Here is a 203,855-nt window from a genome sequence, read left to right as displayed (position 1 = left end):
TGCTGACAAATAACAGCAATATGACAGAATAATCCCACAATCATGCTCGCAGAAGCAACATCGAGACCGGGCCAATGGACGAGTGCTTGAAAAGTGAACCAAAGACTACCCTTTGCCACCAACTCACTGGATAGCAATGAGAGTGCTGCTCCTGCATGGATAACAATGATATCCAGTTTTGAAAAAATAACTTTTTACCCACTTAAAACTTAATTTTAATATTGGTAAAAATAGATTCCGGATAGTATAGAACAGCGAAGAAATGTTTATTAAGGCACACCACATAAGTTTTTCGATGCCAAGGGCATTTCTTATAGCTAGGATGAAACTAGGATAAAATTCTGGGAAACTGGCATGCAGCTGGTGTTCTTTCGTGACTGGTAGATGGGGTCACGAGGAATTGGTACATCGATGGAGGTCGCATGTTCTTTGATGTGGGTCCAAGATAGTGTTTTAAATGAGAAAATTCAAATTAGTAAACATATTAAACATCTTGCGAGGTAGGTTATGAAAAGAATTTGGGTGTAAAAAGAAAACAGGCATTGAAATTTTGCCGTTACTTAATATACTATGGAGAGCCTTTCCAAAATTTACCATTTAAGAGTGTGATAAGTTTTTGATTGTAAATATCTTTTGTTGTATCTAACACATCGGCATCAACATTTTCAGTTGTATGACATAATTACAAATAATTCAAAATTAAAGTTTTTTGAAATGTAAACTGGTATCACTGAAGAAAACTCATGACGCCTTTCTCGTACCTGAATAGGTTATAAAAGGTTAACACTTGGTACATTTCGTCAATTCTATCCTGTACAGTTCATTAAGCAAAGAGTAAAGCAAGTGCATCTTTCCGGTTGGTTCAGGTCCAGATCTCAGCTCCAGTTCCAGTATCAAGAATTCAATTCAATATTGAATCAATTTCGGGACGTTTACAGAGCCAGTTTCGCTTCAAAGAAGATCGATTGCGCTATCCTGCTGTTGATCGTTTGTATTGGAGTAAATCACAACGAAAAGTGGACAACGATGGGAAACATTATGCAAATTCAGCCCATTTAATGACTCCAAATGAAGATGAAAAATGCTCAGAACATTGTTTAATATCATAGAAGAAGGCTCCGAACAGTGTTTCATATCGTAGAGAATTCCACAATTTAGTCCTTCTGAAAGCCAGAAATGCATCCCGTACAGCATTTTGATAGTTTCTTTCAATGATAGTTTTTTAATGTCGAAAAAATCGACATTAAAATTCTGTATGTTTTGTGCTGCTATTTTTTGTGGCCGTTGGGACCGCCCATCTGTGAAAAAGCTACAAACGAAATCACGTAAAAAGAAAACCATTTACAAAAATAGCTTTAGCATTGATTAAATTCGCACAGGAAGCAGTTCTGCTGCGGGATACTTGCAAAGCCAGTTTCGCTTCAAATAAGAGCAATTGAGTCATCCAGCTGCTGGTCGTTAGCATTGGAGAAAAGGCGGGTGGATTATTAATTAATTAATTAATTTATTTATTTATTCATTTATTTATTTATTTATTTATTATTATTCCTTCATCTGACCAGATATAGTCTACATGAAGCATTGAAGATCCAAACAGAAACTATCTTCAATTTGGCATAAAAACCGCTTCTTCTTTTCTAATTTCTATAGTTGGTTGATCTGACAATATAATCACATCACAAACAGTTTCATATTACATCAATTAAAATATTGGTTTTTAAATAAATTCTTATAACTAAATAAATATCTTAAGTCTATCTTTAAAATTATCACATGAAATGGAAAAGTCGAAAAAATCATAGACATTGATAAAAATACAACACATCCCCTTATGGTTCGTTCTGTCCATAATCAGTACGTTAATGGTCAAGTCTTAAAAAGTTCCTCGATCTTACAGTTCTAAGTGATACGTTAATATTAACTCGAGAAAGTATATACGGAGCGTCAATTTGACCGATTAATAATTTTCCAATAGAAGCGGCCCTAAAGATATTCCTCCTTTTGGCGAGCGTGTCCATACCAAGCAATCTGCAGCGATCTGTATAGGGTGGTAATTCTGTAGGGTTACGCCATGGCAGATATCTAAGAGCATAACGAATGAACCCAGATTGAACTGATTCAATCCGGTTAATCCAGACATCTATGTAAGGACTCCAAACTACAGATGAAGTTTCTAGGGGTGAAGTACAGTGATCGAAGACAATGTGGATCTTTGAACTCTTTTACTATTTTGAATATGAATCCAAGATTTCGGTTGGCTTGAGCAATAGTATGACAGTAGTGGTCTCTGAAGGACAGCTGTGTATCCAGTAGCACACCAAGATCTCTGACAACTGATACTCTCTCGAGACATTCTCCGGAAACAGTGTAGCTATAAAGAACAGGCTTTTACACTACAGAACATTTGGATACACTAAGCATCAATCGGTTACGCGTACACCAATCACAGAAAACATCGAGCTGTTTTGCAAAACATCTTCCATACTTCGAATGCAATGCGATGTAAACTGAGCTAGGTTTGTAGCTGTAGATCTACCTGGGAAAATCCATGTTGATCTGTCGATATGTATGTTTTAATTTCACTGAAAAGAATATTGCTCACGAGAATCTCGAATAATTTAGATCCGGCACAGAGTGATGTAATTCCACGATAGTTTTCTACATTTTGCTGATTTCCTTTTTTAAATACGGGAAACATATATGGTTTTTTCCAGCATTGCGGAAATATTCCTTGCGAGAGCGACTGATTGAATATAAGTTTTAAGGGAGAGCACAAAGCATTTGCACATCTTTTTAATATAATAGCAGGAATGCCATCTGGACCAGACGATGATGATGACTTCATCTTATTCAATGCAGTGAGTATATCAGCGTTGGTGAACTGGATGTTATTAAGGCTTAGTACATCACAAGGAACATCTCTTAGACAGGACTCCACCTGTGCTGAAGTAGACGAAACAGTTTCAAAAACACTTGAAAAGTGTTTAGCAAACAGCTTGCAGATTTCACCAGACAAACTTTAACTTTCATTCCCAAGAGTCATCATGGAAGGAAGACCGTTCTCCTTGCGTTCGTTATTCACAAAATACCAGAAACGTTTTGGGTTTTGTTTAAGGTTGGCTTGAATCTGTAGAACATGTCTCGAATAAAGGAAGCGATTATACGCCTTATAATTGTTGCTGGCATGAGTGAATTCCCGTTTGGTAGTAGGATTACGTCGAATTGTATAAAGCCGAAGTGCAGCTGGTCTTAAACGTTTTAGTTGACGAAGGTGTCGATTTGACCAAGGTGGTTTTGGTCGAGGACATGGGGCTGGTACATGTAGTCTATACAAATACATACTTGAGCACAGATGTAAATCTTTCCACCGCTACATTGACGTCTTTTGCATTGTCCAAGAGTAATTCCCAATCGATTGACTCCAATGAACTATTAAGTTTAAGAAAATCGGTTTAAAAAAAATCAAATATTCAGACAAATGTTACAGGCCTAATCGAACTGGCGTGAATACGAATACGTTTGCTGGAGTTAATATCGGGCACAGTTTGAGTTTCAGCGAGCCAATGCTAATCGTATTCACGTCAATCAGGTTATGTCTCAGACATAACCCACCCACTTTTTTTTTCTTTTTTGACGTGCACTGGATCAGTGACAGTTCTTATTCTTATTCGCATTCTTCTTCATCTGGTCTCACAAACCAGTTGTTGTATGTTCGAGCTCCGACCTGGAAGGATTCTTAGAGTTAGTAGGATCGTAGTACTAGCCATGCAAATGACCAGCAGCAAGATGACGCATTCGATCTTGTTTGAAGTCCCGCAGCAGAACTGCTCACAGTGCCGATTTTTCGATGCTGAACCAATTTTGGTTAAGAACTTTCTTTTTACGTGATTTCATTTGAAGTTTTTTCACAAATAGGCGGACCCAACGGCCACAAAAATAGCAACATGCGATCAAAAACTTATATTCAAGATCAAAAACTTATCACTCTCTCGGAGGGTAAATTTTGAAAAGGCACCACATTGTAGAGTAAGTCGTATTGACGACAACAATCTTGCTCTCGTCGCGAGCTAATCTTTGATGTGCTGAAAACATCGAACTTAGCACTGCACAATATTAGTCTTTGAAAATCGATGACAAAACGATGTTCCATTTAGGAGTTTTTGACCTCTATTTCGGATTTTTCTGGAACCGGGAACTAAGAACCGATTTAGCCGAAGTTGATTCGTTTGATCATTAACTAAAATTGTCTACAAATTGAAATAGTACTGTTCTAGGAGATTTTTCACGCTGTTTGCATCGTTTGGATGTCGAATCCGGATAAAATTCAATAGCAATCGATAGCAACACCTTTCGTCAAAACCTTGAATTGTAAAAATGAATATAGAATTTTTACTTTTGATCGCCTACTGTTCACATTCGCTGCAACATGTGTGACAAATAGGTGGCGTTGATTTTGTTAGGTTCCAAACAGAAATATTTCACACTGGCGCGGGAGAAACATTTCATCACGAGCTGCTTCCATACCGTCTTACAAACCTAATTCAGGTAAATGGGAAAATGATTGGCCGGTAAGTTGGCAAATTAAATTCGTGTTAAACAACAAAACTGAAACTTTCGGAACGTAGTTTTTTGTAATCTGTTTGACACTGGTGTATTGAACATGTTACCATCAACATCATTTCTGCAACTGTGGATACTTTTGTTACTATTTGTGGGACCATCTGCTGAAGTTTATTACTGGTTGTACACTTTTGGGATCAAGTTCCTATTACCGGAGGAAGCTGATTCTCGTGAGTTAAACTGCTACGGTCATAGTAGCGAACTAATAAAAAAAATTCATTCATCACTTGTAGCCAAACAAAGCTGTGCAGTGAACGAAACGTTTCGACGCATTGGGAGACTATGCGGAAAGTCATGTGGCACCTATGGCCAACTGTGTGCACTGAAAACGATTAATCGTTGCCAATGCCTCGTGGGTTACGCCAGAAATCGATCTGGAATCTGTATCTATCATAAGGACTGTGCCAGGAATTTGAAAGATGCTGAGTTTGTTGACATTTTGTAACTAGGATGGTCTGCAAAAAAAATTCAATGATCAAATAGTTTGTTTTGTTTATTTTTTTATTCCTGTCCAGTTATTTCTTTGTGATCCCAACACTTTCACATTATTTTCGGTATCAAAATTTCTTAAACTACACGATTAATTACACTCAATTCAAGGCTAAAAACACCGACTTTCATTTTGACTACGTGACCGATGGGAGTGCACACGATTGAATTTCGATTCCAAATGCGACTGCTCCGATACGGGCCATGTTTTTGCTTCAGTTTCTGTTAGCTACGGTTGAAGGCAAAAGAACAGAATCTATGTCGAAACCCATTCAGTATGGAAGCGATAGGGAGTTGAAAATAAAGTTGGTCGAGGGCAAGCACTGGTGTGAGTGTGATGCGTATACGTTTGCTATGCTTGGAATATTTTTTGCCGGAAATACAGTGTTTATTGCGTCGCAATTTGTACTCCCCAGTCACATAAACACACCTAATACTCCGATGTGGATGTTTTAGTGAAGTTTCGTTTTTGTTTTGGCTACACCGATTTGGAGGTGTGCAGGATCGCAAGAAAAAAACTTGTTGGGTGCAAGGGTGATCAATTCTTGCTTGAAATATAAACCAACTGAATATTTCTCAAATTCAGCGGATTTGCATTATCAACTTGAATTGAACCTACAGATCATAGAGATCATGAATGTTTTGAAAGATGATAACTTTCTGAACGCGCATTGCTCCAAAAATATTACACCAAAACAAAAACAAAAAAAACGATAAGGTCGCCGCCAGGCAAACAACGAGCGCAAAACAGAAAGGAAGAATATGATGATGTTAGTGTGCCATGTATGCAGAAGAGCAGTGGAGTTTTGGTAGTAGGCAAGTAGGCGCACCACATGCAGGCAAGCAGGGATCGTCGAAAGAAACCAACCTCGTTCAAATTTCAAATTCATCATTTCTGGTTCTGCCACGAGCGTCGTCACCACGCACTTCGAGAACGCGAGATAGTTTTTCAAATTGAACAACAGTTGAAAGTGTTGCTTTGTAGGTTGTTTAAATAGAGCTTGGTTTGAAGTATTATTAAATCGTTGTGCAGTGAGCGTCTATTGCAAACAGTGCCAATTAGTCGGCGCAATCGAAATTATCGAACTTTGTTTTTATAATTTTAAGTGAAATTTATCCAAGATGGCTTTTACTTTGTTGAGAAATTGTGCGCGGTCCTCATTTTCTCTATGGGAACGCCAATTACCTTCGCTTGCTGCATTTAATTCTGCAAATTCCATCGTATTATTAAAAGAAAAGGTAAGCTTGAAATTCACTCAAACGAAAAAGTGTGTACGGTACAAAACACAGTTCTTTATTCAGCTGGAGGTAAACCTGTTTTGAATTGGTAATCAAAGATTTTCGCTGATCATTTTGGTTTGCCTTGGTTCGCAGACTAGCTCACGGTAGATTATTGTAGAAGACTATCGAGAAGAAGTCGAGAAGAGAAATATTTACTTCAAACGCTGTAAAACCTAGAACCATGAACAATCTAATTTATGATTATAGGAGTTTCTCATTACAGTTAACGTGTAGTCAACAACCCGCAACGATTTTCTTATCAAGCTTTGCTATTTCTGTTTTGCAGACTGATTTTGTACCGATCGGATTGAAAGTCCCCTGCTTCGTGTCCACTAGTGTGCGAAAATATGCCAGTAAAATCAGCAAACCCGAGCGAGCTTATGACAGTGAATCCGAATCGGACTCCGACGATGAAAAAGACACACAGAGGAAGTTGAAAGATGGACGAAAGAGGGTAAGTGAATGATCATCGTTCAACTCCGGCGTTGCACACTTGAAGTTTTCATCACCAACGTACGTTGATCTATTGCTATTCTGAACCAGGAACCCATAATTTAATATAGTCCGATATTGTCTATCGAAATTTCAAAATGTTATAAATCCTATATGTTAAAAAATTCATTTGGATTGTGTTTTGGTAAAATTTCAAAACGCATTCATCGAAAACCAAATTGGTTCAAGTGATTTCAAAACTCATTTCACTTGCTTTTGTTTCTGTACTTTTTTACGGAAGTTAAGATATCTTTCTACGCATGCATTCCAGTTTAGAAGCATTTTTGTTGAAGGTGTTCAAAAAAACCATGTGATTTTACATTGTATTAGATGCACCTAAATGGAGCGTCGTAGTTCACGCAAATTTAAGTAGAAGAACATTTAATATTGAGTCTTAAACTCCATGGAATGAAATTTACTGAAATAAAAAAAATGAATCCTGATAGCGACCGCCGCGACTTGAACCGAGAACCATTGGATCACAAAATACGTCTGTTGATCGACTGAGCCACAGAAGCACACGTCTGTTAGGCTGGTAAAAGGTGCATTTAAAAACATACTGTCGCACTCGCTAGCAAAATGCAAATTACAGTCGAAACCAGAAAAATTCATGCTAATTTAACATTAAGTCATTACAAATTAGATTTTCCATCGACAAATTAGGTCTTTATGAATTAAATCGTATGATAGATTAGGTCACTTGAAAAAATTCAATTTTTTAGTGTGTTGATAAAACTGAAATTTACTAGAAGGCGGTTCTAGCAAATGTTTTCTTCAGTGGACAAAATTTCGATTTTATGCTCTTCGATCTTCGTGATACAAGTTGCTCTTTCTTTACCAGGAATTAGAAAAACTTTTCGATATATGTGATTTCGTTTTCCAATTCCAATGCGGAAATCGAAAGAAGATTTTTGAATTCAAGGATTATGATGTCTGATGGAAGATAAATGGAATGGAATAAATGGAATGCGATGGAATAAATGGAATGCGATTCTTCAATAATATGGTCACAAAATTTGCACGACAGGCTTACGAAGCGAAGTATGGCAAGAAAAGAAACAAAGAAGTACTGGGATTCCATTCGTGGTGATAGGAAATTGTTCTAATAGTTTGTTGGTTCCACTATCCAACATTTTCAATTGTTCTTTGCGTTTTGGAAATTTTCCTGATATACCTTATGATCAAAAAAGAACCGGAATTTTCTTTTTAAAATTCCCGCATTTGTCTAATCGGTAAACTTTTATTCTCTCAACGTTGGCAACACTTTTATACACATTCTGTCAAATTTTGACGCATATCGCACGATTAGTTTTTGTTTGGCGTCTATACAAAGAAGTAGAAAAATTTTCGTGTGGCGATTTTTATAAGGGATGAAAATTTAGAACAACGTGCGTGCATAAAATTTTGTGTTGCAATTGGATTTTAGTGTTCCGAAACGTTGAAAATGTTAGAAAAGGCCTTTGGTGAATCGTGTCTAGGAAAAACACAGGCATACGAGTGGTATAAACGCTTCAAAGGTGGTCGTACAAGCTTGGATCATGATGAGATCCCTGGCCGCCCAACAACATCTGTTACTGAAGAAAACATTGAATCGGCGAAGCAAATCGTGTTGCAAAATCGTTCTGTACCGATTAGAGAGATTGCTGTGTTGTTGGGCATCTCTTATGGATCAGCCGAACACATTTTAACTGATGTTTTGGGTTTGAAACGCATCGCTTCTCGGCTGGTGCCAAAAAAGCTGAATTTCATTCAAAAACAGCGTCGTGTTAATGTGGCCAAAGAGATGATTTCCAACGCAGATAGTGACCCCACATTCATCGAATGCATCATAACTGGTGATGAGGTGTGGATCTATGAATATGACATCGAAACCGCACAACAATCGACCGAATGGCGCTTCGAAGGCGAGCCGTTGTTCTAAATTTTCATCCATTATAAAAATCGCCACACGAAAAAATTTCAATTTCTTTGTATAGACGCCAAAGAAAAACTAATCGTACGATATGCGTCAAAATTTGACAGAATGTTTATAAAAGTGTTGCCAACGTTGAGAGAATAAAAGTTTACCGATTGGACAAGCGCGGGAATTTTAAAATAAAAATTCCGGTTCATTTTTGATCATAAGGTATGGAAGAAATCCTATGTGAACAAGGGTATAGTATCCAAATACCATGGAATTGCTACTTTGTGCGCTGTATCGAAGTTGTTTGAAATTATAGTTCTGGATTTTCTAACATTTACTTGCTCTGACTACATATCTGAGACTCCGCTTGGATTCATGCCAAAGTCTTCAACTTCCCCTGCTGCATTCGACGAAATCAATCATCACATAACGATCTCCAAGTTAAGTAGACTGGGATTAAACGGATCATTTTTCAATTGGCTATGAAATGATAGTGAAAATAGGAGCCTGTACAACCTCACCATGTGCTGTTACCTCTGGAATTCCTCAAGGAAGTCACCTTGGACCGTTCATAATTTTATTGTTTCTCAACTATCTGAATTTTTCGATCAAGTGTATGACATTATCTTTCGCCGATGACTTTCATATTTCAAAATGGTTTGAATGCCACTAAATGCTCCGTCATCTCTTTTTGTACCAAAAAGTCTGTATTCAAATTCGACTTGAATATTCCACAAACTGTTCTCGAACGCGCATCGTCTGTTAAAGACCTGGGTGTTCTGGAAACCAAGTTAAATTTTCAAGGGCACATAGAGCTTGCAATTGTTACAATTTGATATTCGACGTCGTGATTTTCCAATTTTTTTCTTCGGATTCCCTATGTTAGAATTAGTTATGGATATAACGAGCCCATTGCTAGCATGTGCCGCATATTTAACAAATGTTTCAGTTCTTTCGACTCTCATTTATCACGTAATGTTATCAAGAAATCGTTTCTTATGTTACTGTCTCATTAAATTTAGTTACTAGAGAAGCACTAGATTTAAGGAAATGTATCATTTGGATGATTTTGATGCAAAAGATGAGGAGGTTTTATGCCTGCTAGAGAACAAGTCTGACAGAAACAAATTCAAGGGGGCTTTCCCTGATCCAAATAAAAAAAATGAAAGATGAGGAGGAATAGGAAGACATTCAGAGTTAAATCTGACAACAGAAGAAGGCGCTATTATAATTGAAACCGAAATTAGAAAGAATAAATCAGATCATCCTGATGTGGTCTACCTTAGAATTCTTCCCACCAAGAACGAAATGTATGCCGAGCTAGAAGATGTTGAAGCAAAACAAAATGTTTAACTTCTTTCAAAATCACAATTGTAAGTATTTTTGATCAGCTAAGGACATCAAAAAAGATGGAGAATAAAAATGAAATCGTTTTCATTGGGTTTCTCGAAGTGACGTGTTGTATGCGGACTTATTTATTGTGTTTATATGACAAACTTATGCAGATTTTTAAATTATATTTAAGTGAATTTTGCAAGTTCTGCGGAAAGTATCACCTGCATAAAAATAGTTGTCTAACGCTTCGCTCGAATATCGCGCGTTTTAGGTTTCAACTTCGCGCGTTTTGATTTTGAAATTTTTCGTAACAACCCTGTGAATGTCAAAACTTCATGCGCCTTTATTTTTATCCTGAATGTATAGATAAAAATAAGAATACTAATTGCCTTGAAATAAGTGCGTTATTCGCGAAAGTCTCCATGATTTATGAAAATTTTTTTTTGTATTTCATCGTTATTTTTAGTATAAATTTGTGTCGTTGCGTCAAAACTTGTGCATTAATTTGCAGGAATGTCAAACAAGTCATTAGATTTTATATGCTTTGATTCAAATGAATGGTGGGCCCAATCAATTTTCAACAACTTCTTCTTAGACACCATTTTTGAATAATGAACCGTTTTCGAATAACAGCGATAGACTTTGTTTTGCAAACTGTTCGATACATTTAAGATGTGTGAATAAATTCATAGAAACCGGAGCAAGTCGATCCTAACTTGGCTTCTGTTAACTTCCGAAATTGCTCATAGAACCTCACAATAGATATCCGAATCGAGTCTATCTTTCCGATCCCTCGGATGATAAGAATCGGTTGGTAGGTATTGATATTTTGAGCCAATAGAATCTAGCCCTGAATCCGAGTGAATCATGTCGAAATAGCATGATTCAAAAATATATATGCATATCACTCTTCAGAAAGAAATTTTTTAAATTCAATTGGTAGTAGCAGATTGTTCGATAGCTCCCAAAGGTGTAACTGCAACATTAATAAACATTAGGACACACTGCCAAGCGAAAACGGGTACTGCAGTTGCAGGGAAGGAAATTGACTTGAATGATTTGGAAGTATTTAAGGATGATATACAAGCTTACATCCTGCGTTATTGCTACATTTCGGTACACTGGATTCGACTAATTAACACAGGCTAAATGATAAAACAAAAAGTTTAACCGAAAGCATTGAATTTCACACTATGCTTCAAGCCAGTATTGTGACCAAACTTTAATAACTGGTTTCCAATGTGTAGAACACATTTAAATGCTGAGATGAATATGGACACGGTTACTCTAATTAACATTTATTTAGACCAAACTTTCTTCATTTGTCAAGCATTTGTGGTAATCGGTTGAATCTCTCGCCACTTACTCGCAATTGTGTTATTTGATACCAAAATAATAGCATTCTGTCTATTCGGTTACAGTAGCACTTGCCGCTCACTTGAGCTGCAGATACGAGGGTCCGGTTTTGTATGCCGCTCGAGTTACAGCTCATCTTTTGCTGAAGCCAATATTGACAGAGTTAAGCACAGCGTGGACCCGCATTCGGTTACTCAAGGCGATATTTCTGTCAAACTCATTACATACTATTCTTCTTTGGTGCCATGCTTCGATCGTGCACAAACACTCAGAAGGCACTACATAACCCGGCTTGTGAGGTCGTCCCCGGCTTGTTTGAATCAAAATGAAGCGAAACAGGTTTTTTTGGGCTAGTTTGTTCTCGTAATATTTAACTTGTTTTACGTTTTTTTCTGTTTTGATTTTGTTTCGTGATTTGTTTGCTTCGGCAGCAGTGGATGATCAACAAAGGATGATCAACAGTGGAAGTGTGCCGTTCTCGCAGATTCCAACAAATTCTATGAAAACATATGGCGTGTTTGGACATTAAAAAAAACTTTGCATGAAACAAACTTACATAGTCTTCTTTTTGATATTCTCACTTCAAGAAATAATTGCTGAACTGTGAATGTGCTTATGACGAACATCTGTTTTATTCGAAAGTTGTTTTATTGCGCCCAATTTTTTTTAGATGTTTTTCAGGTAGTACCAAACAAAAAACAGATCTCGTTTTTCTTTTGCGAATTTCTAAAGATCCTTCCACTAATACTACTAAAACGCTGGCAGAGTTCTGCTGTCAATAAACATTGTATACACTTATCACACACCAACAAGCAATCCCGGGTGCCAAATATTACATAAAAACAACAACCGCTGGAAGAAAACAGGTTACTAGGATTACGGAAGCATATAAACACGCTGGCTACGAATGTTATCTCTTCGAATGGGTTTTGATACGTGCGCGTGAGCATAAAACTGTTCAACGTTGACCGTTCGTATTGTTGCCTACATTAACGACTCTCTCTCTCTCTCTCTTTCTTTGCTCTGCCCACGTGTTTCTTTTGTCTCAGTTGCTTCCACGTGTGTCAGTAGGTGCTGAGCACCATGCGTACCTTGATTACCGAATGAGTTCATTTGATAAGTGGGGAATTGTTTCATGGCATTGAATAGTAATGCATAATATTAAAATTGGGTCATGGAATAGTTTATAAAAGTTCACACTACGCGAACTAAGCCAAATTGCTGCAACTGCCTTCAATTAGACCGTTGAGTCTGCCTTTACTCCAATGTATACAAAATATGCATCTCCCATAACTATCACCCGCATATCAGTTTTTATGTGAAATGTTAAAATGTTACCAACCAAATCGCAAGTCAGGTTTATTAAGTTTTTAATATAACAGATGTTCGTCATAATTGTTACTATTTTCCGTTGCAGGGTAGCACGGAATTCTGGCGAAGGAAAATGCGCACACTGCACGGCCTGTTGGATGTCAACAATGACGGAGTCATTTCATATGATGATTTTATGCTATTGACGGAAAAGTTTAGCGCTCTCGGTCACTTGGATAAGCATGCTAAGGAAGAATTCCGTCAAATCATGGAGGTATGTGGTTGAAAAGAGTTTAATTTAACGTCTAAATAAAAATAATATGGTTTTCAGAGTACCTGGATTCAACAATGGGGTGCAATTTCTCCCTACAACCTCATCACGGTCGAGCAATATCTGACTGAAATGCAGCATGTGGTTAATGATAAAGATTTGAAGAAGAAGGTTCACCGATTTTTGCCATATCTGTACAAGGTATTGTCTTTTCTAAATCTCATATCTGATCACTTGATTATCTTAATCATTGCTTTACTAATCCGACAGGCAGTCGATAAGGACCGTTCCGGTTCGATCTCGTTGAATGAGTTCAAACTTTTCTTCCGCTGTTTGGACCTTACGGAAGAGGACGCAGCCGTTTCGTTTGCTGTTATCGATAAGAATGGCGACGGTCAGATTACGCTGGATGAATTCGTGAAGCTTGGTCGAGACTTTTTCCTGAGTGAGAACGAAGCGAACGTTTCACGACGTTTTTGGGGACCTCTGGTCAAGCATTAAGAATGCTTAACTCGAACGCGGATATCAGGGAAATGCGACAGTGAGGAAAGGCGGTTTTCACATAACTTCACATACTAGGATTAACGAGCAATTTTGATTACGAGCATTTACAATTTTTACGACTATACTTACTCTTGCATTTTTGTCTGATCTATTGTGATAATGAAATTTAATAAAGTGATGTATAACCTTATTGTAAAATTCGGTCCAACTAAGTTGAAGAATCAAAGCCATGTTACAGAAAGCTTTTTTTTTATTTGACTTTGACTACATCTACGATCGTTGCCATCTTATAGACCAGCGATTTTCAATCGCAGATCCACACATGAGCAATTCTACAAAAACACTTCATGCATGATTATAAAATATTTTAAAACCTGTATGAAGTTGAAATGTTTTAAGTTTGTTTCAAAAATTCTCAATTTTCTCTTTTTTACATCACAGAACTTATCTGATTTCTAAAGCAATGAATCGAAGCTATCAATAGTAACATGTTTATGACGCTATCATTTAATTATCCTTGAACAAAAATAAGCTTATTCGAAAACTAGGAATCGACAGGAATATATCTTTTGACACGTTTTCATCGAGTTGATTTGTTTCGGTGTTCAATTGATTTGATTTCATAATGTTAAAACCTTTCGATATGTCAACACTTTGAGTGAACTCGAATTGAGAACCATAAAAAAATGATATGTAATAATAATAGATCACCAACACATAAAAATTAAAATCTGTTTTAATCCACCTAGAGAAGATATTTTTATCATCTGGAATTTTTAAAATACTTTTCTAGCATAACTACATTGCTGTTCTACGTATAATTGTACCAAATATATAGGAATCGCTATAGAAGAGCGGCAGTACATATCAAAACACTTTCGAACCAAAATGTGAAGAATTTATAATAAATTTGAAACACATTTCATCTTGTAATTCAATAACGATCCATGTGATAAAAAATCGTTACAGACATCTCTGAGTGAAAATATTTCACATAAATACGCGCGCGCGGGAACATTTTTGGTTTCGTTAAAAAATCGTGGTATTTTCCTAGTTTTAAATGTTCGGATTTGTAGATTTCTGATAATTATACATAGGACTAGTTTGCGAACATGCACTGTATTGAGGAAATACATTAGTTAAACCTGAGGTATGAAAGCTTAGCTAGTAAGCTCAATCAAGTTCCCTTTTATAAATTAGCTTTAGCGGTGTAAGATGTTGCATGCAAACCTAGATAATAATGTTGTGTGCGATGTTGCTTTGTGAAATATTTCAATGGAATTGCGTCCAGTGTCATGTTGAAAGGTTTCACAGTAAAATGTCGGAATATAAGAAAAACCATTTAATAACTAATTGCATGAGCGAACCTCACTCAACATTATACTATGAATTCTCTATCTCTTTGATGACTTAGACCAACTGCTCCATATTAGATTAATTAAGTGAACAGTTTCTGGACTTATTAGGGTTTTAAAATTAATAATGCGAGTTACTCTTTAATTGAAAAAAAATCTTATTTTCGTTTTCATTTTTTAAAACTATAAGTTATCATTATTAATTGTTGTAATTTTCAAAGACAATGTGGCTGTCTCAGTCTTATGATAGAAAGGAACGTTGTTTACTATCCGACGATTCGGTATGAGGTGTAAACCTTTTTCCGAGGAAAATAAACACCCTCATTCTTGTTTACGGCCGTATGCGATACGTTCGAAACTATATCAACAAATTCGTATTCCCGTTTACATTCGAATCGATCGCACTTTTAAACATCGAACATGCATAGAAACAACGCCCATCAAACTTTGAAGTATCAGTTCTGGTACAGACTTGAGTTGTAATGAACAATGTTTGATATCAGGTGTTGTCACTATCATAATGCTTGTTTACGTCCGTATCGACTATACGACGAACACATACTTTCGAACAAATGCGAGCAAGCATTTTTCTTGTTTTCACTCGAACGTGTACGTACGCGATTCCTGTGCAATAGAAGGATTGGCAGCGCAGGTAGTTTTTTTTAGGAAGATTGCAAGCATCAAGGAAGTGACCAATGTTATTTAAAAAATAAATGTCGTACTCAGGACCAATTTTATTCATGTCGGCAAATGAAATTAAACTACGTGAAACCAAAAAAAAAGCATTTAAAATAGCAGTTTGATCAGTAGTATCTGCGAATAATATGTGGCATTTTTCTTGCAATTTATTCATGTTTTCGATAGTCTACATATTTATTACATTGGTATTTTAATATAAAATAAAGCATGTTTACCCATGGAGTATTTGCCATAAAGTACCTAATAGATGTAAAATTTGATGCGTAAAAACTTGTAACCGCGCATATATTCGAAGGATCTCCAGAAAAAAACAGCATTTTATTATGACTGCTATGCTTTCTAAATGCGTTATGCAAAACACAAATTTATGATTTGATTGTAAATTATCTTTAGATTCGAAAATAAATTTGTTGGAAATCGGATAAATTGTATTCAATGTGTTCGAACGGTTGATTCACAACATTAAACTGACGAATCGAAACCACGGCATTTCGTCTATTCGTCCGTAAACGAGAATTGGACTTTTCTTTCGTACGAATGATGTTCGAATACACGTATCGTTGGAAGCTAAACTGGCATACATTCTAGCGTTTCGCATAAAGTTAATCACAAGAATTGGACTGATTTCATCAAGGCTTAGCATTTATTTGAAGAAGTTTTCTGATATTTGATATTTTGTGGCAAACGAGTCGCGTTCGAATTCATTCGAGTGAAAATAAGAATAGCTTATTAATATTCGTTTGAAAGTACCCGTTCGTCGTATGGTCAATACGGGCGTAAACAAGAATGAGGGTGAAAGTCTGTCGTTCACCGTCACATTGTCGATGTTTGACACTACGACCAATTTCAACTATAAAAGTTTCTATATTCCTAAAAAGGCCCACACCAAAGGTAAAAAATAGCCAGAATACAATCATCTTGTTTCAACTCACTTTACTGACGGTTTTCGACATTCGGAACAATTGCATGGCTAGTGCTACAAATCTATTGACACTAACACCGTTCACTATCTCGCGAATTATCCAAATTTTTATCGAGTAGTTAAATTTATCTAAAACTTCAGCTTGATTAAAAGTTTAAAAGATGGAAAGATATTTGGATTTATTTTGCACTGAAAATAAAGTGATAACAAGTGTTATAAAAATTGCAACACAGAGGACGTAAAAAAAGTACGGGTGTGTAATGTCAGAGACTTAATTGGATGTCGTGAATACGAATAAAACTGACACGATTTCTTTACACTTTCGAATTCGAATTGATAGTTGATCGATTGTGTGAATTGCGAAAGTTTCCCCCTTTTCACTACTAAAATTTTAAACGATTTTTAACATCGATTATCTGATTTCGGATTTGCAAATTTCATTGAAAGAAACTATCAAGATGCTGTACAGGATTCATTTCTGCCTTCTAGAAGGACCAAATTGTGGAATTCTCTACGATATTTAGCACAGTTCGGAACATTTATCTCGAACGATTTTCGCACAGCGAAAAGAGCACGAAGCTAATCAAATTATTTTGGATTTTCACTAAACTGATGATTTCTACCTGCGATTTGCAAAGAAGTAATCTTAATAGTTCTTTAGATTACATTTAGAGCCATTAGAACGGCTGATTTCATATAATGTTGTCCACTTTTCGTTTCTTGTTTTCTTTCTCCCCAATGCAAAGCACCAGTAGCTGATGAAATCGTTCTTGCTTGAATTGAAACTAGCTTTGCGAACAAACCGACACATGGTTTAAGGTGAAATGTAGCGGAATGCGAAAATCGCGTTTATGATCAATTATTAAAAAACTAGACCGATTTTCGAAAAACTAAAAACACTTAAGTTTTCGAAATCAAATTTATCATAACTAAGTATTCTTAGAATTTTGAAATTTGGCTTTGTCGAGCCGTAATTGGTTTTTGAAATGTATAAACGGTCACTGTTCCGTCCCACGGGGATGATTTTAAAACTGAAAAGTAGTGTTTGTAGCAGAATTTCACAAAGAACCTGAAAATGCAGCTCGAAATTATAAAAGTTAAGCTAAAACAACCGAAAATTGAAAAAGTTTACATAAACTTTTCTGCATTTTTTTTTATTGCTTGCGCGCTGCTGTTTCGTATCGAGGTGGTGTGAGAAATGCACGGTGGGCACGGTGGCATTATATCGTGAGCAAAAATTACATATCAAATAATGACGCGAATTTATGCAGTATTGGGTTTTGTGTTGAAATAAAAACGAGTTGAATACAATAAAATGAGTATTATAAGAAATCGTTTATTTTCTAAGTAGCTGTCATTTATAATGCTAATAATGTTCAACTCTGTTGGGTTCAATGCATAGATGTTGCTGAATCAATAATGCTTGGCTGTGTAATATCGTAAAACAGGTATTATTTTAGATTGTAGCAATTTTTATAGCAAAACTAAAACTTCAAGATTGACAAGCTACTGAATGAAATGAATACAAGCCAAGTATTATCGTTCATTAACCTGATATACAAACAAAGTGATGAACATTGAAGGTCAGCTTCGAGCCAGTCAGCATGGAAAACTTATTGGAGTTCATTGGTTTTTCAATTATTATGAATACAATGAATCAACGCTTGATTTTGCTTTCAAAATCGATTGAATAATAGGGAACTACGAAATAACTTTAGATTCAATTTCGTGTCCCAAATATGTGCTTGAGAAAAGATTCACTAAATAATGTTAACTGCATGGTTTGTGAACTATTAGTTATAATTGGAATGTATTCCAATAATGTAATCTAAGAAATTATTAAACTATTGATGATTTCTGGCACCGGAGGCCAGAGGTTGTTTGGTCTTCGGTTCGTTATCGTTGAAACAGACATTTCTAGACTCATTATGCTATATAATTCCGAAAGTCGCTTCCGAAAAAAGTCAATGGTGAATACTTTTACGTAAATTTTATTTCATCGTCGGGAAGGGCCTGGTGAACGACTGGCAAAGATATCGAAAATACTTGAATGATCTGTTGTTTTCAATCGTTCTTCTGAAGGAGAATCCATGCTTGCTACTAAACTCAGGCATATACATGGTTAGCAAGTTAGTCAATACATGTACATATAACCTCATGTTAATCATTCATAATTACTCATGATTTATAGCTCTAGTGTAAGAGTAATCACTAACAATAATGATTGAATTAGCATATATTCAAAGTGTGAAGGATTCAAAAATCCATTACGTCCAGTCTTTTTTACAAGCCAATATAACGAGAGGTAAGCCCACTGCGCTCAATCATTGAAAAATCTTCTTGTTTCTATGTGTCCGTTTTTCTTGGTACGCTTTGTGCGACGGTTCGTTCAACTGAAGCGGATAAAATTTTGCGCGCATTTTATGACGCTACATTTCACCTTAATGCGTCTTCTCGCCTTGACGACCGGAAGGCAAATGAGAACTACGACCTGAGCGTTTGAGGTTTTTAACCACGCAGAAGGTGCGCTCTCCGATGCCGCTGTTTGAATGCGTCTTCTCGCCCCGACGTCTGCTTTCATTCAACGCACAAGAAGAAATAATCGATTTTCGACCACGGTTCCCCTTTTATAACGTTCAGTTGAAGATATGTGCCTGACTACCTCAAAATCGTCGTCCTTGCGCGAAAAACCCATGCAGAAGTACAGAATTTTCCGCGTTGTTTTAAAATTTTCAGGAAACTTAATTTTTGAGTTGCTTGTGATTATCTCACACTGTTAAAAATATTATCCTAAATTCCTGATCATATTTTTGATGAAATAGTGAAAGAATTATGTTGCTGCCATTAATACAAGTCAAGATATTCACGATTAAGTTCTGCCCATTCTTCCATATGGCTAATTTTGAAAAGGCGCCCCATAGTAAAGTAAGTCGTATTCACGACAAAAATTTCGAGAAAATCTAACTTCGTTTGATAATAAATTGAATCGTTTCATTGAGGGTTTTTTGACTGAAAGTATCAAAGGAAATTATACAGAATTTTTTTTTTATTAAAGATCTGAAATTAGAATTCGAGCAGGGACAGCAACAAAATAACTACTCGACTGTCAAATTTCAACTAAAAGTTAAAAGAATTCGCGAGACCATTCCAGCCTAAGAATCCTATTATGTTGAGGCTCGTACATAAGATTACTGGTTTACGAGACTAGCGTCTTATACTCTGAAATGCGAATCTAACGGTAAAAAGTTACCAAGCTAGATGAATTAAAATATATTGATTAAAATTGTAATGCCAACGGCAGTTTGTAGGATAGAATGATTGAGACTTGTTCATTGAGATTTGGGTATTTGTACATGAAACCCGAACCCGACAGGTATTGTCCGGGTTCGGATACAGAAAAAGATTGGTCCTCATTACCGGTGTCACTATGCCCGATACTGGTAAAAGGTAAAATCAAGTGAAGTGACATGTAAGTGAAGTGAATGTGAAAGTGGAAGTGAGAACCGTAATAAGGGCCATTATCTTATACAGTCTGTTACATAAGAGCGTGGCCACGATTACTCGCGATCGGTAAAGTGGAATGGTTGGAATGATATTTTTTTAACACAGAGGGCAGAAGTCTCCTGTATGAAATGCGAGAATAAATCTGCTGACTATTGTTTACAATTCGATTTCAGCATTTTCAGATTTTCAGTCGTTTCCAGAAGAATACGTGCAAAATATCGCTTAAAATATGCCTCGAAGGTGTCAAGCCGTTATAAACGCTGAAGGGGATTGTACTTGCTATTAATGTATTTGCATGCCAGTTTTTGATCAAATAAAACAATATTCAAAAGTATTTTCATGTTGAGTCTTTTCATTTTCTCATAACAGTGAGCACGCTCTTATGTAACAGACTGCACATGCACCGGTGAATCGGTGGCTTCATCGTTTGACAGAAAATGTCAAGTTCCACATCGCAATAAAGAACTCCGACTTGATTGTGTCACTCTGTTTTATATAAATGGTAAAAATTTTAAATACTCGCCTTGTTCACCAAAACATAGCTACATGTCATCTTTCTGTTTAGATGTGAAGATAGAATTTATTTCGGTTGTGAATAATTAGAAGCCTTTTTTCGATAGTTTTTGTCAGATATCGAAAATTCGACAGTGAAAGACCAGTGTCACATTTTTTTCATAGGTGGATTGAGATGTAATAAAAATCAAAGCATTATTCGTTAGCTAGTTTTCTTTGTTAAAGAGACTTTAGGCCAAAGTCAAAAGCTGCTTCGTTAAGTGATGGAATAAGTTCCAGTGTGGAAAGTAAATTAAACCGAAAATGTATTTCGCGCGAGTCAGTGTGCAATTAAGGGTACACAACTTCTTGATTGTCAGGAATGTAACAAAAAGTGCATCGCGGCTCCAGAAATCGCTGATTACCGAAGTTGTTGGAATGTTGGTCTCCGCCGATTATAAGATCATTGGAAGTCATCGTTTATAAAAAATCAATTTATATCGTGAGAAGTCGTTGCTTGTGTTATTGTGGCCATTTAATCGTTCTCAGAGTCACCATTTCTATGTATTATCTTGAAATATTTTACGTTGTTTTGTTTTTGAGTTACACAGTACCTATTCCTCTGCTTTTTTTCACTGTTTTGAAACAAATAATTACGGGTAAATTTCTAACAGTTAGGAATAATGCCAAAATCCTGTAAAAAGAGTCATTTTATTTGTTGAAATTCATAAAACATCGTATTGTAGATGCTAATGTGATTGTAACAGGGTAACACTAAAATTAGCGACATTCTTGAATGGTCGTTTGTTAAATAAGAATATAATGCCAAAGTTGCTGTTAAAAGTTTTTCTTTGAATGAATTGATTTTTATGCCCGTAGTATGGTATTCATTTTCTTGACATCTTTTGCCATATCTTCCAGTTGAGTATACCTAAAACAAAAGAGCAAAAGTTAAAACGATGGACATAATTGAAAATATATTTCTCTCCGTACATTTCACCGATTATTTGCTTAACAATTTTCTCCTGTTTACTGGGTAACGTAACCGTACGTTCGTTGATTGATTTTTGGTTCTGTTCTACCTGCACCTGCTGGGCGGTAACCTTCTGTTTGGCCTGGTCGACATTTTTCTGCAGTTGTTTCGTGGCACTGGCAATTTTTTCGATCATTTCCGCATACTTTTTCTCCGAGAATGATCCTTTCGGTAGGCGAAGTGTTGCCAGACGAACCACCTCCTGTGCTCTGAAAAAAAAACCGACGATAATAAGCTGTAATTCGGGCAAAAATAAGTTATAGCTTACCTTTTGAACAGAGCGTTTTGTTTGTCGCAAATGTCTTCATAGGTTTCCGCCAACCGTTCAGCGGTATCACGAATTTGTTGTTTCTCCTTCTGCAGTTGAGCGATATCATTAAGCTGTTGGTCTTTAAGTAGCCGCAGTACGTGAACCCGTTTCTCGATCTCCTGACGTACCTTATCGTGTTTAACGAAGTAGTAGTCCCGTAACATCCGAGTTGCCTGTGTTAACAGTTCGAACGATTCCTGTGGGGTTGGTTCCGATGACAGATCTAGTTTCAGCAATGGTTGAGTGGTTCCAGTTTTCAGTATCATTTGAATACGGTCTTGGAAGGAGTCTTTGAGTAATTTCTCAACCGAGGAACCCGTGGCTGAGTTGGCTTTACCTCCGGATTTCACCTTCCAGTCGCGAATCAAACAGGGATCGCTAATCAAATCCATCGTGACAACTTGTCCGGATGCTAGGAATAGTAGAATTCCTGCTGGAGATTGTAGCAGCGCAAAACCAAGCACCGCATTGGTGTTCATACTCTGGAGGGCTTTCGTACACACCAAATATTCTGCTCGACTCTGCGAGTTGAACAGTGGATATTTTTCACTTAGATCCTCGTCATTGTTCACAAACTGTCTTAGTTGTCGGGTGAAATCTAACGTAATGGCATGAAGCCCGGCGTTGTGGTATGCGAAATAGCGAGATTCGTTGAGCAAATCACGCTTCAAGTATATCGGACAAGTGTAAGTCTTCGCTTCATCCACTGCGGTTAGTCCCAATTCAAGCTCGACAGTTTCCAACACTTGCAAGTACCACTCAGACGGATAGATAATGAAACTGGAATCCAACTCCGTGAACGAACGTTCCGATGGACTTTCTTCCTCCAGTAGCAGAGCGTGATGTGTTTTGCCGGTACTCTCCGCAATTATGACCGTTGCTGGTTGGGACGGGATCACGACCAACGAACACGAATCCAGCCCGTAGTTGTCGTCCACTTGGGGAAAAATCGAAATCGGACCCTGCAGCTTGGGCCGGTCGGTGTCAATACCGGCACAAAGAATGTACACATTTCCGTCGCCACGCAAAATCACAATTGGCCATTCGACGCGGTCGTTGTCGGATCTTGGAGATTTTATGAAAGTGTCCTGTAATTTATAAATTACGAATAAAAAGTGCATCGGTGGAGTTTCCGAGAGCTCGATTTCAAACGGGACTGATATGCGACATTTTTTTCGGATTAGAATTAGCTTTGATAAAATATATAGAAAACAGTCTCAATACGAACTGGTTTCAATTTCAAACTATTTAAAATACTCTAAAACAACGCCGGTTGACCTAGAATTGCAACCAATTTCCTATCCTCACCCCATTCCGCTGGTGGTCGGAATTGAAAGCTGAAGCTAAAGTTCACCCTCACCTGATTACTGTTGGCCGGCGCTCCGACATCGTTCGAAGAAATGTTCAGATTGTATCGCATCATGCCGGTCATCGCGGACAGAGTGTCGTTGGTGTCGGCGCCCACCGAAACCACCCGCGGTGGAGCGATGTCAAAATCAACGGCCGTATCACCGAGACTGTTCAGATAGGCCAGTTTTGCCGATGAAGAGGAGGACGAGCAGGATCCAGCGCCGGTCGCGGATGCCGGGGTTGCTGGTAGTTTGCTAACGCCACCGTTGATCAGCGAAGGTGAAGGGCCAACACGCCACACATGGCGCAACGAGTTCACGTCGTAGACGCTGGAAGCGAAGTTGATTATTATTGCTTCTTGCCTGATACTGTAGGATTATAGAGCAAAAAGTGTGACGATATTTAGACCAGCACCGGGGAAGGAAGATTCAACAGCGAAACATTTGACGGTGCTGCACTGCCGTGGTCTAACACGTAGGCTCCGGTTTTGTCTATGGGATGAAGGGGTTTCATTGGAAAAGTAGCCAACAAAGCAAATGGCCACGGCGGCGACGACGACGACGACGACGACGACGTTGACAACGGTGAATACCACGACGGTGTTGACCGCGGTTGGTTGGGTTTTTGAGGTTAGGTCAAGCATGACAGACTGGCAATGAGTGCCGACAATAATGAGAAAAAAAAACGGAGATTGCCTACGTGCTGGACTGCCGGTGGGCTTTTTGAGCAAACAAGTACGAACAGTAGCTGTCTCTCTTCGATGCTGGTCGACGGGTCACTGGTTTAGGAAATGAATCTTATAAATTAACATGGCACATAAAATGTCCCAATGGTTTGAACTGTAGGTACGTACCGAATCGAGTTGTCCGACAGAAGCACCAAGATGTGGGAATCGGTGGGCGATGCCGGATGCCAGCGGATTTGCAGAATTTCTAGATTTGTGTTTTCGATGAATAGGTGTTCGTCCAGGTTGTATGAACTGAAATGGAACGAATAATGTTATTAGTTTTAGAAAACAGTGGTTATTGTACCAATAGTCATCTCATTAGTGGGGTCGCCATGTTGTTTAGCGGAATATTCGACTTTCAATCAACGAATTGTGATAAAATCAAATAAACTCAAATCCCTTTTTCTGCATCTTTGTAAGGCAAAACATTAAAGCAGGGTGGAAATAAGTAAATTGTTTGATTCACAGTAAATAAAAAAAGTCAGTATTATCCTTTAATATCACATATTTATTGTAGATATTATAATGAACTAGCTGAATTACCCGGCGTTGCGCGGAAATGTTTCGATCATGTTCAGATTGCGAATGAACAGTGTCCCATCTCAGATCTCACAACAATCACAATCACAACATTTTCACGGTATTGTCGTCGGGTCAGTTTTATATTTGAAACCTTTTGTTAGAAACATTTAAAACACCTTTCTCTCTATAAATACCTTCTTAGTAACCTCCGAGTTTGTATATGTGCTTGTAACGTACTTGAATTATTATGTATATGTGCTTGTAACGTACTTCCGTACTTCCTCGTCGCATTCGATCTACAATACCTTTGGCTCCCATGGCTATAAACACTTGCTACTTCCTCTCTCTTTATTAAAAATTTTATGACATTATTTCCACGTAATCACTCAAAATTTTACAACTGATAATGATTATTTTATAACGAAAGGCTGTTTATCATCACAACTACATTCGTACTATAGAATAACTTTTTTATACCATTTATTTACCCCGGCTTTAACCATTTTGGTCGTTCACCTAGGAGAAAAACGTATAGAATAACGATTCAGTTAATACAAATGTTGTTGTAAACTTATTTCCATCAACTTGGGTCGACAGTTTTCTCAGTTTTCATAAAAAATGCACATTGATTGTATGATTCCTTCTTCAATTCAGATCAATGTTGAGAATACAGTTCGCTTTCACATCTCATCCAAATCAGTCGATAAAACAAAACCGCTTACGTTCGGGACAGAATAAACCAAGTACAGTATTGTATAGTGAACAATAGAACGACCTCGAGATGAGTGAACCAAACGAACAAAAGCTACCGCCGACACGAAAGAATACAATTGTTGTTTACTTCAGGCAGTGCAAAACTCGGCCTTCGATACAAGAACTTGAAGGTTTGCTTCAGGAGCAAATGCATCTTGACATGTGTGCATGATCTTCCCTCAAGCGTCATCATTCGATCAGGATACAAGAATACCGTGCAAATCACTTGTTACCTATGACAATCAGATGGCCACATGTCAATATTGCCAAAAAGCTGTTCAGCTGTTCACGGTAAGCCATGTGATAAACCAGACAAGGAGACAACTATACCAAAGGACAACGGTGCTTCCTTCACACCAACCCCAAGCAATCCCAGTACACCTGTGACAGTCACCAACAACAGTGAAGCATTCCCTTCAACGAAACCATCCAACGTAACCCCTATAGAACAAAGTACACCAGCTGCAGTTAACAACTTACCATCCAACCAACCAGAAACTGCAAACAATGTACAACAAGACGCATCTACAGCAACTAGCAACAAAATCAACAACAATACCACCGATGCGGCAATGGATGACGAGACGAACCGCGAACAAACTGCCCCTCAATCCTCGCAGGAGAGAAATGGATGACAACGAGATCCAATACAAAAATTTTTTATCTAAAAACTCAGCTCAATCGGCCACGTGAAGCTTGTACGCAAATAGGCCTGAATAAAAATATCTTTTAAATAAAATGTTGAGAATACCTCCCTCTTGTGATTATTTTTGTGAACCTCACTAAGTTGCTAGAAATATGCTGTACTCGTAAAGAAGTACCAATTTTTCGTAAAACCCGATAAATTTTCCCTTATTTTTTCCATGTTCGGGGCACTTGCTACACTCCCTCACCCTCAAAATAACCTTATAATCTATTTTGATGTGAAAGAAGTCTCTGTATTAGTCAAGAAGCATTGTTTCTCATCGAATAAATTTTACATTGCACTTCCCTTTTTGTTAGTGAACTTACAACAGATCTCCTCCACGATTACCCTGAGTAGTGTATCTGTGCTTTTCAAAAATATCGATTCCCACCTTTGGTACATGTGTCAAACTTAATGGTGATTCGTTTAGTTGTTTCGTAGCTATGCTGAGACTTAAATACACTCGCGTTCATAAAGAATATTTTCCCTTAGTTCGATAAAGAATATTTTCCCTTAGTTCTTCGAATTCCTCGGCAAAATGGAACCAGATCTTTTGAAATACTATCTACCATGACCTTGAAATTCTTACCACTCTGGGAGATAAAAATTTATTTTCAAAAGCCTCTCCTTCTAGTCTAAATGTCGATTCTAATTATATAAATTTCGTCATTGATCTCCTCCCCCCATGTTAAGGACACTTGCTACTCACTATTCCCCCTGGAATTTTCCTAATGATCATCGCTAAAGAACAAGAAGTATATGTGCCAAGTTTTATAGCACCGAATATCCTCTAAGTTGTGCAAAAAGCATCTATGGTCTTCAAAAAGTACCGATGCTCATCAAATTAGATGTTGTTAATGACACTTGCTACGCTCCTCCAATAAAAATATTCTTATAACCTCATCTCTTGAGAGCAAGAAGTATATGTGTGAAGTTTGATAGCAATCCGTTAATTAGTTCTGAAGTATACGAAATGTTATATGAATTTTTTCATGACCCCTCCTTGTTAATGGCACTTGCTACGCTCCCTCTCCTATAAAAATACCACCTCTGAAGAGATAGAAGTTCATGTGCCAAGTTTGATAGCAATCCGTTCAGTAATTCCGGAGTTATGCCATTACAAATATTACACCCCCTTTTTAAAGGCACTTGCTACATCCACCCCACATATAATCATATCTAAAGACTGTCCCAGAAAGTATGGACGCAACCAAAAACCGCTGCCATTTTGCAATGGTTCAGAATCTGTCAATTTTTATGGCTGCGCCCTGTTGTTTACACTCCTCTCTAACCACTTGTGCAGTTGTTTATTCGTTTTCATTAGTTTGTTTCGAAATGCGTGGACTTTCAGCAGAACAACGTCGAAAAATTTTATACAAATGGTGCACAGAACGCGGACTGCCACTGAGAAAGATAGGAAAATTTGAAGGAGTAAGTGAAAAAGCCGTGCGAAATGCAATCAGGAAGTTCGGTGAGGATAACACCTTTGAGGATAAACCGAAAACGGGTCGAAAAAAATCTCCGGCTAACCCTCAGTTGGATAAACGTATACGTTCGAGCAAAAGAAGGAGGTTTCAGTTTGGGATGTGGCCAAAAAAGTGGGCATTTCGAAGTCAAATGTTCTTCGTGCTAAAGAACGTTTAAATTTTCGAACCTATAAGAAGCAGAAACAACCAAAACGTAGTCCAAAACAAGAAGCATCGATCAGGCCGAGTGTTCGAAAGCTGTACAATACGATTCTTGCTGGAAATTTGAACTGCATAATCATGGACGACGAAACCTACGTGAAACTCGATTACAAATCCTTGCCGGGACCACAATATTATATGGTGCGAGAAGGGCAAGTGTTAAACCAGTCCGAGACATCGATTGAAGTCGAAAAATTTGGTAAGAAAGCTATGGTCTGGCGAGCAATTTGTAGCTGCGGTAAGATTTCGAAACCCATCATCACCACTGCTTCAATAAACAGCGAAATATACATCTAGGAATGTTTACAAAAACGACTTCTACCCATGATTCGAAGCCACAAGGATCCTGTTGTCTTCTGGCCAAATCTTGCTTCTTGCCACTACTTGAAATCAACGGTAGAATGGTATTCTACCAAAAATGTCACTTTCGTCCCAAAAGACTTGAATCCACCAAATTGCCCACAACTTCGACCAATTGAAGAATTTTGGGCATTAACGAAGGCACATCTTAGGAAACATGTCTCGGCAGCCGAAACCATTCTACAGTTCGAAAAAGATTGGAAAAAAGTGTCAAAACTTGTCGTCAAGAAGTCTGTACGGAATTTAATGAGGAACATTCGAAAGAAGGTGCGCCAGCTAGTCTCCAATGGCTAAGTAGCAAATGTTGAGAATAATATTCTGTTGTTGTAGTCTAATATTATCAGTATATCGAATAAAATTTGAATATCTAACACTTGTGAATTATTTACAGCGAAATAAAAGTGCGTCCATAGTTTCTGGTACAGTCTTTACGGTTTTATTTTACGTAATTTAAATTAGCGTCGCTTTATGGCAAACAAAGACGTAGTCCTACGTCAAAAGTATCGTGCACGTAGAGAAAAAAAATTGGGCAAATTTATAAATTCCGACATTAGCAGTGGCATTCCGACATTAGAAGTGGCATTAGCAGTCCAACATAATCTGCTAATGCACTGATAAACTGAATGCGAAAAATAAAACAATCAAAACAGTCATGTGCAGTGCGGTAAAATTTCATTTTCAATCGAATAATATAAGATGAAAATGAAATTTATGGGCGCTGACAGTCAGCATATCCCTACTAATTCATTTGACTTTTGCTGCCATTTTCAAGTGAAGCTCCCGGAATTCATCGTCAGTTGATTAATCGTACCTAGACATTTGAAGTTTTGCTTGCTCAGTTTCGAGTGCCAAGTAGTCTACCTGCTTCAATGCCTTCGCTCTTGGTAGTAAACAAATTCGAACGAATAGAATTATAAATGGAGTAAAGTATTAAAAATGAAAACTAAAGGAGGAAACAATTAATTTATGTGTATTCTGTGATTGATATTTCAGCTATCTGGTTTGTCTTTCATCTATTATCTTGAACCAATTCGAATGTTTACATGAACCTCATTTGAAGGCCGCTCTCACACTATTGAAAGAGATATTTTGTCATTTCATGAGATCAACTGACGGTGGTTAAACTGAGCCTCGATTGAGAGAAACGAGTGATGAATTGAATGCTGCTCGTTCGGGTCGTCAGCAAACATTGTGTGTGTCAGAGAGTGAAGTTTACTGCATTAGAGAGATCGTCAATGTGTTCCACATTCAGTTTCAATTGATTTGAATGAAGTTTTACAGCACTGGTCATGTTCTCTTTAGCATAAACCGGTACTAATGACCGGACCTAAATGACTATAACGAATTGTTTTGTTGATATAGTCGCAGTAACAAATTGTGTTTGATTAAATCAACGTTTTTTATGAATAACCAACATTGGTTTAGAACAACCACATTAAAGTTTGAAGAAATCATATTTTGTTTGAAACTGCAATATCTCGGTTTGAAAGAACTATTTTAAAGGTTTGATGGGCAACAACCGGGATTTCGCTCCGTTTGCAATATTGGGGGTTTTTATATTAGTTTTATTGTATCAAAATTATCCGGTTCGTTGAACCATTTGAACACAAAAGACTCAATTTGCACCCTATTTTACTGCAATGCTTATCAATTACTCAAGAGTCAGATACCATACCAGCCGGGAATGACAATGGTAACAAACAACTGCTCGAATTTTACTGGTATCGTTATCCTAATGGGATTCGTATGCTGATTGCGTTCGTGTGCTCTCTCTCTCTCTCTCTCTCTCTCTCTCTCTCTCTCTCTTCCTAGGCAAGTTCGAACACTTATCGAACTTACTCAAACCTCTGAAGCAAAGATAAGCGAAGCACTTTTTCTTTAGCAAGTTTTCATAATCGGCGGCAGCCCGATTGCGACTTTTGCGCAGGGAACCGAAAGAATTACCACCACCATCCGGAAGGATGGTCTCTGTCTCTGTCAAAGAGCTCGTCCGACACTGTTTTCGAATGTAATTAAAGGGAAGGCCAGGCGGGCTATCAACTCTTTTGAATAAAAATAGCTCGATTAACGCCCCTCGCTCCACACGAATCAGTTGCCGTTTGCTACGAATTGGGTTATCCGGGGTGATTTTCAAACACCAGTCGAACTAAATCTTCCCGATAGTGACGAACTGACGAAATTATGCTAATCGGTGCGGTACGCGTTCTCTACTTCTCAAGTGGCATGAAGTCGGCGATGGTGGCAATTGGCTGCTTGCGAGTTGGCTTCGTTATTAGTCGAACTTCGCACAAAGCAGATAGCGGAATTTGTTGAGTGGCAAATGATCGTGCTGGGAGCAATTATAATTTCCTATCGCTGGTGTTTTATTAATGCAGAAGAGTTGGACGCAGTTTCGCCAAATTACAGGACACGGCTAGAGTGAAATTCCCTTTACCTTTTTTCTATGCACGTAAAAATATAGCAATATAAATATAAGGACGATTTACTCTGTTTCCAATAATATGATACATCATATATAAATTTTACCTTAAGGCGAAAACCTCAGCTTCGTACGCCACGGTAGCTTTTGGTAGCCTAATTTAGTTGTTGCTTAAAATGAAATTAACCGGTTTTGAGTTCAACTGTGTTGAGGGACCAAGCAAACCTCGTTATCAAAGGTAAGCGCCTACCAGGTCATACACGAACTTCGCGGCTTTCAAACGAACCCGTTCCCTCCGCTTGAACCATGCAACCGAGAAGCAGTGGAAAGCAAAAACAAATAAATCGAAAACTTTCTGAAATTTCCAACATGTATTTTGCATTTTCTTCAAATTAATTTATAAATTTAAATGTAAATAAAAATCTATAAACATTGCGCTATTTAATCCTTTCGCTCCGAAACATTCTGCCGGTCCCAGCTTCCTAAGGCACAGTCACATTTGTTGGTGGGTGCTTCTTCTCGCCGGCAGGAAACTAGGCTGGCATTCGAAGCCAAAGTTCATGAGTATCCTTTCCCCACACTTCAAACCGCTTCTTTTGCGTCCGCCTTCGCACGGTGGTGGTTGAACACAGGTTGTACATTTAGGCAATCGCTTTCAAACACACGCGGAACCGCATCACCCAAACCGTTAGTTAGCATCCTGCAGTAGGCTTGACGGAGGCTTACTATATGGCCACCCCCGCGCCACAAGGAGACTTTGCTTTCCGAAACGAGAACAAAACCGACAGGATCCGGCGGATCCGCGGGGTTTAGTCGTTTTGCTTTTGGGTTGTTGCTACTGCCGGGATAAATAAATACCCGTGTGCTGGCCCCTAGTGAACCGACGCCAGTGACACCGGTTGGCGGGAGGCGGATCGCTCTTCGCGACGAAAGGTTTAGGCTAATTTTGCCACTCGAACTGCGGTTTCATGTGAGACCCATCAAGCAAATATGTGCGGTTACGTTGTAAACTTTCACGCTTCATATTGCTTTGAAGTTATATGCCGCTTTCTCTAGAATTTTTCGTTGAATATTAGAGCAGTTTTCTAGCCTCAGTAAACAGTGAATGGTATCAAAGTGAAGCATACATTGAGCATACGAGAATATATAAAATTGATTTGAAGAATGTATTTGGTTAGTTGCAAAAGTTGACTATCAAGCTTCTTCCGAAAAAAAACGTTTCGTCTAGTTATGAAAACAATAAAACCTCAAGAAACCAAACTATGTGCGGATTCTGTCAAGTAGACTACATATATTATGTTAAACTAGCTGACCCATCGAACTTTGTTTCGCCCAAAAATGTTTTGTTCGAATTTATGTTTTCGGACAGCAGAATTGTCAAACGACTATGTGGTTAACGTTTCTCTCCAATATTTTTCTGATTATTTCTTGATATACTTGATATACCCTACAATCAACGTTTTGATTTTTCTTGATATACCCTACAATCAACGGAATGTGACACACATTCGCGTTGGCGTTTCTTCTCTAGAGTTGCTCATTCGGTAGAGTACGACATATTTACAATCTGTATTAACCTAAGTAATCAAAAGTTCGTAAAAATTAAAAATGATTTGGCTTAAATAGCAAACAAAACTGATGAATAGCATTCTAAACAGCCCTTTTTAAAGGAAATATTCATACTTGAATGTTCACCCGACGCAACAGAACAAACTTTGAAGCAGCTCCTTGTTCAGCAGCGAGCAAAGTTTACCCAGAACCTTTAATGTACGTTCAAGTTGCCAAAAAGTGCCATGAGTACTGTAAAGCAGTTTTTTTTAGATACTGTGGATTTTTCTGGTGGGTTGGAGAGACTTCGCTTCAATTTCAATTCGATATTAATTTTACCAATTTGAACATATTTCACAGAATTTAAAATATAAAATTCCAGTCTTAATCCATTATGGTAATCATCTTAAACATCGGTATTTAATTACCACTTATTATGTGCGCTCAGTGTAGTATAATTTTATTTGAAAAAAAAATGCTATTGTCGTTTTCGCTTGATGCCAAACCTAACCCAGTGTCCACCCTAACTGTTGTCGAACCATTTGTTTGAATCTAATTTCGAACTTAGTTTCACTTGGTTGAACTGAAAATCGAGTCAGCTTCGAACCTGATTTTTATATCAGGTTTGCTCAAATCACCTCCCCCCCCCCATGTCATGTAAATCCGTCCATCCGGTCTTACGTGATGCGATTACAAAGAATGATCTCTGCATTTTATATATATACTTGCTGACCCGTCGAACTTCGTCTCGTCCAAAAATTTTGTTCAAATTTATGTTTTCGGACATCAGAATTGTCAAACGACTAAGTGGTTAACGTTTCTTTCCATTACTTATTACTGATTACTTAACCTACAATTAACGAAATTCGACACACATTCGCCTTCACCCAAAAAAAATATCACGAAAACTTAATGTGAAAATGTGAAATGCTAAAATTGAGCAAATCCACGGAGTTTCTCTTCTAGGGTTATTCATTCGGTAGGATATATTTGTATTTAACCCAAGTAACCAAAAGTTCGTAAAAAAAGATTTGGCCTAAGCAGCATACAAAGTATTCTGAACAGTCTGTTTTTAAGGAATTACTCATACTCGAATGTTCACCCGACGTAACACAACAAACTTTGAAGCAGTTCCTTGTACAACTTTTAAGCAGCGAGGAAGTCTCCTAAAAACTTGCCAAAAAATGCCATGCGTACTTTAGAGCTTTAATGAAGTGGATAGTTTTCAGGTACTGTGGAACTTTTGGTTGCTTGGAGAGACGACGCTTAAATTTTATTTTGGTATTGATCTTACCAATTTGAACATTCTTCACAGAATATGAAATATATATTGGAAGTCTCAATCCATTATGGTAATCATCTTGAGCATTGATTTAATCAGCAAAATGCAAGGAAAGTTTGACCTTAGCGCTTCTACAGCACAATCTTTTCATTGATACATTCAATAATTTTCTGATTTGCCAAACTCAGTGAGTGTTTTGTCGCTAGGGGAAGCGAATTCTTTAAGATTTGTAAATAAATATCTCCAGTTTGTAAAACTGGTTGGCTGAAGATCCAATAAACTCAATTCTTTTGAATCAGTTCCCGATTTCCAGTTCCGAAAGTTCCAGGGATAATGGTCAAATGCTCTTGAACAGATCTTAGCTCGATTTCTCATGGATGGCTACACCGATTCTCAAAAACGTAGATTCAAATAAAAGGCCTTATATTTCCATAGATGCACGGGCAAAATTCCGATTCTAGAAATGAGCAAAACGAGTCATGATTTGGGGAAAATAATATATTTTCATGTAATGATAATACACCATGATTAAAATTTCTCGGATCATGATCCATCCGGACTGATTTCGATGAAATTTAAACGTAACGCACTCGAAGTTGTTGGATATAACTGCAGGCGTGTTTCTGCTACGATGGTAATTTTTGTAACATAAATTCAGGCGTGTGATTTTTGCAACGATGGTCATTTTTGCAATATAAATTCTGTGAGCACTACGAACTTCTTTTAAAATGAAAATATTCTGTTTTCTGTTTTTGAAAAACGACGACGCAAGAGATAACGTGTTTACGTGCGTTCATTACTTCAGTTTTGATTTTATGTTTCAGAATTTAAACACTTAAACGAACTGCATGAGAAAACACGAGTGAATCAAGCCTCTTAATAAGAAACTCTATGTCGAATTCTTGCAAAAAAATCGTCTTATTCATAATATTTAGGTGCATCAATACAGCTTGTGTTGTTATATATATGAAACAAATGAATCAAAGTGGTTGAACAAAATATTTTTCTGATTTTTGTTAGATAGTGTTCCAAATTCACAATCGAATTAGCCGTGCTTAGTCTCTTATGATGTCAATTTTCGGTTCATTATCTTTATTTTCATGTTATGTTTAATTCTCTATCAGCCGGTGGGTAAAACAACACGATTATTAAATGAACATACTCCATGATCAAGTAAACATTTTCAGTAGGTCTTGCTTTTCAATGTCTGCATTTTGCTTTACCATTAATCTATTAATCTATCACACCACTTGAGGCAGAGGGTTCAAAGTGATATCCGGGTAGAAAATTAGAGTTACGAGCTTTGAAAGAAATACATTCTTCAAGTAACGCATTTTCGAACCATGATTAATTGTCGTGGGAGAAGAGTTATTGCTCATGACTACAAGTTAAAATGATAAGTTAAAATGATTGGTTTCTTGATTCTCTAATCATAACTGCAATAACGGATTTCTTTCCGTGTGTATATTAAATTTCATCGGGATCCAGCTTTCGGTTCCGGAAATATAAGACAATTGGTGTTAAAAACTACGAACCGTTGTTAAAAATGACGAGTTAAAAAAGGTAAAAACTTTTCAAAACTGCGCATCAAACTGTTTCTATTTGAAAAACTTGTTTAGTGATAGTCAAACAAACCGACTCTGGCTAAACCAGTTCCCAGTTTCCGGAAGTACCGGAATCGTTTGTCAAAGCTCTGGTACGGCCACTTCGATTCCTTAAAGATAGTTTCACCGATGTTCATGAACATATTTTCAAATATATGGTTCCTATAGTTCCGTAAGCGACTGCCATATTCTATTCGTATCCGACTTCTGGTTCCGCTAGTATTATAATAACTAATGTTGAAAATTTCAAGTCGTCGTTTGGAGTTACGACGCAAAAAAAACTATGTTCTATAGAAGTGTATTGATACATACATAGTTCTTGTTAGTTACTGTTCATAGAAACTTATTTTGTCCAAATTTGTTTCAAGATCAAGTTCCGATAATACTGGAAGCTTAATCCGTAATTATTTACTCGCATAGAATTTGAAGGAAATCTGGTACCAGCAGGAGGCGACTTAGAACCTCATTCAGAGAAATGTTTTTTTGGGATTTTTTCGGTTTGCTTGTGTGATTCGATCCGTACAATAGTAGACTAATTTAGTTGGGCCGCGAATATCAAACTCGAAGGTAGTGTAGTAAACAGTAAAGCAATATCGACATAAGTTAATCTAGTGAACAAATGGTGTTGACATCGATGCCTCCGCATTCAAAAGTAGTTATTATGGATGATTCTCTAAAAACCTCTCTCTTTAAAATTACAAAAAATTTCCGATTACCAAGGAAAGTTCTTCCCAACCTAACTATTGAAGGCATTGTTACAGAAAGAGTGAAGGTTTTTAAATATTTGGGCATCAAAATAATATTCAATCTACCTTTTCTATTTCCTTCAGCTTCCTACAGATCTCTCTCATAAAATAGTGCCATTCTAAATCCATAACAACTTACATAATCCGGAGTCTGTTTACAATATAATAATAGTTAATAGTTAATCATCTATCGCGATGTCGTCCACTTTAAAATTTTGTTCAGAAAAAATTAACATTTATTGGTCCAGCAAAACATAACAAACTACCCAGAGATATACAGAACATTACAAATCGTTACTCATCCAAATCCAGCATCAAGAACTACTTAAGAACTCGTATACGTCAATTACTAATCGTTTCGTTTTTTGATGTTTAGTATACCTCTCTGTTTATAATATTGCTTTAGGAATTTTAATATTCTCAGCCATTTTAGATACAATATAATATATTTATATTTGTATTTAGAAATTTGTTGTGTAATTGTTGTTGCCTATGGCTGAGATACCTGCACATTACCGGGGGGCTCAAAAACGAGCTATTTGATGTGGAGGAGTGTGGAGGGTAAATTGTCATGTACAAACTTTTTTTTCGCTTCATTCGAGGCCGTTTTGCCGCTAATTCGACTTTCAATCGTTTCAATGATACGCAGTAGTCATTTCGCCAATATTTAATTCTCTGTATATTTTTTTCTTATTCTCTTCCGTAACATCACCATCATTGCCCACGGAAGGCCGCTCTAGTCTATCAACAGCATGCGGCCAAGATAGATACATACAAACGTCATCTGGAAGACTCTCATGATATATATTCAATCCACTGGCCGGTTCCGATCACCAGCTGAAGGCTGAATCTGCCAAAGTCGACCACTGCGACGATATTACCTAATGATATTACCGAGTCGACGACATTACCTATGTTTTAAGTTAGTCGTTATTTAAAATTAGAAAAAGCCCTTGGCATCTTAGAACTTAAGCAGTGTGCCTTAAAAAATTATATTGTTGAATAAAAAAAATGATACGCAGTACTGTTTGCTGTTGGTTTCTTCGGTTTTGAGGTTCCATGACCATGACCTTTCCGATCCATGCCTACGCAGTAACGGAACAGTTTCAATTTATTATTGAACATTAATTCAGTTCTCTTGCAAGTAATAGTGAATTTTGGAATCATCACAGTTATCAATCAGAAAAAGTTCCCCCAATTTCCCATCAACTCGGCCAAACACGCTTCCAAAGTGTGAACGCGATCGTATTTTTTGGCCGGAATCAGTATGCACGGTATTCAGAGGCAAGGTAATTCTTTTAATTACAGAATCTCAGTGCTCTCGGTACTAATCCTTGCGGCATCCGGTATCTTTTGAGATCGGTAGGCCAGTAACAGTTCACTGTGGTTTCGGCTACCAAAAAATTCTCCAAACCAAAGTTATTTTACGTTTCGTGTTTGACTCATCAATGCCGACCTGGCGGCTCAACATAAGCTGCTACGCACTAATGAGTCAAAAACGAAACGTAAAATAACTTTGAAAATGGGTATGTGCACCTTGTATAAACATGAGGGTTAAAAAATAAGCTTTTTCTTCCTTTCAAATTATCTCCAAGCCTATTTTTCACGGTGTAATCTGAAGGAATACTAATCCGATTATATTTATTTATCTACTGCATACTAAATACTAATTTCATACACGTCAATAAAAATCGACTGTCGAAATAAGACAAATGGCTGAAAATACTATGAAAATCCAGAATCGGAAGTCATATCCGAATGACATTTATTAGTTTAACAGTAATCATAATTTAAATTCATAATCAAAGCTTGTGAAAATACATCACTGAGAAATCGACGTTGCTTTCGTATATGGAAATCAGGAATCGGTATGGCCAAAAAAATTGTTTGACAATCAACTAACAATGGAATAGTTTCGAGATCAGTTTTCTATCGGTAGTCGGATTTGTATAGAAGAGAACAGTAATTAGGGCGACTACATTTGAGTATAAGTTTGTGAAAATCGACTACATTTGAGTATAAGTTTGTGAAAATCTAATTTGAGTATAAGTTTGTGAAAATCGACTTAGCTATCCTCGAGAAATCGATGTCAGGTTGGAGATTTTGGAGATGGAAAACTGCTAAATTGATTTTCGAAAAGATTTAGGTCTAACGCTATAGTTTTTTTTAATTACGAATTAAAACGTTTAGAATTCAGAACTGAGTATGTTTTACATCAACCATATCGAGGCAACAACTCGTTTAGAACTCGTCCGTTTTGAAGCCTTCGTAAAGGTACAAAACACAGAACGTTTATAATTATTAGACTTTTAGTGCCATGTAGCATGATATTTGTATCAAAATCACGAATACCGTTCACGAAGCTGTTCCCGCTCCAACTCGTTCGGTAGGCAATGAGTGCGCACTGTTTGTCGAACTATAAACACCGAACTAATTACGTTCTGTTTTAAATAATCCAATAATAATCATAAAAATTACATTTGCATATTTTAATAAAAATCCGAAATTTTGCTGACATCGGCGGTACCCGATGTGGCGATGCTGGTTGATGGTGCTGATGATGGCGCCCCGGGCCTGGTTAAACCGTGAATCCAGAAGCAGAAATCACAATTAAAAGGCGTCTCGCAGATGAGTAGCTGCTGCTTCGGTAGGCACCTTGCCTATCCGAACCAAGGTGGGGGAGGTGTGATGTCAATATCGTAAAAAGAGTTGCGAAACGTCTTATACAGGTAAGTGTAGCGGATTTTCCACCCCATCGCGGAGCCGCACTGGTCGATCCCGAAGGGGGTACCACGTACAGAGGGATATCATCGACAAGCAGCACACGCAAAGCACGCATCTTGATAGCGAAATGAATTTTAATACTTTTATAAAGTTTTTAAATTAACACTTTTGCTATGGTTTGGTTGGACGAGGGTTGATTAGTGGAATTAGTAAGCGCGTGCGGTTGCGGTTTCGTCGTTTGATGGTCGCGTCGGTCAAATCAATACTTGTTTCATATAGCCGCCGGTTGGTTGTACATCAGAGAGAGAGAGAGAATGAAAACTTGCACTAATCTGAAAGGTTTACTAAAAATCTGTAACAATATTTGGCATTACATTGCTTTTGTGAAATTTGAATTTTCAACAGACTTCGCCGCCGATTCTTAGCGTTCAGAATCATTTTTTGGCTAGTACTACGATCCTACTCACACTAAGAATCCTTATAGATCGAAATTACCAAAGGTATCGAAATCTCCTAAATGATTACTCTCTGTTGGCGACTAGAAAGCTGTCAATTAGTTCGGTACATTTGGTTTGAAAATTGTTTCCGAATATGTGACGTAAGCCCTTTAGCATACTTTTGTTACTTACGATTCGAATCAATCTGAATGAATTTGTATTAAAAATGAGCCTAAGTTCATGTTGGAAATTATCTTAATAAAACAACTGTTTTAATGAGACTGTGTGAATTACAAGAGAAAGATATTGTCACACCACTAGGTGCACTACGAAGGGAGTTTTTCTTATAAGAGTAGGGGTGTTAATGAGCTGTATTCGTCCGCGTCCCTAGTTGTCGAATTTTTATATCGTGATTCATCGGCAATGTTTCTATAAGACAATGTGTGTAGCTTTTGTGTTTTTTAGGTTTGCTAATTTAGTATTTACATTTAATTAAAAACAAATACGTCGTGTTGACGTTTATCTTGCGACAAACCAAGGATGCACTTATATAGTAACCTTTTAATAGTTTGAAAGTGGGCTCCAAAATAGTTTAGCTTTGGATGTTCATTTGATGTTAGCGCTTTGGATGTTCATTTGATGTTCTACTAAAGGTTCAATTTTCCAATGTACTCTAAATATTACTCTTATTTATCGTAAAAAACAGAACACGAGATATTCATATATCAACTAGTTAATTTCAGAATATTTTATCAGGACAGTTTCGTTTATCTTCTGCACCATAAGTAAGTCAACTTGGTCCTATTCTCTTTCTCCTGTGTTTTAATAACATTATCAATCTAAAAAATCGCGTCTTCCATTCGCCGACAATATAAACAATTTCAACCAGATACGGAATCAGAATGATTTCCAACTTTTTCAGAAGTAATCGGATAAGTTTTGTACGTAGTGTGATCAAAACAGGATGGATTTGTACACGGAACGACCGAAATTAGCTCTGCGCCTAATTCGTATTACTGTTTTTGAATTAGTTGATTTTAACAACAAAATTTCCAAAATAACTATAAAATTAGTTAAAATTTAGAATTGACTGTGCTGAAAAAAACTCTTATTTTTAGAGAATGTGTTTAGTTGGCGAATATTCTAGACACAAACCAGCAATATTTCGATCCAACACGAAATTCTCATTGACAACTAATTTCGTTATTAAAATCAGAAACTTTGATTCTATTTATCTATCACCGTCATTACTGAAGGACAGTAGTGTCAAAGCAAAACAATCCATTAAAAAGCTAAAAGGGACAGTCTTGTTGAAACTGCTCGCAAATTGTTTAGATGTTTTTCGCATGTGTTACGATATATCCCTATATAAATTTCTAAACCGATATGTAAAAATGACGTAAACTGTTAGTGGAAAGTGTATTTATTCAGAATTTGTGCGCAGTTGAAGCGATTGTGGGTAATAATGTTTTTACGGGAAACAGTGAAGTGAGTTTCGAATGTTGAACTCTAATTGTATACGTCAAATGATGTTTTTTTGTATCTTCTCATTCCGGGCTACGCCGTCCGGTGTACTACTTGTATTCGGTTTTTGTTTTCCGAGTGCTCAAAGTTTTCAGTGAGAGAGTCGATTTCGCGAAGTCGAATGAAGAAAACAGCGATTTAGAAGTAAAATTTTTCAAAAAGAAGTTTATGTTTCGCTTATGTCTTTTTCTCCAATACAACATCGTATTTATACCTGCAAATATAGAAAAGATAACCGCGACTGAAATTTTTTTCGGAAGTAGTGTGCCATCTAGTGGCTAGTAGTCATTACGGTGTTAACGAGCGCCATATAGCTGCTAATTGCAAAAACCAATTCAACCATTTATGTTGGTTGAAAACAACGTTTTATTTCTCTAATTCAACTGAAAAATTAGTTGAATGGATATGAAGCGTGCCTTAGCTAAGAAATGACAGCACGTTTAATTGGTGAATTCAACTAAAAAAATAGCCATTTCAACAAATATTTTATTATTATTAAGAGAATCAGAATTAAAAAATCTAAATTAGCAAAAGTAAGATTTTTTTAGTTGTCTCAAAAAATAACTAACTAAAATCAGAAAATCAACTAATTTTTTCGCCAAAATGCTAATTTCGGTCTTTCCGTGTACGATTCGTTTATTACAAGAAACTTTCATGTGAAAACCTTGGATTCTGGACTCGTTACCCATTTTCAGCACTTAAACTTCGTATATAGTGGATAAAGTATCACGGCAGCTTGGTTAGATTTTTCGGATAGCAAAATTTTACTAATTTATATTTTTGAAATCCTTATGTACCCTAATTTGGTCGACAATTGTATATTACTCCTCGATTTGGAATCCATACTATCAAGATGGGATTGACAGAATTGAGGATGTTCAATGCTGTTTCATACGATTTGCTTCTCCTAATGTCGATACACATTTCAATTACTGATTCTTTTGTCGGCAGATAAATCGCGATACTCTCAGTACTAGGAGGGATTGCTTACGTGCTGTACTCTGATAACTAGAGTTGACATCTAAGAGTTAACATCTGGACCTCCAAATCCGTACTCGAGCATTGAGGAACAACTTTTTCTTATGGGTACCTTTATGGTGATCCAACTACAGCCCCTACAGTGCTATTACAAGACTACGGTGTGTTTTCTCAATTGAGTCGCGGCTGCTCTTGATTTTAACTTTACAAAAATACGCTCGAACACAAGTTCGTGTCCTTTCCTCAATGTATTCAGTCTAAGGAACCAATATTGGGGCCAAAGGTTTTTACAAATTCTATCAAGAGTACAAATATGAAATCGCCCTCTAGGTTTAAATAGTTAAACAGCAAATGTATGGACTGCCTGCCTTTTTTTTGTAATAAAATTTTTATTCTGGCTTTTTTGCGTAAAAGCTTTACGTGGCCGATTGGCTTACATTTTTGTTACTTAGTTTCCATTTCCATCCAACGAGGATCGGGGGTCACTTCGTCCGCGGCTTATCTCATCATCCATTGCTTCATCGTCGGTGTTGTGTATGATTTCCGTTTTATTTTCGTTGTCCTTGTTGATCGTAGTCTTGGGCTCGTTGAGAGTTGCTGTAGATGCGCCTTGTTGTACATTAGTTGCAGTTGCTGGTTGGTTGGAGGGTAAGTTGTTAACTGCAGCTGGTGTACTTTGTTCTATAGGGGATACTGATGGTTTCGTTGAAGGGGATGCTTCATTGTTGTTGGTGGCTGTCATAGGTGTACTGGGGTTGCTTGGGGTTGGTGTGAAGGAGGCACCGTTGTCCTTTGGTGTGGTTGTCTCCTTGTCCAGTTTATCACATGACTTACCGCAGTGAACAGCTTTTTGGCAATATTGACATGTGGCCATCTGATTGTCATAGGTAACAAGTGATTTGCACGGAATTCTTGTATCTTGACCGAAAATCACATAAGAAGGTATAGGCCTCTTCAAGTGTATACGTAACAAACGTACGCCATTTAGAATACCCGGGAAAAAGTTCTTCCACTTTTTTTTTCGATAGAGAGAATCTCTCCGTATTGGGATATAGTTTTGCGAATATAAGAATCGTTGACGTTTGAGGGAAGATCATGCACACGCACTTATATAGCACTATCTTCCATATATACTGGAATGTTGTACTTAATGTTCTCGTGCTCCACATAATGCACATTGTTATTGTCTTTTGCGAATTGAATTGCATCCAACTCTTTATAAAACTGGATGTAAACAACATTATTCGTCTTATTGCATTGAAGTAAATGCACACGTTTAATGTCAAGATGCATCTGTTCCTTAAGCAAACCTTCAAGTTCACGTATCGAAGGTCGAATTTTGCACTGCCTGAAGTCAACAACAATTGTATTCTTTCGTGTCGGCGGTAGCTTTTGTTCGTTTGGTTCACTCATTTCGAGGTCGTTCTATTGTTCACTACACAATACTGTACTTGGATTCTTCCGTCCCGAACGTAAGCGGCTTGATAACTGTCACAATTGGTCATTCTGATGACTGAAAACAATATCTAGTTTACCTCAATCCAAGTTTTACACAACTACTGATTTTTTGCTGTATCTACTGAAAATGTCGGATGTTGTGCCTACAAACTATGTTCTACTGACACCATTGCTTTTCAGTTACCAGTTGAGTAAAATGGCTGCTGAATCACATCGAAAGCTTGTGAAAGCTTACGGTGAGCATGTTTTTGGTGAAATACAGTGTAGAGAGTGGTTTCGAAAATATAGACGTGGGAAATGATGCATATTATCGAAAAAAATTAAAGACGCAGAATTGTAAGCATTGTTGAACGAAGATGATGATTGAACGTAGAACAATCTAATGTAACACAGTAACATCCGACTTCCGGTTCCAGAGTTATGGAGTAAAATGTACAAAAAAATGAAAATATGTGTTTTAACTTTTCTCATACATGGCGCGACCGATTTTCACAAACTTAGGTTCAAATAAAAGGTTCTGTGGTCCCATACGTAATTCCTGAATTTAATCCGGATCCGAATATATAGGGTAAAGTGTGTTGAAAATTTTACACCATCACTGAAAAGGGCGAAAAACCGTAAAAAGTTTTCTAAATCGACATCAAATCTTCTCCAATTGATAGTTTTTGTCAGTAGACGGTCAAACAAACCGAATTCGGTTATACTTTTAAGAATCGAAGAATTTTTACCTTTTTTTTATAAATATAAAAAATAGGTAGAGAATTCGCTCAAATTTTAGAAAATTTTTTCGAGGCCCGGAGGCCCGAATGTGATATACCAATCAATTCAGCTCGACGAACTGAACAAATGTCCGTGTGTGTATGTGTGTTGTCAACTAAGAGGTCGAGATCTCAGAGATGGCTGGACCGATTTTGATCAAACAAGTCGCAAATGAAAGGTCTCCCCGTTACCCAGAACGCTATTGAATGGTTTTAAGATCGGATGTTTACTTGAGTTATACGAAGTTTTATGTCAAATTTTTTGACAGTATCTGTCACAATCGACCTTGAAAGCAGAATATATTTTCAGACTTAGATTCCACACGATAATACCTATCCAACAAGCCATAGATTGTTAAAATCCGTCCATTTTTAACGGAGATATCGAAATTTTTGTTTAAGCGACTTTTTCTCCTATTCCAGCAGTAGAAATTTCGAGCGCTGTCTGGCAAAGAAATGCTTGGGAGCAACATAAAACACGATTTTTTATACTGTTACATACTTTTGTTTCTAAGTACCCAAAAGACTGTGTACAGCATGATATTTTGCCTCCGACCGATTTTAGCACGGTTCGTTTTTGGCAACATAATCGTTCGAATATGCCATATGTAAACCAGATGATGGCAGAATTTTTGAGTTGAAAGCAATTCCATAATTCTATTGATTTATACTACTTACAGCAATAAATGCTGGAAGAACATAACAGCCATATACCATTCGAATCAGTTCGTCGAGATCAGCAAATGCGTGAGTGGCATATAATTTCACTCAATTTTTTTCGGAGATTACTCAACCGTTTTCTACAAATTCAGATTCATACGAAAATTCGTATGCTCCCAAACAAAGTTCCTGAATTATGTTTGGTTCCGACCTCTGGTTCCGGAACTACAGGATGATATGTGAAACGAAATTAAAACTGTGTAACTCATTTTTCTCGTAGATGGCTGAACCGATCTAAGATTAAAATTAAAAGTTTTAAGATTCTATAAAACATCTTGTTTTTCAGTCAGATCCAATTTCCGGTTTCGGAGATTCAGGGTGATTAGTATAAAAATGTCAATTTCACGTAAATTAATCAGGTTTATCGGGCTAGCAGATTTGAATAGTCGATAACCAAGTAAACTTATTTCACGTGTTTTAAATTATCGAATTTCAGAAACAAAAGTTCAAATAAAATAAATCCAATTTGATCCAGTTCTGACTTCCGATTCTATAATTGTACGATGATCAATTTTTAAAATTCAAAGCGATATAGAAGTTGACAATCCCGAAAAGCTTTAAAGTTGGACTAAAAAATATTGCAATTTATTCGTCATATGGCCATACGAATCGGTTTGGGTTATGCTGGTTCCTGAATACCGGCTCTGGAAGTACCTTAAATTACCCTAAACTCTAAAGTGGAAATTACTTCGACATATCATGGAATGTTTAATCGATTGTTACACTTTTAGATTCAAATTCGATCCGATTTGCAGTTTCGACATTACAAAGTAATGAGTGTTTAAAATCTCAAATTGTCACTAAAAACGACGGACATTAGAATAATGTCATGAAAACTGAAACACCGAAAAATATTCATGCAAAAAACACATGCGGTTTGATAAAAAAAGGTATCATCTCACTGCTAGGTGGATTAAGTACGTTTTTTTTTAAGGATTACACAGTATTATATATGATAGTATGATTGATATAAGAAATTACATCACTAGGTGGATTAAAACAGTTTTTTTAGCATCGAATTGTTGCTACCGATGAAAATAATGTCTATATCGTGAATCTCAAGCGAAAAAGATCTGCCCATTCATATAATTGTTTTGCAGTTGTGATTGGGTGTTCATGTAGTTTAGCCAAGCTTTCACGTCGTGCCATTCGCTTTAAATTACCCCCGAGTGCATCACATGGTCATTTACCATGAGAAGTTGCAAAAAAGTGCCACTCAGCATCAATGTTATACATTGATTTAAATTTACAGAGACTAGCATTTTTTCTGGTTTTGTACTGCGAGGCAGCTCCATCAGACATAAATAAAAATTTAAATATAATCAAGAATTATTCATGTACATGTAATAATTGTAGATATAGCAAGCAATTAACAATTGATGGAAATATAAAAAATGGTGTTATTATTAAATATCCAAGTATCTCAAGAACAGCTATTTTTAGAAGAAAGGATATCATGAACAAATTTATTTCCTTTAATCTGTAGAATAAAATTAGACTGTTTAAATGATTATCTTTCAACGAGAACTTGAAATTTCGAATATATCTGTAAATTGTTTTAGCTGTAACTTCTTCATTTTTCAAGACACGGATGGGATAGCCATCAATCTGTAGGTTTTAATAACAGCTTTGAAATAAAAATTATCAAAAAAAAAAAAATCGAAACCCTGATTTTTTTTTAAATTTAATTTTTTTGGTTAATTTTGAAATTATTGAGAAAAGAAATCAAATTTTTTTTCAGTGTATATTTTTTTAGAGTGCTCCATCGATTCCCTACAACTTCTTCCTGAACGCCATTTTTGTTAAATTAATGGTTTCCGAGTTACAACGATTTGAAAAAGGCAATATTTGTGAAATGCAAAAATCCATACGCATTTTTTAAAAATCAGTCGTGAGTCGGATTGGCCTCTCCATCGGTTCAAAACTTATGGTTTGCCATACTGAAGCCATGTGGAAAGTTTCATCCAAATTGGAGAAGGTCGAGTCTGATGATCTGCCAAGAATTTCTGGAATTGCTCAGTTGGCAAAGCTAAATCTACCGCAAAGTCAGATCGCTTCGAAAAGAAAACCATCCTCTGTATTTTCTAATATCAGTGTGGTGTCATCTAATATGATTTTATGATGATCTGATGAAATAACAACAATTGGCCGATTTAAAGCTAGGCACCATCCAGGCGATTTTCCTTGATGACAACGTACAAGCACACTGCACAAAAAACACCAAAGATTTGGTTGAGTTGTAGAATTGGGTAGCTATTGCTTACGCGGCTTACTCACCAGACCTGGCGTTATCTGATTACCACATGTTGGCATCGATGGGGCACGCACTTAATGTTAAACGATTCATTTCGTACGAAAACGTTAAAAAAATGTATCGATAAATTGATGTAGCGTGGAAAAATAATTATAGAGGAAATAAGATTCTAAAAGAACTAAATAGCCATAACGATTTAGTAATTTTTTAGTCTTGTTAAGACGTAGGAAAAATAGGATCTGAAAATGACATGCGAATGCAACTATGTAATGAAAACCGCGAAAATGTTATCACAAAGACGGGACTCGAACCTCGAACTCCTAACCGAGGAAATTGTTTTGTAAATTAAACTACCATGCCTATGAAAACACACGAAGGGAAAGTCCAATTGACTAGAAAAACCAAGCATGCTTCGCTGTATTTGTCCACTACAGCAAAATAGACAGAAAACAAAATCTCAAATCTGTGTCGGCGGCAAAGTAGAAAAAGAAAGGATAGACTTTGTAATGCAATGTTTGTTTGTTTTTTTTTGTTGAATTTGTTTCCATAAATATAGGACTGTAATTGAATGCTGTGATGGCGAATACAGCGAAGCATGCATGGTTTTTCTAGTCAATTCGACTTCTTCTTCATGTGTTTTCATATGCAGACTAGTTTAATTGGCAAAACAATTTCCCCGGCTAGAAGCTAGCTACGGGTTCGAGTACCGTCTCTGCGCCAACATATTCGCGATTTCCATTACATTCGCATGTCATTTTCCAATCGGTTTTCCCGGTTAGATTCTGATCAAATTTTAAATAGTCAAAGTTTACTGAACTCAATCCTTTTAGAAAAAAAAACTCATACGCAACGAATACCTCGGAATGACATTCCAAGAACTAAAACACCAGGAACAGTACAAATATGACTAGTTGTAAATTTTTATTGTACTAAGCTTCGTCACTGACTGCTTGGAGAAAGAGAAGCTTATCACTTCGACATCCACTCGAACGTTAGTCCCCCTCCGTCCGAACCGTCACCCAGAGCCTAAATTAATGGCAATAATCGTTCGCTGGGATGTTTGTCGTTGCGCTCCCGTCAACAAGTGGTAATTTGAACTAATGAAAACGAATGTCGCGATGGCTTGCGCGGAAAAGGCGGAGGTGTGTTTGTCGATGATTAATATTTTTATGGTCTCTCGCCAGCTGAAAATGCCATGGCAAATGGGTACAAAGTTTAATCAAAAGTACAATAATGGTTATGTGCTGTGATTTGTTGTACGTATAGTTGAAGTTACATGGCTAGAGCATTGTTTGAAGTAACGTTAATGACATCGAGGAAAAAAACTGGAAATTTGTTTGTAAGCCGTCGAAGATGCTAGTCAGTTTGATGATTCGCATCCTCGTCGCAGGTTATTTTGAAGTTAATTCAAGATCCTTACGTTTATCATCGAGAAACAGGCGTTATCCATTCCAGCAAATGTCGCCTTCATCACCAGAAGTACGCACGTGAGAATTGCTGAAGTTACATTCCGGTCCCTCATCTTGTGAAAGCCGTTTTCAAAATTACACGATAAAAGAAACGTGGAAGGTGTTAAGAAGCCAATAAATATTATTCTCACTCATCTAATTGCAACAGAACGGAAGGAGGATTTCCCCCTTCTTTCTTGACATACTCTCATATAATCGGAAGCCTTCCGGGCCCATTACCGTGTGAATATTAAGCTCGCTAATGGGTCGAATACTTTACACCGGAAATTTGCAGCACCTTTCGAATAATTAGATTAATTCTCAACACATATTTGTCATTAAAAGTGTGGCGGAGGAGCGTTTTCCCAAACCAACAACCATTTGACAGGAAGGATGGGGTAAAGTTTTGCGTGTGGGCTACGCCCGGTGATTAATAAATCAAAAAACCTGTACCGTTTTTCGGTCCTCCCATATTCACAGTGTATCGCGTTTTTGTTCTAAAGTTAGTCTCTGCGGTGCGGAGGGGGAACCTTTTAATTTTCAATTTCAATTGAAATTCAACCTTCCTTGCCCGGAGAATAACCTCTGCTGTCGCTGGTGACACCAAATCCATGCTTTGACCAAGAAAGTATCACTAGAGCAGAAAATTAATACAAATCATCTTTCCATGTTTCTGGCGAACATCCACGCTTACTCAACAAGATCATACGGGTTGACCTGGAAGTTCTTGTTATTTTGCTCCGTAGACAAATCTCGAGCCACCCCAACGTAGTCCATCCATCGCTCCTTCGGAAATCGGTTTCCGGCAAACCGTGAGTTATTTTGTTTTCATTTAGTTCACTGTCGGTCCCCTCGAGTACTTCGATTCCGCGACGAGGGATAATTCAATTTACTGTTAAAAACAAGAGAAAAATAAGACATTACAATCAAATCGTGTCCCTTCCATCACACTCTCTGTTTCAGGTTGGGCGATCATTACATCGACCATTCGGTGGAATTGGACCCAAAAGAAAAATCATTCCCGTACTGTCTGTCATTCCCGGATGAATCGCTTGGTGCTTTGAAAGCGAAAATTTGTGAATATATTAATTCAGAATTCAATTAAAATTGAATATAAATTCGGCTTTTTCACCAGTGATTTTTTTGCCTGATTTTGATTCCTTGAACGCGCTAAAACTTTCACTCTGGTCGGAGCTGGATCAGAACATTAAAACAATACCACTCCGGTCACGGTCATGGCAAGCATCGAGGGATAAACTGTCGAATGAAACCAAACAAAAGAAAAAAAAAGATTGGAAAGAGATTGACGAGGAAAAAAGTTCCCCGGAAGAAACCTCGGGCAGTGCAAGGGAATTGTTTTTACATAAATTAAAAATTAATTTACAAAATCAATCATTGGGCACTTTTGCAAAGCATAGGGAAGTAACGCTGAGGAAGTGAAGGAACTGTTGAAGTCTTATAACACGCTCATAAATGGGGCGGTAAAGTTTTCCTGAAATTTAACATTGGAGAAATTCCAGAAATGAATTGCAGAAAAAGTGTCAAAATCAGGACTGACGTTCTCAAATTTGAGTGAAACTTCGCATACGCTTTCAGAATGGCAAACCATTTGTTTTACTTGGACTGATTTTAGCAACCGTAGAATAGATGGATTTTTTAAAATAGTTTGGCGTGTAAAACGTACCCTAACAAAAGCCCTACTATCGGTTATCGGGAGTGGGATGATCAATTACATCTTGTAGTTTCCTCTTATTTATTCAACATACCACAAAAGCAGTTAGGCAGATATATCTACAATATTATTGGGAGTACAAATTAGTTCGGTCCGTTTTCAAAAGATCTCTGACTTTTATTAATATTGAATAGTAACAGCTGATGATAGTTTCAAGAGGTTAGACATCTGTCATTAATATTCAGTTTATATTGCTTCGAGTTTAGAAGAAACCTTGTTTTTTACTGTGTTAATATTATGAAAAATTTTGTGTTTACTAAGCAGCATTTGCGAAACGTTTTAGTTTTCCGTTTCAGTTGGAAATAAGTTCAGCTGAAGCGCATCAAATGCATGTGGATGGTTATGGTGATAATGGTTCAAATGATAAATCATGTAGGGAATGGTTTCGATGTTTCAAGAAAGGAGATTTCAGTCTTGCTCTGAACAACCAAAAATCGACGATAAATAGTTGGAGGCAGTACTCGATGAAGATCCGAGTCAAACGCAATAGCTTGCAGAGTCATTGGAAGTGACTCAACAAGTTGTTTCTGTACGATTAAAATCCATGGGAATGATTCAAAAGCAAGGCAGTTGGGTGCCTTATGAGCTGAAACCGAGAGACAGCAGCTGATTCAAAGGCAGGGGTTTTTAACATCGAATTGTTACTGGGGATAAAAAATGGATATGGTATGATAACCCAAGATGAAAAAATACTACGCTATACCCGGTCAATTGTTGCCATCGACCTCAATCTGGAGTGACCAACAGGGTGTTTGTGTCCTAAAAGCTACTACAACCAGGTGGTACTATGACGAGCGATCGGTATAGCCTGCAATTGGTGCGTTCGAGCCATGCATTACGAGAAATACAAGTCGGAATACAAGTAAAGACATGAAGTAGAAAAAGTAGTAGCTAGTGATGGACGATACTTTGAATAATCTTTAAATTCTTTTTATTTTGAAATAAATGTATTTATTTATCTTAAACGATATAATAATAACATTTATTTACCGAAATAAATTGTACTCCGAATAGATTTTCGCGAGAGACTATTTTATCATTCAAATCATTGTCTTGAAAGACGAGAAACAAAACGGAAAAAGAAAAAAATACCCATTTTTCGAATCTCAAAGAAATAGAAAAAGAATTCTATAGAAATATTGGGAATAAATATTTTCGAAAGAAACGTATGCTGAACGAAAATATAGAGTGATTTGGCAACACTGTTTTGACAAATCACGTGTTTTGTGTCATTGTCAAACTTGTTCAGTTTGGTCTATAATTAAATCATGAATCGACTTGAAACGTTTAACATTTGGTGCATAGGCGCGGGCAAAGTTGGACGAAGATACTTTTTTTTGAAAAATTGTGTTCAGCGACGAAGCTCATTTCTGGTTGAAGGGATACGTCAACAAGTAAAATAGTCGCATCTGGAATGAATCATCATCATCATCACTTCTTCAAGTGCGACGATGGGCGGAACATAACTGTGAAAGGCGACTACCGTTTATGCCCTAAATGGAAGAATCTGACATGCCTGACATGTGGTATCAACAAGACGGTGCCACATTCCACACGGCACGTGAAGCAATGACCAAATTGAGAGTCGCCTTCGGTGAACAGTTTATCTCACGTTTTGGGCCCGTCAATTGGTCATCTAGAAACTTTTGCAATTGTGGTTATTCAAGACGTGGAAGCAGGAGCATAGTGGATCTATTTTTGGCTAGGTTTTTTTTGTCGTGAATACGACTTACTTTACTATGGGAGTGCCTTTTCAAAATTAATCTTGTACAAGAATGGGTAGAATTTAATCGTGAATATCGTGAGTATTTAAGACAGCATCATAATTTCTTCTCCATACCATCGGAAATTTGTTCAGGAATTTATGATAAAATTTTCAGTGCTATGAGATATCCCAAAAATCACACAAACCGTATCGTGCTAAACTCTGGACAACTAGGGAAACGTGCCACTTGAGCCAATTATTTCTGATTCCTGCTGCTCACTCGGTTCATAAGCGAGAAATGTGAATGCTGATTGTAATACTTGTTGTTTTCAACTGATCACTCATGCATCTATGTAGTTCTTTAAAAACTGTTCAATACTCGAATACATGGTAGTTCCCATAGACATAACGAGTAGTATGAATTTTTCCATTCACTTGACGAAATAACTAATCTGATCAGATATTATGAATCTCATAAAATGCCTTTTATTATTTTTCTTATAAATGTAGAATCTCCAATTTTAATCAGCCAAAACCGAGCAGATTCTAAGAAATTTTGTTTTATTGTTTATGACTTATACATTGCTACACAATTTACCAAATATGCTTCGACGCTTTCCAAATGGTATCCTCGAAAATACAAAAATACGACGGTCGTCGCCATCATTTTACTAACATGGATTTTACACATGGATCAATAAGTCCCGAGACTAACAATGGAAACAACATTTTTTTTGCAAATTTTTTTTTTATTCATCAACATAATCACTTTTTAGGGTGATACAATGGTTCCAACGTTTTTCCAATTTTTCAATACCATGTTCATAAAAAATTTATCTTTCGCTTCAAAATAAGCTTCAGTTTCAGCGATGACCTCCTCATTTGAGCCAAATCTTTTTCCCTGGAGCATTTTTTTAAGATCAGCAAAGAGCCAGTAGTCACTGGGGGCTAAATCTGGCGAGTATGGGTTGTGGGGAAGCAGATCAAAGCCCGATTCGTTCAATTTCGCCATTGTTTTCATCGAGTTGTGGCAGGGTGCATTTTGTTCCATCGAAAGCAATCGCGGCACCCACTTGGAAAAAACCTTTTTCACGCTCAATTTTTCATGAAAGATAGTAAATACACTTCCATATGATATCTGTGTCATCTCAGCAATCTCACGGAGCTTCACTTTACGATCTTTCATTACAATTTTTGTCACTTCACTCACATTTTCCGGTGTAACGGCTTCCACAGGTCTACCCGAGCGTTCCGCGTCATTAGTGTCGGTACGACCACGTTTAAACTCGGCGAACCACCGACAAATCGTTGCTTTTGATGGACAAGAGTCCGGATAACATTTTTCAATCCATTGTTTCGCTTGCACGGTATTTTTACCCATTAAAAAACAATGTTTAATCAAAACACGAAACTCGGTTTTTTTCCATTTTTTAAACAAACTACAAAACGACTTTACTCCAACCTCGATAACTCAGCTGTTTCTGGTCGGATCGACTTAAAATTTTGACCCGTTTCAAGCAAAGGTTAGTACTCTAGAAAGACGTGGTTACTGTTTTACTACGAGCGCCATCTCTGCTTTAGTCTCGGGACTTATTGATCCATGTGTTAGTATCATTGAAAATGCAATTATTAGAAATTGTTTGTAGGATCCGACATAAATGAAATGTATTTCTATTATGATTGTTCGCCTTTTTTTGTAACAAATAGGTATAGAATGGGCTCAAACTGAAAAAAAAATTCTGAAATGTGGAGCAGCATGCTAGTTTTATTCGTAGTCACATCTTTCAGTTATGGCTCTGGCGTTACCCACCCATCATTTTTTCCGTTCCGGAAGTACCGGAAGTAGTGATTGAAAACTCCAAAATGTAACTTACTTCAATTTATCGGAGACAGTAAAAAGAAAAATTTATGATGCCACAGATTTCCACGAAATTTTATCGGAATTATTGAAAGAAGAGTGTTAAAAAATTTTAATTGTCAATTAAGTGAAGATTCAAAGAATGTAAAAACTACGCGAAACTTTGCTGTATGGAAATATATTTTTAATTATCACAAGAACTATAACATATGAATCCAAGCAAACAAATAGAAAAATCTTTTCCTCAACATTTATTTTCCTACTCGTTTACACTTCTACTTATTTTTTAAAATCACCCATACGCCCAAACTTTTGCATCTTTGACCTGAATTCTGCCTGGTTTGGACAAGCTTCTCTCCTCTGGGTTTTGTCCACTTCGCTTGAAGTTTTGAACCGATTTTGACTCTCCTTCCAATTCGACAATCAGCTTCCGTTATTGCCCAGAGCCTCTGACCTCTGGACAGTTTCGAGGATTAATGACACGAAGTATCACAATGATATTATTTTCGTTATAACATCACTTTCTCACTGTAATGATAAGATGTCAAATCGTTAATGCTGATTTAAAAGAAGTTATGGGCGTGAACTTCGAAGGTACTCTTTGATTTAGATTTCACAGTTAATATTCCGATTGATATGAATATTTGGCTGATTGATCGCACGTACAGACGTTAGGCTTACCAAACGAGACACTTTTTCGCTTTTTTTTTTTTTCATATTCTAGTGTTTAAACTTAGGCTTAGACATCCTTAGTCCTTCGTGGTGTAATATTTATCACCGGAGATTTGTGAAATATTAGCCTTCACGTATGTTTCATCGGCCGTTGATTAACAACTAATTATATAGTTTTTGAGCTCGACTTAATTTTGAAAGCCCTTCATCATCTTGACAAGATTTCTTCTGAATTGACCTTAGTTCACATTTTACTACAATTCCTGTTGACTTTTAGCAACCTCTCTGACCGACACGATCAGGTACACTGGTCGACTGCTTCCCTCTGGTATATCTTTTCGACTCATTGACGACAAGCATATTCTACCATATAATAAACTGTCGTCGACCAGCCGACCATCGGGAGCGATATGTGCCTGACTACATAAAAACTTCGTCGCGTAGAAATGCAAGTAAGCGTGATGAGTTTTCTTCATTGTTTCAAATAGTTTCAGAAAACTTGATTTTAAGTTATTTATGGTTATCTCAAACTGTTGACACTTTTGTTATAAATTGTTTTTTTTTTTTTTTTTTTTTTTTTTTTTTTTTAATAACTATTTATTGGAATATGTGTTAAAATTAAATTATTAAGATTTAAATTGGGTGTTCAGCCACAAGTGGTGACTTTTCAGCCCTGTTATATATATATGATTTGGTTATTACCATGAAGACATCATTTGCTTCCGCAATTCTGAGATTTTTGTGTAGGGAAAATTCTAAACCTACTTGTATTGTGTAATGGGGAAAAGGAACTTATATACTAACTTACTAACTAATACAGAGAGCGAATCGATTCAATTGAAGATTGCATCGATTTTTGTCGGAATTTGCTTATAATATTATGTGACATTACATCTAATGGTTCTATATTTGTGAGTCTGTGTAACTCATTTGTACTAAACCAGGGAGGACGCTTCAGAATCATTTTCAGAATTTTATTCTGAATCCTTTGAAGCGTTTTCTTCCTGGTGGAACAACAGCTTGACCAAATTGGTACCGCATAAAGCATGGCTGGTCTGAAAATTTGTTTATAAATTAACAATTTGTTTTTAGACAGAGTTTAGAATTTCTGTTTATAAGGGGATATAAACATTTAATATATTTATTACACTTTGCCTGGATTCCTTCAATGTGATCCTTGAAAGTGAGTTTTTTGTCATACGTTAAACCTAAGTATTTAGCTTGATCAGACCATGTCAATTCCAAGCCATTCAATTTGAGAATGTAATTATTGTTTGGTTTAAGAAAAGAAGCTCTTGGCTTGTGAGGAAAGATAATTAATTGCGTTTTTGCTGCATTTGGTTTAATTTTCCATTTTGACAGATAATCACTGAAAATATTTAAACTTCTTTGTAGGCGACTGCAGATCACTCTTAGATTTCTACCTGTGGCTAACAGACTTGTGTCGTCACAGAATAGCGATTTCTGACAACCAACGGGTAGATTTGGAAGATCAGAAGTGAAAATATTATACAAGATTGGAGCTACGCCCGAACCCTGCGGAACACCGGCTCGTACGGGTAGCAATTCAGATTTACAATTCTGATAGCTAACCTGAAGAGTACGATCAGTTAAATAATTTTGAATCATTTTGATCAAATAAATAGGAAACTGGAAATCAGACATTTTTGCTATTAAACCTTTGTGCCAAACGCTGTCGAATGCTTTTTCTATGTCTAGAAGAGCAACTCCAGTGGATAACCCAGAAGATTTATTTGATTTTATCATGTTCGTTACTCTGACAAGTTGATGAGTAGTTGAATGTTCATGACGAAATCCAAACTGCTCTGGTAAAAAAATTGAATTCTCATTTATATGAGTCATCATTCTTAACAAGATAATTTTTTCAAAAAGTTTACTGATAGAAGAAAGTAAGCTAATTGGGCGATAACTTGATGTTTCTGCTGGGTTTTTATCAGGTTTTAGGATAGGAATTACTTTAGCGTTTTTCCATCTTTTTGGGAAGTAAGCTAATGAAAAACACTTGTTGAAAATTTTAACCAGGAGTCTCAAGGCAACATCGGGAAGATTTTTAATAAGAATATTAAAAATTCCATCATTACCAGGAGCCTTCATGTTTTTGAGTTTCCTAATAATTGATTTAATTTCATCAAAATTCGTCTCAATAATGTCATCGTGTGATAACACTTGGGTTGAAATATGATCATACTTCAGTGAGACTTCATTTTCAATAGGACTCACAACGTTTAAATTAAAATTGTGGACACTCTCGAACTGCTGAGCTAGCTTTTGAGCTTTTTCACCATTTGTAAGAAGTATTTGATTTCCTTCCTTGAGAGCAGGAATTGGTTTTCTGAGGTTTCTTAAGAACCTTAGAAAGTTTCCAGAAAGGTTTAGAATATGGTTTAATTTGTTCAACTTCTTTAGCGAAATTTTCATTTCGCAAAAGAGTAAATCTATGTTTAATTTCTTTTTGTAAATCCTTAACTATGTTTTTCATAGCAGGATCACGAGAACGTTGATATTGTCGTCGACGAACATTCTTCAACCGAATGAGCAGTTGAAGATTGTCATCGATGATAGGAGAATTTAATTTAGTTTGAGCTTTGGGAACTGAAAGATTTCTAGCTTCGATAATATAATGATTCAAATTATCAATTGCTGTGTCGATGTCCGCAGAATTTTCTAAAATAGTTTCATGATCCACATGATTTTCAATGTGAGATCTGTAATCCAACCAATTAGCTCTATGATAGTTGAAAATAGAACTAATTGGATTAATTATAGCTTCGTTGGAAAGTCTGAATGTTACAGGAAGATGATCTGAGTCAAAGTCAGCATGTGTTATCGGTTCACTACAAATGTGACTTTGATCTGTTAGAACCAGATCAATTGTAGACGGGTTTTTCACGGAGAGAAACAAGTCGGATTACTGGGATGAAGAACTGTGAAGTAACCAGCTGAGAGTTGATTATGAAGTATTCTACCATTACTATTATTTTGCCTTCAATCCCACTGGACATGCTTAGCATTTAAGTCCCCTATTACGAAAAATTTCGATCGATATCTTGTAAGTTTTTGCAAATCGCCTTTAAAGAAATTTAATTGTTCGCCGGTGCATTGGAATGGCAAATATGCTCCAGCGATGAAATAAATTCCATGAATGGTTTCAACTTCGATTCCCAAGCTTTCAATAACTTTAGTATTGAAAGAAGGTAAAATTCGATGTTTAATTTGCCGTTGGACAAAAATGGCAACTCCACCACCAATTCCAGTAAACCTGTCAAATCGATGAACCACATAATGTGGATTACTTTTCAATTTTACATTTGGTTTAAGAAAAGTTTCTGTCACAATGGCAATATGAATTTTGTGAACTTTGAGAAAATTATAAAATTCATCTTCACTCGATTTCAAAGATCGAGCATTCCAATTTAAAATATTCAAATAATTATTTAACATCACTGTTAAATTTTAAATTCATTATAATATTATTTGCAAATTTCCATCCGATTTGAAATGCTTCAAAAAGTGATGAAGTCGAATTCATTTGGATGATCATTTGAAAAAGTTGATCTTGTAGGTAGATCATTTTATTTTCAGTTATATCGCCTAAATCGACTTCATTTAAAGAAGCGAATGGCATTGAAGGAATATTTGTAGGTAGACTGCCATTAGAAGAAGATGATTTGGCCGGTCTACCTATTAATAAATTGTTTTCGTTAGAAGAAGAACTGCAAGGCGGTCCTGTGTTTTGATTATTTACATTAGAAGAAATAGGAGATAGATTTCTACCTAATATACCAGCATAACTGACATTAGAAGAAGATGATGACGAGGTCGATCTACCTGTCAATAAATTGTTTTCGTTAGAAGACGAATTGGCAGGTGCCTTAGAAGAATTTTCAGGTATGTTCTGTAAATTTAAGGTCGTTGATTTGACTTGTTGTCTAAGCGAGCGAGCGTTTAAAATTTTTTCCCTGACAGGACATTTCAAATAATTGGATTTATGATTTCCATTGCAATTTGAACATGAAAATTTATCAGTGGTTTCATTCATTGGACAAACGTCTTTCGAATGCGATTTACCACAATTCAAACACCGTATATCCATATGACAATTTTTGGTTCCATGGCCGAAGCCTTGGCAACGACGACATTGCGTTAAGTTTGCAATACGATTATGCCGTTTATAATGTTCCCAATGAATTTTAATGTGGGAAATGAAACGTACTTTTTCTAAAGTTTTCAAATTGTTTACATCACTTCGATTGAAGTGTATTAGGTAAAGTTCATGGGAAATTCCAGAGCGTGGTTTAGAAGTACCATTCGCTCTTTTTTTCATAAGTATTACTTGGGAAGGGGCAAAACCAAGCAATTCTTTTATTTCATTTTTAATTTCATCAATACTTTGATCATTTGATAATCCTTTCAAGACAGCCTTGAAGGGTCTGTCTGATTTTATATCATATGAATAAAATTTATGAAGTTTTTCGGACAAATATCGAATAAGACGTTCGTAATCTTCCAATCCATCCACCAAGACTCGACATTCTCCTCTTCGTCCGATTTGAAATGAGACTTTTACTTCCGGGAGAAAAGTAGAAAGCTCAGTACGGAATGCTTTGAAGTCGGAAATCATCACCGTCACTGGTGGCATAGATTGATGTTTCTTCCCAGAACGACAAGCGTCCATTTTGGGAATTTTTGAAGAATTTTCTTCTATGTCGCTACAATCGGATTCAGGAAGAATCTCGTAAATATTGTTAGACGGCATAGGATCAACGGAAGGGAAATCCGTCTGTTGTCTTTTATTTTTACATTCAGATTCTATAAGATCGTGAATGTTATTAGAAAAATGTTGAATAACGGATTGTGATTTATTCCGTATTGAATTATTTTTAGCCTTAGGCTTGTTGCCTTTCCGGTTGGACGCAGGCATTTTTGAAATTAATGAAATTTTAAATTAAATCAACTAGGCTAAATTAGTCTTCGATTAGACTCCTAGCTAGCCTTAAAAAAGGCTGATTAATTTCTTAGTCACTCTAATATCACTCTTTGTATCACTTAGTCACTCTAATATCACTCTTTGTATCACTTAGTCACTTAGTTAGTGATTCAGGTAGCCTTGAAAAAGACTGAAGCCTTGAATCAATGAAACTCTAGGTAGCCAGAAAAAAATTCCAGGAGCCAAGAGCTATACGCGTGCGGTGCGAACGACTGTTCAACACCGACTGAGTTTTAAATTGTTAATTTCTGATAGCATGAAGAAAGAATTATGTTTTTGGGTTTAGTAAAACTCGACATATTCACGGTTAAGTTCTACCCATTATTCTATAGGGAGAATTTTGAAAAGATGGATGCCTCTTAGTAATATAAGACTCAACCAATTGAACTCAGTTCGATTTCTGAGGGATAGTTAAACTGGTTTTTAGAAACTTATTTTTAAGTAATAGTTCATTTGATTCCATGGGTGGTTACGAAATTTTGAACGGTTCCAGGTTTCAAAAGTTAGTAAAAAATTTTGGTCTAGTTTGTATTAATTTACTCGGCTATTAGGAAATAGTAACTAAAAGATTCGAAAGTGGAACTTGCATCAATTAGCAATGAGAAAGTCATAATTATATTATGATTTGAACAATATTTGTTTCTTCCAACCGTCGTTCCGACTGAAAATAATTAACGACTGCATCGAACGAAATACGGAAACGAACGGGGTTACAAAAGTTGCTTGGAACGAGATATTTCGAATTAAAATAAACCATTTCATATTCATGAAATCTATTCTATTCTTGTTTGCGTATATAAGAAACGAGGTAATGTTGTTGCTGCACATACTTAACGGAACTACAACGTCACAACAAAATCCACAGCTCAGGATTATGGAAAAGGTAAACTCAACATTATCGATTGTTAGTGACACAGGGTTCATGATTGAGATCTGGAACTCGCTCCAAGAAAACAATGTGACCATAGAATTATATTTGTCGCCTAGTGTTAATTAATTCATCGATTATATGATTATCATTGTGGGATAGTTGAAGTTTCTATTGTAGCTGAAACCAACATTTAGGGGTCATCTTATTAGTTTGAGCTTTGAGTACATAAACCAATTATCATTTTTTCACGTTATTCGGTTCGTCAGTGCACAACAGTTCAAGTTGAACTAATATGCCACTTACCAGTGCAACATAAACTGCTAAACAAGCGCAAAGCTGATCGATATGGTTAAATGATAATTCATATTGTAATGAAAAGCGAAACCAGTGAAAATTGCATATTTAAATTGAAAGCAAGGTTAATAAGCTCAAAATATTTCTAAAACTAGCGCTAATATATTTTTCGGATATTTTGTACTTAGAATAATATTAGTATTTCGAAAACATATTGCTAACAGGATCTAGATCCATAAGCAAGAAATCAACCTCCCGTTGGGCCCTTATTTTCGCTGAATGTTTTGGTTCCAGTTAAAAAAAAAATCGTATATATCTATTCACAAACTGTACTTGCTTGAAACAGGTTTTTTCATTGCATTAACAACAATTTTTATCAATGATGTGGACTCTCTTTAATCTTATTAATGATGGGACTCTTAAAACCACAGAAAAGACAAACATCATCTGTGCTCCGACAATCCTGTTTCATCGAAACCCGTAGATAAATGCTCCGCTTCAAGATTGAACCGGTAAATTGAAATGCCAAAAGGGTTATACAAAAGTGGTCACTTTCTCTGTCCACTTTTCTTATGAAACCAAAAAAAAAAATACGGACATTATTCCTATATTTCAATGTATGTATTCTGCCATTCCCTGCGCTTAGACCGTGGGTTATTTTCCGTTTTTTTCAAATTCTAGATACGATTTCTCGCCCAAATTCGCTTAATCGCCTGGCCGTTCGTTGTTTCAGTTGGGTTGCCTGGCGAATATTTTTCTCCATCTCGACCGTCCCAGGGACGATTTCTTCTGCCTTCGGTCGGCATTGCCACGGCGGTGATATTTATTTTTGTTGTAGAACTTCTGGTCGAGTTGAACCATCATCAGATTAAAATATATATGAATGCTGGGCCGGGCGCGCAAGAGGGACAACCGCCGCCTGCAAACAGTCGAGAGGATACGACGACGTTCTGGGAGGAATTAGCATCCTTCGCCAGTTAGCCAGAGGGGATTCGGATCGCGGACAGTAAGGTGAACGGAAGCCGCGACAATAATATGAGTAATATATGTTGCACATTGTACAAATATAGAAAAACGAGCCGAGTTTAATGGTAGAGGGAGAAAAAATGCGGTTTTCTTTTTTTTTTGTGCCGGATGAAATAAAAGCAGTGGGTTGATGAGGGTAGATAGAGAAACTTTACCTTCATCATGTTGCTCTTATATGACAGCAAATGCATACCATTTATTACTTAAAATTTACGTAAAATTGATCAGATAATTCAAGTCCGCATAAGCAAAGCGTTTTTCGAGCAACTAATTCAATCACACGACATCTGACAGCAGAAGTTTATTGTTTTTTCTGCTACTGCGAATGCTTTGCCAAATAATGCAATTGAAGGCATCAATAAAACCGAAAGCCAAAATGAATGAAGATTACCAACCAATTGCTACAATCATTTAAAATAATACAGTTAATCGCAAACCGTGTCGCAAAACGATTGACTAAATCACATTTTCAGTTGAACTCCACTTTGTACCCAAATTGTATTATTTTATTATATTGCTCTTCCTCATCGTCACTGCAACTTTCAAGCAGAATCTCAATGAAACCGGACGAAAAAAAATCACCTTCAACGAGTGGCATTTAAGCGAATTTCGGTTCGAAGAAGGGAAATCCCTTGAACGTACATACCCACACATATAGCAGTGGGTGAAAGGACGCCGAACAAATTCGGAGGATATTCCGCTTGTAGACTGACCCTGAAGAAAAACGGGGTTTCGACCGCACGGAAGAACAACATCAGAGTAAAAAATCCCCTTTGAAGGGTGGCGACGGTTTTGGTCAGCGGACGACAACGGACAACGGAAGTTCCGGAGCGAGCAAAAAAAAAAAAACAAAACTAAAAAATTACTCACCCCACCTACGTACGGACTCATTTCATGGGGACCAGCAAAAGAAAGCAGATTCCAGCGCGGGGTATAAGAGGCTTTGTATTAATTTAAACATGTTATATTAATACTGTTTTTTTCTCCTTTCGCTCCCTTGTGGTACGCGGGGTTTCACATTTTTAACAATTACATTATTCGGTATTCGTACTGGTGTGGGACAATCCGGGATCAGGACCTCGGAAACGATATGAACACTGTGTGACCAGATTGTTTTATTGCTTCTCCACGGGGAATAGGAATCGACTGGAACTTGAAGTAGCCAATCCGACCCGATGGTAGATAATCTTGTGGGCGGTCCAGTTGATGTTTCAGAGTAGATGTTTGTTTTGCGTTAGAATTATGTTACCGGATTTTAAGGAAACAGGATTTGTATCAAGTTCCAATTAAACATGTGCTTCAGTTCAGTTTCATTATCCAGTAACGAAGTACAACGAGAAAATCCTTTAATTCTGAATCATTCCTTGAAACAATCGATTCATAGCTGCATACAATTAACCGAACTCACTGATTTTCAATTGACATTATCATCCAACAACGTCGGTCGATGATGGCCCGGATTTCATTAATATTCATATTTTCCCATTAGTGCGGAATCCACTTTCGCTTCGGTTGGCGATAGGCAAAAATCGATGCTTCAGAGGACCGTTCTCATTTCAACTCGCTCCATTGATCCTGAATTCAATTGCATATCAATTAAAAACGATTTGTAGCTCGTGCAGGCGAATCGCTCCGTGGCAAACGATCATTACCGGTACCATGAATATTCATACTGCAGTCGGATGGAAAATACATTCATTAATCTATTGTGCAAGTCCCATTGGTCTCGCATCGTCGCGTCGCGGCGTCCTTCGATACTACAGCTGGAACAGCACCAGCGCGTTTGTATCAATTTTCTCTTTGAAGGAAAAATATTTGTCCTGGAAAATATTTACTTTTCCGCTGCGCTGCTAACTGAGCGAGTAATTTGCAGCGAAGGAACTTTTCTTTGCCGGGCGGAACTCGGGGAGATTCAGCACAAAGGGGTCGCACGGGTTAAAAAACAACTTCGCAGGCACGGCAATGAAAGTCAACCTCTTCGTTTGGGTGCTCATCATGTCGAGAATTTTTCACACAATTGAAATTCTGCTCATCTTGCTTGCACTTTCCGTTAAGCTAGAGGAGGGGTGCGGAAGAGGAACCTGCAGAGAATCTGGGAAGGCATGTGAGTGAAAAATTTACACGACAAAGAAATTCGAAACGGGGAACAGCAAAAAAAAGGGTTCAAAACATAACACAAGAATTGGCAGGATGTTTGCTTTGTATGTCAGATCCTTTTAATCTTTGCGCGTTTCCATGCAATGAAGATATCACGAAGGCCCGAACGGCGCTGATGAAGATGAGCTTCGTCATCGTTGTTGAACGAGTTCGGTTCAGCATAGCAGGATCACTTACTTATTTCATGCATGTGAAAAACTTTGCCCTCGCGATTTGACTCGGGTAATTATTTCCAGCATCAGTGGTGGAAAAAGTTTTACATGTTTTTTTTTGTTGCTGGCGGAAATTTTTCGTGTAGCTTGCGCTACTTCTGAAGATGGAGCAGCGAAACCTACCATTCAAAGTGAACGTTCATGGTGGCAAGTTTGGCTTGATGATTAGGTTCTCAAGTAGATTGGCGATACTTATTCAGTAATATATTTAATGAATTCAAACTGTTTCTTTTGCTTGTGAGTTTAAGACAGAGTCATGTGTCAACTATAGGTTTAAAGTTAGTTGAAAAACAGATCTGAAAAAAACACGCTTAATTTTAATCAGTTTTGATTTTTGCATGGATAATTTTTGAATGATGTGATGTTTGATTTCCGGAATCATACGGACTGTATGACGTAGGTATCGTTAGGCAATTTTTATGCGTTCATCTTCGACTCATGCACTGATGAATAAATGAGCGAGAACAGTTCGCACTGTTAGTGGAGACTTAGCGGTTCCACCAAAGATTGCGTACGTAAATAGTGAACCACACTCGCTCCTCTCCTTGAAGGAAGAAATCAACAATTGGATTCAGTTTTAAATAAGAAACTGAGTCAAACGGTATATAATAGTCTCCTTTTATCTTTATCTATAGAAAAGGATATAGAATGACTGGAAAACCCGATTTTCGATCGGAGCACAGGAGATCCTTAGTGTTACATATCATTCGACTGTGCTCGACAAAATCGAAAAATGTCTGAGTGTCGAGCTTTGAAAGAGATTTTCATTTATTCCATTGGCCTGGAGATGGCTAAATCGGTTCCAACAATCCTAGACTTGTATACTTTATGTTTCGTTTTCGACTCGTCAGTGAATAATAGTTTATGTTGAACAGTTATTAGACCCATCAGGTCGACACAAACCGCTAAGTAGTTATAAAGTTTCTGCTACATGAAGAATATTTTTCAAGTTTGTAATGAAGTACAATACCTCTACTTCACTTTATGTCTACTTAGCGATTTATGTTAAACGACTAGGTGGCATAACAGCTCAACATAAACTGGCCTTGACGAGTCGAAGACGAAACAAAAGTATACAAAACGATTATGCTCCCTATACACAATAAAAGGATATCCTCTAAATGAATCTTAGGCCTATATGAAAGTTACTGGTGAATTATGGACCAAGTTCGAAGGTCACATAAAGTGACGTACCAACAATGGAATATTTTTTATTTAATAAAAAAATATTCAGGCCTTTTCGCGTACAACCTTTACGTGGCCGAATAAGCCATTTTTTTGTTAGTTAACAGTTCCTCCAAGGAAGAAGAAAACAACGAAATCCAGCAATAAAAAAAATGCCTTTCTCATATAGAAAAGCTATACAATGCACCATTCGACTCAGCTCGATGAACTGAGCAAATATCTGTGTGTCAATCACTTTTCTCGATCACTTTTCTTGGTTGACTGGTTATTTGGAACGACAACTTGATGAACACATAGTTTGTTATACGGACGATTCTCTGTTGAATGGTCGTGCTGGTGCTGGTGTCTACTGTTGTGAAATGAGACTAGAGCAGTCTCATCCACTTGATAAATACTGTACTGTGTTCGAAGCAGAAATCTACACGATTCTGTGTGGAATACAATCGGCACTTCAACAGAGGATCTGTGGTAAACGAATTTATTTAGCACTCAGTTCGAATGATTCATGGCCGAATCTAGTGATCGCATGTCGAACTCAAATTTAAGACCTTAGCATCTCAAATGCTTTTTACTTCTTATGGGTACCCGACCATTCTGGTATTACTGGAGATGAGTAGGCTGATGAGTTGGCTGGAACTGGTACAACGAATGATTTCGTTGCTCCGGAACCAGCTTTACCACTTTCAACTAGTTGGATGAAGCATGGGATTCGTTCTTGGGCTGCATCCAAACATGCCAGCAAAAGGATATTTTCTCGTTTCTCACCCAATGTGATAAGGAGCTATATTCCTGGAGTGAATGAATCCTTTCTGTATTCACCTTGAATAAGGTTTAGCAGATTGTTTGGCATCCTTTATGGGGTACCGAATTTACTTCTGCTCGTACATACTGCGAATTGTTCTGCATTCTCCCGGGAGTGCAGAATGGTGTCGCTTTTGTAAAATCTCTAAATCATCTCGGGGATTGGAGGTTTTATAAACTTAGCATCGTTCATCAGAAAGAACGCACATAGCAGACTGTTTGGGACCTCGCAGAATTTACTTCTGCTTCCACTAAATGTGATCCCCAGCATATTGTTCAGCATTCCATAGGGGTGCAGAATTTACTTCTACTTTTTTGTGTTTTTGTGTCGTCAATTTTCCCCATCCTCCTAGTCCAAACCTCAAAATTTCCCTTTAATCCTTCCCTCTTATATATCGGGAGAATGATGCTAAAAACAAATTGATGGTAAGGCACAAATCTCCAAATATCAAGGGGAACGTGCCATTTGAGCCAATTTGTTCTGATTCCTGAACGAAAAAGGTTCTCCTCCAAGGAAGAAGATGACAGCGAAATCCAGCAATAAAAAAATTGCCTTCCTCACATAGAAAGGCTATACAATCACTGTGAAAACCGAGTTTCGAATCGAGACCCAGAGGGCCGGATGTCATACACCATTCGACTCTGCTCGGCGAACTGAGCAAATATTTGTATGTCAATCACTTTTCTCGAAGATGGCCGAACCGATTATCACCATCTTAAATACAACTGAAAGCTTAATTTGCCATAAATGATTTGCTGAATTTCATCCAAGTCCGATTACTGATACATTTTTTAAAAATTGAAATCGTTCATCGTCATAGAGAAACGTAAAAACATTTCAGGTCATATTAAAGTATAGTTGAATAAATGCCGATATCTAGCTTTCGGCTCCGGCAGTACCGAAAATAGTAATCAAATGTGATGAAATGGAACTCACTTCACTTTCTCACATATAATTGAATATATTTTCACTAACTTAAATTCAAATGTAGTATATAAATGCAATAGTATTATGCAACAGAAATCTTCAAAACTCTTTTTTAAACTTATTCAAATTGTAATATTTCGGGGAATTTCTTCTGTAATATACAGAAAAAAATTTATAATATGAGAAAGGCTTCATTACACCACTAGGTGGATTAGAACAGTTGTTTTGTGAAACAGCCTTGTTAAGACGAAGAACAAAAGAGCCGAAGATTGATCTTTTGTGAACTACCCGAATCAATCAGAATGAATTTTTGTAAAAAATAATGCCAAATTCGAGTCCAAAATAATCTAAATGAAAAAAAAAACTGTTTCAACGAGACTGTTTGAATGGCAAGAGGAAGGAATTATTAAACCACTAGGTGAATTAGAAACAGGTTTCTTTGATTTGTGAACGGCAATGGCAAATCAGCTAAAATTAAAATCTTCATGAATAAAAAAAACTTGAACTGTTGAGCAGACACAACATATACTTTACTTGATCATTTTTTGTAAAAAAACCGTCTGCTCCACAAAAAAGAAGGTGGAATTCTATTGAAAGCAATTGAAGTGTTAATTTGAATTTTTCATTACTTATATTGCACTACATTGAAGAAGTGTTTTTGGATTTTTGTTTCTTTCAGACGCAACAATGCCCTGAAAAGCTCCAAGTAACCTCCAAATATTCACTTTCATTGGTACTGTTTCTCAACCAGACACACTTTAACTACACCCAAAAAGTTGCTTCAGTCGCGAAAGTCGTTTTCGACTAATCGCGATCCTTAAGCGTCTCCGCCAGACTTAGGTGTTTTTCCCATATGCGAAGGTATCGAACTTGTAGAACGATATTGTAGCTTAGTGTCTTGAAAACTTCGTCTGATGGCGTAGAAACTTGAACATGAATTCCTTTTCTGGTAAATCAGAACATCGCTCTTGTTGTCCCACTTTTGTATAAATGTACAACAAGATAGTCTCAAAGCGCTTCGTGCACACGAAACTTGCTGACTTGGGCTCGGAAACTGTACGGCGACGTTTCGAGTAAAAATGAGTTTTGTATGATTGAGGATGGCGAAACGTAAGTAAAATTCGACTTTAACGTACATTAACGGGTGTTTCGGGCGATTTGACAATGTGGAATGCAATCATCACATTTTATCACGATCGTGAATATGAAAGATTTCCGCCACTTATCCAGGTTCTTGTTGACATCTTTCTCATGTTACTCATATTCTTATAAATATTACTGTCATATTTTTCTAAAAACATATCAATGAACTTTGTTAGAGCTCAAGCTAGCATAAGTTTGAAAAAAAAAATTATAAATTTTTAAAGCTCACTTCACCCTGTATTTTCTGAACCAGAAGTCAGATTCGGGTGGAATTCAATAACATTATAGAAGACCTGATCTGGCCTTTCATTTGAATCTAAGTTCGTTAAAATCGGTGGGATTTTTTCTAGTAACAAGTCAGTTCCATTTTGAAGATTTTATTAGTATTTTTGGTACTTCCGGAACAGGGAATTGAGAACCGGTATAACCGAGATCAGTTTGTTTGACCCTCAACTATTATAATCAATAAATTTTGTTTTGAGCCAAATTTCCCTTTTTGCGTCGTCACTCCAAGTGACAGTTTGAAATTTTCAGCTCACTATACTCTGCATTTCTTGAATTGGATGTCGGACTAGAATGATATTTAATAGCAGTCTAAAATATCATACGACCTTTTATTTGAAAATAAGTTTGTGAAGATCGGTTAAGTCATCTTTGAGAAAATAACGTGAGTTCTTTTTTGAAGTTTTTGACAATTGTTTCTGGTACTTCCGGAATCAGGAGCTGGGAAACGGTACATTCGAAATCTTATTTTTTCACCATCAACCGATAGGACGTAGCAGAGATGCCAGGTAAAAACTTCAAATATCTTCAGACAGGGTTGGAAAAGTCTGTATATCCGAAAAAAAATCTGCAGTCAGCAAGTTTGTCTTGGGTTTTTGCAATGACTGAGCGGAAATATATATTGGAGAAGCCAAGTGAAAGAAAAACTAACAGAAAAGATGAATTTTTGGAAAAAGATACGCTCAGAGACAGGACAGGACAAACTGCTCAGTCAGGACAGGACAGGACTTCCGCTCAGTCATTGCAAAAACTGAACTTAGTCATGGCGGCTTTACGTCAAACTAAAAATTAATAAATCGTAAGTTTGTCTTGCTGTCAGCCATTTCACTATGAATTATGATACGCTAAACTGATTTGGCGAGCAAAGAAAAAAAAAAGGTCGCGACAATTGCAAAAGTCTGTAAATTTTGACGAAAGTCTGCGAAAAACTCGATTTTCAAAAGTCTGCACAACAAAAAATGTCTGCAGCACTATGTACGAAATCTGCAAATTTACAGACAAATCTGCAGATCTGGTTTCTCTGAGACGTACACACTTCAAGAATTATAGGACTAGTTCAAAGGACTTTATTCATTTTCGCATTGCCATAAACAGAAACGCATCCTTGAAATTGAATTTTTGCGTATCTCCTTGTAATACCGGAACCAAAACTCGTATGCAAATAAAATTCAAAAGCTTTTTATGAATGTACTAATTCAAAATACCATTGAATTCCATTCGCCAAAATACGAAGTATAACAGATTTAATTATACAGATACGTATTTCGGATGTTAATTACATTCTTCTTCAGTGATACTACGGTATTTGGAATTAGTACTCTCATTTTACGTTCCATTAAGAGTTCCAGTTACAATTAGCTTTCTATGAGTTGAAAAGTTAGTTTTCACAATGATTGCATAGCCTTCCTATATGAGCATTAGTATTAGCATCAGAGTTGGTGATTGCCGATAATTTGACAGAAGCTGCTCGATATTTTTCTGTATTGTATACGACATTTCCAATCCGGTAGAAGATGCTACAAGAACTCGTGTCTCTCAATGCATGAACCGTGAGAGAATTTTTCTATATTTCTTTGCTCCACTTCATACTCTGAGTATTTCACGGCCCTTAAAAAATTACAGTCTGGTTATGATTGGTGCTGTGTGGAATTTACCAAGAGAGAATCGCAAGTTGACAATTATCGTAGAAAATCGAATCGATGATTCGACTTGACGACTTGTTTTAAGCATTCACATACATTTTCATATACACAACATATACAAAGGTTATATGCACATAGTTAGAATAAGTGGCAATAGTAAAATGATTCTATCGCAATTATCAACAGCCCATTTTGAATCGGATCGCGAAACGAGAATAAGCGACCTTTTGTTGCTTCAGAGAGAATCCCCACAGCAGAGTGCTAACTCGTGATGCTCAGACGGGTCATCGAGAGAAATTCGCGCTCGGACTGCTATAAATTCCTTGTTAAATGAACCATGCCGGTTTTTTGTTGCTGCGATGGTATCTGTCTCTTTTTGATTGGACTGATTGAATCGTGTGAAAAGTTGCTAGAGAGCGTTCTTTGATACGATAAAAACCATCCATGATTAGCATCCCGAGTGAAGTCTAACATCAAAATGAGAACAAATTGAAATCTGATTATAATAGTAACATCAGTTTGAAATCTTAATATGATATCAACTCATCAAATTTTCAATTGTTATTATTTTGCTGTTCGCTTTAAAAAAAACTTTTAAGGCAAAAGTTTTGTGATACTCAAAATATGAAAATATTAAATTCAATAACTGAAAGAATCCATTGAAATTAAGTAAATTTCAAATGGCGACACAAAAATACAAAGTTAAGTTTAGTTTTAAAAAATGTTTAGACATTTGTAGTCATACAACGTCGCGAAGTTCAATTCCAAAGTCTTTTGACCATTATTTTCAGGGCATCCAGAAATAGAGGATCTGGATAGCCAAAATAATTTTTGTGCACCAACTAACAAGTCCTTTAAATTTGATCAAATCACTTCTAATGAACTCGCTTTTCTTGAAATCGTAATTTTTAAAATCAAAATTCAATTCATGGAATTATGGATCTTTCAATATACAAATCATACGTTATTCGGTATTTACAGTGATTGCATAGTAGGGTTGAATTGAATTGAATATCGTTCATTCTAACCCAGCATAGTAGGGTTATTGAAGCAATAGTCATCTCATCAGTAGAGTCGTCATGTTAATTTGCGGACTAGTCGACTCTCAAACAACGAATTGTGGTAAAATTGAATGCAATGTCTTTACTTCGACTGTAAGAAACAATACCGAAGAAAAAATAGTTCGATAATTGTGCAATACTGCTGTCATCGCCACGAGAAAACTCGAAGCAAGTTTTCATCAAACTTGTAGTGCCAATGTAGCTCTCAAACAGAGACAGTTGATCTCACTCTAACCTATGGTTTTAGTATATGAGACAACTGAATCTGAGATGAATGGTGGTACTCATCAAATTTCGTTTCATTTTCGGTGGTACTGTTATCGAGTACAAGCGGAAAACTAAAATACAAATCATCTACTCGTCAAACCTGTTCTGAAAATACTCATAACCTTATATCCAACAGTATGGAAAATTAATTATTTACGAAATTCAAACTATTACTACATTAAATTTCTCAGATTTCAGAACCTAGAGCTAATACTTAAAAATACTTTAGCGGCTTATAGGAGCCATCAAGAAAATATATTAAGTCTATTCCTAAGTAGTCTACAAACTGTGTCGAAGACACTTTTCAATACAATTCTCATTCCTAGTTATAAATGCTTAGAACTTCATATACTCACTAACGCTACATGCTATGTAAAGTATTTTATAATTCATCTAATGGATCTTTGAACTTTAATACACTTTTCCAAAGAAACCGTTCAACTAAATCTGCATAATTTTGAGTCACAGGACTAATTCTGCATCAAATGATCGTAAATTATAAGCCTACACAAGAACTAAAAATTTACTGAAGACATTATGGTTCTATCTGTGGTCAGAAGCGAGATAATCGTTCATTGTCCCAATTAGACGAAAAAACAATTTTTTTTCCATAAATACGTTTATATCTTAAGGCAATTTACATAAGTTTTTCTTTGCCGTATCATCACTTTTACATAGAATTCTTAACCTAATATAATACTAATATAGTCACAGCGATTTGAGTTTAATAAAACATATTCCTCTTATTTTTTAAATATCATATTAGCTATTTCGTTATTTATTATTAAATTTACTTAAGAACATTATTTGAACTAAGCGATTAACTGCTATAAATTATAAAATAAGCTGAAATTTTTATACATTTTGTTGTTGATTTCGTAACCTATTTTGAGTTTGTTTGTATCAGCACATCATTTTTATTTAGATTTTGCTATTGGATGAGCTAATGGACGCAGTAGGAGTCAGAACTAACCCTCAAAAGGGTCAATTATTAAATTGAAACTTCGAAAAAACAAATGATCTGGTATACCTTATTGCCGGATTCCTAGTTCACGTTCCCTGTGTCGTAGAAGACTTCACTGTAAAACGTTCGGTCTTCAGAGCCTCTAAATACGTATTTCAAAGTGATTACATGTGCGAGTTGTGTGAAATCAAGTAGATAATGTTATAATGTTCAAATGCTACAGTTTTGGATATGAGAAGGACGAAGAGAACATTTTTATACTGTGCTCAAACAACACTGCTTGTCATATAACCGAACATTTTCCGTCTACTTATAGCTAACACTTACAGTCCATAGCAATCGCAAAAAGTTAGCATTCCAAATCACCTAAGTTCGAAACCGGATTCCCTCCGTAGTGTGATAGTGGGTTGCATACAATCTATTTTTTTTGGTTGCGAGTAAATCGCCTAAATGTATACTATCCCGGGCCTTTTTTGGCAAGTCTATTTTTAGCTTATGCTCGCGACGTGTCATTTCGAGAAAATCTGCATCATATTAAGTTTTCAATGTGCTTTCACTGAGAGCAAAATTAGTTTTCAGTTTGATGTCAAACATCATTTTTTTTGCTTTCGATTTTGATCTTTTAACCGTTAAAACGACCAAAACGATAGCAGATTGAGTGATCGATATATGCGAACAGTACAACATCAAATTGAGTTTTCTTTTTGATCACACACTCTACTCGGGATTACAGACCGTCCGTGTGTTGCTACTCCGTTATTGATCAGAACCAATTAAGCTTGCAAAATGTTTTTTTTTTGAGACAACTTGTTTGGGAATAGCACGTAGTTTCACATTGTGTAAACTGCATTGATCCCTGCGCTGATCAATACCGACACCGGCCACGTTCGAATGCAAAACTACTTAGGAAGGAAGGATTGTTCAATGCATGTTGCTACTAGAAACCGAGGAATCCTCTGCATTTCCACATGCATCACAGGAAGGGGTTGTTTGTTAGTAAATTTTCGAATAATATTATATTGCCTTCCTTCCAAAACTCGTAAAACTTTAGACAGCCGGCTATCGGGAGGTTCGATTCGCAATTTCCGTCACTTGAACATTTTTCAGTTTCGTGAATCAGCAATATTCAATAAATGACACTTTTAAAATTTTTCACTAATCAATACACACTTGCCACTATCACTCAAAACAACTGTGTTGACCAATTACTTTACTATAAGTTGTTTGATACACATTGAAATTGGACTTTTTTGGGAGCAACACTTAGGTACCGCATCGTACTGCCAGTGATGTCAACTTGTTTACAAAGCATAGCCTACCGATATGAGAAAGGCAAAAATGAAGCAACAAATTCAAACATCATCGCAAGTATTTATCGTAAATCTTTCGCTGGATTGCTTTTTTTTCGGACTGTGCTTTTGCTGCCTTTTCTTTTTACAGAATTAAAGATTCAAACGTTCTTTAGCACTTTGTTCCAACTTTTTGGACCACATCCTGCCCTGAAACTTCCTACTTCTACTCGAACGTCTTCAGTATACGCTCATTCAAATGAGGTTTAGCAGGACATTTTTATCGGCCCAATTTCGGTTTATTCTCAAAAGTGTTATTTTCACCGAATTTCCTGATCGCTCTTGGCACGGCATTCTCGCTTACTCCTTGCATTTCGGCTATCTTTCCCAGTGACAGCCTGGGTTCTGTGCACAAATTTGTACACAATAATTCGATGTTGTTCTACTTGAAGTCCCTTTATTTCGAAACAGACTGATGGAAACAAACAAACGGTTACGAAAATGGTGAGATAGAAGTGTCAACAACAGGACAATGGCATAAAAATCGATAGATTCTCTATTATTGCGAAATGGCAACGGTTTTGAAAAAATTCAAAAAGAATGGAACTGAACACCTCAAAGTGCTCTATTTTTTTAAATATAGTTTTTATTGTAATACGAGTTAAATTTCAACTGTTGAGATTTAAGTTGGGCGTTTAGTCACATGTGGCGACAGCCTTTTTATATACGAGATTTGGTTATTACCATTAGACAAATAAAGCAAACAGCAATTATGTGATTTTTTTGTAATATGCTCTATAATAACCACAAATGGACCCCAATAATTTGCAACTATTCATTTACTGGGTTCGAACTAGAAAACTTTTGATTGATATTCAATTTATTTCCGTATGTTGCGCACAGTAATGTCAATTATACCTTTATTTCGAATTGAAAATTCAGTAACTGAGAATATTACCTGGATCGTGGGCCCCGATAATCTTATGTTAACAGAAATGTATTATTCGAAAGTAAGCATAAATTACTAATATTTCTAAACCAAGTTGTTGAATTATTTAAATTTCTCAAATCATACCTACAAACCCAAGTGAACATCTTGCACCTCTAGTTCGATCTTGTCAAACTTACCTGGAGAGAGAGTACACAATAGAAGACTTCAGTTAGCAACACAATTGACATAACTTGGCACAAAACAGAGCAAAACCAAAAGCTGTAAATTACTTCGAAACCCAAGTCCCAGTAACCAACGACGACGAAGACTTCCGCTCGGTTACGATAGGATAAAAATTTAAATTATAGACAATTAATTTCACTTCTTGGATCCCTCCCGGTTTCTTCGGTATTCATCCGTCCCCAGTGGTCCATCGAAAAAGTATCATTTGTGTGAGGTAGTTCCGAAACAGAAAAGTTTTTATCAACTGTCGTACCTCTTTCTCCGCCGAACAAATTTGGTCATTTTCTTTGATAAAAGTCCTACAATTTACAGTTGATAATAGGAAATATTGTTGCTGAAAAGCGGACTTGGCTTTTGGCATAATTTGCAGATAGCCGCCCCGGGTGGATGTGGTACAGGATGGTGAGAAGCGGCTTCAACTCCGATTGTTGTTGGTCTCGCTCTCTCATCTGATTGTCTTCATCGTTGGGATGCAGTTTCTGGAAGAGTTCACCCGAACAATAAGCCACGGGAGGTGGCCACAGAACTTGATGCTTCTTGCGACACAAAAGAGAGTGAGTGAAGGAAGGATTTTCTTGAAGAAATTTATTGAAGGTAAAAACTTTGGCTAATAATTTGCATTTTATATTTTCGACTTCCGCAATAGATGTTGGAAATGATGCAGCTATAGTTTTGGCTACCGTAGATCTTTTGTCGAGTGCCCTGTTCGATGGTAAGATAGTGGAAGTCGAAAATTTCTTAGAAACGACCAAGTAATTCAATTCATTCAGAGTCATTTGAATCAAATATGGAGTTTCGGAATCAGGTTGCATAAAATTTAGCTATGAATGTAACACTAGCTGACGATTCTCAGTGCAGATGATAACTCAATAATACAAACTGCTACCCGTATAGCATCTCGTTCCATTCCGAACCTCCGGCAGCGAGAAAACGATGAAATTATCTGATATTTAATTTACCTAACCGCAAAATAATAATTGCAAAATTTACAATTAATTTAACTAGAAAATTTGCTGCTGACTTGTTCACCCGGAGCTGGCCATTTCCGATGTCGGGATCCGGCCTTCCGTTCGTGCAGCCACGCTGCCGGGCAAACCCAAAAATAAGCGAGCACAAACCATTTTCCTTTCGATCCCCGTTGCTGCTGGTCAGAGCCCAGATCCGCAGAGCAGGGCACATATTGTCTATAGGTACCACACGGCACGAACAGAACGAGGGGAGAGAATCAGCACAAGATTCGGGCGGGATTCTGGACTATCCTGGAGGACTCGGTAACGGAACGAAATATATTTGTTATTTACCAGCGTCATCATCGCGAACGTTGAAGGTCTGAACTTCTCTGTCCACTGCCTTGCACCGAGTGTGGCCGCGGAGAAGAACGTGGGCGGAGAGAGAGAGTTGATGCGGGTTGATGATGAGAATGAAATATCAAATTATTATTATTGTTTCATTCGCACCGCCGAAAGGTGAACCAAAATAGTAGCGCAGCGTACTGTAATTGGTTGAAATTGTGAAAATGCAGGTGCTTCCATTTTCGTCACGTCAGCCGTGTTTGGAAGGGGCTTTGCTTTGCTAGTTGGAAAAGCAATCCATTTGAAAGCGATTGTGGTTTCGGTTAGTGGATGGAATGCTGGATGCTTAAGTTCGTAGCTTATGGAATTGGGTCTTCATGGTTATGATCACGGTAGAAACTTCGATAGTCTTGTTTTAATTTGGTTCTTCGGTATGTAATCTTTTCAATCTGATACAACTTGTGATGAACGAATTGAACGATTTTAATGGCGTTCGCCCTTAACAACGGGGGTTTCAGCAAACCTTTTTATCAGGTTCGAAACTGACTCGAATTTCAGTTTAACAATTTTGAAAATAGGTTCAAAACTAGCTCCAAACAAACGGTTTAACAGCAGTTAGGGTGGAAACTGGGTTAGATCATTCGTAGATCGTTTCATTTGATGGCAAAACAAATTGACTTCGCATATTTCGTTCCCAGGTTCAGAAACATTGGAAGTAGTGATCAAACAACTTCTAACTGAAAGTTACATCGATCTTTCATATGAGATTAAATGAGTCAATAAGAAAGTCAGTAATACACCATCTGGTGGGATAAAATTGATTTCCAAACTAGATTTACTCAAAAAAATCTTTTGAAATTTATTTGATAAACAAAAAAGCAAAGTCTTGGCATTCCGTTCCTTTTGTGGAATTTGGCCTTTCTGTTTCAACAGACTTCGCAGCCGATTATATTTATTTATAGCTCACATAGTCGTGCCTTTTAGTACATTGGTTGTAGATTATGGTTTCATAGATAAAAGTTGTACTGGGGTTGTTTTTCGTCGATGTAGAGGAAGTACCGTTGTCTTCTGAGCAGCTTTCTCACAATATTGACATGACGCCAGCTGATGGATGTAGGTGACAAGTGATTTAAATGGAATTCGTGTGTCCTGACCGAAAGTCACAAAAGAAGGAATAATCTTCTCAAGCGCATGCTTAACAAACGTACGCCTTTAAGGGCTGAGGCCAGTAGGTCGTATATATCTACGTGGCTCGCTCTTACATACGTATTACATTTCTCTCCATGCTCTCTCTCATATGTGCAAAATGACATTGTCTGGATAGATTTTTGATGTATGCCTTTGAAGGCGAGATATTCATTAAACACGTTGAAAGTTGACGTTTTCAGCAATGCAATTCTTCCTTCAGAAAAAAGACTTTCCCGACCACTAAAGTCAATGAATCATTCTGAAATGTTCACAGCATAATCTAAACTAATTTTCTAAGAGATTGTCAGTTGGATTTTTTTAATATTCGTCATCGTTTCTGAGAAAATCAGATTTGAAGCGTGAAAATAGCCCTCTAAATCACTCTAAAACATACTGGCACGCTGCACTGTTTCTTGTTTCTATTGTCCCGGCGGAAAGCGATTCGTTTTGTCGACTGTCTTAGAAGCGATAAGAAAGCAAACTGGGTACCTCTTTTTTGTCTGTTTTTGAATTTTTACATCCTTTACATTTTCAATTTTAAACGTGAATACGTCTTAAACTCGTATTGTATGGAGCATTTTTGCCTTTCTCATAAAGAAAGGTTATGCAATCACTTGAAAAACGGACTAGTGAAAATTTGCCCGGAGGGCCAAGTGTCATATACATTTTCCGGCTATCCTGGTTCCCGGTATCCGGTTCCGGAAGTACCGGAAATAATGGTCATATATACCAAAATGGATCTCACTCACTTTTCTCAGCGATGGTTTGACCGATTTCCCCAAACTTAGATTCAAATGAAAGGTCTCTTGGTCGAATACGGAATTCCTGAATTTCATCCGGATCCGACTTCCGGTTCCGAAGTTATAGGGTAAAGTGTGTTCAGTATTGTACACCGTCACTTAAACTGGCGGAACAAAAACCGTAAAAAATTTTATAAACTGGACTCTAAACCGTTATTCCCAATCTTAGGGTCAATTGAAAGGTCTTATGGTCCTACCAAAAATTACTGCATACTTTCGGATGCGACAAACATTTAAATCGTAATTTAGAGTGCGTACTAGTAGTGTTAGTTGATGGCTGCACGAACCGACTTTGATCATACCGGTTCTCGGGTTCCGGTGCCGGAAGTGCATATAATAGTGAACCCACATCGTTTTCTTAAGGATGACCTACGCAATCAAAGCACTTTTTTATTATGTATGTTATACTAGTTAATGCACAAACAATCTCTTGGTTTCTTTCAAAAATAGAAGAAAAAATGTTTGAATTGAATACCACAATATTATACATGAGAAAGGCATCATTACACCACTAGGTGGATTAAAACAGGTTTTTTATATTCAAGTGAGCAGAACTTGCTCGTGAATATCTCTTGGCATAATTTAGAGAAAACATATTACTCTCTTCATGTATTCACAAATTTTTAATTAAATTTTTAGCAACATAAACATAAATAACTTGAATAATCATTTCTCTAAAACTTTTGGAATCAAGTTTGTCTTATTGGATTTCCGCCATTATCCGCCAGAAACAGTCATACTAGGTATAACATTTTCAAATGACCCCTGCATTAATTCGAAATTAAAAAATTATCGTCCACGCCAACTGAATGAAAACTATATCCAGCACTTTTCAATTAATATATTTCAAAGGAGAAAAACGGACAGGAATGGATTTAATTATTATGTTGATTAGCCGATCCACTTTGTGTGTCATTCACGCAGAATAGGTGGCAATTAAATTGATTCATATTCAGCAACAGAAGCTTTGAATTCAAGTAAAATTCACTTGATCATGTTTGAAATTGAAGAATTTCCACAATTCGATCGTTTTGAGGAACGAATATCGATCTCAAAGAATTATTAGCTTCGGACCAATATTCGAAACTGTGGCATTGTGGTACGTCAGCTTAGCGGTTCATGTTGGACTGTTAAGTGCATTAGAAGTTTAAAATGAACCTGGCGAAGGACCGTAACAAGGTTAAAGGTATAAATAAATGATATAAGAAAAAGGTTTAATGTGAACTACTAAAACAACCATGAGTTGAAGACGAAATGTAAAAAAAATGAAAATAGGTTTATGAGCACCTTAGTAAAAAACTGTTGGTAGGAACCAAAACTATTAAAACAGTATTATTCGACATTTCCTTCTACTGAATATAGCGCATGAACCAGGCATGTCCAAACACTGCACTGCGTGCTTCATATAATCACCGCCACCGCGTGTATTGAGAATGCCATTGCGTGCCAGTGCACAAAGAGAAACACGAAACGCAATATCCGAAGCCACGGTGCTCGTGGGGCTGTTTTATTTTCGGCACTGGTGTTTCAAGCTTCGGCATACACCGAAACCGCGTGTTTTCAGTTTAGTTAAACATCGGAGCCGAGTGTTTTCAATTTCGCGAAGGCACCGAAGAGCACCAATGCGTTGGTTATATTGTCAATCAATTGAATTCAATCAGACGCGTATCGATAAAAAAAAAGAATTAATCATTCAAACGCATTTTTCGTCATACCGTGGCTCTATAGGTGCTTATAGCACAAGCAACGTATATGGCAAAATCGGAAACACTCGGCTTCGGTGTTTGCCGAAGTCAGGAACACTCGACTTCAGTGCTGCCCGAAAATCCAAGCACCGGTGGTTGACAATTACACGACCACCGCTACGGGTGCTTTTTCTACTGCGTTCGGTGTGTGTTTCTCAACACGGGCACGAAGCGTAGCATTCAATACTCCTGGTGGTGTGCTCACGAGTGAAGGTGAGTACCGTGCAGAACGGATCCGTGTTTTTGCCATGCCTGGCATGAACAACAGAAACTCTCATGTATTTTTGATCTCGTTAGTTTCACCTTATTGAATGTAAACGAATAATGACACGAATATTTAAATGAATTCTTCTATGTAGCATGCATATGTATTGATTTAACTCGCACCGTGTGAAGTTTTGCGTCCGGGAAATTTCATAGTTGTCAACTAAGATGTTGGTTAGAAGTAACTGTCTGTCAATAAATCGAAGATACCCAACTACCTCCATATTTCCATTTGAAAAATTTTCAGCTCGAAAATTTTTCACAGTATTTGACAGCAATAGGTTTCTGCTAATATTTATGGGTGAATAATTCGCATAATCATTTTACAATTTTCCTCTAAATTATACGTATTATGCAATTATCCAGATAATTTTGAAACTTTTGTTTCCGGAGAAACCAAAGGATCACTTTCATACTCGTGCAAAATAAGTGGAGCTATCGATGCCTATAGTTAAAGAATACTGGAGAGTAGATCACAATAGCTTCCAGTTCAATCAAAGATTTAGCCCCTTACTACTCAACATTTCGTTTTTCATTTTTCTTAATTTAAATCCCTTCACGTGTCCGAACCCCTTTTTGTGTCATTCGACCCCCCGCTCAACCGATCGCGATTTTCAGCAATCTCTCACGCTCGGTACATTTTGGACTTAAATTTTATGTGTGTAAATTGCATGCCATTTTTCCTTGTCATGTTTCTTGGAGATAAGTGCTTCCACTCCATCCTCCGGCGATCCGCACTCGAAGGCAGTCGGTCATTGCTCACCTGCTCACCCCTTGGGAAAGTCAGTCAGTCGCTTGGGACATTTACATCATCAAAAAGAATTGTGTTGATTTTTTATGATTTCCAATTTGGCGCGCTTTGTTTGCTTTCCTTGCCAGTGTGCCGCTGATCTGCTAGGGGTCTCCGAAGGAGCAACGCGGCTTTAACTCCTCCCTCTGTTGCTGGATTCTAATTAATTAGCACGACGATGGCAGCCCGAAAAAAAATCCTGTTCAAAGTGATAGGGCAGTGTCCCATATCGTGTCGTCTTTTTTCATATTTTTTCCTTCAATTTTCTACCATCTAGAGTGAAGTAACAAGCGGGCGTGAAAGCCTTTCCTGATGAAAAATAAAAAAAAATTGTCGTCATCGGCCCGGGAAGGTAAACCGTGGATTTTCTCAAAGGGTTGGTGTAAAATTTACTTTTTTAATTTTGCTCTTAATTGATGGGTGCCATTAAAGATTGTAATGGCATTCTTTTTTAATTTGCAGCAGTCAAATAGCGATGAAAGCAAAATATGAGTTTCCTAACGGGGTTGTCGTTATTGAAGGAAAACTGCGACGAATGCAATGGAATAACATTTATTTTGTAGATAATTCTGACGGTGAAGTAAACCGAAAAACGTGACATATTTTAGGGCACAATGTTAGTTAGTAAGTAACAAACCACTGTTCAGAAAACGAATGCGTTCTCTGAAATAATTTGATGTTTTTGGGAATGTCGTGGAAGAAATACACTCGAAAGAAAGAAAGAAAGGTGACCAGATTGTTGCAATTACAATTTTATTCCCATTAAAAAACGAAGGATGCAGACGTCTTCCCCTCTTTCCTGAACATCGAAGGTAATAAAGCATATTTAAAGCAATATTTAAAATCCTCCCTCTGCACACAACCAGATGAGGCGATACTTTAACCCGGCAAACTCCCTAAAAGCACAAGATAGCGGAAAATCCAAGAAAACAAAAAAAAAACAAATAACAACAGAATGTGGCACTTGCTGCACCATTACAGAAATGGCGTCCGCGCGGCAGACGAAGCGAGTGAGTTGTGCGAAATTTTCGGTATAAATTTCAAACTGAAACACATTAGTTGTAGAAGTTTTAAGTCAGGTAAAGACATTATAATAATTCATGCACGGCGCCCATAGAGAGTACAAGGTGCAATCTGGGAGCGGGAAGTTGATTTTTTTCCCGAGACCACTGTTTGGAAGCATCAGCGCCAAAAAACGAATTACCACCGGCGGCAGGGGAAACACGTCCTTCGAACAGCCTATCATTCGCTATAAAAACGGAGTTCCAAAAAAGCCAAAAGGCGCGAAAAAAGTTGAACGAGATGACACCGTTTGTGTTTAATTGCGCACAGGTTTGCAATTTAGCATTTTGCCGATGTTTTTTGCCCGTGTTGGCTACGGCGAAATAAATATTTATTGTCCGAAGACGCTGTTCTTTAATGTTGTGCGGATTTGTCATTTAAGGCAATTAAAGCAACAAATAATGTCATTTAAATGGTAATTTCATGGGTTCGCCGAACATCAGAAACGCAAACAAGGTATCATTAGCAAACGTCGGATGAAAAGATTGCTATCGGAGATATAATTGTTCGAAGGTGAATTTAAAATTCGTTTATGGCGAACAATATACTCAATTCTGTTTTATGCGGAGACATGAAAAGATCGAATGAAAAACTTCATAACTTTAAAAATTCGCATTACAAAAATAGCAAAACTAAGCTAATTTTTTGTCAGATATCTAAAAATTGCATGAAACGGTAAGATCGCATTCAGTTTTAAAATTCATATAGAAAAACCCCCTTAACTCATGAACATTTGACTTGAGACTTTCCGAATCCGCCATTGTTGCGAACATGGTCAATCCAAACTGGTTTAATAACAACAGTATATTGCAAGGTTTGATTGCAAGTTCTGGAACCAACTTACTTCCATTTTCACTCCAATCAGTTTTCGAAGTTTACTTATTTGAAGCTAATATGATATATACTAGATACTTATACACTTTCAGATGTAATGAAAAAAAAACACTTCCACATATATAGTTATAGTACCAATAGCCATTCCATTAGTAGAGTCGCTATATTATTTTGCCGATTGTTATGAAATCGGAGACAATATCTTTGCTTCAGCTCTAAGAAACAATACCGCAGAAAAAAAGTTCGAAAATTTTGCAATACTGCACATACCTCTTTAAAACGATACACCCACTTACTCCCAAACTGTTTCGACTTTTGCATGTATTTCGCCGCGGTAGCTTGGTTCATTTTGGGATCTTTCGGATGCGAGCACAAAAAATTTGCTTCGAAGTGCAAAGCTTACGCGGTACACATTTTGGAAAAATGCTGATATCGAATTGTAAACAATAGTCAGCTGATTTATTCTCGCATTGCCTGAAGGACACTTATACCCTCTGTGTTAAAAAAAATCACACCATTTCATTTTACCGATCGCGAGTAATCGTGCTCTTATGTAACAGACTGTATATACCTGATCAAGCTATTGATACGCGTATTTAGTTTAGAAGTATTGTATTATTTGATCACATTATTATTATCAACTATTATTATCGATTGATTAAATTGTTTATTTATTATAGTAAAGATGACTCTTTAATTGACAATAATTTTTTTCTAACCTTGTTAATAAAGCCAACATTTGGCGTAAATTTATTTATTTTTTGAATTTTTGAATTGAATTGAAGTTTTCAATAGAAAGATAGTAAAATTGCTGGAAAACTGACCATTGATCGGAGGCCCGGAGACCCTTAATATTACATACCATTCTGTTTGGTTCGGCAAATTAGGAAAAAAATCTGTGTATGAATAATGTATGTGTTTTTTTTTGCGTTTTAGCACTCAGAGAGATGGAAAAGGCTTCTATTAGATTGTTGATCAAGTTCGAAGGTCATAGCTTCGACTTATAGCATTATAATCATAGATGTTACGTAACTGACAAACAGCATATATTTAACAAATTATCATGGATGTGGCTCAACTCTCAGGTTAGTTTGAAAGCGATTGTCAGTGACAGATTGGAGGAAGAATGGGTAGGGCTTGAGAGATCGTGATTTCGGAGATTCAACAGATCTCGACTAGCTAAGTCCCATTTAAAGACTACAATTTCTCCCCAGATATCTGACGCTACTATTGGGTTAATTGATAAGTTTTTGAGCCAGCAAATGCGATACCAGTGATATGATCGTATAAGTGACGTAACCGATAAATTTCACAACTTCATCAAGGCCAAGTTTGAATTTATTATTGATCGGTTATTGATATTCTGAAATGTTACCAAATATGGGACGAAAGAGTTAAACCAGGTTTTTGTGAACGAACCGAAAACCGGATTAGAGTGAATTTTCGTCCAAAATTAACAAAAATTCCTATGTCCTAAGGTATCTCAATGAGAAAAATATAAAAAAAACTTTTTGAATGGCATGAGAAAGACGTCACTAGGTTAAGGTGACCGTGGACAGAAGCCAAGGAAAATAAATGTAAAAGTATTGGTGAAAAAATACTTTTCCATATAGTAATAGGATTTGTGAGTAGAGAGCAGAGATGGCATTTCACCAGAGTGATACACGCTGGCGTCAGATTCTTGTCCACACCGAGGATGCAAAAAACGAAGCATCGAAGAGGAAAGCGCACTTCTTCTCAGTGTCGAATAGACAGCATTTGAGTGTGTGCTTGTGGTTAAAGCAGCTGGCGCGAGCAGGGTTGCAAACGGTACTGGAGAATGACACGAAACAGCAGACATGCAAACTGCGTAAATGACAGCAGTCGCCGATTGTACTTCGCCACGACTGCAGAAGATGAAAAATGTCGTAGGTCTCATGACATTTTCTCTCGTGAATGTTGCCGTTTGCTCTCATCGATAACTGTTCTAATCTTTTCAATCTGAGAATGGCTAGCCACAATAAACAGTAGCTCCTTCCAAATTCAACAACTTTCGAGAGGCAGTCGCCAACAAGGCTTAACTTTGAAATTCATTTTATGTCGATTCTCATGAGGTGTAGGGGGACATGCACAAGAAAGTCTTGCTTCCCAATGCAGACGGTTTTTTGTGTGTATTCCTACGTGTTTTGTTTCTCTGCACTCTCGTTGGAAGAAAGCGGTTCAGTGAGAAAAGCAAAGTAAATGCTTTGACTTCCAGAATTTGGATGCACTTTTTCGATCAAATAATTGAAGCCCGTTTAGCATGAACCAGAATTGTAGAAGTAATAGGAGCGCAAAACTTATTGTCTCTGCTGTAAGATTTCTTGCCTTTTCGTCATATTAGAAAGGCAAAAGCTGCGCTCCTGATACTTCGTGTATGAAATTTATGTAAATAATTGTAATATTTTTGAAACATCTGCATGAACAAGCTTTGTGATTGAATTTTTTCAAAACTGTAATTGAACCGGTTATTAAACACCGCCGTTCGCATTAAATATATCGCCACAGATCAATCACAGCGGATATAACAGTGCCGTTATGAAAATGTCATGACATTTTGAGCTCGTGACATTCTCGAAACCCGTGACCAAAAATGAACAAAGCAGCTACTTATCCAGCATGTACCTACACTACCACAAAGCGAACGCTGTGGCTTGACTGCTGTGAGAGAGTGCGACAGTCGTTGGCAGTGACTGTCTTAGGCTTGGCAACAGTATAAAAAAATGTCAAATTTTCGCACCCCTGGGCGCGAGTGAAATACATTCTCTTCGCATGAATCGCTCTCACGCGCTCTCGTCTAAATACACCCAAGTGACCACTGGCGCGTGATGGTGAGCGAACACTTCTGTGAACTTCAATTAATAGAGAGTAGATCTGGCCTTGCTATGAAAAATTTGCAAGGAAAACCGAAAATTTTACGATAAATTGTTTTATTTTGCTGATTTTGCGTGTCCACGCTTCTTCTACGCAAACCATACAGCAGAGTGCTCACCGGCGTGTACACCTCTGTGAAAGTATCTGCATCCACCTCAGAGAATTTATTAGCTAACGCTCTAGCACTTAGGTGCGATTCAGTGGAGGAGGTAAAAGGAAATAAACAAACGCACTCATGATGCGTGCACACTTTATACAGCAGTGGTGTATGTATGTGAAAGAGAAGAGCTCTTGTTGAAGTTGTCAGTGCGAGGGGAGAAATTTTGCTTGCTCTTCGTCACACAGAGGAGATGGACATCTCTGGTAGAGAGGAATGAAATAATATTTGTGTGCTGAAAGGGATGCAGGTGCAAGAACAAAATGTAAACATTGAAACTATTCAAATCACCTAGCAGAACAGAGTGAACTTATCTCATCTTTATGCTCATTTTGGAGTTAACAAATTGCAATCATGCGACCAAAAGAATATTGCCCTCGCTTGGTTCTTGGCATTTTTCTTACAATACAATGTAAAAAGGAAGCTGTTACATTGATGGGTTAAGTATAGTAACACGAAATTTTAATTTTAATTTTTGAATATGAAGCTACCATATGAAAAAAATACAGACCAACAAATCCCACATTTTCCATTTTGTCGACAACATCATTGTATTCGGATAGGAAAGCAACCTCACCCAGAGAACAGTCAAGTGGCACTTGACGAGAGGGCTTGATGACAAATCGGCTAATAGCTCTGAAAAGATCTGTTTGAACTGATGAGTCCTGCACATACTCACTACCCAAAACACACTCTATCAACGTATTCCATCTATTTTTTTATTGATTTTCGCGAATGAGCGCTGCTTTCCTCTTCTTAGATAGGCGAGGCATTTTGAAAAGATTGCAATACTTGAACTGTATGTTTATTTTGTGCATTCCATAGCGACGGTAAATAAGACAACAGGGTTGCGGATAACTTGGAGGAGAAGCAATGTTTGAAATGGAAATAAGGGAAATGTTAGTTTTTGTTTAATTTTGAAATTTTAGATGATGACGTACGAAAGTAGTTTTGATCCGTAATTTTAACTATATCAATGTGCGACTAATTGAAAATAATGCCATTTTTAGTGAGGGACGGGTATAGCGTGATGGGATAGTCGATGCCTTTCACGCAGCCCGCCTGGGTTCGATTCCCAACTCCGCACATAGGGTCAGAAAAATTTTCTGGTCCGAAGAGGCGAATGACCTAAGATGTTAAAACCTCTATAATTGAAACAAAAAAAAAATTTTTAGTGTATTGCAAGGTTTTTTCTCTAATTATGTATGGCATCACTGCCAATATAAAAGGGTGGTATTACCAATACTAAAGCAGGCCGGCAAACTAATTATCGTGGATTTCTGGAAAATTTTCAAAACCAGAACTGTGAGTTATTCAAAAGTTTTACAATAAATTGTTTAGATCGGAGGATAAGTTTACCGGTGAAGAACAACTCAAAAGTGTTTCATAAAGCTTACTTATGTCACAGAGCTATAAACAGCAGTTGAAATCTTGAGGTGAGTGACAAGTAATAACATTCTAAGAAGAAACCTTCTGATGAATGTCCGAAAAAGTTTTGCACAAATCATTCTTCAGAGTTGGTAGTTTATCGTAAACATTTATCACTACGATGAGTGATTATGTCACAAAATTGCAGTAGTAATTCTACGCAACATATTTACCCCTACGCGTAGAAAAAATGTGTTTTTTGGTTTGTTTACATCAAGAGCAGGGCAAAATAGCGGAAGGTTGAGTGGGAGGGTAGGTGATTTCTTGGTTGTCATTTGTGGCTTGCTTCCATGGTCACCTTAAGTTTAATTTTTTCGATGCTGTTTACTTATTTTTCAGTGTCTTTTTTCAAACTGCTTGTTCAATTTGGTTAGCTTGAAACCACGTAATGACTAATCGTCTATTTCAAGCGCCTCCAAACACATAAAATTTTTGTCTATTTGTGGTCGGTTTCTAAATCCTAATCGGAAATCAATTAGAAACTACAGAGAATCGTAGAAAATCGATACGACTATGGTATGATTGGGTTCAATTTCCTAACATGACAAAAAGTGTCAATTTGCTTCCACTACCATCGGTTAATTGGGTGAAAGCGCCTTTGGGATCTTCATTCGAAGTTCTTGGTTTTCTATATGAAAATTTCAACACTATCCTAAAGTCACCGATATTTTGGTATTTCCGGAGTTATCCGTTTTTTAAGAGGAGTTGGGATCATATGTTTCTTTTGGTTGGATTTTTGAAACTATGCGAACTACCTTGCACCTTTCATCTAAAAAATTGAATTTTACAGGATCTCCTAATCTCTTCGACGATGCAATTCATAAAAACCTAATTTGTCAGATGACGGGAATATTCATATGTAATGATCTAAAGCTTGGTTAGAATGAATTTTACTGGTTTCGATTGTAATTTGCATTTAGCTAGCAAGTAAGAAAGTTTGAATTTTCTATTTTCCATTTACCATTTGTGTGCTTCTGTGGCTCAGTCGATTAATGGATGTACTTTGTGATCCAGTGATTCTTGGTTCAAGTCGCGGCGGTCGCTATCAGTATTTTTTTATTTCAATGAATTTCACATCCTGAAATTTTCCAATCACACAATATTACATGTTCTTACACATAAATTTGCGTGAACTGCGACGTTCAATCTTATAAAATATTAAATCACAGGGTTTTTCCGAAGTATCTGCAAAACATATTTACGAAGTTATACACGAAAAATTAAAATGTTGAAAATCTAGAATTTAGATTTTGAAAATTATACAAGTTGTTTTTTCATACGAATCTCCGAAGTTATGCGGTGTCTTTCTATCTGGTATGCAACTCCATTTCATTACTAAAGCTTGCTTCATTTAGAATTGGAACAAACTTTTGCTCATATTGTGGCGTTCCTGGTGGACGGAATTGGAAGTTCTTGGCGCCCACGTGTCGGGAACTTATCAGCTTCACGTATGATTTTTGACATTCCGCAAATCGACTGTACTTTGTAAACCAACAACATGGAAGCCGAAAGGAGGGAAAAAATTATGCACAGTTATTTGGAAAATCCATTGTGGTCTGCATCTAGGGTAGCTAAACAGCTAAAATTGCCCAGAAATACCGTATGGCGCGTTATCAAACGGTATAAGGAAACATTGACGACGATTCGGAAGCCTCAAGGCAATCGTCGGAGTGGAACTGTCGACCAGAAACTGCGTGGTAAGATTTTGAAGACGATTAAGAGGAATCCTAATCTGTCGGACCGTGATTGGCCAGAAAATTCGGTGCTGCCCATAGTACCGTGAGGAGAACTCGAAGGAATCAAGTCGTATCGAGCTGCCAAATCGGACCATAAAAAAGAATAGTGTGGTCAAAATTCGTGCTCGGAAACTATATGACCAGATGCTGACCAAGTTCGACGGGTGTCTTCTGATGGACGATGAAACCTATGTCAAGACTGACTTCGGGCAAATTCCAGGTCAAAAATTTTACTTGGCAACGGCTCGGGGGGATGTGACAAAAAAACGAGAGTTTTCGTTACAAATAAGACAATGACATTGAAACTATACCAAGAAGAGTGTCCCCAAAAAAGGAATTTTGCCGGTCGTTCGATCCCACGACCAACCCGTAATGTTTTGGCCAGATTTGGAAAGCTGTCATTCAAGAATGGTATGCAGAAAAAGGGGTCAAGTTTGTTGCCTAATGAGCCGTGTTACAGGAAAAATTCGAGAATTCCTTCGAAGCCGTGACTAATAATTTCATCCGTTTTTTTTCTTAAAAGTATGAAGAAAACGCTACATTTGTATAAAAAAAGATCTTGAATTCAATAATAAATAACTGAAGTACAGGCAATTATCTTTGTTCCAATTCTATCTAAAGCAAGCTTTAGAAGAAAGTTGTTGAGATGAAATTCGGCGTCGTTATTTGTAAATATTACAATAAATCGCTATTTGCAATATTGCAATCTAGCACCGAACAATTTCCTAAACATTGCCACCTTGCTGAAGTAAGAGTGGGTGGAAGGTTTTGAGTAATCGGTACCAATAAGTTTTACTTTAGTATAACCAAATCTTAACGCTTGTTTTTCCATCATCTCAATGTTATTTCGTTTGTCGGCCTATTGAAGCTCACGGGGCGAACAATAAGCTGCCGCTACCCAAATATAGACCTATCACGCTATTTGTAATAATTAAATGAAAATATTATTTTTAATTAGCATCCACCGAATATCCGCTCCGATGGAAAAGGGTCCTTCCGATGTGGGCTCACCTTTTCCATACGGGGATGCTTGGTTTTACGGTGGTCGGTCGGTCGGTAGGACGGACGGTTACTTGGTTGGTGTTTCATTAATCTTCGGAACCGATTTTTTCGCTCGTATCCCGTGTTGTCAACCGACCGAGTCTTGCGCTTTTTCCCGAGGCGATTTCATCTGGCGAACACCACAAAGTATACGGCCCAATCTTGTACCGAAGTTTTTGGACCGCAAAGAAGGAAATCCCGTGTGTTCGACCAAAAACTTTGACTGATGGATGCTGCTTCTCGTAATGCGACCGGGGAGGATTCGGCGCGAGGAGGAAATTTGAATATGATTTCTTGATGGACGGAAAGACGCGGAGGCGGACGCGGCGAGGCGATAAAAATGAGCTGCAGATCCGTGACATTATTTTTAATTTAAAGTTTTTCCTGATCCCACACATACACACACGTACAGTAACGGCACACGGGGTAATCAGAGATTAGAGATTTTTCTTACCTCGATGTTTGGTTCGGTGGCTGTATTTGTATATGTGTATGTGTGTTTAACGAGCAAAGAACAGCGAGAAGCTGCCGCTGATGGTGGTTTCTTTGATCTTCCAGAAGCACATATCATTCTTCTTTTGTTTCTTGGAGGAGGCAGGAAGAATTCATATATGTATACAAATGGCTTATTTTATAGCCGGAGGGAGCGGGATTTTTAATTGAATCTCATTTTTCCTTGCGTCACGTTTGAGTGGAAAAAATACCACCGACTGGAAGATTGACGGTAAATCATAAAATCTCGTGTACAAGGAATGCTGGCGATTTGTTTCGGCGGAGGTCTGCATCGAAAGTATGCTGACATGAAAGGCCTAGTTGTTCTGCTGAAAACAGAATGTTGTCTTGTATTTCAGATGTTTTCCTTGAATATAACATTAAAGTGCTTTGAATTAAGGATCATTTTGGCAATCTCGAAAAGAATAAAGTCTTTTCAAATGTTAGTAGCGGTAATTACTATTTTGAATGATTTTAATTATTATCTGGTTTACCGAAATATGAAATACCAAAACGATTCCAATATTTTTATAATAAGACTACACATGAAACCTTCCATTAGTGCTAGATATCAGTTCGTTCTAGGTTTCCCACATCCCAAAATCCACAAAGTAAATAATATAATCACTCAAACAAATTGGCGAGCACTTCTCTGCAACGGAAACATGTGATTTTCCTAGTAGTACATTAATCCTCCCCGCGGCCAATCTTGCACTTGTTCCACTCGATTCAGTCCGATTTCGGCACTAACCGGCCGCTGTAAGAACGACGGCGGGACTAAATTTCACGTGGCCTTTTTTTTCATTCATTTGAAGCCGAAAATTCGTGCCTATGCATAAGCTAACTTCACAATCAACGCAAGAACACTTGCAGCCTGAATCGACGGCCACCGGAGGAGGAAGAGTAGAAAAAATCCGAGAGATAGCTCGTTTTTTTTTATAACCCTTTCACCCCTTTCAGGAACCGATGGGCGGATCTGAACATGGTTATAAATATGCGTATTTTTGTTAATCTCCTGCTCTCGGTGCAGCACTGCTTTCCGCGCGTTCATTCGTTGACCCTTTTGCGCCGAACGGTTGGCACTTTTTTACGACTTTCACCACAACCGGGAAGATTATCTGGCCTTCTACAGAGTCGAGTGAGATTTGCTCGATGCATTTGGCCTTTTACGGTACGCCGGAAAAACTGTTCCATCGAGTGCGGATGTGCTTCGTAATTTATGATTTATGTATAAGACTGAGGTTGAATTGAGACCGAAAAAAAAAACTGTCACACTCCTACCGCACCATTTTCTAGCCTGAAATGAGGTGGGCTGTTTTACGATGTCTGATGTAATTTCACTTCGGCTCGGTACCAGGGTGCATTAAAAATATACCTTGTGCCACTACTGGGCAAGTACCAATCTCGGGAGATGTAGATTGGTGAGTTCGCTAAAAGGATTAGATTCTGTGTATTTTACGAGCTGCGATTAGGATTGATGAGATTGCTGCTCGGTTGATGAAATTTCAAGATTTTGGCTGAAGACGTTCGTTACTTTCGGTAAAAAAATCACTGAAAGCTCTCGAGGGAACCAATTCAAAAATGGACCCGTCAAATATGACTAATCTCGTAAGTCTAACACCCTGAGGTGATTTGTTAAATATTTTACTGTTCGGTTTCCGGTTGGTAAAATGAATAAGTTGTGCTATGTGAATGAGTAGCAGCTGGTTATATTCTGAGGAACATTTGAAGAATTTAGTAGTTAGGAATTAGTTCAATTAAGTGTTCAATACCAACGCATCCTGTACTTTTGCTATTAAAATCTTGTCTAGTAGATTACTCTATTCCTTCTTCTTGGCTCAACAGAGGGGAATTCGATACTTTCGGTCAGTGTCCTCTCCTTCAGGTTCTAATATCTGTTATCACTTTCGAATAACTTCTCGACAGACCTCAGACCTTTGATCATTCTCGCTGCATTAAAATTTTGCATGCAAAGCTCCAAACAACCAAATATACGTAGTAAGAAGCACCTCCAAACATTCACTTTTACCGAATGTTTGACAGTGTGATGAATGAACTCGGTACTGTTTCCCAACCAGGCACGCTTCACTCGAACCCAAGCCCAAAACAGTTTTCGACTAATTGCGATTTTCATGCTGCTCCGCACAGCTTATAGAACAGATAATATTTGATTCTATGGCGTATGTTGCTCGTTTCACAATTTTTTTTGTGATTTTTAGGAAAAAGACACATTCAGAGACAGGACTCGCACCTGCGTTCTTATGCATTCCGTGCATACGAGCTACCATTTCGCCACCTTAAGCCTTGTGATAGTCACAGCTATAACACACGACTGGGTATGATAAAGCGTACATCGATCATGGTCTAAATCCTAGCCGCCTCACGACCAGTATCCCATGTCCAAACATCTTCTCTGTTCATCGGACCACAAACACTAGTCTTCTCGCTCTATACCTATTCTTCCGCTCAAGCACTGGGTAGGAGAATATATTTATAATCACTTACTGCCTTCCTATTATGCCAGTCGCTGACTGGTTAGCGGCTATTTATATATTATTAATATTTTAACAAATCTAAAAGAATCGATTCAGGAATTAAATTATAAAATTGAGTCCAATTCTGATTCAGAAATCAGTTTCAAAACTCAAAACTAAAATTCACTCGGAATTCAAATCAAACATTCAGCTCCAGAATTCAGATCCCAAAATCCATATTCTGAGTTTTGTTCCAGGTCCTAAATCAGAATTCCGGATTCGAATCCCGAACATAAATTAAGCAACTAAGTTCATTTCCAAAATCTAGTCATGAAACCAGTTTCTGAATCCAGAATTAGATTTCAATTCCAGAATCATAGTTTTAAATTATGATCCTGTACATTCCGTAACTTAATTCTGAAACTGGAAGTATGAAACTAAATTCTAATTTCATAATCAGTTGAACCAGAACCCAATTTGAAACCTTTCAATTTCAATTTCAGAATCCAATCCAAAATTGAGAAGAGTTGGCATCACTGGGAGTGCGATTTGGTGTCCAGGTGCTGCTCTCGGAAAAGTATAATTTCAATGTGTTGTTTGATACGTATAGTTAAAAATTTGGCTGAAATAGTTATTTTGAGTGATAATGCAGGTGTGACAAGTGTGTCACACCTGTATTGTGGCGAAAAGTAAGAATTTACCGCTCCAAAATTCAACGATGTTAACCTGTTAACCGATCGAAGCGCCGTCTGCATGTCATTGTCGGTGTTGTCAGATTTCTAGTGAATGTGTGAAAGTTTACAAGTCGATCGTGTCATTCATACTGAAGGTCTACACACCAAAAAATTTTGAATTTTACAGGTGACTTAATCCCTCATACGATGTAATTCAATAAGACCTAATTTGTCAAATTACGGAAAATTTTATTTGTAATGACTTAATGTTAGATGAGCTTGAATTTTACTGCACCATTTACCAGCCAAGCAGATGCATGCTTCTGTGGCTCAGTCGATTAACAGACGTACATGCGATCCAATGATTCTTGGTTCAAGTCGCGGTGGTTGATATCAGTATCTTTTTTTTTTATTTCAATGAATTTCATGTCATGGAGTTTTAGACAAAATATTAAATGTTCTTCGACGTAAATTTGCGTGAACTGCGACGCTCCATTTATGTGCATCTAATAAGATGTAAAATCACAGGATTTTTTTAAAGTGTGTAGAGTTGGTCTGCAGCGAGTGTTTTTATTTTATTCATTCAGTGGTCGTGTTTCATCTCGCATTGCTGACAGCAGAGCGAGCAGGAGAAAAGGGATACTGGTGAGATCGTCCCTTGGAGATATTTTATGTTTTTCTTACTTATTATATTTCTCCTGAGTATCGAAAATCAGGTTTTGTTGTGATCATATTGTTTACCAAAACATATCCGGATCTCTTTCCCTCCCTACTAACAAATCTCCTGTCCCGTGATGCTCGTGGAGATACAGTGGTACCCGCGGTCTCTAGAAACAACGAGTATCGGACTAACATTCCATCATTTAATAAAAAGTTTGGAGTGAGGGGGTATGTACAGTGAAAATGATTTGCTTCTTCCAAGCTTCATTTTCTTGGTTCATTGTACATTTCCACTCATTCGGTCAATCACGAAGTGCAACTACGGGCGATCTATTTCAGCTCAGCTCAGTTTCAGAATCGAATCCAAAATTCAGTTCCCAAATCTTTTAATCTGTTGTTGCTGTAACAAGTTGAAGGATTACCCGCCACAACGTCCGGAAGGCGATCTGACCGTTTGAGGCATTATACCACGCATAAGGTCTGTTGTTGTTGTTGCTGTTGGTGGAAGATTCTCACCACGACGAGCTGGACGTCTAACGCACAAGAAAAAATGATCGATTTTCTAAAGTTTATCAGTTAAAGTCCCAGTCAACGATTTTTTTCGTTTATTTTGGTATCAAAAATGCCTTATTCTTCACTATACGTAGCCAGTGTCAATTAAAATAAAAAAAACTAGAGAGTCGCGTTAGCTTTTTTGTCATAATTTTGAACACTAAAAACTCAATGATCTGTGGATGGATTTATATAATTCAACTACCAATCGATTCGGAAACACTTAACTTAAACATGTCATGGTAACGTCGTTTAAGTATTTCAATAGCATACTATTGAAAAATTGGATAAAATCGACCTATGTATTCACCAACCAATCACAGTAGGGCAAATGATGTCATCCTATTGATCCTATTATCGTGCACAGTCGACGGTTTCGATCGTTGGACTGCACCTAGAATTTTGTATAGTAATAGATCTGCTTCGTTCGCTATAGGTAGTGTTTACGTCATGCAAGAACAAGTCTCGTTCCCTTCTGCAACGCATGAACGTTCGCACAGAAAGGAATCTATAATTATATGCCATCTTACAATCTTAACTTTAATCGGCAGTCAGCCGCCGACGAAGCAGGAATCTTGTCGATCGCTGGATGTTTGATTTTTGTGGTGTGTCATTTTGTTCCATCTGTTGCACACCGTGTTCGCTTGAGTATATTGAATCTGTTGATTCTGTGGGAACTAGCAGGCCAAATGAGAACATTTGGCGATAGACTTTCTGGACCTTATTTGCTAAATATATGTCCTTTTGTGTGGGTGTTCACTGCATTTGATTTACCGGTGAGCGATTGTGTTGCTAGGGTCCACCACTTTAACTACTCTCGCCCGGTAAGCAAAATAAGAAATTTACACGTGAGCGGGGGGGATTGTTGAAGACTTATGGAGTAAACTCAGAATTACCTAATTTTAAACGCTTCTCACTAGGTGAGTTGGAGATGGAATTATATTATTTCTCGATGAACATTAGATTAGGTTGCGATTGCTCTGGTCGTGAAATCTTTATTTACGAACGGAAGCCGAATTTCGCAAAAAAAAACAATGTAACACCGTCAAAATATTGCATTTCTGCTCGTAAGTGCAAAATCAGAGTAATCCACGCCACCAGTGTTTTTCAATGAAAAACGGCCATAGTAACGTTAGTTTTTCACAATTATTTTCCTATTTTTCAAATTTGAATCTGTTGATGAGAGATTTTCAAAATTGCATTTTTAATGTCATTATGATCGGTCGTGTCTCGTACACAATTTTTTGTTATTTAATTGAATCTGTTGGGGCCGTTGATTCAATGGAATTTTATAAGTTTCTTCGAGCTTTGTAGGATGGCACAATTTCACTATTTCAAAAAATGCTGGTCACCAACTCACATTCATTCTGTTTGAGCGGTTAGTGGAATGAAACTGATGAAACCGTCTCAAAAAATTACACAAAGCTGAGCGAATTTTTCGAATGGGTGATTTTTAAGTTAATGTCACTAATCTAATCTGAAAGTACACAAATTATGATTGTTGTTTCAACATAATAAACAACCTGTTTCGAATAGCGACAAAAATGTATCATTCAATGTTCAGCAGAAAAATCTTGACGATTTCCACTGTCATCAACCGAACCCTTCGTCACCATAATTTTTCACTACAGTAAACATTCGAAGTTTTGCACCAGGAAAACGAGCAGATCTACAACAAGGACAGATCCGCACGGGGAGTGTGGAATGTTTTCTAAGTTCTAAAGAATCAACTTTCACCCGGCTTGTTGCCGTTATCGTCATCCGTCTAATTACAACATTTTCCCAAGAAAAATCCCATTTGAGGTTGAGGTTATCTCGAACGCCAAGAAGTGGGTTAAAATTTATTAAAAATAATGAAAAGTTCAAACTGCCATTCTCTGGAGGGTGTCAATATCTAGATAGTGTGTCAGAAGAGAAGTGGTAAGCAATGTCGTAGGAAATGACTGTTGATAACGAAATTGAGGTGGTTGAGAGACTTTACTGTTTCAGTCGATATGTGCTTTGTTTTTTCGTCGCCAACAGAACACATATATTTGTATGCGAACATAGATCTTTTCATTAGCATATTATTAATGCTGGGTACTCTGTGGCGAAGAGAGTAGACTTAGCTAGAGGGTGATTTTTTCGAACTCCTAGTTGGGTTGAGCATCCTTCACGTGTTTCATCGTACTCAGTACCCATGCTCCGAGATTCGTGGAATGCTACATATCATGTTCAAAGCTCCCGAAAATTCCTTCGGAGTTCTCCGATATCAAAGCGAGTCAGACATAATTCGTTCAAGTGTGATTTTACTTTTTACCAGCAGAAACGTACGCTGATAAACGCGAATAAATTATGTCTTTTTTTTTACCTTCGCCAGGTCCGAATGGTCGGTCGGACAGACAAATAAAATGTAATAAAATATTAAAAGGTCCAATTCCATATCAAAAAGAGATTTGTACCGTTGGTACGGAATCAAAATCAGGACTCCGTTCGTATTTTGTTCGTTTCCTCCCATCTAAACAATCGGATACACGCACATACTAAATTTGGTCTGGGAAGGAAGCAACTTTGATAAAGGGAACCTTTCCGTGCAAGCAGATTCAACCTCAGGGTTCTCGCGCGATCCTCGGGCCCAGCTTCTCGTCCGCATCCGCATCTGCACTGACCGCTTAGCTACCACAATAATCACGTAAGTAGAATCCTTCCGTTCAGAAAAGTATCCACCCGCACACCTACCACGAATGTGCATGATATATATATTTGCTTTGATCAAATAATTACAGAGGGCTAGTCGCTGGCAGAATCTTTGCGCGAAAATCGTACAATAATCACATCCAGAGACCGTTTCTAATGACGGTCAGTACCGTACACGGTTCGGGTGTCGCACGACTGGAGAAAACGCTGGTGGTGACCGGTTAGCGTCGGTCGTACCCTCATTCTATTTGGAGAAAATAAACTAGAAGATTATCCTCGAAACAACATAAATACATTATGAATATGGAAAATGCTTGTGCGGAATTATTTGCGATTCGGCCTGTTTCCGAGAAGTGCTGGTCTATTTTTTGTCTGCCACCGCAGTGAGAATCAATGGCTGCAAATGGGTGGGGGGTGGTTTTGGAGGAGTTTGGAGGGACGAGAACAGGCGAGTATAGTAGAACGGTTCGAGTTTACTGTTGTTCGACTGTACATATTTAATTTCTCGTGTTTCACGTTGGGTTGGTGAATTTTCGAAAAAGTTGGCCTCCTCTATTCCCGGCCGGAGCCGAACGAGCATGGCTCGGTGTTTAACACTTTTTGATCAAATTTATAATCTTGTGAGAAACTTTCGCCATTGGTTAAATTCGAGTGTAGATCGGTTGGGAATAGTGGGAAAATTTGGCACTGGGTAAATTCGGGAACAACCGGAAGTAGGCATATATTCATTCGGTTACATTATTGAGCTTTTCCTATACGAATATTACCAACGGGTGAGATAACTAAGTGTCTCTAAGCTAAGCCATGTTGGCAAGTGAATAGCCGATTTCAATTTCTCGATTTTCCCGGTTTGCGAGATTAAAATTCACGGTTTTTGGAATAGACTCAAATCGCCTCTGTTTAGTTTTTTCGTAATATTCCTTCAATTCAAGCTTTAATCAAATATCCCATGTTCAAAAAATAACATTTATAATAGGCCCAATAATTGAGAATTCAAGTACTTTTTGGGTACAATATCTTACATTGCATCTATCATACATTGGTACAAAAAATTGTCATATTACGCTGTTTAAATTGTGATAATTCGCTTGCAAATACGTCTGTTCAATGAAATTCAGATGAATTATCAGTCTGTGATTGTGATGCAAACCATAAAACCAATTATAAACAATGTCCTATGAGACAAAAAAAAATTCAATTCTCATGCAACAAAATTCAACAAAAATCAAGAGATATACATATAGCTAAATTTTAGCAAAACCGTTGGGCTGTCACGACTGGCTCTTCTAAAACAACATTGTTTTTGGTAACTATATGTATTAGTTAATGAACAACAGATACATCCGTCACATCGTCTTATTTTTTGAATGCAACATGTTTGCGATTTCAATGCGTTGATGAGCAAATAAATCAAATGATAGCTGCAAAAACACGAAATATATCGATCTATTTTTTCATAAAAGGGATTCTAAATTGTAAGTATCTCTCGTGCAGTAACCAGAAAAATAATGAAAAAGTGCGAGTTCTTTATGATGAACTCTCCGCTGGATTTTGACCAGTTTTATTTCCAAATAGCCCAACAAATTTAACTTCTATGAGAAATCCTCTTACAATTGGCCTGATTCTAGCAGATCAACGTAACATTTGTAGTAAATTGACTTTGACTTCAGATCATCAACCAATACTATTCAGGGTTTGAAACTAAGCAATGATTAGTTCAATTAGTTTATATATTATATCACTTTAGAACTAATCGGCTAGGATACAGATCTTATATCGAAAGCAATATAAATCCTGAAATTGTTTTGGGAAATATCGATTGCATTATTTGAATCAGTACATTATTGAAGTTAGGATCTATCAGTTCCACAAGCTCAAGCTAAATTCAATTCATTCTCATCTACAATAATATCGACATTCTTGTGATCCTACTATGGGATAGTTGAGGACCTTTAGAAGAAAAGTAAACATAGATTCACTGAGCAAATCAAACTCATATTTGGGCCAGTAATATTTTTCCCGGTTTTACACTCAAATTCTCGTTTTTTCCGGTTTTCTCCCGATGAAATCAAATTTCCGACTTTTTCCCGGTTTTCCCGGTCACTTGCAATTCTGCTAAGCCTTAGTATTATATTCATGTAGTGGAATTTGACCTTCTGTTTCAACAGACTTCGCAGCCGATTCAGAGTGTACAGAACCATTGCATGGCTGGTGATACGATCCTATTGACACTAAGAATCCTTCCAGATCGGGACTCGAGCATACAACTGGCTTGTAAGACCAGTGCCATATGCATTGAACCGTAAACCCGGGACGTGTGTCTAAGCTCTTTGCTTATGTCTCATATTCTTCAAATTTTCAATTCTACTCCTTGATCAATTTCTATGAGTTTGTAACCACATTTATACATAGTTTTACGAACATAATCTGATGGCTTCGGGTTCAGAACATAAAGCGCGAATCTCACATGCCAGCTTACATATGTTTTGTAAGCTGAGAAAAACCAAGTCTATTGAAATAGAATAGTTAAATTTGGCGAAAGAAATGTAGTCATCGTCATCACAGAGAATGACATGATACATTCGTGACGTCGACAATTATTATTATATCGTTTATTTTACCCCGGCTTAAATCTAATTATTTAGACGTCGACATCGTGTCAGGCTTCGCTTGTTGGAAGAAAACACAAAATCTTCCGAATTTCTAGATAGCTTTGAAGTAGCTTGAGAACTGACTTTCCTGGAATTAGCTCATCATGTTGATCTAGAAACTTTCGATAGAGTTTTCGTCGGGAAATTGGTAGGGCTGTTAGATGGTGATGCCTTTTTCCATCTTTCACGCACGTCACAGACGGCTTCGAAACTTCGAATCATTGTCCGTATGATAGACCCAATTTCGGTTATAAGGTCTAAACATTTTCTTGACCAACTCATAAGGTTTCGTTTGTGATTTTTGATCATTTTTATGGCATTGAATATCTTCGTAAGAAGCACCAAGCATCCAAATTTTAAATTTACTCCAGCCATTGCACAGTGGTCCGGATCCACAATTTAGGGGGACAAAAACATTTGTGGCTTAGCCTTATACTTTAGAGCTATGATGTCTTCGGAACAAATGATCAGTGGAAGATAAGCCATATTTTGAAGCATATGGTATTAGGGTGGTTCTAATTATTAGGGTGATCCAAAAATTATTTTCCGTATGTGTTGAGATAGAGGACTGCGTCCTTCGGCAAAATTGTAGGAAAACTTATATCAAGCAACTTTGCCGAAAACACTATTGTAGTATCTCTAACGGTTTTAGTGTTACAGCTATTTTAATAGATCAACTTAGGGTGTTCCTAAAAAAATCAGATTTTTTGCTCTAGCTTTCTTAATATTCACTTCTCGATTTTGGTGTCTTTGAATATCTTTTAGAGTTTGTTGAAACCAATTTTTTCATGAGCGCATTCAGGTAGCGTTTTCTGAACCGAAGTTATGAGTAAAACTAGTTCAAAAACAGATCATTTTTAAACTGCTATATCTAACATTGGAGCAAACGAAAAAAAAATCGGTTTCTTTCATTTGATAGAAAATACTTTCGAGCATGTTTATAGAAAAAATGGCGGAGGAGATATTTTTTTAAATTTTTTTAATTGTGTTCAAACATAGGGTTTTTTCATTGAAAAATGCTCTTTCATGTAAGACATTTATTAGCTATACATATTAAAATAAGGTATTGCTGTCTTCTAGCGTGTTAAAATTGAAAATGTGTAATTCAGCTGCATAATCGGGAAGATGGAGTACACTCACGTTGGTTGTTACTCTATTCGATAATGCTATTACAGGATCAGACGTTAAAAGAAATCGTTTGAATACATCCTCTAGATTCACTAAACGATTGAAGTTCTGCGGATGGAACTGCCTATACTTGCGAATTGATTTATTTCGACTCTCTTGCGCTTCCTTACTGTACATTATTTGCTATTTGTTTGGTTCCCTTGCGATTGATTGTTGAGCAAGAAGGCTGGATAATCTGGAACAACAATTATGCTTCATCTGTTTCCCTTTGCTGCCCAAAATAATAATCTTTCAAAAGGAAAACACGGAACTAACAGCAGGAAGTGGACAAAGTAACTGCAGAAATGGCAGAGCTTTCTCCCACAGTACTGGGGAAAGTATTTGTATCAACGAAGCTAGTGTTCTGCCTGAACGATACGAAAGTGTTAAACGACATAACAGGCATACACTCCAAGCTTGGTGCATATGCAAGCACTCAGGAAAAACTCTGAATCTTTCAAGAACTGAAACAAATGAGAATAATCCAAACAAATATCAATTTGGAATTTTGCGGAACAAACAAGAATTCGTTTTGTGGAGCTGTATGGATGGTATGCTCTGTCGCCAACCGTGCATAAACTTCTGGTGCATGGGACTGCAATTATAAAACATGCTTTGCTTCCTATTGGTATGTACAGTAAGGAAGCGCAAGAGAGTCGAAATAAATCAATTCGCAAGTATAGGCAGTTCCATCCGCAGAACTTCAATCGTTTAGTGAATCTAGAGGATGTATTCAAACGATTTCTTTTAACGTCTGATCCTGTAATAGCATTATCGAATAGAGTAACAACCAACGTGAGTGTACTCCATCTTCCCGATTATGCAGCTGAATTACACATTTTCAATTTTAACACACTAGAAGACAGCAATACCTTATTTTAATATGTATAGCTAATAAATGTCTTACATGAAAGAGCATTTTTCAATGAAAAAACCCTATGTTTGAACACAATTAAACAAATTTTAAAAAATATCGCCTCCGCCATTTTTTCTATAAACATGCTCGAAAGTATTTTCTATCAAATGAAAGAAACCGATTATTTTTTCGTTTGCTCCAATGTTAGATATAGCAGTTTAAAAATGATCTGTTTTTGAACTAGTTTTACTCATAACTTCGGTTCAGAAAACGCTACCTGAATGCGCTAGTCATGAAAAAATTGGTTTCAACAAACTCTAAAAGATATTCAAAGACACCAAAATCGAGAAGTGAATATTAAGAAAGCTAGAGCAAAAAATCTGATTTTTTTAGGAACACCCTAAGTTGATCTATTAAAATAGCTGTAACACTAAAACCGTTAGAGATACTACAATAGTGTTTTCGACAAAATTGCTTGATATAAGTTTTCCTACAATTTTGCCGAAGGACGCAGTCCTCTATCTCAACACATACGGAAAATAATTTTTGGATCACCCTAATAATTAGAACCACCCTAATACCATATGCTTCAAAATATGGCTTATCTTCCACTGACCATTTGTTCCGAAGACATCATAGCTCTAAAGTATAAGGCTAAGCCACAAATGTTTTTGTCCCCCTAAATTGTGGATCCGGACCACTGTGCATTGGGATCTATGCAGACTTTTCTACAACCGATTTAGATGCACACTTAAAAAAAATTCTGTGATTTTACATCTTATTAGATGCACATAAATGGAGCGTCGCAGCTCACGCAAATTTACGTGGAAGAACATTTAATATTGTGTCTAAAACTCCATGACATGAAATTCATTGAAATAAAAAAAAATATAATACTGATAGCAACCGCCGCGACTTCAACCGAGAATCATTGGATCGCAAGTACGTCTGTTAATCAACTGAGCCACAGAAGCATGCATCTGCTTGGCTGGTAAACGGTGCATTAAATTCATACAGTCGCACCTGCTAGCAGAACGGAAGTTACAGTTGAAACCAGTAAAATTCAAGCTCATCTAACATTAAGTCATAACAAATAAAATTTTCCGTCATTTGACAAATTAGGTCTTTATGAATTACATCGTATGACGGATTGAGTCACCTGTAAAATTCAAATTTTTTTGGCAGTGTAGGTGTGGTATCAATCGCCCTTTTAGACATTCTTCACGGTATATTTCCTTTTTTACCGTTTCGCTAGTGATGAAGCTTTGGCTTGCTCGACCATAACTGCATAGTTTGTACTATCGCCAAAAATAGATTTTACACAATTAAAAAATATACGTTCATCAGTCTGCGAAATATTTCAAGCGTTGGCGTTCTTGGACGGTCTACAGAACGTGAAATTTGTCGGGTGTCATCTCAAGTTTAGGCTCCATAAATGTGTCGCTTAGATCATGTGAACCGACTCCTCCTGATTATTTTTGAGGGGCTATATTAAGTCACTAGTATAGGAAAATAAGCCCAACAATTTGGAGGACAATAATAGGCGTGTTATCATTGAACTACAGCCCGTTTCGAGCGAGAAAGTAATCAAAAATTAGACCGACCGTATGGCGTTCGTACGTGGCCATATGTCAGAAATCGTATTCAAAAACTAGTTGTCATGAATTGATTTTTCAAAACCAAATTTTGGTCCAAAACCAGAATCAGCGGATCAAAAAATACCAAAATTAGAACACTTTGTGGACAAACACAATTGCCAAATATAAATGGAGTCTTACGCCCTCAAATCTTAGAACAATGTTTTGTGTGTCATAATAATGAAAGAAAAGGTGTGCTACTCATTGTGGATTACGCTGAAAGACAAAATTAAAAGATTGGTTTCAACTCGTATTGTGATGAAAAATGAGTCTCTTGCGAGAATTTCAAACGTCGAAAATCGAGGAGTTACCTAAGGTTGCAACATCATAAATATCGAAGCTCAATATCCAAGGTTATTCTATGCATTGAGACCAGGAGATTGTCGTTTATTATGAGTTAAAAAAAGATTCCGAGAGAAACACAAAAGAACTCTACCATTAACGCGTTTGAACCTATCTTTACGACAGAAGCGATCGGAAACTAACGAGCTTTTATTTATCTTCAAACACTGAAATGTGAAGTGTTGCCTCACCCGCCATTCAACCCAGGTATAGCCCCTTTTGGTTTTCTAGCTGTTCCGACAACTGATGCATAATCGTTATAGACAGCAATTCATTTCATATGGAGAGTTAAAAAATGACTTCACTACGTGAGTTAATTCGAATAATGTTAGAAAATTGTTTGAAAGGTGGGAAGAACACCAGTGTACGAATTAGTTGACTAAATTTCATTTCAACAAATTTGACGTTGAACATGATATACGCGGACGGTGGGCTGTCGAAGGTATTAGTAGATCAATTCAAACCATGTATTACAGAAAACCGCTGGTACACCACATGGGTGGTTGCAGAAAACCTCAAAGTATTGCATACACAAATTTAAAGACGGCCTACAACCTTGGATACGTAAAAAATCAATTTGTGGATTTCGATTGAATTGAAGGAAAGTCACTGAAAACATCAATATCTGAAAATAATTCCAAAAAAGTAACAAAAACTGCCCATATTTCGAGAAAATATTATTTAGCGAATAGAATGGGCTGTTGACAACAACATGAAGAGAAAACAATTGTGATACAAGATCAACCCACATCACAGGCCGAAATTAATTAAAAAAACCCTTTTAATCCACCTAGTGGTGTGATAATGCCTTTCTCTTTCTTCAAAATAGTCTCATGATTTTTTTAAATCTTTTTATAAAATAATTTCTGACACTAATTTGGGCTCATTTTAGATTTTGATTTTTAACTTTGAGAAAAATTTTGCTAATCTAAAAGAACCCTTCTTAGTCTACTTAGTGGAATTTTCATAGATCTTGAAAAATCACCATAGGGGAGGGGTGGCACATGGAATTTCCGAAACCGAAAAAATTTTTTTGATGCCAATAGTCTTATAATCGCCTAAAACGTCAAGATTTAGTGTCATCTTGAAAAAAATTTTTTTTCGGAAAATTGACTTTCTCAAAACGTTTCTAAGTCCCAGAAAGTCGATTTAAAAATAAAATTCTTTTTAAGATGACACTAAATTTCTACGTTTCATGCAATTTCAAGACGTTTGACATAAAAAAAATTTAATTCAGGAAATCTCATAGTAATTTTTCAAGATCGAATCAACGTGTTTTGTCGGTTACGTCACTTATACCATCATATCTCTGGAACCATCACAGCCATTTGATATTCGAACTTGATCAATGGCCCAATAGTAGCCTTCAAATGAGTCTAAGCGTGTTAAAATCGGTTAAGCCATCTCCGAGAAATTTGCGCGGTAAACAATCAACGCGTTTTGTCGGTTACGTCACTTATACCATCATATCTCCGGAACCAAAAGTCACAGCCATTTGATCTTCGAACTTGATCAGTGGCCTAATAATAGCTTTCGAACGGGCCTAGACTTGTTAAAATCGGTTCTGCCATCTCCGAGAAACTTGCGCGGTAAAAAACAACACGTTTTGTCGGTTACATCATTTATACCATCATTTCTCCAGAACCAAAAGTCACAACCATTTGATCCTCGAACTTGATCAATGGCCCGACAATAGCTTTCATACAAGCCTAAGTTTGTTAAAACCGGTTCAGCCATCTCTAAGAAAATTGAGCGGCAAAAATATCTTCGAAAAGTACACACACATACACACATTCCGATCTCGTCGAACTGAGTCGAATGGTATATAACACTATGGGTCTCCGAGGCTTCGTTCGAAAGTCGGGTTTTCCAGCAATTCTAATACCTTTCTATAGAGAAAGGCAAAAACAGTCTTTTTCTATCATGACAACGATCGACCACCTATATCTTTGGTCACTCGATGAAAATTTTCGTTGCAAAAAATGAAACTGACAACAACCTCTTAAACTTATGGTCACTTCAGCTTTGGCGTTCTCTCACCAGAGGATTCGTCAGAGATTACTTTTTATTTTGAAATCAAAGATAGCATTTTTGTCAATTGATTTCTCGCCCTGACGTTTCGAAAGTTATACCTTCATCTTCAGGGTAAAACGACTCAAAACATTTTTCGTCCAGTGTGGAATAACATTTAAAATAAATGATTGTTTATACATCAAGCACTTACCACCACCACATCGACTTAAACGAAGCACTGAGCAGTTAGCCTTCAAAACGTTGGTCTTTAACGCAAAATAAATGTTTTGTCGAGAAACCAATTGACCAAAACGCTAGCTTTGATTTAAAAACAACATAAATTAGTCGCACCTGTATCCAAATAAAACTGAGAATTACCGCACGCTATTTATCTTTCAACAATAAAAGATATTGAAAAATCATACTCAACAATGGAATCATATTCCGTCCCGATTTCCCCAGTGTGCGAAAGCTCCGGGTGATGATTTTTCGCACTCGAACACCGAAATACCATTCCCAGCCTCTTATAATCTTTTAATAATAGCAATGCAGCAGTTCCTATTTTGCAGTTTGATATGCGCTGGAAATAAATTCTATTCCTACCGTTCCCCTGCTGTCTGCTTCAGATCGCACCGGGGGTAGGGTGGAGAGATTTCTCCGAGCTTGTTTTACTCGAATATATATAAAAACTTTAAATCCACTTCGCTACTTCGCCACAAACTACACAACCAGCCCACACTCGATATCATCATTAGTTTCAGACTGCATTTCGACGGTCTTCCCCCATCCCCAGTGGCTTTGGTTACTCGAGCGAAATTCTGTATGTTTATTTATTTACTTTATTTAGAAACGCCAAATGCTCTTTTGCATCCCGGTTGGTGCCGTTTCCATACTCATTAAATGCCTCCAAATCTCACCAAATACCATTCGTATTGTATGAATCTATTGTATGCTGGGGAGTTTTTGGTATTTCGGTTTATGAACTTGCAGTCGCGTTTCGATGGAGAATAGTTACATATTACTGTGTCATGAGGAGAACGATGCGATCATTCGGGGTGTGGGTGTGTTTCTAAGTGTTCATGATTGTAATATTTTTATTTCCCCCACCAATCCCAAAGCCCACATTCCACGGTGCCTCCGGCTGCAGCCGAGCAAATTTCAAATTTCCACCAAAGTCAAATAATCACTCGTTTTTCGCGCGTGGCCTTAGCTACTTTCTTAATAGACTGAACATTGCTTTCCATATCTATATGACATGCGATGACAGCCCCATGGTCGTGGTGTGAAGTGAAGCCGAAGCTAATATATGATGTCTTTCTCCCATTTCCATTGCCCGGGAAAAATCTTCTAATTCGTTTGGTCGTTGTTGTTGGAAAGTGGGAGGGAGTGAAGTTTGGCTGGAAAACAATTCTAACTTATAAAACATTTCGAATGATGCTGTCGCTACGGGGGTGAGCGAGGGAACACCGGGAAGGAAGTGTTTTCGGATGGGAAGTGCTGTTGGAAGCTTCGACAAAATGAGTTTTTTAGTGCCGGTGGAAAATCGGAAGCTCATAAGCTCCGGCATCGGATGTGTGCTTCGAAAGATTTTGGCCCCAACGAGGAAGCATGTGTCGAAAGCCAACGAGAGAAAGTCAGATTGAGCAAGTGTAGATTTTGCTAGTTAAACACAAAATCTAATTAAAATTAAATCAAATGAAATTTAGATGAACGTTTTTGTGCTCCAGTGGAATTTGACTGCTTTTTTCCTTCAGATACTATGAGCTTTGTTTTAGTTTGGCTGTTTCTCGTTTGATTTTGACTCGTGACAACTTTGGCTCATGTCAATTGCTGGAAGCTACTTTCGAGCAGTTTATTAGAGTTCGGTACGTTGCGACCAGTTATATAATTCGGGTGTGTCGCCGAAAGTCAACTCGGTGTTAATATTATTGCTATTTTATGGAAATTCAACCAATTTTCTTAAACCCTGTTCGTAGTTTACGCTACCCGGGCGCTATCGTTGCACAAAGTTTAATCCCAACGCTTCGCGTTTTCGCCATTTTTACCACAATCGTTTCAGCGATTGCGAGTAAATTATCATTCCTTTGAACGAGGACTTACCGACAAATGATACACTCTTTCCCGTTCTGGTACTGCCCATTGTGTCCCCAGCGGCGAGGCAGCTCCAGGATCGTAAGTCCTCGAGGGCCACTTAGGGCCAGGAAAGTGGTCTCCGTCGATGGCAGGATCTTCTCGACGGTAAAGTTTTGCGAGGCCGATGGAATTAGCATCTGCAAGGGACGAAAAATAATACTCGGTAATTAAACAATGATTCACATAATCTCACCTTCGTGCTCGGTTTCGAATGCGAGACCGCGAGAGGGAAGGACAAAACGCGGAAATCTTAAAATTAGCCAGCATTCAATTGGGTTGTAAAGGTGCTAAATTCTGTTGGAACGTTTCTATAGCCGATTATTAGCGCAAGTTTTAAAGATCGAAGAATAGAAGATAAGGAACATCAGTTTGCAATGGAAATTTTTAACATAAGCAATGCGGGGTACCGTAATTCATTAATGAAATTTATTTCCAATTTCAACAGTATTCGTAGGCTCCCCCAATTACTCGAAACGTCGTTATACCATAAATATGAATAATTGATAACCATTGATAATAAACAGTTGGTTTATTTTTCCATCCGATGATGAACGTCAGACTGTTTTTGCTTAGGGGAAAGTATATTTATAAATTAGAAAACTGCCCATTCCCGAAGGTATCTTACTTTGAATTTTTTAATAATTAGATGAGATGACAACTTGTTTTTGGAAGACTATGTACCGATGATGAATAAAACAGACCTCACGAGGCAAGTGACAGTAATATATGAAACGACTGGAGACTGTCAATCCGATGAATGCAAGTCATACACCAATTAGATACAATACACAAAAGCCAGTTCTAGTCTACCTAGTGGAGGAATGATACCTTTCTCATGTTATTCGTACTCTTATATAAATATAATAAAGTGGTATGCATAAAAAAAAATTGTTTATTCTTGGAAGAAAACAGAAAAAAAGGTTGTTTATGTACAAACTAGTATAAACTAAAACATCCGGGAATCGAAGTCGGTTCGTATTGCCATCAACTAACAGAACCTATTAGTTTTTAGTCAAATTTAAAAGACTTTATACGATTTTAGCTTCATACTTTGAACGACGGTTTAAATATTTCAAACACTTATCATCGTGTAATTCCGGAGCCGGAAGTCGGATCCGAACAAAATTTGAGAGTTTTGTATGGGACCATAAGATTGCATTTGAACTTATTTTTGTGAATATCGGTCAAGATATTTCTGAGGAAAGTGAGTGAAACCCATTTTTGCAGTGGCGTCTCGTGACAAAACTGACTAGTTGTGAACTGCTTATGTGGTATGATAGCAGGTGTAACAGTCCGTAGTAAGTGAAAACAAATTGAGGAATGGAGATTCACTTGTTGTTTTCAATAGAATAAGATAACGATATACTTTCGAATGGAATTTTTTTTTAAACAAACAAATCTCAGGGCTGCGCTGAGTAATTTTTGCTCTTCTTGAATCTGTGCAGTAACTCATGCGCACGGAAAAGACACTAACAGAGCGACAACAGATACTTGTAATTTTATGTCTGATGTATCTGAGATGCGTGTAAATACACTTAATTTCGGCGCGGTCCAACCTGCTTTCATCGAATAAATAAAGATTCCAGAAAAATAGTTGAATTTGGATCGGATTGGGGACGCAGTTCATTCCTTGAAATCGACCGGTTGTGCAGTACACGAGGTGCACATGAGGACGAGACGCCACTGCATTTTTGTGTATTTCTAGGCTTCCGAAGTCGGAAACCGAGAACGAGTATAGCCGGATTCGGTTTGTTTGCCCATCTACTGAAAATCACTACCGATTCGAATAGTTTTGAGTAACGTTTCCAACTTATTTTTAACGTTGTTTACTTTGTGGCTTAACTCTGTAATCCCGGAAACGAAAGTCTGATCCAGATGAAATTCAGTTATTTGGTATGGGATCAAAAGACTTTTCGTTTGAATTTATGTTTGTGAAAATCAGTTCATCCATTTCTGAGAAAAATTAGTGCTCAAAAATAACACACACAAAGACATTTTGCGTACATCTTTTTGACTTGAACTGAATCTCGCGAAACACTATCTTTTAGTCTTGTTGAAGTTCCGCTTGACGATGGCCCAATTTATTTTTTTTATTGGCCGGAGTTCCGACGTGTTGGAACGGTTTATGTCCTTGGACATATCAATAGGTACTACAGCACCTGATTAATTTTTGATTGTAGCACACTGTGGGTCTAATATTCCGCAATAGTCGATAACATAACTGACAAGTGGATAAACTCGTTTTTCCCTACCGAACTGAAGAGTGATTTGTTTGTCAAGTTTTCCGCATTTGTTTGTTCTGAAAGTTTATTCGTGATACGTAACATATGTCAAAGTTAAAAAATTCACTGTTTGGTTTGTTATTTCATTGCTATGATAGAGACCTGAATAACGTTGTCAAAATTCGTGCTGTAAAATTTGAAATTTATAACAAAAAATTCTACTAATCCAAAAGTTTCTTTCGTAAATTACTTTCATATCATGTTCGATTACAAGATCCACGAGCCAGCTAATCATCTCATTGTAACCAAGTAGTTACGTTTGATAGACAATCAATCCACCGAATCGTATCGGTGTATTGAAAAGAATATTGCTGGTAAATCAACTTGCGTATGTGTTACTTTACCAGGAAATTTTAAGCACACATCTCGGTTGAGAACACTTTCCTCAATTTGAAAAAAATTACTTTGTCAAAAAGTCTTTTTCAATGGTTTTCATACAGATAGATTCATAGATTTTTAGGCCATTTTTGCCTTTCTCATATACCATTCGACTCAGTTCGTGGAGTACGAAAAATGTTTGTGTGTATATAACGTTTTTTGCACTAACTTTTCTCGGAGATGGTTCAGCCGATTTTCACAAACTTAGATTCAAATGAAAGGTCTTGTGGTCCCATACGGAATTCCTGAATATATATGTTCTCTATCTTTTCTCATAGATGACGCGACAGATTTTCACAAACTTAGGTTCAAATGAAAGGTCCTGTGGTCCCATACGTAATTCCTGAATTTCACCCGGAAATTCATTGTTCATACCATCACTGAAAAGGGCGAAAAACCGTCAAATATTTTCTAAATCGACCTCAAATCTTCTCCAATTGATAGTTTTCATCAGTAGACGGTCAAACAAACCGATTTCGGTTATTCTTTGAAGAATCGAAGAAAATTATTTTGAAGAATACCACAGTATTATATATGATAGTATGAGTGATATGAGAAAGGCATCATTACACCACTAGGTGGATTAAAACAGGTTTTCGAATTAATGCGGCTTTCTTTATTTTTGTATATCAAATGTCTTAAAAATGCATGTATAGTCAAGAATCGGTGTTCTTTCTTTGTTTTACTTCGACAATTTTTGTATTAATAGAACTGGAGCTTAGAACTGAAAACGAAATCAATTTTTTCATGCCAAAAAGAAAAAAGAAATGCATGAAACGTCGAGCTTTATAATACCAGATACTATAAATTGAATGAAAACGACTCTTTGGGTCATACACTATATTTTAATGTTGTCCACACATTTCTGAGACGTCTGGCGACGAAATTAATCTATTTAAATAGGACCCCCGTACGTGTTCAGACTTTGCACGGCCGCAGTATGGTTTTGATACACTTTTTTGTGAGGGATGGTAAAATTTAACTCACCAGACTTGTGATTCTTATAAAACCAATGACACAACTCGCCAACAACAGTTCGACGGGCAACGTGCTGGTGTAGTTAAATTACTGTCTTGATGGTTTCATTTGACCATGTAAGACTATTTTCGTGGATCCATGTTAAGAAGTTCGCTTCTTCAGAAATAATCTAAACGCTGTTTTGGGACAAAATACTGAGCGTTTTATTGATGAGATATCGGTAGAACTGCGGGGAAAATGTTTCAAAATTTGACCATCAAGATGAATCACCCGATACGTACACAGTTCGAAAAATTCTTGTGATTTTACATCTTATCAGATGGACATAAATGGAGCGTTATATTTCAAACAAATGTATATTCAAGAACATGTAAAATTGTGTGATTTGAAAATTACATGGCTTAAAAACGAAAGGAATAAAAATCAAAAGATTGACATCAACAACGCGACTTGAATCGAAAAACATTAGATCACAAAGCACACCAGTTAGTCGACTGAGTCACAGGAGCACATATCTGCTTGGCTTGTAAATCGTGCATTTTAATTCATACAGTCTCACTTGCTAGCCGAGTGCAAATTACACTCGGAGCCAGTAAATTTCTGTACGAATGGAATATTGTGTCATTTGAGAAGTTCAGTAGTTATGAATTGTATTGTTTGAATAATTACCTTATGATCAAAAAAGAACCGGAATTTTCATTTTAAAATTCCCGCGCTTGTCCAATCGGTAAACTTTTATTCTCTCAACGTTGGCAACACTTTTATACACATTCTGTCAAATTTTGACGCATATCGTACGATTAGTTTTTGTTTGGAGTCTATACAAATAAATTGAAAAATTTTCGTGTGGCGATTTTTATAATGGATGAAAATTGAGAACAACGTGCGTGCATCAAATTTTGTGTTGCAAATGGTTTTAAGTGTTTCGAAACGTTGAAAATGTTAGAAAAGGCCTTTGGTGAATCGTGTCTAGGAAAAACACAGGCATACGAGTGGTATAAACGCTTCAAAGGTGGTCGTACAAGCTTGGATCATGATGAGATCCCTGGCCGCCCAACAACATCTGTTACTGAAGAAAACATTGAATCGGCGAAGCAAATCGTGTTGCAAAATCGTTCTGTACCGATTAGAGAGATTGCTGTGTTGTTGGGCATCTTTTATGGATCAACCGAACACATTTTAACTGATGTTTTGGGTTTGAAACGCGTCGCTTCTCGGCTGGCTGCCAAAAAAGCTGAATTTCAAGCGTTGGTTGTGTCGCAGTTTTTGGCCAAAAACTCAACCAATATCTACAACCAAGCACCGTACTCTCCAGATATGGCCCCGTGTGACTGTTTCCTCTTCCCCAGATTCAAATTGCCATTGCGGGAACGCTTTTGAGACCATAGAGACCATAAAAGAGAATTCGCTGCGTGAACTAAAGGCCATACCTTCGGCGGCCTATAAAACTTGTATGGAAAATTGGATCAAGCATTGGCATGCATTTATTGCCGCAGGAGAAGAGTACTTGGAAGGTGATAATAAAGAAATTTATTAAAAATTGAAATTTTGCGTTTTTTAATAAAATTCCGTTTAGGTATGTCACATTCATAAAAAGTCAATGAATTTGACTTTCGCAAAACTTCATCTTTGTTACATTTAAAAAAAACTAGGCTGATTGACCTTTTTTTAGATATCTCATCTTTCAGATTAAGGTATTGAATGAATATATCGAATTTCACGTTCATATCCCGAATAAGAGAGTGTGTTAGGATTTTCAAGAGACGGAATGTGAGGGATATTTATATTACTAGGGGAAAGTAAGAAATTTCGAACCATAGAGCATTTCGAACCATTCGTCTTGTCTGTCATTATCCAGCATATATTTACACGAAATTTCTGTCACAGTATTATTTCAGCTTAATTTCAATTCTTTCAAACCAGTCGAATCGTATTTTGTGCTCTCTGCGATAATCACACGATTTTTTAAGTTTCAAAAGCTATTTCGTGTTTTAAAAATTACATTGGTTTTCCAACATTTTTTTTTAGTAAAGGTAAGCCAGATAGATATATTTAAAATCATGGTGTGTGAATATTATTTACAATCTTAAAAAATTTTTTTGCATGAAATTTTGTTCTTCTAGGGGATTTTTCATGCGAAATAACAGGAAATTATCCTTTTAGCAATGATGGAGTGGAAAGATAACACACGGATGATCCACGGAGTGGAAAGAAATCACAGAAAGGATGATTTTTTTGGAAAAATATACACTCAGAGGCAGCCCTCGAACCGTCAAAGTAAGTAAAATTAATAAATAGTTAAAAATAAAATGTTGACAAAAAATAGACACGTGGCTAATTTCAAGCTTTTTAAAATGTTCTGTTTGGAAATTTATCGTTACACTGCAAAACCTGAACAATCGGTAATTGCGGCTTCGATAAACATCATCGATTTTCTATCTATATTCTTTATTATAATCTTTTTTTTCATTTTTCAAATTGGAAAAAAATTTGAATTTTTAAATTCTATAAATCCTAAAACGTAGAACTTAGTATCTAGTTTAATTTATTTTTCTACAATTTTGGAAAATTGCATACTTCAAGTGAGTTAACAGTCAGAATCAAATCAAAATATGGTTTGAAATTCCCGATTTTTCCCTATCTGAAAATCTGAAGCAAGTGATGCACTTTGTTCTAACAAGCAAATCATAAGGCCGGTTCAAGCAGGTATAGCAAGTATAGCAGTTCTTTATTGTGAATGTTAATTTAGGAAGAAGATTCCTATTTCCCGCATAACCGTGTCCACTGGTAATTCTGAGGAGAGACTTCTTTCGTACGTACATAAGTTTTACTCTGTAATCGATTAACTATACTACTTTATAAAGAATTTATTGAGGTTCTACGAACGCAATCATCTTTGGGGTGGCTTGAAACCGGCGTGTTGAAGAACATCCTTCGGTTTTGATTGTAGGCTTGTTGTAGCATAATGAGCTGCTCGCTGACAGAATGTGAGTTTTTTATTACTGTATCGAACGAGATACGAAAGTGAATTGTTTTGATCTTATTTTATTTTATTTTAAGTCGACGTATTTTCTTTTGAATAATCATGCTGAAGTTGCTGCGAAACATCGTGGAATATATTAAAATGAATTAATAAAATTGAACTGAGCTCCCGCTCATGCCGCGTTAACCGGATCATTAGAAATGCAGTACTAGCTGTACTAACATCTTGCCCACCTGGCACATTTGTTCTCATTAAACCCTCACCGCCGATCCCGTCTTTGTCGAAGGCGGAGGCTAAATACTCCAGTCGGTTCCCAGAGCGCAAGTGCTTATCATCGATAAGGACCCGTAGTTTAGTGTCTTTTTTTCCTACCCGTATCCTGGGTTCGACCCGCGCGCGGAGTAAAATGAACAACCGCGCAATAAGTAAAAAGAGCGGATCGCTTCTACTCTCCGAGGCGGTTGAATAAAACTGGTCTCGAGTGACTGCCAACCGAACAGTCGAGGGAAAACCGGCACAAATCAATTATCGATTGGCTCTCAATTTCTCCACAATTGATTGCTTCTGCTCTCGAACGGAGAGAAAGAGGGCCCGTTTCCGGTTAAACCTTTCCGGGGGAGGAGATTTGCTCGGTACTCTACTGAGGTTCATTACAGATTGCTTGAGAAGAAAAAAAAATCACACGACAAAGACTTCAACGCCTGAACGGGTTCTGCTTCGTAATTTGATGGCACCAATTTGAACATGGAGGAGAGCTGTTTTAGCAGAGATATTGAAATTAAACATTTTAATCTGAGAGTAGCTTAAAACACTAGCATTGCATTCATTCTCCAAAACAGCTCAGTCAAATACGTTACGTACGAAAATGCTAATCCATTATTCCGGTGACAGCTCTGAACTCCGCATCATAACCGCATACTCAATTTCCCAGATTATTTGTTGTGAGAGTAAAAATAGCACGAACCGCCGTCGACGGGTGGTTATTTTTCCATCACGTTGAATGGAACAACAGCAAAAAAAAATTATATGTCTTCACCTTAAGGCGAATCGGGAGCAGACTTTTAATTTCAGGTTAATAAGAACCACATACCGCACAAACAACGTCCTCAGCGGATGGGTGGAACACGGAGGGCTAGCGGAAAATCCGAACAAGGAGGAGATAATTTTTCTTCCATTTCATGTTGTGCGATTTTGTAATGATAACAAAACATAACATACCATTCGCTTCGGTGCTGCTCCTCGGAGCTTATTAGAGCAGCAGGACTCGCGCTACCGCATGCTTCCCAGATCAACCCCCGGAGTGTTGTTCGTTCGTTTTTGACAGAGATCTGATAGGTGAAACAATCTTAATGGAGAAATGTAAAAATCAACCTGGCTACGATGATTTTTTTTCCTTTATCCGGATCGTTGGTTTGTTTCGAAGATTAGGGGGGGTGGCGCTTCGCTTAGTGTGCATCTTTTTTTCTTCTTTCTGTTGTCGCCGACAGCCGTGAACAAATAATTACTTAAAGTTTATATGAAAAACAAGGAACTGATAATGTAGGATCCAATAATCTGAGCATTTTACTGCTTGATAATAGATTAACTTGTACAGGTTGATTTCACAAATTTATGTGATTGGTGAGCTTAATATATAATTGGTCATAGGAAACTGACATAGTGTAATGACTCGCACTTTGTGGTATAACATGAACATTTTAGCAGACGTAAAGACATCAAATAGTAGTCACTGATGGATCTTTGAACCTCGTTCGGCACGTCAGAAAAAATAATAGATGTTTTGCAAACAGTGTTAATTTTATGTACGCGAAGTGGCATTAGCAGTTCAACACAAACTGTCAATTAAATCATTACAATGCCTTTTAAGATGTTGCAATGCAGTGATCGTCTGGAAGGGGCTACTAAACTACAATAGTTATTTCAAAACATAAAGCTAATTTAACTCCTGTGAAACTTTCAGTACTTGGAGCAATCATATATCGAACGTGAACCAAAACCAATCAAAACAAAACAAAGTTCCGTTGAAGTAACAGACATTCAATTCATTATTCCATCCTATCACCTTATTTCCAAAGCATCTTATTAACGAGTCTATTATTCCAGTATCAATTTAAAAAATGACTAGGTCGGAAAACAAGAAAAAAAACGATTCTTCTTTCGAAAGAAATTACATTTTTACCTTCCCTACCCCGAAGACAAACCCGCACTCGGTTATGCCTCGTCGAACACTGAAAAACCTGCCAACGAGCAACGAGAGGAAAAAAATTGATTTTAAATCCTGCCGCGGGACATGGGCTTGTAAGGCAGTGATTACATAAGCACAGCTAGAATAAAAACACCGCATAAATAATGCAGATACATTAGTCAATCTGTGTTGCCCGAGCGCAAATGGGAACCGTTAAATTTGATGATGTCATCAAAATTAAGTACCAATTTCAATTTTGTAACCTTTCGCAAGATTTGCTTCGTATCGACACGAGGCCAATAGTAATTTCCACCTGAGCCGTCTTAGCCGTGATGGTCGATTTAGGTTTCAATATATACAAGTGCAAAATTAATGAGCCTCGATTGCGAGTAATAAGAATAGTCTCACAGTTCCACTGGTAAGCAAACCAAAGCAAGAGAAACATCAATCTGTGGAAATTTTCACGTAAGCACAGCATTTAACGTAATTTATTACACAAATACATTGAAAATCTTCGATTTAAAAGTTTAGTTGAATGTCGATATTGTCATTTTACCTACAATTGATATAGTAGAATTGCTATTCATGCTATTTAATGCTACTCATGAAAATAATACAATCAAAAGCATTTCTTTTTTAGTATACATAATTAGGCGTTGGTAGAAATTAATTATCTGTATTAGATACAGTGAACGAAATGTTGGTATAAATCCTAAATACCTCTACCTAATCCACCTAGTGGTATGATAATGCCTTTCTCTTGTCATTCAAACAGTCTCATTTGAACATTAATTTTTCATTAAGACTGATTCGGATAATCAATAGTAATGATACATTTAAATTTTTTCATTGATTACATTCTGAAAAAATGAGGGTTGAAAACAAAACACGATGTGTCGGTTACGACACTTTTTCGATTATATTACTACAGAACCAGAAGTGTCTGCAATTTGATCTTCGAGCTTGATCAATGTTAAAATCGGTTCAGTCAGCTTCTAGAAAACAAGAAAATTCTTTTACCTTTCTATAGAGAAAGACTAAAAATCTTCACGTAAAATTCACTTTTTTAACAATTATGTTTTAAATATGTCAAATTTCCCAGTGAGTATGCCACAGATTATGGAGCAATGGAATACAAAGAATTTTTGATCAAGCATTAAGAAATACAATAATGATTTTAATCTGATGTGTTGTTTATTGAAAATAAGGATTATTTTATAAAATAACCACATTTGAAATTGCTTCAAGTTAAAAGCTTAAGAATGCCTAATTCTAAAATCTTCAATACTTGTCTGTCTTAACCTTTTTATCATTTTCCCTGATTAATATCGTGTTTTGAAAATGAAGAATAAATGAACAAAGGAATACGCGTCACATTATATTAGGAAATAATGAGCTTGTTGAATACATATTGAAAAAAATCGTCAATGTTAATACAGTAAAATGGTAAAATGGGTTTTGCAACTGTTTGTATTGTTAATTTCCGTAATTGTTCAAATGTAACTATTTTGTACGAAATACATATAATGCATGTTTCGTCTTCAATTTACAGTGCATTAGTAGTTCTTATCAAAATGGTATTCCCATTTAGCTGTGCCATCTCAGCTGATAAGCAAAAGTGAAGTATTTTGTACAATACTGACTATAGCTGGGGTAAAATAAACGATATAGAAAACTGTCCTCAATGTTGCCAGATTGTGTGAAACGAAACCTCTTCCACCGATAAAATGCCTAGCAATAAAAAAATATGTTGCCATATGCCCAAAATTCAGCACGATATCGCCATTCGTTTCGTATGAAAAATAACCGATTACCGTTATCTCATGAAACACTAGCTTTTGAGAGACAAAACGATGATTGAAACTGAAGAAAAGTTGGATGAATAGTATGGGGCTAGTGTTGCTTCAGACTACACCGTGAATTATTGGTTTCGAGCGTTTCGTAATGGCCAAAATTTGACTGCCACAGCGGCTGGTTTTTTGTTTCAAAATATTAAAAAAATAACATAAAATGTATTGGTGTTGGTCGACCGGAAAGTGAAGGTGAGCGAATTACCAAGGATTTGTACTTTTGAGCAAGATTCTTCAGATGGTAAATTGCTGTACCGTACCGTGCATGCTGACTCAGTTCCAAAAACATGAATGCGAGCGCACTTCGAAAACGTGTTTGGCAATGCTGACGCGGAGTCCAGTGGACAATGGGCGTCAATTAGTAATTGGTGATGAAATCTTAATACATTATTATACTTTAGAGAACAGAATTTTTTCCGGGCAGAGGAATGATGCAGTCACGAGTGTTCCAGAGCAGTCTACAAAGTCTTAATGGGTCGGAAAGGTGATAGAGTTGGTTTTCTGGGATTTTCATGATACGCTTTTCGAAAAGGGTGAAACCATCAACAGCGGGAGCATTATTAGAGCAATTGACAGCCAAATTGCTTAGAAATGGCCTCACATAAAACGGAAAGTCGGCACATAAAGACTGTCCCAGAAAGTATGGACGCAACCAAAAACCGCTGCCATTTCGCAATGGTCCAGAATCTGTCAATTTTTACGGCTTCGTCCTGTGGTTTACACTCTTCTCTAACCACTTGTGCAGTTGTTTATTCGTTTTCATTAGTTTGTTTCGAAATGCGTGGACTTTCAGCAGAACAACGTCGAAAAATTGTGTACAAATGGTGCACAGAACGCGGACTGTCACTGAGAAAGACAGCAAAAATGGAAGGAGTAAGTGAAATGGCCGTGCGAAATGCAATCAGGAAGTTTAGTGAGGATAACACCGTTGAGGATAAACCGAAAACACCTTTGAGGATAAATCGAAATAAAGGTCCTGCTAACCCTCAGTTGGATAAACGTATACTGAAGGCGTTCGAGCAAAAGAAGGAGGTTTCAGTTCGGGATGTGGTTAAAAAAGTGGGCACTTCGAAGTCAAATGTTCTTCGTACTAAAGAACGTTTGAATCTTCGAACCTATAAGAAGCAGAAACAACCAAAACGTAGTCCGAAACAAGAAGCATCGATCAAGCCGAGGGTTCGAAAGCTCTACAATACGATTCTTGCTGGAAATTTGAACTGCATAATCATGGACGACGAAACCTACGTGAAACTCGATTATAAATCCTTGCCGGGACCACAATATTATACGGTACGAGAAGGGCAAGTGTTAATCCAGTCCGAGACATCGATTGAAGTCGAAAAATTTGGTAAGAAAGCTATGGTCTGGCAAGCAATTTGTAGCTGCGGTAAGATTTCGAAACCCTTCATTACCACTGCTTCAATGAACAGCGAAATATACATCAAGAAATGTTTACAAAAACGACTTCTACCCATGATTCGAAGCCACAAGGTTCCTGTTGTCTTCTGGCCAGATCTTGCTGCTTGCCACTACTCGAAATCAACGGTAGAATGGTATACTACCAAAAATGTCACTTTCGTCCCAAAAGACATGAATCCACCAAATTGCTCACAACTTCGACCAATTGAGAAATTTTGGGCATTAACGAAGGCACATCTTAGGAAACATGTCTCGGTAGCCGAAACCATTCAACAGCTCGAAAAAGATTCGAAAAAAGTGTCAGAACTTGTCGCCAAGAAGTCTGTACGGAATTTAATGAGGAACGTTCGCAAGAAGGTGCGCCAACTAGTCTACAATGGCTAGGTAACAAATTTTGAGAATAATATTCTGTTGTTGTAGTCTAATATTATCAGTATATCGAATAAAATTTGAATATCTAACACTTGTGAATTATTAACAGCGAAATCAAAGTGCGTCCATACTTTCTGAGACAGTCTTCAAGAGTATTGCAGTCAAGAGAGATTTAGAGCTCCGATTTCTTCCCCACTTTATTCCCCCGATTCGACACCCTAGACTACATCTGTTTCCAAACTTCAAAAGATGTCACATCAATAAAAAAAATCCCATGCGAGCAGCTCATTGACACCAAGGGGGAGTATTTTGCAGACCTGCCACAAAATAATATTTACGACGGAACCAAAAAGTTGGATGGGATCAAGGAGTATCGACCTGACAGGGGATTTCATAGAAGTTACAAGTTTGCATCCTAAATATATGTGGATAAAGGGAGTTAGAACTTTTCGTCTAAATGATATTGATTTGATTTGATTGCGTTTATTTGAAGTTTGATTATTTCGTGTTGAAATGTTACAATGTCTTTAGTATTGCTTATTTCCAAAAAAAGCTTGATGCCGTTGGCACATATAAGGACTTTTGAATGTTAGATGAAGAAGTAAATGTCATTTAGAGTTTAATCGTTTTTGTGCTTAATCTTTTTTTGTATCGTCTTCGACTCGTCAGTGCATAACAGATTATGTTGAACTGCTATACTACCCTGCAGTTCAACATAAACCGCCAAGCAGATATAAAGTTTAGTGACAAGTCGAAGACGAAACATAAAGTATACGAAACGGTTATGTGATACAGCTAGTCTAATCACCACAAAAAATGCGTTTTTCAAGCAGTCTTCCTTGTGAAGTTTTATCTCCGCTATTGCAAATCGCTTGCCGGGAAAGAAATTTTTAAGAGGACCTACAAGCAACCACGAATTCATTGGGGAAAACATAAAACTCTAACGCTTCGTAGTCTTCTCTGTATAATTGAGAGGTTTGGCAATTCAGCAGTGTTCGATTTCACTGCTTATTGACAAGATAAGGGACCGTTCATAAATAAAAAAAATTGGTATTTTATAACCCGTCGTTGTTCTAGTCGTCGAAGAGCAAATCGGACGAAACACTTTTGAACTCTTTCGATCCGGTCGATGTGAACATGTGAATATTCAAATAAAGTCGGTGAATGTGCCCGTGAGAAAGTTCTTGCATTACATTTCTTGTCGTTCACTGTCATGCCATTTTTATCATAGCAGTTTTTTTTTTGTTTCAATTATAGAGGCTCTAACATTAATGTCATTCACCTCTTCGGGCCAGAAAAACTTTCTGACCCTATGTGCGGGGTTGGGAATCGAACCCAGGCGGGCTGCGTGAAAGGCATCGACTTACCCATCACGCTATACCCGTTAACGAATAGAACAAAGAGAAGTGATCCAAGATGGCTCCCTTGTGGAACACCCGAAGTAACGGTGAAGGATTCAGAGAGAAGTACCCTCAACCTCAATCCCCATTCAATTTTCCGCTAAGAGCTAACAAGGAACACGATAACATTTTTTATTCCATTGACTCAATTCAGATACAGCCACATTATTTTTTTCGCGATCAAGTCTTATTCATACAAAAAAAAAGATTTTTATCATCGTTGTATATTGTACGAAAAATTAAGTTTGTTGCATTTTATGCAGATAAGACATGAATTTAGATATTTAAATGACGCGACTGAAAATGGGTTGCAATTACAAAGAATACGGTCTTTATAAATTATAAATCTTGAAAAAAAAGCAGCTCAAAGTAACTGAAGCAGTAGAACTCCACGTCTGCAATCGTTTCAAGGCAGTGGAGAACATGCTGCGTTGACTTGTGCATTGTTAACTCGTATTAACTTGCAGCAATGACTATAAGGAAATCAAACTACGACCCGAGTTCCACCCAAGCCACGGCTTTCCCATCAAAAACTGGTGAATTGTTTTCCACAAGCATCCTGTAATTTTTCTTTTGACATGTGTGCTTTTCCTCACTTCAGAGAGGAGAATTGGTCTCTTCGGCAAATACGGCGGTAGCCTGGTCCAACTTCCGTACACACGTCCTGGCGTACCATGCAACATCAGCGACAACAAAAATGTACGCGGTACGAAAAACGAACCTGGCAGGCAGCCCTCGAGTGTTTCCCAGCAAGGCGGCGAGCTTCAGCGATTTACGATTATAATTATTGCCGGCCACCGATCCTCTGCCATCCCATTTCCCGCAACCGGTGGTATTCCTCGCTAGGTGAAACCCGTTGTTCCATATGGTTAAACATTCCGAGGTTCAGAATGAGAGGTCTTGATGCGATACAAGAGCTCACTCCGCGTTCGGATTTGTGTGTTTTTTTTGTATGGTTTGTGGTTTCCTGATTTTTCAAACACGATCCGAATCCGCGGAAGGTGAACAGCGGTGCAAAAAAAAAGTGCGGGATTTCCCGTTTGTGTGTGGAAGGAAAAACACAAATTTCGCCATTTGATGTTTTACAAGAGTATTTCGCTTCGCCACTTAAAAGTGCAGTCAGAAAAGGTATAATTTATTTCAATTTTTCGCTCTCTCACTCTTCACTTCAGGTTCGCGTTCTCACATCCTTTGACTGGAGGCCTCAGTTCACTGAATGTGTGTATGTATGTGTGTGATTGTGTATGGAAAAAATAGGAAACTGCGAAAGAGCAAAATTGCTGCCTGAATGAATGCGTTCGTCTTTGATTTTCCCGACTCAAGTGGTCTGCTGCCTGACTGGCGGTCTTTTGACGGGGAAATCTTTGATTTTGTGCACTACACGAACGAATGGTCGTTGTGTCCCGATGGTGTTTCTTTCGGAATGCACGTACAGCCATATTACAAAACTGAACAAAAGAGTTGACTTCGCTCTGTTTTCAAGATATGCTATGAAGAGATATCTTCTTAGAGACATTTCCCTTCTCATGATGGCAGCGAAAGATTGAATTGCCTTATTGCAATAATTTTGAAATCGAGCAGAGTTTCAGCTTTAATGAAATTTTCTTCCTGTCCGGCACACCCCCTCCATCAACGTTTGTTTTTTTTTCATCCGGCGCTCGTTCCCAGGGGACCCCTTTCCCCAGCAACCGATCGAAAGTAAACCTCATCAGCCACCGGAAAGCAGGGCAGGGAAGGACAGAAATCAGAGAATCATAAAGGCGATCCAATGACTGATATAAATATCCACCGAGCCGAAATAACAGATGTTTGCCCATCATCACTGACAAATGGCCTGGTGTTGCTAAATTGGTTAATAGATGATGGATGGAGGCCATCACCACCTTCAATGTTCGGGTGGTGCGCGTTTGGTCCTGCGGGAGAGAAAACACAACATCCCGGTTCGGTCAGTTCGAGGGTAGCTGATTTGATGATCGACGAGATAAAAGCTTTTTCCTCGCATTTCGGTTGGACACCTCTCTCTCTCTCGCTCTGTCTCTCGTTCTCTCAACCGAATCGAACCGGAATCTGGCCGAACGGTGCGCGGGTGAGGAAGTCGCCCTCCGCTGGTGGCCGTAATCATAATAATAGATCATTATATCGTTAGGGCGACGAATCACTTCCCGATGCGTGACGAAATGGATGACTGTATGGCGGAAGGCCATTTTTATGACCTAGTCCAAATTGGATCAGCACTCGGTTTGATATGGTGCATAAATGATCCATCACCTCGGGGCTGATGTTTATTACGAATTGATGGACTCCACGTAGCTTCTACTATAAAACTATGTAGTCGTTGGACCAGTTTCACCGGTCGGGAAGGAACGAATCCTAATTCGTTGAAACAAAGATGCTATTTACGATTATTGTCCTTACTTCACGGCTGGAAGATACCGAAGAAGTGATGCTAAAAATTCAATTTCCGGTGTGTTGCACACGGTCGTGTGCCGCGCCACCGTCGCCATCATAAAGCTAGGATATTACGATCACTTTATGCAAATCGTTTCCTTGCAAGACCGAAGATTCAGCGTGACCCAAGAAAGGCTTTCTTTCGCTGCCGGAATGGGGACGAAGCAATACAGTCGCAAATGTGCAGAAATATATGTAGTTGCAGGTTACGCCGTCTCTGGGATGCGCTTTTGATTGCTAATAAAATCGCACTATTTATTTTTATTTTAATAACACCATTATGGTGATCAACTTTCATTTTTGCTGGATGCTAATAAAAATTGAATATTTTGTAGATAGTTGCTCTCGCGGTTAGGGAGTACTACTAGCAAAAGTCAAGTGAAATGGTAACGAGGATACATTGAAGGCAAAAGGACACCTCTCGCTTCTCAACCCACTGGAGGTCTTACAAAAATTGATTAAATGAGGCGCTGACACGAATCAAATTAGGCCTTTAAAAATCTAAATTTAAATTTTTAAGATTTAAGTTGGGTGTTCAGTCACAAGTGACACTTTTCAGCCCTATTATACATGATTTGGTTATTACCGCTAAGAAATCACTTGCTTTCCCAATTCTGTGATGTTTTGCAGAGAAAAATTGTAAACCTACTTGTAATGTGTAATTGAGAAACGAAACTAATATACCAACTTACTAATACAAACGGCGAATCAATTCAATTGAAGATTGCGTCAGTTTGCTTATAATATTACGTGATATTACATCTAATGCCTCCATATTTGTGAGTCTGCGTAGCTCATTTGTATTAAACCAGGGAGGACGCTTTATCATTTTCAGAATTTTTTCGACACATTAAACCTCCATGGACAGTTTCATAGCATTTGTCCATTGCCGGGTACTCATTTTGTTCTCTGTCGATCGATCTAGATCAGTGTTTCCTAAACTCTCCCTGTAACTGCAGCAATGCAGCAAGACGTCTTAGGCCTTATCATGTGTTGTGGCGCGTTGGTGGGCTGTAGGGACCAGTTTGAGAACCACTCATCTTGATCCATGAATCGACCAATCGACGTTAAAAGTCCTTCCAATTCCGTATCAGCATGACCAAAACACGCTTCCGAAGTGCGCTCGCGTTCGTGTTTTCAATGGAACCAGAATGCGAGGAATATAACGATAGCAGATTTTTTTTCAATGTGAATCTGTATTAAAATATCACCTGTGCAGTCAGTATTAAACTTTGTGGCATCTGTTAGCTCACACACCTTCAGTTTCAGGTTGGCCAGCAATGTGTAAACTATTTTTGCCTTTCTCATAAAAGAAAGCTATGCAATCAGTGTGCAATATGATTTTGTGTGAAAAAAAAATTAAAACATGCACTAACTTTTCTTCGAAATGGCTGAACCAATTCTAACAATTTTAAAATTTCATATGGATCTAACTTCCGGTTCCGGAATTACAGAGTGGCGAGTGTGAAAAAAAACTGCAAGCTCAATAGTTTATTTTTATAGAATGTGTAACGATGAGTTAATTTCCTAAGAATAAATTCCTCTAGTTGGATAGTTCATGAAATACCGGTACCCGAAAACCGGTTTCGGAAGTGCCGGAAATAGTGGTCAAAAACCTTCAAAACGAAGCTCATCAACTTTTCTCCGAGACTGCTTAAGGGGAGCTTCTTCTGTAAATGGAGTTTTCGGTTCCTACATTTCCAGAGTGGTTAAAAAAAACTATGGAATGCCTATTCATTAATTTTTATGTAGTTATTATTATTTATTAGAGACTGCTACAGTGGTAAACGGTGTGCGTTATAGAGCTTCAGAAGTTGATACTAGAACAAAAAATATTGCATGTGTGTTTTTCAGTTCGTAATAGAACGCCGGTTTTGTTATGCAAGAAAAAAAGATTTTAGAAAATTAGAAAAAATATTTTCGGCGAATTTGTTTCGAAAAAATGTGACAGAATTTATTTACAATTGTCTCAATTCAAAACTTAATACGTTTCATTCCGAAATATTTTCTTGTTGTTCTTTAGTAATCGTGCATACCAATTTTACAGATTTTTTTTTTTTTTCATAAGATATATTTATTAAGGCACAATGCGTTAGCTCTATGATGCCAAAGGCATTTTGTAAAAATAAGAATTGTGTAGGTGCTGGCCTCTAATGTTTTACTGGTGACGTTGCTACTAGATGATAGTGGCCGTATGCTTGTCCGTATGGGTCCACGGAAGACACCCCCGAGTCAAAGACCCGGCCGGTGGCCCGCGTGCTAGTTATCGACAGGAGTGGTCCTCCGTTCTTGGGATCAGCCAGGTGACGTGATAATGTATTTAAAATTGCCGCATCCTTCTGGGGACCGCGGAAAACACCCCCAGGCTGCGAAGACCCGGCGGGTGGCCCGCATGTTAGTCATCGACTGAAGCGGCTTTCCGTTGGCGATGATGGTGATGTTGCCGAATAGTATGAAAAAAAATAGACAAGTAATTGTTGAGGAAAACGGATTGGGGGGTATGGAAACGAAATAACTAATAACGACAAATATTTAGTTAGTTGACATCGAGATGGTGAAGAGACTGGGGAAAGGGGAGCGAAAAGTTAGTAACAGCAAAAAGATCTTGTTAGTATCGATAAAGATGGTAGACAGACGGGGGATTGGGAGAATCGGGCGGATGTTAGTGTCGAACCTATAGGTGAAGAGTATTCTTAGTCTCGAAAAGAGTAAGGAAAACTTTCTATGTCAAATACAACGGATTACACTTGTATATTAATATGTTTAAGGTATTGGTAAATAAGAAGCATATAGGAACTATCCCGACTCGCCAACACATCCCGAACCGGAACCTCAGGCGGCCTACCTCGGGCCCTGAGGGATTCCAGAAGCTCCGACCTGGCGTCACGATACTCTACGCACGACCACACGACATGCTCGATGTCCTGATAACCGTCGCCACAGGTGCAGAGCCCGCTCTCCACGATCCCAATACGCCGGAGATGTGAGTTGAAAGTGTAGTGATTTGACATGAGCCGCGACATAACACGAATGAAATCGCGACTTACGTTCATCCCCCTGAACCAAGGTTTCGTCGATACCTTAGGAATAATGGAGTGTAGCCATCGTCCCAGTTCGTCATTCGTCCATGAAGTTTGCCAACTTTCGAGAGTTTTCTGACGAGAGATACTGAAAAATTCATTGAAGCCGATTGGTCTTTCATAAATATCACCTTCTAATGCGCCCACCTTAGCCAATGAGTCTGCCTTTTCATTGCCCGGAATGGAACAATGCGAAGGGACCCAGACTAACGATATTGAATAAGACCGTTCAGATAAAGTTCGCAAGTGTTCCCGTATTTTCCCCAGGAAATATGGGGGATACTTTCCTGGCTTCATTGCCCGGAGAGCTTCTATTGAGCTTAGACTGTCCGTCACAATGAAGTAATGGTCTTTGGACAAGGTTTCAATGATCTCGAGGGTGTACTGAATAGCAGCTAATTCTGCGACGTAAACTGAAGCCGGATCACTGAGTTTGTAAGAAGCGGTGATGTTTTGATTGAAGATGCCGAAGCCTGTGGACCTGTTGATGTTTGATCCGTCAGTGTAAAACACCTTTTCACAGTTGACTGTTCTAAATTTATTATAAAAAATATTTGGGGCCACTCGAGGGCGTACGTGATCCGGAATTCCATGAATCTCTTCTTTCATGGATGTGTCGAAAAACACAGTAGAATCAGAAGTATCCAAGAAATGAGCACGGTTGGAAACAAACGAAGAAGGATTAATATTCTGAGCCATGTAATCAAAATACAAGGACATAAAACGGGTCTGAGAATTGAGCTCGACCAGCCTTTCGAAGTTTTCAATCACCATCGGATTCAAGATATCGCATCGGATAAGCAATCGATATGAGAGATCCCAGAATCGATTTTTCAACGGTAAGACGCCCGCGAGCACTTCGAGACTCATCGTGTGAGTCGACTGCATGCAACCTAAGGCAATACGCAAACAATGATACTGAATTCTTTCCAGTTTAATGAAATGGGTGTTCGCGGCGGATCGGAAGCAGAAGCATCCATATTCCATTACGGACAATATCATTGTTTGGTAAAGCCTGATCAGGTCTCCTGGGTGGGCACCCCACCATGTTCCGGTTATTGTGCGAAGAAAATTGATTCTCTGCTGGCATTTTTGTTTCAGATACCTAATGTGACATCCCCACGTGCCTTTGGAGTCGAACCAGACCCCGAGATATTTAAATGTGAAGACCTTAGCTATGGTTTCACCCCCTAGTTGAAGCTGTAATTGTGCTGGTTCTCGCTTCCTTGAAAATACAACCAGCTCAGTTTTCTCCGTAGAGAACTCGATACCCATTTGAAGAGCCCATGTCGACAAGTTGTCGAGGGTATCTTGCAATGGTCCTTGGAGATCGGCAGCTTTGGGTCCTATAATAGACACAACGCTGTCATCGGCAAGTTGTCTTAGCGTGCAAGATGTGTTGATACATTTATCGATGTCGTTTACGTAAAAATTGTATAAAAGGGGGCTTAAGCATGAGCCCTGAGGAAGACCCATGTAACTGAATCGTATTGTCGACAAATCACCATGTGCGAAATACATGTATTTCTCGGACAATAGATTGTACAAAAAGTTATTCAAAATTGGTGAAAGACCATGCTGATGCAACTTCTCAGATAGGATGTTTATGGAAACTGAGTCAAAAGCCCCCTTGATGTCTAGGAAAACTGACGCCATTTGTTCCTTACGAGCAAATGCCATTTGAATTTCGGTTGAGAGCAACGCCAAACAATCGTTCGTTCCTTTGCCTCTGCGGAAACCAAATTGTGTATCTGAAAGTAAGCCATTAGTCTCGACCCAATTGTCTAGACGAAACAGAATCATCTTTTCGAACAATTTCCGGATACAGGAAAGCATAGCAATCGGCCGACACGAATTGTGATCGGAGGCTGGTTTCCCTGGTTTTTGAATGGCAATAACTCGTACTTGTCTCCAGTCCTGTGGGACAATATTATCCTCAAGAAGCCTATTGAATAAATTCAATAAGCGTCTTTTGGCAGAGTCAGGCAAATTTTTCAACAAATTGAATTTGATTTAGTCTAACCCCGGAGCTTTATTGTTACACGACAAAAGCGCAAGTGAGAACTCTACCATTGAAAAAGGTGTTTCGTTTCTGTTTGATGAGGCGACGCGTATAATCGTTTGTTCCGGAACAGAATCTGGACATACTTTTTTAGCGAAATCGAATATCCAGCGGTTAGAATATTCCTCGCTTTCGTTCGTGGTGTTTTTGTTGCGCATTCGTCGAGCTGTGTTCCAAAGAGTGCTCATCGATGTTTCTTTTGTTAATCCGTCAACAAACCGACGCCAGTAACCGCGTTTTTTTGCTTTAATTAAGTTCTTCATTTGCTTGTCTATGGTTGCGTAATTACAATAACTATCAGGTGTTCCATTGGTTCTAAACTGTTTGAACGCGGAGGTTCTTTCTGCGTTCAGTGATGAGCACTCTTTATCCCACCACGGATTGGGAGAACGGATGTTAGTTTTCGCACCGGGTACACGTTTCGTCTGAGCTTGAATCGCGGAGTCGAGAACCAAGCTAGCCAAAAACGTATACTCTTCCTCCGGAGGAAGTTCTTGTGTTGTTTCTAGTTTCTGAGATATCGAACATGCGTAGTCTTTCCAATCAATATTTCGTGTGAGGTCATACGAAACATTGATTGTCTCCGATGGTCTTAATCCGCAGGTGATTGAGATTACGATAGGTAGATGATCGCTACCGTGGGGATCAGGGATCACCTTCCACTTGCAATCTAACCGTAGCGATGTCGAGCAGAGGGATAAATCCAGCGCACTTGGTCTTGCTGGTGGTGCAGGAATCCGTGTCATTTCTCCCGTATTCAAGAGTGTCATATTGAAGTTGTCGCAAATATCATGGATCATAGTTGATCTGTTATCATCGTGAAGACAGCCCCATCCCGTACCGTGTGAGTTAAAGTCTCCTAAAACCAACGTCGGTGCAGGAAGGAGCTCTACGATATCACTGAGCCGCCGATGCCCTATCGAGGCTCTTGGGGGAATATAGATGGAAGCAATGCAAAGGTCCTTACCTTTGATTGTAACATGACATGCGACAACTTCAATACCTGGTATCGAGGGGAGGTTAATGCGATAAAAAGAATAGCACTTTTTGATCCCCAAAAGTACTCCTCCATAGGGATCATCTCGATCCAGGCGAATAATGTTAAAATCGTGGAAGTTTAAGGATATTTCAGAAGTTAGCCAAGTTTCGCACAATGCAAATACGTCACATTTCAGATTATTTACTAGAAATTTAAAAGAATCTATTTTTGGAATGATACTTCTGCAATTCCACTGTAAAACAGTGATTAGATCCGTGACCTCGGTGGATGATTTAGCCATCGAAGGATACAATCGCTGAGAGGAGGGGCCAATTTGCAGTCAACTGCTTTAAATATGTTTTTACTGTTGGCATGAAAGCAATTAAAATGCTTTTAAGAGGTTCAGAAATATTAAAAGTTGTAAAAATCCAGTCCACAACATCAGAGAACTTGATAAGTCCAGCACCTAGTTTATTCTCTGGTAGATTGTCAGGGATGCTTGGGGTTTTTGTAGTCCCGGGAAGTCGTGGGAATTCCATCTCGGAATTGAGTTTTCCGAGACCAGGAGCTTTTTGCTTCGGTAGTTTGTCACGATTCCCGTTAGCTGTAACTTTCCGAAGCCCTTCGGAAGACATCTTCGAACCCTTACTAGGGAGCTTATGATAGGATTTGTTTGCTCTTTTCCTATAGCTATGAGGGACCGCCGAAGATGGACCTTCTAAAGGGTCGTCAGATTCGCTCTCATCAGTTGACAAGCAGGCATATGGATTTGTTGTCTGTTTAGGAGGGGTGGCACTTTTAAGCATATCTGCAAATGAACGCTTGGAGTGTTCTTTCAGAGAACGCTTCATCCTATCTCCGCGCAGTTTGTATGCGGGACATGCCATTAGGTCATGCAAACCCTCCTTACAGTAGAGACACTTTTCAGCATTTTTACCGCAAGAGCCATCCGCATGAGCCTCTCCACAGTTAGCACAACGTGGCTTATTGCTGCAATGGGTAGCTGTATGCCCAAGCTGTTTGCAATTGGTGCAATTCATTACACGAGGTACAAAAAGACGAATAGGCAGACGAACCCGGTCCAAGAGGAGGTAATTAGGCAAAGCCGATCCGGCGAAGGTCACACGATAAGAGTCTGATTGGGGATAGGACTTTGTTCCATCCCCGGCGATCGATACTGAATGCAATCGCTTGCAGTCCAGTATCTTGATGCTTTTGGAGGCAGTTTCCATTTCAATATCGGGATGAGGGGGGTCAATTTCAAGACGATTTACCATGTCACGGAATTGTATCCGTGCAGGTACGGAAAAGGATCGTTTGGGGACAAAATATTATAGTAAATTGAAAGACGAAAGGGATTGAAGAAAATAATACTTAGCTTATAATCCTAAAACAAGAGCAGCCACCAAGGTCAAACCTTCGTGGACCGGTGAATCACCGCTTTGATATTGTGCAAAAAACCTCCGTGAGGAAAAAGCACACACCGACTAACACCGTTTTCACTAGGAACTTTTAACAAGTCTATTTTGTTATTGAAACTGTTCATTAATTTAAATAATAACGATGGAAAACTAATTTTCAATTGTCTGTAATTAAAACGGAAAAATGACAAGCGAAAATTTGTTCCGTCCGTTCTAAAGCACAGACTGCTACGATCGAATTTTACAGATTGTCCCACTTCGAGTAACCATAACAACTCAGGAACAACTCGATATTTTTACACACAATAACACGCTGTAACAGTCCCTAATAATGAATAAAAACTACATACATATTAAAGATAAGACAACCCATAGTTTTTTTTAATCCACGCTCGAAATGAAGGAACGAAAAAATTCATTTACAGGAGAAGCTCCTCTTAACCGATTTTCTAGAACTTAGGCTCTTAGGTCTCACGGTTCTCTACAGAATTCCAGAATTTAGTCTTCATCTGACTTCGAATTACAAAGTGAAAGATTCGTTCGTGGTATAAATCCAGGTTTTAAAATATGAAAATTATTCCAAATACGATAAATGTCCAATTCCTTATTTTTTGGATTTTTTTTTACATAAACTAATGTTTTTAATTCTATGCCTTCTTACTTCACCTATAAAAAATTAATTTACCCTCTTAGAGAGTGATAAGACTTTGATTGTGTATAGCATATGTTGTGTCTGTGGTATCAACATAGTTTTTGCTATATGCCTTCGAAAATATGATCAGCAATTTATGATAAAATTTTCAGTTGTATGACAAATAATCCAAAATTTAAGTTTTCTGAAAAGTATGGTATCAAAGAGGAAAATTTATGATGCGAGTTTGCCTTTCTCGTACCTGCGACGGCGGTTTTGAGTTAGAATTTCCAGTTTCAAGAATTCAGTTCCTGAATATAGTTACAACTCCAGGTTCAGGATCTGATTCCAAATACCGAATCCAGTTCCAGAATCAAGCATTCAGATCCAGATTATTATTGAATACGTCTTACTTCACTAAAATGTGTCAATGTATTTATATTTCAAAACGCATCATTTGTGTGAGCGATAAGTTTTTGATCGTGAATTTCTATTGTTTTTTTCACGTATAAACATATATTTTTCTCTACGTCATCAGTAACTTATGATAGAATTTTCAGTAGTATGAGATAACCACAACTAACTCGAAAGTTTTCTAAAATTTTTGATAAGAAGGTAAAAATTGATTTCTTTCTAGCCAGTTCAGACTAAAATAGAATTCTAGAGTTTAGTTCGAAAATTCAGTTTCTTAATCCAAGACCAGATTTTCTTTTTCATTTCCAGAATCCAAGCCTAAAAATAAGTTCCTCGTCTGGAATCCAAAGCCAGGATAAGGCTTCAGAATTCTGAAACTGGAATCGAATTTCATAACTTGATTCTGAGCGTGGATTTTGGAATCAAAATTTGGAGCTCAGATCAGGATATTGATTCTAGATCTGGACTCTGGAATTAAATTTCGGAAATTAATTCTTGACATGGATCTGAATTTTTGAAACTGAAATCAGGAATCGCAATTGAGATTAAGAGCAGAGTTCAGTATCTAAATTTAACATTCCGTTTCAGAAATCAGATTCACGAAGTTCTTGAGCTTCAGATCGGGGAAGGGTATAGCGCGATGGGTTAGTCGATGCCTTTCATGCAGCCCACCTCGGTTCAATCCCCAATCCCGCACATAAGTCACGAAGGCGAAAGACCGTTAGGTTAAAACCTCTTTAACTGAAACAAAAAAAAACTTCAGATCGAAATCTTCAACTGAAACAAAAAAAAAAACTTCAGATCGAAATCCAAGTCCTGATCCAGAATTCAGTTGTATTGCTAGAATTCATTTAAAAAATGCATTCCAGAATCTTGGTTCAGAATTTAGTTCCAGAATGCAGGTCTGGAATCTGGTTCCAAAATTTAGTTCAACAATTCTAGAAGTATATCTGAGTTTAGGAACTAAATTCTGAAGATTTTCAACTAAATTATGGACCTGGATTCTAGAGCTGAATTTCGGAGCTGAATTCTGGTTTTCGGATTTTTCAGAGCTGAATTATGGTATTGAAAACTGAATCCTGGAGTGGAATTCTGTAACTAAAATTCAGCTACAGACTAAAATCTATGTCCAGAGTTCAGTGCTAGGATTCGGGTTAAGAATTCAGTGCCGAACCAGAATCCTGATCACGAATTTGGTTCCCAAATTCAGATCCACAGCACTGAATCTGATTCAGTAATTATTTCAGCAATCCATTTTATTCGTATTCTCGTCATCCGGTTATGTCTCTGACATTACCCACCCGCCATTTTTTTTTGCAAAAAATCGAATTAATAGTATTCATTTCATACATAAATAATATTGGGCTTTTGCATAAACCAAATCAATACAGCTTATGCTGTATGTAATATAATGGAATTGATACTGTTCCAAAATTATAATCAAAATTATTCTTCGGTTTCCTCTAGCTTTTACAATTGATTTCTAGCACCAACAGCAGAATCAAATATTTAGACTATTTATTTATGCAAAACATTATTTTAAAGAAAGGTGTAGGCGTGCAGAGTCTGTGAATGATTTTCTAAGGTGTCAATTCAGTATTAATCAATACACGGATAAAAATCTATTGCCGGTACCATGATTTTCTAATCATGAAATCATGAACCGTATCTTCTCGAGAAATTTCATGAGCTAAATGATTGGTATCATGAAAATTTTCATCAAAGATGTGCTATTGTTCATGATATCAATCATGTTGCTCATGAAATCATGACTTATTTGTCATGATAGACTTTATTATTGATTTTTAATTATGGTACCGGCAATGGATTTTTATCCGTGTAGGCACATTTAACCCCTAATTATTGAACTTTTTTTCTTAAAATCAAGGTAATAATTTGAATAATACACAACCTACCTCATGGTAAAAAGGTTCAAAGTGGTATTCGGGAAGAAAAAGGAGTTACAAATTTCGAATGCAATACATTCCGCAAGTAACGCATCTTCCGACCATGAACAACTTTCATGGAATAGAAGTTATTGGTCATGATTTGGAAAATATTGATCTTAAAATCATAAATGGTTATCAGGAGAAGATAAAATGATTGGTTTCTCGATTTTTAGAATGTAAAACTGAGAAAATACGTTTTACGTTTAGATTTTCCTCGAATCATCTGAAATAAAATATCGGCCATAGTAGGAAATAAATCAACAGCCAAAAGTTTTTTAGTCAATATGCTCTGGGACAGGGTAGCAATTACATCACGTCGCTGATAAAATACTTCTTCTTACACAAAAATTGTCATCGTACTACAGGCCGATCCGTAATTCACTGCTCGCGTGCACTCACATTTTAGGGCTTTATGTGACATTAAACGGCACCGTTAAGAGACTGGTCACCGATCTACCGGAGTGCGAAAAGGGGCCCGAGTAATGAGACGAGATGAAGCAAAAGGAAGCACCACTATAGCCAAGATGACATATTTATGGCCATGAGGCTCTACATTAACAAACTGGCACCGGAAGAGCCTGAAAGCCAAGAATCAACTCCGGGACCCACCCCGAAGCACCGGCAAAAGGGGATATCCTTAATTACGGAAGTATTAAGAAATTTTCAACTGCACTAATAATAGTATCTCGAAAGTATAAATTGTACCCACACTCATCATAATAATAAAATAATCCCGACCCTCCGCCAGCTCATCGTCACCGTGTTTCTCCGACGGGTTTTTCCGAAAAAGGAACTTCCGATTTTTCTGCGGAGCAAAGACGAAGAGGACTGCCCGTTGCACATCTTTCGCCTACTGGCTTTCTCGTTTTATAAGTGTATTTCTTGATCATCCAACTGCAGCACCGACAAAACGAGTGGCAGAGTAACTGCCAGCCCGTCCGATGCTGCATCTCGGCAGCAGGACGGAGGAACTTTTGCCATTTACCAGTCCTCGTGTTTTTCTACGTGTATGTGCTCTCCCGTCGACATCGGACCGGCCCTTTGGTTTACGAGTGCGACTGGAGAGTAGTATTATTTTTTTCTGGTGATAATTCACAAAATTATCACCCCCTCCGCCATCGCGTGAAGACGGGGCAGCCATGAAAGTGCAGGCAGAATAATTCGTTGCTCGGAGATAGGGATGATATTTCTGCTAAATTCACTCAACCCACTCGGTTATTGGGTTGCTGCACGAAAAAAGTGTTGTAGCATCGAAGTTGATGTTAAACTATTAAAGGAAGCTACTATTGGTTCATCATCTTTTTATGATTGTTTGCATTTTGAGAAAAAATAAACAATCTGAAATTATTTGTCGTCCCGGGTTGGCGGTTCAATGCATAGAGCGCTGGTCTTACAAACCAGTTGTCGTATGTTCGAGCCTTGACCTGGAAGGATTCGTAGTGTTAGTAGAATCGTAGCACTAGCCATGAAATGATTCAGAAGGTCAAATTCCACTACAGGAATGTAATACCAAGGCTTTGGCTTTGTAATTATTTGTTGTTCAGATAAGAAAAAAAAAACAAACCAAGAATGAAACAAATCGATTGCAATTTGATACTAAGATCCGAAAACTAACGCATTAGTTAAAAAAAGGAAAAAAAATTACCCACCTCACGATAGAATTATTTATCCTTAGAATCTTCTGTCGGTTGTTGTTCCACAAAAAATGTTTAACGGCGAAATAAATTTACTTTTGACTTCCAAATATTGTTAATCAAATAAAATATGTTTTGCAGATCTCTATACTAAAGACTATCTCAAGTTTTGTTGTACACTATTTGAATCTCTTCCATTCGTGAAAACGAAATGGTTGAGGACTGAAAAATGACACCACCCAATCCACAATCATCAACCCAGCTCCCATTTCATCTAGTCAACAGAACATTGGCCAAAAACAGATAAAAATGGTATTACAACCTATCGTTAGCTAACAACAACAGTGGCTGCTCATCGCTGGGACGCTGATTTCGGTACCGCGTCCGTTTGCTGATGCCGAAAGACGAATGAACGCAGTTATGATGAAAAGGATCTATCCGCCCCTGTATTCAGGCTCCGGACAAGTGTCGCTCTAGAGACATATTTCAGCTTTTGTGACTGTATATTTTCGTTTGTTTGCCTTTTCGGAAGCCGAGTGAGGGTAGTTTTCGAAAGGAAGCTTGTCGAACTTGTGTAACTCACTGGCACTGGCTTTGACGACGGGAATGAAAAGATATGAGATTAATAAATATTAGGAGGAAAAGTTTTGCCTAGTTTAGTTTCTCAAGAGTGGGGTGAGTGGGTGAGGGTTGGCTGTGCAAGCGAGAAAGATTCAAAGACGCTGGGAAATCGCGCTTATTAATGGTTTCTTTTCATCTGTGAGTACCGAGCCGAGGTAACCACCAACAGGATCAGAGCAGAGCAAAATATGTTATGTTTCCTTGATGATATCTCTCGTTTCTTTTCAGTGAAAACGATGAACTCGTGCAATTTTTCTTACATCATTGATCCATGAATGACTTCCTTATATGACGAAGCATCTTTGTTTCGAAGTTAGACAATCTAAACTGATACTCCACTAGCATTTTGGTGTAGTTGTCCTTATATCCGAGAAGAAATTTCCCATCTCCAACACTCCTCCGTGGCCAGATCGTAAATTATTGACGAAATTTGCCCTCTTATCTCTTATCTTCTTCCCGTTTCTTGAATTTGAATAATTTTGTTACGATCATAAAATTATGAAAGCAGGACAATTTTCCGGAGCGCACTGGCCAAATTAAGGTGTATTTTGCCCGCCATCGCTATCGAAAGTGAGCAACGAAATGCTCACTTAATGTCGATATAGATTGCCACGGCCAGCAAATTGGCTCCTTTTCCTACAAAGAAATCCAGTGCAGGTTGCGGGAATGGAGATGAAGTAAAAAAAAAACTTGGTCACCCCCTCGGGCAAATAAATGTTAATCATTACGCCGGCCCTGGAGACTGCTGTTTGGTTAGGTACCTGATCCTGAAGGGAGCGAAAAAAAAACTTATAAATTGGAACTGGAAAATGAAAAATCCATTATTTTTTCCAGTTCCTCATCCTCGGAATAAAAAGTAATAAAATTTGCTTTCTATAATTTAAATCGCCAATTTCGGCGACGCAGGACGACAGAAGTGCGCACCTTTTCTCCGGCTAGTCGACGCACAGCAATTGGATTGCTGTCGAGTTTGCGATTGCATATAATTTAAGATTATGGCCATAAAAGCTAATTATGGCGATAAATAACTCATTATTGGTTGATAAATTGCCGCCATCGGAAGTGTAGGAAGTTACTTACCTAAATGAGAGTATGATGCGGCAATAGGAATATCAAATTTGAAAAGTTGACGACAGAAAAAAAGTCATCCCATTAAATTGGAAATTAATTGTGATAAAAAAAAGTTAAACATTTCGAATTCCAAAGAGCCTAAAATAGCATAACATATCGATTGGATTGTAAAACTTCGTTCGAGTGCTAGTGCCAGATATTGGAATCATTAAATAAGTGCTCTCCATCCATTACTGCATCGTTCATGTTAAAAGCAGCTAAAGACAAAAATACTGAATATTTTCTTTGCAAAACATACTAGATTTGCTTGCAATGAACTGAGCTAGAACCAAGTTCAACATACAATCGACAAATTGAATTTCATGCGAATCATGGTTTTGTGGATATTTCGATTGATTGAATTGTTGTGCAAAAGTAACGAAAGCAATTGAAAGGCAAGATTAAAGAATATATAGGTAAACTTAGTCAAACATTGTTAAGCTACCATAAAAAGTTATGATTGTTTTTTTACCTTTTTTTATATATATAAAAAATAGGTATAGAATTCGCTCAAACTTTAGAAAAATTTTCCGAGGCCCGGAGGGCCGAATGTCATATATCACTCGATTCAGCTCGACGAACTGAACAAATGTCCGTGTGTGTGTGTCTGTATGTGTGTTGTCAACTAAGAGGTCGAGTTCTCAGAGATGGCTGGACCGGTTTTGATCAAACTAGTCGCAAATGAAAGGTCTTCCCGTCACCCAAAACGCTATTGAATGGTTTTGAGATCGGATGTTTACTTTTTGAGTTATACGAAGTATTAGGTCAAATTTTTTAGTTTTTTGACAGTATCTGTCACACTTGACCTTGAAAACAGATTATGTTTCTATACTTAGATTCCACACGGTAATAGCTATCCAACAAGCCATAGATTGTTAAAATCCGTCCATTTTCAACGGAGATATCGACATTTTTGTTTAAGCGACTTTTCCCCCTATTCCAGCAGTAGGAGTTTTGAGCGCTGTATGACAAAGCAATGCTTGGGAGCAACGTGAAACACGATTTTTTATACTGTCACATGCATTTGTTTCTAAGTACCAAAAAGACTGTGTACAGCATCCTTTTTCATGACAATTTGCCTCAGGCCGATTTTAGCACGGTTCGTTTTTGGCAACATAATCTTTCGAATATGGCACATGTAAACCAGATGATATCAGCATTTTCGAGTTGAAAGTAATTCCATAATTATATTGATTTAAACTACTTACAATTTAGCAATAAATGCTGGAAGAACATAACTTCCATATACCATACGACTCAGTTCGTCGAGATCAGCAAATGCGTGCGTGACAAATAATTTCACTAAATTTTCTCGGAGATGGCTAAACCGCTTTCTACAAACTCAGATTCACATTAAAAGTAGTATACTCCCAAACAAGGTTCCTGATTTACGTTTGGATCTGACTTCTGATTGCGGAACCACAGGATGATATAAGAAACGAAATTAAAATAATGCAATTTATTTTTCTCGTAGATGGCTGAACGGATCTAAGATTCAAATGAAATCTAAGAATCGTTTATGATTCAAATGAGACTTCTTAAAATCCTCTAAAACCTATTAATTTTCAGTCAGATCCGACTTCTGGTTTAGGAGATACAGGGTGATTAGTATAAAAATGTCCATTTCACATAAAGTAATCAGGTTTATCGGGTTTGCAGATTTGGATAGTCGATTACCAAATAAATTTATTTCAGTTTAAGCGATATTCGTTTTTGGATTCGGAATGTATCCCCAAATTTTAGTTCGCACTAAACCTTTCTCAAAGATGTCTATACACTGCTCAGGTGAATTTAACTGATTTCGGCTACACCGCCTTTAGAATTCCGGTTACAGTATCGAATTGTTTCTCAAAGCTCAATCATTTTCTCAAAAAGGCCAAATCGAACTTCAAAAACAAAAATTCGATTTAATGGACTTACGGTCCCATACAAAATTGGTGAATTTTATCCGATTCTGGAATTACAGGATTATGAGTTTTTAGAAATTCATACAGATATAGAAGATGTAAATTGTTTGGCGTATTAATTTATGGCCATACGAATCATTTTGGGTTATGCTAGTTCCTGAATACCGACTCTGGAAGTACCATAAATAATTATGAAAAACTCTAAAGTGGAACTTACTTCGACATCTCATGGAATGTTCAATGTAACGAGTGATTAAAATCTCAATTTGCGTTTGAAACGACGGTCATTAAAATAATGTCATGAGAACTGAAACAGAAATGAATATTCACGCCAAAAAACACATGCGGATTGATAAAAAAAGGTATCATCTCACTGCTAGGTAGATTAAGCACGTTTTTCATCAAAAACTAGTCAACTTGCTAATATCGATATTCAACAGATGCCAGATATATGTTTTCTGATAGGTCATAAAAAAAAGTTTTTAAAGATATCGGGAGGGTGTTATTTTACTTTAATCAGTGTTTGAATACCTTTACAAAAATCGAAACAGTCGAATAGCTCTCAAACGCCGAAACGAAGGAATATGCCACCTTCAGCAAAAAGGATAGTTTCAAATGAGCCCTATAAGTGTCTCATACATCATTTTTTCGAAAAATGATAAACAAAGAAACTCCAGCCGAAAATAGATTTTTCGCTTTACGATTTACGCATTAATTTATCAAAAGGATTGATTCGATTGAACAACTCCATAAGAAGAATAAGAGAATAAGATCCAGTTTAATACCGTTGTTCCAAACTACTATGCCATGAAATTTTCATTAGCTTGATAATCATTTTAATATTCAAAAATTCCCTACAACTCTGCTGTGGAGTCAATTAAACAAGTTAGATTCCAGATTTCAATCCACCACTATAATGACCCTTTTACATCAAAATATGCGTCAGTTGATTACAAATAACTTTAGTGAAAACACCAACTACAAAAAACTAATATTTAATAGTGAAAATATTTTTGTGACACTAATTTTCCGTTTCGGACCACTGTTCAAGAGAAGGAGAAACCGAACACGGCATCCGAAAGTAGGTTTATTTACGTATAGTAGTTTTCCATCATGGAACACTGGAACGTCGCTCACCGTGTTTTTATTTTTGAAGAATCAGTCGTACGTTACTATTCATGAGTTTAAAAAACCTGTTTAAATCCGCCTAGTGGTGTAATGATGCCTTTTTTATATCAATCATATTCTCATATATAATATGGGGTATTTTTCAAAATATTTTTCTCCAATTCTTGAAAGAAGCCAAAGGGATTGTTTGTGCATCAGCTTGTATATCCTTAAGAATGAAATTGTTCTCAGATCGGCTAGGCCATCTCTGAGAAAACGAAGTGAGCTCTACCATTACAGGTTCTTGCGGGAACCCGAGAACAGATAGAATCGAAGTCGGTTCATATGGTCATCAACTAACATGACGAGCAAATTCTACAACTATTTACTCAAAATTAAATCAACAAATTTTTAACAAACTTTATCTTATAATTCCGGAGCCGGAAGTCGGATCCGGAAAAAATTTAGGAATTCTGTATGGGACCACGGGACCTTTCATTTGAACCTGTTTGTCAAAATTGGTTCAACCATCTCAGAGAAAACCTAGTGAGATTACTTGACAGATACACACACATACATGTAGACACACACACACAGCCATTGCACAACTCGACAAACTGAGTCGATTAGTATATGACACCAATTTTTACTATTTTTACTATCGATTTTTCAAGTGATTGCATTCCAAGCAGCGAACCGCAACTAACGACTAAGACCAAACTATCTTGCAACAAGAGCACGAACATGTTTTTCATGTTACACTGGTCAAAACAATGTGACAGATATTACCTTTCTATATGAGATAGGCAAAAACATTTTAAATTAATGGAGAGGCTTCTCCACAACCTATAACGGATTTGTCTCGGCATAATAAGGACAATTTTCCTTGTTTACCGCGCTGTCCAGGTGGAAGTGGGCTTTATCGCTCTTCATTATGTAGCTTAGAAAATACTGTCCACTGCCTAGCATTTCGAGCATCTTGTTCCGAACGATACACGAGATCCATAATCCATCGATTACAATTTCTAGGTGATGATGATCTTATATGGATAAAACGACAATTTTTTCTCGACCATTCGATGGAAAGTACGACGAGAAATGTGAGGAGTAGCTGGATGTTTCTTAAACGAACTCGTGGGAATCTTCACAAGAGCGGATCGAACTCGTTCAACAATCTCTGGTGCCCGGACAGTCCGGACGCGGCCCAGAGGTTTTATTTCGGTCACAGAACCTGTTTTTAAAACAAAATTCCAACCACAGTATTATTCGGAGGCACTGGCATTTTCGGTTTAAATTTAAAATGTTTCTTAAACCCACGAATAGTTGTAGCGTACGACTGATTCTTCAACAACGAGTTGAAAATAAACACGCAGTGAGCGACACTTCAGTGCTCCATGATGGAAAATCACTACTAGACTAAAATAAACCTTCATTTTACTACTTTCCGATGCCGTGTTCGGTTTCTCCCTCCCTTTATTAATTTCATTGTAAAAGGAAAACGAAATGTGTCAGGTTCCTTTGTCCGACCCCGTACTATTTAATGCTTTTTAATTCATCGCAACATAATATTTTTTGCATTTTCTATATTAAAGGAAAAATGTGGGCTCACGCAGGAACGTATTTAACTCCAAAATGGGTTATTATCCATCAAGAATTTGAATATTTGAACACAAGTGAAAAAAAAATTTTCAGCTGTAACTACTTAACTTCTCAAAAGACACGAGTCACATTAACGTCAATGTGTTGGTGTCAATAACAGGTTCAAAATAAAAATGTTTAAAAAAGCTTTGAAGAGGCGGTTTCTTAAAAAATAAAGTTCGACTTTCTATTCAATGTAAATGTTTTCAGAGCTTTCAATCTAAAACTTTTTTCGGCAAAGCAGTCTTAGCATTACTTTCATTTGATGGAAAATTGACCTTTCTGTTTCAACAGACTTAGCGCTCAGAATCAATCAATGACTAGTACTACGAACCTACTGACACTAAGAATCCTTCCAGGCGGGGCACGAACATACAACAACTGGCTTAGAAAACCAGCGCCCTATGCACTGAACCGCCAACCTGGGTCTAAAACTTCTTTTTCAACTTTCATACAATCAACAGTTTCCGAGTTACAGAGTTAAGAAACAGGTGCAAACAATTTCCTCTTTTTTAATGTTAATCTTAAGCCAGATTGGTCTCTCCATTTCTACAAACTTAGACTCGTTCAAAAGCTTCTTTCAGGTTTCGAATCAAGTTCGAAAATAAATTGAATGTCGCTTTCGGTTCCGGAGATATAATGGTATAAGTGATGTGAAGCTAGCGCTACGCCGTGCTCAGGTCCCGGGGTTTCACGCACTTTACCCAAAATTGCGAAAGAACGGAGAAGAAAACGAAAATTCCAAGAACATTCGATTCTAGACAATTAGTTTTTCTATCGATTCGTATATAAATTGTGCCTGATAAACGTTTTTATCGAAAGATTTCGTGTGAGTTGTAAAAATAAATGAGTTTTCCCTTGTTCTTTCGCACACTGACAATGCCAACAAACAAGAAAATAAAATGTTTAACAAAACTCGCACGAAATCTCGCACGAAATCTCGCGAAAGAAATGTTTTCTAACTGATATTTTTCGCCAAATGCATAGTGAAATCATTTATCAACAATCGTATGTTTTTGGTTTTTCGTGAATCGGGTTAGTATTGAAGAAATTTGCCATTTAGGGTGAAATTTTGGTGACAAAACAAGAGGAAGCATTGAGTTGTCTCGTTTCGACCTGACCACGGCGAAGTGCTACCTTAACGACAAAACACAGTGTTTGATTTCTCAGCACAATTTTAATGCACTTTCGTTTCCGGTTCCAGAGATATAATAATGTAAGTAATGTAACCGACAAAACGCATTTATTTTCTCTTCGCTCAATTTTCTCTAAGATGGCGGAATCGATTGTGAAATTATATTAATGAAAAAAAATTGATATAATGATGCTGTTTGAATGACAAGATACAGGCACTATCACACCGAAGGTTAAGAAGAGGTTTTTTTTTATAAATAAGTAATGAATGAAGGAATGATCTTACATTTGCCCGTTTTAAAAGTATTTTTCAAACTGGCGAACATTTTCCTTCAGTGATCATCACGTTCAAACGATTCGACGACAAAATCGCCATTCACGGAACGTGTTCGGAACGGGCTTCAGTGGCTATCTTTCACTGAATTTAAAAAAAAAATAAAATCAAAATTGGATGAATTACCCGAATAGGAGCTAGCTACGGATTCGAGTCTCGTTTCTGTAGTAGATTTAGATCTTACAAATCTTATAATTTCATAGGTAGATTGACTGTTACAGAACTGTTTCAATTTGAAGATTGTGGTAGTTGGTTTCTGTTTTTATTCAAGAACCAATGAAAAGTGTCATTTCCCCATTAGGTTTTTTTTATTTATTGTCAAGAATTGATAATATAACATTTTTTAACAGAGATGCTTAGAGAAAGTTTTAATAATTTCAGTTTGATTGTCTCTGATACAAAATAAAATACAACACAATTCAAATAGAATTATTAAATTGCAATGAAAATCATCTACCTCTTATGATTTTATGGTAAAATCTTTCAAATATGGTTTTAAGGAATGAAGTACTAGAAATTTGTAAAATAGAAGTACTACATAATTCACGATAATTTTGACGTTAACCTTGCAAGATTTTCTCATAGTTTACTTCGGTTTCTGATAACTTTAATTTTTACTTACTGAATATTCGTGTAGAGACAAAAAAATCCATTATGCTATTAGTACTACTTAGGTAACGAGCATTTTTACAATAACGCAAAAATAATTGAAAAAGAAACGGAACAAAGGTAAATATTTTCGAAACGCTTTTCGAAAATGTTTATGTCGCATCTGTGAATTCAATATTAACTTTATTATCGGAACATAAATTCAAGAACAAACATTGTTTTATTAGATCCGTTTTAAAAATTGGAACTGCACCAACCCTAACAAAAATAATTTGGAATTTCTTACTAGAGATTACAAAATCCGTATTGCTTTTCGAAAATAGGAAATAATTATTATTCATATATCTCAATAACATTCTTCTAGACTGTAAATTTTTACACTACCAAAGTTCAGAGAGAGAGTTTTATACTCACGCTCTCCCTTGATTTCATAAACAAGAGGCAACATGAAACAAGGTTATGTTTTCTTGTAATCAGGCTCCTCCGGGGAGATTGAATCCCAGTAACAATTACCTGATACTTCTCCCGCTCGTGCTGTCTGATGTTTACTACCCTCCAGTTGAGAACCAATACACAACAATTTTTCTGGTTCCACACAAACAACATATCATCTTTAATTTCCACTAAATTTTGTGTTTTCTTCCGGTCGTCCGGGAGACAATCGCGAGCAAGCTGAAATAATTTTAGCTTATTGAAACCGAAACTGTCGGTTGCGCTGGCTGCCATCGTTGAGCAGTGAATCACTATTTCGAATTACGGGTAACGGTCCACTATCGCACGCGAGGCAATACTCAATTAATGAAAAGAATTCCCTATCAAAACACTGACCGATTACAAAATCAAAACAAAACATCGACGATGGTTTGCGGCTGATGATCCAGGAAAAGTGAGAGAAATTTGAGAGAGCTGTCAAACTGCGAAACATGCTCTCGCACGAAGCAGCTGCTTTTTGTTCGGGTGTGGCAACAAAAAACGACTTCTGCCAATCCCCTCGATAAACACAAGGCGCGCGTGAATTTGTAAGGTTCTATGACTGTAGTTCGAGCATGCGAACGTTTATGCCGAAGCAATCGATCTTTGAACTAATAACAATGATGTTTTTCTGTGAGTCGCATTCGGATTAAAAATTTTCACTGATTGTTTTTGTGCATTTTTAGTCACCATGCAGAAGACCTACGTGAGCTTCCGATAGTGTTTGGATTAGCTCAAAATTTTGTCATTGCTTTTCATTGCCTGTATTTGTAATGATATCCCGCACGTTAAAGTATCATTTATATTCTAGAATGTTTGACGATATCTAGTATAGCAAGTTTATGGTATTCGTTCATGCGAGATTATTCATGTATGTAGTTATTTCAACTTTTTCCTCCTTCAAACTTCGATAAGCTGCGACAATTTACAAAATTATTTTTGTTTCGTATGAGTGTAATAATTATCCGAAGTAATGTCATTGATGATTTCTAGTGCAACGGTTCCAACAGCGCTTGCCGGCAAATCCAGTTGATAACTCAATTTAATTGAGCCCAACGCATCTACCGTATATATCCGACCGACTGTCCGGAAGCCTGCCGAGGAAGCCATCATCGAGTGTTGCAAAATATTCCACTCACATCGGCATTGGCCAATTCTTCCCGTCTTCCAAAGAAGGCCCATTTATCAACCGACCCCGGCGAAGATGTGTCACTTTCGTTTGCGTTTAATAAAACATATCCATTTTGATCCCTCTCCGGGTGTTATACTACTGCTTTCTTCATCGGTTCACAGCCCGTGGTGGAAGGAGAAAGAGGTCCTGTCTGTCATTCCTCATATTTTATTCGACTCCACTAGCGGATGACGACTGGCGAATGCTTTCGATCGAACCAAAAAGTGAAGATATCACGAGAGCAATGTTTGTAAAATCTGTATTCTTATCCGGAATTGGCAATCAAGATGCACTTCGGGAGATGTATAGCCGGGAAACAAAAGTGACATAACCTTTATACGGTGGCATTTCCGTTTCCATTCCCCTCCTTAAGACGCCATATTCACGTTTCGCCTTGTCAATGTTTACTCAATGATTGTTCCGTGTGTGTACCGGAAAGGACTGACGTGCGGAAGAGGGGACGAGTGAGAAGCATTTCAGGTATGCTAGAATTGATTTCGGCGATACATAAATCATGATTTTCGACTGTGAAAGACAAGAAGAATGTATTTATGAATATGGATTGCGAATGGAAGATATACTCCCGGACAGCAGCGGAGGCTTTTTGGGTGAGATGATTTCGTTTTCGCTATGTTTATGTGGGTAGGGCGGGAAACAGAGAGTGTGCAGGATTTATGAAATATTTATGCTTCGCACAACAGCATTGCTCACGTTCTTCAGTTTGATAAGTTTATTACGGTAGGAAGAAGTATTGATAAATCATGTTGTCTGAAGAATTTGGTTACTGTTTTTTTCGTTCATTTCGAAATTTCATTGTTCATGGGAGTTATTGAATGCACAGATAAAAATATTTTGTAAATTTACATTTATTTTCATGCACATATTCGGAGCAGGCAATTGAATGGAAAATTACATTACAAAACTAAGCGTTTGTAAATATACAGTCTTGTTCAATGAAAAACTAAATGAATATTAATGTAATTTTACATCAATCATGGTTTTAAATCAGATTTTCGTTTCAACTGACGTCTATTTCATAGTACTATCGGTTTACATGCCGTGTAAGTTTCATTATTTCTTTCTGTGTGGGAGTTATAAACTTTGTTTCAAATGACTCCGTAGTTCGTGTGGTTTCGAATTATAGCATTGAAGCCAGAGACACAAGAATTCAGAAGAAGTATTCCGACAAATAAAAGATTGACTAGTTAGTAAATTGTTAAGAATTTATGTCGTTAACGAACTATACAACAATAATACAGTCTTACATCCTCTTCGCCATATTGCATCTAAAATTCTTCTTTGGATGAAAAATTGATTCGTTGCAGTCTATCATTTAATTAATTTGAAATGCCATTTGATAGCTGGACAATAGGTCAACTTATTGCTGCAATCTCTTAGGCAGAAACTTGGCGTATCCCGCATGGGCATGGTTGCCAGATGGCTGACTAAACGCTGCCAGCGGGAAAAATATGGCTGGCAGACATTCTGGTGACTGACTGCCTCACCGCTGCCAGACATACAACTCAAACGATACAAACATACCCACCAGGATTTTTCCACATCGAAATCTTTGACATTTTCAGTGAAGGTGAAAAGATGAAAACGCTCGGCTAACTAAGATATAGGCGACTATGTTTTGCCAAATTGGATTTGACAGCCGCCACTCAATCAATTTTGGTAGCCATCTGGTGGCCATGGCTACCCATGTAGCCAAAAGGCCGAGTGGGATATTTTGTAGGGACGATGCAAAGATAGTTCGTTAAAGTGAGCGGATTCATTTTTTTTAAATTGAGAGTTGCACTGATTCCAACCATGAATAAACACATATTAGTTATGTTTTTGCGAAAACAAATGAAATCATTTGCAGTTGATTTGACCTGATGTCGTTAAGGATTTTGTTCGTTGTTTTTTCTAGAAATTTATGTAACATAAATGCTTTTTAGACCGTGCACTATTTCGCAAATAATTTTAAGCTTTGGTCAAAATATGACAGTTAAGTAGTTATTTCCTCCACTGTCGAAAATATTCTACACGGTAAATTTAAAAATAAATACTTCTGCAGTGCTAAGAAAGAAAGTAAAATAAGTATCTAGAGTTTGGTGAAATTCACTGATAATAACAGATATATATCATCTTGTTAACCTTATATACTTATAGCTAGTTGAAAACTATCTAAATAATTTACCTAGATTCTGAGTTTGTGTACTTTCAATGAATTCTAAGTAGAATGCTTCCAGGATGTAAGAAAAGTGCACATACTCAGAACCTAGGCAAATTGTTTAGATAGTTTTTAACTATTTATCGGTAGCTACGACCAACAAAATGATAGTTTGCTTTTATTTATCAACACACCTAGAAAAATCGTTTAAATTTACGTCTTCTGAGACGGACATATATCTCGGTTAATTTTTCAAAAGGGCGTATACGCAAGTGACAGTTTCTCTTTGTTTATTTTCTCTTCTATTAATTACCAAGCAGTTTCCACATTTATCACTCAACTCTTTGCATGAAATGATACCCGAAACTTTCGACTTTCAAACAGAATAGTGATATCAAAGAAAATCTTTTTAATCACATCACAATAATCGAAAGAGAGAGTGATAAAAGAGAAACTGTCACTTGCTTATACGCCCTTTTGAAAAATTAACCGAGATATGAGTGTCAAAAATAACTCAATTTTATTTTATGTATTTTTACTCAATTTTATTTTATGTATTTGGTCATCAACTAACTAACCAATTAATTTTCAATTTTTTAGTGTCATGTATAAAAACAAGCTCATGAAAATGAAAAGCCAGTAATTCCAGATCCGGAATGAAATTTAATAGCAGGCAGTGGGAGTAAAGGGCCTTTCATATGAAGTTGAAGAAAATCGGTTTAGCCCCGTTACTCCGGAAACGATAGTTCAATCCGGATATAATTCGATAGCAGGCTATGAGATCGAAAGACCTTTCATTAAAATCTAATGCCGTTTATGTTTTTCACGCTGCTGTAGTGTACGCTGAAAATCGACTTTACTTTATTTTTTGAGAAGAAATCGCTCATTGTCGGAAGAAAAAGGTGGGTGCCACCTAAATTTTAAGTAAATAATCCATTAGGGGGGCAATTTTCCATTTACCTAAATATTTAGGTCATCACTCGTCAGCCTGGTTAATGTAATACACTAATTTCATTAAAGTGGGGTGATGCACTATAGTTGTTTTTAGAATAAAAACGAAAACGCTGAAAGTTTGTGAAAATCGGTTCTGCCATTTCCGAAAAAATCTAGTGCACATTTTGTTATATACAGACACATACACACATAGATATTTCGCGTACTCAACGATCGGCGAATGATATACGAGGTCTGTTCAAAAAGTTCCCGGATTTTTTTAATTGCGCGCGTCTGGAGAGTCCGGTGGTCAAAATTTTTTTTATTGTGTTGGTACATATGTCCCTAATGTATGGTGGAATTTTCAGCTGTATTCATTGTTTACATTCTGTCTTGTAGCGGCTGGTGTAGACGTGTTTTTTTTTTGAGCCCAGCGATTTTTGTTAGTTTAAACAATGGAAGAATTGAAGAGTCAAAGAATTTGTATTAAATTTTGCGTGAAAAATGAAATAAAGTGTAACCAAGTGTGCGAAATGTTACAGAGAGCCTACGGCGAATCTGCTATGAAAAAAAACAAGTGTTTACGAGTGGTATAAGCGTTTCCAAGATGGCCGCGAAGACGTTGAAGACGACGAACGCTCCGGTCGACCCAGCACGTCAATAATCGATGAAAATGTGGGAAAAGTGGAAAAAATGATTATGGATGATCGCCGAATCACTATTAGAGAAGTTGCTGATGAAGTTGGCATATCAGTTGGCTCATGCCATCATATTTTTTCAAATGTTTTGGGCATGAAACGAGTGGCAGCAAAATTCGTTCCAAAACTGCTGAATTTTGATCAGTTTTTTTCGCTAAAAACAAGACTTTAATCATGCCCCAACCTCCTTATTCACCAGATATCGCTCCGTGTGATTTTTTCCTGTTCCCAAAGTTGAAGAGACCCATGAAAGGACAGCGTTTTTCATCGATTGAAGAGATAAAGGCAGAATCGCTGAGAGTGCTACAGAGCATTACAAAAAGTGACTATCAGGGGTGTTTCGAAGACCGAAAAACCGCTGGCATAAGTGTATTATATCTAGGAGGGATATATAGATGTAGACGAATAGATAAATATTTTTTTAGAAAAATGAGAATTCCGGGTACTTTTTGAACAGACCTCGTATAATCATTTAAGGGTTATCCTAAGTTTGTGCTTTGTTCACATAACCGTTTTTACTTTTCTTTACGTTTCGTCTTAGATTCATTCGTCAGTGTAGAGCAGTTCAAATTGAACTGCTTAGTGCAAACCTAAACAGTTCAAAACTGCTAAGCAGACGTAACGTTAATGCTATTTGCAAAACACTTTTTTGGTATCGAAGTGTAATGTTAGGTATTTCTGTGTTGTCGTTTGTGAAGGAGCGTGTTTTTTTCTTTTTTCGGCACTGGTGAGTAAATTTCTGTTTCTGTAGAATAATACGTGTAACCTGGATCAATTTATATTTGATTTCCAAAAACATGGTACCATTGGAAAGGGTATTCAAAACTTTACAAAATGGCATATTGGTTTTCAGTATAACCTTACTTCTATTTTTGTTAATCGTGACATTCATTGGGGCAGGTTGTCCGAGTTGTAATTTTGGCTTAGAGTAAAGTGCACTTGGATATTCGTGAAATGCTATCCTTTTTTTGGACGGAATTGGATTGTATGTTTATATTGATGATCATAAGGAAAAATATACATGAGAAATAAGTAATGGAAATCAATTAAAATCATTGAAAATTAGAATTATTAATTATTAGAATCATTAAAAGTTGGAAATTGTCGATAGAAACTATGATTCTAATATTTTATGCATCAAATGCCATAAAATCTTTCATCATTTAGAGTTCTTGTCAGGATTTCTCGCAGATTGACCTAACCACGAACAAAACTCGTCCATCAGTATAGAATCTGTTGCAGATGTAAGCCATCCTAAAAATAACAGACCTTTCCCTAAGGCTGATTCGGAGGAGCTTCAAGGTCGTGCGTCCCGAATTAATCCAAAATTTTAACAATTCCCTAATAAAAGCAGCATTGGAGGAGTAAAAAAATGAAACCAAGCGTAAGCGCGAACTCTGGTGGAGGAAAAGGTAGAAAGGAAACTGAAAAAGTTCACCAATGCGGTCGAAACTAATTCCAGGATAGTTAAAAAATATTCAAAAACCAAGAAGGGGAGTTTTTTTTCACGTTCTTACATAATAAAAATGATGCATACAGACTTTTTTAACTAATGAAAACGTTTATTGATACAATTGATGTGTTTCACGTATTTTTTAAAACTCGGTCAAATGAACCCCGGCTCTGGGGTTGGTTGGCCGATTTTTTTCTCCGCATTTGATTGTTAATAACTATTTTCCTGATTTTCATACAGAAATGATAAAAATCACACATGTGGTCAAAAGGTGTATCTTCATGACAAAGAAAAGCGTTTATCAAAACTGTCTAACCAGAAAGCGTACAGAAATTCCGAAAGCGAAACTCGACCAACTAGCCCCGGTCTCCCTTATATGTGGAAGCACGATCCAGAAGGTAACCTTAGTTATGAAGTAATGCGAAACAAGTTGATACTTCGAACGAGTCGGTTGAAGTTAATACTGTAGGTATCCCTGTCTGCTGCATACATCATTTCACAAATCTCGCTCTGACTATTTCAACCATCCGTCTCCTTGTTTCAATGGTTCTGTTCCTCTCATAAAATCAAAAGATTTATTTTGGGTTTTGTGTTAAGACACTAAAAGCGGTCTTGAATACAGTTTTCACTTTTTGGTCGCTACCTACGAGGAACAGAATGAACGAAATCTCAAGACCACATTCGGCGTAACCATAAATATGAAAGCTAAATATTTTAAACAATTTTAAAGTCTTTTTCTGATTTTTTCCTATATAAGTTAATATAATTTACGGTTAATAGCATTATTGTAAAATCCAAATTGTCAAAATAATAAGTCTGTGACAAGATTTCCACACGGTCTTTATGGTATTGAACCCGGGAGTTCACAAACCCAACTATTCGAAAAACACAGCTTCTAATTTTTAGAAACGATAATGTATTATTTAAAAATCCCAATTAGTTTAATCTTGCAAAAAAGATCGTTATTCAGGTTTTAACATTAAGAACAAAATCCTAAAAGTCTAATATGTTTACATAATTTTTGCGTATATTTTCAATGCTTACTCACAATACAGATTCCAAACATGGTAGACAAATCAGTTTATGACCTACTTCGAAACGACGTTCCAAACGGGTTATTGCACACCAATCGGTACCAATGATCTGACTTGGCTTGACGGTAGTCAGTCGCAACACAGTTCCAATTTGTGCAGATGCGTTCTCGTATCCCGAGGCACTCTTTCCTCACTGCCTTTTGGGTGCTTCCTGGCGTCGAATTCCCCGGTAAATCGAGATTAATTTTCATCTAAAGATGCTCGCTCCCATACGACAGACAGGCTCGGGATGCATCACCGAGTCCACCAGCTTCTTCATCTTACGTTTCCAGTACAGGGAACATTCACTTTGGAAGCGAACGGTACGCATATACATAGGTACCTGACACAAGGACGTTTTCATCGTTCCGTCGTTCATGTCTTGGATGGAAGTGGAATGCTCCGATTGTGATTTTATGTAATTAGAAAATTAATCTTAAATGAAAACAGTACCACCACACATCACATCTTACTTTTGCTTTTGGTGTTCTCGCAATCGGGACGAAGAATGACAATCTCGTGGTTTGTACGGTAGCAGATGATAACTTCATCCCGTCCGTATCCGAGCAGAGCCACAAGAAAACTTTGTTTTTACTGATCACTGTTCAGCAACACGGGGAAGAAAAGCAACTCCCAACCGGTCGAGCCGTGCACAATCTGGTGGAAGATGGATTCGAAGCTTGTTATTAAAAGTGAAATATTTGTGTTTGATTTGTTGAAACTCAAGCTTCTATAGCCGCTATGAGGAAGTGAGGGCTTAGCAAGTCGTGCTGGGTTCGAGTCCAACAGGTTCTCATTATAGCTGGAAAAGTGTTCTATTGTTCTGAAATAGCTCCTCAATCAAAAGCTGAAAGCGTTCCAATTAATCAAGCCCTACTTCAGGTCGAATGAAATCTTACAGCTGACACATGGGACCTGTCGCGGGAGCCGTCTCAGCCTCACGACCATTACCTGCTGGGATATGCGCTCATATGGAAAATGAAATTCGATATAATTTATGTCTCTCCACGCCCGTACACGTGAGGTGGTCTTCAATGAACCGGGAATACCACGGAAAAGACAAACTATATTTATCGTCGTGGCCAGGCTGGTGGAAGGGGGCGAGAAAGGTTTGCGCCCTGCAAGTGTTTGGTGTTAATAAATTTGCCTCGAATGTCTTCGGTGACGTTCGGTGCCGGGGATCGCACACTCATCCCTTCACCGAGAGTCAATCGTGAATCCTGACTTTCGGTTCCTTGTAACGCAAGACGACCGGGGGTCTGACGATTCGATATTTTATGACTAATAATTCAAATGAAAAAGTTCGATTGACTTGGGACTATATATCTTGTAATTTAACATTAATTAACATGCACATGTTCAAAGCATGAAATCAAATAGAAAATTCAATTAGATTTTTACTTTTCTCATTTCGAAAGACTATGCAATCACTGTGAAAACCGCTGTCGTATTGTCTCATAGACTGCTATTGAATTTTGTCCGGATCCGACTACTGGCTCCAGAATTACAAGATGATATGCAGCAAAAAATAATAAAAATGTGCTCATTTTTCTGAATATATAAATATCGTATCAATTATCTCCAAGCTGGCACATAATTAGATTCCTATGGAAAACTTTTGAATTGTATCTTGACCGAACTTTCGGTTCCGGAATCACAGACAGCAGGTGGAAAAAATGAAATTTAAAGGATATTGTTTTACATGTGACGTTTTAAAAAGCAGCAAAATACATAAAACAGATAGATGAGTTCTACTAGCTTGCATATTCTGTTAGTTGGTGGTAGATTAAATTTTCTCCGATTTCACCGGCCCTGGCTTCCGGTAGCACCGAAGGTAGTTCAGTTCCTTAGTTTATGTTCGGATCTCGAGCTCAGAATTCTGATTTAGAGATTTGGAGTTCTGAAACAAAATTCATACGACTTTTATATCTGAATTTTGGAACAAAATTCTGGAATTCTGTTTTAGAATTTAATTCCTGAATTCAGTTCCAGGATTTAAACCCAGAATTAAGAACCTGAATGCTGGAATTAAGTTCTGGAACTAGATTTTGGAATTAAATTAAGTTCCTCAATTCAGGTGCGCCATTGTAGTTTTGAATTCCGTTCTAGAAATAAATTCAAAAAATGAGTTCAGATTCAGAATTTTAGAACTAAATTCATAAACTGAAATCTTGATCTGGATTCCTAAACTGAATTCTAAGCATGTCCTCGGTTCTGAATGTGTAGTCTTCGAATTCAATTCTAGTTTCGAAATACTTGTGCAGAATTTAGGAGATGGCGTAAATTACAGTAAATGACAAAAAGTACTCAACACTTGTAAACATTGGATAAATTCCACAAATCGGTTCTTTTTAGAACCATTAAAATATTCTCAATTCGTTTTTTATCCACTGAGTATAAATAAATCCACAAAGTTTTCTTCCACTGAGTATGTAAATCTACAGAAAAGTATTGTTTGTTGTATTTGTGTGTGTGTGTGTGTGTGTGTGTGTGTGTGTGTGTGTGTGTGTGTGTGTGTGTGTGTGTGTGTGTGTGTGTGTGTGTGTGTGTGTGTGTGTGTGTGTGTGTGTGATGTATGTATGTAACAAAACTATGCACTCACTTTTATCGGAGATGGCTAAATCTATTTTCACAAACTAAGATTCAAATGAATGAAAGGTCTCATGGTCCCATAGCCTGCTATTGAATCCCGATCGGACTTGCGGTTCCGGAGATATAGGATGATACGCACCAAAACAATGGAAAAAATATGCACTCACTTTTTTCAGAGATGGCTGAACCGATATTCACAAACTTAGATTCAAATGAAAGGCCTAACAGTGCCATAGCCTTCTATTGAATTTTATTTAGATCCAGCTTCCGGTTCCGGAGTCAAATGGTAATATGTGAAAAATTTAAAAAAAAAGTGTGCACTCAATTTTCTCTAAAACGGCTCAAGCAATTTTCACAAACTAAGAATCAAATGAAAGGTATTATAGTGTTCTAAAAACTTTTAGAACGTTTTATCCGGATCCGGCTTCCTGTTCCGGAATTAAAGCGTGATAAGTGAAAAATTACCAATTTCATGAGTATTTATTCACGAACGATGGCCAAAAACAGGTACAAATCCCATAAAACTGTCTGATAAATTCTTCTAGTTTGCAGAGCTTGTTAGTTTGTGGGCATAAATACTTAATTCGAGTATTACTGGTACTTCCTTTTCCTGTTCCGGAAGCACCGAAAGCGGTGAAGAAAAACTCCAAAATAGAACTCATTCATCATTAGGGGCTGTCCATAAAAGACGTCACGCCGCAAGGGGGAGGGGGGTGTTTCATAAAACGTGACCTTTTGTGACAGGGGGGAAGGGGGGAGGTTTTTGGAATGTGACGTCCAATATTTTCAATGAGCACATTTTTGAAATACCTAATTATATTACTGCTTTGCCCTATTTCCTGAAAAAATCTCCACAATAAACGTTTACATTCTATAGGAAAACGTGTATTTGTTGATGTAAAAGCTTCTTCTTGTAAATTCAAAAATTAATGATGCAGGAAATCATTTCTGTTGTGATCAGCAAAAGTGCACGGAGAAGCGAGTAAATTAGCGATATTAATAAAGTTTGCCAAATATGAGTAAAAAAGAAAAAGATGCCTTCAAACGGTTTAACTTAAGTTATGCACTGACAATTTTTTCAGTAATTTGATTTTCTAGCATTGATAATAGTATATCATAAGAATTTCTCTTATCTGATTCTGATGCAGTTTATTCAATTGTACTCCATTTGAAAAAGGGCGGGAGATCAACGATTTCAGACGTAGATCATGTCATGTCTTATCTTGAACATATGTGATTTTCCTCCACCAACATCAAAGCTTATCGAATCCTCCAATGATTGAACTTACATAAAAATCAAGAATCATTTTAGCTCAAAATCACTACCCATGGTGTGACGGAAGAGCAGTACCGATATTGATCGATGTGATTTAAATTTCACTGATCAACTGTTAAAGAAAAGATTCTCCGGCAGTGATCTCGTTTTGATGAGGTTTTGGTCTTTATTTTCTCAGCCCTGTATGCTATACTAAGGAAATATTATTCTTTACCTAAAACAATAATATATCTATATCGATTTTTCCCTCATATTTATATGGTTTGTCATACATATTGAATGTATTAAGATGAATTTTATTTATTTTGAATTCGTGACATGTGACATAAGGGGAGTGGGGGGTCTTTGCTTCTGTGACAATTTGTGACAAAGGGGGGAGGGGGAGTAAAAAATCGTAAAAAAAAGTGTGACGTCTTTTAGGGACAGCCCCTTAATTGAATTCAAATTTATTAAAAAAAATGCAATTTGCACTGCCGGTAGTGCAGTAATACCATTCCAGTTCCGGTTTCGGAAGAATTGGAAATGGTGATTGTGAACTGCAAAAAGGATTTCACTCGCTTTCATTCTAGATGGTCAAATCGATTTTCACAAACTTATAGGTTGAAAAGAAAAGTCTTACAGTTTCATACGGAATTAATATATTTCTTTTGGATACTACTTCCAGTTCCGGAACTATAGGGTAAACAGGATTTGAAGAGTTTGTTAGATTATGTCCGAACAAACTTTCCTATTTCTATTCAATGAACAGTTGTTTTAGCGAATTCCTCAGTAATATTTATGATGTTATGAGTAATATGAGAAAGGCATCATTACACCACTAGGTGTATTAAAATAGGTTTTTTACTTGATTTGTTCCACGTTATTTAATTGTATGGTAGAATGTGTTTGTCGTCAACAAGGCAAAACTTCAGTATTTTGAAAGCAAAGCAGTAAAAGTTGCAAAACTCACACAACCAAACAACTAATACGAACGATTATCGGTATTCGGAAGTGTGAAAGAATCATGAAAACTTTTTTCGTATTCACGTCTTCCAGTTTTTTCTGAGACATTGCCTACCCGTCATATTTATTTACTTGCTTTCGAACTAGAAGCATACTCATATTTTGTGTTAAACAAATCGAATTTCATGAGAAATAAAGAACCTATGCGGCATGAGATAATTTTATTGTTCAATCAAAGGAAAAAGGCATAGGAAAGTCATCGAATTCTTGTTGAGACTTAATGAAATCTTGTGCACACTGTTAAAACTTTTGGACGGTGATAATCGACCGGAAAAGACCGATGAAAAAGATGACGATTTACAATGACAATTACAAACACAACCTATATTATAATGGCGGAACTGTTGAATGTCACTCGGTAAGTCATTTCCGATCGTCTGCGAACCACGGGAAAAATTCAAAAGGTTGGTAAATGGGTTCCATATAAACTAAACGCACGGCAGATGGAAACATTTTAAACCGAAAGAACTTTTTTATTTTGGATTGCAACTGACGACAAAAAATTGATATATTTTATGAATCCGATACGCAAAAATCATGGGTTACGCCAGGACAACCATCAACATCGAGTGCTAGACCAACGATTGGGTAAAAGACAAAGCTATTTGTGTGATGGGATAAAAATGAAAACAGTATTCTATGAGTATCTGCAGTCAGACGAAAGAGCTAATACCGCCCGCTATCGTTAACAAATGATTTATTGAAGTAACGTATTAATCGAAAAACGATCAACTATTCTGAAGCACGACATCGCTCAGCCAAAGTGATAACAAATTAATTTTAAAACTTAGTTGGTTTCTACCACAACCGCAATTTTCACCATCTTCCGATTATCATTTCTTGTCATCGATGGATGAGAAAAAAATACAGACTTTCGAGGATGTCCGAATGGTGAGCTCAATTGCTCAAAGGATGGGATAAAAATTGTTGAAAGTTAGGGCCAATACTTTAAACAAAAATATTTCGCCACCGTTCTTATATTATATTTTTTATGAAAAAACGATATTTTAAATTTACGCACTTGGTATATACCGTGAAAAATAAAGAAATTTTTTGTTGAGAAATGTTTACATTCATTCATATTGACTCAAATAACATTGACGGTTTTCACTTAATACGATACAAGCGAGGTGCGATCCGCAGGACGAACTCAGTAGCAGGATATCGATGAGAGTATGAAGGAACATTCCCAGGGTCATTTCAAACGTTCGTTGATTAATATTCGTGTCGTCAGCTGAAGTCATCGAAGTAAGTTGAATCACTGTTCCTTAGAAGCTTATGAAACAGTAAACTTATGACTACTATCTGTTCAAATTTATTAATGGGAAATTTGATGAATTCTGGTCAATGGGAGCTGATCATTTTGCCGAAAGCCATTTCGCCGAAAGTCGTTTCGCCGAATAGGTCATTTCGTCGAAAGTCGTTTCGCCGAAAGGGCCATTTCGCCGAAGAGTCATTTCGCCGAAAGGGTCATTTCGCCGAGAGTAATTTCACCGAAAGAGTCATTTTGTCGAAAGGGTCATTTCGCCGAAAGAGTCATGTCTCCTGTATGTTATGTCTCCTGTATAACTGATGTGCCGCAGCCACATAACCGAAGCCAAGAGCCGACGCCAGCTGAGTCGGCCGCCGACCCGCCGTCGGAAGCGGCGGCCTCTTGCATACAAATCTGTAACCGCCTCGTTTGCTCGGTCTACTCAAAGCTAGGTTTCTTTGCACATGAACAGCACATGAACCAAAACGATGAGGCGTAGCCGCATTAGATATTTTTTCATTTTCACTTAATAAACGGAAAATACTACATACATTTGCCTGGTAGATACACCTATGCAATTGCTTTGATGCTTAGTAGCTAATAGTCAACAAGTTTTCTTGGGAACTCCGTTCTGAGGCTCATGAATCAATCTTTATTCAAGAAGTACAATTGTAGGTTAACAAAACGGGCGTTAACGCTATTATCTTTCATTTGTCTTTATTTTAAATCAATTCTAATTACGATTTTAAGACGATTTCAGGATTCAGCGAAATGGCTTTCGGGTAAATGGCATTCGGCGAAACGGCTTTCGGCGAAATGACCCTGATCTCTGGTTAATGCAATTAAATCCAAAACAATTCTCATCTCACTATTTTTCTACTATCAGCAATCCGAATGAAACATTATAGAACCCAGTAGAGCCCCTCGGTCGATGGTGCTCGGCAGAAGAAACATGCTAGCGGCAGCTTCATTCCGCCGCGTGCCTAATCAAGCCTTCCGAAAGAGCCGTCAGCCCTGTCTGCAGGTATTCCATCGATGCGATAGAGAGCATCCTTTCCAACCATCACCGTGCCGCATCAGTCCGGGAAGGGTTGGTTCTGTTTTGTTTACGCTAAAGATGTGTCCCACGCGTTGTTAGTTCGCCAAAAGTTTGACGATAGTTTGCTTCTACACGCCCCGGCGGATTCTGTTTGCACAGGCACCGTACGAACTCCCTCCAACCGAACCACATTAGCGAGCGTGGGGGAGTTCTGTGTGTACTTTTAATAAGAAAATATTTCCGAAAATAATAGTAATAATAATGAACCTCAAATGTGTCGGATGTTCGCTGGTGGCGACCGGGCGAACGGCGGAAGGGTTTGAAGGTAGTAAATTTGAGAATTTATAGAATATTTAGATTACTTCTTTATCATCGGCGAAGCTGGGAGGCCGAAGTCTGGTGGCAGCTGGAAAAGTGCCAATTTCCCGAACACGATAGCAGTCAACGACTGCCTGGTTTTGCGAGATTTGATTTATTTGACTGGCGAAGACGAAGGATATTTGTTTAATAAATACAAACAAGACACGTTTCTCCTCTCATTAGTTGCTGGAAGTGACACCCATGACTCATGGCGTTTGGTAGGGTGGTAGGGTGAACAACGTTTGAAAGTATTCCACATAGTTCTTCGATGTTTAAAGTAATAAGAAGTCTGTAGATTCGTCGTTAGATTGAATTGAACGTTTGATAATTTTGTGAACGGATTTACGAAAAAAAAAAAACAAATTTGAATGTTTTGTTGATCACTGCAGAAAAAATTTTCATTTGGTTGAGCTACTATCACTGCCAGTTAACCTTTCGGCGTTAACCCTAGGCGTCGAATTCATATTAATAATTAAAATAATTAATTATCCCCTAGCACGAGAAATCCAGGAAACCAGAGCGAACGGATAGATCGCATCGTATCGGAACACACCGGACGCGGAAGCTCTATTCATGCACGGCCACGCTGGATGGATGGTGAGTGAAGAACTTGCCAAATTTGCAAGAAACCACCGACCGAATCCCACCTTCCTTCCTCGTGTGTCTGTTTGTGTGTAATATTAGCCCCGTCGAAGCGGTAAGTAAACTTTCTTCCAGTTTCCTTCAGCGTCGTACGGCGGCATAGGACAGCGTCGTACATGGTTCCGAACACCGAACCTGATCCCGATGGTGACTGTATGCACGGATGGTGGCACGAATCAATTTAAGTCTATCACAATTTATAGACGCTCCATCGTAACTAATCTCCAACTCCGAATTTGATATTAGGAAGAAACATAAACAACTTCCATAAGATAATGTGGTTTGGATTTACGGCCGAGACTTGGGTATGTTGTGGGACAGTTAAGCACATTCAAAATTATACGAATTTGTTAGGTGACTCGTGCAGGGTGGCAGTGAGTCCAGTAGTGCAGTAATATATATTTTACTTTAAATGTTTTTTCTAAAGCTCAATACAATTTCTTTTCCGGTATACAGATTCAGTTTCATACACTATTGAGTACAGTTTTCTGTTCAGAAGCCTTTGCACGGATTTTTTGTCATGGATGTCGTCTTTTTTACACCGTTACATTGTTCTGATAACTACACACTTCGAAAAACCCTGTGATTTTACATCTTATAAGATGCACATATCTGGAGCGTCGCAGTTCAGGTAAATTTATGTGCATCCTATGGCATGTACATACACTTGCACTTGTCAGTCGAACGGAAATTACTATTCTAGCCAGTAAATTCAGTCTCAAAAAAAAAAGTAAAATCAAATTTTTGGGGTGTGTAGCGATAGCTGACTTTGCTTTCTTCAACAATTGCTGCTTTCCTAAGATTGTAAGTTGAATCTAAGGGGCTATCCATAAAAGACGTCACGCTTTTTTGGCAATATTGGACTCCCCACTCCCCTTTGTCACAAATTGTCCCAGCAGCAAAGACCTCCCACCCTCCCTATGTCACATGTAACGAATTCAAAATAAACAAAATTCATCTCAATACATACTCAATATGTATGAAAAACCGTACAAGTATGAGGGAAAAATCAATTTATTACATTCTGTCATTAGATTAAAAAATATCTCTAAAACTACAAAACCATCGAAATTATTTTATTAATTTTAACTATATAATTAAACAAAAGTATTTGATTGGAATTGATGAAACATTTCAATCATTTGTTTTAATTCTTTTATAAATATATTAAGCTAAGGAATAATATTTCCTTAGTGTAGCATACAGGGCTGAGAAAATAAAGTTCAAAACCTCATCAAATCGAGATCCAAGAAAAATTAGTTCAGAAAAATATTTCACACTACATAGTGATTAGGGCACCAAAGACTTTGTTTTACTTCCAGCTGGTGGATGTTGATGATGATGCACTATTTTGATTAAACTCAATAAAACGCTTTTTGACATGACATTGACATTGGCATTCATGAAAGTAACAGGAGCACAGGGTTTGAGCACACAGCAGGCGCTGCGTTTGAAGGGCGCGTTTGGATAACCCTAGCAAAACTTGCACTACTCCCGGGTAGATGTGAATAGTAAACGAAAATCAAAATAATAACAATTATTACCATCATATCTCGTTCCTGTGCTGTCATAGCAATAATCAATTTTTTTTATATTTAAACGAAGGAATCTTCTTGATAGATTAGACAAAATCTATTTAGCATCAAGATTTGTTATTATATCTTATTTCGTTATTGATGAGGCATGTCAATTTCATTATTTTTCAAATGGAATACAATTGAATAAACTGCATCAGTATCAGATGAGAGTAATTCTTATGGTATACTATTCTCAATGCTAGAAAATAAAATTACTGAAAAATTCGTCTTCTATAAATGTTTTGTTCTTGCTTTGATGTCACAATGGTGGAATTTTATATTTTGTTGCAACTTTCTCATGCAGACTTTGCATTGATTTTTGATAATTTAACTCTTATTTCAAACCAAAAAATGTTATTTTCTACCATTGAGATGTTTGGTTTTAACAATTGGTTTGCAAATCACTTCTACCCGGGCTGTTACTTCTGTGTATGATATTCAAACTAAACAGGGTAAATTAATCAGCTGCATGACATGCTTTATGATTGAACATGTTTTTCTTATCATTATAATTATTGATAGTGATTATGATGAACATATATGTTAATCTTATTTGATGGTTTTATTGATATTACTCCGCCAACATGGTATTGCTGAATGAATTTTAAATACATCAAGAAGTATGAAATTTCGATGCGACCGACCAAACAAACTTTTTGAAATTCTTTTATTCTTTGTGTGGTTATTATCCACATCTGCTTACTACCTATTATAAGAATACCGAAAGTTAAAAATCCATAGTTTCAAGCGATTGGTGCACCCAAACTCATATACATTGACTCAAATTGTTAAACTTAAGTTAAACCATTCGAAGGCATCTTTTTTTTTTACTCATATTAGGCAAAATTTATTATTTTGGCTTATTTACTCACCCCTCCGTGCACTTTTGCTGATCACAACAGAAATGATTTCCTGCACCATGCATTCCCGAATTTACAAGAAGAAGCTTTTACATAAAAAAAATACACGTTTTCCTATAGAATGTAAACGTTTATTGTGGAGATTTTTTCAGGAAATAGTACAAAGCAGTAATATAATTAGGTATTTCAAATATGTGCTCATTGAAAATATCGGACGTCACATTCCAACAACCCTCCCCCCTTCCCCCTGTCCCAAAAAGGTCACGTTTTGTGAAACACCCCCCTCCCCCTTGCGGCGTGACGTCTTTTATGGACAGCCCTTAACAACATACGAGTATTTTTTATTTTTCATTATGAGAACCAACACTACTAACGCAATTTCATTGTTTATAGGCACTTTAAATTTCCTTTTGATGTCCAGAAGTTTCACATCCAGTTGGAAAGGATAGGGCGCTCCAGCAAGTGATATCGTAGTCAACATCTGGGGCATTTGGTGGGCAATCAGAGCGCTCAGAGTACATTCGAGCATTTCAAATCGAGTAAAATCTTAATTGCCTTATCGTAGTGATGATATTTTGATCGCTAATTTGCGGGGAAGTGCGGTAAAGGGTACTGAATAAACAAGTAGTTTGTAATATCCAATTTTTTGTTAGCCATTCTTCTTCATTGTTTTGGTTTTCGCAGAATGATGCTGGCCACAGTTTCATGACGTCATAGCAGGGGGCTGAGTTTCACTGAACGATCTGGACAATTTCACCAATTCACAAACATCTGTCAATAAACTACCGGATAGATTTCTGTAAATCCAAAACAAGGTAACGGAACATCTTCTTTCTTTTAACAGACATGGTAAAAAAAGTTTAAAATATTGTTACTTTTTCCCGGTTCAAATTTTTTTTCCAATTTTAGTAAACAGTCCTGATCGCAACGGTAAGAATCTTGCCCTTCAAATTGATTTTAACTCCTGTAATATACTGATGGTAAGCATAAGGGGCTGGGGTCCACTAGGAGATTGATAGTACCTATTATCTTTCTCCGGACAGTACCAGCCTAGAGGCCGTGTGGAATCTGGCGGAAAAAAATGAACCAAGAATAGATCCACTGGGTTCCTGCTTCCATGTCGTAAAAGGCGACAATTGCAGGAGTTTCTTTTTCCTTTCAGTTATCAGATATTTTCAATGTTTTACTTCTGATTACTCTATTTTACTAAATCATATCTTTATTCAACCTATCAATTTCCGTCTAGCTTCGGAGAAAAGTTTTATTAGCAATGATTTCTTCTTCCATGTTATTGATTGTCTTTCAGGATTATAAAATTAATGATAAAAATCAACCATTGCGCAAATCCGTTTATATTACAAAGTTAATAACAGAGATGGCATGTATCGGTATATTGAATACATAGTAAAAAACACTTGATATTAATATTTCAAACAGTAAATTAATATTTTTTTCGGTAGCCGGCTGCCCAGATCAACTAATATAACCAATTAATAATTTTAATAAATAATTAAAATAATAAAGCGGAAATATAAAGAATCAAGACGCGTGTGAAATCTGTTGACCTTTGTTTGGTGATTTAAAATGATTTTATAATAACTGTTTAGAATATTTCAATGCAATGAATCAACTTTTTTGTCTAAATCCTATTCGCTCGTTTATTTTGTATCACGTAGTTTCATTTATAAAAACGTGCTTAATCCACCTAGCAGTGAGATGATACCTTTTTTTTTATCAATCCGAATGTGTTTTTTTTGCATGACTAAAAAAAAACGCGAAAGGTAGATGCATAAACGAGTGACTGCATACTCGACAGCCGGCTGTCCGGAGTTTTGTCAATTTCGGAGATTGACTGTTTCGTGCATTATATTGCCAGCACAAAGTAACACATAAAACGATAATACTTTAAAACATTCTTGGTAGCCGGCTACCCAGAGCAATAAACACATGATAACATTATTAAAACATTTACTAACAAAGTATCTTCTCCTGTGATGCATGTGGGAATGCAGAGGATTCCTCGGTTCTTAGTAGCAACATGCATCGAACTAACAATCCTTTCCCTCCCAAGTAGATCTGCATTCGGACGTGGCCGGCGTCGGTATTGATCATCATGCATGGTTCAATACAGTTTGCACAGTGTGAAACAATGTGTTATTCCCAAACATGTTACTTCAAAAAATCATTTTGCAATCTCAATTGGTCCAGATCAATAACGGAGTAGCAACACACGGGCGGTCTCTAATTCTAATGTAATATACTGATGGTAAGCATACTTTTCTAGACTGAAAAGTATGCTTATTCTATGTTCACACCTGCAGAAAATAACATGTTTTAACGATAGTAATATAATGTTAAAACCGCACTGTTCACACTAAGATTATGTTGTACGCATGACGTATTACTTGGTATTGAGTTTGTTCATAAACAAACTGCAAAAATGCCTACGTCGCAGGTAGGAAAGAAAAGAGTATTTTGACAACATCCGAAAAATAAGAAATAAGCCAGGTACTTCTCCTAGCTATGAAGGAAATTATCGTTTCACGCTTATAGCCAACGTTTCGAATATTTTTGAGCAGCAAATGACCAAAAAAGTCATCTTTTAATCCAATAATAAAAGTGGTTGTACCAGTCTGCATTGCCAGGTCGTTTTTCCAAAAATCTGTATTCGGCGCAAAAATCTATCTGTACCATATCGGTATCAGAATCTCTTCTACATAAGTAGTAGAAAACCTCACCATAGGTGAGCAATAAAAAAGGTCCCACGACAACGTTTTCTCATGTCTATTCAAGCTAAAAACCAAAATCGGTACTTATATATAAGATTCGTCAGTTATCGGTATATTGGGAGTACATATCTGTATTACGGTATAGACGGCAAAAATCTGTATAAATACCGAGAAATCTGTATACCTGGCAACGTTGGTACCAGTTTCCAGTATTGTTTTATTATGATTACATGGCTACTTTGATGAAAAACTGCTGTTGTTGAACAGCTTGTCAATTGAAATAGTCGTAAAGTGACGGAAAATGCTAGCAGGGTTGTGCAGCATCACTGACAATTATATCATGTTATTTCGAGAAAACAAGTTTTAATGTGACGTTTCTGAATATGAAATAAAGCGAAATCACTTCATTCAATGGATCCAGACCGCAGACGATGATCCATACTATGAATTGTATATATTAAAACACATGGGCTCAAAAATCCCGGGCCTAACACATAGATGGCGCTAGTTTTGTTGCAGTCACCTTTTTTCAGACTTTAAAAGACAGCTGTTAAAATTTCAACGTATTCATTAATTTGTGAGTTATTGTGCTAAGAGTGACACTACTTTTGTTATTTTCAGGACAATGGATAGAAACAATTTCGTGTTTTAATTTTATACTGCTTCTTGATGGGAAAAAATACCGTTCAAGCGAAGCAATGCACAGTGGGAAAAAAACCAGGAAACCCGCAAAGAAATCGGGAGCCATGGAAAAAGCCAACAAATAAGATGCAAGGACGATTTACAATGATAACAGTTCGGCTGAAAAGTTCGTATCGTTTAATAGAAACACACATTTTTTTGCCAAAATTCGTTTTTATTATTCAACATAATTGCCATCAGAGGCGATACAGCGATTATAGCGATCTACCAACTTTTCGATACTATTTTTGTAGTACGATTTGTCCTCAAAATAGGCCTCAGTTTCAGCGATTACCTCTTCATTGCTTCTAAATTTTTTACCAGCGAGCATTCTCTTGAGGTCTGAGAACAGGAAAAAGTCACTGGGGGCCAAATCTGGAGAATACGGTGGATGAGGGAGCAATTCGAAGCCCAATTCGTTCAATTTCAGCATGGTTTTAATCGACTTGTGACACGGTGCATTGTCTTGATGAAACAAAACTTTTTTCTTCTTCAAATAAGGCCGTTTTTTTTTAAATTTCGTCCTTCAAACGCTCTAATAACGCTATATAATAGTCACTGTTGATGGTTTCGTCCATTGTTATATATCGACGAAAAAAATCGGTTTTATTTCGATATAACAGCTCCAAACACTGCTCAGAATCATCAATTCGTTGTTGTTTTTGATCGATGGTGAGCTCACGCGGCTCCCATTTTGCACAAAGCTTTCTCATATCCAAATATTCGTGAATAATATGTCCAACACGTTTACTTTGATATCCTTAGGGTGTCAGCTATCTCGATCAACTTCACTTTACGGTCATTGAAAATCATTTTGTTGATTTTTTTCACGTTTTCATCGGTAACAGCCTCTTTTGGACGTCCACTGCGTTCATCGTCTTCGGTGCTCATATGACCAGTACGAAATTTTGCAAACCACTTATGAATTGTTGCTTCGCCCGGTGCAGAGTCCGGATAACACTCATCAAGCCATTTTTTGGTATCGGCGGCAGTTTTTTTCATCAAAAAGTAGTGTTTCATCAACACACGAAATTCCTTTTTTTCCATTTTTTTTCACAATAACAAAAGTAGCTTCACTCAAAATGCAATATCTCACAAACTAATAATCAGACAGCTGTCAAATTTATACACGTATCTTTTGAAGGTTGGTACTAACTGAAAATGGTATGGATTTAATTCTAGTGGCGCCCTCTCATAGAAACGATACGAACTTTTCAGCCGATCTGTTATATCATGAAATAGAGGAATTGGGGTAAAATAGCCACCAAAACGTTTCGTGCGGACAGTATAAGTTCTGGTATTCGATTCTACAGACTAGTTTACATAAGATAATAAGCATAAAAATAGTAAAATAGTCATCAAAACGTTTCGTGCGGCCAGTGTAGGTTCTTCCACTCGATTCTTCAGACTTTTTTTTTCATAATATAAGCTAAATTTAGCAAACTTGCAAGAAGTTTTACCAAGATATAAGGACGATTTACAGTAAGGATCTCATGAAATGGAGGAATTGGGGTAAAATAGCCACCTAAACGTGGGTTCTTCTAATCGATTTTCCAGACTTTTTTTCATGAAAGTAGGCTATTCCAGAATACCGCACTCGACTTCTTTTCAAGTTACAGAGCAAATGTTATAAGAAACCCCAAAACTGCTGTACATTTGGGGTAAAACGAGCTGGATTGCGATTCGTGTGGCCATTGTAAACCATTCCATTGAATTCCTTGGACATTTTTACATAAGAAACGCTTTAGTTTGTTGGCCTATCTCAATTAGTTCATGAGTTACAGTATTGTTTGCGGGTTTTCATAGATTTTTTCCCACTGTGCATTGGCTTGAATAGTGTTATGGAGACTCCGTTTCATAAGAAACAACAATTAAACGTTGGCTTGCTAACTTCAAACTTGGTCGTAGAGATACCGATGATGCAGAACGCAGTGGACGTCCAAACAGAGGCGGTAACATAAGAAAACATTAAAAATCCACAAAATCGTTTTGAATGATCGAAAAGTGAAGTTGCGTGAGTTAGTTGACATCGTAAAGATACCAAAAGAACGAGTAGATTTTATATTTCAATAGCATTTGACCACAAGAAAGCTCCGTTCAAAGTGGGTGCTGCGTTTGCTCACTGTTGACCAAAAACGAGAACGTGTTGATGGTTCTGAGCATGTTTAAACGTAACAAACCGGAATTTTTGCGTCGATATGTGACAATGGATGAAGCATGGATTCATCACTTCACTTCGGAATCAAAACGATTGTCATCTGAGTGGACGGCAACTGGTGAACCTCGTCCAAAGCACAACAATCGGCTGGAAAGGTTATGGCTTGGTATTTTGGGATGTGCGTTATGAAATATTTATCAACTATCTTGAGAAAGGTAATACCATTAACAGTTAATATTTTATAGCATTAGTGGAGCGTTTCAAATCTGAAACTGCAAAGAAACTGACTGCATATGGCAAAGAATAAAATTGGGTTTCATCAAGACAACGCACCGTGTCACAAGTCTAGTCAAACAATGGCAAAACTATATGAATTGAACTTCGAATCGCTCCCACATCCATCGTATTCACCAGATTTGGCTCTCAGCGACTACTGGCTGTTCGCAGTTCCGAAAAAAATGCTCGCCGGTAAGAAATTTTGCACGAGGTTATATAGTAAATTGAATAAAGCTAAATTTGAATTATAGAAATCATGTTCTCTTTGTTCCGGGATTTGAATTTGATTTTATTCAATAGTAGCGATAATTTAGTAATAAAAAATAAATGTATGTATGTAACGTTTACTTTAGTAATAATGTTAATTTTTCATTCTCATATATATGTAGTAATACAGTTACAGTACCAACACAGTTTAGTAATTAATTGTGGATACCTTAAATATTCCACTGGGTCTCAATTTCATCGTGGTAGTAATACATTGCAAATTAGTAGATAAAATGGTGGTGGTGAGCTTACTTCATCCGCGTTCTTTGTCGCCATTTTTTTTTCAAGTAAGCGTTAGCGATTCGTCAGTAATGCTATCATTTTCCATCAGTTCATATCTCATTGCAAACTCAAATTGTCTGTTGTTCAGAGATGTCTATCTCCTCTGTGTGACGAAGAGCAAGCAAAATTTCTCCCCTCGCACTGACAACTTCAACGAGAGCTCTTCTCTTTCACATTTATACACCACTGTTGTGTAAGTGTGCACGCATCATGAGTGCGTTTGTTTATTTCCTTTTACCTCCTCCACTGAATCGCACCTAAGTGCTAGAGCGTTAGCTAATAAATTCTCTGAGGTGGATGCAGATACTTTCACAGAGGTGTACACGCCGGTGAGCACTCTGCTGTATGGTTTTCGTAGATGAAGCGTGGATACGCAAAATCAGCAAAATAAAACAATTTATCGTAAAATTTTCGGTTTTCCTTGCAAATTTTTCATAGCAAGGCCAGATCTACTCTCTATTAATTGAAGTTCACAGAAGTGTTCGCTCACCATCACGCGCCAGTGGTCACTTGGGTGTATTTAGACGAGAGCGCGTGTGAGCGATTCATGCGAAGAGAATGTGTTTCACTCGCGCCAGCTGCTTTAACCACAAGCACACACTCAAATGCTGTCTATTCGACACTGAGAAGAAGTGCGCTTTTCTCTTTGTGCGGTGATTTGTTTTTTGCATCCTCGGTATGGCAAAAATCTGACTCTAGCGTGTATAACTCTGGTGAAATGCCATCTCTGGTTGTATGTACGCGAAAGTGACGTAATTGTAGGTAAACACGTATTCATCGGGTGCCGCCAATCGAGCCCACACATTTTTTTTTACTAAACAGGCTGTTTTGATGCTTGGTTTAGTGTTTATATGGCCAACTAAGTATCTTGCCAATGGAATGCCAATGTAAAACGGGGAAAACGAATTAGTTAATCTAAGCAGTATATAGGTTCTCTGGTGTGTCGAGTATGAAACTGAAATAAATCACATTCATTTTTCAACCTTTAAAAGATGATTTCGCTTAAACGACCTTGTTGAGATTTTATGGTATATGTAAGAAAATTTAACGCAGTTTCATACTTCGTACTGCACAATTACTCTTTTCCCAATTTCGATTACCAGATTTCAAAGTGTTTCATCTTTTGGTTGTTTGTTTTTTACTAAACTATCCCTTCGTTCAATATAATTATTTAAAAATATTTATCCTTGATTTTAGCATTCGATAGCGATAGCACTCATTCTTTTCAATTTCATTTAGCATCTAAGAAAAATTCTATGTAAGTTCGTTTTCCTTATTCATATCATTTCTAATCTTCAGTACTACAATTTGATTGATAAAAATCATTTTTCGCGAAAATTCATTAAAATTATTATATTTTTTTTTTTTTTTTCATAAATACGTTTATTTCATAGGCAATATACATAAGTTTTTCTTCGCCGTGGCATCCACAATACATAGTAGTTTAAACCTAATACATTTCGAATATCATATTAGTATGTTGGTACTCATTAGTTAATCTAAACACTGTTTTTATCAAGCGAGTTGCTATTTTAAATTACATTAAATAAAATACATTTATTTTGTACATGATCTTATAACTATTTCAGGATTGTTTGTATCAGTTCACCACTTATATTCAATATCCTATAGTTGGCTATTGGTTGAACTCATGGAAGAGAAAACAGTTTAACATAAAATAAAATTTAAATTGGAACTCCAATGGATTTAATGAAATGATAAAGAAGTTTCATGTATGGAAGGTCACGACAAGCAAGAATGTCGCGAACTGGGACATTGGATAGTCTACCTTGGGTACGCAAGGAATTTATTAGTTGAGATCTGACATCACGAAACTCCACGCATGTCCAAACAACATGGTCAATATCGCGGTAACCTTCGCCGCAAGCACAATGATTAGTCTCGGAAAGTCCAATTCGAAGGAGATGTGCATCTAACGTGTAGTGATTGGACATGAGTCTGGACATCACACGAATGAAATCTCTACTCACATCCAGTCCCCTGAACCATGCCTTTGTCGATATTTTAGGAATAATTGAGTGCATCCACCGACCCAGATCATCTTTATCCCAAGAAGCTTGCCAGCTGGCAAGTGTTCTTTGGCGAGACGCGCTATAGAATTCGTTGAAAGCAATCGGTCTCTCATAAATTTCACCCTCAATAGCACCACGTTTGGCTAAAATATCGGCTCTTTCATTGCCTGGAATGGAGCAATGAGCCGGAACCCAAACTATTGTGATTAGATAATTATTATTCAATATGTCGTTCAGACACTGTTTTATTTTACCCAAGAAAAACGGTTCATTTTTGCCAGCAGCGTTTGAGCGAATGGCTTCAATTGCACTCAGACTATCTGTGAAGAGGAAATAATGGTTTGGAGATAATGTGACGATTACATTCAAGCTATAATGAACTGCTGCTAACTCTGCTATATAAACAGATGCAGGTTCTTGAAGCTTGAATGAGGCCGAAACATTATTGTTGAACATACCAAACCCTGTCGCTTCTTCCATTCGCGATCCGTCCGTGTAAAACATTTTCTCAGAGTTAATATGCCTGAACTTACTTGAAAATATTTTTGGGATTTCCATAGAGCGTAGGTGGTCCGGGATTCCACGCACTTCGCGCTGCATGGATGTGTCGAAAAATAAAGTTGAGTCAGGTACATTTAGGAGGCTGACACGGATAGGAATATATCTTGAAGGGTTGATTTCCTGTGACATATGGTTAAAATATACTGTCATGAATTTTGTTTGAGATCGAAGCTCGACTAGTCGTTCGAAATTATTAATTACCATGGGATTCAGCACATCACATATTATTAGCAGGCGTGATGAAAGCTCCCAAAATCGATCTTTTAATGGAAGAACTCCCGCCAGAACTTCAAGACTCATTGTATGTGTCGAATGCATGCAGCCTAAAGCAATTCGCAAACAACGGTACTGAATTCGCTCAAGTTTGATAATATGAGAATTTGCAGCGGAACGAAAACAAACGCATCCATATTCCATCACTGAAAGTATCGTTGTCTGATACAATTTTATTAGATCTTGCGGATGAGCACCCCACCAAGACCCTGTTATTGTTCGAAGAAAATTTACTCTTTGTTGGCATTTCGTTATCAGATACCTAATGTGTCCTCCCCACGTGCATTTGGAATCAAACCACACCCCGAGGTATTTGAAAGTCAAAACCTGTTCGATTATTCTTCCCATCATATGAAGCTGAAGTTGCGCGGGATCATGCTTTTTTGAAAAGACGACCAGCTCTGTTTTCTCCGCAGAGAATTCGATACCAAGATGAACAGCCCAAACGGACAATTTATCTAAGGTATCTTGCAATGGTTTTTGCAGATCAATAGCTTTGGATCCAGTAACTGAAACCACGCCATCATCTGCCAATTGTCTTAGTGTACATGGGGTTACTAGACAGCTGTCAATGTCATTCACGTAAAAATTATAGAGGAGCGGACTGAGGCATGAGCCTTGCGGGAGACCCATGTAGCTAATTCTGATTGTTGCCAAATCGCCATGTGAAAAATGCATGCGTTTCTCTGACAAAAGGTTGTGCAAATAATTATTTATAACCGCTGGGAGTCCATGTTGGTGGAGCTTGTCTGAAAGAACATCAATGGAAACTGAATCAAATGCTCCTTTAATGTCTAAAAATACAGATGCCATTTGTTGCTTTTGAGCGAAGGCAATTTGGATGTCAGACGAAAGTAATGCAAGGCAATCATTCGTCCCTTTATTTCTACGGAAGCCAAACTGAGTATCTGACAACAAACCGTTCGTCTCGACCCAAGTGTCGAGACGTCGTAGAATAATTTTTTCGAACAATTTTCTGATGCAGGACAACATCGCAATGGGTCTATATGAGTTGTGATTGGAAGCTGGTTTCCCCGGCTTTTGAATGGCGATAACTTTCACTTGTCTCCAGTCAGGTGGAACAATATTTTGCTCAAGAAACTTGTTGAACAATTCCAACAAACGTCTTTTTGCGAGGTCGGGCAGATTCTTCACCAAGTTGAATTTAATTCTGTCCAATCCAGGAGCGTTATTGTTACAAGACATGAGTGCTATGGAAAATTCCATCATTGAAAAGGGGCTATCAATGGAATCATCATTTGAAGAAGACTCCCTAACAATGCTATACGTAGGAACGGAATCTGGACAAACTTTCCTCGCAAAATCAAATATCCATCGATTCGAGTACTCCTCACTCTCATTTCCTACGTTACGATTCCTCATTCGTCTGGCCGTATTCCAAAGAGTGCTCATTGAGGTTTCTCTTGACAAACCTTCCACAAAATGTCTCCAATAGCTGCATTTCTTAACCCGAAGTATGTTCTTGTACTTGGTTTCTAAAACCAAGAATTTTTCAAAATTCTGAGGAGTTCCTCCTCCTCGTTTTAAAAACGTCTTGAAAGCATTTTGTTTCGCGTGTTTAGCATCTGAGCACTCTTTGTCCCACCAAGGATTTGGAGGTCTTCTGTTAGACGATGGACCAAGAAATCGTTTGGTTTGGGCTTGTTCTGCGGCCTCCAGAATCGAACAAACGAGGAAGTCATATTCTTCAAGTGGGGGAAGCTCTTCCATTGAAGTTAAGACACTTGAAATATTACTTTGGTATTTAATCCAGTCAATATTTTTTGTCAAATCATATGGAATATTAACTGAATTAGCAATGCCTTTGTTACTGCTAATTGAGATGATGATTGGTAAATGATCGCTTAAAATTATTATATTATTAACTTAAATAAATCTGCTGCTTTTGTGATTTTTTGATAATCGACAGTAGATTTTTAGTTAGATTACACGTCACACTTCAAACTATTACAAGAAAAACCAATGATTCGTCCCGGTAGCCAGCTTCCCTGATTAACTTATTTGAACGTGTTGATTTGAGAGCAGGTTTCAAAATATTTTTTCATCGCGCTTTACGTAAATTTTTTTAAAATTTTAGATATCCTAACAGTCTGTAGTAATTTTACGAATTCTGTTAGTTTATCGTTTCGTACACCGTCTATTTTTCTTTTGATGTCTTATTGTTTACCAAGACATATTCCAGATATTCTCCCATCCCTACTCTTACATTTCCTATCCTGTGATACTCGTGGAGTTGCAGTGGTATCCACAGTTTCCACATATAACGAGTATCGGACTAACATTCCTTCACTTCCTCAGTAGCACAGCCTTTGGTCGTGGCCGGCGTCGTTATTGATCATTTAATGTAAAGTTTTGTGTGAGTGGATTTTTTTTTGCGTTTCGTATCCTACGGAGATTTGGCAGCCCTTCAAAACATCTGTATCTCTACAATGACGTGGCTCGATTCAAGTTCAACTACATGATTTCAGCATAACAACTAAGCACTGTGAACAAGGAAACAATCACTTTCTTTAGTCGTTTCGGGCCGAGTCAGTCTGGTGATTGCATGGACACCGTCGAGCAACACCATTAACATTAGCAGACATCGTAACTCGAAGGGCGAACGAAATTTATGCGATTCGCTAACTTTTCACATATCTTTCTAAACCACAGCCACCTTGGTTTTGATGGGTTTTCATGGAATCACCAGTGTTAGTTCTATTGCCATGTACCAAATAAGGCCTTTTTGGCGCACACAACGCATCCTATTTAATACCGGGAAATAAATCGTTTTCTTCCTCCTTGTACTGAGGTGCTCACTCAACTATAAGATTGTTCAAGTGGCGGTTCCATTTCATTCCAGAACTACAACAAATCAATGATGGTTTTTGAATGAGACTGATTTATTAGGCTAAATAGCAAAAAAAATGAATTGTTTTTGAAGCACAACTTGTTTCCGTTTTCTATCTGCAGTATCTCGCGTGCTATGTTATTTTTCAAATGGATATCGGCTGTGAGCACTTCGCTATTGAAAACCTTGATCAGAATAGGCATAGCTAACCATGTTTTCGAGACCAGCAGTCGTAGCGATTGGGTTAAATTTTCTATTTTTTGGCTCCTCACAAATGCAGGTAACTTATTTACTTGAGTAATAAGCAAGTTACTTATTTACTTGAGTAATAAGCAAGTTATTTTTTTCGTAAAAGTCCTTCGATATCGCACTCGATTCGTTCGCTCCGTTAAAAAATCCAGATGACCCACTAGTCGATTATGGAACGCTTCGTGTCGCCAAGAAAGGTCGCAACAAGTTCGAAATATCCGGAAATTTTACCATTCTTCGAAACATGGGCAACTAGCATCAACTTTCGTTTGAATACTCCCGACTTGTGGAAGGGTCCGGGCTACCACTGATGAAAATTGAACAAGCGCTCTGTGATTATTACAGCACGGATCGTGGCACACTGGTGGCATTGCGCAATGTGTCGAACTTTCCACCGAAGGGAACCTGTCCGTTTCCCAAAGGAGAGTACTACGTCAACGGTTACGGTACTAATGTACGGCAGCTTCCGCCAACAATGGTCCCGGGATCCTATTTGATAAAGGTTGCAATTTCGAATAACTTCAGGAACTTAGCTGGTTATACAATACAGATTACAATAACGTTAAAAAATATACTTGAATGAATTTTGAGTAAAATTTTATTTAATTTGAATGATATCAGTTTTTCGAGAAACATCCAATAATTGAAAGCAAAGTAAGTAGCTCACGAAAGTGGCATAAAAAATCGATTTTTGAAATCTCAAAAAGTCACACTTGAATTTTTTTCGGAGATGAAGCTTGCTTCATTTAGAATTGGAACAAACTTTTGCTCATATTGTGGCGCTCATGGTGGACGAATTTGGAAGTTCTTGGCGCCCACGGGTCGGGAATTTTGTCAGCTTCACGTATGATTTTTGACATTCCGCAAATCGATTGCAATTTGTGAACAATCAACATGGAAGCCGAAAGAAGGGAAAGAATTGTGCACAGTTATTTGGAAAATCCATTGTGGTCTGCATCTAGGCTAGCTAAACAGCTGAAATTTCCCAGCAATACCGTATGGCGCGTTATCAAACGGTATAAGAAAACATTGACGACGATTCGGAAGCCTCAAGCCGATCGTCGGAGTCGAACTGACGACCTGAAATTGCGTGGTAAGATTTTGAAGACGATTAAGAGGAATCCTAATCTGTTGGACCGTGATTTGGCCAGAAAATTCGGTGCCGCCCATAGTACCGTGAGGAGAACTCGACTCCGGGAAGGAATCAAGTCGTATCGAGCTAGCAAACAGCCAAATCGGACCATAAAACAGAATAGTGTGGTCAAAATTCGTGCTCGAAAACTATATGACCAGGTGTTGATCAAGTTCGACGGGTGTCTTCTGTTGGACGATGAAACCTATGTCAATGCTGACTTCGGGCAAATCCCAGGTCAAAAATTTTACTTGGCAACGGATCGGGGGGAGTTTCCAGTCAAATTTAAATTTGTTTTTGCCAACAAATTTGCAAGAAAATTTATGATTTGGTAGGGCATTTGCAGCTGTGGCAAACGAAAGTTTTCGTTACAAATAAGACAATGACATCGGAACTTTACCAAAAAGAGTGTCTTCAAAAACGAATTTTGCCGTTCATTCGATTTCACGACCATCCCGTATTGTTTTGGCCAGATGTGGCAAGCTGTCATTACAGCAAAGTCGTTCAAGAATGGTATGCAGAGAAAGGGGTCCAGTTTGTTTCGAAAAACCTTAACCCACCCAACTACCCCCAGTTCCGCCCTATTGAGAAATACTGGGCAATCATGAAGAGGAGACTCAAAGCAAAGGGAAAGGTTGTCAAAGACATCAATCAGATGACGACCTGGTGGAATAAGATAGCTAAAACGATGGCCGAAGAAGGTGTGAGCCGCCTAATGAGCCATGTTACAGGAAAAATTCGAGAATTCCTTCGAAACCGTGACGAATAATTTTATCCGTATTTTTTCTTAAAAGTATGAAGAAAACGCTACATTTGTATAAAAAAAGATCTTGAATTCAATAATATATAACTGAAATACAGGCAATTGTCTTTGTTCCAATTCTATCTAAAGCAACCTTTAACACCAGATTTCGACGTTTCGTTCATTTCTAAAACAATGCAAGAGATATAAGCAAGGATGGCTTTTATCGTATCAAAGAACGCTCTCTACCAACTTTTCACACTATTCAATCAGTACCATCAAAGAGAGACGGATATCATCGCAGCAACATAAACCGACATAGTTCATTTAACATAGAATGGACACTAGTGCGAGAGCGAATTTCTCTCGATGACCTGTCTGAGCATCACGCTGCTATAGTGATTCTCTCTGAAGCAACAAATGGTCGCTTATTCTCGTTTCGCGATCCGGTTCTATATGAGCAGTTGATAATTGCGATAGAATCATTTTACTATTGCCTCCTATTCTATTCTAATTCTGCTAATGTTTATAACCTTTGTATAAGTTGTGTCTATGAAAATGTATGTGAATGCTCCACACAAGGGTTTTGGCAAACTAGATTTCCGGTTGGACCTCATCTGTTTATTACAACAGTCATGATTAATACTCCATTTTCTAAATTGAAATCAACATCGAATACTGGACCCGTTGGTATCCACACGATTGTTCTGAAGAATCGTTCGACTAGCCTTCTGCTTCCGAGATCAATACTATTCAGTATATCTTTGAGCTCAGGCCCGTTCACATACTCATGGTTGGAACCATGTATACTTTCAACATTCTGAAAAGGAAACAAATCCGACGTCAGCAACTACCGAGGAATAGCTGCTTTATGTGCAGTGTCTAAATTATTCCAAGTTATATTGCTGGATTTTCTCTCTCATAACTGCAGTAATTACATATCTAAAACTCAATACGGTTTTATGCTCAATCGATCAACTTCCACGAATCTTATATCATATACGTCATTCATTATCCGCTCAATAGAATCGTGTCAGCGAATATATACCATCTATACAGTTCGTACCGTTACTGTTAATATTTTTGGAAATACGACAAACATCACTTAGTAGTTCAATGTATTTGTTCAGTGAAAGAGCAATCATTATCATAATAAATTATTGGCAACAACAAAAAATACCGCTCTGCAGGGTGATATGCCACTTGTTATGAATTATTTGTTTATGGTTGAAAAAAAAAGGCTGTGAATGTTTATTGTTATTTGTTAACCATTTTAGCAGAATGTAGGATCGAAAATTTAGATAAAGAAAAAATAAAACATTTTAGCTTGCTTCTTTAACACTTTTCATGACATCTTTTGCTGACCGCGGATTTTGTATTACATTACGACATTAGTTTTAAATAAAATGTCTTACAATACCATACAACCCTACCGAATTTCATCCGGATACGACTTCCGGCTTTGGAATTATAAATAATTATAGGTATAAAAATTTCATTTTCAGTGTTTTTATAGTACATGACAGGAAAAATCGAGCCAAATACATTCAAATAGCCGTATAATTATTCAATTAGCCAGATATGGTTTGTTGATGACCAAATACGTTGATTTTGAGTGTACCGGATCATTGTTCCTGGTTCCGAAAGTACCATGCGCTCGTGCGATCCGAACCGGACACCACTCCATTTTCTCAGGAATGGGCAGACCTACCCTCGAAAACTCAAATTTAAATGAAAAGTATTATGTTTCCCTAAGTTAATGTAGAATTTTATCCATATCCGGCTCCGGAAATATAGGGTTGCATATATAAAATTGCAGAGCAATCATTCAAAATATACAAAAATTCATCTAAATTTGGCTCGAAATTGTTTGATTTTATAGATTATGCTAGTTGCTGACCAAACAAACCGATTACGGTTCCCATCTCCAGGTTCCGGAGGTACCGGAAATAGTATTCAAAAACTTAAAAAACTGAACTTTCCTCATTTTCTCAGAAAAAGATTCGTCCATTTTCACAAACTTAGACTTACATAAAAGGGTCTACGTCTATGAAAATAGACTGCTTTTGACTTCTGTTCGGATCCAAAATTCGGCTCCAGAACAACAGGATGAAGTGTGTTTTAAATTTATACCGTCATGCGAAAATGCAAGAGAAAACGAAGAATCCCTATAAACTTTGTTCAATTCATGCAGCCCACCTGGGTTCGGTTCCCAACCCCGTACATAGGATCAGAAGGCTTTGAATAAAGATTGATTCATGAACCTCAGAAAGTAGTTCCCAAGGAAACTTGTTGACTATTAGCTAGTAAGCATCAAAGGTGTATCTACCAGGTAAATGTACGTGGTATTTTCCGTTTATTAAGTGAAAATGAAAAAATACTAATGCGGCTACGCCACATCGTTTTAGTTCATGTGCTGTCCAACCTTGCTACCGCTCGTTCGGACCTAACTAAAGCAAAGTAACCTAGCTTTGAGTAGACCGGGCAAACGAGGCGGTTACAGGTTTGTATGCAAAAGGCCGCCGCTTCCGACGGTGGGCTCGGCGGCCGACTCTTGGCTTCGGTTATGTGGCTGCGCCACATCAGTTATACGGGAGACATAACATGCAGGAGATATGAACCTTACGGCAAAATTACCCTTTCGGCAAAATGACCCTTTCGGCAAAATGACCCTTTCGGCGAAATGACCCTTTCGGCGAAACGACTTTCGGCGAAATGACGTATTCGGCGAAACGACTTTCGGCGAAATGGCATTCGGCGAAATGACTTTCGGCGAAATGGCTTTCGGCGATATGACCCGCTCCCATTGTAAACTGAGGTTAAACTTGAGCATAATGAAAACCGGATTAAGTTTAAGTTATTCCTTCACGAATTTTTGAACTTTTGATCGATCGAACGCTCTTCATCAAGTTTCGGACAAGTGTTGCATCGCATTTTTTGACACTTGAGCCCAAATTTGTTTGAACTCCTGCATGTTCCCAGCTGCCTTACCAGTCTTCTTGAAGACCCTCTTCACGATTGCCCAGTAACGTTCGATGGGTCGAAGCTGAGTGCAATTTGGTGAATTGATATTTTTCTCAACAGAATTTATACCCTTTTCCGCAAGCCAATTGAGAGTGGTTTTGGCATAGTGAGCCGACGCTAAATCCGTCCAAAACAGTTGAGGTGTACTATGATTCATATATAAAGGCAGCAGTCTCTTCTGGAGACACTGAGACCGATAGATTTCTGAATTCATTGTTCCGATAGTGTGAAAAATTGTTGACTTCAAACCACAGGACCATATTGCTTGCCATACCAGTATCTTTCGACCGAGTTTCTCTACTTGAAACGACCTGTCCGCATCGCTCACATCCTCCCCAAGGACGACAGTAAAGTATTGTGGACCTGGAAGGGTTTTGAGTCCTTCTTCACATAAGTCTCATCGTCCATTAAAACGCATGAATCCGGACACTGCAGAAGACGCGAATACAATTTCCGGGCCCTTGTTGCTGTTTGCTTCTTTTGTTCTACACTTTGCTTCGAGATTTTCGGCTTCTTGTAGCCTTTCAGGTGATTTCGCCTCTCTCGTCACGTATTGACATTGATTTGTTTTTCATGATTAGATATACCACTTTCTGGGCCAGTTTTGGGTTGGAAGAACCGGGTTTTCTGCCTCTTCCTGGTAGCTCATCCAAAGAATAGTGTTTCCCAAACTTATTAATGGTGGTTTGAACATTGGCATGATGAATTCCAAAACGCTACGCCAATTTACGCATAGTAATACTCTTCTCACTTAGCCATGTGTCCAGAACCTTAATTTTCACTTCCTTTTCAATACGCGACATTTTGAAAACGCAGAATTTCAACCGCACAAACAAGTAAAGAAACGGAACCTGATAGTCAAACGCACAGCATTCTGTGATCTGAACATTAAAAACCATCACAAATACATGCGTACAACACAAATGTATGTGGATAGCTTATTTCCGATACACTCCTTAATAAATAAATAAATAAATAAATAAATAAATAAATAAATAAATAAATAAATAAATAAATAAATAAATAAATAAATAAATAAATAAATAAATAAATAAATAAATAAATAAATAAATAAATAAATAAATAAATAAATAAATAAATAAATAAATAAATAAACAAATAAATGAATAAAAAGGCAATAAATATATAAATTAGTGTATAGCTTAATTGAATAAATAAATAAATAAACAAATAAACAAATAAACAAAAATAGGAAAGTTGTACTTGATGTCAACGGTGCAAAGCGGTGCAAGTTAAAACGCTATGTATCACTAGCAGTTTTAATTGAACTGCATTGCATTGACGAATCGTAAGGAAAAAGTATTGAAAAACCCCTAACATTGTTTAAATTATTATCAAAATACTGTACAAATTAAGTATAGGATTCATTTTCACGTGGAAGCATAAATTTATTTTCTCCGAGTTGAAGTATTGATATTTAACAGAATAATAATTCTTTGAACAACTAGTCTTTTAACAGTTGGTGAGCCAGTTTACTTTAAATGTACTTAATGTTTCATGTAACCTTGTTAACTGTGTTAAAAAAAAACAAACAGCTCTCCACAGCCTGAAAATTTTCCAGGATTCAAGAGCTATGTTATTCGTGTGCGACGCAAAAACTGTTCAACACCGGCTGTGACGCATAGTTTTAGTTCCGTAGTAAGCATCGTATCGAGTCGAGACTGATTGATTCCGCAGTATTTTCTGTTCATACGTCATATGATAGAGAAACGTGTTCTCAAAGGGCACGGGAAAAAATCATCCGAATTGGAGACTTCAAGCTCACCGATGTCCACAGCCGGTATGCATTATTTATGAGTAGTGCTCCGACTCGTATAATTAATCAGTTCCGAGTGAGGCTAATATCATCGTGGTTAAGGTCATGATCACGGTCGTCTATAGTAAATTATTGATCAATTACGATAATCGGTGCGTTTTCATTATTAGTTGTCCTTCCTACACTAGTAGAACTATATGCTCTCGAACGTAGAAATCTAAGATGATTTCAGTGTCGTCATCGGAATGCGTCGACAAAGAATGTTAGGATTTTTGTTCTATTTTTGTTCTATAACATTGTGAAATTTATTACTCCACTTATAATAACTATAAATTTTTTTCTGATGCTGGCACCCGAACAGCAAGCAAAAACAAGTTTATGAAAGAAAATACTGTTCGTAACATATTTTGACATATGCTTGGTCTTGTTCGTAGCTAAACTAAAGAATAATGTCTAACAAGTATCATAACGAGATACGCTTTTGATAGAACTCTGTTATGATCTGCTGATCGGACACCTAATCAAAGCTGTCTAATGAATGAAACAAGGTGATGTTCGCTTTTATAAGTATCGAAACGTTACAATGCCCTCACAATCAGTTCTGAGTACGATAATGATACTGTTCGATAGTTTCTGGGAAAGTGGAGAGAGTTCATAGTGGAAGTTTGTTGCATTTTTTCTGCCTGCAGAAAGCGTCTCTGAAACTCAACAGATATGATTTATTGCGATAAAGCTAAAACTAGACCTCGGTTCGTTGTAAATACGCAAACGTTTGAATGTCATATGTGGCTTCGCTTTCTTTCAACAGCAGCAAATTCTTAAAGGTTGCCCACACCCTAACTGATGTCCGTTATTCTCCTTACTGGATAGTAATTGATCTCGCACCTTGCAATCGCACGCTGTGAATGAACTATCCTGTTATTGTTTGGAGAGGAGTGGGGCCGGAGGTCGTTGGTCAATGCGAGGTTCCTCAGCACTGACTAGACTGCGACGATCAGTACGGCAGTGATCGTTTACTGCGTTGCATCGTATACAGTGGATTGCATTCTGCATATTAATTTAATTTTCACCGTCTTTTATGTTGCTTCACGCGATCTGTATTTGCGCCAGCTACCGAGCAGAATGACGTCAAGGCAACTATGGACCGTCGTCACAACAGTAGTAGTAATGCTCGCAATCATGACCGGTGTAATTGATCGAGGCAAGTTTTGGAGGTTACTTTTGTTGTTCATTGCGTGTGCGATGCATTTTTTTTTTTTATTGACATAGTTGTAATTGTCTCGCAGGGGTCGGCGCATTGGATTGCCATTTCTGTATCGGAGTGAATCATTGTAACGTGACCAGTGAACAGATTGAACCGGTGACCTGCACGGAGAAAATCGTTCACCTGACCAACGAGTCGCTAGCCGGATTCATGCCAACATTGAGCAGCAGCCGGATTCGAGATCGGGAGGATTTTCAGTGTGTTCACATGAAGGCTACCTCGCTTACTGACCGGACGTTTCTGTTCATACGAGGATGCATCTTCGGATCGATCGAGTTCTGCGATCTGCGATATGCCAGCTTTCGGGGGACTCGGGAATGCTTTGCGTGTGCAACCGAAAACCACTGCAACGTCGTCAGTAGTTCCGAAAAAGTGACCATTGATGCAGTTACTGTGATTGTGTCGGCTTCGGCTAGTGCCATATTCTTTGCGATTAATCATTTTTGCAATCTCCGTTGAATGGCAATAAAGTCAGAAAGTTATCTTTTTTTCTCATGTGTGTCATACGAATCGATTGAGCCGCACCCAGTCTTCGTTGGTTCCAGCGTAAAGTATTGCATTTTTGCAACATGATAATGTTAAACAAGTTATTAAAAGCGTGTAGTTTTTTGTTTATTGTTACCTCCTGCAGTTTTATTGCCACATCAAGCTGTATTTCGAAACCGCCATCATTCGATTGTGCTGTTTTGCTCCCCTTGGATGCGTGGTAATGTATTTCTAGCAATCTGAGCAATTCCTGAAATGAATAACAAGTTCTCATAGACCCATGCTTTAATTTAAAAGAAGCTTCCAAATTCCAAGAGTTGTTTGATCATAGTTACCTTTCTTCTGGGAGTAACCGTTCCCGAGATGTGCAGATTTAGAGTTCAACCAGAGGGAGAAATAAATCCATTATTTTATTTAACATTCGAAGTTTAGATTTTTAAGCATACCTTTAATAATGCATCTGTTGGTCTTGGTTCCTATTGGCGAAAATCGCTAGTAATTACATTTCTTCACTGTCAACGATAAGCTTTTATTGTGTTGCTAGGGTTTCGAATCCAGTTTATAATCACTAAGTAGGTCCAGGTTGTCCCGGGTTGACGGTTCAATGGATAGGGAACTGGTCTTACCAGCCCGTTTTCGTACGTTCCTGAAAGGATTTTCAGTGTGATTAGGACCGTAGCATTAGTCATGCAATGGTTCTGTACTTTATGAATCGGCTGCGAAGTCTGTTGAGTTTTCAGAAGGTTGTTGAAAGCCCACAAAAGAAATGTAATACCAAGCCTTTGCTTTGCTAGAGATCCAAATTTAGTGTTCGCACGGAACCACCCGCGATCCCATTTCAACCAGAATATTAATTGATTTTCTGAATTCGATCGGTTAAAATTTGGTACAACTAATTGATTGTTGTTTTAACTAAACTGTCATTTTTGTTTTTCGATTAGCAGAAACGATGGTTGAAACAACTAATTTAACTGTTTGAAAAAAAAAATGCTGTCAATTAGTGAAGACACATACCTTTCAATTTCAACAAATATTTTAGTTGGAAGAACTGGTGTTGTTCTTGAAACAAAATTCTGTTAGTTGAAAAATAAATCGGTTTTATTTGTTTTAGACATGAGTATTAAAAGTGAAAAAATGAGTATTGAAAGATGATGCCTTCAAACGGTTGAACTAAAGTTATGCACTGATAATTTTAGTTAATTTATATGAGCTTGGGTGCATCAACCGCTGGGAATTGGAATTTTGCGACGGCAATTCAAACGTGCCATTCAATCGCAGCGCGTTCTGTGTGTTTGAAACCCTTCGCTCCTGTTACTTTTATAAATTAAATTCATGTCAAAAAGCGTTTTATTGCTAATGCATGAATATCATCATCGGTATCAAACAGCTGGAAGTGAAACAGTCTGCTGGAAGTAAATCCATGATCGAATTTGAAGCATAAAATTTTTGCGCATACCTGAAAGATTACGAGATGATCATTCAATAACATTTTATAATTTGTCACCAAATCTTTTTCATCTTAAACAAGGTTAACTTTATCACAACACCGCTGTTAGATAAACACTTGTTATGAAATCATAAATTTCTCAAATCGAATGAACACAATTGCACCAAACGCTTTAACCATCGATGTTGTTTTCATTGACATTTTGAAGCGACGCGAACAGATTTCAACTAAAAAAGTTGTTGATTTTGAATGGCGATTATTGTTTTGCTTTCAACTGTCTCAGGCATTTGACAGCATTCAAAACAACATATGTTTCAACTACTTGAATGTATGCAAATCAAAAACCATATTGGTTGAATCAAAAAGAAATTAGTTAAATCAACTATCGCAAAAATCAAAAACTGCGATATCGCTATTTTATGATCGAAGGGTTCTCCGTGCGGCAATTCGTAACAAACTGTCCCTTCACAGTTCCTTTGAATGTACAACAAAACTTTCCTGGACAATCAAATTCGAGAGTAAATTATAAACTTGCTGAATGAAAATCAATCAATGTTATAGTTCGCTCTGTACTGAATCAAGTGGCTTTAGATATTCTAATTTGAATCAAAGGTTTTACCATTTAAAAAGCTCTGAAGAAAGTGAAACACATTATAATTTGGAAGTCATAATTCGGAGATATGCGATGAATGTGGAATTACTTCTCAATCTTTGACAATATCAAACCACAAACTAAATACGTATGTGGTATGTCGAACGTTGTCATGATAGTAAACAACACCATAGCGATTAATCGGTCCAAGGCGTTACATGGCGTAAACGTTCTCTTATTTCTGTTTTTAGGGTAAGGTGAAAATGCTTACTTCACTTGCGTACTTTCAATTTACTGCTGAGATTACTAATGTTCTCTGAAAGCGCTAAAATTTCAGTTGAATGTGGCTTTGGTCAGAAGATGTTGAGAGCTATCCAAAGTGATTCAAGCTCTAGCACTGATAAAAAGCTCACGAACGTCATCTATCGAAAAAAATTGAATTGATTTTCTTGCCAACTCTATGAAACCAAAACTAAAGTTTTTTATTCTTAGCTGTAAATCACTTTTCAAATCAGAAAGTATAGAGCGTGATGTTCATAAAATTATTTTATTTCGACTCATTTGCTCTTCGATTTAACGTGGCCTTTATATAAAAAAATATTTATTTTTACTGCTGGATGTCGCTGTCATCTTCTTTCTTGGAGGCGAGGCGTTTTCATTGCTATCCAGCGAGTGAAGGGGGAACAGTGGTTCGCTTTTTACGCTTCTGTCCATTGGTTCGGTGTCACTGTTGCTGGCGGAATCATCGTTATTGCTTATACATATTCGTCCAGGTGTTGGGTGCGTTGTTAGCTGTACCTAGCGTACCTTGTCCTACATAGGGTACAACTGATTTCGTTGAGGATGCTTAATTGTTGTTAATAATATAATAATATTGTTGAGTTCTACCAGTGTGCCCACACTCACTGGGTATGCGGAAGTGACCAATGAGTGAGTTTGATAGTTGGAAAGAGAGGCAGAAAAGATATAGCTGACATAATTGATGGAAAATCAGCAGTTGTGCAACTTAATCTAAATTAAAACTTATAATCTAATGTATCACAGAGGTTTATCACAGTTTTTTTGTTAATCTATCGCAGATAATATCGGTTTATTGCGATACGTACGAAATACGAAAAAGTCATTAGTACAGTGAGTATATGAGGCAAACACCTACAAACACATTTGAATTGATTTAAATATGTCACATTTAGCCGGAATTTACACTTTATATTAATCTCAGTGGAATTGAAAATTGGATTTTCTATATTTCATTTGTTTAGTAAAACTAGAATTGAGCTATAACTAAACCTAAACTTAAAATTAAATTGAACGTAGACGGAAGATTGTTCGCGTCGTTGCGAGTGGAAGCTAGGGCTAGCACGTAATACAAAAAAGGAAACCGAAGATGTTTTGAAATATAATTAATAATTTCATTAATATATAAATAGTTACAGTTTTAAGCTGCTACAAAATAAAGCTGCTATAAGGTATTTTTTTATTAGAGATCTCAAGAAATATAATATGATGATGATGGTTCCGCATCATACCCCTAAAAAGGTGTGAGCTGGACGATTTATCTAAATGATAATAAATATTACATCATATATTTTAACAAGTTAACTGAATATAAAACGATCTGGGATATCCAGCAGGTATAGATTCTCCTTCTAAAGTAAGAACAAGAAAACATTCAAATATTTCCGGTTTACTATCCAGGGTTATTCAAGAAAATTTACTACCTGTGAAGATCTTTGAACAAATCAGGAATCGAACCCGATATCTTTGACAGTATCAGACAGTAATTCACTTGGCTCTTTTCACCGAACCAGTTCATCGCTACAAACATCAGCTACGATGGAGTAACGAGACTGCGGATTAGCCCAAGCCAATTCCATCAACAACTTCCGATCCCGATTAGTTTCAGATATATAATCAATAAATCATTACTCAATTCTTACAAAGTTAAGATTCGTACTTGGCACGTAGAATGCTAAAGCTCTCAAAAATAAAAGAGAACATATCCAGTTCCAGTCATATTCATTTTCCAGATTACCTCTACCTGCTTTGCGTGCGCGAGGCTCATACTTTTGTAGACAACTCATTTTTTTTTACTCTGAAAAAAACTATTAAAAATCCATCATCATTATACAGAAAATCAAAACCTAATGCGTCTTACTTGAACAAAAAACAAAAATAAAATAAATCCAATCTTCGTCATTATACACATTTTTCGAAACAATCAAATTGCAATAATTAATTTAAGATCTAATTACAAATTAGTAGTGCAACGTAAGACATCCGTTGAATTAAAATATGTTAATGATTTTAAATGAACAGTTTTTGGTGATCGCACATATGTTTTTGTATATTATAGAATAGCGACGGAAGAAGCTTTCTTATTATGTAAACAAACGTTCGTGGGCATACGATTTTTAGACGAGGAACGGTAAGATAGTGAGTTAACACAACACAATACAAGCATCTTCACACAAGTCGAGACGTGGCTTGCATTGAATATTTTTTCCAACATTTAATTTTCACTGTGTTTTTCCCATCTCTAGGGGTATTCGTTATGGAAATTGTCTCGTGATCTGAAATCTTGCAATCAGTCTCAACACACGAAAAATCTCCGTCAAAATTGGAATATACGTGATCTATCAAAGTTCTGCTATGTCTCGAAATTCTTGTAAATTCATTCGCAGTTTGTTTGAAACTGAAAAATTCTGCAAACGGTTCCAAGTGATTCTAGCTCTGATCACTGAGCCAATGAACGTTGAAATCTCCCGCAATAATATCAAGTTTACTAAAATCTACAAAGTTTTTCCACCAGTTTTCTAGAATTTCCAGAAACTGGCGATTGCTTGAACTAGGGGAATGATATACAACTTCATAATTTCACATCTACATGCCTCTCTCAACCGATATACCCAAGAACCAATTATTTCAAGGTACTTCGTTTGATTGAATGCTGAATTTAATCGATTCTCTGGCGTAAATGGCCACTTAACCTGTGTGTCTGGAATGTGACAAGCAAAAACCAATAGTGTAACCCGAAATACTAAACTGAACGAAAGCATTAGAATCAACTAAATGTGTTTATAACAGCAGAATGGCTGTTACAAATGAACTAGGGTTGTTTGGGGTTGTGGCCGAGGACGCACCGTTGTCCTTTAATGTAGATGCCTTCTTGTCCATTTTATCACATGGCTTTTAGGATATATTGACATCTGATAGTCGTAGGTAAAAAGTGATTCACACGGAACCCTTGTATCCTGGTCGGAAATCACATAAGAAGGTATAATCTCCCTCAACCGCATGCGTAACAAACGTACGCTATTTAAAATACTGTGGAAAAAGTTCTTCCACAATTCTTTTTCTATGGCATCTATTCGTACTGGAATATAGTTCTGCAAATATACTGATCGTTAAACGATGCGGGTAGATCATGTACAGGCGCTTCTATAGCACTATCTTCCCTATACACTGATATATTGTACTTGATGTTTTCATGTTTCACTCTTTATAAAACTGGATGTAAACAACATTATTTGCCCTGTTGCATTGCAGCAAACCTTCAATCTCTCGTATCGAAAGTCAAATTTTGCACTGCCTGAAGTCAACAATAATTGTATTCTTTCGTAGTGGCGGTGGTAGTTTTGTTTTTGAAGTTGTTCTATTACCATCCCGAATGTAAGCGGTTTTGATTTATCGCCTGTCTTGGATGAGATGTGAAAGTGAACTATGTCGAACGAACTTATCAGCTTAAATGAATTCATATTTGTAGAGGACATCTTCTCGACCTTTGTCTATGTAAAACATGCTTGGGGAAATACCTAAAGAATATGGAAACATTGTCACTACTACGCTTGCTGCAATCTCTCCGAACAATAGTTTCCCGCTAACAATAGTTATGTAATGGTGGTTTCATTTGAAGTATAACCCAACCCAGTTTCGACCCGTCAAATATATGAATTTGACAGCAGTTGGGGTTGGAACTAGGTTAGTTTTGGTATCAAGTGAAATCGACATTAGATGCATAATTTCAGATTTAAAACATTGAGCTTATTTTGAAACTTACAGTATGTAATTAAAGTTAGCAGTTTGTGATCAGATAAATCATATTTGACATGAAACGGCTGGTAGACCAACAATCGCTATCAATTGGAAATGCAATGCGCAAACAAATAAAAATGATAATATCGACCGGGAAGCTTCGAGCACTTAGAAAACACGCAGACACATTAACGCTTGTGTAAATTCAAAACGGCAATTAATTAGTTCCGCAAAGTGATGATCATGTCACTGCTACCAGTAGTGATCGGTTTTATGGCGTTCTTGATGGAACATTAGTTTTGTGACTAGATGCAATTTACTTCAGCAAAGTTTTGGTTGATGTTAGACAAGATGTCGAATTTAAATCTTAGAATTCTTAAGAATTCTAACCATCTCTTCAACTCCAACTAATCTGATCACGAGAATAAAAGATAAAAATTATTACATTCAAAGATTAAAATAAAACCAACGTGAACAATTGAGAATTTACTGAAAAAAAAAACTATAAAAAAAAATGTTTCTGGAGATTAGTTGTTCTCTCGTTATCGGACAAACGAACAAATATAACAAACGAAATAGCGAAAAAAATATTAAAAATTTGGTTCGATGAAAAATTGATTCTTTCTTTGAATATTGGTCATCATATTTTGAACACTATGTTGACTAACTTGTGTGACCATTTTGTTCCGCCATCTCTTTAACTCTGTCGATTCCGAGTCACCTTTACACTTCTTCAACTTATGTTTGACAATTGTCCAATATTTCTGAATTAGGCGAAATTGTTGTCAGATGGGTGGATGATGTGTTCTTAATTAAAATCCACAACACAACATTTTGTTTCGATACCACAGTAGCATTTCTCGGTTTTTAATATTTTTACGTTTCGTCTTCAACTCATCAGTGCAGAGCAGTTCAAATTGAACTGCTTAATGCTGAAAACGGCAGGTCAATTAAAACCGCTAAGCAGATGTAAAGTTTCTGCTATTTGCAGAACACTTTTTTTTTGCAACGGAGTGCAATGTCTTTACTGACGTGCCGAATGAAAATGTGTTTCCCATTTTTTTTGCATCGGCCAGAAAAAAATCGGAAATAAGTTTTCGTACGGCACGTCAGTAAAGACATTACACTCCGTTGCAAAATAAAATGTTCTGCAAATAGTAGAAACTTTACACGGTTCAAATTGAACTGTCGTGAATTCGGACGGGGCCAAGTTTGGGGAATATGGCGAATAAGGCTGAGTTAAGAAACGTGTTTTTGAACACTTTCACTGTGTATTGTTGTTCTGCAAAATATTGTTTCCAGTCTTGTGGAGAATTCTGGTCATTTTTAAGCAAAGCTCAATTCAGTTTTATCAGTTGCTTTCTCTGGCGATTATGATGTACAGTTTAGTTTCCCTTGGCTTGAGAAGCGTAGTACGAGATACTTTATTGATCAAACCAAAGAAAAAAAACAAAGAACACAAAATTTCGCTTTTTTTCTACTGTCTATCATTCAGCTCTAGAGAAACCCATTTTCTGCCTTCTGAGTCTTTCTCATGACATGTAGACGATCAGAAATGGCTTGATAGGTGGCGTTTAACACCTCTCCGCCATTTCGGACACTAATCTGGGCTCATTTTTTACACCAATTGATTCAGATTGATTCGAGTAGTTCACAAAAGCATGCTTCAGTGTTTATGTCACATAGTAGGCATAATTTTTTCAACCAAGCGTTTGACATTTGCGTTGGCTATTTGTATGAGAAGAGTGATGCTAATCTAGAAAGCCCTTCTTAGTCCAGTGGAAGTGGAATTTTCATAGATCTTGGAAAATCACCATGGGGGTGGCTACATGAAATCTCTGAAATCGAAAAAAAAATTTTGATACCAAAAGTCTTAGAATTACATGAAACGTCGAGACTTAGTGTCATCTCGAAATTTTTTTTTTAATTCTTTCTGGGAGTATCAAAATTTTGCTATGTCCCAGAAAGACGATTAAAAAAAACATTTCTTTGAGATGACACTAAATCGCGACGTTTCATGTAATTCTAAGACGTTTGGCATCAAAAAAAAAGTTCGATTTTAGAAATCTCATGTACTCCACCCTATGATGATTTTTCAAAATCTAAAATTTTCAAACCTTAACCGTCGGGCAGCACTTCTTACCCATATCCGATTCAGCTCAAATGTTGTATGGATACTTTTTTCGAAGTGCTCAAACTTTTGAGCACTACCGCCTTACGAAATTAGAGGGGATCCCAAAATATTCGCACCCTTATCTATATTAGAGCAGTAAAAAACAACATGTTTTGTCGGTTACGTCACTTATACCATCATATCTCGTGAACGAGAAATCACAGCCATTTGACCTTTGAACTTGACCAATGGCCTAACAATAGCTTTCAACCGGGCCTAGGCTTGTTCGAATCGGTTCAGCTATCTCTGAGAAAATTGCGCGGTAAATAAAACAAATCATTTTGTCGGTTACGTCACTTATACCATCATATCTCCGGAACCAGAAGTCGTAGCCATTTAATTTTTGAACTTGATCAAACGAGCATAAGCTTGATGAAATCGGTTAAGCCATCTCTGAGAAAATTGCGCGTTAAAAAAATCGTTAAAATGTGCACATAAACACACAGACACAGTATACTCGAAACGAATAAGATTATTCTTGTTAGTCCGCAGTTGCAAATAACTTGCTAGATGAACAGCTTTATTGTGTGTTTATTATTTTATTTAGAATGGTCATCTGATCGATTTCCTCTGATGCGAAATTAAAACTAAGTTGAATGTTTGAATATGCAGTTTTAATCAAACTTGTTATGTTGGTATTCAGTTTTGGTAAAAAGGCATTAACAATGTTGAAGAATATAATAAGAATCTTTTTCTACTACAAACGCTGGCGAAGCGGAGCCATGTTATTCTTTCAATTAAAACTGCATTAAATCTTAATTTTTGGTGACAGCACTGAATTTCCCACGGCAGTACCCGAAGAAGTGTCCACAATAAAAAGCTTCACCACGTTCCGGCAGTCAGCATGGAGCAAAACTATGCCTAGTCAGGGAAACGGCTTCCCGTATATCTCTATCTCTCGCTCTTTATTTCGTTCATTGTGTCCAACCTTTCATCATGGCTGGCCATTCGCGGCAGCGATTATAACTTTACACTTTTGGTTATAATTTATTTACCTAAATCTACTCCATAAAATTGTAAAGTATATCCACTGCAGGCTCGGTAGGGTGGCTGTTCAAACGTTGGTTACGATTCACCAGAAAATTGATGGTTGTTTTCAATCTTAAATGGATCGCCATTTTTTGTGAGCAGAGCACTAACGGAACGATTTGAGCAGAAAGAATGGGACTGACTAAGTCGTCACCGATTAGAGTTTCTGCAAATCAACACTAGGCGAAAATGTTCTGTTTTGTGGGTCGGAACCACCCTGTCTCTGTCACAAGTTGCCAACCGGAAGTAGCGACTATTTCTTTCGGTAAACTTACCTTCCATGAAACTGTAAACAGTATTCTATCTCATCCATTTGGATGGAAATAAAAATGTGATTGCAATTTCGCGGTTTTGCTTGGTACACGAAACGGCATAGAGCTAGTAGATGTTTCTCCCGGGTCACGTTTTACAGAAAAATATATAAACACTTTTAATAAACCTACCTGCCGCAGGCTTTCCGATGATCCCTACCGCCATTTCGTTCCGGTGTTTGGTGGAATTGCACACCGTGGAGAACGTCATTCACACATAAACCACAATTAGTTTTTCCTCGAGAAATGAGATAATTGTGAATTATAGGATAATGTATTGTGCTACGACCGGAGCGATTCTTCACCCAACGAACAATTTCGGGGAATGGGCCATTTGTTTGGTCAGGCTTTTCCGGTGCAATCGCACTCTTAAGAAACTGTCAGGCGAAGTCAAGTCGGAAGATCCGGCTGGAACTGCTAAGAAAAGAGTTCAAATTTTAAATGGGGAAAAATTCACTTTTCAGGTGCTTGCCTTCCGGTGGAGTGGATCGCCAGTCACATCAGGTGAGTGCTGGTAAGTCGAAAGGGGTTTGAGGATTGAGAATGAGCAGTAAATTAATTTATGCGATTTTTTCCTTCGTTTTTTCGCACCCCGAGATTCGGTCGGTTTCGCCACACAGGTTGCGCACGGAGTTGAGCGTTGGAAGGAGAGTTCTCCCGTGCAGGACAGTGTCTGCAGCAGGAGAAACACTTTCTTTCTAATTAACCGGTAATTGTATAAATATGTATTCTCAATTGAGTTGGAGTCGGTTGGTTGGACGAACGGACGGAGTTGGCATCGCTTTTTCTTCTTCTGTAGGTAGATTCTGCTGGTGTGACAGGATAGGTTTTCAGGCAAATTTATGAAGATTAAATTTAGGTGAAACAGAACACTTTACTTAATGCTAGCTGGTGAAATGTTGATTTATGATTGTTCTGGATTCGAAAGAGTTACGAGTGGTTAGTGGAATTCGCATGCTTCGTGGTATATCATATTGTCATGATTTTTTTCTTATTTAAGTTTTGTCGCACTACCCACTAAAGCCACTCGGTTCAAAAGTGCAGGTCTCCAAAGATATAAACTAGCTTTCAACGTTTATCCTATCCTCTTACGATATCAGATCCATTCGCGTTCAGTGCCTCCCTGGATCATTTAATTATTAACAGTTGACACACCACACTCGATTAAACCAAACTGCTACCATCCAATCTGTCACCTCACATCCTTGCGTCCTTGCGCATATCCGAACAGAACCAATTAAACTACTTCAATCCAGCAATATAAATCATAGATCCAAAAAACCCAACCGAATAATCAACCGGAGGATTAAATATTCACCATCTGTGCTACCAACCTCTCCGCAAACTTGATCACCCATCCGCGGCATTCATTGAATTGGATCGGTTTGTACCAATTTCGGTTCGTTCGCAATTGCGAGCTGTAGTCACATTCTGTCGTGTTTTGCTCAGTTTGTTTTGACAATTCCGACCAATGGCATCGGTGCATCGGTTGCAGGGATGTTCAAGGGTAAATGTCATAGTTTGATGACAATTCTATTCACCCATGTATGGGGTTTCCGTGTTAACGGAAAGCATCCTCAGCTGTTTAACCCTGGTACTCGTTCTGATCCAGACCCGCCATAGCTCCGTATCTATCGAACTCACTGAAATCATCCGTAGAAATGAACAGTTACATATTTGATGACGCGTCATTGGATTTTCCTCTTCTCGAGGAATACTACGCCATACTCTATTGGAATCGCATCTGAACCGCAGTTCGGCGAGGGTGTCAAATTGACTCCAACGCCACCGGCTGGATTGGATTCAAATATGCAATTATTTGTTCACTTAACTTCACCGGTTCAGTTCTTGCATAGACTATCACAGTCCGTTTTGTTGGTTCGTAGGATATATGGCGTATAGCAGCACGGCTAAAAAAGTGATTTCAAATTCAAGAACTAGTTCACAGAGGATTTGTTGTTCACGTTGGAATTTAGAATGCTACTAATTATTCATGAAAATATTGATTACTCAGTACAAGACTCAAACGATAATCAACAAAAAAGTTTTTTTACTTCGATGGCTAAGTCATCCCCGAGGTCACGGATACAGTCACTGTTATTCAGTGGAATTGCAGAAGTATCATCCCAAAAATAGACCCTTTCAAACTATTAGTAAACAATTGGAAATGTGATGCATTTGCATTGTGCGAAACTTGGCTAACTTCTGAAATACTCTTAAACTTCCATGATTTTAACATTATTCGTCTTTTCGGCTATTCTTTCTATCACATTAACCTCCCATCGATACCAGGTATTGAAGTTGTCGCATGTCATGTTACAATCAAAGGCAAGGACCTTTGCAATGCTTCCACCTACATTTCCCCAAGAGCCTCGGTTGGGTATTAGCGGCTCAGTGATATTATTGAGATCCTTCCTACACCGACGTTGGTTTTAGGAGACTTTAACTTACACGGTACGGGATGGGGCTGTCTTCACGACGATAATAGATCAGCTATGATCCATGATATTTGCGACAACTTCAATATGACAATATTGAATACGGGAGAAATGACACGAATTCTTGCACCACCAGCAACACCAAGTGCGCTGGATTTATCCTTTTGCTCGACATCGCTACGGTTGCACGTGGAAGGTTATCCCTGATCCCCACGGTAACGATCATCTACCTATCGCGATTTCAATCGCCTACGGATTAAGACAATCGGAGCCAATCAATGTTTCGTATGACCGCACACGAAATATTGATTGGAAATGCTACGCAAACTCGATATCGGAGAAACAAGAAACAACACAAGAACTTCCTCCGGAGGAAGAGTACACGTTTTTGGCTGGCTTGATTCTCGACACCGCGACTCAAGTTCAGACGAAACGTCTAACTCGTCCTCCCAACCCGGTGTGGGACAAAGAGTGCTCAAAATTAAATGCGGAGAGAGCTTCATCATTTATCGAGTTTAGGAAAAACGGAACACCTGATAATTTTAGATACTACGCGGCATTAGACGCTGAAATGAAAAGCTTGATTAAAGCGAAGAAAAGCGGTTATTGGCGTCGATTCGTAGACGGATTATCGAGAGAAACATCAATGAGCACTCTTTGGAATACAGCTCGACGAATGCGCAACAAAAACACCACAAATGAAAACGAGGAATATTCTAACCGCTGGATTTCGCTAAAAAACTATGCCCAGACTCTGCTCCGGACCAGAGGATCTCCCGCGCCGTGACGTCGAATACAAACGAAACACCGATTTCGATGGTGGAGTTCTCACTTGCGCTCTTATCGTGTAACAATAAAGCTCCGGGGTTAGACAAAATCGAATTCAACTTGTTGAAAAAATTGCCTGACTCAGCCAACAGACGTTTATTGAATTTATTTAATAAGCTTCTTGAGAATAATATTGTCCTACATGACTGGAGACAAGTACGAGTTATTGCCATTCAAAAATCAGGGAAACCAGCCTCCGATCACAATTCGTATCGGCCGATTGCTATGCTTTCATGTATCCGGAAATTGATCGAAAAAATGATTCTGTTTCGTCTAGATAATTATGCCGAGACTAATGGCTTACTTTCAGATACACAATTCGGCTTCCGCAGGGACAAAGAAACGAACGATTGTCTTGCGTTGCTCTCAACAGAAATTCAAATGGCATTTGCTCGTAAAGAACAAATGGCGTCAGTTTTCCTAGACATCAAGGGGGCTTTTGATTCAGTTTCCATAAACATCCTATCTGAGAAGCCAATCACCAATCACTAATTTTGAATAACTTTTTGTATAATCTATTGTCCGAGAAATACAAGTATTTCGCGCATGGTGATTTGTCGACAATACGATTTAGTTACATGGGTCTTCCTCAGGGCTCATGCTTAAGCCCCCTTTTCTACAATTTTTACGTAAATAACATTGATCAATGTATCAACACATCTTGCACGCTAAGACAACTTGCCGACGACAGCGTTGTGTCCATTATAGGATCCAAAACTGCCGATCTCCAAGGACCATTGCAAGATACCCTCGTTAACTTGTCGACATGGGCTCTTCAAATGGGTATCGAGTTCTCTACGGAGAAAACTGAGCTGGTTGTATTTTCAAGGAAGCGAGAACCAGCACAACTACAACTTCAATTAAGGGGTGAAACTATTACTCAGGTCTTCACATTTAAATATCTCGGGGTCCGGTTCGATTCCAAAGGCACCTGGGGATGTCACATTAGGTATCTAAAACAAAAATGCTTTCTTCATACAATATCCGGAACTTGGTGGGGTGCCCACCCAGGAGATCTGATCAGGTTGTACCAAACAACGATATTGTCCGTGATGGAATACGGATGCTTTTGCTTCCGATCCGCCGCGAACACTCATTTCATCAAGCTGGAAAGAATTCAGTATCGTTGTTTGCGTATTGCCTTAGGTTGCATGCAGTCGACTCACACGATGAGTCTCGAAGTGCTCGCGGGCGTCTTACCGTTGAAAAGTAGATTCTTGGATGTCTCATATCGATTGCTAATCCGATGCGATATCTTGAATCCGATGGTGATTGAAAACTTCGAAAGGCTTATCGAGCTTAATTCTCAGACCCGTTTTATGTTCTTGTATTTTGATTACGTGGCTCAGAATATCAATCCTTCTTCGTTTGTTTCCAACCATGCTCATTTCTTGGATACTTCTGATTCTACTGTGTTTTTCGACGCATCCATGAGAGAAGAGATTCGTGGAATTCCGGATCACATACGCCCTCAAGTGGCCCCTAATATATTTGATAATAAATTTAGAACAGTCAACTGTGAAAAGGTGTTTTACACTGACGGATCAAGCATCAACAGGTCCACAGGCTTCGGAATCTTCAATCAGAACATCACCGCTTCGTACAAACTCAGTGATCCGGCTTCAGTTTACGTCGCAGAATTAGCTGCTATTCAGTACACCCTCAAGATCATTGAAACCTTGCCCAAAGACCATTACTTCATTGTCACGGACAGTCTATGCTCAATAGAAGCTCTCCGGGCAATGAAGCCAGGAAAGTATTCCCCATATTTCCTGGGGAAAATACGGGAACATTTGAGAACTTTATCTGAACGGTCTTATTCAATATCGTTAGTCTGGGTCCCTTCACATTGTTCCATTCCGTGAAATGAAAAGGCAGACTCATTGGTTAAAGTGGGCGCATTAGAAGGTGATATTTATGAAAGACCAATCTGTTTCAATGAATTTTTCAGTATCTCTCGTCAGAAAACTCTCGAAAGTTGGCAAACTTCATGGAGCAATGGCGAACTGGGACGATGGCTACGTTCCATTATCCCTATGGTATCGACGAAACCTTGGTTCAAGGGGATGAACGTGAGTCGTGATTTCATTCGCGTTATGTCGCGGCTCATGTCAAATCACTACACTTTCAACTCACATCTCCGGCGTATTGGGATCGTGGAGAGCGGGCTCTGCACCTGTGGCGACGGTTATCAGGACATCGAGCATGTCGTGTGATCGTGCGTAGAGTATCGTGACGCCAGGTCGAAGCTACTGGAATCCCTTAGGGCCCGAGGTAGATCGCCTGAGGTTCCGGTTCGGGATGTGTTGGCGAGTCGGGATAGTCCATATATGCTTCTCATATACCATTTCCTCAAACACATTAATATCCAAGTGTAATGTGTTATTCCTCGCTTAAAAAGTATAATCTCCATCTACAGGTTCGACAGGTTCCGCCCGATTCTCTCGATCCCCGTCCCAGTCTACCATCTTCATTGGAACTAACAAGATCTTTTTTTGTCACTAACTTTTTCGTTCCCCCTTTCTCCGTCTCTTCACCATCTCGACGGCAACTAATTAGATCTCTGTAGTTTTCAGACATATTGTTTCCATATCCCCTTTTTACCTCGCATTCCACAACATTTACTTTCTTTTTCATTCTCTTCCGTAAAATCACCATCATCGCCCACGGAAGACTGTTCCATTCGATGACCACCATGCGGGCCACCCGCCGGGCCTTCGTAGCCTGGGGGTGTTTCCCGCGGACTCACACGGACCGAAGGATGCGGCCAGCATAGATATTTACCAACGCCATCTGGAAGACTCGTGCAACATTCAATTCACCGACCACTGCCGAATGCCAACTGAAAGTTGGATTTTCGAAAATCCGAGACGACATAATCTAATGATACTATTCTAGTTTTAAGTTAGTCGTTAATTAAGATTAGAAAATACCCTTGGGATCTTAGAGCTTAAGCAGTGTGCCTAAAATTATATTATATTATTGAATAAAAAAAACTTATTTTAACGTTATAATTTTGTTAGCATCAAAATGAAATTAGCATGTAGCCATCTTTTATGATTGATGAATAGCTTAAACTGATTGGAAATTGTTTTTAAACTAATAAGCGTAGAATTCTCACCAGTAGTTTTCGTTCACATTAAATACTATGCACACACTAAGCATTACTCGTGAATTTCTCAGTCAGTCTAATCAATAATCTCCATCTCCATCATTATGCAAGGCAATATTGGTTCCCGCAGTAATCGATTATGGAAGTACCGGAAATAGTGGTCAGAAACTCTAAAAAATGGAACTGAGTTCATTTTTGTTTTTATTCATAATTCAATGAAAAATTATTTGTATGAATATAAAAATATGTATAGAGACTTTATAATTTTTATACACGCCTTTTTCCGCACGGCTCTTCAAAAACAGGTATAACCTTGAACACGATTTTTTACAAGGTTTCTCGATAGAACACGGTTCAATTTAACTCGGTTTTGATTAGGTATTTACACGGGCAAAACTCCGAATCTAGAAATGAGCGAAACGAGTCATGATTTGGGGAAAAAAATAATATATTTTTATGTTATTATCACCATGATTAAAACTTCTCGGATTTTGATCCATTTGGATTGATTTCGCTGAAGTTCTTGCTTTTCAATGTCTGCTTTTTGCCTTACCATTAACCTATAAAACAATCTATCACATAACTTGAGGTAAACGTGTTGTATTTATCATTCAATTTCCACAGAGATAGGTGTTCCAATTTTAACAAATTAATCTCTTTTAAAAGTTGCTATTGGGTAATTGATTAAGTTCGACTATAAAATCCCTGTTGCTTCTGACTCCGGATATATGATAGTGCAAGTGACGTAACCGACAAAACGCATTTAATTTTTTACCGTTTAAATTTTATCAAAGATGGCTAAACCGATTTCAACAAACTTAGGCTCATTTGAATTCTTCTATGTGCTTATTAAACAGATTTGAAGTTCAAATCGCTGTCGTTTACGGTTCCGCGAATATAATGATTATGAGTGACGTTAACGTAAATCTCATTTCCTCGGATATGAATTATCTGATATTAATAATTTTAGGCTCGGTCGAAACTAAAATTCAGCTAGTTATTTAGGGGTTTTGGTACCACATGGGTACCGGTTTTATGCTAAGTGCACATAGCTATTTTCTATTTCTACGTTTCTCCTTCGGTTCATCAGTGCGTCAGCAGTTTATGTTGAATTGCTAACGCCACCCAACGAAGTTACATGCATGAGCCGAAACGATATAGAAAACGGTTAAGGAGTGTATCGAAAATAAGCTATCCACATACATTTGTGTTGTACGCATGTATTTGTGGTGTTTTTTAAGATCAGATCACAGCATGCTGTGCGTTTGGCTGTCAGCTTTCGTTTGTTTACTTGTTTGTGCGGTTTAAATTCTGCGTTTTCAAAATCTCGCGTATTGAAAAGGAAGTGAAAATTAAGGTACCGGACACATGACTAAGTGAGAAGGGTATTACTATGCGAAAATAGGCAAAGCGGTTTGGAATTCATCATGCTAGTGTTGAAACCATCATTAATTAGTTTGGGGAACACTATTCTTTCGATGTGCTACCAGGAAGAGGCAAAAAACCCGGTTCCTCCAACCCGAAACTGGATCAGAAAGTGGTATCTCTAATCATGAAGAACAAATCAATGTCAATACGTGATTTGACCAAAAAGCAGGAACGAGTGTCGGAATGATCCAGCGTATCAAGAGGCGAAATCACCTAAAGACCTACAAGAAGCAGAAAATCTCGAAACGAAGTGTAGAATAGAAGAAGCGAGCAGGGGACGGGTGTAGTGTGATGGGTAAGTCGATGCCTTTCACGCAGCCCGCCTGGGTTCGATTCCCAACCCCGCACATAGGGTCAGAAAGTTTTTCTGGCCCGAAGAGGCGAATGACCTTAAGGTTAAAACCTCTTTAATCGAAACAAAAAAAAAAAAAAAAAAGAAGCGAGCAGCAACAAGGGCCTGGAAATTGTATTTGCCTCTTTTGCAGTGTCCGGATGTATGCGTTTTGATGGACGATGAGACTTATGTAAAGAAGGACTCAAAAACCCTTCCAGGTCCACAATACTTAACTGTCATCGTTGGGGAGGATGTGAGCGATGCGGACAGGTCGATTCAAGTGGAGAAATTCGGTCAAAAGGTACTGATACGGCAAGCAATATGTTCCTGTGGTTTGAAGACAACCATTTTTTACACTACCGGAACTATAAAGGCAGAAATCTATCGATCTGAGTGTCTCCAGAAGAGATTGGTGCCTTTATATAAGAAGCATAGTATTACACCTCCACTATTTTGACCGGATTTAGCGTCGACTCACTATACCAAAACCACTCTCAATTGGCTTGCGGAAAAGGGTATAAATTTCGTTGAGAAAAATATCAATCCAACAAATTGCCCTCGGATTCACCGATCGAATGTTACTGGGCAATCGTGATGAGGGTCTTCAAGAAGGCTGGTTAGGTAGCTAGGTAGGGTAGGTAGGGAACATGCAGGAGTTCAAAAAAAATTTGGGCTCAAGCGTCCAAAAAATGCGATGCAGCACTTGTCTGGAACTTGATGAAGAGCGTTCGATCAAAAGTTCAAAAATTCATGAAGGAATAACTTAAATTTCATCCAGTTTCCATTATGCTCAAGTTTAAACTCGTTCAATAAAGGATTAATTTTTAGTTTGAATAAAATATCGTTTTTTATCATAATTTGTAAGAAAAATTAGTGGATAGCTTATTTTCGATACACTCCTTATGTGTAAATAAAAGCACAGTTGGTATGTCAATTATTTAATTAAGTTAATGTATTTAACAATCTCTTAATTCGATGGGTATCACCGTGCTCACAAATTTTGAAGAAACTTCTCATATATAGGGGATTTATAATATTGCAGTTCCCCCGGGCCTTAATTTAGTCTCGACGAACCTGGCTAGATGGATGAAGTCCATTTTGCCTTTCTCGTGAAAAAAGTCATTCAATCGTTGTGAAGTCTAATCTTGAACCTGGAAGGGAATCAGTTTGTCAAGACCCACAAATGTCTGTACATGAGAGAGACAAATATTGTTACTTTTCTCTGAGATTGATGAAACGATTTAAAAAAAGTTAGATGCAATTGAAAGTTGTCATGATCTTATAAAAAGTTCCTTAATTTCAAATCGATTCTACTAAATTTCATTCAAAAATTTGATTGATTTTGTTATTGCAACTCATAAGACACTTTGGAAAAACAAAATTTGCAGGTGGTTTTGTGAGATAAAGTAAACAGTTTCATTGAAATTCGAGAGGATACTGTCAAATAGTAATTGTTTTTACCATTGGGTTAAGTAAAATTCTGGACTGGAAATGTTTTGGTGAAGATACTGAAATATTTACTAAACTATGCCAAATTTACAAAATTAATTTTCAAACAAATCTACTGTTAAATAATTCGTTTATTATAGCTGATAAACAGAAATTTGGAGTCATACAATTTCATGTTTGAATTTATTTTAGAGTGACAAAAGTTTTAAGCTTTATAAAAATGTCGTGATGATCTTAATTTTATTTGTGACGTAATCTAAGTGAATTAAACATAAAATTCATTTATAATTTTTATCAACACTATACAATTTTGGAATTTAACCGTAATTCAGTTGTTTTCCCTACATTCTATTACTTTAAAGATACTACCGTTTTCCTCCATCGCCCCTAGGATCCGGATACAAAAGGAAGTAATTGATATTACGGAATAAATATTGAAAGCATTATTTATCTATTATATATGGTAATTTAGCATGCATAATTTAGCCGCTAAAAATGTTCAGCTTTTGACGGCGACGTCCTTTCATCTTCCGTTCAATTTTGCAATCGTTACCCGAAGAGGCCAACCGACTAAAAGCCGAGCGGAAGGAAAAAAGTGATTTCGCTTAAGTGATTTTTCCGCATCCTGAAGCACCCACCACCCACCATCTGTAGCAAAGCGACAGGAACAAAAAAAAAACGAGAGCAGTCTATTTATGATATACACATCACTTGGTTCCGTG

At 37.5% G+C, this 203,855-nt stretch overlaps 3 protein-coding genes across 3 annotated transcripts; 2 read left to right on the top strand and 1 right to left on the bottom strand.

Annotated features, from left to right (window-relative positions):
• The first annotated feature begins 5,933 nt into the window (after window positions 1-5,933).
• Window positions 5,934-13,799, top strand: LOC131427871 (sarcoplasmic calcium-binding protein). The gene is made up of 5 exons (XM_058591425.1): window positions 5,934-6,348; window positions 6,677-6,844; window positions 12,894-13,061; window positions 13,119-13,259; window positions 13,329-13,799. Exons 1-5 carry the CDS (start codon window positions 6,232-6,234, stop codon window positions 13,557-13,559), a joined length of 825 nt encoding a protein of 274 aa, XP_058447408.1. The 5' UTR covers window positions 5,934-6,231; the 3' UTR covers window positions 13,560-13,799.
• Window positions 13,800-21,044: 7,245 nt separating this feature from the next.
• Window positions 21,045-145,487, bottom strand: LOC131428917 (nuclear pore complex protein Nup88). Its single transcript, XM_058592977.1, has 7 exons — window positions 145,129-145,487; window positions 107,658-107,827; window positions 24,081-24,206; window positions 23,238-23,556; window positions 21,836-22,965; window positions 21,528-21,776; window positions 21,045-21,465 (listed from the first exon to the last, which is right to left on the bottom strand). The coding sequence occupies exons 1-7, from the start codon at window positions 145,339-145,341 to the stop codon at window positions 21,402-21,404; spliced, it is 2,271 nt and encodes a 756-aa protein (XP_058448960.1). The 5' UTR covers window positions 145,342-145,487; the 3' UTR covers window positions 21,045-21,401.
• Window positions 145,488-183,220: 37,733 nt separating this feature from the next.
• On the top strand, window positions 183,221-184,092 carry LOC131431194 (uncharacterized). Its single transcript, XM_058596761.1, has 2 exons — window positions 183,221-183,408; window positions 183,494-184,092. The coding sequence occupies exons 1-2, from the start codon at window positions 183,330-183,332 to the stop codon at window positions 183,928-183,930; spliced, it is 516 nt and encodes a 171-aa protein (XP_058452744.1). The 5' UTR covers window positions 183,221-183,329; the 3' UTR covers window positions 183,931-184,092.
• The last annotated feature ends 19,763 nt before the right edge of the window (window positions 184,093-203,855 follow it).

The sequence above is a fragment of the Malaya genurostris genome, chromosome 2 (genome assembly GCF_030247185.1).
Source record: "Malaya genurostris strain Urasoe2022 chromosome 2, Malgen_1.1, whole genome shotgun sequence".
Taxonomy (NCBI): Eukaryota; Metazoa; Arthropoda; class Insecta; order Diptera; family Culicidae; genus Malaya; species Malaya genurostris.
This window is presented reverse-complemented; position numbering and strand designations above follow the sequence as displayed.

Coding starts and splice junctions, on each gene's coding strand:
- LOC131427871 (XM_058591425.1), top strand. CDS start 6,232: ATGGCTTTTACTTTGTTGAGAAATTGTGCGCGGTCCTCATTTTCTCTA. Junction 6,845..12,893: donor TGAAAGATGGACGAAAGAGG/GTAAGTGAATGA, acceptor TTTCCGTTGCAG/GGTAGCACGGAATTCTGGCG. Junction 13,062..13,118: donor AATTCCGTCAAATCATGGAG/GTATGTGGTTGA, acceptor TATGGTTTTCAG/AGTACCTGGATTCAACAATG.
- LOC131428917 (XM_058592977.1), bottom strand. CDS start 145,341: ATGGCAGCCAGCGCAACCGACAGTTTCGGTTTCAATAAGCTAAAATTA. Junction 107,828..145,128: donor ACGAGCGGGAGAAGTATCAG/GTAATTGTTACT, acceptor CGTCCCTTGCAG/ATGCTAATTCCATCGGCCTC. Junction 21,777..21,835: donor CAAAACGCTCTGTTCAAAAG/GTAAGCTATAAC, acceptor TTTTTTTTTCAG/AGCACAGGAGGTGGTTCGTC.
- LOC131431194 (XM_058596761.1), top strand. CDS start 183,330: ATGACGTCAAGGCAACTATGGACCGTCGTCACAACAGTAGTAGTAATG. Junction 183,409..183,493: donor GACCGGTGTAATTGATCGAG/GCAAGTTTTGGA, acceptor ATTGTCTCGCAG/GGGTCGGCGCATTGGATTGC.